Below are 288,358 nucleotides of genomic sequence, written 5' to 3' on the forward strand. Positions count from 1 at the left end.
GTGGTCCTCTCTTCCTTGGAGGTGGTGGAGGTGGTGGGGAAGCACCAGCTGAAGCTACTAAAGAAGCCATTGCTCAGTGATCACAAAGGGTCTTTCTCTCACAATGATGAAAGTCAGAGTGAGGAAAGAAGGAGGGATTTTCATCATTTGGGAAAAACAAGAGTTCTCAACCAATCAAAAGTGTTCATTTTAGATTATATGACCTAGTCTTACATCATTAGGAAACCAAAAGTGAAATGAACCAATGAAAAGTGTTATTACCAAGTCACATGACTTGCTGTGTTTACGTTAAGCGCTTTGCAGGGCCTCCCGGTTTGCTTCCAGAAACCTGCGCTTTGGCACTCGCTTCGCGTACCAGTTCGCTAACGTAGCACGTCATATGACGTATCACGCGACAACGTGGAACGTCATGCGGACGGGAGGCGTCACGATGTTGTTTTCTAACGCGGCACTTGCGGTAAAGAAACGTTTACCGGCTCGCGGTCTATTTCGCGGCATCAAGGTCAGCTAACGGGAAGCTTCCCGATTCGCGAAGCGGGAACGAAGAAAAAAAAATATTTAAAAAAAAAATTATTCATAAACATATAAAATATATTTTTGGATTTAAAGAAGAATACATTTTACAGCTACAGATATTAGCTGTTAAAAAACCAATGAAATTCACAGAAAAAACCATAGGTTATAGACCATATATAGTTAGGAATTAGCATTTACAAAACCTTGAAAATTCACTGAAAAAACCATAGGTTATAGACCATATATAGTTAGGAATTAGCATTTAGAAAACCTTATTTTACTCACACAAAACCATTGAAATTCCATATATAGTTAGTTGCACTAACTATATATCGCGCACCCGCAATCCACTGCTGATGATGTCACATATTACATCATTCATGACATGGTCAGTGACATCACTGATGACATCACTGATGACATCTCAAATGACATCACTGATGACAACATCCAGTGACTGTATGTTTCTGTAAAGTTAAAATATGTCTTAGATATTGAAGAATGAGTGGATGTATAAGTGTCTGGATGAAGGATTTAGTAGGTGCGTGACTGACTGTATGAGTGAGTGATTAAATGTGTCTCACTGAATGCATGGGTTAGTGACTAAACTGTCTTAATTTGTGCATCATTATGTCTGTTGTGATGTAAACTGCTGCATGTGTTGATCATTAGCTATACGAGAGGCTATATGTGTTATTAATTGGTTGCCCAAGTATTTCTATGGGAGATTGAGTTTGTGTGGGGGTGGCTGGGAGGTGTGTGACTCTGTGCATAGATGTGTGAGCAGTTGATTCACTAGGTGTATGAGTTCAAGAGTGCATGTGGAAAAAGCTACATGGGCGGTTGACTGTGTGCATGAGTGTATTGATGAGTGAATGGATATCTCAATGCTACATGTCATAGTAAGTACATATGTAAAACACAGTACATGTGAGAGTTGGCATATATAAATAACTGTGCATGAGAGCCACTGAATGTGTGAGTGGCTGTATGGATCATTGTGAACTTGTATCAGGGATTGTATAAGAGAGTAAATATGTGTTAGTATATGTTTGAATAAGTAAGGTGTGTATAACTGTATAGTTGAGGAAATGGAGGTGAGATTGTTTCTTTGCATGACTGACTAGGTGTGTGAGTAACTCCATGGATGAGTGACAGTGTGTGAGTGTCTGTATACACTGAGTGTATCTAAGGTTATATTAGAGTCTGAAGAGGTTTATTGTATTAGCACAAGAATGATGTCAAATGAGATGTCATCAGTGATGTCATCAGTGATGTCATTTGAGATGTCATCAGTGATGTCATCAGTGATGTCACTGACCATGTCATGAATGATGTAATATGTGACATCATCAGCAGTGGATTGCGGGTGCGCGATATATAGTTAGTGCAACTAACTATATATGGAATTTCAATGGTTTTGTGTGAGTAAAATAAGGTTTTCTAAATGCTAATTCCTAACTATATATGGTCTATAACCTATGGTTTTTTCAGTGAATATCATTTATACTTGCTTCTTTTTGCCTATATATCTTGCTTTCCATTGGCTAGCCTGAAACTGATCCGTGAATCAATGCAGATCTTCATTTCCAGTGCTACCCAAATTAATTGACGTCACAATAACTGAAAAATCCAATATTTTCTTTGGTTCTATTTTAATCTATAATGATTTAGTTTGCCAAGCAGGGCACACCAACATTTTTCAGCTTTTGGTACATAAACAATAAATACAATTTTGAAAATTAACTACTTTTTTTCTGCTTTCAACCATCAGTTATTTATGGTGTTCATTTCGCAGATAAAAATGTGACACGGAACGAGCAATTACTAGCTTTACATGCATCGTTTCAACGCCAGTATAGCAAAAAATAGCAAATAATGATTTTCTTATGCTAAATATAGAACCGTGGCATGTTTGATGTGTTGGAATGCGACCTCACTCTCCTTAAAGAATACATTCCGTCGCTTATTACTGCATTTCTTTGAAAGGGGTTATTTAAGAAAAAAAGACGAATATCAACTAACAGCAATCGGTCGAATTCCATATTTTCGGACGAAATTCAAGAAAGGACGCAAGTGTGTCAAAATCGGAATTAATGCTGAACCCGATGGTTGCGACAACTCCCTGAGGATTCCGAGCTGTGCCAAACGGTGCAATTTGAGGGAATATAGGGAGTGGATTCATGTAATTACCTATACCTGTTAAAATAATCAGTGGTATGTCAAAAGCGTATGTCAATCATTTCGTAGTGTTTGCAGACTGGCACATCTTTCCAGGTTTTCACTTTCATGGAAATTAAGCTGGTTAAAATAAATCGGAGGGTGACACTGATTTATCAAATTATTTTCCCATCATTCATGTGGAAGGGCTTGGAGATAATTCTACAAATCACTCTTAACTGACACCTTAGAAAAGCTAGTATAGGGCGAATATTTGATTTTCTGGTTCTCATTGTGGGTGGAATTGTATAAGATCTTTTGCCTGGCTGTAGTTCGTTTTTGGCAAATTAAGGTGTAATGGTATTAGGAAGGTGGTACTCAAGCTCGTTAGTGCACTTGCCTATGCCTCTAGTAGTTGTGGCCTGCATATATTTGTATTCTTTACAGCTCTCCTACGTCAACAACATGTTAGACCAGCAAAAGCTAAAATAGCCTACCAGACCGACCCACTGACAAAACTTTGAGCCTGATTTATTTAGATCTTGACGGGACTACCATTGTCATTCTGCAGAGGAGTATCCAAGTACTCCGTCAAGCCAACGGGATCCCACCCGCCCTGTTTAGATGTTTGCAGGCTGAATCTCCGTCCACGTCGACAGAGTGTTTACCGTCCGTAAACAGCTCACTGCTGCCGACTCGGTGGACTCCTCTGCTGGTGAATAGTACCCCGTTGCCGACAGAGGGGCGGGGTTGCGCAGAGCGTATTTAGATTTCACTGGTGTGCTGACAGTGTTCTAGTGGCAGTTTGTTGACAGAATGAATCTGTCACAGGATGCGGCCAACATTGGACTATTCCTGTGACTGTAGGATGGATGCTAGCATCACACACCTGGGTCTGTAATATAGAAGTGCCCCAGGGGCGCAATAGGCGTCTGCGCCTGCCTGGAGCACCCCTGGGGCATTTAGATATAATAGAAGGGGCCGCACATTCTTGTGGATCCCCTTCTGTAATACTAAAAGTGCTGGCGCACATACAGCGCTTCCTCAAGAGGGTGCTCCATCATTTGCGAGGCCCCATGCAAATGAGGGAATCCCTTTGCATCTGCACCTGCGCCTTATTACAGATGCGAGGAGCAGAGGGAAAGAATCGGGTAGCGTCCTGAGCGTGCACCACCTAAAGGTGGCACACAGTTAGTGGGTCCCCTGATGGCAACCGTCTGGAGTGAGGAAATGGGGTCCATTGGACCCACCAGACACTCTCTTGCAGGTGGGTATGTTACTCACTGCACCCGCCTGCAAGGTAATCTCTAATACCCTTCAAAGTGCAGGTGGGTGCCCAGCCGCGGTCCGTGCAGGTAACAGCGGTGGAGCCGCATGGGGGGATTCCGATGGACGATGACGAGGGGAAATTAATTATTTATTTAATTTCCCTTCTGCATCATCCCTTGAAACCCCCCCCCACCTGGCCCCACAGTCCCAACGCCCTACCGCTGTTACCCGCAAGGACCACGGGTGCCGCCTGCACTGTGAAAACATGGAGAGACTTCAAAGAAGCTGCTCTGTTTTTCACATGAATGTGCTGCCCCCAGAGGAGCACGAGTTCGCGGCTGCCCTGAGAGTAGCGTAATCACCCTAATATGGCACATTTTCCTTTATTGCGCCAGGCACACCTTTTAAAAGGTGCACCTGGAACAATCAAGGAAAATGCACCACTTGTGTAATATGGCCCCTGGTGTTATTTGGCTAATTGTTTCCACCTGCATATCACATTATAGAGCACACTCCATTTCAGACCATGATCCTTAGCCTTTGCCACTGCATCACAACATTTAGAAGCTGAACTTTTGTCAGTTAAATCAAGGGTCTTGTTTTGTTTTCTCTGTTTCTTCTCCCTTTTTCCTTTCATTTATTTTCTTGTGTGTTAAATATTTTATTTCAAATCTTTTCAGTTAGATAATGGCAGGGAATACGAATCCCTGTTTTACAGAGGGAGTATTTGTCAGTAATGGTGGATGGAATTATTAGAGTAGGGCCACAATTGTTTGGAGCCCAAGTGCAAAATACAAGCATAGAGTACATTTCTTGGCCTCCAGGTGTTACGTGGAGGCCCAGAGGCCTGGTGGTGGTTGTCTCAGATCCCCTCTTACAACTTTATCCCTGGGAAGAGAAGGTCTTATAGCTCCCACATCCTGAAGGCTTGACGAGAATTCCTGGTGGAGAGGAGACTGTTGAATGGGTCACTAAACCTAAATGTCCTTATTTCTTTTCATGTTGCTGTTGCTAATGTGGTTTGCACCATTTGCACTGGAGGCCTCCTACGTAAGACTGCTGTGGTTTCTTTTTGTCTATCAATCAGTGGGTTTGACGAGCGGAGATTCTCCTGTCTTTTGGTACGATCTGGGACTTATGCTGTTGCTGTCTGCTACATTCATGAATGGCTTGATTCTCTGTTGTGCTCCTTTGGGCATGGGCTTGTGCTGGGTCTGGTTTGCTGTTTGAAATATCTGCATTCTTCTAGGAAAACCGCACTATTAAGCTCTTGGTTATGCTACTGTCGAGACGGGCGTGGACGGGGTCCTCGGACCTGATGTCCCCCACGGTCTTTGAGGGGTCGCTTTGACCCCGTAATCAATCAATCAATCAATCATGCCATTTGTATAGCGCACTACTCACCCGGGAGGGTCTCAAGGCGCTTGGGGGGAGGGGTATGCTACTGCTCGAACAGCCAGGTCTTGAGTTGATTCCTGAAGGCGAGATGGTCCTGGGTAGAGGGCTGATGAGCCCGTTTGAGTGTTCTCTTTGTTTTTTTCTTGTTTTTCAGGGGAGTTCTGGGTGGGTATGGGGGGGTTGTGGTGGCTGCTTTTTTACTAAGGCTCTTATGAGATTTGCAAAGAGGGGGGTTGCTCATGATAGTAAGCTCTGGTTTTGTGCGGTGGTGGGGGGAGGGAAGGGGGCACATTGGGCTATCTTGGGATGGAGGTTTGGTGTAGTCCCTGAGGTGTGACATGATGCCGATCGTCATTGGCACCTGGAATGTTAAGGGTCTCAACTCCCCACAGAAGCGCCACAAAGTGTGGAAATACATTATAGACCACCACCTTGACATTGTGGTCCTCCAAGAGATGCACCTGGCTAGAGCCAAAGACTTGCGCCTCAGACACAAGCACTTTCCACTAATTTACAGGTCTTTGGTCCTTACGAAACACAGAGGGGTAGCCCTCTTGTTCCGCGCTTCCACGCAATTTCACCCTTTAGGGGTTCAGAGTGACAGGGATGGGCGTTGGATTATGATCAAGGGTCTTTTAAAAGGGAACATTTGTACTTTTGCGGCGTTATATGCCCCAAACACTGGGCAAGCGACTTTCCTACATTCATTCCTGGGGAAAATAACCGACTTTGCAGAAGGGCCACTGATCCTTATGGGCAATTTTAATGTAATTTGACACAAGGACCTGGACGGTACACATACGCAGGGATCGTCTATGGGCTCCTTCTCCGGGGAGGTACAACAACGTTTACAAGACTTAGGCCTCCTAGACTCATGGCGTGTGCTCCACCCTCAGTCACGTGATTACACGTTTTACTCACATGTCCATCGTACATACTCTCGATTAGACTACATCTTCTTCAGCCAATCTTTACGGGGTACCTTACAAGATGCTAACATTTTTCCGCTCTCAGTATCCGATCATAGTTTATACACTGTTTGTCTTAACTGGTCTGGAAATGCCTCAACCACTCCCAGATGGTACTTTCCACCATTGCTCATTCGTGACAAAAAATCATGCACCAAACTACGAACCAACATCATTGAAGTTTTTTAAAGCTAACAATCCCGAAGATACCTCAGACTTCACCACCTGGGATACACTGAAAGCTATCATTCGGGGGAGTGTATTGCCCTTAACACTGCATTAAATAGGCAGCGCGCACACGAGAGAGAAGTGTTGGAGTCCGAGCTGACTACGCTTGAACTTCAACATAAAGCCAACCCCACCAGGCAAACGTTACACAACCTCACGGCCCTCAGGGGTAGACTCCGGGCCATCTACAACAACAGGGTAGAATTTACACTTCTTAAACTGCGACACTTATCCTACACCCAATAAAATTTGTAAACATCTTGCCAGACAATTAAAGGATAAACGGGAGAGAGAGTACATAGGAGGGATTCTAGGCCCCACGGGAGAAGTTACACATAAGGACGAAGAGAAAGCTGCACTGTTCGGGTCCTTTTATGAGGACCTCTACACCGGGGACTCTTTAGATATGGAGACACAGCAGACATACCTTCAGTCATTACCTCTGCCCCAGGAGTCTGCAGCCTGGAATGACCTACTCTCCGTGCCTATCACTTTAGAAGATGTCACCTGGGCCATCAAAAGCTTAAAACCTCACAAAGCCCCTGGGCCAGATGGCTACACGGCTCTTTTTTACAAGACTTTTGCCCCTGATCTTTCCCCCCTATCTTGTGCGTCTTTTTAATAGAATGGCGGAGGAAGGAGCTACCTCCGGCACTATGTCCGAGGCAGTGATCTCCGTTATCCCCAAGCCCTGGACGGATCCCCCATGCTGCGCCTCCTACAGGCCAATAGCACGACTGAATCTTGATGCCAAGCTATACTCTTCCATCATCGCCAAACGCCTAAACGACCTCATGCCCGCCCTCATTCACCCAGATCAATCGGGGTTTATCAAAGGACGTCAAACTCATGATAAAACCCGTAGGATCATACACTTCATAGAGAAAGCTAATAGACGCCAAATCCCTGCGGTCTTAGTAGGCTTAGACGCCGAGAAAGCCTTTGATTGGGGGGACTGGGCTTTTCTATTCAGCACGCTCTCAGCATTTGGCTTTTTGTCCAGATTTATCAACATGGTAAGGACTAACTATCGTCTTCCTAGATCCAGAGTGGTGGTTAATGGGATACAATCACCTACCTTTCTACACTCAAGAGGCACAAGGTAGGGTTGTCCCCTCTCTCCTTTACTGTTTGCGCTCAGCATTGAACCCTTAGCCTTAGCGGTCTGTAACAACCCAGATATTCAGGGCATCCCGTTTACAGGTGAATCCCACAAAATATTCCTATTTGCAGACGATGTTCTCCTGTCCCTGTCCGAACCTGAGACGTCCTTTCTGAGTCTACAATCGGAACTCGAACGCTTCGAATTAGTGTCAGGTTTCAAAATCAACCTAGGCAAATCGTACATACTTAATCTCACCCTCTCACCTAAGGAGGCTCTTAGGCTTCAGTCCCTCACCCCGCTCTCATGGGCTGCCTCCTCCATCCAATACCTGGGGGTTCAACTTACATCGAGACCTGAGGGATTATACTCTGCCAACTTTCTGCCCATTCTCACGCGCATTCAGGCTGCACTTACGAAATGGAAGCCGCTCTTCCTATCATGGTTAGGGCGCATATATGCAGTAAAGATGACACTCTTGCCCAACTTCTCTACTTATTAAAAGCTTTACCTATTGAACTGGAGCGTGATTTCTTTCTGAAGGTGAAGGCCATGATATTACGCTTTATCTGGCAGGGTGGACGAGCTCGCTTCTCTTACTCTCTGCTGCGCCACTCTCGCGCTGATGAAGGAGTTGGCCTTCCAGACACCCTCTTATATTATAAAGCGGCACCACTGAGGGTCCTAGTTGAATTGTCCCGGCAGGAATCCAAGAAACACTGGCTCCATATGGACCGCAGCGTGACGGGAAGAACCATTTGGGATTTGGTATGGCGGCCTCGTAGGGATGGACCCCAGAACACATATATTAGTACCCCCACACGCGCTACTCTTAAAGTATGGGACTCTGTTTCGGGCGACGATAGGTGGCCTTCATTCCCATCCCCGTTTAATCCAATCCACTTTACTCCAGCTTTCCCACCTGCTCAGCACGAGGGACCGATTGATGCCTGAAGAAAGGGAGGCTGCCTAGCGTTAACGCATCTGTTCCACAATTATGACCCCCTTACCTTCGATCACTGCAAAGGGATTTTGAATTAGAGGACACAGAAAGGTACCATTACACCCAATTGATGCACTGGGCCCTTGCCCCTCCGATACGAGAGGCTGCCACCCGACCTCTAACACAATTTGAGGCCTTTCTCACCAAGACTGCCACCATGAAAGGGGTGATATAATTCATGTATAGCTTTCTACTCAAAACAGTGCATTCCCCACGCCCCAAATACATGTCCATGTGGGAAGACTTAATACACCGTCCTATTTCTGAGGAGGAATGGACGCATCTCTGGTCCGATATTGCACACTTTAATCATTCTTAAGAACTCAGGGAAGCTCACATGAAGACCATGATGGACTGGTATTTACATCCTTCCAAACTCCACCAGATCTTTCCCACCTCCTCGGAGAGGTGCTGGAGAGGATGCGGGCTTCTGCGGGACTTCCAACATATCTGGTGGGATTGCCCGACTATCCACCCTTTCTGGGAGGAAATTCTGGCACATATAAAAGACATGTTAGGATATCCCATTCCCACTACCATGGCAGATGTTCTTTTGGGGCTTCGCGACCCATCCGTCGAACACCAGACAAGGGCTGACAAAATGATTATGTGGCTCTGCGTCGGAGCAGCTAAGGTCACCTTGGCGGCCGCATGGAAAAGAAGGGAGGCTCCAGCTATCTCCCTCTGGCACTCCCGCCTCTGGAGACTGCATAGCCTAGAGCGTATGGCTGACATTTTTAGAGATGATTATAAAAATTTAGAATTTAAATGGGGCCCCCTAGTTGCCTTTCTCTCTCGGGGCCTCCAGTCTTCAGTATGCCCCTCCACCATCAAATCCCTTCATCTTTTCCAATTTTGAACTCAATTCCAGGTTGACTGACCTGTTGTTGATATATCTATTGCCGCCACCACGGGTAGGGTAGGGGGGTTGTCGGGAGGGGGGTGTTCCTTTATTCCAAGTCCAATGTTGGGATAAGTTTGTCTACGACTTTTGTCTAGTTCTCACACAGCACTTCCGTGGCGCAATTTGGAGAAAATATTGTAACAGAAGGGTGCTACGATTTCTTTGGACTGCCTCTGTGCTTCGTATAGTTGCATGATCCTTGTTTTCTCCAGGACATTTAGAAGCTGAATCTACCACTAGGCTTACTTATTGTGGAGAGGAGCTAGTCTACGTTGTTCAATGCACTATGTACGATGTTTTCCTTCTGCTGAGGCATTTTGATCTCCTGCGTGGGATTAAGTGATGATTCAATTTTGCTTGTGATCTGTGATAAAATACAATACACATATTTTTGACAAAAAAGTAGTATTTTTTGTAAAATGTACTCTGAAATATTTATATTATGACTAATGCTATACATCATTCTAGGTTGTGTAACAGTCAGCATTTTAGCATGCTAGGAAATGGAATGGTTGAGTTCACATTTCTCCTTTCTACTGTGTTGTTTGGAATGTTTAGTATATTTAATGTATACTTTCTAATAAAAATGTTTTGTCATTTCAGAACATCTTTTTACCTGTTTTTCTGATTTAATTCTGTGTGTCATTGAAACTGTCTATGTCATCAATCATAATAACTCTGAAAAGTATGATAATTATTTTAAATATCTTTTTTCTTTTAGCTTACTACTTTTTTTAAGTTCAAACACATTTGATGGATAATCCAGAGACCTAATCATGTATTATTTCATTCATGATAGGTCCAACACTGAGAGTACATGCCTCAGAGTAGACCTCCACCACATACCAGGAAGAAGCCTTCAGGGAGACTCCTCTCCTGCAAGGCTGGATGATGAGGAGCTGGCTGGCCCCTCTGGACAGGTCCAGTGAGTCTCACTCAGCTCACATCTATACGTTCCATCCCAGCTATACCACATCTCAGGCCATAGATACCTTCACTTCCGATGTCCAAAGCAACATCACCCAATCTTGTCCCCCCCCCCCAGTCCCGGCTGCTGGTCACCCAACACCACCACCTCGAGTTCAGCCAGGAACTGGTGGGATGAGGAATTTATTAAATGCAAAACTAACAAAGTCAAACACTGGTGTGGTATTACTTATCTCAATTGCTTTATGTTTTTCCTTCCATCATACATTTCTAAATGTAAACAAAAAAATTGTGTTCATTCATAAATTATTTCCATGTAGGTAATATTCCTCACCTCTGTCAGAGAAAATAATAGAAACTACAAACAACAACTAGTATGTTATGAAAATGTGATAGATTGTTTTTGTCATAGTTTGACAAAATCAGTACAACACAAGCATTACCCAAATACTCAGTGTCATTTTTACATTTACAGTTCCAGACCTTGCCACCAAGAAATGACAGGATTTAATAAAAGAAATCAGATTCAATAGGAAAACAATGATTGATTAATGGCATTAGCTGGAGCCAGATATTTTGGCCCACAATAGGAATCCACCTCAATGACACCAATACTCAGAATCATGTCATTACTGCATTTTGAGTCCACAAGATCACTCCTATACACTGTTGCAATGTCTGGTGCAATGTCACAACCAACTTTCAGCAGCATGCAACAAGATTTACTTCCTACAATGATGAGACAAATAAACAGCTTCATAAGCTTAGCACAAAAATAGGTTATTACCAATGTAAAGGGAGATTAGTATGCTTTAGCTTGACTTCTACATGTGGTTAGAGCAATGTAGCAGCACATTTTGCCTTGGTGGGAACATTCAACAGACAGCAAGTCTAATTCAGTTTTCAAAACTTCCATTCAATTAGTGTGCACGTTGTCTTTCTGCAAGATATGTACACCAAATGTCTGTGTGTCTTTCATGGGATCAAGCCATGTTCCCTGTGTCCTTCTCAACAGCAGCATATTTTTTAGCACCTCACAAGTTTGAACTGTCTGAATGAAGAAACCTAAAACAGGAAAAAAACAATACAACTTTAAATTACACTACAACATAGACACATTATTAATGAACTATTTTGAGAACAAATTTTCTAAGACAATCAAAGATAAAGAATGTAAATGTACACATGGTGCAGCAATTAACACAACCTCCTATTTCTCTATGAGAGCTTGTGCTCTGGGCGGAATACATAAAGAAATGGGAGTTTGCGACCATGTGCGGTCACATTGTAATTTGGTGGTCAGAAGCGCCGACCTACGGACTGTCGGTTTCAACACCGAAACAGTGTTGGCCGGGCACAAGTCCACTCGAAATCGTAAGAAGGACCGTTATATCTTATTTACAACTGTATATATATATATATATATATATATATATATATATATATATATATATATATATATATATAAGTTTTTACAAACCAAATGAAAATTATGTTTGCTATGTGTATATCATACAGATCACTCAGCCTATTTCAGATGTCTCCCACCAGTGGCAACCAGTAGTTCCCAGACCCTCAGAGTAGCTCACAGCCTTCAGTTCCTTTTCAAATGAGCACAAGGTCACACTTTTATTTCTAAGCAAAGGAAAGGCTCTGTTCATGTGACATCATGTGCATCATGCTGCCAATAGCAGGGCCTGACAATGAGTAGTATTCAGTCAGATTTGTGGGCCAAGCTGGGACCGAGTCACAGAGGTGAACACCTGAAGCACTGTGCTATTGGACTTTAAGTAAAAATTCCTTGTTGCCTCTAAATTGGAGTTGTGAACAAAATTATACTTCTGAATGCATTTAAATGACAGAAAAATGAAATGAAGATGTATTTGTTACACAAACAGTTCAAATTTCACAGGCTCTCCGTCACCCATTTGAATATATCCCCTTCATACGCACACATGTTCACACGTCACGAAAGAGCGAACCCTCACTGAAACACAATGCAGCCCTTTCATAGTGCTCTTAGTCATGGTATTTAGTTCAAACCATAGTATTTGGCACTGTAGACATTAAGCTTCAAGTCAATGTAGTGGCTGTGGGGTGTCTGGATCAAATGTGCAAGTTGTTTAGCCTTCAATATCATACTAAAATAGCATGTGATGGTCATTTGTATTCATCATGTCATGATAATGGACACTTTCCCCAACAAATAGATGTTTGATATTATTTTTTGAAGTGTTACTACAGGTGTGTTCATTTCATCTTGATTACTTATAAGAATAAGCACATGTGCCTTACACCTTGAAAAAGAATGTGACTATTGAATTTGGATACAACACAGGACTTGCACTAGACAAGGAGAAATGTTACATGTGTTAAAGTTTATTCAAGAAAGTTTTCTTAACTCGTATCCCAAGTGAAGGAGCCTTTGCAACTTCAATGGGCTGCAAATCTAAGAGGAATATCTATGTTGGTCATGTACACATCTGGATCAATTTGACCTTACTGATGATGGATAGAGAGGGAGAAAGTGAGAGACAGAGGGTAGGCAAATGCTTCTTTACGTAATATAGGGCTTGCATATAGTTCACATTTAAACCAAAACTTAGGATCATCAATTTTATTTTTAAATGAAAGAGAGAATACCGTGAATAGTACAAGGATTCGTTAGAGAATGGTATGAATCTATATTTTTGTGTATTATTAAAAAATGAGCAAATGCAGTTTCACAATAATTCCAAATTTAGAGACTGGTTTAATGTGATTTCTTTTGAAACAAATATTCTATGATGTGTATAAGTGTGATTTGTAATAAATATGAATTAGGACTCATTTCTGTGCAAAACGCCATTTTGACTAAGATAGAAGTAATCACTGTCACTCACTGTGTGTTCCCCTCCTACAGCCATCCGATCTCCACAAGTGACAGAGCACACAGCCAAGATGTAGTGTATTAGGATATTTCCACAGTTGTTCTGGTTCTATTCATGATGAACTTTCTCTAACTCGGATGTAACTTTCAAAATGTTGTCCAATGCCTTCCATTTCTCCACTAAGACCTATTTCTTCATAATGTCGCTCTGTAAAATGTATGCTGTTCTGTTAGAACATCCCTGGATAATAGTAGAAAAGAGGGTGTAAAATAATTATTCATATAGTGGATTAGTATGTAGGTGTTAAGGTAAAGTGACGTTTATTTTTCTTGTTCTTTGATTTACTGAAGAAATTATACATTCACTCACATCATGATGATTTTGCAGAAATTCCTAAATTCTATGCAAGAATTGTGAAAAACACCCTCTATTTTAGGGGTGAGCCAGGAGGATTTTCCTCTTAACTAGGGATACTGTCTGAATTTTTTTGTGATTTTGCTGTCCATTGAGACTTAGAGTATTTTTGGATTTTTACATACTCTATGATTATGCATTGAAGAGTCTTTATAGCATTCAATTTGTTTGGCTTCATCTTGAATTTTATGATAAAACTGTCTAACTTTTCATTGATCTAGAACTTTTGGTGTCATGGGAGGTGCTTCAGTGCTGAGACACATTGCTTCATGAAATTGACATTTACCACTGTCTCTCTCAAGTAAATTGTGGAAAATCAGATTGAGGTAAATGTTGAGATATCTCAAGTTTGGTGTACCCTTTTCACCCTCAGGTTTCTTCTAGTGGTTACAAATACATATTAAAAAGTGGAGGAGAATGGGAATAGGCAACCCTGTTTAGTACCACTATATATACTTGAAAAGAAACCAAGAGGTCTCCATTAACTGTGTTTGCTTAACTGATATTGCTGCACTCCATCATATGTATCACCCAGATCACAAAGCATTCCTGAAAGCTTTTCGCCCACAAACCACTCTACAAAAATTCAGGACACATGGTCAACCAACCATTTTGACATTATCTGCATCTATAGAAAAAGGGATACCACAAGTGTCATCCATAATGATGACATGAATAGACATAATAGTCAAGTCAGATAGGTATTCATCAGACATAAGCACCCCACTTGGCTCAACTGAGTAAACTCTGGCCTATCAATTAAAAAAACCATATAGACTATGATCTTATAAAACAACGTCGGGTCTGAATTGAGCAGAGATATCAGCCATCACACACCCTTATGTTCTTTACATTGTTTAAGATTAAGTATATACCCCTCTCTCTCCAGTAGCCTAGCAACTAAGAACCACTGGCACACACACACAAATACAAATATACATATTCACTAAAATAAATAAAGGTTAAATTGACATTTATAAACTACACAAACACTGAATTTAACAAGTTATATTGTACTGACGTAACTATAACTTACACCCCTGCCATGCACAGTAATGTCATTAATTATCTCATAGAACATTCCATGTGTGATGTAATATGTGAAGTCATAACCAGTGCATGGCGAGTGTGCAAGTTATAGTTACTTCTGTAATCTATAACTAGTGAAGGTCAGTGATGTTTTGAGTTTAAAATATTACATATTATCTGACATTTTCACCTAACTATAATGTCACTTTAATCTTGGTTTTTAGTGAATTTCAGTGATTTTATTTAATGTAAAATAAGAAATCAATGTAACTATAAAGTTAAATTAATCTTTGATTTTTTTCTGTGAATTTCTTGTGACTTTTTTTTAACATGAAGTACGATTTTATTCCCTTACATAAATATGCTAACCCCCACCACACACAGCCTTCGCCCATGCATGGCAGGTGGCTGGCCGCAGGGCCTGGCATGCTGCCAGGTTTGTGACAACACCCACAGGCAGCCACCACAACCACAGGCACACAACCTCTCACTGATTCCTACAAAACATTAGTATTTTTTACGTGCCCCTCATCCACAAGGGTGATGGGGTCAAGGTTTCCTACCGAATTTAGGGGCCGATTAGGATTGCGGTTTTTACGCATCCTCCGGGCCGGCGGAAGTGTCCGCCGGCCCGGAGGATGTGGAAAAACCGCTGCAGCGCCTTCAAAGACCCCCCGCCAGATTAGGATGGCTGGGGGGTCAGGAAGACCGTCCGCTGCTTTTCCGCCGCGGTCACCTTCCGACCACGGCAGAAAAGCTCTAACATGTCTGGCGGTGTCTATCAGACACCGCCAGGCATATTAGGATGTCTACATGTTTATGCCTTTCCACGGCGGCATTTCCGCCGTGGAAAGGCATACAGACTTTTGTTTGGGGGCCCGTTGCGGGCCCCCAGGGTTGAAGTGGGAGTGGTGGTTGCACATGGGGGGTACCTATGGTACCCCCCTGCATTTGCATGCACGAAGTGGCATGCACCGTGCGTGCCTGCCGCTTTGTGCATACAAATGTGAAGCATGCATATTTAACCTTGCGGCGGGTGCTGCTTCAAGCAGCACCCGCCGCAATGTTAAATATTGAGGATGTGACCGCCAGGGTGGCGATCACATCCTAATTGCACTGGAGGGAACGCCGCAGCCCCTGCGGACGTTCCCTCCACCTCCGGGGTCGCGGACGGACGCAGGTCTGTCCGCGATCCTAATCGGCCCCTTAGTGTGATTCTGTCCAGCTATTTTTGCCATCATATTTTCCATATTTTTTGCATTGGGAAAAGAACGTTTGGGAACTCCCCTACCATCAGTGATGTTACTGACCATGTCATGAATGATGTAATATGTGATATCATCAGCAGTGCAATGCGGGGGCGCGAGTTATAGTTAGCTCAACTAACTATAACGGGTGAATTTTCCTGATTTTGAACAAGTGAAATGTCCAACTCACTATAACGACCCAGAAACATATTTGTTTTTCAGTGAATTTCTATGGTTGTTTAAATGTTAATTTCAAACTATAACGTCCCTGAAACCTATGTTTTTTTCTGTGAATTTTAAATGTTTTTTAAATGATAATTTCTAACTATAAAGTCCCCGAAACCTATAGTTTTTTCAGTGAATTTCATAGGTTTTTAAATGATCATTTCTAACCATAACGTCCCTGATACTCATGGTTTTTTCAATGAATTTTTAAGGTTTTTTAAATGATAATTTCTAACTATGCCTACAGAGGTAGGACATGTGAAGAAAGAGGGACAAAGAGAAATGGAGAAAGAGGTAACAGAGGTCCAGAAAGACAAAGGAAAGTGCAGAAAGAAGTAAGAGATGTTGAGAAAGAATGCGCTGAAGGATTGCCGCATCACTGTAGCTGCCAAGAAGGAGGGGACTCCAACCCCCAGAGACACCTGTGTCAGGAGGCGCTCTCCAGCCTCGTCACTCCTGCTGCGCCAGAGGTCCCTAAAACCAGCACAGGACCCCGCAGCGCGGGACGCGCTGAAGGATTGCCGCATCACTGTAGCTGCCAAGAAGAAGGGGACTCCAACCCCCAGGGACACCCGCTCCAGGAGATGCTCTTCCACTGCGTAACTCCCACTGCGCCGGAAGACCCTAAAACCAGGACAGGGCCCCTGCAGTGTGGGACGCGCTGAAGGATTGCTGAGTCACTGTAGCTGCCAAGAAGGAGGGGACCCAAACCCCCAGATACACCCTCGCCAGGAGGCGCTCTCCTGCTGCGTCATTACCGCTGCGCCGGAAGTCCCTAAAACCAGCACAGGGCCCCCGCAGCACTGGACGCACTTAAGGATTGCAACATCACCGTAGCTGCCAAGAAAGAGGGGACTCCAACCCCAGAGACACCCGCGCCAGGAGGCGCTCTCCCGCTGCCTCACTCCCGCTGCGCCGGAAGTCTCTAAAACCAGCACAGGGCCCCCGCAGCGCAGGGCGCATGTGCGCGTGCCCGGGCAAAGCCTGGGCCAAGGGCAGGCCCATCTGCACCCGTCAGCGACTGACAGAGGCTGGGCTGGGCAACCCCTCTGACGTGTGGAAGCCAGCATGGGTAAGCGCAAATTAACTTGCTCAAATGACTTGCCATAGACTAAAGCTAAAATCCCCAGCAACAGTGCATCTATAATTTCTTATTTGACCAGCGCTGTTGAGGCAATCACTACGGAGATCCACAATGTAGAAGCCCAGTTGGGGATGGCTGATGTGAATTTGGTTGTTAATATTCCCCCATTGGTAGCTCCTTGCACGTCAGGAATCGACTTTGTCACGGATATCTTAGCGGGGGCCCAAGATTTTATTCAAGGGAAAGAAACTATGCCGCACTCAAGCCAGGAATCTTCCTTGGGAATTGCTAACAACAAGCCCGCGATTCCTCCAATGGAACTTTTTTTAGCAAAAAAGAAAGAAAGGAGCTAAGGGAGGAGTCAACAAAAAGGTGTTTGCCCCCCAGGTGTTGCCTGGTAGTCACTTAAATGTTAAAGAAAGGCAACCCTATCATTCTGGAGCTATATTAACGGATATTTCTATGGATATTATTCTGACCCATATTGACACTTTATTTGAGACATTGAGACTGGAACTAATAAATCGTGTGAAATATGGGGTGGATGGAATTATGAAGACATTGTTATATCTTGAGAACAAATGGGGGGGGCGGCCCGTCTGAACACCATTCCGAAAGAGAATGATAAGGGTGGAAATGGATGGTGCGAATCATCCTGTAGGGATAGTAATATAAATACGAGTAGGGGGATTGTGCTAGTACTTCTGGTTTTGGCCCCCGGAAACCTATTGAGCTCCCCCAGGAAATTAGAGGAGATTCCAATCAGTTGCTCCATACAGAAACTCATAGGAGAGCCGATACTAAATAGATGGTTAACTTGCCCAAGCTGAGTAGCTTGATGATCCATGTAAGGCTCCATCTGCCCCCGGAAGCTACACCATTAGCTGCAGTTCTTACTGGGGTACCCCACCTTAAGGTAAATACCAGGGAAACTACAGAAGATTTAATATGCAAAGTTAAATTTGGGTGGTCTAGACGCTCAGAGGGAGGTTCAGAGGCATCACTCCATATCATAATGGCCAGACGCGTTGATTGGGTTGGCCACTGTCCTAAAAATATTGAGGGAGATTGTGTTGTGGTCAATTTTGACAGAAAGGATGTAGCAGGTTGGCTCTTCGGGGAAATAAAGTCACTGAACACTTGTCTAGCCTTAAAACCTACTTAGATGGTTATAAGTAGAATCAAACTACACCTTATTCGGTTGTCATTTTAGGGGATTTTAATATACATTTATGTTATAAGAGCTGTTGTGTTTCTGATAGTTTAGGGTGAAGGTGAATTTCTGGAGCAAACCATAGCATATATGGGTCTTTCATATCCAACTAATCTATGTGATATGGACGTTATTCCATCCTTTAAAGGAAGGGGAAACCATACGACCATTGACTATATTTTTATAAATACTGCCCTTGAACTATATGTTAAAGACTATACTGCTATGTGGCCACAATTTTGTGACCACAATCCCATACATTTGATATGGGGGCGATATTGGCCTTAATTCGTAAGTCAACAAATTGGGCGCCCACAGCAGTAATTAGGAACACAGATCAGGGCCATAGAAATGCTGTATGGTCATCCCGGAAGATTTCTGTAATGATTTAGTCATCAAATTAGGGCCAGAAATGGAGCCATGTTGCGACAGTGGGGCTAGAGAAAGTGGGATTTTAACTGCCTATGGTAACATTTGCATGCAGGTAGCAAAAGACCTTTCGTATACCCGTAAGGAATACCCAAATAGAGGAGAGAGGTGGTTTGACCTTAGGTGTTCAGTGGCGAATCAAAAATTAATGGCTGCTTTAAAAAACAGACCTCAAGATAAGAGTCTGATAGCTGCCTGCAGGAAAGATTATAAGTTGACAATAAATACCCGTAAGTAGGATATTAAAAATGATGCTTTTAATTAATTAATGTCAACTGATGTGATAAAGAACAGCACTAAGTTCTGGAATGTTGTAAACAGACCATTCTTCTCCGATAATAAGGGTAGTTTACTGGAATGTAATATCCTGAAGAGGATTGGTTCAATCATTTTAAGGTCATATATGGGGACCAGGGTGATATTGAACCTAGGAGTCCCACCTATGTGGGCAAGAAATATTCCTTAACGTTTACAGATAAGGAAATAGCGGTGTCCATAGCCCAAATGTCAAGAAATAAAGCCCCCGGCCCCTACGGGGTTCCTGCCGACCTTTATATAACCAATATACTCCTCTGGTCTAAATTGCTAGCCAATGTTTTCAATAATGCCTGTGAAGTTGGTTTACCACAATCCTGGTCACAATCAGTAATAATACCATCTTTAAAAAGGGGAACAGAAGTGACTTGCGTTGCTATAGGCCAGTTTCTTTGATAGACTCAGCAGTGAAGGTTTTAGGCAGAGTGGTTTTGTTCAAACTCACAGAGTGGCTGAATGACGCTAACATCCTCTCAAATCTACAATATGGATTTAGGAAAGGGAGAGGTACTACGGACCAGTGCCTAAATTTGCTTCTATTATCTGGGAAATACACAATTGCGAAGAAGGGCTCACTCCATTTGGCATTTATGGGCCTTATGTCGGCTTTCGACCTTGTTCATAGATCCAAGTTATCGTATCTGCTACTGAAGTTAGGATTGGATGAAAATATTGTAAACTTTTTGGCGGATCTGCATCAAGATCTTAGAGCCACAGTGAGATTTGACCAAAAAGACAACCTAAAACACAGCATCCGTATTATTAAAAGAGTGAGACAGGGTTGCATTTTAGCCCCGCTTTTATTCAACCTATATATTATTAATCTTGAATCAGTTTTATCGGGTGCTAGTTTGGACATTCACCGTATAGGAGAGCGATCAATTCCGGCTCTCATATACGAGGATGATGCTGCCTTATTAGGCCGAATGGCAAACGGCCTACAGCATCTTTTAACAACCTTTGCCACTTTTATGAAGTCTTTAGACTTAGATGTTAATTTCTCTAAATCCCACATTATGATTATGGGGGTAAAGCCTAAGAAATGTAAGATCCATTACTGTGAAGGGAAAGAACTAACACGGGTGGCGTCGTTTTTATATTTAGGAGTGTTATTTGATGAAAAGGGCACATGGACACCACAAATGAAAGCCAAAAGAAACGTAATGGCCAGATCAACCATTGCAGTCCTAGATTTTGCCCGCAGATTGGGATCAAAGCCTATACATGCTATGTTAAACATCTACAGCGCTAAATGCCTTGCTAAAGCTAGCTATGGTTCTGATCTCTGGGATACAGAGATGCTGGTGATGTCCAAATAGTGGAAAATACATTCCTAAGAAATTTGCTATCCGTACCGCCATCAACATCTACTTATATCATACACCAAGAAATGTGTATAGGTTTTATATCAGACATCATAGGAATGCCTCCTTTACTTAAAAGGATAGGTATTTGGACAAACCCGGAGATTGAGATGAACCGCAAAATTATTCGCGATTGTTTAACTCTTGATTTAGGTAGCAGTATCCTGTGGTTAAAATTATGTAAAAAGGATCGCATCTTATTTGGGGAGACCTGAGCTATTAAGCTTCCTGGAGCAACTCCTAAAGGCGGAAATGCTCTGGGTTAAAAGCTTGTACATGCATTTATCGGATCACTGACATGATATCGAGGGGCATAATATGGACTATCAAAAATATCGGCGAAAAAATATCGACAGACAGAATATCGACTTTGTATCTACAAACAGGTAAGTACAAAAATATCGAGTAAAAAATATCGTTTACAAAAATATAGTTTATAAAAATATCGACGTATTAAAAACAATGTTAAATTTAATTAATATTAAAAATGAATTACTAAAATATACTTAAAAATACTTAAATTACCTTATAATAATTAAATATTTAATGAAAGTTATAAAAAAAAATTTACAATCATATTTTTAAAACATATATATATATATAGTAACATAATATAATTAAATAATATCCAATATTATTACCGTAGGATAGCGGAAGTGTAAAAATTACTATTCCTACTCCAGAGAGTGCAACAGTAGGGAAAGCATTGGATAGCGTAGGGATAAAAATTACTATTCCCACTCCAGTGGGTGCAACAGTAGGGAAAGCGTTGGATAGCGTAGGGGTAAAAATTACTATTCCCACTCCAAAGAGTGCAACAGTAGGGAAAGCGTTGGATAGCGTAGAGGTAAAAATTACTATTCCCACTTCAGTGGGTGCAACAGTAGGGAAAGCGTTGGATAGCGTAGGGGTAAAAATTACTATTCCCACTCCAGAGAGTGCAACAGTAGGGGAAGCATTGGATAGCTTAGGGGTAAAAATTACTATTCCCACTCCAGTGAGTGCAACAGTAGAGAAAGCGTTGGATAGCGTAGGGGTAAAAATTACTATTCCAACTCCAAAGAGTGCAACAGTAGGGAAAGCGTTGGATAGCGTAGGGGTAAAAATTACTATTCCCACTCCAAAGAGTGCAACAGTAGGGAAAGCGTTGGATAGCGTAGGGGTAAAAATTACTATTCCCACTCCAGTGGGTACAACAGTAGGGAAAGCGTTGGATAGCGTAGGGGTAACAATTACTATTCCCACTCCAAAGAGTGCAACAGTAGGGAAAGCGTTGGATAGCGTAGGGGTAAAAATTACTATTCCCACTCCAAAGAGTGCAACAGTAGGGAAAGCGTTGAATAGCGTAGGGGTTAAAATTACTATTCCCACTCCAGTGAGTGCAACAGTAGTGAAAGCATTGGATAGCGTAGGGGTAAAAATTACTATTCCCACTTCAGTGGGTGCAACAGTAGGGAAAGCGTTGGACAGCGTAGGGGTAAAAATTACTATTCCACTCCAGTGAGTGCAACAGTAGGGAAAGCGTTGGATAGCATAGGGGTAATAATTACTATTCCCACTCCAGTGGGTGCAACAGTAGGGAAAGCGTTGGATAGCGTAGGGGTAAAAATTAATATTCCCACTCCAAAGAGTGCTACAGTAGGGAAAGTGTTGGATAGCGTAGAGGTAAAAATTACTATTCCCACTCCAGTGGGTGCAACAGTAGGGTAAGCGTTGAATAGCGTAGGGGTAAAAATTACTATTCCCACTCCAGAGAGTGCAACAGTAGGGAAAGTAAATACTTCTTATATTATTTAAAAACAGTATAAATTAATATCTATAAAAAATGTATTAAAAGTAATTACCAATGTAATATAATATAATAATTAATCAATTAAAATGACAAATTACAATTAATTTTTACTATTAGTTACCTATTCAAATTAATTACAAATTAACAATTATTTAATTAACAATTGAAAATTAATTAACAATTAATTCAAATTAAAAACATTTAAATAAATTGAATTATTTAATTAATTATGAATTAATTACTTCCCACCCTATTCCCCTATAAACTCACAACCCGCTACAGAAAATAAATTAGTAAAATTAACATAATTAGCAATTAATCAATTAAAATAAATTAATTGGCAATTCAAATGTAATTAATTACCCATAAAAAATTAATTAACAATTAATTCTAAAAAATACCAATAAATATTTTTACATATTTAATTAATTATAAATAAATTACTTCCCACCCAATTCCCCTATAAACCATCAACCTGTTACAGAAAATAAATGAGTAAAATTAACATAATTAGCAATTAATTAATTAATTAAAATTAATTGCCAATTAAAATTTGATTAATTACCAAATATAAATTAATTAACAATTAATTAAAAATGAATACCAATATATAAATTTACATATTTAATTAATTATAATTCAATTACTTCCCACCCTATTCCCCTATAAACCCACAACCAGCTACAGAATTAAATTACGCAAAAATTTAAAAAACAAAATTCATTAACTAAAATGAATTATAACATAAATACACACTTTTCACACATATAATAACATAACAAACACTATAAAAAATTCGATATTATTAAAAATTCGATAATTTTAATAACCTATATTGTATACTTCGATATTTTAACTTTCTATATTTTTAACATTCGATATTACATTACTTACCTTCAAAACGATATTTTTGATGTCTATATTCTGTCCATTCGATATTTTGTCCAGCCTATATTTTGTACTCGATATTATGTCCATTCGATATTTTGTAGTCGATATTATGTCTGTTTACCGCAGTTATCACAAATCGATAGAGAGTCTAGGGAATTAAGGAAACCCTTTGTGCGGGCACACCAGTTGTTATGCACATCACAAACGATTGAGCCATATTTAACTATAGTAACAAATCAGCATCATCGTTTTATTCCGGTGTGATTCAGATTGAATCAATTACATTTGCTCCTTGCTGAACCAATGGGATGGAAAAAGCTGGAGGATTTGAATGTATGTACTTTGGATAATTTTTCCACACAGGACTCAATGCACTTTGTATTATTTAATGACCATTTTTTGCACATCCGAAATTGGTTCATATGATATTATCCATTTTAAAAGGCAAAGGTTTTACCCAGGCTAGACCGGCTTTTATATATTTACAAATGTTGAACAACATTTGGGAAATTTTTAATATAGCTAGCTTTTTAACTAAAGCTGTCAGATTGAGGAGAAAATGAAGAATTGTTAATAATGAGCATTCCTTTTAGAAATCTCCTGAATTTTTTTGTGTGTATTGATGAATTAGATCTTGCCATTCGTATTCTGTGATGAACGTGATTTTGTAATATTTTTGAATTTTTTTTAACTGTGTTTTCTTTAGTATGCTTTTATGGTTTTAATTAACTGAATAACGTGAATTTGAATGACTGACTGAGAAAGAACCAACAGAGGTTCAAGAGGGGTGCAGAAAAAGGTAGGGGGTGCACAGAGGCAAGAGTGTTACAGAAAGAGGAAAGGGGGTGCAACAAAAAGGAAGAGAAGTTCAGAAATAGGCAAGAGAAAAGCTGAAAGAAGCAACAGAGGTGTAGAAAGAAGCAAGAAAAGTAAAGAAAGAAGCAGGTGATGTGCAGAAAGAAGCAAGAGCAGTTCAGAACGAACCAACAGAAGTGCGTAAAAAGAGGCAAGAGGGGTACAGAAAGTGGTGCAAGAGGTGCACAAAGATGAAAGAGAGGTACACAAAGAGGCAGTAAGGGTACAACAAGAAGGAAGAGAAGTGTAGAAAGAGGCAAGACACTTGCTGAAAGAAGCAACAGAGGTTTAGAAAGAAGCAAGTGAAGTGCAGAAAGAGGCAAGAGATCTGCAGGAAAAAAGCAATAGAGGTGCTGAAAGAGGCAAGTGAGGTGCATACAGAAGCAAGAGAAGTGCAGAAAGAACTAACAGAGGCACAGAAAGAGGCAAAAAGAGTGCAGAAAGACTGAAGAGGTATACGGAAAAAGGCAAGAGAGATACAGAAAGAGGGAAGAAGAGTGAAGAAAGAGGCAAGAGGGGTACAGAAAGAAGCAAATGAGGTACAGAAAGAGGCAACAGATATGCAGAAAGAGGGAAGAAAACAGCAGAACGTAGAAGAGATTTGCAGAAAGATGCAAGGGAAGTGCAGAAAAAGAAAGAAATGTGCAGAAAGAAGCAACAAAAATGCAGAAAGAGGTAAGAGAGGCGTAGAAGGAAGCAGGAGTGGCATGCACAACATTAGTTCAAATTTAACACCCACATTTAGCAATAAGTAACAGGTGACTGTTCTAGGTTTGCAAAGAGTCTTCCACCACTCTGCAACACTTGTCGTTGCATTTTTGGTAACGTTTAAGCCATTTGAGCTAGAAACAAGGCTTTTTTTGTTCAAATCTGCAGATTAAGCAGCAGATGATGAATTATGTGGCTAATGCGGAAAATGTATAATTGTGCAAAGTTGGTGCAGTCAAACAGTCGCATAATTCCAGTGGACAGCTCATACCTCTGACTAGGTCCAGAAGTGCTCCTCACTGATTCCTTCTTTTTTTGTCTCATTGAGTTCATAGTTTAGCTTCTATGGAAACGAGGAATACTAAACCTGAGGTTACCACTCCATAACACAGACTACCGTACCACACAATTACTCTCCATAACGCATAATCCCACTCTACATAATTCCTGTAAAATAAATACCACATACTTTCTATCCACATAATTTCACTGCACAACTTACCACAACATGCCACTACACACAACGTACACCCACTCCCCCAAGAAACATGATTAAAAAAGTTTTACATATACATTGCCAATAGCTCTAACTCTCACAAATGCAAAACCAATTACATTGCAAACACTTGTTTACCTACTAGTCACATTTGCAGAGTGGTGGAGAAAGGATGCTGGCCCTCCGACCAGCACTCAGGAATTCCGCTGCGTAGAACTTACAGGAGGTACCAGGAGGGCTTCTTGGCCCCCAAAATCCCTCAGTAGTAAATTAGACTTCATCCTCATCCTGTACACTGCCAGGAGGTGTATTTTCAGAGTGGTGGAGAAAGAGGGACATGGCCTCTGAATAAGTCTTAGCAATACCACTGTGTGGGACTTACTGGAGGTAACAAGAGGGGTAGTTGGCCCCCAAGGACATCCTTAGGGGCCAACTACTCCTCCTATTACCTTACGTAAGTCCCACACATGAGGATTGCTAAATTGTCATAGCAGGCCACGCCCCCTTCCCTTCCCCCACCACTCACAAAATGCACTTGCTGGCGCGCTCTTGGATGGGGATTAAAGTCCCCTTCGCTGATGGGGGTTCTTAGGGGACAACTAGCCAACCTCATACCTCCAGTATGTCCCAGATAGTGGGATTGCTGAAAGCTGGACACAGGCCACGCCCCCTTCCTCCACAACTCTGCAAACACCCCTCCTGGCACGTTCCAAGTTGGGAGATTAAGTCCCCTTGAATATTGAGGGTCCCTGGGGGACAACTAGTCCACCAGGTACCTCCAGTAAGTCCCACACAGCTGGATTGCTGAGTGTTCCGAGGATACGCCCCCTTTTTACACCACTCTACAAACACACCTCCTGGCACACTGCTTTTTGGGGGATGATGTCCAGTTTAGTCCAGAGGTCTTCAGGTCACAAGAGGACTTCATCGCCCCACCAGCAGTGCTCTTAGAGGTGCATTTGCAGAGTGGTGTAAAAAGGGGAGTGGCCTCGGATCACCTCTCAGCAATTTTACCCCGGGGATCCCATCCCCCGGGGCATGCCAATAAATACATTTTTTAATTTTTTTAATGGAGGGGGCAGTGTGGCCCCCTTCCTGAGGCATTTTTCTGCCCTGGGGCACCCATCCCCCGGGCAGATAAATGCCCTTTTGTTAATTTATTTATTTTTTATTCCAGAGGGGGACTGCGTGGCCCCTCTCTCCTGGGCCAGTTCTGGTCCCGGGGATCCCATCCCCTGGGGCATGCCCAATTCTTTTTTTTTTTTAAGGGAGGGGGGCCCAGTGGCCTCCCTCCCAGGCCATTTTTGGCCTGGGGACCTCATCCCCTGGGGTATGGCCTCTTGTTGGGGACCGTGGGGGGAGCCTCAATGCCTCCGTGGTCCCAGCTGGCTACCCACCTCCTGTGGGAGTCAGAATTTCTTTTGCACAAGGGGAGCTGCTAACATGCAGCTCCCCTTGTGCAAAAGCAATCCTGTTTTGGTTTTTAGAAGCGAGAGCAAACAGCAATGGCCCAGGGATGGGCACCCAGGACATTGCAGGAGCTGGCCCTGGGAATGGTGGTCCCCAGGGCCATCAAGGGCTCCATGAGGGGGGCCGTGCTGCACTCCCCTCCCAGCCTTTCTAAAGCTCCGGGGAGGTAGTGGTCCCAGGGTTCTGCGGGTCCGTAACAGACCCCCTATGTAAATAATTAGTCCCCCAGGGAGGTGGTGGTCTCCGAGGCAATGTGGGGATGCTCAAGCCCCCCACACTTTAATTGTGACTAAAGCCCTGGGGAGGTGGTGGTCCAGGGGGCTGCAGGTAACTGCATAGCCCCAGACATTTAAATCAAGTATCCCTGGGGAGGTGGTGGTCCCCAGGGCTTGGAGGGGCCCTTGAAGTCCTCAAATAATTAAATGCCCCAAGGAGGTGGTGGTCCCTGAGGCTTGGAGGGGCCCATGAGGCACCCCCCACATTATTAGAAATGCCCTGGGGATGTGGCGGTCCCTGGGGCAGCATGGGGGGCAGGAACCCCGTATGCATTTTTCTATGAAAAAGCCCCAGGGAGGTGGTTGTCCCTGGGACCGCGGGGGAGGGGGGTTACGTTCCCCCTGTATATGATAAACAAAGGCCTGGGGAGGCGGTGGTCCCTGGGGCTGTAGGGGCCCCCACTGGCCCCAACACCATAATTAACAATTGCCCCTGGGACCTGACCCACCCAGGGGCTTAAAATGAACGAATCGCGGGAGACTGCGATTTGTTTTTTTAAATAATTTCAGCCGGATTTGGGCACCCAGTGCAAATTCGGCTGAAATGTAAATTTTTATATGGCCTTGGGGGTCCTTGTGGGACCCCCTGAGCAGGTCTATGCTGTCAGGGTGTTTCTACCCTGCCTCCTTTTCTTGTTTTTCACCTTTATTTTACTGTATTCTTGTGACTCAGTCACAAGGTGGCTGCCAATCAGAGGGAAGTTCGTGCTCAGGAGGAGTCGCAACTCCTCATCGGTGCTCAGATATCGATATTTTAGTTTTTATAAATTTCTCAGGAACTACTGAACGGATTTACACCATTTGAAAAAAAAAGATTGCTTTCTGGACTAAGACCTACCAAATTTGGTGTAATTCCGTTTAGCAGTTCGGGCTGTAGCCTGTTAACAATTTTTTCCTATGGAAATTAACATGGGGAAAACGTGTTTCTGGACCCATCTTTTTTCTCGGCCCTCGCTTGACGATTCACCCCAAAACTTTCAAAACAGGAGATGACCGGAGCACCCCATTAGTTTTGAAATTTTTCGTGAAGTTTCCTCAAACAGCAGCAAAGATATTGGCAAATCAAAAAAACGCTTTTCCTATGGAAACTAGGTCCTATCTATAACTAACAACTGGCGACCTCCAGTAGGTAATATATATATACATATATATATATATATATATATAAATATGGCCCTGGGGACCGCCACCCCCCAGGGCCGGCTCCTGCATTGTCCCAGGGTGCCCACATCTGGGACATTGCCGCTTGCTATGACAGGGCGTTAGCGCGGCTCCCACCCTGCCATAGCAAACACTGCTTTGCTTCATTAAAGCAAGAGCAGGAAAACCTGCTCTCGCTTCAATGAAGCAAAGCAGATTGCTTTTGAGCAAGGGAGCTGCTGACATGCAAAAGCAATGCCGGCTCCAGCAAAAGGGGGGAGCCGGCGGCACTGTGGGGGCATTGGGGCTCCCCCCATGGTCCCCAACGAGAGGCCATGCCCCGGGAATGGGGTCCCCGGGGAACAAATGGCCCAGGAGGGGAGCTACTCAGCCCTCCTCCCTTAAAAAATAAAAATACATAAAATAATTCAGCATAATTCAGCATGCCTTGGGGCAAAAGAATTGGGCCTGTCCTGGCGGGTTGGGGTCCCCGGGGCGAATATAAATTAATGGGAGTGGACAGTTTATTTTTTTCACAACGTTTGAAATGGCGACTCTACCGCGGTGCTCAGCGCGGCCTCCTAGTGTGAACGCGATGGGTGCGCGGCTCTTAGCACAGTCCCCTAATGTGAACACAATGGGTGCGCGGCTCTCAGCGTGGCCCCTAGTGTGAACGCGATGGGTGCGCGGCTCTCAGTGCGGCCCCCTCTTGTGAATGCGATGGGTGCGCGGTTTCTTAAGTCGCGATGGGTGCACAACTTAAAGCAAAAAGAATTTAATTTTTTTTTTCCTAAATCTTGGTTATATGTTGGGTTATTGGGTGGCTTTAAAAAAAGACCCTATTTTGATTGGGAGATTGTTGTAGCTACATGGAAGTGCGGATGCAGAGCTTCAGGTTGTTGAGAAACACTCTGTTGCCTTGATCAGTGAAGTGTACTCCATCACTTCTGTAGATGCCATCCATATTGAACCATAGATTGTTATTTTAGATGGAGCCCATCCTATGGTCTTTTTCTAGCTTTCTCAATCTGTAGACAGAATTGATTGGACCACTTCCATTTCTGTCATTGGCATATGTTAGAGTATACAAAGACAGTTTGGGGGAAAAGAAACATCAATTTTGCAAGGGTGTCCTTCATTAGCATTTCCAGACCTACCCCAATCAATGTGCCTAGGTCATTGCCCCCACAGTGCACAATCATGAGGTCAGGGGGTTGGAGATGCAAAAAGATTTTAATCAAAGGCATCAATTGGTGCCACTTTAATCCTCTCTGTCCAATCCATTTACTGTGTACATTTTGCAAAGCTAGGTCTTTCTTGAACTGATCACTCCTGCGCTAGCGCACTGGGTGGCAACACCGTTTTTTGTATTGCTGCAAGTGTCTTTTAAAGTACGTTCTGGTGATTTTAAAATATCTTGTTGTTGCTAAAATCTAATTGTGCGCCGACTCCCCGGTCCACGCAGCGATTTAGGCTGTTTGTTGTGGAGGGAGAACAGAGCGCTCATACTTCCTGGTGGGGCCAATACTCTGCGGCCATCTTATGAGGTTGACGCTCCAGTCTTCCTCAAGCCCAATCTATATTAAACTCCTGTTCTGCCGCGCAGTGGCACGTGCAGCGGGAGCGCCGTAGACGCGCCGAAGAGGGGCCTAAGGGAAGCCAGTCTGCGCCAGTCCGCGTCCAGACGTGCCCAGATCCCTGTCCCAGCTCGGCACTATGGTAGGGGATCGCCTTATATACAGCGCCTCTTCCCTGCACGCACTAAGACCCACTGCCAACCCTCTTTGTTTACATTCGGTCCTCCCTATAAAATCGAAGGCCCGTTGTAAAACATGTAACTGGGAGTTGTCCACCCCGAGTACAGGGAAACACCCCCCTATGTACAATTGGAGGATGTTCCTTCTTAATTGTCGGTCGCTGCCTAAACATTGTACTGAACTGGCCATGCTGATAGAGGAGCTCAACCCTGACGTCCTCTTTTTAACAGAGACGTGGCTCCAGTTGGAAACTGATCCTGCAACAGTATGGGCCACCCCCCAGGGCTACACTCTAAAGCGACTGGATCGCAAGTCAGGCAGAGGCGGAGGGCTGGCCATCATCCACAGAGACAATTATAGATGTCGTGTCACTCCCTCCACCACGCCAGTCTGCGAGAGCCTACACTTCACTCTCGAATTCACCCCCACCACCACCTTTTCACGCATTCTAGTCTACCGACCGCCTGGTTCCCTTAGCGACTTCGTCACAAATATGACGGATGTTGCTGCCAACCTAGTGCTCACCTCGGCAAATCTCACCTTGTTGGGCGACCTGAATTTGCATCTGGACGATCCGCTTGATTCAGCAGCCAACAGTCTTCGACTGAATCTCCAAGCCATTGATCTGCTCCAGAAAGGCTTCCACTCGACGCATACTAAGGGGCATCTCCAAGATCACATCTTCAGTAATTTGGACAGCTTAAGGGTCGAGTTACCTATACCACTGCCTTGGACCGACCACTACTTAATACCCTTTATATGGTCCACAAGTACCCTCCCCATTCCACAAAACAATAACAGACACTGGGGGAGAAAATGGGTCTCGCTTCCCTTTTCCAAGTGGAAATCGGCTCTTACCGAACATTTACCTCTGAAGGTGACAAACCCCAGCACAGCCACCGCCAATTGTAACAATTGGATTCTTAATACCCTTGACCAAGTTCTCCCGAAGGAATCCTTGCATTCAATAAAAAGATCTAAAGTAGCCCCCTGGTACTCCCCTGCCCTGAGAACTATGAAACAATCCTGCCGTAAATTAGAGAGAGCTTGGAGACAAGAATACTCGCAATCCAAGAAAGCAGAGTATAGAGCTGCAATCAAGTTATATAAAAATGAACTGAAATCCGCACAAGCCCAATTCTACGATTCTAAAATCAACCTAGCTGCAAATTCCCCCAAAGACATTTTTAAAATTGCCAAGTCACTAATCTCTCCCCCCCCCTGGGCGTCCGTCTTTGGCCGGTGCGCAAGCCCGATGTAACAATCTAGCCACCTTCTTCTCTCAGAAGATTCAGGCCATTTACTCCTCCTTTGCTACTGGAAGAAATGACCTGGAGACTACCGTCGTCACTAATTCTGACCCTCCAGCTCCCTGCTCACTTGAGGAGTTTCCTCTCTTAGACTCCATCTCATTAGATAGAATGATCCCCAAAGTCACCCCGGGGTCTCCTAATGACCCAGCACCCCCGCAGACCCTCACCAAGGTCATTGATGCCATTCGCCCTATCATCTTAGATGTCCTTAATTCCTCCATCACCTCCAGCTCTGTCCCAGTCCCGTGGAAATGTGCGATGGTTAAGGCCCTTTTGAAAAAGCCTACCTTAGATCAGAACAACTTGGCCAACTTTCGCCCAATCTCCTTACTCCCCTGGATGAGCAAGCTGCTTGAGAGGCACATTAATAACATCTTAGTAGATTACTTAGAATCTAACAATCTGCTATGTGCCTCTCAGACGGGATTCCGCCCTCAACACGGAACCAAAACTGCTTTACTTGCAGTAACAGAAGAAACAAGATCTGTGCTGGACCGGGGAGGGAAAGCAGCCATCATACTATTAGACCTCAGCGCTGCGTTCGACACGGTTAACCATGCCACACTATTACATCGCCTAAAGGGCATGGGCGTGTCGGGCGCGGCCCTGGAATGGCTGACTTCCTTCCTGGACGAGCGTTTCTTCCAGGTGTTCGAGGGTGAGGCAGTCTCCTCCAAGCAACCACTAAGCTGTGGGGTTCCCCAGGGCTCTGCCCTAAGCCCCACACTTTTTAATGTCTACATGAGACCTCTAGCAGGGATAGTCCATCCCTTCGGTGTGCGTATTGTCACCTACGCGGACGACACCCAACTTGTGGTCTCTTTGGACCACACTGAGGGGTCGTCCAACACCCTGGCCCCCTGTCTAGAGGCTGTAGCCAAGTGGATGCATTCTTCTTGTCTCAGACTCAATGGGGAGAATACAGAGATTATGCTGCTGGGCAACCTCGCACCGACCACTCTGGCTTCCATCTGGCCCACTTGTGTTGGCTCTCCTCCTCCCCCTAAACCTCAGATTAAGAGTCTTGGAGTCTGACTTGATAAAGCATTAGACTTCTCTGTTCAGGCCACCAGAACGGCATCAACTTGTGTCGGGCTAATGAGAATGCTCCGGAAGGTGCTCCCTTTGATTCCATTCCAGGCGAGGAGAATCATGGTTCAGGCCTTGATACTCTCCCGGCTGGACTATGGAAATGCTTTATATCTAGGAGCCCCGGCGGCAGTGACCAATAGACTCCAAGTCACTCAAAACTGCGCTGCCCGATTACTATTTAATATTCCTCGTTGGCATTCACACAAAAAGGCCCTAAAAGAACTACACTGGCTCCCAGTGGCTGCCAGAGTACACTTTAAGGCCATGTGTATTGTGCATAAATCCTTTCATCGAACGGGTCCTGCCATCCTGCTCCCCCTGGTTGTACCCTATACTCCTTCCAGAACCCTTCGTTCCAGTGCACTACATCTAGCCACCACAACCAAAATCAATAAAGCCCGTTGGGGCGGCCGTTCATTCTCGCACATCGCGGCGAGAATGTGGATTTCTCTCCCGCTGAATCTCAGAGAGAATAACAACCGGATGGCATTCAGGAAAGCTCTGAAAACACACCTGTTTGCAAAAGTGTGTTAACCCACCCTGGTCCTCGCCACAGTAATCAGTTAAAGCGCTGCGAGGCCTCCGGGTAGTTACGCGCTATATAAATATTATTTTTCATTTCATTTAATTTCATTTGTCAATACCTCTGTGTTTAGCATACCTTTTGCACCAGAAAACATAGCTGTGCCCACAATCCACACTGTAAGCATCTTGAAGGGATGTCTGGAAGTAATGAAAAAATATCTGTAGCTGAGGTTGTCAGTTGGTAGAATGAGGAGTATGTAAAATGGTGGACAAGATGCAATTTTTTTAAAAAATTAGACAATTGATTAGCTGTTGAAGAACATTCAATATTAAAAAATAGGGTGCATTTTTCCTTTTTTAAAGCATTTTTCTTATTGGTTAGCAAAAAATGTTTGAAAGGTACAATAGAAAGGATAGGATCATATTTTGCTAAGTCAACCACACATGCTATTTGTATTTGCAACATTATGTGGTGACCTTGAAAATATGGTGAACTTGTGACCTGTGAGTTCAGTTGAATGTTCCATGAACTGTTATTGTGGAAACTGGCATGAAGCAGAATGGGGGAAGGGTTAAAACTTAACTGTGTTTTTAAAATGTGAAATTGTAATTTATATATAAGTAATATTTTTTTAATGATTTTTTCTAAGTTAGTACTATCTTTAGAAGTGGTGTTTAATTAAACATAGTGTTGAATTTATTTGTTATATCTTTTTTAACTCCTGTATGAAATTCACAATTCCATCGCGGTGGTGCATGATGGGGTCGCGACTTCTAAAAAATGTAGAAACTGTTTGGGCACCTTTAAAAGTCAGTTGTTAAGGATTATTATGTGTAACCAATAGAAATATGATTTACAATTTGAAAAAATCTGGGAAGAAATGTGATTTGTTAGTTATGTGTATTTGTGTGGAAAAAGAGAGGGAACTTTTGCCATTACTGGTTTTATCTTGCTGAGTCTCGTGGATTATATTGATTGTGTGTAAAAGAAAATTCTGTCAGAGTTTGTCGGATTTTAAATTCAACACATTTATTTGCAAAGTGAGTTATGCATTTGTGAGGTTTATTTTTACATTTTAACATTATTCAAAAACTGTATTGTTTGAAATATATTATTAAATGTAGACGTGTATTTTGTAGTTTGTTTCATTATACATAAATGTTGTTTAAAAAAGACTGAACAGTAATATGTGTATTTTCTAAGATGATTAGTGATGTTCATATAGGATGTTATTAATTAGGCTTGTTTTTTAAGTCTGTACAAAGGTATAGTTGAATGATGCCGCATAATTTTAGATCGTTGGTTGAAGACGCAGCTCAAATGTGTAGTTTGAAAGATGTTCATATAAGGTGTAATTAATTCGGCTTCTTTTTTTGTTGTCTCTACAAAGGTCATCCAGCCTTAATTTGTTCTTTAGAAACCAAAGAAATTCCTAAAGAGTACCAGGATTTGTCTTCGGTATTTGACAAAAGAGAAGCAGAAAACTTCCACCGCATCGCCCTTACGATTGTAAAATTGAGATCAAACCAGGAGCAGTGTTACCATGTAGCCGAATTTATGCCCTGACGGAAACTGAAAACAAATATCTCAAAACCTATTTGAAAACACACTTAGCAAATGGATTCATACGTCCCTCAAAGTCTCCAGTCTCGTCGCCTTAATTTTTCATTCCAAAAAAGGATGGTGAGTTAAGGACGTGCATCGATTATAGAGCCCTAAATCAAGTCACAGTTAAGAACCAATACCCACTTCCGTTGATTTCAGTGCTCCTGGACCAAGTGAAGAATGCGAAAGTGTACACCAAGTTAGATTTGCGTGGGGCGTATCATTTGATCCGAGTAGCCCCAGGAGATGAATGGAAAACCGCCTTCCGGACCCGTTATGGATTGTATGAGTATCAAGTGATGCCATACGGCTTATGCAATGCTCCTGCAGCGTTCCAACATTTTGTGAACGATATCCTCAGCGAGTTTCTTGATCGAATTGCTGTAGTTTACATAGATGATATTCTAATCTTCTCTGACAGCGTGAAGGAGCATGTATCTCATTTAAATCCATCCTTGCGAGGTTGCTTGAGAATCATCTTTATGTGAAACTGGAAAAGTGTGCTTTTCATGTAGAAAAGGTGGAATTCCTTGGATTCGTGTTGTCTCCAGAAGGAGTATGCATGGACACTTCAAAAGTCAAGGCGATGCAAGATTGGCCGTCTCCAAAGAGCATCAAAGAAGTCCAGAGCTTTATTGGATTTTCAAACTTTTACAGAAGATTCATCTCAGACTTTTCTCATAAAGTCCCATCACACGATTGTTAAGAAAAGGAGTCAAATTTATTTGACACAAAGAGGCAGAGAAAGCCTTCCAATTCCTGAAGAAGTCTTTTACTCAGGCGCCCATTTTATTACATCCCTGAACCGAAGGACCATTTTTTGTAGAAGCAGATGCCTCTAATGTTGCCATAGCAGGAATTTTGTCTCAACGACATAAAGATACTGGCCAACTTCATCCTGTGGCATATTACTCACGGAAATTAACTCCTCCTGAATGTAATTACTCAATCTCAGATAAAGAGTTGCTGGCTGTGAAGAGTGCTTTTCTAGAGTGGAGGCATTATTTGCTCAGAGCTTTACACAAGGTCACAGTTTACACAGACCATCGCAATCTTCAATTTCTAAAATCAGCAAGGACTTTGACGGCTAGGCAACTTCGTTGGTCGTTGTTTTTTGCTGACTACAATTTTGTTATCACCTTTCGACCAGGCACGAGTAATGTTAATGCTGATGCTCTTTCCAGAATTGATTCCAGTCAGTCGTAAGTAGATCAAAAGGAACAGACCATACTTCCAGAAGAAAAAATCATCTCAATCAAGAACACTACAGAATTGTCCGCAGGCATCCGAAAGGTCATGTCCCATGAAGAAATGCATCGTTGGGTATGAGAACAATCTGGGAGATAGATCAGGAATGGTCTGCCCTATCAAAAGAATGGTTTATATCTTCCAACAAAAGAGCTTCAAGAAAAGGCCTTACAGTATTGTCCTGATGATTTGCTCGCTGGTCACAAAGGAGTGCAAAAAACTACAGAATTAGTGGGGTTGGAGGGTATTGGGACTAGGTGTCTGTTCCTGGGAAGGTCGCTTCCAGAACCTGCCAAAGATGCAGCACAACTGTGCAGTTTGGAAGATGTTAATCTAAGGTGTTATTAATTAGGTTTCTTTTTTCTAGTTTGTATTTTTAGATAGAATGGTGAAGGTGCATCACAAAAGTGTGCTTTCTAGGATGGTCTCATATGGTATTATTAATTTGGTGTCTTTTATCTAGTCTGGAATAAGGTATACTTAAATGATGCCACATAATTTTAGAGAAAAAGATGAAGATGCAGCATAAAATAGTGGTTTAAACATTGGAGAAATAAGGTGCTGTTAATTAGGTTTCTTTTTTGTAGTTTGAACAAACGTATAGTTGAATGATGCCACATATTTGTAGATACAAAGGTGAAGATGTAGAATAAAAGTGTAGTTTTAAGAATGCTTATAAAAGGTGTTATTAATGTGCCTTTTTTAAGTCTGTTGAAAGGTAAAGTTTAATGATGTCGCATATTTGTTGATAGAATGGTGAAGATGTAGCTCAAAAGTAAACCATCATATATGACCCTTGCAGGCATGTTGCACGTATCTACTTAAATAGATACTACTTAATGACTCATCTATCTCTTCAGATTGTATTTATACAGTTATATGTATGCTTAGTGAACTATTGAGAGGCTGCCTGACCGATTGCAGGAGTGCAAAGGTAGTGACTCTGGGTGATTTTAAAACTACATGAGTAATGATTAACTGATTCCATATTCTCCAATCACCCAGTTAGTATCCAAGCACTCATGAAATCACTCTGCCACTACTTAAGCACTTATGTAATTACCCAGGCACTACCTATGCACTCTACCAATCACCTAAGCACTACCCATGTACTCATGCAATAACCCAAGCATTACCCATGCAGTGATGCAATCACACATGCAGTACTCATGCAATTCTCCAATCAACCAGTTAATAACGAATCACTCATGAAATCCCTCCGCAACTATACAAGGAGTTATGAAATCACCCAGGCACAGGCCATGCATTCTCCCAATCACCCAAGCACTACCTTTGCAGTCATAAAATCACCCATGCCCTTCTGTTGCATTTGTCTATTTACCTAGAAAGTACTCAATGACTCATTTATCCCTTCAGGGGCTATTTATATACTTAACCATGCAGTCAATGTGCATGTATGCACTCAGGGAATTAGCTAGCCACTTTATATCTTGCCTGCAAAAATCCAGTGACTACCCTTGCTCTCAATCACTACCTATTGAGTTTTGGACTCACTCAGGCGGATGTAGTACACGTCTCAGTTTCTAGGTTTTCCTATATTTCAGACATTTTTGGGGGCACTTATAGTTGAGTCATGTAATAGTGTGCAACTTTATATTTGGCCAGGCCCAACTGTTATGCACTTATAACACCACCCAAGTACTCGCCATGCAGACTTACAATGATGAAGGCACAATATATGCAATGCTCTAATCACTCAGCCATTGCTCTTGCACAGATGAAATCATTTAGGCACTATGTATGCACTTATGCAATCACTAAGGTATAACTCATGCAATTATGTAATCACCCATGTATTGCTGTTACACTCCTTCAATCACGGTGGCAGTATCTTTGTACTCTTGAAATTACTGAGACAGTAGTTATGCTGTTATGAAATCATCCTGTCATTACTTTTGGAGTCTTTTAGTTAGTCAGGCTCTACCTCAGTAGTCCTGCAATTATCCAAGAAGTACCCATGCACTTACAAAATCTCCCAGTCACTTGCTATGTAGTCATTTAAATTCCCAGACATTACCCCTGCAGTTATGCAATCGGCTACGCGTTACCCATGTACTCCTTTAATCCCATTTCTCTTTCAATCACATATGCACTTTTTTGACTTATGGAATCAGTCAATCATTACTCATGTAGTTTTAAAAACACCCAGTTACTACCTTTGCACTCCTGTAATCGGTGAGGCACCATTTTAATAGTTCACTTAGCATCTAGGTGGTACTCATGAACTTATAAAATCATCCACTCACTTGCTATGTACTTCAGTAATCCTCCAGAAATTAGCCTTGCAAGAATGTCATTAGCTAGGGTCTAGTAATTTATTTTCCCCACAGTCATGTAATCATGTAGGCTGTACTTATGCAGTCATGTAATAACCTACACACCAGTGTTGCAGTCATAGAATTACCCATGCCCTTCTTTGGCATTCGTCTATTTACCTAGGCAGTACTCAATGACTCATTGATCCCTTCAGGTGCTATTTATACACTTAAGCATGCAGTGAATGTGTATGTATGCACTCAGGCAATTAGCTAGTCACTATCTATATTCTCCTATAAAAATCCATTGACTACCCTTGCTCTCATACAATCACCCAGAGTTTTGGAATCACTGACACAGATGTAGTACATGTCTCAGTTTCTAGGTTTTCCTATATTTCAGAAATATTGAATATATATTTATTTTCGATATCATGATGATTTGGGAAGATAGACACATATGTATGTATGCTTTTTTAACAATATGGGGACACTTATAGTTGAGTCATGTAATAGTGGGCAACTTTATATTTGGCCAGGCCCAACTGTCATAAACTTATAACAACACCCAAGTGCTCGCCATCCACTCTTACAATGATGAAGGCACAACATATGCACTGGTCTAATCACTCAGCCATTGCTCTTGCACAGATGCAATCAATTAGGCGTTATCTGTGCACTTATGCAATCACTAAGTTATAACGCGTGCAGTTATATATTCACCCAGGCACTACTGTTGCACTCCTTCAATCACGGAGGTACTATCTTTCTGCTCTTGTAATCACTCAGACAGTAGTTATGCTGTTATGAAATTATCCTGTCACTACATTTGGAGTCTATTAGTTAGTCAGACTCTACCACAATAATGCTGCAATTATCCAAGAAGTACCCATACACTTACAAAATCTCCCAGTCACTTGCTATGTAGTCATGTAAATCCCCAGACATTATCCTTTGTAGGTTTTAAATAGAAGGTGTTTCTTTAGTAATAGATTAGTATTTTTCGATATAATTATTTTAATTATAATAAATTCATTTTAAATATTCTTTTTTTCAGATATTCTTCATTAATATTAAGAAAGACTAACCATGACAAAAAAAACGGAAAAGAGAAAAAAAGGAAAGAAACAATCCTATTTAAAGAAAAGACAACAACAGGAATTAGATGAAGTACAACATGTGGGGAAAAAAGAAATAGTCTTGTGGTAAGACAACAAAATAATTTTTTTAAAGACTTTCAAGGACAAGAAAGGGTTTTGACAAGAAAGAATACCTTTAGAACAAAGAAGAATGAAATGAAAAAAGGACAAATTAATGGCAAATCATGTTCTGATAAAACAAACTATGCTAAAAGAAGGATGAATCAATTTTATGATATAAGGAAACGTATGTATAAAAGTAGAGTACTACAAAATTTATTGAAAATGGCAAGAAATATAAAAGGAGATCTGCATTTTATAAAAAGAAAAAACGTATTGAAACTATAGTCAAAAGGCATTTAGAAATAAAAAGAAAATTGTTTTTTTAGTTTTAAACAGAATGCGAACATTAGATAAACCAATACATTCTATGAAGGACAAAAATAAAAAGAAGAGACTAATTAACCAAACTAACTTTTGTAAAAATTGCTGGGGTGAATGGAAGCACACTTCAAGTACAGAGCCTTTTTTTAATGAAGAGAGCTATTTTCAAAATAATACATTAGTTCACGCAATGGTCGTGCTTATGAAGTGAAGAAAGGTTGTGTAATTGAAAAAAAGAATCGATGGTTGCTAGAAATGTAGAAGAAGTAATTGTTTAAGTTCTAGGGAGATGTTCTAAAGCCCCATTGTATACTTGGGTTTGTAGTAGTATTTGTAGTATACGACAGAGTCTATTGATATTTTACAAAATTTCTTACGGGCGTATAGTAAAAAAAGTATTAAACAAAAGATTAAGATGTTGCAAGAACTAGATCCTTGTAAAGTAAGAAAAAATACAGGTTTGCAAAGTCAATCTCTGGCTTGTCTTTCCTGAAAAGTGTGTAAAAGTGTATTTCATCATTTGAGAATGTTGGCAGTTCATCACTCAGCAATGCGGAAGTTAGTAAGAAGATTGTACTATGTAAAAAGTCCTGCAATAATTTTTAGTGACTTAAACACTGCTCTTGTGCATGGGTAAGTATCAGATGTAAAAAAAACATTGTGATGATATAGAGTTTAGTTTCTTTGGTCCTGAACAGGAGTGTACAGAAAGTAAAAGTTTGATAAATGTTGGTGTTGAAGAAGAGGTGGTGTAGTGTAGTTCCTATATTCCCAATAGGCTCTGCGCATTCGAATAATATATCCTATAGATGTGACGTAGGACTTAGGTCGACTAGGTCTCTATTAAATATATTAAACTTAATTGTGAGTGCCAGCTAGCTCAGAGGTTACTAGAAACTTTCTCGAGTTCACAAGAAGGGATTCGTTTCTGACAACCGCATAAACATGACAACTTTGTTTCCCCAAGATAAAACTAATCTTCAGAGTCGTGGAAACAATAGATAGATATTTTACTCAGTCATTCGTGAATGCTTCGCTTCACCAGAGGTGCAGAGAAATAGAGAGACGGGCGTTTTCAATAAAAGTATTTATTGAACAGTCTTCTTTCTCATGCAGAAGAAATGAACTGCTACAATCGCAATACTGGTTGTAAAGTATAATGCATACAGTAAGAAGAGTATTATAAAATAATACTGTAAAAGCATTGCATGGTTCCTAGACCATAGAGAAATACATAAATAAATAAATAAAGACTAGAAGTACTTAACTGGTGCTTCTAAAATACGCCTACCCCGATGTACCTAACCTAAGTCTAGTACGAGGGAAGAAGTAAGTGTGGTGTAGCATAAGTTTTGTATTCTTTTTGCCAAGAATCTAGCAAAAATTTCTCGTAGGGTCTAATGAGCTCCGTACCTTGGTTTAGAATGAAGGAGGTCAGTTTCAGGACTCGATTTCCCAACAACCCACAATGGTAGCTTGGAAACGCTGGAGCTGGATTTCTCGACAAGAGAAAAGACCGTGTCTCTCTCAGTGCGTTTCCTGGAGAGTCGGCTTCCTTCGGCACTTGCTGTAGTGAGGTGCGTCAGGCAAGTAGATAGTCAAACTGCTCCAAACCACTGTATGTTTGCTTAGGCAAGTGTGGGCATATTTATACCTGGAAGGTGCCGAGTTTGACGTACAGGTGAACTTAATAACATTTGTGTGTGTATGGTAAATCCCAGGTGAACTTTATGTACTCTTTACCCAACCTTTTATACAGGCCTGCTGGTATGTGTCTTAAGCAATACTGAAACCGGAAAATCGTCACTGGTATCGTGATCCTGCCATGTATTATGCATTCAACGACTAGTGTCTCAAAAACGGTTAATGGTAATATCTTCAAATGCTCAGTACCGGAATAGTCTGCTCCCCTCTGTGCCATAGAGATTTGTTTATCTGTAAGGTTAAATCCAGTAAACAATGACGTGATGTTGATTAGACACCAAGGCACATAGCCTGAATGAAGGTTTTGTAACGTCCAGCCTAGCAGCATTATAGAACGCAATCAAGACTGTCCATGTAGTAACATGAGCAAGTCGTGTTCCATTATGTTTATAGCAGAGGATACAATGCTGTCCAAGGAATAAATTCTGGATGACAGAGTTGTTAACCCATTGTCAACTACAGAGAGAGCTTTCTCTAAATTAATACGATCAATTTCTCGTATTCGTTCTGGAGTTTACATTTGCGTGACTTTCCATGCTTCATTATAGGCAGCGTAAATACCGGCGTATATGAAACGTTTATGACGTTGTTTGCGAGGTCCTAGTAAGACTTCTCTCAAATCAATGCAATCTTTAAGTAAAGTTAAATGTTGTTTTATATCTGGGAGTGCGGATTTTTACAGCCACTCAAGGCACAGTTTTCCTACAATGTAAGTTGTTATTATCCCTGGATGTTGTCTCTGGATATATCTTGGATCTGTCCTGGTTACTGTAAACCCTTGTGTCTTGTTCAGGAATCTATCTTGACAGTTATTGTTGTCTGTGGGCCATATTAACCATTTTTTCCAATCAGGATTAGTTCTGTTTTGTTGTAAAATATAATTTACGTCTATTTCCTCATCTGTAGTTCTATTACTATAAGGTGTGGGCTTAGGTATGGACGGTTTGTTTATGTCTTTTATCTTAGCCAGGTCAATACAAGATGGCTGTTGAACAGTTTCATTTAAAAACAGAATTTGTTCTGGGATGATACAGGCTCTAAATAAGGCTTCTAAACCCTGCACCTGCCAGTCTTTTGTGCCCCAGACAGTTTTTGTCTCAATGTTGTCTTTCCAAAAGTCAAAACCTAGGGGCCGACTATGATCGCGGTTTTCCCGCATCCTCCGGGCCGGCGGAAGTCACCGCCGGGCCGGAGGATGCAGGAAAACCGCTGCGGAGCCTCCAAAGACCCACCACCAAATTATGATGGCTGGTGGGTCTTGAATTCCGTCCATAGCTTTTCTGCCGCGGTCGCATTCCGACCGCGGCGGAAAAGCACTAACATGGCTGGCGGTGTCTATCAGACACTGCCAGCCATATTAGGATGGAGGGAATCACATGCTTTTCCATGGCAGCTTTTCCGCCGTGGAAAAGCGTACGGACATTCACTTCGGGGGCCCGTTGCGGGCCCCTTGGGTGAAGGGGAGGTGGGGGTGCACATGCCCCTGCCTTTGCGTGCACGAAGCGGCAGGCACCGCGCGGTGCCTGCCGCTTTGTGCATGCAAATGCACTGATTTTATTTTTTACATTGCGGCCGCAATGTAAAAAATACAGGATGTGACCGCCAGGGTGGCGGTCACATCCTAATTGCCATGGAGGGACCGCCGCTGCCCATGCGGACGGTCCCTCCTACTCAGGGTCCGCCATCATAATAGGGCCCTAATGTGGACAATTGAGCATAAAAGGCCGCAGAATAAATTTGCTTAATATTGGTCAACATACTTTTCATTCCTGTCTTATTAACATTTTTAAAGTAGAATGTTTCTGGATTTGTGACATTAAAAACTGAGAAGTATGGACATTTTTTATAAAATGTTTTTATAGCTACCCTTTGGTGGCATTGGACAGTGTTCCCATTGATTATAATTTAAAACATTTCTAGGGTTTGCAGATTTATGCAAATAATGGTGACCAAAATTGTTAAAACAATACATTTGTTCATAATCTGATGAACCTTCTAAGCCTTCATGTTTTGCAAACTTTGCTGACATTTCTAAGTCTGCCATCATGTTATTAACAGTCTCAAAGTCCCAATCATCAGAAAATGTACTGGGTGAAACAAAATCACTCAAGGAAACCTTAAATTGGTGTGGAATCTTCAGCAGCTCAACAGGACCATAAATGTCATAATCAGTTCTATCCCATGCTAAACCACCAGGTCGAGGAACAGCTGTGATGTTCACTGATGACAGGTCTCTTTGTTCACGATGAGATGATTTGTGTGGCTTCAGGAGCAAGTTGATGTTCTTACTTGTTGTGTCCATATTACATATTTTCCATCTATCAGCTTTCCCAAACCTAAAACAAGAATGAGCCATAGTAGGAGAAAAAGTACACCTAACCCAATCCAAAATTCAACCCATGGTGAAACCAGATATGTATATGCAAGCTGGTGAAAAAGTTCTGTTACTAGTTCCTTGAAAGTTTTATTTGCTTGCGTTGTTTTGGGCTCTCTGGGATCTTCAGAAAACTTATCAAAATTGATGAAATAGCCAGAGGCAGTTCTGTCAATTGTTGGTATCGCAACCGGATTATTTGAAATCGCTGGAGCTGCTTGTTCTCTTGACATATTAGTATAGTCAGATGCTACATCATTGTAGATGGGAGTTTCTTGACAAACTGTTATTCGGGTTTCAAGAGGCACAAGTTCCATGGCTTTGTTGCATAGTCCTTCTTTTTTTACTGCCGATTCTTCAAAGGTGATGAGTCTTCCAGTTTGAAACTCTTGGATAGTAGCAAGTTTTGATCGTCTGCTACATCTTTGGAATCTACTGGGCCTACTACTTATTATCGGCCACATGGTATGGTTTTACCAGGTCAATTGATACGGACCGGTTCTCCTTTCTTCCAGCAAGGGGCGGCAGTAACACTGTTTTTTGATCCGTGGCCTGCTAGTACAGGTACTGGTTTTCTGTAAGAAGGCCCAAATTCCTTCTTATTGGCTATTTTCTCTCTGACCAGATCCCCAATCTTTGGAATCCAGAAAGGTCTTGCTGGGACAGGTGGTTTCTCTTCAGTGGTCGTTGGCTTCTGTATGGTGTTACTTAGAATTCTTCTTGTTTCATTTAAGTCCTGCAAAACAGCCAAATGGTCTTTGATATCAAAGGGTTTTTGCTCCATCACTGAAGTATGACGATCGAGGTCTTCGACCATCATTCTAGTACCAAAAAGGATTTCATATGGAGTGATTCCACCCAGAGAATTCCTTGGCAGGTTATTAAGAATACGTTGGACACTTATTAGATGTTTGACCCACCCATCACCCGAGCATAATACCCTAGCTGTTGTAGATTGCTTTATGTCACGTTTTTTTCTTTCCACAACCGCATTTCCCTCAGGAAGGAATGGACTAGAGTACCGCAATGCAACGCCCAAGCTGGCCATGGCCTCCTTGTAAGCTCGAGAGCTAAACGCAGGATCCTGGTCAGAATGTAGCGTGCGGATTGCGTATGTACCAATAAAGACTTGCAAATCTTTTATAACAGTTCGAGCGTCAGCCGAGCGATGAGGCAACATCCAAATGAATCTTGTCCTAATAGTTATGGGACCGCTTTTGTCCATTGGGACGTCTGAGCGTGGATAGTCTATTGCTATCTAACAATGGTGTCTGTACCTGGCTGGCTACACTGTAGTCAGGATTCTGGCGGCTGTGATCTCTGTAACAGACATCGCAATTAATTCTGAATTCGTAAATGTGGGCATTCATCCCTGGCCACCAGTACATCTCTTTTAACTCTAGTAGAGATTTTGAGATCCCTTGATGTATCAGACCTTCTCCCATATGTGCTTCTTGAATCAAAGCACCTCTCTGATTCCTGTTTGGAATTACCCTATCCCCCACTCCAGGGATTCGAGCAAAGGGAACGGAGTTGGCATTTATTATGTATAGATATTCGAGTGGATAGTTTAGAGGTAATGCTGCACCGCAGCCTTTGCTTGTGGCATCGACAGCTAGCATTGGTTCACCGTCTATCTATTCTACGGAAGCCGTTTGCACAGCTGCCTTCGCGGCTTCATCAGCCAATGAATTCCCTGCAAAGTGAACGCCATCACGCTGATGACTCAGTGTATGGATCACGTGAGTCTTTTGTAGTTCTTTCTGTAACAGAACTACTTGTTCCCAAAGCAACTTATGCTTGACTGTGCCACCTTTTGCATCTTTGAAACCGTTTTGAACCCAGTTCTGAAAGTATTCATCGTAAGATTGAACGCAGTAATACGAATCGCACAAAATGAGTGTGGGGAATTTGCGATCGGTATTGTCAAGCGCCATCTTGAAAGCCTGTAGTTCAGCTCGCTGAGCTGTACAGTCTATGAGAGATTGAGTTTTTGTGACCATAGGTCTGCATTTACCATCGCGCCAGCAACCTTTAACACTCGCACACGCAGCACTATAAGCTTGTTTACCCCCAATTGTGGGCTGTGCTATCCGTCTGTTTAAATTATACATCCGTAATGTTCTAGAGGCAGAATCTCAGTGGGCAGATGACATTCTTGTTTGTATTGTAGAAATTCTTGAGTTTTCAAGTAGGGGTCAAAAACGTATTCAACGACTGTTGCAGCAAGAGAATTAACGCATTGTATCCATCTTTTGCATTCGGAATGCTCACTTTTGTCACTGCCTCTAAGGAAGGTACAGGAGTAACGGCCTTTATGCGGTTTACCTGTGAGAGGGTTCTCTCTTTTGCTACTGCAGTTTGAACCGCTGTCAGAATTTTTTCTGCTGAAGTGAATTTCATTTCAGCTTGTGTGTACAAGTGTGATCCGTAAGCTATTGGTACCTTTTCACCTTCATTAAAGGGTAGGTATGTGAATCCGCATCGCCCTGAGATGCTTCGGATTACAAGGTTGCGTTTGTTTACGCGTGTCTGTAAATGGGTTGTTGCTAATATGTCTGTTTGCACTGAACACAAAATTTCTGTGTGTTTTTGAGTTCAATTAGTAGGTTTGAAATCAGGTTTGATTAATTCGTAGAGAGGTTTAACCCTTTCTGCGTAGTTCAGAATGTAGGTTCTTCCAAAATTCAGGAATCCTAGAACTGACTGTAAGTTTTTCAGCGATTTTGGAGGTTGGAGTAGCGCACATTTCTCTAGAAAGTTTGGTGCCAGGCTTTTGCCTTCACTTGAAAGTTTGTATCCTAAGAATAGGACGTTGAGGTGGGCAATTCTTGATTGCTTAAAATTGAATTCGTACCCTTCAGAGGCGAAGCCAAGTATTATGGTGTTTACCCTGTTCAAGTGCCTGTCCAAATCATCGTCTGTAAGATAGATGTCATCGACATAAGATAATGCCTCATCATCGTGCGTTTGTAGTAACTCTGTTACTCTGGCAGAAAATAACCCTGGACTATTCTTGAATCCCTGGGGGAGATGACAGAAAATATGTTGTATCCCCATAATTTAGAAAGCGATCAAGTACCAGCTTTCAGGTGCGATATTTTGACAGAAGAAACCGTCTGAAATATCTAATGTAGTTTTATATTTTTTGTGCACGATATTGTTCATCAGTGCTGCACTATGTGCATTCTGTACTGCAAAGGTTTTGCAACAAGAATTTAAATGTCTGTAGTCCAAAACTAGACGATATGTATTGTCTGGTTTGGAGACAGGAAACAAAGGATTGTTCATGGACGAGGTGCATGTTTCAATCACCCCCTGGTACTCAAGTTGATCTAAGATCTCCCTGACCTGTTTCTTAGCTCCTTGCTTAACTGGATACTGCCGCTGAGCAGTAGGTTGATTTTTTAACTGGATCTTATGGTAAGGAGAGTCCTCATCCCATCCCACATGATATTTATATAATGCCGGAGCCTTGGCTACAGCCCATTTTCTGGCATAGCTGTATTTTTTATGAATACGAATATGATTTGAGAAGGCTGGCATAATGATCTCTTCGCCATGTGGGCACTCCCTGAAAAATTCAGGTGGCCAGTCTTTTTCATCCAGAAGGGTGTCATAACCCTTAGATAGTTTTTCCCAAAAGATTGCTTTTATTTTTCTAGTTATGTCCCCTCTATTCGGAGTGTTACTTCATATAACTTATGGGGTACACTAACCCTGGTATCAGCAGTTTCAACCTGAATGTATTCATTCAGGTCCACTGTCTCCAGATGATTCTTCAGGATCTTGCGAGCTATGGTAACTTCTGCTGCGCTGTCCAGCATTGTCTGGGCCCACTCCCCGTTCTTGAGTTGTGTCCTCAAGATTCTCGGCATGTCTGATTTTAAGACTTGCTACCTTCTTTTTGGTGAATTGAGTTTTCTTATTTTTTGTTGATCGTTTCTGGACTTCACGCGTTCTTCCTTGTGTTCTGATCGTCCTCTTCTTTCGGATTTCTGCGAGGAAGTCTGAAAGGTATGAGAGGAACGTGTATCAGTATCTTGATATCTATCAGGTTTTCTCAAACTATCCCTGTTTCTGAGGTTATACCTCTTTTCAGAGGGCTCCGTTTGAGGAGACCTACCTCTGGATTGAGAACGCTTCTCCTTAGGAAGTGTCTGTCTAGTATTTTCCCATTTCTTTTTAGGAGTAATGAGAGTGTTTTTAATAAACACTTTTTCAGTATTTTCTGTTAGTTCTGGTTTTACTGGTTTCCCACCCAAACTATCTCTACCTAGTTCTTCATAGGATTTTTCGAATATTCTGGCCAGTTCATATGGTTATTCAGATACATTAAGTTGTTTTAGTTTTTGGCGGATTGCCACCGATGCTGCTTCACCTTTAATATTAGCTAATATTATAGTTGAAACATGTTTGAAATCCTTCAGTAACTTCATACCGAGATTTAAAGCAGGCTCTGCTCCGTATTCATTTTGAATCTGTTTCAGGACATCTGGCATCACCGCCATAGACGGTACACTATGAGTTTTTGTGTAGATTGCAGCAAAGACTGTACCCCAAGTGTCACAGTCTTCCTGGTGTGGTGCGATCCCCATTGGTAAACAGATTGTTAGAATCCTGTGTTTCTCATGAGGTGTAATATCGGGAAATACTGCCTCTATCTGAGTAATTTTTTGAGCTAACCAGAATGGAATGTGTTCCTTTTTTGTGGGTAATTTACCAATGACTGATTGTATAGTCTGTGGTGAAATTTTATTAGTGTTCCCTTGATGAAGGGTTTGCTGTGGAATTCTTATAGCAGGTTGGACTGTTAGAGTCCGCATGACATATTGTACCAATTGTCTATGTATTGTTATTAATTGTTTTAGCTGAGCTAATAGTTCAACATCTGTCATTCTTTCAATGTCAGGATGTGGTGTATAGCTGGGTAGTACCGGCCATGTTGCTCCTGGTCTACCCAGTGGACCGAGCCTGGTAATGTGATTTTGATGTTGTAGGGCGCCTTTAAACCAGAGCTGATGCTCTTGGTAAGTTAGTGGAATTTCAATGTTCTCGAAAGGAACGTATTCCTCTGGATGTTCCTCTATCTTATAGAAGTGGAACACATGTGTTGTTGGATTTGCTTGTGGAAAGATAATCCATGAATAGAATACCTCTGTCTGACGATATTCATGTGCCTCTATGACAAATATAACCCTACCACCTCTCGTTGATAGGCCATTTTCTATGATCTTTATAGCGTTGGTTTTCCTTACATTTTCTGGGATGATTATAGCATCCGCATCATTTTGTTGGAAATCTGTAATGTCTAACCCCGGGCGGGTTGTACATGCTGCAGTTCCACTGGCCCCGGGATTATCATTGTCGGCCATTTTGTTGAAAGTTTTGCAGAGCAAGTTCAAGGAGACAAAGATAAGGTGCACAGTATTTTTGGAACACTGTATCCTTCGACGTTGAACAAAACCAAAAACTAATACATAGGATTTTTCGTCCTACTCAGTTATAGCGGATATTTTATCCTTTAACCCACTCCAGACGTCTATTGGAGTATTTTACGGGAAAAAGAGGTCTCTGTGAAAAGCACAACTGAGTTACTCTAGTATCTAGCATTAAATTAGTGCCTTATCAAACTTTGGGCGCCATGTAGTGTAGTTCCTATATTCCCAATAGGCTCTGCGCATTGGAATAAGATATCCTATAGATATGACCTAGGAGTTAGGTCAATTAGTCTCTATCGAATATATTAAACTTAATTGTGAGTGCCAGCTAGCTCAGAGGTCACTAGAAACTTTCTCGAGTTCACAAGAAGGGATTAGTTTCTGACATCCGTATAACATTACAAATTTGTTTCACCAAGATAAAACTGATCTTCAGAGTCGAGGAAACAATAGATAGATAATTTACTCAGTCATTCGTGCATGCTTCATTTCACCAGAGGTGCAGAGAAATAGAGAGACAGGCGTTTTCAATAAAAGTATTTATTGAACAGTCTTCTTTCTCATGCAGAAGAAATGAATTGCTACACTCGCAATACTGGTTATAAAGTATAATGCTTACAGTAAGAAGAGTATTATAAAATAATACTGTAAACGCATTAAATGGTTCATAGACCATAGAGAAATACATACATAAATAAATAAATAAAGACTAAAAGTACTCAACTGGTGCTCCTAAAATATGCCTACCCCGATGTACCTAACCTAAGTCTAGTACGAGGGAAGAAGTAAGTGTGATGTAGCATAAGTTTAGTATTCTTTTTGCCAAGAATCTAGCCAAGATTTCTCTTAGGGTCTAATCAGCTCCGTACCTTGGTTTAGAATGAAGGAGGTCAGTCTCAGGTCTCGATTTCTCAACAACCCGGAAGGGTAGCTTGGAAACACTGGAGCTGGATTTCTCGGCAAGAGAAAAGACAGCGTCTCTCTCAGTGCGTCTGCTGGAGGGTCGGCTTCCTTCGGGCACTTGCTGTAGCGAGGTGCGTCGGGCAAGTAGATTGTCGCACTGCTCCAAACCACCGTGTGTTTGCTTAGGTAAGTGTGGGCAAAGTTATACCTTGAAGGTACCGAGTTTCACGTAAAGGTGGACATAATAACGTCAGCAAAGAGTCTCAGTTCTTTGAAAACTCCATGAGTTCTTGGACAAATCAATATTCCACCAAGGGGAAGTCCCTAACTGCTGAAGCAGAGTTTTCCAAGAAATCGTTGTGGATTTTCGGAACTAGTGGAAGTAGCCATGCCGTATTTGGACTGCATGAGCTATGTCTAAATATGGTTATTATTTCTATGCCTATATAAGAACATGGGGATTTATACCTATATAAGGACATGAATCGGGAAAATTACACTGGGGTCCTACAATGCTATACAACAGTGGAAGATAGTAGTACTGAGAAGTTTGAAGAAGAAATCACGAAGCTTAACGTAATTTGTAGTGAAAAAACAAACTATGGGCCCTATTAGGATGGCGGACGGACCGTCCGCATGGGCAGCGGTGGTCCCTCCATGACAATTAGGATGTGACTGCCACCCTGGCGGTCACATCCCCTACATTTAACATTGCGGCGGATGCTGCTTCAAGCAGCACCTGCCGCAAGGTTAAAAAGTGCATGTTGACCTTTGCATGCACGAAGCGGCAGGCACCGCGTGGTGCCTGCCGCTTCGTGCACGCAAAGGCAGGGGGGTACCATAGGTACCCCCCATGTGCAACCCCCATCCCCCCTTCACCCCTGGGGGCCCGCAACGGGCCCCCAAAGAATAGACCGTATGCCTTTCCACGGCGGAAATGCCGCCGTGGAATGCCATAGAACCGCAGCCATCCTAATATGCCTGGCGGTGTCTGATAGACACCGCCAGCCATGTTAGAGCTTTTCCGCCGCGGTCGGAAGGCGATAGCGGCGGAAAAGCTGCGGATGGAAAAAATATCCCCCCGCCATCCTAATCTGACGGGGGTATTTCTTCAGTCCGCAGCGGTGAATCCGCATCCTCCGGCCCGGCGGTGGCTTCCGCCGGCCCGGAGGATGCGGATTATCCGCAATCATAATCGGCCCCTATGTTTGTATTTGTTGTTGAGGTACTTAGTATAGAAATCAAACTAGGAATGTTGATCTGTATTTAAAAAGTGAAAGAGAGAAACAATGATAAGTGGAAGGAATTTGAAGCTTATTTGTTACTGGAAGATTGTTTTGAGTTGGGTAGTGATCAACGTATTTGTATATATAATAAGATAGAGTTGGTAGGTATTCCTCCAGAACTGGTAGATTTAAATACGTATGAGTCCATTCTGATTCAATCTGTGCTCCCGTTTCGGGCTATTGTTCGTATGGAGCCTAAAACAGGTAAGTTGCCTCCCACAGATTTACAAAGAGGATTAAAAGGAAGGGTTGTGTATTTACCTTTAGATTTAAAGAAAAATATTAAAACTATTGGTGTAGAGAAAGAGGACACTGAACCTGTAGTTATTCTAGTTAATGGTGTTCCTACAAAGAGTCGGCAAATATGGCATGAATTAGTAGATGTTAGCAAAGTGCAAAAGACTACATTACATCTGACAAAAAACAATGTTTATTACAAAAATTTGTATGTGGAAGAAGAAGAAATAGTTTTAGGAGATGATAGGGAAATTTCAAGTGGCCAGATTGAAAAAGTGAACATCTCCAAAAGTGAAGAAATGTGTAAACATTATAGTGTACATCCTTTACATTCAATGGAATTGATTGGAAATACTGTTGAATTATACCAAATGAAGAAAGCAAAGGGAACTCCCATGAGTTTTTGGGAAAGTAGTTTGGAAGCTTGTTGTTTTCCACAGCTCTTCCCCACTGGAAAAGGTGGACGATATGACGAACGACCAGTACATATTCCAGCGTCACAATAACGTACAACAAGATTGTACTCAGAAGATCCAAGATTTTGACAATGTATTCCATATATATTTCATCTTTCATTTGAAAGTGAATTGTGTAGACTTTCATATACAGTGAACCACATATTAAAAACAGGAGGTCATCTTCAACATGTTTCTGCAAAGGAATTCATGGACAAAGAACAACAGAGAGACAATCGTTTAGAATCTCAATTGATTAATTTGATAGCATGTCAGCATGGTACTAATGAGTATTGGTATCGTTGTCATGGAGAACTTAAATGTATGTTAAGGAACTTAGGAACCACTACATGGTTTGTTACGCTAAGCTGTGCTGAATACGCATGGGACAATTTACTTGAATTTCTTTGAGAAGTAAATTCAAATATTAAAAACATTCAATTCAAGACAGCTGGAGAACTGTGTTCTTGGATCCTGTAAATGTGTGCAGATATTTTAATCATAGGTTTCAAGCTATGATGTCTTTTATCTGCAATAAAAACAACCCACCTCTTGGAGAAGTTATTGATTTCTTTTGGAGAAAGGAGTACCAAGCTGGAGGAGCTCCTCATATACATATGCTTTTATGGATCAAGGATGCTCCCAAATTTGGAACTGATTCTGATGAGACTGTTTTATCTTTCATTGAAGACTATGTTACATGTGGTATTCCAAAAACAGGAGAAGAAAATACCTTAAGACAACATGTTTTACGGTTTCAAACTCATCGATGTGGCAGATACTGTTGACGGAAATACAAGTCAAAAGAAAAGTTTTCTACAAAATGTTGTTTTGGATTTCCATGTCCAGTAATTTCTAAAGGAAGAGTCAACAGTTTCAAATCAGCAGTGAGGCATACGTTAACTCGAAAATCTCAGAAAAATACTTACAATTTAAAAAGAAATGAACATTCAAAGTAAATTAATGATTACAATCCAGTGAATTTGTCGATATAGAATGCAAATATGAATCTCCAGTATGTTGCAGATAACTCCATTGCTGTTTCTCATTATGTTACGTTATACATAACAAAATCTGAAAAGACAGAGTTGAAAGAAATGTGGGAAGAATTTTCACAAGAGAAGACTCTAAGTAACAAATTGTACAGCTTTAGTTTGAAGAAGCTGTCCCATAGAGAGATTGAATTCTACGAATGTTCGGATCGGTTGACCTCTGCAAGTTTATATTCAAAGTCAAGAGGAATCATTTGGGTTAGTCTAGGTCTTGCTGCAGAATGAAATTGAGTATTGAAATCTGTACAAGAAATTGAATATTTAACAATAAATGAACAAGAGAGCACAGATATTGTTAAAACAAACATGTTGGATATGTACTATCCTTAACGAAGTCCCTATCTTGAAAACATATGTCTCTATGAAGTACTGCAATATTACAGCTTTAAGATAAATATTACAGAGAACATAAATGAAGAAAAATATGAAGATATTGGCTGTGATGGATGTTTGGTAAAACATACCAAAGGAAATCTCATTAATCACAGGAAATTCAGTTGCAAAACACCAGATAAAAGGGAATTTTACTATTCAGCACTTGTGCTACTGTTCAAGCCTTGGCATGCTGAAATGGAATTACTTGGAGAATTTCAGTGCTATCAAGATTCTTTTAATGCATGTAAAGATAGCATTGAATGCACAGTGTTTCTAAATTATCTACAAATGTTGAATGAAGAAAGTGAACAAGAAGCTACTATTGCAGCTGAGATTGCTAGAAACCGTTCTCAAGACAGTCAAAGTTCTGCTCCACTGAGTCAAGATCCACTAGGAGAACCAATTCTTGAAAATTAACCAGCAATAGCTATTTAAAAAAAATATATATGTTATTGGTTATCAAACAAAAGCATTGAAACGCACACAGAATATAGAGGCCAGTAAAGGCCCTTGAGTCATAACAATCATCATTTCCAGTTAAAGGCAAAATACATATTCACAAATGTGAAGATTATAAAATAGCCCCCAAAAGAAGTGCTCTGTGATAAAAGCAGATAACTGAAGGAGCAACATTGCAGCAATAAGCAATAAGACCTAGGCAGCAGATGAACTATATCAGAATCACCAATCTAAAAGACAACCTAAACCCCCACCCTTCTAACCCTCCCCCATCTCGGCATTTTTTCCCAGAGAAATTATTGTAACAGCATCAGAATTGGGCACGATAATTTCACAAAACAGATCTTAGTGAATAAACTGCGCTGGTAATAGATATAATTAACTGTATGCACGACGCACTCAACTAGGTGTAAAAGCTACATAGCATTACACATCAAGGCGTTCCAGTCGGGGAACTTGACTCAACGGTCACATCTAATAACCCCTCTGGGGCTTTCAGTAACAGCCCCAGCGCCTCCCAAAACCTTGCAGCCTCTAAAGCTTTGTCGCTGTTCGCTGTATGAGTCAACTGCAATCTAATTGTGTCCTCACATTCTGCCTATCTAAGGAGGTCAACCCTCCATCTCTGAACACTGGGGCCCGTCTGGACTTCCAATGCGCTGTAATGTTTTTTTTGGCCAGAAGAAGACCCAAGTTCAAGAATTTGCTAGTCATCTTGGTCTTGGACTTGTGAGGGATTCAATGGAGCAAGCAGGGGCCCGTAGCAGGTTCTAATGTCCTTTCAGTAATATTACACAATAGGGAGACCACCTCCTCACAATACGTCCCCAGTTGGGGGCAGTCCCACAGTATATGGCGGAAATCTGCACCCTCCGTGTTGCAGCGCAGACAGCGCACCGTATCCATATCAAAATACGCATGAATTTTTGCCGGGGTGAGGCACGCCCTGTGCAGTATAAAAAAGTTCACCAGCTGGCAACGGGCAATTCTAGTACTTTTCCACTCCCTTTCCACCAGTTCAGCCCACACCTTCTCTGGTATCTCTTTACCTAAGTCCTCCTCCCATTTCTGCTGCAGCTACCTCATCGGAGTCAGCGCCTCGCGCGTCATACACCTATACAAGCAAGTATTTGCCTTAAAGGTCCCTGCCGCCATTACAACGTGCTAACATGCCATAGAAGTCTGCGGTTCGGACAACCCTTCCCTGCAGCGCTTTTAGAAGGCCGAGATCAGGGCCAAATGAAGCAGTAAATCCCCACGGGGAAGGTCATACCTGTCCTGCAGTGCGGTAAAAGGGGGGAGGGTGTTATCCTCATACAGATCCCCTAACATGTGGAGTCCCTTCTCTCCCCATCCAACCAACCAACCAACCCAGACCAGTCGGCACCATGCGGGGGTACCTCACACATTTATAAAGGGATCTCCCGGGCATAAGGACGTCTATTCCGCGTTCTCCGCTGACTCCTATTCCAGCAAAGCTGAAAAGTCCTGAGCTCATCAGTGAGCGCCTGAAGCCGCAATGGCTGCTGTAAGACAATACGGGACAGCACCTGACTTGACACCCGCCCTCCGTCCCGCTCAGCTGGCTCACAAAACCCCAGCACCACTGCTTGTTTAAGCCACTGCAATTGGGCTGACAGATAGTAAGTCTCAAAATCAGGGTCCAGTCCTCCATCGGCTTTCGGCCTCATTAGCATTTTCAGTGCCACCCGCCGCCTGCCAGTCACCCAAAGATAACTAGTAATCAGTGATTGTAGTTGGTTAAAAATTGACGCGGAATCCAGACTGGCAGAGTTCGAAAATAATACAATAACCGAGGGAGAGCCACCATTTTAAGGAGGGCCACTCGGCCCGCCACCGATAGAGGCAGTAGTTTACAACAAAGGGGTGACCCGGTGTCCCTCAGAACCTGGGTATTTAATAGTTAAACAAAAAATTGGTTCTGTTGGGTAAGACAGAATATTTGAACGTTGCTCATAGATGCAAATTAAAACAAATCAGCTCTCTGATACAAGGACTTGTGTTTAGTGAGAAATCAATGCTCAAACACCGAAAAACAAAGTCATACGGTCAAAGTATTGTATTATACATATTAATACAGGGTTGCTTCTATACAAATCCGAATTACTTCATTCATGGATTGATTTTGAGTACATGGTAAGACCGTCATACAAGTGTTCAAATTTGTGACTTTTTTTGTGAAGAAGTGCTCAGTGAACGTGATAGTATATACAGTGTGGGGAAATAAATCTATACAGATGTATATACAGGTACAGTTCAAGTTTGGCCAGAAGATGGTTTGATCTCAACCAGGGATTCCTATGTTTTCTGTGGGGATCCTGGTGATTCTGAACCTATGGGTGCGTCGCCGTTTCGACCCTGGTGCGCCCCTGTGGGTGGTCACGGCGGGTCTTTCTCAAGACAAGAAGGGAAGGACGGTTTCAAGATCAAAGCAGGGGTTCCTCAGATTGATCTTATATGGCTCAATGGCCCGTCGCATCTATAGTTTTAGCCGAGCGGTAGGAGGTTCTGACTCTCTCTCAGCGGCTGTGTCAGAGTGCAGCCGATAGAGGCAGGGTCTCCCAGAAATCCAAGCTGCCCCAGAGGCTACAAATATCTCTACCCACATTACCCTCCAGCAAATCACCCGGTTTATGATAAATGTGGGTCCCAAGATACAGCAAACATCTATGTTCCCATTTGCACTCCACCAGTGTGCAGCTGGCCCCCATCCATTGGGGCAGTCGGGAACAGACAGGACATTGCCCAATTCACCTTGAGACCCGAAACTGTTTAAAGATCCCGGAGCAAACCCTTCGCTCTATCAAGGGCATCAGTTGTGTTTGCCAGAAATATGAGACGGTTGTCAGCATGAAGCACAATGTATTGAATTGAATTGGTTTTGTACGAGAGAAATGTCCAACTAACTATAACGTCCCTGAAATCTTTGTTTTTTTCAGTGAATTTCGAAGGTTTTTTAAAAGCTAATTTCTAACTATAACATGCCCGAAACCTATGTTTTTTTCAGTGGATTTCAAAGGTTTTTTAAATACTAATTTCGAATTATAATGTTCATTAAACCTATGTTTTTTTTAGTAATTTTGAATATTTTTGGTGATATTTTGCAACTTTAAAATCCTAAAACTTGTTTTTGTAATGTTTTGTTTGTTATTAAAACAAGATAATGTCTTCTGTTTTCTTAAATATTAATATATATAGATATATTTTTTTGTTGAGAAAAAAGTGTAGTTGCGCACCCGTCGTGTACCTATCTCGGTGGGTGTGCGGATTCAAAATGCCATATGTAAATGTAAATGTAGTTGAGCTTATATAGCGCACAGCTACCCGCAGTGGGTTTCCCGGCGCTTGCTTAGGGAACCCTTCCTGGTATTCCCCTGTGAGATAGCAGGGTATCCACAAGGTGAAAGTCAGGCATCCCGCCGCGAGGGGCCGTTGTGGAGATTAAGCAAGCTATTGCCCAGAGTCGCACAGTGTGAACCCGTGAGTCGAGGAGGCACCGGGGCGAGAATTATTGAGTCCGTGGAATTTTTAGCCCAAGACCCGCCGAGGCGGGGAATTGAACCCTGGTCCAGGACTGATCTCAGCTTCCGGGTCTGCTGCCTCTAACCCCTGAGCCACACTTCTCCATGGTGAAGGATGCGCGTTTCAGCAGACCCACTCCACTTACGCTTACATGGATGGAACTACAACGCTACATGTCCCAGGTCTTCCCTGTAGTGATCTGCTGATCCCAGGTCTAGCTGTCAGCATGCCAAAGCCACTCCCTCACAGCTGGTTTACACCCACACCACACCCATGCAGCACAGGCGCCACAGGACATGTGACCCTGCCAATAGAAAGGGCCGGACGCACGTGCTCGACGCCATTTCCACTCTCTATCTGGGTGTATCCCTGAGGTTATTATGTTGGTGGCTGCCGAGGCACTTTGGCCGACACGGGCCTCCCGCAACGTGGCGATGACTTGAGCTGCACTGAGTTAGTGCCACCAGAGCGGGTGTGCAGCCTGCGATGATACGTAGGCCTCGATACACCATCCTGGCAATCAAGACCCGATTTGAATTGTGAGCTCAGCTGGACCACGCGTACGCCAAAAGCAGCTGGCTTTACAGACATGACTCCTCGGCGTGGTACAGCAGGATGCACTGGGGGCCTGTGCCGCGGAATCCAGCGACAGCTGAGGAGGAGGCATGGTGGGCCTTCTTGGAGACACGTCAGTGGCGGCAGATGAGCCTTGAGGTCTGGGTGCGCAGGGTTAGGCAGGCATCGCTAAGCAGCAGACTGGTCTGGGGACCAGGGCTGGGATGCTTGCGAAAGATGTAGGAATCATGCACACTGTCTGAGAAGTTTGCGATGACATTAGTGTACAGGCCCCGGTAGCCCAGTTTTGCCTGCACATTGTTAGAATGCGTGTGATTTTCTTGCGGTGATTGTGTGCAGTGTCGGCAGGGGGCACAAGTAGTACATGTGTACGGTCAATTTCCCCCAACACGTGCAGGAAGCCTGCTATGGCGTGGTTCCCTTGCTTAGTCTTCAGCTGTTCCTGCGCAGTGTGGGTGAAGTGAACATGAAGGTTTATCAAGCTGAAACTAACCGTGATGCTCACAGGTATGATAAATCCTGCATAATGAGACCATAACAGACGTTTGTGTGGTTGTAACGTTACTTTTCTTTCCTACGAAGATTACGACCACACAAACTTCTGCTACAGTCATTTTGTGCAGGATTGATCATACCTGTAAGCATTCCGGTTTGTTCAAGTGCAATACATGGTACCATGTTACGTTTGTGACCATACTAACGCTTGACCATTGCCTTCAATTATCCAACAGGTTTCTGAAGACGGAGTTTTGGGATTTCCAGGATGATCTACAGTTATTTTGATTCACAAGTTGATGTTCCCCGTTGGGAATGTCACTCGTTGTTTGAGGTTTTTGTGTTGTTAATTTATGTTTTTCTAATGAAGAAATATTTTTCCACTACTGTTGACTACTAGACTTCATGACCTGGCGCACCCCCATTTCAGTGACTACAATCTTGTATCTGGAGCACAGAGGCATCAAGCAACGGCTGGGGTTGGGGTTGCTTGTGCAGGAATACTACGAATTGGGAAGAGCGGGTACAGGGGCCCTACATTGCTTTTGTGTACATGCATCCAAGACGTGTGAGGAAGTTTAATAGGGCTGGCTGTGAGACTCCTCCGACTCTCGCAGGTAGTTGGAAGGTACCAAAGGCCAACAGGTGCAACACAGCCACCAGCTTATCGCAGTTATCGGCACTTTAGCGCAGCAAAAGTGGCAAAAGAATTATCGTCCCATTCGGCCCATTCTCAACCTGGTGCAAACTGGCAATATCACTGTTCCGCAAAAAACATTGCCACAGATGAGAGCGACAACTAACAATAATGATATGCAGAGTAGGTGTTCCCGTGCCAAAAAAACACAAAAACACAAAAACACAACTTCCCGATATTTTCAACTCTGCAGTGTGATCCAAAAACAGGTGATAAGCCACGTTAGCAGTAAGAATTTAACATCTGCCTTTTACTGGTGTAAAGCAGCACGACTACGTACAGTATGAAAGGGAGCACAGCCTACAGCCACATCTGAAGAGAAGACCAACACATGTCATAGAGCTACTGATCATGCAGCTTCCACACGTAAGAAGGCCACAACACGCACCGTCACCACCTCCATGACCTCCCCACCGGACCAACCCCCCTACTACCACTGAGGCAGTGCAGGACAGGACAGTGGACATTCCCAAAACGGCATGGCCCCTCAGCCACACAATAGCTGAATGTTGGGAGAGGTGGGAACCAAGTTGAGAGAGGTGGAAACCAAGTATGTGTGAACGAGGCAAGTCACCCATCAATAACAATGCACACAATGCCAAGTGTAGCGGTGATGTGCTAGACAGACCTCACTATGCAGAGCACAGACCTCTCCATGTGTACATATACTGCTGGTGCTTGTAGTGTTGTGGACAGTGGACACAAACATGTTACCTCGGGCAGTGGGAAAGATCTCGGTCATGTAGCTGCATCGCCCCCCCTGTAAGCGGAAGCGAAATGGGCTGGTCCAAAGTACGCCACTCCAGCGTAGGAGTGTGAATAAATAGGCCAGGCCTCTGGGCATGGTTCACTTCTGGAAAGGCCAATGTGCCTGCCAGAGCGTCGGCCCTCACCCTGACACGAGGCCGCCGCCGCGACTGCCGACCTCCTCGACACAGGCTCCCTACAAACCCAGTGGCACAGCACCACAGAGTTATGTCTGTACAGACTACTGCCTTCGATGTATACAGCGGACAGCAGGGCTCACAATTCAGATCGAGCTGTAATTGCAGATGACGCAGTCCAGTAGGCAACAGACATTGGTCCCAGTTTGGCCCGCCCGCACCACGCATCATCGCTGGCTGCGCACATGCTGAATGCTTCTAATGCCATCACAAGTCACCGCCTTGTTGCCTTATTGAGGCAGAATTCATTAGGCAAAAGACATTGCTCCCAGTGCGGCCCGCCCAAACCATTTATCATCGCTGGATGCGCACACAGTGAGCGCCACTGTTGCCACTAACTCAGTGCATCACAAATCAACACCACGTGGTTGTGGGCCCTTGCTGACCACTGCCTCCGACCTACACTGGGGTCAGCAGGTCTCACACATATCCAATCCAATCCTGTCCTGCAAAGACATGCATCATCGCTGGCTGCGCACACACTGAGCTCTTCAGGTGCCACTAACTCTGTGCATCACAACTCATGAACACTTTATGATTGACTTTCGTGCTGTAGACACCGGACGCAACAATGGCACCTCAGGCAGCAGACATATCCCAAAGGGACATTAACAATTTCATCACATCAACACGCTCATCTCTGGTGCCCCAACCTCAGTGCACCACAAGTCATGGACCCATTATGATACAATCTTTTGTGTGTGATTTAAGATCTGGTGCCCCTACCTTAGTGCACCATAAGTCATGGACCCTTTATGACTAAATCTCTGTGTGTGATCTGATGATCACTGTTGCAGTTGTTGCAAGCACCAACCATTCCCTGAGGGCTGGCTTACACTCACCCCACATGCATCCAGTACAGACGTCACTGGACATGTGTCCCTGGTAATAAAAAGGGGCCGAGCACACATACCCGTAGCCTGTTCCACTATCTATCTAACTGTGTCTGAGTGTTCATTATGTAGACATGATGGCCCTGGGCCCTACCACATTACATTGTTCTGTTGACTGCGCACGCAACCATGTTACCTCTGACAGTGGGGAAGACCTCGGTTATGTAACTTTGTCTGGGCCATTCTATGAGTACATGGGTTAAGACTGGATGATTAGAGTACTGTAAGGATAGTGTATGGTGAATTTATAAGTGCTTGGGGATTGGCGGAGTGATTGGATAAGTACATATGTTGGCGGAGCCTATCTCCCGATAAACCAGTGGCAACCCCGGTGGATTGTCAGGATTGCTAACCAAGCCTCGGAGAGCCGACGCTATGCATGGAGCGTGAGTAGGCACTGCGCCGGTTCTTGAGGCACCCGCCTTCTTTGCTATGGGATTCCCACGGCCTTTCGCTCTAGTACCCTGGGTTCTCACCCACTAAAATCTGGGCCACTGGCTAGTGGGAATACCCCACCGATGCCTGGAAAACTGAGTCCAGGAGCTTGGAATTCTTATTGTGGATTCTGCATTCTCTTTCAGTCGATACCCTCCCAGGTCGTTGATCTCTGGATCAAGGAATTCCCTAAAGCGAGCTGCTGGGTCCGTGGAGCAGCGGTAATAAAAGGCCCAGAATCCTGTATGCAAAATACTCCCAGTCCCACAGCTGGATCATTGACATACGGCGGATAGAATCTACGGAATTCTGTCTGCGTAAGCGGAGTGGGTAGAGCCAGCGTACGCCAGTCAGAGGTGTAACTGGAGCCACATTTTGGGGAGGCTGATAAAAAATTTGGGGGGAAGGCAAATTCTTCTAGTCATAGGCAGAGTGGAGATGTAGGGGCTCTAAGAAGGGGTGAAAACACAACAAAGCCTCATTTACAGGTAAACGGTCTTTTAAAGACCTGTGAAGTACTCGGTTGCCGCGCTGAGAGCCGCACACCCAGTGCGTTCACACTAGGGGGCCGCGCTGAGAGCCACGCACCCAGCGCATTCACACTAAGGGGTCGCGCTGAGAGCCGCTCACCCAGCGCGTACCCAATAGGTGGCTGTGCTGAGCGCCGCGTTAGGATCGCCACTCCAAACTTTTCTAAAAAAAAAAACGGTCCACTACCATTCATTTGTATTTGCACCGAGGACCCCATGCCCAATTCTTGAATGTTTTTGTTAATCATTAGGAAGGAGAGTCGCATGGTCCCCCTTCCCTTGTCCACTTCTGGCCTGGAGACCCCATTCCCCAGGGCCTGGCCTCTTCGTTGGGCCGTGGGGGGAGCCCCAATACCCCTATGGTCCCGCCGGCTCCGTGCCTCTTGCGGGAACCGGCATTGCTTTTGGGCAAGGGGAGCTGCTAACATGCAACTCCCCTTGCCCAAAAGCAATCCTACTTTGCTTCATTGAAGCAAGAGCAGGTTTTCCTGCTCTCGCTTCAATGAAGAAAAGCAGGGTTTGCTATGACAGGGCAGGAGTCATGCGCCTGCCATGCCAAAGCAAACAGGAATGTCCTGGGGTGAGTACCCCGGGACATTGCATGAGCCGGCCCTGGGGGGGGTGGCGTTCCCCAGGGCCCTCAAGGGCTCCAGAGGGGGCTGTATGTCCCCCCTCCCTCTATTTTCAAAGCCCCAGGGAGGTGGTGGTCCCCGTGGTTCGGGGGACCTGCAAGGCCCCCTGCATATTTAATTAAAGCCCCGGGGGTGGCAGTCCCCGGGGCTTAGGAGGGCCTCAGAGGCCCCCCACTAATTACAAAACAAGCCCCAAGTAGGTGGCAGTCCCCAGGGCTGCAGGGGCCCGCAGGTCCCCACAATATAATTATATTTGCCAAATTTGGTGAACTTTCGTTCAGCAGTTCGGGCTGTAGCCTGTAATAACATTTCCAATGGAAATTAACAGGAAGAAAACACTTTTTGGGACCTGGATAGACTTTTTTGTGGGGAATTTGCGAAGATTCGTCAAACAACACCAAAGTTATTAGCAAATTAAAAAACGCTTTTCCTATGGAAACTAGGTTTTAACTATAACTAACTACTGGTGACCGCCAGTAGGTAATATATATTCATCTCTATGCCTGCTCACACAGTTTGGAACAGACTCCAGCATGCTCGGGATTGCTTGTTTGAATTTTTATTTCAGCCACATACTGTCAGGTAACGCATTTCGACCGCACAAGCGGTCTTTCTCAAACCTGAAGTTCCCGCCATTTTTTGCCTTTTTTTATGCTTGTGCAAATCTTAAAGTGACAGTGCAATATTAGCAATAAAGTTTGTAAATGAACAAATAAAGTGACATATGAAAACATAGTTTCCACACCCAATGACCAATATGTTGTGCAAATGAGCGTTCCAAATACCACATTAAAATTTCAAAATATGCAGCACTCTCAAAACCTCTATACATTATAAAACAATATAAATGTATTAAAAGGCATTTGACATGCATTCAGCTTCCAGGCAAGTGCCCAATTAATGCCTTGTTTGTATTGCCAACCTATAATCCCAGGTCAACTTAACACTCATCAAAAATGCTTTGTGCAATGTCACTCAATTAATAAAGCGACTTGTGCCTTGCGCAAATATCGCATTGTTATTTTAGATTTCAAAATGATACAAAATTACCTCAGTTGAAAGATTGTATGCAGCTGAATAGAAAAAGGAGCAATATTCTCAGTTTTCCACAATGATTCACTGTATCATCTCTGCTTATCATAAATATATATATGTATATATATTTAGGTCCGATATATATATACATATATATATATCTGTATATATATATATATATATATATATATATATATATTCACTGAAAAAACCATAGGTTTCACACCAGTTATAGTTAGGTGGAAATTTTACTTGCATAAAACCATTGAAATTCCCACGTTATAGTTAGTTGGACTCACTATAACTTGCGCGTGCAATGCACTGCTGATGACGTCACATATTACATCACTCATGACATGGTCAGTGACATTACTCATGACATCACTGATGACATCTCAAATGACATCACGGATGACAACATCCTTGTGACAAAGTGGCAGACCTCCTATCAGCATGAAATAACCTTTGACACACACATTCAAAAATAGAAACTAACATTTTCTTAAAAAAGGAGAAACCAATACCAATTACAACAACTTATTAGGTAATTCCAACATCTACATACACATCCACTCCTTCACCAACAGTTCTATATAGTCACTCATGCATGTACTTACTCATCATATGTACTCATACACCTATACATCCTGTTACACACTAATACTCATCCATATAGTTACTCACACACAAATTCACACATGCAAATAAACTATCAAAAAAACATTTACTTGATTATACTGCTATATACACACCACTACACATACTTCTACAGAAACTGAAACATATTTACTCTCTTAAACAATCAATTATAAAAACACATACTCACTAACCCACCCATACACACAATCATCCACCCATACAGTCTTGCACACATGCTGTCTTCAAAATACATACAAATAGTGAGTCACTCATTCATGCATCTGTGCTCTAAGTAATATCCCCCCCGAACCATACAGACAATGATACTGATACTCAAAAAAAACCAACTAATAACCCATATACACACTCATGTAGCTACTCACCAACCCATGCAGCCACTTAAACACAAAGTGAGACACAGATACAGATATTTAAATATTTAAACATTACTCGCTAATATATGTATTCACTAAGATACATTTAATAAGTCAGTTAACCAATCAATTTTACACAAAAAAAATCCATTTAGACATTTATTTACCCATTTATCCTTCCATCAACCTTTAGATATACATATATAAAAAATATTTATTTTTCAGAAAGATACACATTCACTGGATGATGTCATCAGTGATGTCATTTGAGATGTCATCAGTGATGTCATGAGTGATGTCACTGACCATGTCATGAGTGATGTAATATGTGACGTCATCAGCAGTGCATTGCACGCGCAAGTTATAGTGAGTCCAACTAACTATAACGTGGGAATTTCAATGGATTTATGCGAGTAAAATTTCCACCTAACTATAACTGGTGTGAAACCTATGGTTTTTTCAGTGAATTTAATAGGTTTTTTAAATGCTAATTCCTAACTATAACTGGTGTGAAACCTATGGTTTTTTTTGTGAATATATATATATATAAGTTTAAATAGCAGGTCCTGCACCTCCAACTTGTGGCGAACAAAGGACCAACGAATCCCAAAGTAAGGCAGACAGATTTTATTTCACCAAATTTCGAAGCAGCAGCAGACTGACGCATTTCGGGCGGATGCCCTTGCTCACATATATATATATATAAAATTTCTATGGCAAAATGAACCCCCTCATTTTGTTCCTTTGCAAATTAAATGTTTTAAGTGTTAACACTTTATTCCAATCAAGATGACTTCAGGTGTGCCATACTTTTGTCATAAGTATGACTGTTAGCACTCTAGTTGTTCTTTAGAACACTCTGGGACATTCTGTCATTGGGCTATAGTTGGGCTACATCTGGCTGATATTTGGGCTACATTTGTTTTCTTTTGTCTCTGGTGGCCATCTTTGGGCTACATTGGGCTACATTGGGCTACATTGGGCTACATTTGGGCTCTAACATATATATATAGCCCAATGTAGCCCAATATATATTTTTTTCAAAGTTAATTTTCGTAAAAACCACTGTAGCATATATCTTGAGACATAGCAAAGGCACATCAGGGTACCAGTCCCTACAATTTTGTCAAGTTTGGTGGAAATCCATTCAGCCGTTCGGGCTAAAAGTGAGTCCAACCGCCCTATGGAAATTAACATGGGGAAAACACGTTTTGGGACCCCCCTTTTATCTCGGCCCCCGCTTGACGGATCCCCCGAAACTTTCAGGGAAGGAGCGGAGCACAGCGAGGCAAAGTTAAGGAAAATTACAGGCAGATCCCTCATTCGGCGCCAAAGTTATTCCCAATAGAATGTTGCGGATTTCCTATGGAAAACGATCCTAACTATAACTACCTACTGGCGACCGCCAGTAGGTAATATATATATATATATATATATATATATATATATATATGCCAGCTCCAATTCTTCAAGAAATCCCATCCGGGTTAGAAGAAAACAGCACTCGCGGGGTTTGTATTTCAGCATCAGTTTATTACGCCAAGAACAAACGCGTTTCGGGATGAGATCCCTTCGTCAGTGTTATCATTGTTTATTTCGCGCTGCACCATTTTTAAACATGCATTAAGGGTCATTACCATCAAAGTAGGACTCCAAGACAAGCTCATTTTGGGCGCCATCTTGGAGTGTGTTTTGGTGAACCTTCTCTATATGATTTATTGTCATACTTTGACATTAGCTGACTGATCCTGCCGTGTATCGACATGAAAGTAACAGCAGGGATACACCCTGCTATTACCATCTTAGCCCCCAGTAACCTCTGTCTTAATACATCAATCCAAACAGGCGATATGGTACAACCTTAAACCAACGCAAGCGTTGCTTATTGGTCGTCCTTCATCTTGCCGTGTATCGGCATGGGCGGCCTTAAATATGGCCGCAAGAAAGTCATAATCATAGGCAATGTACAGACAAACGGTACAAGCGGGCTTTTTACATTCTAATGATCCAGCATGTGAACATTTCAAATATCATTTCAATCATTCTTCCTATATGTATCCTAATGAACCTGATTTACCATATAGATCATACACATACAAACAAATTCAGTGTTTCTTAAATAATGATTCTCGATACATTACAGTTAGCCCAAATGAGAGGAAGAGGCCGCCAAACCAGACGCGGTGGTTGGAAAGGGAAGAGGTCGCGGACAAGTGAATACGACTCCAAGAATAACAAGGAGCCAAAGAAGAGGGAGATGGTAGCTTCATCGGACCATCTCACCATAGTGAACCTATCCCAGAAAACTTTGACATCTGAAGAAGAATCCGTTCTCAAGTTGGGTTTGACGTTCTGTCCTAACAATAACATGGAATACACCCAAACCAGGATTGATCTTTTTAAGCTGATAAGGAAGATCAAATTGCATAAATTCTTTAAAGTGAAACCGACTGCTAAAGAAGTCAAACATCTAAGAACTACTAAAAAAGACACCGACCTCCTCATCGTGAATGATTTGACTGCGTGTGTGTTGTTACAGAATCTTAGATCGGAAGGTCACTCAGAGACAAGCAATACGACAAACACTTTGACACAGAGACTGGCACACATAGATATTGACCAGGATTCGCCCAGCAGTGGGTTGAAATTAGTGTCCAAATTCGTTCCTCAAACTGCAACAGATACCGTCGATACATTCTCAGATGCGGTAATTAGAGATTTGATGGTCATGAGAACGAAACAGAATTTCCAGAAGACATTCCATACCATCTCAAAAGAACAATGTCTGGCCATCAAAAGACTATCGGAGGACGATTCTATTGTTTTTAAACCCTCTGACAAAGGAGGAAATATCGTAATCATGTCGAGGGAACAATATGTGACCGAAGCCATGCGGCAATTGAAAGACATCACATGCTATGCCACAATTACTAAAAGAGACTACCTTGAGAGCATCAATCTGCTGTACGACTTATTAAAGAAATGGCACGATAAGCAGATGATTGATTTGGAGGAGTATTTATTTCTAAAAACTGTCAACCCGGTACTGCCCTCATTTTACCACCTACCGAAAGTACATAAAACATTACCAATCCCCCTGGGAGACCAAACATTTCCTCTATAGGGGGTTTAACTGAAAACCTCTCAAAATTTCTGGATCATTATTTGTTTGATTTCGTACTTTCTCTGAAATCCTACATCAGGGATACCACTGATTTTATCGAAAAAGTGGAGAATTTAGACTGGCAATCCACCTATGTTTTTGTGACTCTAGACATAACCAGTCTTTACACATGCATTGAGCATGAACGAGGTCTACTCGCTGTGGAGTACTTTTTGAACAAAAGACAACTAAAATATGCCATGCACAATAAGATGTTACTTGAACTTATTGATTTTTGCCTGCACCATAATATATTTCTTTTTCAGGAAGATTTATATAGACAACTGTCGGGTACGGCGATGGGCTCCTGCTTCGCCCCCAGCTACGCAAATTTATTCGTGGGCTGGTGGGAGGAGCAGGTAGCCTGGGCCGCTGAGAACGCCATTTGGAACAACAAAGTGGTTAAATGGTGCAGATATATCGACGACCTGTTCCTAATATGGGATGGGCCTGTGGCAGAGGCCAAAGAGTACATCTCTATGCTTAACAACAACGATTGCAATCTAAGGTTTACAGGGGAAGTGAGCGAAGAAAGGGTCAATTACTTAGACCTACAAGTGGGTGTGAGAGAAGGGAAGATTAGCACCCAATTATATCGCAAACCAACGGCAGGTAACAGTGTGTTACACGCCTCTAGCAGTCATCCCCGGAGACTTATAAATAGCATCCCCTATGGGGAACTCCTTAGACTTAAGCGTAATTGTACCACAGACATAGACTTTGAAAAGGCAGCCAGAGAAAGTATGGACAGATTCTCAAACAGAGGATACAAACAGAATCTGTTACAAAATGCCCTGAGTAGAGTGAGAAAACTTCCCCGAAGTTCTCTCTTCGTGAAAAAGAAAAAGATGAGTCCCATCATTGATGGCAAATTTCGTATGATCACACCTTATTCAGCCAATTCCTTCAAGTTACGATCAATATTGACTAAACACTGGCACATCTTAAAAACTGACCAAATTATTGGCCCAGATGTACCAGCCGCTCCACTGATAACTTGTAAGAAAGCAAGATCTTTACGAGATTATGTGGTTCAGAGTCACTTGAAACCGGTGGAGAAAAAGAAGGGTACATTAAAGGAGGCAAAGGGTTTCTTCCCTTGCGGGAAGTGCAAAGCCTGTGTAGCCAGCAAGAGAACTCTTTCATATGATGTAAAAGGCTGCAAAGGGGGCAGGAAGATAGGCAAATTCATGTCATGCCACACAGATCATGCAGTCTATTGCCTTATGTGCCCTTGCCAACTACGATATGTTGGCAGCACCATCAATTCAGTAAAATTGAGGGTGCTGGAGCACATGCAAGCAATAGCCAACAGGGATTTTGCTTACCCGGTAGCCCGGCATTTTGCCATCAAACATAACAGTAACAGGGACCTTTTAAGATTTTTCTGTTTGGACTGTGTCCCAGACAGCCCACGGGGTGGCAATAGGTTACAGGCACTCAGAAGATTGGAGTCGCGTTACATAATTGACTTAGAGACTAAGGCACCGGGGGGCCTCAACATTGGGGAAGAACTGTCCTCTCATTTGGGCTAACTGTAATGTATCGAGAATCATTATTTAAGAAACACTGAATTTGTTTGTATGTGTATGATCTATATGGTAAATCAGGTTCATTAGGAAACATATAGGAAGAATGATTGAAATGATATTTGAAATGTTCACATGCTGGATCATTAGAATGTAAAAAGCCTGCTTGTACCGTTTGTCTGTACATCGCCTATGATTATGACTTTCTTGCGGCCATATTTAAGGCCGCCCATGCCGATACACGGCAAGATGAAGGACGACCAATAAGCAACGCTTGCGTTGGTTTAAGGTTGTACCATATCGCCTGTTTGGATTGATGTATTAAGACAGAGGTTACTGGGGGCTAAGATGGTAATAGCAGGGTGTATCCCTGCTGTTACTTTCATGCCGATACACGGCAGGATCAGTCAGCTAATGTCAAAGTATGACAATAAATCATATAGAGAAGGTTCACCAAAACACACTCCAAGATGGCGCCCAAAATGAGCTTGTCTTGGAGTCCTACTTTGATGGTAATGACCCTTAATGCATGTTTAAAAATGGTGCAGCGCGAAATAAACAATGATAACACTGACGAAGGGATCTCACCCGAAACGCATTTGTTCTTGGCGTAATAAACTGATGCTGAAACACAAACCCCGCGAGTGCTGTTTTCTTCTAACCCGGATGGGATTTCTTGAAGAATTGGAGCTGGCATATTTTCCGCGGGACAGCACCCGCTATTTGAGTGACTCGTGGTAACGGTGTTTGGAGGTACCATATATATATATATATATATATATATATATATATATATATATATACATATATACATATATATATATATATATATATATATATATATATATATATATATATATATATATATATATATATATATATATATATATATATTCACTGAAAAAACCATAGGTTATAGACCATATATAGTTAGGAATTAGCATTTACAAAACCTTGAAAATTCACTGAAAAAACCATAGGTTATAGACCATATATAGTTAGGAATTAGCATTTAAAAAACCTTATTTTACTCACACAAAACCATTGAAATTCCATATATAGTTAGTTGTACTAACTATATATCGCGCACCCGCAATCCACTGCTGATGGTGTCACATATTACATCATTCATGACATGGTCAGTGACATCACTGATGACATCACTGATGACATCTCAAATGACATCACTGATGACATCACTGATGACATCTCAAATGACATCACTGATGACATCACTGATGACTACATCCAGTGACTGTATAATTCTGTAAAGTTAAAATATGTCTTACATATTGAAGAATGAGTGGATGTATAAGTGTCTTGATGAAGGATTTAGTAGGGGCATGACTGACTGTATGAGTGACTGATTAAATGTGTCTCACTGAGTGCATGGGTTAGTGACTAAACTGTCTTAATTTGTGCATCATTATGTCTGTTGTTCTGTAAACTGCTGCATGTGTTGATCAGTAGCTATATGATTAACTGTATGGGTTATTGATTGGTTGCCCAAGCATTTGTATGGGAGACTGAGTGTGTGTGTGGGTGGCTGGGAGGTGTATGACTCTCTGCATAGATGTGTGAGCAGTTGATTGACTAGATGTATGGGTTCAAAAGTGCATGTGGAAACAGCTGTATGGGCAGTTGACTGTGTGCATGAGTGTATTGGTGAGTGAATGGATATCTCAGTGCTACATGTTAAAGTAAGTACATACGTAAAATACAGTACATGTGAGAGTTGACATATATAAATAACTGTGCATAAGAGCCAGTGAATGTGTGAGTGGCTGTATGGATCATTGTGAACTTGTATCCAGGATTGTATAAGTGAGTAAATATGTTTTAGTATATGTTTGAATAAGTAAGGTGTGTATAACTGTATAGTTGAGGAAATGGAGGTGTGATTGATTCTTTGCATGACTGACTAAGTGTCTGAGTAACTCCATGGATGAGTGACAGTCTATGAGTGTCTGTTTACACTGAGTGTATCTAAGGTTATATTAGAGTCTGAAGAGGTTCATCGTATTATCACATGAATGATGTCATCAGTGATGTGATCAGTAATGTCAAATGAGATGTCATCAGTGATGTTATCAGTGATGTCATTTGAGATGTCATCAGTGATGTCATCAGTGATGTCATTTGAGATGTCATCAGTGATGTCATCAGTGATGTCACTGACCATGTCATGAATGATGTAATATGTGACATCATCAGCAGTGGATTGCGGGTGCGCGATATATAGTTAGTACAACTAACTATATATGGAATTTCAATGGTTTTGTGTGAGTAAAATAAGGTTTTTTAAATGCTAATTCCTAACTATATATGGTCTATAACCTATGGTTTTTTCAGTGAATTTTCAAGGTTTTGTAAATGCTAATTCCTAACTATATATGGTCTATAACCTATGGTTTTTTCAGTGAATTTCATTGGTTTTTTAAAAGCCAATATCTGTAGCTGTAAAATGTATTCTTCTTTAAATCCAAAAATATATTTTATATGTTTATTAATAATTTTTTTTTAATACTTTTTTTTTGTTCGCTCCCGGTTCGCGAACCGGGAAGCTTCCCGTTAGCTCATCTTGATGCCGCGACCCAGTCCGCGAACCGGTAAACGTTCCGTTAGCGCAACTGCCGCGTTAGAAATCAACATCGTGACGCGTCGCTGAAGCGCGACCTATCACGTTGTCGCGCAATGCGTCTTATGACGCGCCGCGTTAGCGCACCCGGAAGTGCTCCGGTACGTGAACTGAGACGCGAAGCGCAGCTCCCCGGAAGCGATCTGCGGCGCGTCGCGAAAGCGCGACGTATCGCGTTGCCGCGTAATGCGTCTTATGACGCGCCGCGTTAGCGCACCCGGAAGCGCTCCGGAGCGCGAACCGAGGCGCGAAGCGCAGCGACCCGGAAGCGATCCGGGACGCGTTCCGCAGCGCGTAACTTAAGCGTAAAAGGTCATGTGACTTGTTAATAAAACTTTTCATTGGTTCATTTCACTTTTGGTTTCATAATGATGTAAGGCTAGGTCAGGTGACCTAAAAATAACACTTTTCATTGGTTTAGAACTATTGTTTTTCCCAAATGATGAAAACCCCTCCTTCTTTCCTCACTCTGACTTTCATCTTTGTGAGAGGAAGACCTTTTTGGATAGTTGAGCAATGGCTTCATTAGTTGCTTCAGCTGGTGCACCCCCACCACCACCTCCACCTCCTCATGGGAAGAGAGGACCACCTCCCCAGTTCATCAGCAACACAGAGGAGGAAGAGGATGAACTAGAGGAAGAGGAGACAGAAGGACCACAGTTCTTACAAGAGGTGCCCCGGGTTTCCCATCGGAAAGCCAGTTTCATTTGGCAGTTTTTTAAAATCCCTCGAGGGCAGAAGAAAGTAAATGCTAGGTATGTCACCTGCCTCATTTGTAAAGACCGATTATCTAGAGGCACTGACAAAAAGTATAGCTATGGAAACTATACAATGCATCGTCACATGACCAGGTGGCATCCATTGAACTACAGCCAGGCGGAGATACGTGACATGCAAGATAACCCAACAACAACTCCTGTGGCCAGGTCAACATCACTGATATCGTTGACAGGAGCAGAGGCACGGGAAACCATGCCAAACATACAGGAGAACTTTGCTCATATGAAATTTACTTGTATGTATTGCGGTGCATTGCTGTCATGTGGTAACATGAGCATTACGTTAATCAACTTAGCTTATGTAAATCACAATTGCCCTAACCGCCCCAGACAGTAATTTTTTTTTTGCTCCTGTTGAGCCCTTTTCAATGCCTGTTTTTTGTTGTTTCCCCTCCATCAAAAACAAAAAAAAACATAAAACTGTTCAAAAAATACAAAAAAAACAAAAAATGTTCAAAAAATAAAAAAAATATATAAAACAACAAAAACATTAAAAAAAAGTTCTTTTCAGAACTACCTCCCCTTTCAAAAAAAAATTGCTAGAATGTTTAGCACTCTGGCAAGCTCTATTTCTTTTAGTTCGCTTCCCCGTTCGTTTCCCGGTTCGCAAACCGGGAGCGAACCAAAAAAAAAAAAAAAAAAAAAAAAGAAGAGTAAGTATAAGGGAAGTAAACAGAGAGTAATGTTAAAAGAAAGACAGCTATAGGGAGTAAACCAGAGATACTGTTTAATAGATCTATTTACCAAAGAAAAGATGGAAGAGGGTATAATTGTGAAAAACAAAATAGATAAGGAAGTGAAAGAAAAAAAAGAGAGTAGAACAATAACAAAGAAGAGTTTCTTGGAGAATGTAAGTGAATGTTCAAAATCAGATTAAAACATGTGGAATAACAGAGAGAAAAAACAGAAAACAGAAAAGAAAAAATAACAGAAAAAGATTAATTGAAACAGCAAAGAAATGTAAATAACATAGAGCCATATCATCAACATAGGCAATAAAAGTTTTGCAGCTTTTATCGGCAGAAATGTGTTGCTAAAGCCGCTTTTGCGGCGGAAAACTGCCGCTAAAACCACTTTTGCAACAGTTTTCTGCCAATAAAAACAGCAATAATTTTATTGGCTGTGTTCATAATATGCCCCTTAGTGTGCTTCAACTACACAGAAGAAGCATAATGAACAAGTAGTGAAAGAGTGATCAGTCAAAGACACTAAGAGTAATAGAGACGGAGTGAGTGAACAAGAGTGAGGAACTATGAGAAGAGAGGGACTGAGAAAAGGAGTGGAAGGAGTAGAGTAAGTAGGTAATAGAGAAAAGAATGAGGGAAGTAGCAAAGGCAGGAAACTGAGGGTTAAAGAAATGAATCTGTCAAACTACTAGTAGGTGAATCTGATAGAAATGTAACAAAAAGAGTACAAAACATTTACCTTATAATTGTCGTTAACTTACTCACTTTTTGTTTTTATACTTTCAATCTGTGAAAGAGATAACAAACATTTGAAAAATATTAAAACATGTATTTAAAAATTTTAGAAAAGACAAGGGAAAAGATTGAAGGAGAAACAGTTTTTCAACAACTTTGACACTTACAGAAGCTTCTGCTTCTCCAGGCCCCCTACACAGTCCTAAAGATATACATTTTAAACTAACAGTATCTTGATGCAGATGAAGTGAGGCCTATCTTGGAACATGGTGCATCTTTTGCACTGCTGTTGTCTCACAAAAGTGACGCAATGGCAGCGCAAAAGAGGTGCACAATCATCATAAAACTGTTCCTAACATTTTAAATGATTGTTTCAGGATGGCAATAAGGTGTGTCCTATCCAGACGTTTGTTTGAGGTGAGGCCTACTCAGGGTTCCAAATGAAATTTCGAGTTGTTGAAGAGAACAGAGGAGATAATACATGTGAAGGCCTACCAATGAAGTAAGTCATGTCCACTTCACTCTTGAACAAAGGCCAGACCTCTTCTGTGTCCGTGGACAGACCTAAACTTCATCTGCACAATGTCATTCGTAAACTTAGGAAACACAGGTGATGTAATTGAAAAATGTGGAGTTTCTTTTCCTCATTTCACAATCACATCACCTGTGTTGCCTTTGGTTAGGTATCTCATAGTGCAGATGGAGTCTAGCATATCAAAGAGTACATAGAAGTTGAGCAGTATATACAACAATTTTGACATTTACAGAAGACTTAGCTTCTTATCTTGTTGGAGATTAAATGAGGCCTGTCTTGCAACATGGTGCATCTTTTGCATCACTGCTGCATCGGTTTCATGTGGCACGGGTTTTTTACAGCATGACACATCTGCCTAGATGCATCAATTTGTAATTTTGTCGCCTCATAGCAAATCTTTTGCACCGCCGCTGCATCACAAAAGTGACGCACAGTGGCGCAAAAGAGGCATACACCTATCATAAATCTGTCCCTAACATTTGAAATGATTGATTCAGGATGACGATAAGGTGTGGCCTCTCCAGAGGTTTGTTTAAGGTGAGGCCTACTCAGGATTGCATATCAAATGTATGCTTGTTGAAGAATACAGAGGAGATAATACATGTGAAGGCCTACCAATGAAGTAAGTCATGTCCACTTCACTCTTGAACAAAGGCCAGACCTCTTCTGTGTCCGTGGACAGACCTAAAATTCATCTGCACAATGTCATTCGTAAACTTAGGAAACACAGGTGATGTAATTGAAAAATGTGGAGTTTCTTTTCCTCATTTCACAATCACATCACCTGTGTTGCCTAGGCTTAGGTATCTCATAGTGCAGATGTAGTGCAGCATATTAAACAGTACCCAGAAGTGCAGCACTGCATGCAACAACTTTGACACTTACAAAAGCTTCAGCTTCTGCATGCCCCCTACACAGTGCTAATTATATACATTTTAAACTGATGGTATCTTGCTGGAGATGAACTGAAACCTATCTTGCAACATGGTGCATCTTTTACACAAAAGTGACCCACAATGGAGCAAAAGAGGCGCACGGCCACCATAAATCTGACCCTAACATTTTAAATGATTGTTTCAAGATGCCAATAAGGTGTAACCTATCCACAGATTTGTTTCAGGTAAGTCCTACTCAGGGTTGCAGATGGAATTTAGGTTTGTTGAAGAATACAGAGGAGATAATACATGTGGAGGCCTACCAACGAAATGAGTCATGTCCACTGCACTCTTGAACAAATGTCAGACCTCCTCTGTCTCCAGGAACAGGCCTAAACCTCATCTACACAATGTGATGTGTAATGTTAGGAAACACAGGTAATATAATTGAAAAACGTGCAATTTTTTTTGCTCATTCCACAATCATATCACCTGTGTTTCCTTTGCTTAGGTATCTCATTGTGGAAATGTAGTCTATCATATGAAAGACTACGTAGAATATGAGCACTGTATGCAACAACTTTGACACTTACAGAAGCCTCTCCTTCTCCATGCCTCCTACACAGTTCTAAATGTACATCATAAATGCAAACAGTACAGAATTAATTATACATGTTAAATGGTTTATTTTTGCTGTTCTCAGAATGTATCAAATTTCACTAAAAACAGTGACTTGAAGGTATTCATCATATAACAGCGGGGAAAAAAAAACACAATCAAAATGATTGTGTTTAAAAAACCCATACAACATAACAAATCAGAATTCCGAACTCCTTAAAGTTAACTTACTTTCCATGACGTCGAAGGATGTCCTATGAACAGCTTACACTCTGTTGTGCTGTTATTACTTTCAGACCGCCACTTTCTGAAAGAAAACCTCCATCGTTTTGAAAAACATGTTACATACAATAAATGACTTCTTGCTCTCTACCACACGTTTCCACAAGGCCAAATCATGTCAGAGCCATTTATAACTCTTAGAATTCTTGTAAGCCAATCCCGTCATGTTGTATTTCCGCAACTTTCACAATTAAAATGTTGAAGATCATTTTCACAATCCTGGACTAGTAAGATCTTCCCCTTCTTGCTCAGTCATGTTCTACATTTCCTATGACACTGATACTGCTTACTATGAAGCAGACTTACACTATCTCTATGACTACTACAATTATTTAATTCTCTACATCACTTTTAATCACAAAGCAATATAAAACAGTAGACAGCATTGCAGACTTACATTCCCTCTACTCCATGTTTTGATTGGCTGCTTCAATTTGCTTATAAAAAGAAACAGTTTTTCTGAATTCATTCAAAGAGCAATTATTTCTCCATGACGTCCAGTGTTATGGTAAGAAGTTATGTCTCTGTACTACACTTATCCTCAAGGCCAAATCGTGTAGGAGCCATTAGAACTTCTTGAAATTCCTCAGAGCACATCCCGAGATTCTTTCCCTAAAATTTTGGTTTTAAAAACACCAGGTAAGAGTTTTTAAGGTCATACGGCAATTTTTTTTCGAAAATTAAAACAGAATCATTGCAGAATGACCAGCCATTTCTAGACTTTAAATAAGCTGTGTAATGTCCTGATGTTATTGAAGGACCGTCATGATATATAATTGCTGCAGTTACAAAAGTCCTTCCTGATATTGACAACTGTGAAGCCACAAAATTTTTAATTAAAGTTGTCAATTTTGTTCCATCAGGCCTACATCGTTGGAACATTAAAATAACATACTGGCCATATGTTCGTATAAATAATGTGGACATCATTTCAGGTTTACATTGGCTACACTCCATGTTGTGATCAGCTGCTTTTACTAGTTTATTAAAAGAGACTGATTTACTGTCTGGCAAAGTTAAATATATAAATCTTTCTGAGTCTACACTAGTAGTACTTGATACCCTACAGTTCTCGCAGTCATGCTGCCATTGATAAGAAAGCCCAAACAGGTGATCTACATCTACACCTTCAGCATGCAATACATCAAGCATATACATTAAAAACTCCTGACAATCTTGCTGAATATTTTGAGAGAATTGTGTTTGGCCTGAACATCTGTCTAACAGATTTCGAATTTCAGACACACTTTCTATTTTTGTTCTATCAGTGCTACATTTCTCTAACACAGAATTTAACAAACTGCAAAATCTTTGATCAGAATTGACCACAATCTCTTCTTTTACATTTTCTAGAGAAAACAAAACATTAACCACTACATTAGCATAGCAGTTGACACCAGAACTGTTTTCAAATTGAAAACCAACAACATCTTCAACAGAATCCTTTTTGTTTCTGCTTATAATTTCAGGTTCATCGACTTTTCGTCTTTTTGCTACAACCTCCCCAGTATTGGTCACATTTCTTCGTTTCCGGCCTACCACACGTTTCTCAAACAAAGGATATTGAGGCAAATGTGGCGCATACTCTCTTCTTAACCTATTGTATTCCTTAACACAATCTAGATCCGCACAAATGTTTGTGACATCACACTCAATCAAGTACAATCCCGATAAAGTTCTAACTCATGACAATGCCACATGTGCCATACCCTCCTTGAACACAGAACTGCCAATATTCACCAATGCACTGTCTACACTTAAACCTTGCGATTTATGGATTGTCACCGCATATGCCAAGCAAACAGGAAACTGCTTACGGCGAACATATAAGTCTTTTACAAGCAAAAATCTAGCAGAACAACGACCAATTAGCTGTACTTCCTCAATGCCATCAAATTTAATTTTTAAAAATTCAATTCCATCTCTATTTCTGTATTTTACAAAATCAACAACATTACCCATTGATCCATTTACCAGACCTCTTTCAACATGTAAATTCCTTCTTAAAATTATACGGCAGTTCAAGCACACATTCAGAGTCTTTTCAAAACCTGCAGTTTTAGATATAGTCTTCTCTAATGAATCCAATTTTGTTTTCAAAATTCTCAGACAAAATAATTGTTGATCCCATATGCTCTACTCTGTCAATAGCTTCCAGTTTCACAATCTCTTGCTTTTCTAAATGCAACATTTTGTTGTTGAATTTAGCACATTCTGCAAGAGTTGGCATCAAACATATTCCAGATTTCTTCTCAGTAATTTTCTGAAAAATATTCTCAGGCACAACATCTTGTTCTGGATATAAATTTGACAGTAATCGTGCATGTAAAGCTTCTTTCCCATGCTCGGTCACTTTTCCAATTCTAACATCTTGTAGAATAGTCTTGTAAACTTCATCCTTCGCCTGACGCATATTTTCATGCAGTTCAGCATAATTGAAGTTTAACCATATATTGACGTTGCCAATGCTCTCTAGGCACTTCCTGGTATCTTCATGCGTGAGCATTTTGAACACAGGTTGCCCTTTCACAGGTGTCAGCTGCAGAAGATCTCCGAAAACAATGATGTGTTTGCCACCAAATAACACATCATACTCTGTTTTGAGAACTTCTTGCATTCTCAAATGCACAAAGGCAAGCATGACATTGGAAACCATGCTTACTTCGTCAATGATAAGAAGTTTCATTTTCCTCAAGATTCTTGAAACTTCACAACAAGCATCTCCAGATAGCTTGTGATATTGTAATTTGTTGTCATGCTCCACTGGCAGCATCAGTAAACGATGTAAAGTAATCCCTTTAATGTTATGTGCTGCCAGTCCAGTTGGAGCGGTGACAACACAAGACAGCGATGACTCTGTCCTTTCCTGCAAATAACATGAAATTGCTTTAATAAGGAAACTTTTTCCAGTTCCCGCTTCTCCACTCACGTACAGTCGGACAGGCTTCAACGACGTACATGAGCACTCTTTCTTGTCATGACTTAATCCATGATCAATTTGCATGGTAACTTCGTCATATATTTTCCTCTGCTCAACGTTGAGTTGTCTTTCCAACTCTTCTAAGTTAACCGCATCCTCCTGAGCATGTGCCATGGCTCTTTCCACTTCATTCATAGCAGTGGCAGCTTCATTTTCGATAACAGGTCCTCCTAGTGGATCCTGACTCAATGAACCAGAACTCTGACTGTCCTGAGAACTGTCTCTGGCAATCTCGGCTGCAATCGTTGCTTCCTGCTCAATTTCCGCATTCAACATTTCTACATATTTGGGAAAAGCAGGACATTCTATGGTCTCCTTGGCAGCATTGAAAGAGTCTTCGTAACAGAGGAAATCTCCAAGCAGTTCCTCTTCTGCACGCCAAGGCTTGAAAAGTTGCAAAAGTGCTAAATAGAAAAACTCCTTTTTTTCAGGAGATTCGCCACTCAATTTTCGATGGTTTACCAAGTGGCATTTTCTTTGCTTGACCAGACATCCCTCACTTCCTATTACAGCATACACTCCTTTCTCAGTATCTTCTTTGATGTTCCTCTTGAATATGTAATTTTGAAGAACCTCATACAGACAAACATTCTCGAGGTGACTGCTTCGATTTGGATAATATGTATCCAACATGTTGGTCTTCAAAATGTCGGTACTGTTTGGCTCCTTTTCCGCCAAATACTCAATTTCCCGCACAGGTTTCAGAACTCGATTACGCGTTGCAGCAAGACCAAGACTCGCCCAAACGATACTCCTGGACTTGGCATAGAGACTTGCTGAAGACAACCGGTCAGAACATTCGTAAGCTCCGATTTCTCGATGCGACAACATCTTCAGACTGAAACTGTACAACTTCTTACTGAGGCTCTTTTCATGGGAAATGTCCTCCCACATATCCTTCAATTCTGTCTTCTCTTTTTTGGTGATGTAAGATGTCACATACCGAGCCACAGCCATACAGTTATCAGCCACAAACTGTATATCCATGTTAGCATTCCACATGGACAAAATCACCGGGTTGTAGTCGTTGATGTACTTGGACTCTTCGTTCCTCTTCAAATTGTATGTGTTTTTAGGTGATTTCTTCATCACATTATGTCGCAGCGAAGACATCAAACTGTTTACTCTTCCTTTAGAAATCACCGGTCGTGGAAAGCCGAAACGACATTTGGTGTAGAACTTGTCCTTGTTTCGGAATTTACGACTACAGTACTTTCCACATCGATGGCTTTGGAAACGTAGAACTTTTTCTCTTAGGCTTTTCTTCTCCTTTGCGTTTGGAACAGCACACTTAGAATACTGTTGTATGAAACTCATCACTGAGTCTTCTGGATCCGTTCCAAATTTAGGTGCATCCTTGATCCACAGCAGCATATGTATATGAGGAGCACCTCTTGCTTGGTACTCCTTTCTCCAGAAGAAATCCAACACCTCTCCAAGAGGTGGATTCTTCTTATTCATGATGAAAGACATCATAGCTTCAAATCTATGATTGAAGTACCGGCATACATTGACTGGATCCAAAGAGCACAGTTCTCCGGGTGTCTTGAATTCGATGTTTTCGATGTTTCCATTTGCCTCTCGTAGAAATTCAAGTAAGTCTTCCCAGCCATACTCGGCACAGCTCAGAGTGAGGAACCATGTGGGAGTTCCTAAGTTCCTCAGCATACATTTTAAATCACTATGACGACGGTACCAGTACTCATTAGTACCACGCTGACACGCCATGAGATTAATCAGGTGAGAATCCAAAATACTGTCTTGGACATTGACTTTATCCATAAAGTCACTTGCCGAGATGTTTTGCATGTGTATACCACTTTTCAAGATGTGGTTCACTGCATATGACAGTCCAGACAGATCGCTTTCAAACAGGAGATGAAACAAATAGGGAATGCATTGTCGAAACCTAGCATCTCCTGCATACAATCGCAAAGTCCGGTATTCAGAAGCAGGAATTTGATGAGGTCACTCATCATATCTTCCTCCCTGACCTGTTGAAAAAAGCTGTGGGAAACACCGAGCTTCCAAACTTTACTCCCAAACACTAATGGGACTCCCTTTGGCTTGTTTCATTTGAAACAACTCAATAGCATTCCCCATGACTTCCTTGGAATGCAAAGGATGAACACTATAATGTTCATATATTTCTTCACTAGTACAGGGTTCTACTTTCTCAATTTGACCAGCACACAAATCGCTATCCTCTTCCTCACTTACTTCCTCTTCTGCAACATATACATTCTTATAGTATTTATTATTTTTTTTCAAATACAATGTTGCCTTTTTAACTTTCCTAACATCCACTAAATCTTGCCATATTTTCTTATTCTTTGTCGGAACCCCATTAACTAAGATAACCAGAGGTTCCTCTTCCACTTTTTCTACTCCAATTGTGTTAATGTTTTTCTTCAAATCTAGAGGCAAATAAACAACTCTTCCCTTTAATCCTCTCTGTAAATCTGATGGAGGCAATTTCCCTGTCTTTGGCTCCATTCTTACAATAGCCTGAAAGGGATGGATACTTTGAATCAAAATAGATTCATAAGTATTTAAATCCTTCAATTCAGAAGGAATCTCAACCAATTCCAGATTATTATGAACTGCTCTAGCAGGCATCTGGTTTTGATTTAATTTGTTACAACAATAAGTACACACACGTTGATCCAATCCCAAATCAAAACAATTTTCTACCATCAAGTATGTTGTGAAATCCTTCCATTCACTATTATTTTCCCTTTCACTTTTTGCATATAAATCCACTAACTTAGTCTGATTCTTATAATAAGTGCGTCGACAACACACACAAGTGAAATTTGGCCTCTCACTTGATTTCACCTCAAACGTCGCAATTTCCCTCTGGAAATTATCTGTACTGGAAACCTGTACACTATCTTCCACATTACCCGCTTCTTCTTGGTCAATTTCAACATTCTCCTCTTTACTTCCAAAGTAACAAAACTCCATTTCTTCACACATATTCTTCACATCTATTTCAGAACCATGCAAAAGAGCAGCGCATAATTGTTTAAGCATAACTGCTGGACTCTTAGCATAATACAACATCCTAACTAATTTCCTCACTTTATTATGATGCACTGCTAGCATCCTGAAATGATGAAAAACACTCTGGCATACTCTCCTGGAAAGACAAGCCAGTGAATGACCATGCAAACCTGTCACTTCTCTCACTCTGCAAGGATCTAATTCTTGCAACAACTTCATTTTCTGCTTCAAACTTTTCTTATTAAATGACCGTACAAAATCACAAAGCAAATTGATGGAATCCTGTCGCACACTGCAAATACTACTACACTTCCAGGTGTACACAGGATTCTTAGGACGTCTTCCTAAAACCTCATTACCTAACACCTCTTCTATCTCTGCTGTCACAAGTTTTTCTTTTTCAACTGGACAACCATCTTTCACTTCATAAGCTCGACCACTGGTGTCAACTGCATGCACCAAATCATTATCCTGGAAATAACTCTCCTCATTAAAAAATGCCTCACAGCTTGAACTATGCATCCATTCTCCAGAAAAAACTTCACAAAAATTACTACGATTAACTATTCTCTTCCATCTACTTTTTCTTTTGAAATCATAAATTGCCTTGTTTAGCTTCCTAATTCTATTGATTATCAAAATAAATAACTTACGTTTAATTTCAAATGCCTGATCAATAACTTTCTCAACTATTTTTTTTCTCTTATAAAAAACCACTTTCTGTTGACCTTTCTTAATATTTTTTAACAAATTGCCAATTATCCTGTTGCGGAACATTCGTTTACGAATGTCCCTAAACTGTTGTTTCCTTCTACTATCATGCACAGAGTTATCTGTTGCTCTAGCAGTAACATTTTTCATTGGCCTTTCCTTTCCGTTTGAATTGCTTCTCTTTTTCTGGACTGAGACATTTTCTGTAGTAATATTTTTTTTACTACAGATATTTCTTATGAATGTTTTTGTACTCTTACCCGGTGCTTTCTTGGTGACTTGACAAATCTTTTTGTTAGAGGACTGCTGCTTTTTTTCATTGACCTGCTGTCTTTGACGTTTTGCAGCCTTTCTCAGTCTTTCTTTGGTTGGCATGCTGAAATCTTGAAATGATCTGCAGTTGAATCTGTGGTAAAATATAATAAAAAATGTTATTAACCACTATTACCCAACAGTAAATCAATAACAGTAATCAAAAACTTAAAACACTACTTGACATTTTTACATAGAAGATTTTTTAGTGCTTGGCAAATTTAGAATACAGAAATAGCAGAAAAGAAATGGAATTTATATTCATTTTACCTGTGCTGTTTTATGTGTGAATCTGATCTAATTTTATGAGCATATTTTAATATTTTATAGAAGAGACTACACATAACCTGTTTTTGAAGGTGTCTTTATTTTTAAATTAAACGGTTTACATTTTTACTTTTTATTTATTATGAATTTTTTAAATAAATGTTTATAGTTCCATAGGCTCAAGCACGTCAGCTTCCCATCCTATGTCATACAATTCTGACAAATCTGCATCCTCATCACGTTCTTCTTCATCCTCAGGATTTAAATCATCCAAGGGATCAACATCCACTGATGTTTCAATTATGAGTTCAATGATGAGGTCGAAATCAACTGATTGCTGATTGTCGCTCATGTTGATGTTGTCTTTATCTTTAAAGAAAGATAACAACAATGAGATGTTGCAGAGTAAGAGACAAATCTCAGAGATTATAATAGTAAAATTGTTTAACAAGGGTAACATTTTGCAGCTATTATTTAGCCATGTCCAGCGATGCTGAGGAGGTGAAGCCTATGTCCAATTTATCAGTGAACAGGACTCATCTCTTCTTATACTTGGATAAGCCTCACCGACTCTGTGTCCCCTGCACATACTTAAATATAAAGGGGCAGATTTATGTTAACTGGCACATCCCCAGGGATGCACCAGTTAACGTGCACCGCTGCTCTGCCACCCATGGTGTGCCGCATTTACAATCAGATAGGACAAAGCTGCGTCAAAACCCTGCACCTGCTTGAAGCAGGCATAGGTCTTGACGCAGCATTGTGGAGATAGGGCACCCCTGAGCCTTGCTGGAGCTGCATCGCACTTGCGATACAACCCCAGCAATGCGCCACCTTTACGGCACAGATGCGTCACGCATCTGTGCCGTTTTTGCCCCATGGTGCGCCGCATTGTAAATGCAGCACACCATGGGTGGCGGAACAGCGGCGCAGGATGACTGGCACATCCCTGGTGATGGGCCAGTCATCATAAATCTATCCCTAAGCTTCTTATCTTGTTAGAGATGAACCGCCATATGTATCATCAAACTATTTTGCATTTCCTAAATAGCGAATTTTAAGGAATAAATAGCGATTCTTTACCATTCCTAATTTGCGATGAGCAAATTGCTAATTGCAAATTACCCATTCATTTCCATGGGCCAGGAGGCCCATAGGAATGAAGGTGCAATTTGCGATTAGCAATTAGCTCATCGCAAATTAGGAATTTTTCCAAGGGTGCAGGGGTGTCTCAAGAACACCCTGCTGCACCCCTGAAAAAGAAATTTGGGGGCATATGGCGCATATACATGCCCTAAGGGCATGTATGGGCGTCATATGGCACCTTTTGTTTTTTGGAAAAAAAGCTTTTTGAAAAGAATTTGCAAATTACCACCAACTAGAAGTTGGTGGTAATTTGCAAATCCTTAATGGCATTTTTTGCATATTTTTTGTTTGATAAATTGCATTTAAGGAATCGCAAAATTTGCAAATCCTTAAGTGCAATCGCAAAATAAGGAATAGCAAATTTTGCTATTCCTTATTTTGCATCAAACTTGTTTGATACATACCATTTGTCTAATTAGCATTCGCGAAGGCCGAAATTCGCAGAATTTCGGCCTTTGCGAATGCTAATTAGCTTGATACATATGGCCCCAAGTGAGGCCTGTCTTGCAACATGGTGCATCTTTTGCATCACTGCTGCATCGGTTTCATGTGGCACGGTTTTTTACAGCATGACACATCTGCCTAAATGCATCAATTTGTAATTTTGTCGCCTCATAGCAAATCTTTTGCACCGCCGCTGCATCACAAAAGTGACGCACAGTGGCGCAAAAGAGGCATACACCTATCATAAATCTGTCCCTAGCATTTTAAATGATTAATTCAGGATGACGATAAGGTGTGGCCTATCCAGAGGTTTGTTTAAGGTGAGGCCTACTCAGGATTGCAGATCAAAGTTAGGCTTGATGAAGAATACAGAGGAGATAATACATGTAAAGGCCTACCAATGAAGTAAGTGATGTCCACTTCATTGCGCCAGTCATCATAAATCTATCCCTAAGCTTCTTATCTTGTTAGAGATGAACCGCCATATGTATCATCAAACTATTTTCCATTTCCTAAATAGCGAATTTTAAGGAATAAATAGCGATTCTTTACCATTCCTAATTTGCGATGAGCAAATTGCTAATTGCAAATTACCCATTCATTTCCATGGGCCAGGAGGCCCATTTGAATGAAGGTGCAATTTGCGATTAGCAATTAGCTCATCGCAAATTAGGAATTTTTCCAAGGGTGCAGGGGTGTCTCAAGAACACCCTGCTGCACCCCTGAAAAAGAAATTTGGGGGCATATGGCGCACATAAATTTTAAAAACATTCCTTTACCTCAAAAACGATTTTCAAGTCATAATTTGAAAACACTGCCCACGGGGAAATGACTTAAAATGTCCTTAAGACACATGAAAGTGTTTTTTTAAAGCCTTTGCAACTTTTTTGGGTCACTTTTAACATGGCTATGTAACTCAGACAGTCAAAATCTAAATTTACCATGCACAGGTGGGAGCATATTTACAAGGAATTTGCTCCACGGGGAAAGGTCTTTTAATTTAATATGAGAAAAATAACATCAGAGACACTGAAATGCCTTATAAAGAAGCATACACCATTATGTCCTTGTCATAAATTTTAAAACCATTCCTTTTCTCCAAAAAAGATTTTCAAGTCATAATTTGAAAACACTCCACATGGGGAAATGACTTAAAATGTCCTTAAGACACATGAAAGCGTTTTTTGATTGCCTTTGCAGCATGTTTGGGTCACTTTTAACATGGCTATGTAACGCAAACATTCAAAATCTAAATTTGCCATGCACAGGTGGGAGCATATTTACAAGCAATTTGCTCCACAGGGAAAGGTCTTACATTAAAATGGGGAAAATAACATCAGAGACACTCAATTGCCTTATAAAGAAGCATACACCATTATGTCCTTGTCATAAATTTTAAAACCATTCCTTTTCCTCAAAAACGATTTTCAAGTCATAAATTGAAAACACTCCACAGCTCCTATGCACAAAAAAACCCTGTCAGTACTAATACTTCACATTTTCTCCAATTACAATTTCTCAAAGAAACAAAATCTATTTGTAAAACACTTGAGACAAAGCAACATTTGAAAAACACAACTTTCTTCATAATTTTCTCCTTAAAGCACACTATTCTCTATCTAAATTAAAGAAATCTTTTCTCACTTTAGCAAATACTTTATGAGTTTCAAAACAGTCTCAGAAACACACCAATTTGTCTTCAGCAGAGCAAAAGGTATGCACTCCAGAGTCTGCAGCTATCAAAAGCACAGAAATGCTGTAATTCTTCACACATGTCTCTCATGTCACCCAATCAAAACTCTTCCCTCACTTTTTTCAAATCAAAACCCTTCCCCCCTCTGCCCTCTCTGCCTTTTTTGCATACCAACCACCTCTTGGAAGACCTCTGGTGTTTGCAAGTTCACACAACAATGTTTCAATTGAACTCTGAACTCTCAGTGCACCTGCATATCCAGTGCATTCTTTCATTTAATGATTTTTTCTTGACCACTCAAAATACATCTTTCAAAGAACTTATCCATGCACCCTAACTTTCTGTTTTCAGCAATCAAAATCCACCAATCACTGTTACTGCTTCATTAACACAGAAACTCCACAGTTTTTTTCATTTTAAACTCTTATTTTTTCAAGTGCCATTTCATTGCCACACTTCATCTGACTGCAGCAGAACCTCCTCTCACCATGTTTTCTGTCTGGATTGTTGGACATAGTTACATCTATTGGGCTCAGAGGTATGCTGAGAACAGAAATTTACCTAACCTCAATTTACAAGATGTGGAAATTAAGTGGTTTGGCCACAGAGGATTAAAATGTCACCAATTGATACCATTGGTGAAAACCTTTATGCATTTGCCAAAACCTGACCTGTTAATTGTGCATTGTGGAGGTAATGATTTGGGCACTTTGACTGGGGTAGGTCTGGAAATGCTTTTAAAGGACACCTTTGAGCAATTGATGGCACTTTTTCCGCAAACTGCCTTGGTATATTCAAATATATGCCAAAGACAGAAATGGAGGTGGTCAAACCAATTTTGTCCACAAATTGAGAAGTCGAGGAAGCATGTAAACAAATCTGTTTCAGCTTACATGAGAGACCATGGAATGGGCTCCATGTACAACAATAACTTGCGTTACTACATGCAAGATATATACAGAGGAGATGGAGTTCACTTCTCAGATGAGGGCAACAGAGTTTTCATTCTGAATTTAAGACTGTGCATTGGTACCTACTTATAAGTACCTAAATGTACCATAAACCCAAAAGCTCTTCTCAGAGCTACCCTACATCTGATCACTCACAATTATTATTTTTCTCTAACTTTTTTCACTAATTTTCAACAAAGTACGCTCCCCGGGGCGCTACCCGGTACGCGAACCGGAAGCTAACCTCGCGAAATGTTTTAAAAAAATTTTTTTTTCGCACATATAAGCCTCCTCAGCCACCCTCAGAAAACCTAGGGGGTCAAGATAAGTCTACCGTGCCCCCTGCTACCCATTCTGAACATTATTTGCCCTCCATCTTGTATCTTAAGTCGACCGAAACACAAAATGGTGGACTCCCGTAACGCTTCAGGTTCGCGTACCGGGGCGCTCGCCAGTTCGCGTACCGGGGCGCTCCCCGGGAAGCGCAACATCAAAAAAGGTGGGAAAGTAATTTACAGAAAAACGACTGGAGACACTCTCACCAAATATAGATTAGCTCATACTACATACCAATCCCTATCATTTTCACAAATTTGATTGAAATTCCATTTAGCCATTTAGCCTGTAGACCTCTCTAAATACCGTGAGGTAAATTACTTCTCAAAACACATCTGAAGTGTTGGAATTGACAACCAATGAAAATGTTACTTTCATTTTCTACTTTTATTACCTGACATTTGATTGGTTATATACCTGAATATATATAAAGGAAGAGAAGGAAACACAGCCATTTTGACTACTACTTCCTAGTGTACATTTCAATTGGATTTTCACTAATCACTTCAACTTCTTTGTAAAGGTAAGTTGTTATTTTTAAAACTGAAGTATATTGTGCACCAAAAGTTAATATGGTAAACTTTTTCTGATAGTTATATACTATCCCTCTGTAGTAGTTATAGATTTAGATAGACTTTTCTGTTATAGTTATGGATGGAGTTAAGTTTCTCTTGTATAATTATGTTAAATCACATATACTTTTTTATATTCCTACTTCCACTCTGATACTATACACTGCCCAAAGATAAATTCACTGATAAAAACTGCCTATCTAAAATTAATCCCAACACTGCCCTATCTCTACTAATATATATTTTTTTTATCCAAATTTCAGGCAACATGGAAGGCGAACAGAAAGTTTCATTTCAAATTGTCCTGCAAGAGAGCAGCCAAAAATTAATTGATCCAAATTATATAGAATTTATGGATGAAACTTGGGACCAAGAACTACTGCAATGTGTGCAAGCAGTAGATAACCTCCTTCAAAATGAGGACATTTTACACCCTCAGAGATTACAAACTATGTTCAATGAAAATGACGACATTTCAGACAGTGAAATGTTAGAAATTTTATTAAATTTTGAAACACAATCACAATAATAAATAATTGCTTAAAAAATAAAGAAATTAAAAAATAATCAACAAAACCAACAATCAATTAACATACAGTATTTGAAAAGTCTATCATTCTTTTTTCCTTATAGTACGCTCCCCAGAACGCTTCCCGGTTCGCGAACCGGGCGCTCCCCACGCAAAAAAAATAATTTATTTTTTATTTTTTTTGCCCTGCGGGGCCCTTTTAAAGCCTCCACATCAAACCTAGGGGGTCAGGGAGGATCTACTATGCCCCCTTATGGTCATTTCCCCCTTTGTTTTGGCCTCCTCTTGTCTCTTGATCCTACCGAGAGACAAGATGGCGGCCGCTCCGGACTGTTTAGAATGTTGACAGACACCGGAGAGCCAATCAGCTTCGCTTCGCGAAGTTCCGTTACGCGTAAAGTACGCGAACCGGAGCGCTGCCCAGAGCGCGCTTACAGATATATATCTTTTTTTGAACGTTAATTTCTCAAAATCCACTGGAGCACATATATTGAGACCTAGCAAAGGCACATCGGGCTAACAGTCCCTACAATTTTGCCAAGTTTCGTGCAAATCCATTCAGCCGTTCGGGCTAAAAGTGAGGCCAACCGCCCTATGGAAATTAACATTGGAAAAACACGTTTTAGGACCCCCCTTTTTTCTCGGCCCCCCCTTGACAAACCCCCCCCCAATTTTCAGGGGCTGCTCAGAAACAAAATGTTCCATTTTCCTGAAAATTTCAGCCAATTCCGTCCACAAACGCCAAAGTTATTAGACATAGAATTTTCAAAAATCCCATAGGGAAAAAATCCTAACTATATATACCTACTGGCGACCGCCAGTAGGTAATATATATATATATATATATATAGATAGATATATAGATAGATAGATAGATAGATAGATAGATAGATAGATAGATAGATAGATAGATAGATAGATAGATAGATAGATAGATAGATAGATAGATAGATAGATAGATAGATAGATAGATAGATAGATAGATAGATAGATGGATAGATAGATAGATTCTCTGAAAAAAACAAAGGTCACAGGGATGGTATAGTTAGGCTGAAATTTCACTTGTACAAAACCATTGAAATTCAGCAAATTCAACTATAACTTACGCCCCAACAATGCACTGCTTTCTGATTTTCACTCCCTTTCTGCTCCCTTTTTGGAGTTAGTTTAAGTCAGGCCAGGATAACTCCCCAGTATGAACTATTTCTGGGTCCTGACACCTTGGATCAGCAGAGGGCGCGTCCTGCATTGTGGTTGCCTAAGCTCGAGTCGTGCACATAGAGGATGAAATGTGTAGAAATACTGCATCTTTTATAAATCACAAGGCAAACTATGGGCACTCAAATCAAGGGGTGTACTGTTTGAATATTGTAAAAGGGCTTTATGTCCATGGCTGGGAAGATGAGCCTCTAATGGAAACAGTATAATATAATGATGACAGGCAATTTCTACAAGAGGGTGGTTTCAGTCCATTTCTAAAAGTCATCAGCCACCACTAGAAGACTTTGATCCGTACACTGACTGGAATTGTGGTTGTTTGAAAAAAGAAATTGGAGTTTTACTTCACCCTTGAGCAATAAATACCACTGACTCACTTGCCATACGAGGGCTTTCAATTACTACAAAGACATCTATCAAAATTGAACAGTGAATGGTACAGGAGAGGAGTGCATGGGGTTTGAAGAAAATTGTATTTCAAGTTATATAGCAAAGGCATTGTCAAGTGGAGAATCTGTTTCACACAGAATATGTTGTCATAGCAGTAGCTTCTCATTTTAAAACGTAGTGACATGATTATGTTTGAAAACTTCCTAAGAAATAACATCATAGTATTGTTCTGCAAATCAATGCCTTTGAGAATACAATGTCAAGTGAAAAGCTCTAACAGCATCTGAAAAGGGCTCAACAGAATATCACTGAATGCAAACACCAAAGATAGGTCAGTTATCATAGTCCACTTCTTTGTCCCAACTTACTTCGTGGAAGGGCCGTCTCTACCGGTTGCTTATAGCATAACACGTCCTCCATATGTTAGTCCACAATGTGGAATGCTAAGAATATAAAGAAGAAAGCCTGCTCTATCATTCTAGCGTAACTGGAAATTATGCCTGGAGTGTACCGGTGCTAAATAGGTACTAAGACAAGAGGAATTACCTCGAATAAGGCGCAAGCTCACTCGAATCAGATGCCTAGGACAGGGTGCTGGTGGTTCTATGTCACATGGTGGCATGATGATGTCATCTCACAGGGATGTTGGGAACTGTAGCCTGCCCTAGCGGCATCAAGATGCAAAGTTGAATCGATGAGTACTGAATATTAAAGGAATGCTAAGATATCTCATCACAGTGAGGAAAACCTACTGGAAAGCTACCTAAAAGCAGGCAGGGTGATGTGCAATAAATACAGATGACACTTTAAAGGGACAAATGAAGCTATGCACCACTACCAAACCATCAACCACATTCAAACTCAAATGCGTTACCAGCCTTTCATAACATAACATATGTAGGAGAGTAGGATCTGCTTCTTATGGTTACCCCCCCTTTTTGCTGATGTATCACTGTTTTCGACTTAGACTGACTGGGATCCTACTTTCTCCTCCAAATTGATTGCATGTACTTTAGTTACACTCCAGATTGGATACTGGGGTACACTTATCAGTCCCTAGTATATGATAAACCATGTACCCAGGGCAAAGGTACCCCAGAGGCCTCCCAGGGGCTGCAGCATGTATTATGCCACCCCTGAGAGACCATTCAAAATGGTACCCCAGGTCTGCAACTGCAGCCTGTGTAAGGTGGTGCATGCACCCTTTACTTAGATATAGGTTACCTATATCTATTCTAAATCACTGCACATATAAACCTATCAGTCACCGCTATGGCAGGCCTTATCAATCCTGAACACAGGGTGCTTGTTTTTATGTGAGAGGGTGCCCCTGCATGAGCAGAGCCTCTCTGCAGCCTTCGGAACCTATTTACCAGGGTTGTCTGTGATGCAGCCAACCATATATTTAAGTGCATGCCAACCATATATTTAAGTGCATTATAACCTTATAAATTATATAACTTTAAAAATGGCTGCTTAGACACATGTCGTGTTTGGTATCAAATACCTTGGAATCACACCTCCCCGCCAGTAACGGGGAGGGGAGGTATAATTCCACCCTTCTAGAGAGACTTATGTAAAACACTGGCACACCCGGTACCAGCTTTCTCGACCTGGGCATCACAAAATTGATGCTTCCAGCCACAGACACGAGTCTGCCCCCCTGCTGCTGAGCCAAGCTAGAGCAGAGGAAGGCCTGACAATATGATTCCTGTCACAGGGAGGTGTGACCACCTCCCAGAGAGGCTTTAGTGTATTGGGGCTGGGTAGGTGCTCTCTGAGAGTGCCAGAAAGTCTGCACTGGGGGCACATGTGGTGTCCCTGAGCATAGGCCAGCTCAAACCAGTTGCAGGAGCCATTTTCTCCTGCTCTGGCGTGAAACTGGACAAAGACATGGGTGTAGCCACCCCTCTGTCCTGATCCTCCCATAGGTGGGTCCTCAGAGTTTGTCCAACCCCTTCCTTGGGTATAAAGTAGGAACCCCAACTACAGGACTTTAGATTTTACCTGGACTAAACTCTGCATGCAGAAACCATATACTTTGATGGTCTACACTTCGCTGACCAACAGAAGAATCTCCCTTGGAGTAATGGAGTTACTCCCCTGCAGCAGCAGGCACCTTAACACATCTGACCGGTTTGCATCTCCCAAGCTCCTGAGGACTCCGAAGAGTTCTGCAACACAGGAGGTGGGTTCCCGAGCATCCCTGAGGTCAATCTGATGTCTCAGGAATTCTGAGACCAGTACCCCTCGTGAGTGCTGTGCAACCCGAACCCCTGTGCACTGTGTACTTTTGCAGCAGCATATGCTATTTGGCGATCCCGGAGGCTGTGCTTTAGGCTACCGGAAGTCCTGACCCTGAGCAGTATTTCCACTGCAGATTTCCAGATTACACTCCACAGGTGTTCAGAGGGGCTGGTATTTCATGATTCAGCTCGAGGTCCCTTCGCGATCCCTGTTCCATTGGCCTGGGGGTCCCTGTGAAGGTAACATTGCTTTCCCATGGGCTTCCCTGGTTGCTCCAGATGTGCCCTGACTCTCCATGGCTTGGAGAATCCCCAGGATCTTACTGGTCCTCACCGTAACTTGTTTCCTCTGCCCGCGTGGGTTGCTGTTGCCCAGGGTTCTTGGTGTTCAATCCGGACACTGACCCCCAGCACTCAACATCGTTCATGGGACAGCTCAACTCCAGACTTTGGTCATCGTCAAGTTCTACTGGTCCCCGTGGCGGCAGAGTCAAGCATCCTTTCTTCTCACCTGAAGCACCCAACATCGGTGGGCATTCGTCTACCGAGCCTCTGGTCACCCTGAAGTGACCCAGACTCTGTCCCTTCTGCTTTCAGGTTCTTCTCACCTTGGTTCCAGGCTCGGATTCCACCGAACACTTTTCTTCTTCCCGGCAGCAGCACTTCTTAGCATCACACCATTGAAAACAACGTGGGTTTCCGACATCACTTGACCCCTATGCACCCCGCTCCTCTGGGATTGGTAACACGGGTACCTCGGTACTCACGAAGGTGCTGGCCTTAGAACCTTCTATGTTACAAAGGGTTTGCTTGAAGTCCTCTTCGAAGTGTCCTTAAACTGTAATTTTCTAACCGCGACTTTCCCATAGAGTAGTATGATGTTCACTTCTGTGTGTCTCACAGTGACACAGGGACCCGTCCTCCGTGGGGTCCCTGTGTCACTCCTTTAGGTGGTTCCTTGGGGTCCCAGCAATTCTACGTGCTCTAGGCACTGTGGCTAGTGAAGTTGTTGTAGTTATACCATTTTTCTTGTATATGGTTCGGTCTCCCCCTGGAGCCCGCTGTGTATTGTGCTATTTACTGTTGTTCTATTGATTCAGTATTGTGTGCCTTGTGCTCTAATCTCATAAAGAGGTTGGTAGAGAGTGTTTAGTAATAAATAAATATATTTTATATAACACTGATGTGGTTCTCCTTTCATTTGGTCATTCAGGAGGTTCAGATCTGGTTAAACAAGCTGCTTTACATTCCTTCGAGACTTAGCCTGAAGGCTGCTCTCCATAGCTACCACTAGGATAGCTTTCTATAAAGGTTGTCCTTTACCTAATCATCAATAAGGGTTGTTTGGACTGGTACAAGGTGCCCACTTTATTTAGTGGACAGCATACACCAGGCCAACTTCTCACAACGTGCATTTAAGAGTGCACAATTTTGCCCACAATGGGGCCACTGTCCCTTACAGCTTCGCCCCTTAGTGAGAGCCAGCATTGCCCCTGCATACAGTGATCTGCTAAATATTCAGCTCCCTGTATGTGGGGGAATATCTTTCATCTCTATCCCTGTCCGCTTGATAGTGGTCAGGGAAACAGATGAAAACTTTCCTCCGAGCTTTTCCTGCTCCCGCCCATTGGGAGTGGAGTTACTGTTTACTCTCACTTAGCTCCCGCCAACCAAAAGCAAACTGCTATCTCCTGAGGTTAGGCACCTCAGGAAATAGTAGGAGCCAGTCCTGGGGACTGATGGTCCCCAAGGCATCCTTTGTCCCCAGGGCCGAATATGGCCCAGGAGGGTGGCCACGCTGCCCCCTCTCCCTTCCAATTGTTTCATGGCCCCAGGGTGGTGGGGGTCCCCGGGGCCCTAGACAAGAATGGAGGGGGTGCACACGCCCTGCAATATTTTTAATTAAGCCCCGGGGAGATGGCGGTCTCTGGGGCTCTTAGGAGCGGAGCTGTGTGGCCCCATTCCAAATAAAACTTGCCCTGGGAAGGTGGTGATCCCCAGAGTTCAAACTGGACTTGGGGAGAGGGACTGCACGTGACCCCCTCCCCATTATTTATATTTAAATATGCCCCAGGGAGATGGCCCACCCAGAGGCTGAATTTTAAAGAAGTGCAGGAGACAGCACTTCTTTTTTTTGTGCAAATATATGGATCTCTGCGATGTTGCTGTATTTTCCTTTTATTTCATTAATATTTGCCCTCGCGGGGTCCCTGGGGGATCCCAACTTCAGGGCTAGGGTGTCAGGGTATTCTGCAGGCCCCCTTTTCTTCATTTAAATTTTTTTGTTTGGGACGTGCCTGAGGCAGGGTCCCAAAATGACTGCCAACACTTCCTACTTGAAGTGTTGACAGCCCAAGATTGGCAAGAATTGGGAGGGCCCGCATCCCTAGATACTACTGAACAGTTTACACCAAATAACAAAAAGCACACTTTCTGGCCTAAAACCTACATTTCTGCCAAATTTGGTGTACTTCCATCCAGCGGATCAGGCTGTAGTCATGTCTAAAATCTCCATGGGAATTAACATGGGGAATGCACTTTTGTTGCCCACCCCTATTTCTCGGCTCACACTTGATGGATCACCCCCAAAACGTTCCATTCACAAATATAAACAGTACGGTACTTTTTTGAAAATTTCGCGAAGATTCGAAATCGGCATGCCAGACCTAGGGTTGGGGTCCCCAGGCCCAAAATCAAGCTGGGAGGAGGGGCATGTGGCCCCCCTACCCTTTACTTTAAAAAAACAGCCCTGGGGGATGGGATTCCCAAGCCCTATGGCCCATCCCCCCTGTGAACGGCTGATGGCCGCTCATGGCATGGGGTTGGCTGTATGGGGGGTGCTGGGTGCTCGCTGTAGGGCCTGACCAGCCGTGTGCAGCAGGAGCTTGTATTTGCATATGGTAATAAAAAAAAATTACATTTTAAAAAACCCTTGAAATTCACTGAACAAAACAAAGGTTAAAGTAAGGTTATAGTTAGGTGAATTTGTCAGTGTCAATATTAACATTCCGACTTCAGAAAAACAGAAATTCACTAGTGGTAGTTAGCAATGCTAACTATAACTTGTGCCCCCGCCATGCATTGCTTATGACCTCACATATGGCATCACCAAATTTTCCAAATGTGTGATTTTCTTCAGAAAGGCACAAATATCCTTTGCAAATGATGGTAAACACACTACAAAAGGATGCAGATAATGGTCAATGTATTTAGAGCTGTTCTCCAAAAGCCTCCCAACGAAGATGAAATAGGACCAATAAGTAAAAAATAAAATATTGGTAATGAAGGATGGTCCTGTCTTAAAAAATTGTATTCCTCTGTATCCAAAATACCTCAATCTCTCCATGTAATCAATAGATCAATGTATTGCCTCTTTGGCTGTGGTCATTTTAATCATTTCATCACATGTTGTATCATTTAGTTGTCACCATGCTTAATTTACATGTTTTTCTTAACTTATTACCACAACATTTCCTTTTTTGTCAGAGGACTTTCATTTGGATTCTTTATTCGATGATTAATAATCACCATAAAAGTACAAACATTCTATATACATTGAGTTCATTTCTTTTAAAAAAGACAAACCATCAAATTAACATGTAACCTGATGTAAGTACAACGACAAAGTCCCAGTGAAATAAAAAAAACATTATGATCCATTAAAAACAATCACAGAGTTCACACAGTTCTCACAATTCCCCCGCCCCTCTAGTTGCTCTTAGTCGAACAGCTACTTTAATAAAATTGATGATACAGCACAATGTAAGGGGGTCCGACGCCTGCTGTAAAAAAAATCAAAGCCTCTTTAGCACATTTTATATTTGATTTTTTCAAAATGGCTACCAAGAATCTACGCCTGGGTTCAGAATAAAATGAACATATCAATACAAAATGAAGGGAATCCTGCGGAGACCTATTGTCGCAGCCGCAGGTTCCCTTCTGCTCAATTGTAGGTGAATACCCTAATGGTGATCCCAATAAATATGGTAAAAAATTGAGCCTAAAACGGGTCATTAAAAACCTTTCCTGTGCATTGTGTAGCAAATATAGGTAAGGTTCCATTCCTTCAGTGGTCTTTACAAGGTTATATGTGCACACCGTGATTTTAGCCCTTTCTTGTTCTATTCTCTGTGCGGCTTTGTGTGCAAAAAACGCTTTTTTGACAATAGTCTTATGGTGGGGGATGATCGCTGTCGGATCGATAAAGAGATTCCCTAGGCCCAGAGTTACCAGTACTGATTTTACATAGCTGAGCCACGGGATTCGCAACCATTTTTCTCTGGCCAAGCAGTCCTTCAATATATCCCTGCTTAGGCTCGCCTCTGGGTTTAACCAAATTTTAAGCCAGGCTAAAATTGGTCTAACCTTTATCGAATCTTCAAGGTAGGGGATCCCTAACTCCCTGTGTGCTATTGCGGCTGATAAACTGTCTGGGGCTTTCAGGACGGATCGTAGATGTTTATTCTCCTCCCGCTGGAGTTGGCAAGTGTTTGCAAAACCCCACACTTCTGCCCCATAGGTTACTTTAGAGCAACATATTGAGTTATATAGGATCGTCACCTGTTCGGGGCAGCACCTCCCCAGCCTTTGGCCATAACCAGCTATTGCCCCATTGGCAGCATTCATTTTACGGCAACGATCCTCTATCAAGGCGTTAAATTTTAATAACCCATCAAACAGTAAGCCTAGATATGAGAATGACTTAACCTTCTCTATCTTATGACTCCCTATTGTAAAGGTACATTTGTTGGAGGGGTTTTTACCAGCAGATAAAACATAAGATTTGCCCAAGTTAACAGAAAGGTCCAATGAGCCCATAAAAGAAACAAAACCATCAATTAAAATCTGTAAACTCTTTGGTGTGCGCCCGAGGAGGACCGCGTAATCTGCATAAAGTAACACAGGAACATGACGCGACCCTACTCGTGGACAGTCAGATCCCAGCTGTAAGAGGTGCTGTTCAAAATCATTAATATAAAGCGAGAATAAGAAAGGCGCCAGGATGCAGCATTGACGGACCCCACTTTTACATGAGAAGGATTCAGTGCATCCACCCTCAATGTTATATCTGACTTGCGCTGAGGTGTTACTATGCAATTCCCTTAATATGTTGATGAGGCCAACCTCTATCCCCATACTGGTCATCATATTCCAGAGCTTACCTCTGTTAACATGGTCAAAGGCAGCTGGCAGATCCATGAACCCCATATAAAGGGATTCATCACTGGCCATAGTGTATTTGGGTGCTATCATGTAAAGGTTCAAGCATTGGTCGCTCGTAGAACGACCCATCCTAAAACCATACTGTGCGTCAGAGATGATATTATTAGCTTCTGTCCACTCAGACAACCGGTTTAATATCCCCCTTCCCAGGATTTTGGCGGATACATCAATCAGGGAGATGGGGCGATAGCATTGCGGTTCGTCCCTATTACCCTTTTTAAAAATAGGGACGATGGTGGCAATAGACCAGAAGGGCGGTAGGCCACAGCGGATTGCAGTGTTAATAACTCTCGTCATTATAGGGGCCCATAATTCCACTGAACTAAGGAACAAATCAGGCGGATTCCGTCCGGGCCTGGTGCTTTATTTTTGGATAGCCCCTCGATCCCGACCTTGATTTCCTTTAGGGAAAAAACTACGAGCTGACCTTGGACTATATTCCCTTTTTCATACTGTGTGTCTGTTTCGTGATTATATAGACCCCTATAGTGACTAATCCACATGTCAGGCATGATGTTTGTTCCTAATTTAGGGGCCATGTCATCCTGGAATGTGGGTCTATTAATTATTTTCCAAAATTCAGTCATGTCCCTCTTTTTCCCCGCTTCTCTAAGGTCCGCCCAACCTTCTGCTTGTAATGCCTTTTTCCTCCTGCTCAACTCACTTTTGTATTTTTTCCTGCAGGACGCAACCCGAGTAACGTCCCTAGGCTTTACTTTAATACTGTCTTTGAGCTCCCTCAGGGTTTTAGAACAGTCTCGGTCGAACCATCGCGGCTGGCTACCAGTCTCTTTTGGCGGGGCGCTAGTCTTTAACATCCCGTCTACCAAATGCGCAATGTGTTCAAATGCTATGAGTAGCTGCCTCCCTTCGATTGTCTCATCTAAACACGCCTCAATGGGTTTTTTCCCCTTCTCCATAAGTGATTCGTAAAACCTTTCCCCGTCGATCTTAGACCACCTTAGGCGTCTGCCCTGGTCAGTAACCCTCTGGGATACCGCTACAAGCTTTTCCCGAGTTGGGGCAAGGTGATGTATTATGTCTAGCACCAAAGGATTATGATCGCTAAACGGGTTCCATTCTATGCCAACCCTAGAAATTCTGTTTATAAAAGCCCTTGAGGCGATGATGTAGTCAATATACGATGAGCATCCTCTACCCTTGAAGGTAGGCGGCACAGTCTCTTCCTTTGACATATGCACCATATCCAGGGTGTGGACCAGATCCTCGTTCAATAAAAATTGTGTTAAGGCGTCGCCTTCTGCACTGTGCTCAAAGTGGGCTCCGTTGTCCTCTGGGCATCGCGACCATGTCGCATCTATTGGGAGAAGGGCTGGGCAGAGGTGACAATTAAAATCCCCCACAATTAGTCTATTTAGAACATGAGTTTTGGCTTTGTAGGTGAGACTTGGCACAGTCTGTGCTCCAGTTCCCGTATCAGTACATTACATCCCCCGCCTGCCACGTTATTGTACACGTTTAATATTGTCAAATTAAGTCCTTTACCCTTGAGTCGCACCTCTTGGATATCGTGAGAATTACAATTTGTGGTTGACCATGTGCCAGGGAGATTCAAGTCCACATATACTGATAGCCCGCCCATAGCCCTGCCTGATCTAGATTTCCTTGCTGGAACAGCGAAGCATTTATACCCTTGTAAATGTAATAAGTGGTTATCAACTGCCCAGGTTTCCTGTAAGCAAATTATGGGGAATTCGTATATATACTGACGCCATTCTTTGTTATTAATTTTGGCGGCCAAACCAGCGATGTTCCAAGACACAATTCTAATTGCCTCATTAGCCACCTTCCCACTTGTGTCTCCCCTGCCTGGAACTTGTACATAATCTGGTTGCCCCTTGTCTATGGTCACACAAACAGGCACAGAATTTTGGGGACAAGTATGCTTTTGGGGGGAGCATACACGTTACAAGTTGTAGTTGGCTTAACAGTTATACTGGGGCCCTTTTCAGTGAAATCATTGTCTGCTATATCTCCTAAACAGAGTCAATCAACACCCTTCATACCCACTAATGCTGCAAACTGATTAAAAGTAGGCCAGTGGTAATCACCTTGATGGTGCGGAGAAGGTCTAAGATAGTCATCCTGCCTCTGGGTGGGAAGTCCAAAGCCAAGATTCCGGGGGCAAAATGAGGGGGTTACATGATTGTTCTGCTGATGGTGAAAGATGGAACTAAAATAACCATCCTGCCTCTGATTAGAATTGCCAAAACCCATATTCTGGGGGCAGAGTGAGGGGGTTACATGGTTGTTCTGCTGATAACCCAAAGGCCTGAAGTTGGGTATCGGGGCGACTATTGCTCTTGGGTAAAAGTAAGTTAAATCACGTATGGTGACAGCGTTACCTGCATTTTGTGGGAACCCATTTACAATGTACCTAACAACCCTATCATCTTGGAAATTTATGATGACAATGTCACCCGATAAATCCTTAGTTCTTTTCCCCAACCAGGCTAGACGTCTAACATTAAGTATTGTCCCATTTATTTGCGGTGGAAGTGGGCAATTCTGCCTCAGCCAGTGTATAATTTTATTTTTTAGCCCACGTTGATCTTCTCCATTCCATCCACTAGTGCTGGCACCCCGGTCAGGACTGCAACATATGGCGCCGCTTCCGGGGGCAGCTCAACTCTAAGCTTCTTAACTGGGGATGTCTTTACGGGTTTTTCTTGATCAATGGGTTTGGGGGCATTTCTGGCAGGATGTGTTAGCAGGCCATTTCCTATTTTATCTGAGATTGCTCCTTCCTGTATCTTCTTGGCGTTATTTTTACCATTTGTTGCTGCAGTGTTAATGGGTAAGATTTTGCGGGGTTTTGGTTTAGGCAAGGTCGTGGTTATTGTACCATTCTGAACAATGGTATTTGAGGGTGGTGCGGGGGGATGATGCTCTAAATCAGGTTTGGAAAGATCTTTAATTGCCACTTTAATTTCCCCTAGCTCCCTTTCTAGCTTCTCAATTTGGCTGGTTAATCCCTTCAATCTCTCAACTAATGGCAGCGTGACCGATTTTAATAATTGCTCTATACCGCCCAATAGATGTGTGCTAGATGGGTCATTTAACGGGGTGGGTATTGCATTGACCATTAGGATTGGTGTGAGTGCATTGGGGGAAGGTTTGTCAGAGGACCCCCCATTTTTACCACTAGCCTTGTTTTTATATAGAGAATCCCCCCTCTTTTTCCTTCTTTTGGGTGGTGGACCTTGGGCTCTGTGAATTTTTGGTGCTCCCTTTACTGTGTTACGTGAGTCCACTCACGTTGGCAAAGTGTCGTGCAGGGCTTCTGCATCTGAAATCAAACTACAGTTCAAAGATGAATCATTTATAATCAAGTCATTGACTATACCTAGTGGGGGAGTATTTTGCAAGAGTAGTGGTATACTGATATTTAGGGATGCCTCACTATCCCCAATTACAGGGGAAATACTATGGATTGGGGAAATCGTTAGCTTTGGGGAACCTATGGATGATCTCTTGTTTTTAAAACATTCGATGGAACGGCGTCTCTCCGCCCGTCGCTCAGACAGAGCGAGTTCCCTGTCAGTTCCAGTGTTAACCCTAAACAAGAAATCATCCAATGTACGCTGATTAACTCCTCCTCCTCCTATTGGCAGGTACCTGTCTTTTATGGGAGACGACGTCATAGTTTGCTAGTAAAACCAATTCTAAACAAACACAAACAACTAAAATAATTAAGACACTGTGATCCAACTACTGCATGAGCTGCAACTTAATTAACAATGTAACTGAATAATTATTGATTCCGCAGCTTGCTACATGTAAGGACAAATCTACTTTACCACAGGTCAATCAATGAAAGGGAGGGGGCCCAGCCCAGTCTCTTACCGTCTCTGAGGGCCTCACAGGGCCCGCCCTTTGCCCGGGCTTAGCCCGACGCGTCCCGCGCGATCCCGCGACGCGGGGGAAGGCGTTGTAATTTATGCGCTGGTTGGCGCGCTGGAAGCATGTGCGACTACGGACCGCAAAGGACGCCGGGAAATGTAGTCCTCCCTCCTCCGCTCGGCGGCCTCACAAAGCTGTCCTGGGTGCGAGGCGGCGGGAGTCGGGAGGATGCCTGGGTCAACAATTTCAATCAGGTATGGTCAACTTCCCCACAAGCAGGCGGGTAACCCAGTCTCTGCTACAAACAATGCCGTGTTGCAAAAGATCCCCACTCCGCCGGGGAAGGCGTTGTAATTTATGCGCCGGTTGGCGCGCTGGAAGCAGGTGCGACTACGGACCGCAAAGGACGCCGGGAAATGTAGTCCTCCCTCCTCCGCTCGGCGGCCTCACAAGCTGTCCTGAGTGCGAGACGGCGGGAGTCGGGAGGATGCCTGGGTCAACAATTTCAATCAGGTATGGTCAACTTCCCCACAAGCAGGCGGGTAACCCAGTCTCTGCTACAAACAATGCCGTGTTGCAAAAGATCAGAGGACTTAATAATAATTATTTCATCCCTCAACAATTTTTTTCAATGGGTTTTACTAAGACCAAGGCATTTTATAATCTTTAAATTTGGGTTTATGACTTTGGCCCTGATTTAGAGTTTTGTGGGAAGCCCAACGTCCATCAGGACTTCACTACCTTGCCACCCTAGCAAACTATCATTCATTGTATTTAGAGATCTCTGCCAGTATCCATCACCACTGCAGCTCCTTTGAAAGCGGCAAAGGTTTGCTGAACAAGCAGAATGTGTTATGTGGCTCCTCTTTAAACGTTTACACTTTTCGAAAACAAATTCCTAAATCAGTAGTTTGTTTTTGAAAAACAAAATACTAATGACCCTGACATCGTGGGATTTTCTCCAAGGGTGTGAGGGTATTTTTTTTTATCAGTTCTTAACCATCAGGATTTCCCTAGTGGTCTAGAAAAAAAAAAAAAATTATCAGACGTAGAGTAGACGATCTGTAGTTACCCTAACAACCCGAAACCATCAGGCTGATGACGCAGGGTTTTCCGCCGGTGGAGCCAGAAACATGACAGTTAGCCCAACTCAAATTTCATGGGTAGACCAGTAGTTTGGAAGACAGGCCACATTTATGGTAGAGTACTCTGTCTGCCATACTCTAAACCAGGCCCTTAAGTTTTTCAAAGTCCTGTATCACGAGTTCTTAGACTACATCAATGACCTCCAGAGTCATTGTTGGTATCTATAGTGATTTTGGTTTCATGACACTTCCCCCACATTTTTCCTGTGTTCACCAAATCATTTATGTAGAATTAAATATCCAATACTCTATTTTCATCCAGTTCCTATAGAGTCTCCAATGTCTCAACATAATTAATTTTGGATTCTCTTTATTCATCAACTATTGCTTCCTTTAAATGCCTATACGAATTTTAAGAGTGCTATTCTTGTTTCTACAAAGTCTAGATTTTTGTCTGAACAAGTGAATAGACACAATTGCAAAATGTCAGTCTCTGTATCATTTAACTAGCAGCCCGTCCCGACGTTGTTCGGGTATGAATTGCTGCCGGCCAGTAGTATATTGTTTTGTAGGATTTCGTTTTGATAGCATTTCTTATCTGTGACAGGCTTGTGAAACGCTCCGATTCACAGTGCACTGCTGATTCACTTAAGAGTGCACGTTCAGTAGTGTGTGAACTCGAGTTTCCCTACTTTATTTTTCCTTGCAATATTATATAGCGCAATCTCGACAACATGGCATGAGCACAATTTACATTACAGAAGAACACATTCATTTGTGGTAGGCACGGGGAGACAAAGTAATTTGTCTGGAATCACAGGATGTTGAGCTGATGCCGAGATTCCAACGTAGCTCCCCAGCTCTAAAGTTCGCAATTCTAGAACTTGTGGCGGGAGGTGTGTATAAAAGTGTATGTCGGTGCTGGCCATCAATGAGAAAGACCTGTGCATTTTTCAAATCGGTGGTGAAAAAATATGAGTATGTTGCTGGAGATGTGGGCAGCCTTGCCACCAGTGTGCTTACCGGGGAGGGTAAACACCCATTATTCCGCAACTTTCTTTCCGCATACCATCACTCCGCATACTTTCATTACGAAAGTACCATGACTCGGCAATGCCATTATAACGCATGGCATTACATTTTATATGCTTTTACCACGCATACATTTACAACGAAATTCGTTGTAAATGCATGAATGGTAAAAGCATGTTTTTTTAAATGTTTGGATAAGGTAAGTATGGGTATAGGGGTATATGTTTTGAGGTACTGAGGTATATGTTTTGGAGTGTTTGGGTATTTTAAGGGTTCAGATATAGTTTTGGGTTATGGGGTACAGGAGTAGTTTTAGGGTTTAGGGATAGGTATGGGTTTTAGGGTACAGGGGTATTTTAAGGGTTCAAGGCTAGGTTTGGGGTAACAGGGGTATTTTAAGGGTTCAGGGCTAGGTTTGTGTTTTGGGGTACAGGGGTATTTTTAGGGTTCAGGGCTAGGTTTGGGTTTTGGGGTACAGGGGTATTTTAGGGTTCAGGGGTAGGTTTGGGTTTTAGGGTACAGAGTTATTTTTATGGTTCAGGGCTAGGTTTGAGTTTTGGGGTTCAGGGCTAGGTTTGGATTTTGGGGTACTGTGGTATTTTAGGGTTCAGGGGTAGGTTTGGGTTTTGGGGTACAGGGGTATTTTTAGGGTTCAGGGCTAGGTTTGGGTTTAGGGGTACAGGGGTATTTTTAGGGTTCCGGGGTAGGTTTGGGTTTTGAGGTACAGGGGTATTTATAGGGTTCAGGGCTAGGTTTGGGTTTTGGGGTAAAGGGGTATTTTTAGGGTTTAGGGATAGGTTTGGGTTTTAGGGTACAGGGTATATTTATAGGGTTAAGATGGGTTAGTGTTTAAGGGTGTTGGGGTATTTTAAGGAGTAAGGGTGGGTTATGATTATGGGGTGCAGGGGTATTTAAAGGGAGCAGGGTGGACACCCGGAGCTGGAATGTACAGAACCTGGGAAGAAAAAACAATGAAATATTGGGCACATCGCTCGCTTTTTTTCCGTAATCCCGCGCCCCGCACACGCCCACGCCCCCAGCACACGCCCACAGCACACGATATGAGACATGGCATGAAGGGCGGAACGCACCACACGCCCCAGCGTTTGTCACCCCCACAGCACACGCCCACAGCACAACGCAGACACGCCCACATGGGACTACTTTGCTGGCACGGTTCTTTTACCTTTTAAATGTATATGGTGGGCGTCTGCATAGCCTATGTCCTTCTGTTGCAACTGCCCTTTCCAATGCTGTATTGGGTGTTGTGATTGGTGCTGTGGTTCCTGAGATTACCCGCCTCAAAGGTTTGGGCTCTCTCTTTATTATATTAGTATAGATAGTATTGAGGATAAATTGACCACAGAATTTGTGCTTGTAGGTTTCACTTCCTTGTGGCTCTTGATTGTCTTGGTTGTGTTCCTCTAGTTTCCTTGGGTTCACCTTTTTCTGCATGGCTTTTCTTTGTTGTTTCATTTTTTTTCCTTTTTCTGGTTACTGATGTTTCCTGTCTTCTTTCAGAAGGTGGAATTTGTCCATAAAAAGTTGTTTTTGTTAGGCAGGTTGTTGCGCCTACATCTTTTTCAATTATGAGCCACCCGTGTCTGCGCCAAAATACACACTTGATTCTTGTACAATAATGACTGTATCTGTAAATTCTAATTTCTGAATGATCCCTGTCATAACAATTTTATAGGCAAATGTCAATACTCTTCCTGTTTCATAATCTTTGTTATACCTCAGAAATGTGTTTAAATTCCATGTTGTGATTTCCTCCTCCAATTTATCCATTGTTTTTTTCAATTCCTGGTCAAGTACTTCTGTCAGTTCTTTCTCAATGGGCTAAATCTCTTTCGATAGGTGATTCTTATAAATTCATGTCAGAATATCTAATTAGTATCTCTGTCATTCCTTTGCTTGATTGGGCATAGTGGGTAGTCCATTCTTCCACCATGTGAGGATTTGGGTTTTCATAAGTGGACACTGTTACGGTTCTCCGACCTTATTGTACTCTCCCTTCATTCACATATTCCTGTAGGGACCTTGCCCCTCACTGCTTGTTTAATTTCTTTTGAAATAATTTCTCAAGTTTTAATAACTTTTCTTTTATTATTTAGTGGGATTGATCACTTGTTGTCCCCTCAGCATGTGTCTCTTGTATACATGTTACATTCCCTTTGAAGAAATTGTAACCACACTATTCTGTTTGTGTTTCTGTTTCCATCGACATGTATGCTGACTGGATTAGACATTTAAGGCTTGCAACCAAACTGGGAGTTTAACTCAGACACCGATGAATCTAATAGGGTGAAGGGGTCGTGTGACCTGTTTTGACTTTGTCATACCCTAGACTTGACTCCACAATCAATGTGATGCAGGCAGCAACTCCTTCCTTGACACATCTTCATATACTCTTTTCTACGTGCAAATGTGGGAGGGAAGCCTTCTGAGCAACCAGCTCACCACTTCTTGTCCTCAGCTAAGCTCTAATTTGCTTTTAGCAGCACAGGTAGTGCCACAGCTTTCCTTTTGACTTTGTATAAGACAACTCAGTCCTGCTCTGCAGCTATTTCAGTGTGCGTGTGTGGGGGGGGGGGGGAGGGGAGAATGCATCAGTTGCACCCCAACTTCACAAATGAAGCTTAAACGTTTGCCAGCCCAGAAAGGTGAGGCGATAAATCTTGTCAGACTATGGATAGCTATATATACTAATGTGATTAACTACACCAAAGGTTGGACTATTGAATGCTCATTTCTCCTGAAAGAAACTGTGACTATGAGGGCCTGCTGAATAAACTTCCTGGGGTAGCATGCCTTAGGAGCCCACTTTAAGCATTAATGGAAAGCTCAGACACACTTTATGAAATGGCCCAATAAAACCTTCATACCTCATGCTTGTCCAGAGACTGCAACATTAAGACACAAATCTTCCTCGCCTCAAAGAATTTCAAAATACAGAGAACACAGAATTAAAACCCTGGCCCATTTGGCCCAATAACCCTCCCAACCTGACTGGCATGCCTAGCAGCACACACTTGACTCCAAACACACTGGCAATACAGCCTGACAACTCTCTGAATCCAGACCCTGCTTCCAGACCTCCAAGGCACACTAGCAACTCAGTTGCCACCTCTGTGCTAGCCTCACCTCAATTGTGACAGCTTCTGGAGCTATGATGCATCATCATAGGTTCCCATGCACACCACCACCTTTCACAAGCTTGTCCTTGGCAGTGGCACCTGTAGTAGGCAGTGGACAAAAAAGCATACCTAGTGACAAAGTAGGTGGGAACCATGCACCTGGACGTCATCCCTCATTCAGATGAAAGAAAGACTCTTAGCTCTTGTCCAGCATCTGCCTCAACTAACCATCTCTCTTCTGGGGTACAAGCTTTATTGTTAATCTCTGAAACACATCTCAATAGCTGTGGCCTCAGGGTATAGCGGTGTTAAGTGAAAATTAAGAGGTGGGTATACAGGGTGTGGGTACCTTCTAATATAAACAGCAGGAATGAGAATTAAATATTGAGAATTGATAAAACCACTCAAAAGTCTGGTAAATATTCTATTTGACAATATATATACATGTTTCACCACCTTCATATGTAAGATTTGTGATTATATCTGTTTTGCCATCTTCCTGCCTATTGTGTTTCTTACTTGCTGGAAGTGGCTGACAGTAAGTAAGTAAGTAAAAAAGGTATTGTTTTTGATTAATTAAAACCATTACAAAAGGTGCACTCTGATGAACAGTTTTTGATTAGTTAAACATTTTCAAAAAGCACTCTGGTAGAACTCTAGTGTGTTAAAAAATACAAATAAGTTTCTTAAAAATCTGAACAGTTTACATCATACTCTAGGGAGCATGTTACAATTATATAGGATAGGAATGCAGTCTTTTGTTTTTTTACGCTTCCTCAAGGTGCCACTGGCCCTTGCTTAGTTGCTACTTATAACAGAAATTTACCTAGCTTTTCGTTTAGTTGTGGTTCCTTAGGATTGAAGCAGGCAAGTACTGCCTGTCTCCGTGTTCGTATACCTCGTTCATTAAAGTGGTTTTTTAAGATGCCTGCCCTTTCCTCGTTTAGACTGATGCAGGTACAAATTAGATGTCATATGTCCTGATTTCCGACCACACATAGCCTGCAAGATTTCCCGCAATTCTCTCTCAGCCAAGGTGGAAGATCCGGTATAGCTGGGAGGAGTCCTAATCTGTATTTTAAAAAAGATTCTTTTGACTTCCTTGAACACCCCAAGCTAAAATATGCCTGTGGCCCAAATGAGTTGTAGCTGCTTAGAGTCAACCAGGCATAGCTCCTACATGCAAAGTTTGCTTTGTCTTCTGCAAGGGAAAGTGTCTTAAAGAACTTATTCATGATGTCCTTAAAGTGCGAATGCGTTGTTGGAATTTCCCATTGGTCGACTAATCTGGTGATAGCTAGTGATTCCGACAGGGAAGCTTGGCCGGCCAGGTAGACGTACTGCACAATTCTTGTCAGAGCTGGTGGTTCAGTGTGTTCCTGGAGTAATTTTTGATTTTGTGCCAACACTTGATGTAAGAGCCTCGCCTTGCAAGGAGTTGTTTCGTTAAGCCAAACTCGAGTTGAATCTGCGCTGGCGAGGTGTAGGGCAGGAGATTTAGCATGACTCTGTATGTTTTTGCCAGGGTGGTATCCAGCAGTGTAGCGTCCCTGCCCCTTAATGCTTTGCTGCAGTAAGTAATTGAAGGTGGAATTTTCGCTTGCACAACACAAAGCAATGGGGAGAATATTGGTCCAGTCAATTTTGTTTTAAGTTGCCTTAATGTTGATGCTATCGCCATCTCTCTCCTCTTGATGGCCTCAAGCTGGTTTGTGAATGAACCACCCTTATCGATTATTACACCTAAGTATTTGTATTCAGAAGAATTTACAATTGGAGTTTTCCTCTGACACCAGGAATGAGACAGTTTTTTACCTTTGATTGTCAGGGTTTTGATTTTGTTAATCTTGATTTCTAGGCAATTTTCGACTGCCTATACGTGCAATTTGTTAAGCAGCCGTTGTAGCCCAACTTGAGTGTGGCTTGCTAAAACAACATCTTCCGCATAAGACATACTGGAAATGGCTAATCAAGGGGTGTGGGCATTGCAGGCACTAAGGGCTGATGTCGTATCTGCTGTGTAAAGGTTAAAAAGAGTTGGTGCAAGCACACATCCCTGTTTGAGGCCTTTAGTTTTTGGTATGCGCCTCGAAAGATGGGAGCCGTTGCCTAGCTTTACCTGAATCCACGTGTTGGAGTATAGCTGTATCGGAAGATTCAAAAGGGTTGGAGGGATCCCCCAGAGAGCCAATTTCCTCCATAGTTTAGCTTATGAAAGATTATATTTTTGGATCTCTTGCATGATTAAAAAAATCAAAAAACAATCATGCATGAACTCCTGATTCTGCAAAGATAACTCACTATGTGGAAATCCCTACAAATCCGAAAAGTTGTGTCCTATTTCAATTGGCCTATGTTTCTGACATATAAATATTAAAGTGTTCATTATTAAAGCATGGTACTGAAACTGACTGAGTAAGGGACTTCATCCATGTACTGAGCGAAGAAGACGTGACCCACATGTGTTTCCCGGCCACCATCCAGTTCCTGCTTATGATTCTTATCTTTGACTTACAAGAGCCACAGACAGACAGAGAATGGGAATGACCATGTGCCTAGGTGAGGAAGGTGTCCAGTAATGCCTGGTTTAAACTGGCACATTTCCAGGTCCTTCATCGCACATACTTTACGCCCACAAGGTTACATCGCATAGGTTCCCAGCGATACCACAGGTGCCCCAGATGCAAAACAGATCATGCTGACCACATGCATTTCAAGCTGGTGCCATTTTGGGCCTAAGATTTAATTAAACTGCAGGCTGTGACAGGGATACTACTTGAACCCTCTATTAAGATATGCTTTTTGGAGCTAATTCCCTCTCCCAAGGATGGTCGCATGCAGACGGTTTGCACACTTGGGGCTTCTACTGGCAAACAGTGAGTTGCTATTCATTGAATGGAAAATATGGGGCCCATGGTGACTGAGCGACTAAGAGACATAGAGAAATGGGTGGTGACTGAAGAGCACAGAATGAAAGAGGTGAAAACCGATGAGCAGGCAGATGAGCAGGCAGATGAGGATTGTATGATCTGGGCCGATCTACTGAGCAGTCTGGTGGACACCAGGGAATGAAGCTTGTCCCAGGGGGGAAGCATGGAGGACAGGAGCTCTGGGTTGTACCCCCCTACAGATGAACAGTCAGAGCTGGTACAGAGAGCTGCCACGGTGGTCCCCTCATCGGTGGGGGGTGGATAGGGAGCGGGGTGGCCTACTGGATGCCCCCACCAGAACAATGATAGGTTAAGCTGGCGGCAGAGTGGAGGGCTCCATGGACTAAAGGAAGAAAGAGGACACTGCTGCGTGATATCCCACATGTACATGATTTTAATTTGAACAAGACTGTACTTACAACAATGGACAGTATTCTGGTACTGTTAACTGGTTGAAGGAATCGAGGTTTGTCTCTGTATGTTGTATGTGTGGCTAAATCTTATGAGCAATAAAGATGTTAAAAATGATTCTTGTCTTGCCATGGCAGCTACTCTTGCCATCAGCAACAAAGCAAGATGGCACTGCCGATGGGCAGATCTGCCACTCAATAGCCTTGCTAAACTCCAATGGTAAAATATATTTTAAAATCCAGGCTCCACCTAATGGATTAACTTTGCATATTGAATCATTCTGTCAGCCCACACGAGCTTTAGGAAGGAAAGGGGAACATGGCACAACATTTGAAGGGTAATAAATGTGTTAGACATGGCAATCAGGATGAAGATCCCTTTACTTCTGCATTTCCTAGACACAGATTGGTACATATCTGCTTGGCTTTACATAACTTTAGTTTAGCTCTAAGTTAATTAGGCTGAAAATAATTCTCTAATTATCAAATATCCTTGTTGCACCTCTTGTCGAAAGATAGGGGAAGCTCAAAATCTGATAACCTGTTTAGTCTAATAAAACTTAATTTCATCCTAAGATCTATTTCTGTCTCAATGACTCCTAATACCTCATTATTAACAGTATAACTTCCTCTTAAAGTATCAGTCTTAGACCGTCAAATTGTTCACACGTTGACAGATTATCTGCTTGGTGACCTGGCAACTCCTGACCTTTATAGATATTCTTTAACTGCACTACTGAGGGCTCTTCTGGAGTGTTACAACATTAAATTGGAAAAACAATGGCTCAACATGGAAGAGTCTGGATGGCTGAAACATTTTGGACTCCATATATGGCTGCCAAAGAGATAGAGGTTTCAGACCTCATTCCAATCCATAAACCTATCTCTGATATGCTTTTATTTGGCTACTAGGACCACCAAGGTTCAGACATTCCCTCCTCACTGCTTTACACCATTTATATATAACCCTAAATTCTCCCTAATGTAATATAAGCCAGACTTAAGCACCTTTGAAGTGGGAGATCTAGAAAAACGTGTTCCAAATGTACAAAGCAGACATCTTGGGCAAGTATTATAGATAAAAAGTTTAGTTCCATTACACTCAGCTGTGTGACAGAGTCTTCGACACCACAGTAAGGTTGCATGGTTTTAGATTCTTCACCGGATTTTCAGAAAATATTCAATTAGCAATCAAAGCTGAAAGCGGGGTTTAGAATGTAAAGGTAATTGAATGTGGCAGAAAGGACTCCTTTCTGTAGCACATGGGTACATGAAAGCCTGTCAGAAGAAGGGCCTTAAACAGTAAGGCATGGCCATAGAACTGCATTAGAGCTACTGGTTCCCCACTTGTACATATTATAAAGAAAATGCATCTAAGCTATTGTACAAATGGTATATGACCCCATTGAGACCTCACAAGAGTAATCCTGATCTTAGAATGTACTGGTGAGGATGTGATGCTAGCCCAAAAATGTTGGCAAAAGTCATCTTGTCCTTGATAAAGGATATCACATCATTACAAATTCCCACTGACCCACTTTTGGTCCTGCTAGAAACTCCATTTGTATTTAATGAATATATAATATTTACTTTCCACGTAGTAAATGAATTACTTTCTGGGAAGGAGATGTGGCCTAGTGAGTAGAGCTGCTGATCTTGGAACCTGGTGACCCTGGTTTGAATCCCAGCCTCAACGCTTGACTCAACCTTGTGTGAATCTGGGCAAATAATTTCATGCCTGTGCCTAAAAAAATGGAATTTAAAGTCTGAAATATATTTCTGCAATTCTCCACTTGATGTACTTAGCCTTCTAGATTGTATTTCAATCCTCCACATATCGTACAATGCTCTGTCGCTTACATACATACTGCATTCTTTCTGTTCTTTCATGACTTGCATTTCACTGGGCCAAAGATGTAAGTCCTTTGACACACCCTCTCTAGACTTACGATGGGAAAAAATTTGGATCAACCGTGTAGGAGAGTAGGATCTGCTTCTTATGGTCACCCCCACTTTTTGACGGTGTTTCACAGTTTTTTTACTTTAGTCTGGCTGGGGTCCTGCTATCCATGCCCCCAGCCTAGCTGCTTCCTCTCTAAAATGATTCCATGTACTTTAGGTACACTCCTGGGGTACCCTAATGAGTCCCCAGTATATGGTACCTTAGGTACCAAGGGCATAGGTACCCCAGAGGCCTACCAGGGGCTGAAGCATGTATTATGCCACCCCTGGGAAGCCTTCCAAAATAACACCACAGGTCTGCTACTGCAAGCTGTGTAAGGTGGTGTATGCAGCCCTTACTCAGACATAGGTTCCCTATATCTACCTAATATCACTACACATATAAACCTATCAGTCACCCATATGGCAGGCCTTATCAATCCTAAAGGCAGGCTGCTTGGCTTTGTGTGAGAGGGTGCCCATGCATGAGCAGGGCCCCTCTGCAGCCTTCGGAATCTGTTCTCCGGGGTTCTGTGATGCAGCCAGACCATATACTCTTAAGTGCATTATAACCTTGCGGTAAATGCTAACTTTGGAATGGCTGCAAGGAAAAATGTTGTGTTTGGTGTCAAACACTTTGGAATCATCCCACCCACCAGTCCTGGAGGCGGGGTATGATTCCACCCTTCTAGAGGGAGAGACATGTACACACCGGTACACACGGTACCAGTATAAAAGAACCCTGGCATCACAAAATGGATGCCACAGACACGAGTGCTGGATAAAACTCTGTCAAGGGAGGCCTGGACAATGGGTTGTTTCCTGTCACAGGGAGGTGTCACCACCTTCCAGACAGGCTTTAGTGTATTGGGGCTGGGCGGGTGCACTCCAAGAGTGCTTTGAGTCAGCAGTGGGGGCACATTTGGTGTCCCTGTGCATAGCCCAGTTCAAACTAGTTGCAGGGGCTACCAGCCCCTACTCTGGTGTGAAACTGGACAAAGGAAATGGGTGTAATCACCCCTCTTTCCAAACCCTCCTATATGTGGGTCCCCAGAGTATGTCCAACTCCTTCCTTGGGTATATGATAGGAACCCCTGGCAACAGGACTTTAGATTACATCTGGATGAAACTCTGATACTGAATCCTGGAACTTCGATGACGTGCACGACGCTGGATGACTGAAGAATCTCCCTTGGAGTAAAGAAGTTACTCCCCTGCATGGCAGGCTCCAAAGAAGCATCGGACCGGTTTGTATCTCCGAAGCTCCTGCCAGACTCCGAAGTATTTGCAACACATGAGGTGGATTTCCAGACTTTCCCGAGGCTGACCTGAGTCTCCAGCAAAGCTAAGACCTGCAGCCCTTGTGGGTACCACGGAACCGAAACCCCTGGACACCGTGCACATTCGACTGACTGAAGTATTTGTTAAGCGCACGTATGCCGTGGCGTCTTGGCGCTGCAAGAGGATAAGGCTGCTGCTGGATGACTAGGGTGTAGTACACAGCCAGGTCTTCAATGCCTTTCTGAAACTGCTCTTATTAGATTGTAACGAAAGAACAATCAGGGTTTGGCTAGAGCGCAGCAAGGCCACGCCGAACGTAATACAAACAAAACAAAATGCCAGTACTGCTCAAGACTTTCACGAATATCAGTGAACAATGAATCAAACAATTGTATCACTCAAGATCTCCAATTTTGTCTGTATAAATCTTTTTATTGAATTGTATTTTTAGAAAAAAACATTTTTAAGACATTCTTATTTAACAGTGGAGCAAAATAGGGTGTCCAATTTATTTTACAACCTAACCTATATATTTTCAAGGGAGAAGAAGGGAAAACCCAAAATGTTTGGAAGAAATGAAAACCAGCAGACTTCTTATTCCGAACATACAATAACCTTTCCGCATTCGTTCTGTGATACTTTCATACCCATACGTAATTCATTCACTCGGATACCTTTCATACAAAAAAAAGGGGGGAAGTGGAACAGATGGGTGGGATAAAAGATGTACCTCACCTAGACTTAATAAAAATCTGTGTTTATTTGAACGGTGGGGTACTATTTTAAATGATTATTTTACATGAGACTGCATTTATCATCAACAAACGGCCATCTAACAAAATTGTAAATATTTTGATTTCAGAAAAAACAAAACAATACAGATTGGCTAAAGCAAAACAGGGTTGACGCGTTTCGAAACCCCTGACTTGTGGGGGTTCCCCTCAGGACCGTAGGGACCAAATCCTGTAAGAGATGAAACAGCTGTTCTTATTTGAGCAACCTTCAACTATTGTGCGGGAATCGCACTCAAAAAATGTTACCTCGTTTCCTTAAAGAAATGGAAGGTTCCTTCCTTTTGGTGCAAAAAAACAGTGTGTTTTTTCTTTTTTCTTGCGGAATGTCACCGTTCGGTTTCTGTTGAAATTATGAGACACCATGTCAATTCTTATTCTAAATCCAACTTTGTCGTCATGGCATATAAATCGGTGGTACAAAAGATTACCTTGTATGTCTAGGGATGCCGATCAATACAATTCAATAAAAATATTTCTACAGACAAAATTGGAGATCTTGAGTGATACAATTGTTTGATTAATTGTTCACTGATATTCGTGAAAGTCTTGCGCAGTCCTGGCATTTTGTTTTGTTTGTAATACTTATTAGATTGTAGGCGGAGCTTAGTGGGTAAGGTGTTCCATAGCTTAGCTGCCTTATGGGAGAAAGACTTGCCTCCCCAGTGCGCTCTCCTTATTCTCGCGATGGTAATTAGGCCCAAGCCAGCAGATCTTATAGTTCGGCTAGGAATGTAGCGCGGAAAGAGAGCTTTCAGGTCCTTGGCTCCTCCTCCAACTACTGTTTTGTGAACTAGGTAGAGGGCTTTGAACTGTACTCTCTGTCGGACTGGAAGCCAATGGAGTGGGCGTATGGCTTTAGAAGTTGGATGGTGCTTAGGGAGGTCCAGCAGTACTCTTGACGCAGCATTTTGCAATGACTGTAATTTAGTACGTTGCCTCTCACCCATTCCCAAGTATAAAGTGTTGCAGTAGTCGATGCAGGAGAGAACTAGAGCACCGACCACTGTTTTCCCAAGTGTGGGAGGGATCAGGGGCAATATTTATATGAGGGTTTTGATGGTGAAGAAGCATGCAGATGTCACTTGATTCACTTGTGCGGTGAGAGTGAGGTCTTTATCTATCCAGAAACCTACGTTTCTGACTTTTTGTGCAGGCACAGGACAAGTACCTGCCTCTGGAGGCCACCAAAGTTGGCTCCAGATGGAGGTATTGTGTCCGAACTCAATCACCTCCATTTTGTTGGTGTTTAGTTTTAGGAAGTTCTTATTCATCCAACTCTTTATGCTTAAGAGGCAGTTTCTAAACTGTTCCGCAGTGACTTCTACTGTTTGTGTAAGTGACACCATCAATTGTATGTCGTCAGCATGCGACACTAAATTCAGGCCATGTGCTTTTATTAGTGAGGCTAGCGGGGTCACATAAAGATTAAAAAGGGTGGGGGAGAGTGCCGAGCCCTGTGGGACCCCACAAGGAAGGGAGAATTCTTCCGACTTCAGGCCTTCCCAATAGATTTGTTGAATTCTATTTTCAAGAAAAGACTTTAGTTGTGTCAGGGCAGTGTCTCTAACTCTAACTGATTCTAGCCTATTGATCAGGACCCCGTGGTTAACAGTATCGAATGCTGCTGTTAAATCCAGCAGTATCAGCACTGCTCTTTCTTCCTTGTCCATGGTTCTACGTGCTTCCTCTGTGGCAATTATTAGGGCTGTCTCAGTAGAGTGACAGGACCTAAAACCATGTTGGGTATTGTCAAGGATATTGTTGAGGTTAACAAACTCCATTAGTTCCTGGTTTAAGGCTTTTTCTAGTATTTTAGTTGGTAGAGGGAGACAAGATATAGGACGATAATTTTTTGTCTCCCCTGGATCTAAGGAATCCTTTTTCAGGATAGGTCTGATGCTGGCCTTTTTCCAATGTTGTGGAAAGACACCGGATTTATTTGTTACGTTAAGTAGCGGGGTTAAGGTTTTACTAATTATTTCTAGGGCCAGCTGAAATATGTAGGGGGGCAGGGGTCTATAGGTGATCCCGACTTGGCTTGTGCAATCATCTTAGAGATCTGATCTTCCTCAAAGTGTGGAAATTGGGATAGGCAGTTTTGGGGGACTTCTGATTGTTCCCTAATGACGTTACTACCTGAGGCGGATATCTCATTAAGCTCATTATAAACATCATGGACCTTTCGTTGGAAGAACAAGGCCATCTTATCTACAATGTGTTGGTCTGGGACAAATACTGTGTCCATCGGACATTTGAGTAAGCTTGACACAGTTTTGAATAGCTCCTTGGAGGAGTTTTCGGCCTTGTAAATTTTAAGTGTGAAGTAGGTCGATTTGGCTTGTATTATCATTAATTTGTACTCATTTAGGGCTTTCGTATACTCCTTTCTATGGGATGAGCTATAATCAGATCTCCAGATCCGTTCTCTATGCCTGCAATTAATTTTCAATTGCTTAACTTCCGGTGTGTACCAAGGTGAGGTAGCTGATTGTCTCCTAGGTTTCTTTCTCTCTTCAGGGGCTAGTTCTCTTACTGCCTCCTGTATCCTGTGGTTGAGTTTATTTGCCCCGTCATTGCTGTCGCTAAATGAGGGGGGATTGTTTGACAGGATTTTGGCTAGACCTTCCTGAATGCATTTCCATGGCCTAGTAACGGCAAGTATGGGGCGAATCCTGCGACTGCAGGATTGTGGTGTATGTTTTATTTTAAAGTGGATAGCCGTATGATGTGACCATGGAACTGGTAAGACCGATGTCACTCTTATGCTATCATTTTTTGTAAAAATGCCGTCCAGAGTGTGGCCGGCTTGGTGGGTGGGTTTGGCGATTAACTGTTTTAGCCCAAAACTGTGGACGTTGTCAGCCAGAGCCACAGTGTCAGAGTCCGTATTATCTTCCAAATGGAAGTTAAAATCACCTAGGACTGTGTAGGTGGGAGTGTCTAGGCACGATTCCAGAAAGGTTTGGATTGCTTTGATAAAAGGACTTTTCATTCCTGGTGGCCTGTATATTAATTGGCCTGTAATAAGAGCTTGGTTATTGCTTTTAATGTTAAAGGACATTGCCTCTGTCAAGCGTACCTCCACTAGGTTCCAGTTGTTTCCGTCTTGAAGATGCTTGCTCCCAAAACCTTCAAGAACTAACCAGCGTGACAAGGATGAGACTTTAGTCACTACTTGTTAGTCCCTAAAGGGAAGGGGAAGTGGAGAGAGAAACAAACAAATAAACACAGGATCTCTTCTTGAGATGTCTGTTGTTGTTTCTCTTTGAAGTATTCTGGGCTGCTTGTAGTTTGTTGCGACACTCTGATAGCTTTTCTATAAAATCATAACAGAATTGTCACTGAAACAGATCTACCATCAATGTTTCTTCACAGCAATATTATACATTCATATTAATACATACCAGAGAGAGGATAGCCCAGTCCTATACTTCTTTAGTGCAAGGATACGACACAACTTGAAACAATAGTAATTGCACCTTCAAATGCAAATGTAAAATTGGTAAATGATTGGTTCAAAAGATAACATCAGATTCAAACCGGTTATTATGTTAGTAAAACTTGGTTAACCAACATCACTCAATTTTACCTTGCTTAATAATTTCTAAGCAGTGACTTGGGGATCTGTAAAACAACTGAAGACAAGAAAAAACAAGGCAGCACACTACGCCTATAATTTCTTATACATGAAGGATCTTAGCAATTGTCACATTAAATCGGAACTTGACAGTGCAGTTACAATTCACTGTAGATTACTACAAAAAACATCTTTTTAGATAAATTCTGGTGCTTAAATCTTTCAATAATACTCCCAAGTCTTGAATAATGACTATATCTAAGTATTGTTCAAAACGCTGTCTTTTTAAAGTCTTTCAAAAGGTTTTTAGATGCAATTATGTTCTTTGCCTTCAAAATTGAATTTGCCATGGTTTGTTAGATTAGCTCAGTCATTAACTGTTCTTACTTTCTTTCCAGGTCGCCGGAAGAGGAACTACTCCGAAGCCAGGATCTCCGTGGGACAAGGTCCGGTCTCTAAATCATTCGGTCAAGAAACAGGAAGTTCGCGCGATGCTGGACGCCGAGGCCTCGGGACTCAGACATGCCGATGGAAGCCTTTCAGCAATGCCGGTGAAAGCCTCTCTGCAACTCCGCGAAGATGAGGGGTCAGGAGCCGGGTCAGGTAAGCGGGAGAGGAGAAGGGGCGAAGGGCAAGGACTCCGTAGGCTGGAACGCTCGTGGAAGACGCAGCAATTACAAAGCGAAGCGTCTTCTGCGAGTTATGCAGGGATTTATATAGTGTTTGGAAATGCGTGTAAAAACGTGCATTTAAATATTCACGTGTTGTGAAAGTTCGGTTTGAGCAAGGCTTCCACGTGAAATTATCATGAATATTCATAAGTGCTTCAGATACCTTGAAGCAGTTTACAATTTAAACAACAAGCAGTGCTAAATGCAAAAGTAAATATTTACTGAATACAATGTTCTGTAATAATCAAATTATAAGCAAATTACATGTACTGTTTCTGATCCTAATCCCTGATCCTAATCCCTAAGTATTCCTAACAGCTTCTGCCTCCAGTGTAGCTTCTGATGAGGATTTAACTTTATAGTGTGAGCGGTATATTAGTGCAATGCCCCCACCCACTGCTCCCGTCCTATCTACTTGTGCCACTGAATATCCTGTGGGAATTGCCGTGTTTCAATCAGGCCCCGAAGTGGTGGGTGTCCAGGTTTCAGTGAGGAATACTAGGTCTAAATTATTATCCGATATCAGGGATTCTAGTTTATGTTTATGTTTGGGCATAGATCTAGTGTTTAGCAGAAAACATTTTAGTGAGTTCCCTCTATCGTGCTTGGGCGTATCTGTTTGTACTCCCCTGCCTGGATGATTCCCATGCTCAGGATAGGTAGTAGTTCTCAGGCTGTTGGGATGGGGGTCGTTTTGGTGGCAATTGGCCAAATGAAGTGGTAGAAAGGAAATACTCAGACCACAAGATGTACAAGCTTTAGGGTTGGTGGTGTTGTAATCCAGAAGTGTGGTAAGGGTAAGGCATTTCCGCATATTAAGGGCCAAGAGCTCATCCCGGGTTAACCTAATTCTGTGGAAATGGGCAGGGGTTCTGGCGCTAGGCGCGTTGTGGGCACGGACGGGCGCAGACGGGCTTGCCTTTGGCGCGCCTTCGGCGCACCGGCGGCGCATCCGCTGCGCATTCGGTAGAGCATTGCAACTTGTAGGCTCTCCCCGGAAGTGTGAACAGCTAGAGCGCGTTCCCCACCACTCCCAAGATGGCGACTTGCTCTTTCGAGCCTAGTGTCTCCCTGCACTCCCTCTGCACAAACGGGACTTCCCGCGGTAAACCGAGGAGTCGGGCTAGGTAAGTGAAGTTGTGCAAGTTTTAAAAACAGTAATTAGGTTTAAATGTTAAAATCAATTTTGCTCGCGTTCGATCAGCACAGAATAACAGGATAGCAGTATAAGTGCTGGCAGCAGTTTTCTCAGGCACAATTTAGCATCTTAATCATGCTGTGAGCTATAGTCTTGATGCTAGCAGTAAGCGCGTTACCTCTCGCTGCGAGTCCGGCCGAGCACTACCACTTGTAGGCTCTTCCCGGAAGTGTCAACAGCTAGAGCGCGTCCCCCACCACTCCCAAGATGGCGACTTGCTCTTTCGAGCCTGGTGTCTCCCTGCACTCCCTCTTCACAAACGGGACTTCCCGCGGCAGACCGAGGAGTCGGGCTAGGTAAGTGAAGTTGTGCAAGTTTTAAAAACAGTAATTAGGTTTCAATTTTAAAAACAATTTTGCTCGCGTTCAATCAGCGCAGAATAACAGGATAGCAGTATAAGTGCTGGCAGCAGTTTTCTCAGGCACAATTTAGCATCTTAATCATGCTGTGAGCTGTAGTCTTGACGCTAGCAGTGAGCGCGTTACCTCTCGCTGCGAGTCCGGCCGAGCACTACCACTTGTAGGCTCTTCCCGGAAGTGTCAACAGCTAGAGCGCGTCCCCCACCACTCCCAAGTTAGCGACTTGCTTTTTCGAGCCTGGTGTCTCCCTGCACGCCCTCTGCAAAAACGGGACTTCCCGCGGCAGACAGAGGAGTCGGGCTAGGTAAGTGAAGTTGTGCACGTTTTAAAAACAGTAAATAGGTTTCAATTTTAAAAACAATTTTGCTCGCGTTCGATCAGCGCAGAATAACAGGATAGCAGTATAAGTGCTGGCAGCAGTTTTCTCAGGCACAATTTAGCATCTTAATCATGCTGTGAGCTATAGTCTTGATGCTAGCAGTGAGCGCGTTACCTCTCGCTGCGAGTCCGGCCGAGCACTACCACTTGTAGGCTCTTCCCGGAAGTGTCAACAGCTAGAGCGCGTCCCCCACCACTCCCAAGATGGCGACTTGCTCTTTCGAGCCTGGTGTCTCCCTGCACTCCCTCTTCACAAACGGGACTTCCCGCGGCAGACCGAGGAGTCGGGCTAGGTAAGTGAAGTTGTGCAAGTTTTAAAAACAGTAATTAGGTTTCAATTTTAAAAACAATTTTGCTCGCGTTCAATCAGCGCAGAATAACAGGATAGCAGTATAAGTGCTGGCAGCAGTTTTCTCAGGCACAATTTAGCATCTTAATCATGCTGTGAGCTGTAGTCTTGACGCTAGCAGTGAGCGCGTTACCTCTCGCTGCGAGTCCGGCCGAGCACTACCACTTGTAGGCTCTTCCCGGAAGTGTCAACAGCTAGAGCGCGTCCCCCACCACTCCCAAGTTGGCGACTTGCTTTTTCGAGCCTGGTGTCTCCCTGCACGCCCTCTGCAAAAACGGGACTTCCCGCGGCAGACAGAGGAGTCGGGCTAGGTAAGTGAAGTTGTGCACGTTTTAAAAACAGTAAATAGGTTTCAATTTTAAAAACAATTTTGCTCGCGTTCGATCAGCGCAGAATAACAGGATAGCAGTATAAGTGCTGGCAGCAGTTTTCTCAGGCACAATTTAGCATCTTAATCATGCTGTGAGCTATAGTCTTGATGCTAGCAGTGAGCGCGTTACCTCTCGCTGCGAGTCCGGCCAAGCACTACCACTTGTAGGCTCTTCCCGGAAGTGTCAACAGCTAGAGCGCATCCCCCACCACTCCCAAGAAGGCGACTTGCTCTTTCGAGCCTGGTGTCTCCCTGCACTCCCTCTTCACAAACGGGACTTCCCGCGGCAGACCGAGGAGTCGGGCTAGGTAAGTGAAGTTGTGCACGTTTTAAAAACAGTAAATAGGTTTCAATTTTAAAAACAATTTTGCTTGCGTTCGTTCAGCGCAGAATAAAAGGATAGCAGTATAAGTGCTGGTAGCAGTTTTCTCAGGCACAATTTAGCATCTTAATCATGCTGTGAGCTATAGTCTTGATGCTAGCAGTGAGCGCGTTACCTCTCGCTGCGAGTCCGGCCGAGCACTACCACTTGTAGGCTCTTCCCGGAAGTGTCAACAGCTAGAGCGCGTCCCCCACCACTCCCAAGATGGCGACTTGCTCTTTCGAGCCTGGTGTCTCCCTGCACTCCCTCTTCACAAACGGGACTTCCAGCGGCAGACCGAGGAGTCGGACTAGGTAAGTGAAGTTGTGCAAGTTTTAAAATTTTTAATTAAGTTTCAATTTTAAAAACAATTTTGCTCACGTTCGATCAGCGCAGAATAACAGGATAGCAGTATAAGTGCTGGCATCAGTTTTCTCAGGCACAATTTAGCATCTTAATCATGCTGTGAGCTATAGTCTTGATGCTAGCAGTGAGCGCGTTACCTCTCGCTGCGAGTCCGGCCGAGCACTACCACTTGTAGGCTCTTCCGGGAAGTGTCAACAGCTAGAGCGCGTCCCCCACCACTCCCAAGATGGCGACTTGCTCTTTCGAGCCTGGTGTCTCCCTGCACTCCCTCTGCACAAACTGGACTTCCCACGGCAGACAGAGGAGTCGGGCTAGGTAAGTGAAGTTGTGCAAGTTTTAAAAACAGTAATTAGGTTTCAATTTTAAAAACAATTTTGCTCGCGTTCGATCAACGCAGAATAACAGGATAGCGGTATAAGTGCTGGCAGCAGTTTTCTCAGGCACAATTTAGCATCTTAATCATGCTGTGAGCTATAGTCTTGATGCTAGCAGTGAGCGTGTTACCTCTCGCTGCGAGTCCGGCCGAGCACTACCACTTGTAGGCTCTTCCCGGAAGTGTCAACAGCTAGAGCGCGTCCCCCACCACTCCCAAGATGGCGACTTGCTCTTTCAAGCCTGGTGTCTCCCTGCACTCCCTCTGCACAAACGGGACTTCCCGCGGCAGACCGAGGAGTCGGGCTAGGTAAGTGAAGTTGTGCAAGTTTTAAAAACAGTAATTAGGTTTCAATTTTAAAAACAATTTTGCTTGCGTTCGATCAGTGCAGAATAACATGATAGCAGTATAGGAGCTGGCAGCAGTTTTCTCAGGCACAATTTAGCATCCTAATCATGCTGTGAGCTATAGTCTTGATGCTAGCAGTGAGCGCGTTACCTCTCGCTGCGAGTCCGGCCGAGCACTACCACTTTTAGGCTCTTCCCAGAAGTGTCAACAGCTAGAGCGCGTCCCCCACCACTCCCAAGACACCTATGCATCCGGCTTCCCTGGGTGAGGTAACTCGAGTACTACAGTGCTCCCATGGGTGTTGGCCCTAGAACCCCTTAAGTCTAAAGGGATTTGCTGAAAGTTCTCTCCCAAGTGTACCTAATCATTAAATATCCAATCTCGACTTTCCCTATAGAAGTTAACGGTGATTCGGGGATGTGTTCTCACACTGCACGCATCCCCCGTGGTCCCCTGTTTCACTACTTTGGGTGGTTACTTGTGGCCCCAGTGATTCTACAGGTTCTAGGCCTTGTGTGTAGTCAAGTTGTGGTTCTTATACCACTTTCTTAATATATGGTTTGGTCCGCCCCAGAGGCCCAGTGTATATTGTGCTATTTACTGAAGTTCTATTGCATTTAAAGTGTGTACTTTGCTCTGTAATCTCATAAAGAGATTACTAGAGAGTGTTTAGAAATAAATACATATATTTTATATATATAACTTGTGTGGAACTCTTTTCATTTAGACATTCAAGAGGTTATAATCTGGTAAACCAAGCTGCTTTACACTCCTTCAAGACTTAGCCTGAAGGCTGCTCGCCATAGCTACCACTAGGATAGCTTTCAATAAAGGTTGTCTTAAACCTATCATCAATAAGGGTTGTTTGGACTGGTGCAAGGTGCCCACTAGAATAGTGGACAGCATATGCCAGGCCAACTTCTCACATTGATGTGCAGCGGTGGAATTCAAGCGTGCTATTGCTTTACCAGATAATCTCTTTGAGTGACTAACTGAAAACAACTATAGGTACATAGGTACATATAAATCAAGATAGAATAAAGTAGGTCTACTGAACTTAGAGTTGTGTGCCAAGGGTCTAGCATGCCCTTTCTACAACTAAAGAGATAGTTTAGTAGTCCCACTATAGTAGGTAGGTGCAGACACCACACCACACTAGTACGTCTTCAAGGGCTGAAGCCAGTGGCTCCAGATTAACTAAGTATGACCATGTCTCCTTTCTAGAAATAAGGGCAATTTGTACAGCTAGGAAATTGAAGACAGGGAGACACCCAGATACCCAATGCCTCATAGAGGTATTGCTTTTTGATGATCTTAGAAAGACCCCTAGGTCTGATGAGACAGGCAGGCTGAGTGGGGCAGCAGAAGAGGAAAGGCCAGGAGCTGAAAACTTCCAGGAGCTGGACTCTGAAGCTGACATGGGGATCAGGATGATTCTAACCTGGATAACCAAGTTCTTCCTGTGTATGACGAAGGGATCCCTGGGGGTCTCTTATTCCCCCTTCCAGGTGGAACTAACAGTGTACCTAGAAGGTCTAGAACTCCTTCAGTGGAATCTATCCATTGTGGTTCATCTGTAGGGACCTCTGTCTCTCACAGGACCTCAGTCTCCTACAGGAGAGAGTCCTCCACTGAGAGAAATAGCAGACTGCTTGCATTTGAGAATGAACAACTCAAAATCAGAAGAGCACAGTTGACTTTAGACAGGGAAGCCCTGGAGCTCCAGAGAGTTTCTAAAAAGATGGGACTAGAGTCCCATGATGGCAGCATCAGTGTCCCTAGAGTTAGAGAACATACTCATGACCATAGGATCCTGAACAAGGTTGTCCCTCCGTACCAGAATGGGGATGACATCCACAAATGGATAACTGCACGTGAGAGGGCCTGTAAAGTACAGAGGGTCCCTCAGGAGCAGTGTGCAGCAATCTTGTGGCTTTCTTTTGCAGACAAATGTAGAGACAAGTGCCTCACCGTATGAGAAGAGGATGCTGATAATTACCAAGTCCTGAAGAGTGCTCTGATTGAAGGGTTTGGCCTAACCACTGAACAATACAGGATAAAGTTCAGAGATACCCAAAAGGCACAGACTCAGGACTGGGTTGACTTTGCTGTTTGTGCTACTAAGGCTCTGGAGGGCTGGTTACTTGGCAGTAAGGTGTGGGATTTTAAATGATTGTACAGCTTAATTATGAGGGAGCAGATCCTTCATAATTGTCAAAATCAGCTGTGGCACCAGTACCCAGTGGTCTCTGATCTGACTTCCCCCCAAGAATTGGGTCAGAAGGTAGATAAGTGGGTCATAACCAGGGTGAGGCAGAAGGTTCAGAACCAAGGTGACCATTTGAAGCAAGATTCTAAGAACTCTGACAAGGGTGGGGAAAAGGGGAAAGACCAGAAATCTTCTCAAGGTCTCCAAAAATCTGCATCTGGTGTGGAGTCCGAATCTAACAAAGGAAAAGGCCAAAAGAAACCATGGTGTAAAATCTGTAAACAGAAAACCCATTGGATTAGTGATTGTAATAAGCCCAAAGACTCAACTCCAGCCACCATTGCCCCTAAGGCAACTGTTCTTCCTAATTCAGCTCCAACTGGTGGTACTCAGAATAAGGGTGTGGTAGGGTTAACCCTGGGTTCTGAGATGGACTCTGGCCTAGGCAGAGTTCCAGCTCAGGCTGTACTGATCTGTGATGGAGGCATGGATATGTCCTCCTTTGTGAGTCCCAGTAATCTGGGCAAATACAGACAGCAGCCTTTGATCAATGTAAAGGAGCCTTTGGCATTCAGGGACACAGGGGCACGTGTCACAATGGTAACACAAGACCCTGTGGCTCCTGAGCAGATCATACTTTTTGAAATGTACCAAGTGACCAATGCTTGCAATTTCAGGACTGACCATGCCCTGACAGTTGTTAATTTCTCCTGGGGAGGGGTAACTGACCTTCAGAAGGTTGTGGTAAGTGCAGACCTCCCTGTTGAATTCTTGCTTGGCAATAATTTAGAGACTTCAGCTTGGGATGAAGTAGAGCTCAGGACCCATGCAGAAATGTTTGGAATCCCTGTGTTTGCTGTGACCAGGTCACAGGCCAAAATGTCTAAAACTGAACAGGCCCTGGATTCTGAAAGAATGGACCAGCTGCCTTCCAAGAAGAGGAGCAGTAGGGTTAAGGCTGTGCCTTCCTCCCTGACTCAGAATACAGATCAGTCTCCTGAGGGAGATCATCTTAGTCCCGAAGAAGGAACTGTCCCAATGAGCTTGAACCTGATCTGTTTGAGTTCATGGGGACACAGGGCCCTTCCAGGGCAGATCTGAGCCAAGAGCAGCTGAGCTGCCCCTCTCTTGAACCCCTCTGTCAGCAAGCTGCTGCTGAGGCTGCTGGCTGGGAATGCTAGTTATACCCAAAGGATCTATTGGGATGATTGACTCATATACCCAGAGGGTAGAGACCCCAAGCGTGGTGCAGTCAGGAGGTTGGTTATACCCCTGAAGTTTAGGGGCTTCCATTAACACTAGCCCAAGCAGGTCACCTGGGCGAAAACAAGACTTGGGACAGGCTTGTCTCTCACTTTCATTGCCCCCATATGTCTGAAGACACCAAGGAGTTTTGTTGCTCATGTGTCACCTGTCAAGCCAGTGATAAGGCAGGTGGTACAACAAAGGCCCCCGCCATGTTAACAGACTGAAACCATATGTTGACAGGGCATACATGGGCTTGCTCATAGATACTGATGAGGAACAAGCGGAAGAGAGTGATCCACTTCCTGACCTGCTCTCACAGAACCCTAATGATGGGCCAGTGAATGGTGTAGCCTTGGCAGGCAGCCTCACTGCCCAGCAGCAAGCTGATTGCAGATAGGTGCTCAATCAGTATAGACATATGCCCTCTCTGACTCCAAGTCAGACTACCTGGTGCACTCATGAAGTGGACACTGGGGACAGTCTTCCTGTTAAAAATACGAGTTACAGGCAACTTGACCATGTCAGGGACTGTATCAGGACTGAAGTCCAGAAGATATTGGATTTGGGAGTTATTGACCCCTCAGATAGCCCTTGGGCTAGTCCAGTAGTCTTAGGGGCCCATTATGATGTCGGGCGGATTGCCCCCGCCAGGCTGGTGGTAGCCACCGCCAGCCTGGCGGGGGCAATCCGCCCGACATCCACACTCATTTCCCCCCCGCCATATTAGTATGGCGAGGGGGACCTCGGCGGACGGAAAGACCGTCCGCCGCTTTTCCGCCCCGGTCGCCTGGCGGCCGGGGCGGAAAAGGAATAATATGGTGGCGGTGTCTATCATACATCGCCAGCCATATTATGATGGCTGTGTTTAGGTACCTGTGGTACCCGCCCTTCATTTGCATTAACAAAGCGGCAGGCACCGTACGGTGCCTGCCGCTTTGTTAATGCAAATGCTGAAATGCATTTTTAGCATTGTGGCGGGCGGTGCAGATAGCACCGCCCGCCACAATGCTAAAAATGCAGGATGTGCCCGCCACTGTGGCGGGCACATCCTAATACCCCCCACGGGACCTCCACCCTTATGGCGGGCGGTCCCGAATTCAGACAGGATGGCGGGCGGACAAAGTCCGCCCGTCATCCTAATGACCCCCTTGGTGTCCAAACCTTACACCCAGGGTGGAAAGAAAGAGATGAGGTTTTGTGTAAACTACAGGGGTCTTAATGCAGTCACTAGGACTTACGCCCATCCAATACCCAGAGCAGATGAGCTTATAGACACTTTGGCCTCAGCCAAGTTTCTGAGCAAATTTGATCTGACAGCTGACTACTGGTAGATCAGACTAACTGATGATGCAAAGCCCAAGACAACATTTTCTACCGCTATGGGCACTACCAATTTGTGGTGATGCCCATTGGTTTGAAGAATGCACCTGCCACTTTTCCAAGATTGGTGAATAAAATCCTAACAGGCCTGGAAGACTACACTGCAGCATATCTAGATAATATTTCTGAATCACTGACAAACTATCGACGTCAAAAATATCGGAGCCGAAATGTCAAGATCAAGAATATCAAAGTCCTATCTACATTATGGTAAGTACAAAAATATCGGGAAAAAAATATTGTCAAAAATAAGGTTGTTAAAAATATAGTTTTTTTTAAAATGTTTCAAAATAATGTAAAATAAAATAAATAATACATATATTTAAAATAAACAGTTAAAAATGTGTTTAAAATTATAAGTAATACATATAATGTCAAAAAATTTAACATATACATATAAAATATAATATATATACTTAACAATATTTACAATTAATTATCATAATAACTTATAAATTGTTAACAAATATTTTCTTAAATATAAATACATACAACAATAATATAAATAAAAATATAAAACATATATAACAAATAAAAAAGTAAAAAAAAAAAAATTATACACTACATTAACTAAAACAGTAAATATTGGATAGATTAGGGGTAAAACTTCATCTTCCCACTCCAGAGAGTGCATAAGTAGGGAAAGTGTTGGATAACGTAGGGGTAAAAATTACTAGTCCAACTCCAGAGAATGCAACAGTAGGGAAAGTGTTGGATATCGTAGGGGTAAAAATTACTATTCCAACTCCAGAGAGTGCAACAGCAGGGAAAGTGTTGGATAGCGTAGGGATTAAATCACTATTCCAACTCCAGAGAATGCAACAGTAGGGAAAGTGTTGGATACCGTAGGGGTAAAAATTACTATTCCAACTCCAGAGAGTGCAACAGTAGGGAAAGTGTTGAATAGCGTAGGAGTTAAAATTACTATTCCAACACCAGAGAGTGCAACAGCAGGGAAAGTGTTGGATACCGTAGGGGTAAAAAGTACTATTCCAACTCCAGAGAGTGAAACAGCAGGGAAAGTGTTGGATAGCATAGGGGTAAAAATTACTATTCCAACTCCAGAGAGTGCAACAGCAGGGAAAGTGTTGGATACCGTAGGCGTTAAAATTACTATTCCAACTCCAGAGTGTGCAACAGCAGAAAAGTGTTGGATTGCGTTGGGGTTTAAATCACTATTCCAACTCCAGAGAGTGCAACAGTAGAGAAAGTGTTGGATAGCGTAGGGGTTAAAATTACTATTCCAACTCCAGAGAGTGTAACAGTAGGGAAAGTGTTGGATAGCATGGAGGTTAAAAGTACTATTCCAACTCCAGAGAGTGAAACAGTAGGAAAGTGTTGGATAGCACAGAGGTTAAAATTTCTATTCCCACTCCAAAGAGTGTAACAGTAGGAAAAGTGTTGGATAGCGTAGGAGTAAAAATTACTATTCTCACTCCCGAGAGTGCAAGAGCAGGGAAAGTGTTGGATAGTGTAGGGGTGAAAATAACTTACTAATAATTACAATTGATTTTTTTCAATAAATAATAATTTAATCATTAAATACCGATACATTAATTACCAATATCAATAAATATGTACCTAAAAATAATTACCAATTAATAATTAACAATTAAATTGATGATAAATACTTTTAAATAAAAAATAATTGCCAAATAATAATTACATAAAATAATAATACATTTTCTATACCAAAAACACAATAACTAGTAAAAAACGATTTAGAAATTAATAAATAATTAACAATAAAATACTGATAAATACAAATAAATAATAATTATTCAAATGTAATAAAAAATTATTAATTAATGAACAATGAATGAATTTCCCAAACAAAAACATATTAATTATTAAAAAGTTATTACTAATGAATATTTAATTAACAATAAATGTATTATTAATACTCAACAATAAAATAAATTACTTAATTACAATTAATTTACTTCACACCCTATTGCCCTATGAACTCACAACACACTTCAATTAATACACTTAATATAATTACCAATGAATCAATTAATAAAAAATAATTACCAATAAATAATTATTCAATATAGTTAATTATCAATACCAATAAATAAGAAGAAAAAATTACTAAATTACAATTAAATTACTTCCCACCCTATTCCCCTATAAACCCACAACCCACTACGGTACTAAAATGCATAATTTACTTAAAAAAAAAAAAAATGACTAACTTCTAAAAATGTTATACATATATTCTACAATTAGTACAATAATAAAAAATATATAAAAACAAACATATAAAATACATAATAAAATACCAACTCTTATATAAATAGCAATATTAGTAACGTCTATATTTTTGCTAGCCATATTACTAACTTCGATAATAAATATAGTGAGAGGCAGAGTCCGTGGTATCTGAGTTAAAATGGGCTTTATTCCAATAACTCGAGTGAAAGGGAGAATATGTTCCATCACCTCTGAGGTTCAGGAAGAGTCTTCTAACATTTAATAACAAAACATCATATATATACTTTTTACTCCTTGTACATAGGGAGCTCGAGGCAGAGCAAGACAGAAAATGAGATAAGAACATGTGGGTGTACACTTGATGAGTCATAGGTGTGTGATAGGTAGGTGTCATAGGTGGGTGGGTACTTAGAGGAGGAGTTTGCATGACCAGCTGGAACTCTGCCCTACTTGTGTGCAACTTGGACATGACGTGCAATTGACGTGTAACTGGGAGGAGGCTGACTTTCAACCTAGTAGAGGAATCTCAATTATGTTAGGGCGACCAGCACGTCTAGTACAACTGATATCTAGAGTCAAGGGATGTATTATCTGAAGCAAAGGTTGTTCGTCACTAAAAGACAGAGAGGGCATATTTATTCGTTGCATGAGCTTTCTATGGGTGCAAGCACTGTGATTTACTTAAATGGAGACAGGATGGCTAGGCCTATCTCCCTCGGACGGGTTCTGTGTACTTTTCCTCTGATAACTGTTATTCATAATACTGTCTTGGCCTCTTGCTGGGCTTCTCTCGGCTGAGCTAGATGTATGCGAGGTCAGAGGGACGTAACTGCAGCTTCAGTGTGTCAGGAGTCATGAAACACCCTTATTTCAGAAAAGTGGCTCGGGCTGCGCCACAAAATGGGTTCATTAGAATATGTATTTAACAGTGCACAATGCAATGCAAATACATGGGCCTTATGCTAACTTAATGTTTGGGAGACTTTGATGACTGGCATTTCTAATGCAGGACATGATTGCAGAGGCCTAGTGATTCAGGCCACTACGGGAAATATGCATGGGTGACATTCACATGACATGTAACATAGGGTATATGTAGAGGACATATTTGGTCAGGCAAAATATCATTTTCCTCAGTCTTACGATATTTCCAACTCAATAGTCTTGTAGGTCGAAATTAAAAACTCGATATTTATACTGTTTACCAATATTGCTGTCTTTAGCGCCACCTGGGAGGATCACCTGGTCCGTCTGAGAAATGTTTTGGAGGCCCTGCAGAAAGTAGGCCTAACTATCAAGGCTACTAAGTGCCAGATATGGCAGAGTAAGGTTGTGTACCTGGGCCACCTTGTGGGTGGGGGCCAGGTTCAACCATTGCAGAGCAAAATCCAGACCATCATGGAACGGTGTCGCTCCAAACAACCACACACAGGTCAGAGCTTTCTTGGAGCTGACTGGGTCTTACAGAAGATTTGTCAAGGGGTATGGATCCATTGTGACCCTCCTGAATGACTTAACTTCCAAGAGAATGCCAAAGAAAGTTCAGTGGACAGTTAGCTGTCAGAAGGCATTTGAAGACCTGAAAGGGCCATGTGCACTGCTCCCATTCTGCAAAGAATTCATTGTCCAAACAGATGCATTTGATTTGGGGGGAAGGGTTGTGTCATTACAAATTGAATGATGAAGGTCAGGACCAGCCAGTAGCTTTTATAAGCAGAACGCTGACTTCCAGAGAGAAACGTTGGTCAGCTATTGAGAGAGAGGCCTTTGCTGTGGTTTGGGCTCTGAAGAAGCTGAGGCCATACGTGTTGTGCACTCACTTCACTGTTCAGACAGACCATAAGCCCCTCTTATGGCAAAAACAGATGATGGGTGAAAACCCCAAACTTTTGAAGTGGTCCATTTCCCTACAGGGGATGGACTATACAGTGGAATATAGACCTGGGAGTAACCATGCCAATGCAGAAGGACTCCCCAGATATTTCCACTTAGCATATGAAGACTCAACTGGCTATGAGGGGGGGGGGGGGTTGTGTAGGAGAGTAGGATCTGCTTCTAATGGTTACCCCCACTTTTTACTGGTGTTTCACTGTTTTTCGACTTTAGTCTGGCTGGGGCCCTGCTATCCAACCTAGCTGCTTCCTCTCTAATATGATTCCATGTACTTTAGGTATACTCCAGTTTGGTTACTGGGATACCCTTATGAGTCCCTAGTATATGGTACCTTAGGTACCAAGGGCGTAGGTACCCCAGAGGCCTACCAGGGGCTGAAGCATGGATTATGCCACCCCTGGGAAGCCTTCCAAAATAACACCACAGGTCTGCTACTGCAGCCTGTGTAAGGTGGTGTCTGCACCCCTTACTCAGATATAGGTTCCCTATATCTACCTTATATCACTACGCATATAAACCTATCAGTCACCCCTATGACAGGCCTTATCAATCCTGAAGGCAGGGTGCTGGGTTTTGTGTGAGAGGGTGCCCATGCATGAGCAGGGCCCCTCTGCAGCCTTCGTAATCTTTTTTCCAGGGTTGTTCTGTGATGCAGCCGGACCATATACTCTTAAGTGCATTATAATCTCGCGGTAAATGCTAACTTTGGAATGGCTGCAAGGAAACATGTTGTGTTTGGTGTCAAACACTTTGGAATCATACCCCGCCAGCAGTCCTGGCGACGGGGATATGATTCCACCCTTCTAGAGGGAGAGACATGTACACACCGGTGCACCCGGTACCAGGTTAAAAGGACCCTGGCATCTCAAAATGGATGCCACACACACAAGTCTGGCCACCTGCTGCTGGACGAATCTCCAGCAGAGGAGGCCTGGACAATAGGTTTCCTGTCATGTGGAGGTGTCACCACCTCCTAGACAGGCTTTAGTGTATTGGGGATGGGTGGGTGCACTCCAAGAGTGCTTTGAAGTCAGCACTGGGGGCACATTTGGTGTCCTTGTGCATAGCCCAGTTCAAACCAGTTGCATGGGCTACCAGCCCCTGCTCTGGCACGAAACTGGACAAAGGAAATGGGTGTAGCCACCCCTCTTTCGAAACCCTCTCATAAAATGGGTCCCCAGAGTTTGTCCCACCCCTTCCTTGAGCATAAGATAGGAACCCCTGGCAACAGGACTTTGGATTACACCTGGACGAAACTCTGATACTGGACGACTGAAGAATCTCCCTTGGAGTAAAGGAGTTACTCCCCTGCGTGGCAGGCACCAAAGATGCATCTGATCGGTTTGCATCTCCAAAGCTCCCACCAGACTCTGAAGTATTTGCAAAACAGGAGGTGGATTTCAAGACTTCTCTAAGGCTCACCTAAGTCCCCGGCAAAGCTGAGACCTGCAGCTCTTGTGGGTACGGTGGAACCCGAACTCCTGGACACCGTGCACATTTGCAAGTGCATCAGCCTCTCGACGTTCCTTGAGGCTGTGCATTGGGTTACTTGTAGCCCAGACCCCGAGCACCTTTTCCACTGAAGATTGCTGGCCTACACTTCACGAGTTTTCCGTGAGCCGGCCCTTTGTGTTTTTGCTGAGGGTACCTTCGCGATCCCTTGTCCTTCAAATGGTGGGTCCCTGAAAAGGCCACTTTGACTTTCCTTGGGATTCACTGGTTGTTCCAGATGTGCCCTGAATCTCATCCATTTGGTGAGTCCCCTGGACCTTGCTGGTCCGCTTTAAAGCATCTTTTCTCTTCCTGCGTGGGTTGCTGTTGCCAAGCCTTGTTGGGTCCAATCCGGGCACCGACACTGCAGCACTCGACATCCTTCGTGGGACAGCTCGAATCCAACTCCTGTTCATCGACGCCTCTGGGTTCTCCTGGCTGCAGAGTCAAACTTTATGTCTTCGCATCTGAATCACCCGACATCGGTGGGCATACGTCTATCATGCCCCTGGTCACTGGCAAGTGACCCAGACTCAGTCCCCTCTACTTTCAGGTTCCTCACATCTTTGATCCAGGCTTGGCTCACACCGGACACTTTTCTTCTCCACGGCAGCAGCACTTTGCAGCAGATCGTCATTCAAATCAACAATGATTACCGACACCAAAAGACACCCATGCACCTGGCTTAACTGGGTGACGTAACTAGAGTACTACGGAGCTCCCATGGGTGTTGGGCCTAGAACCCCTCAAGTCTAAAGGGGCTTGTTGAAAGTCCTCTCCTAAGTTTTCTTAAACTTTAAATTTCCAACCGCGACTTTCCACATAGAAGTTAGCGGCAATTTGCGGCTGTGTTCTCACACTGCACGCGTCCCTCGTCCCCTGTGTCACTACCTTGGGTAGTTTCTTGAGGCCCCAGTGATTCTACAGGCTCTAGGCCTTGTATTTAGTCAAGTCGTGGTTCTTATACCACTTTCTTAATATATAGTTTGGTCCCCTCCTGGGGCCCAGTGTATGTTGTGTTATTTACTGAAGTTCTATTGCATTTAAAGTGTGTACTTTGCTCTGTAATCTTTTAAAGAGATTACTAGAGAGTGTTTAGAAAGAAATACATATATTTGATATATATACCTTGTGTGATCTCTTTTCATTTAGACATTCAAGAGGTTATAATCTGGTAAACCAAGCTGCTTTACACTTTTTCAAGACTTAGCCCGAAGGCTGCTCTCCATAGCTACCACTAGGATGGCTTTCAAAAAAGGTTGTCTTAAACCTATCCTCAATAAGGGTTGTTTGGGCTGGTGCAAGTTGCCCACTAGAATAGTGGACAGCGTATGCCAGGCCAACGTCTCACAAACCGTACCATGGAAAATATTAACTCCATCATCAATGGCTCATTTATTAAACATGTGGCTGTCTGGTTATCATCTGTAAAATGCATTAACACAAACCTGTTCATAAATCCAATCGAAGAACCATGTGATGCTTCTGATTATTATAACCCGTCTTTCCCTTTAACCCACTTGTATGCCAGAAGGAAAGTGTAATATAGTTGACAAGACTGAAAACAGAATAAGATGAGGAATCCTGATATAATACTTACCAGCCTTTTCACTGTGTAGTTGAATGCATTTATTCAAATATTTAACACATTGCAAAAATGCAAATTTCTATTATCTTCACTCCAAGAACTGGAGAATGGTATTACAATTGCAATTCAAACTGTCAATTTCATTTTAAAAAGCACAAAAAGGGGTGTAATACTGAATATGACACCAACAATATTGTGGTTCAAGAATGGTGAGAACTGAATATCGAGGGACAAAATATCAAAAGGTAAGTGCAAGTAGGGAAGTATAGATGTACTATTCCTAACACATCTATGTAACTTGAAGATATATATACCACATAGGTACATATATGTGGAGTTAGGTATTGAAAAATAGGGAATACTTATCTGATGAAATTTAGTTTTGATATTGTGTACCATGGATTTTGTGGTTTCGATATTCAGATGGCACATTTGCAGAAAGGTCTATCAATCAAAGCCAAAATGCCTTTGAACATTGAGATTGTTATACGAAGGTCTTTAAGCATTACAAATTAGTAATGCTCACCAACCATGCAACACACCTTCAAAATAAATTATATCATAGTGTTCAAAAATGATTCTTAAACTGTACTTGAAAAAACTGCCTTTTTCATAAAATATGGTGGCATTTATAATTGATATAGTTGTTGGTTTCACTGGGATACTACCAGGGCATGAGTCGGGGGTACAAGGCGTCCACCCACTATTTTCACAGGGTGGACGCTGCCAACACTGCTAAGAAGATGGGCCCCATAGAAATATGTTGAACTTGTCCCAGTGTAATTGTGAGACACCAGGACATGTTTAGCAGCTCCTGCACGTTGTCTGCTTTCCTTTTCCAGCAGCAACGTGCAGGCAGCGACGTTTTTTTTTCACCTCCAGCTGGGAACAGATAAAGACGGAAGTTAAGGGGCCATCAGGACTCCTTTTGATCAAGTATGGGGCTGGAGGCGTCCAGGCACCTCACAAATGCAAATGCACCAACATGGAAACAAAAGCACACAGCTTGTTATCTTTTCACAAGTACTTAAGAGATGCATGCTTTTTACTTTATTGTATATAAGTGCATGAGCTCTATGAATGTCAGATGGGTTGGTCTGTTCCAGTATTTAGACAAATAACAATTTAAATAGCACTATTTTATTTCTTTCGTAGCTCTACTCATCCCAATGCAGAGTGTTAGAGTGCTTTACATAACATACACATTATCCATTCCAAATAAATCATGTAACTGTGTAAATCAATGTACAAGATGTGTTACATGAGACAGTCAGGGTTGCAAGGTGTAGTAGTCAAATACCCTTCATAGCTCACTGTGGTCTACTAGAAGGATTGCAATTTCTTAACTGCAACTAACTAAAGCATCTCTGTGTTCAAAGCAGTAATAAAGTTATCTATCTACATAAATACAAATCTATGATCTCCATGTTACATGATATGCTTTGCAGGAGACAACTTAAATAAAAAATCATATTTTATTGCATTTTCAGTTGCCACATGTTATAACATACACATATCAGAGCACTACTGCATAATTGAGTGGTACATGTATGGTCACACCATTGTAAAAGATGCACACCATGTGTGCACACAGAGGGGTCGATTCCGATTCGGGAAAAAAACCGCCCGTACGATTTGTATCCGGAGCCCTCTCCGTACGAATCGTACCTGTCCACCCGAGTCGCGAAGTACGATCCGTATTCCGTGAATCCGTCTGAATCGTCGCGATCCGTACGTATTGCAAGGCTGAAACCGTGAACGTACGACTCGTACACATACCGTACGACTCGTACACATGCCGTATGACCCGACGAGTACGATCCGGACCGGGGTATGAGGACGCGATTCGTACGGTCCACGTCAGGTAAGGGTGAGTCGTACGGAAAAGCACACAAACACATACACACCATACGGTCCGTACCCCCCATAATCACAGGGGTACGCACCGTACCCCTGTGATCATGGGGTGTACGAGCTGTACCCCCATTGTACGATGGGTGTACGAGCCGTACCCCCATTGTACTATCGGTGTACGAGCCGTACCCCCATTGTATGATGGGTGTACGAGCCGTACCCCCATTGTACGATCAGTGTATGAGCCATACCCCATGTACGATGGGTGTACGAGCCGTACCCCCATCGTACAATGGGGGTATGGCTCGTACACCGTCGTACAATGGGGGTACAGCTCGTACACCCATCATACATGGGGTACGGCTCATACACCCATCGTACAATGGGGGTACGGCTCGTACACCGATCGTACAATGGGGGTACGGCTTGTACACCCCATGATCGCAGGGGTACGGTGCGTACCCCTGCGATCATGGGGGGTTGCACCGTACCAGGGGGGGGTTGTTCCGTACCTGTTTCTTCGCGAACTCTGCTTTTACGGCTGTTTTCAGCTCCCATAGAAAAAGGGTCGTACGGTGCGTACCCGACACGTATCGTACTTGCTGGGTCGTAAAAACCAGCCGCGAACCGTACAGATGTCGCGTACAGCGGGTTCCGAGGGAGAATCGTACGGAGATTAGAGTCGTACATTGTCTTGTATGACTCGTACGGAGTAAGGCTCCTGGTACGAATCGTACTTGGTCGTACGTACGGGGGACGTTGCAGGGTACGATTCGTACGGGAAAAACGCTCTGAACGGCTATTCGGAGCGTTTTTTCCTGAATCGGAATCGACCCCCATGTGTGTTGCGAAATCATGAATAACAAACCTGAAGAAGGTAGAAACAAAATAGAGGCTCAACAATCCACAAACTCCCTCCCCTCTCAACAGTGGGTAATTATGTTTTGCATGAGACAACTAAATCTTCTATACTTCTTTGATTCAAATTTGGCACTACACAAAACACAGATCTCTCCAAATAATGTGTTAGGCTCCAAAGTTATCTCATCATTATTATTATTCCTTGAGATTTACTCAGCACCTCTGCAGCAGTAGCCTTAACCCCATTAAATATTTTAAAATTCAGACTTTGCAGCCAATTAGGCAGAACTTCTACTACCATGTTTTTCCTTGTTGCCAATTTCTTTGTGGCACGGTTTTAAAAAAAATTATTTATTGAGGACCAGATTTTGCGTCAGGATTGCACCACTTTTTTTGGGACAATCTCAACTCCATATCTCAAGTGTTACGTATCTGTAGTCATGATTCACCTGTTAAACATATAGGTGAGATCTTAGTATCTGATGTCACTTATTGTGATGTCACTTCCAGTGCAGTCACTTCCTGCGATGTCACATGGAATGTCACACGTCGTGGCGTAATTTGCTTTGATGGCACGCATCATGATGTCACTTGTATGCTGCCTAACATGGTCAGTCCCCCCCACTTCATTTTTTAGGACTCGTGCCCTGGATACTACTTTGTTCTTATCAACATCTTTTATATAACAATAAAAGGAATTTCAACACAAAAATCCTTCCAGAAGACATGGAGTGTGCTGTGAAAATGAACTCCTACAAAGTAAGAAACAGAAGCCATTAAAACAAGCACATTTAGCTATAATACACACAATTTACATTTTAAGAATCATTTGTTTCCAGAAACCCAAAACGTATCTCTAATCATCACACAATATTCATAAAAGAAATTCAAATTGTTATACCTTCAAGACAGATAATTTTAAGTCAATAATTTAGCACTCAACACAATGTCATTGTTTTAGCAATATAGAATATAAATCCTGCCTGTGGAAGAGTAATTATATGTGGAGCAAATCTTCATTTCCATTTCGTGATGAGCAAAGTCAACTGCTAACACATACTTAACTGTTCAATTTATATAGTAAAATGCATAAAGTTAGACTCTTATTAGAAAATGCATGCTTGTATCTATGTGTTTTTTTTCAACATTTTTATTGAAGATATTCAGTAAACCATTATACAAAAAAATAACAGTCATTATAGTCATATCAGTTCCTTATAGATTACGTAACAATCCTCATTGTAACTTATCACAAAGTGGCACTCTACAGTTTCAATCATATAACACTCTATTTATAGCACAATTTGGTATCCACAGCTGCACATGCCTAATAGCAATCTGTTTGTTTTGATCTCTACATAGTCAGTACTGAAATGATAAAGCCTGGTCGATTTGCCAGTTTTCAGCAATTTTAATTCCTCAATTTGCATGCTGTAATTTAGAAAAAAACAAATAATACCCCCTTACGAACCCCACCCAAGTCCCATACCCATAAACAAAAATCCCACCAGTCTGTCAATCCGGCCCAATAGTACAAAATACTTTATACAATATACAATACATATCTAAACAACACCCTTCATTGTAGTATATTAATGTAGAGTAGCTCTATTCATCTACATCTAGTGCCTAAAGAACGCACAAAAGGGGGAGATGGGGGGCGGGGGGAGGGAGAAGAAATGCACAATGATGCATCAATACATATGTATGTCTATAGCAATAAACTCATCAATAGCACGTTCCATTCCATAGAAATGGGCTTTTTGCGTAATCCCCACTGCTCCTCCCTTTTGAGCGCTGCACTCTCTGCCCTTTCCCATCTCACCACCTCATTGTACCAATCTTGCAATAGTGGCGGTCTAGCAGCTTTCCATTTCATAGTAATAGTACGTTTTGCTAATATAGGAGCAAGATTATTACATTTTGTAACTGGGTTACCTTTCTTCCCTTTCGGGCATATCCCCAACAAGCAGTACTCCATCTGGTCATTGTTTTTAACCGGGGCTATATCTTTGAGTATGCCACAAACTGTTGCCCAATAATGCTGTAGTAGTGGGCATCTCCACACCATATATAGAATGCCCGATTCCGAGGACTGACAACGGGGCTAAAACCCGACGTGTCCGGGAACATAGCATTCAGCTTACGAGGGATCTGGTCGGCTGTGTGCAGTAGCATTAACTGTATGAACTTAAACTTAGGGTTTCTCGATACCTTCCTAGGATACTCCACTACTGTGTCCCACTCCCTGTCAGATCTCTCGGTCCATATCTATATCCCACTTATCACGGAGAAATTGTAGTGGTATTACTGCTACCTTGCGGATTCCTTTGCATAACCATTTCATTAAATGTTGCCCATTTCCCATCAAATGTTGCATAGTAATTAGTGTGTGCATCACCAGTTCTGTCCCCCCCAGAGCCCAAGTAGTACGTATGTAGTTTGCAATACTAGCCTGTAGAAGAAACAGCATGTGTGGCACACCGTGTTCTCAAGCAAATGCATTGTACGGCATTAAGGTGCCATCTTTGAAGAAGGCTCCCATCATTCCTATTCGTAACAATTCCTATCTATGTGGGGAGCCCCAGTAAAGGTATGGTAGGGGCATATGGGGTTATTATTTTGGTATACCTCATAGCATTTCTCCAGTACAACAACGCAACTCTCAGCAAATGGGTCGCAGTTGGTGGAATCCTGCTGTTGGGTAAAAGGAGTGTATGTATAGCCCCCTTCTTCCAAGCTAGTGAGTCACACCTATCTCTTGCAAGTTCCGCCCTGCCAACCAATACGCCATACTTTGTAGCTGACTCGCGTAGCAGTATGCCTTCAGGTCTGGGATCCCCAACCCACCCGCTTAGTGTCTAATTGTAATTTCGCTAATCCTATTTGTCTCCGACCTCTACCTCATATTAATTCAATCAGTAAGGAGGACAATAATCTAAATATCTATGCTGGGATCAAAACGGGTAAATTAGAGAAATAATATAACAATCTAGGGAGCATCACCATTTTGGCTATAGTCACCTTACCGGCCACTGGTATAGGCAAAGAGGTCCAGAACTTTATTTGGGACCTGAGAGTAGCTATTGCACGATGTAAATTGCCATCAATCAGATGTGATGTATCCCTATATATATTAATACCTAAATATTGTAAAGTAGTAGGTGCAATATGGAATGACCAGTTCCCTAAAGTCAGAATCCCAGTATGTGATGCGTCTGTAAAAAAGTAAGCTTAGGACCTATTCTCGTTAATCGAGAGCCCAGATAGTTTCTGGAATTGAGCAAACGTGGTAGGTATGGGTTCATAGTCCTTATCTAGGTTTTTGAAATAAAATGTTAAATCGTCAGCATATGCAGAAACAGTATGTATCGTGGGCCCCATTGCAATTCCCTTATGGCACGACACAGAGCGTAGTTTGTGCAAGAGAAGTTCCAGAGCCAAGATGAACAACAATTTATGTTTGATGCTGAACATCTGTAATACCCAATGTATTCCACCATTTCTGAACAGTATGCGAAAAATAAGAGCCAATTACAAGTATTTGATCGTCACTCAAGGGACCTTTTTATATATAAAATACTGATAATTAAAGATTACTAATAATGTATGTATTTCTTTTTTTGCAGATTTTTTATAGCGCACACTCAACACTCGACATCAGCACCAATTACCTTACACAAGACAACATTATTTTTTTAGGCAAGGGGAGATTAATTGACTTGCCCGAAATGACAGGCTGTTGAGTGAAGCCAAGACTTGGACCTGATTCCACAGGTCTAAAGTTGGCCGCTCTGACCATAACGCCTTAACCTCTCCCCATATATTTACATTTAATTAATTAAGTTATGTATTAATTCATTGGACTAGTGACTATTACTTTGCAGCCACTTAATAACCCTAAGGAGTTCTCTGGGGTGGGATGCTTTTCAGTTTTTACTTGATGGAGGAAGATAAAGCTTGTGCCGACCTTCAGGCATCGCTGTTGTGGCATCCAACAGTTACCTACACATGAAATTAGAGGCATAAAAAATGTAAAGTCAAATATGTACGGAGATTCAAAAGTGGCGGTGCGAATGCAACCTTTTTTTTCTGTTTAAGAAATTTTTTATTAGGATTTTACAAATACAATACATAAGCCATAGAGTAGTAAGTGGGTAACAAAATCAAAGAAAACATGTGGCATATGATAGATATACAATATAGACTAAAAAGGGAAAGAGGATAAGAATAGGAAAATAGGGAAGAAGAGAAGAAAAGAGAAAAGGAAAGAGAAAAAGAGAAAGAAGGAAAAGGGAGAGAAAGAGAGGTCTAATTCATGAAGAAAGGGGAATATTTGCAAGAATGAAAAAAGACCAGGTGGTTATCTGGGAGATTTGGAGGAAAGATAAGTAGTAAAGGGGAGCCAAAGAAGATCAGATTTAATTTTTAGGGAAACAGAAGAAGAGGAGGCGACAGAAATCCTATGTTCATCACAAATGAAAATCCACCAGGTAAGTACAGAGAGTTTGGAGTTATCTTTCCAACACAATAAAATCACTTTAAAAGCAAGGGCAATAAAAAGATCAAGTAGTCTAGCATTAGAGGATACAATATCTATATCAGTTGATAAAGAACCTAAAAAAACATTCAATAGTGATAAAGGGGAAGAACATTGAAACATTGGCAAGCTAATATTCCAAACAGAATTCCAAAAAGTTAAAACAGAGGGACAATCATATAATTGATGCTTAAGTGTGCCTGTTTCTTTTGAACATGACCAACATAGTGGGGAAGAAAGTGGCGAAAACGTATAAATACTAACAGGTGTAATAACAGCTCTATGGTAGATAAAAAACAAAGATTGAGTGATACGTGCAGCAGTAGAAGCTTTAAACAATTTGGACCATAATCGATCCCATGTTACAACAGATAGAGAAACAGACAAATCAGTTTCCCAGGCAATCTCAACAGCTGATTTAGAACGATCAGGAACAGTGGATAACAATATTTTATAAACAAGGGCAGCTTTAGGTTGATGCAACGAAAATAAAGGATATAGAGAAGTAGATGGAGTGAAAGAAGGTAAAGTAGCCGTTGCTGAAAGAATAGACATGTGAGATTGTATGGCATTGATGATAATGGTATATTCAGTAAGGCAAGATGTAGACAATTGATATATGTTTTGCAACTCAGGAAAAGGAATAATAGAATCATTGGAGAAAAATTGATGGACAAACAAGATATCCTTTTCTTTCCAGTATTTGTAATAGAAAGATTTGCCCTTGTATTTAAGGAATTTATTATACCACACAATGGATGATAAAAAACGTTGAAGAGGAGAAAGGTCTGTAAAAAATGTATTGTGAAGTAGTGTTTGGGAGTATTTTAGAACAGGGTGTTTGGCTAAAAAAGAGAAATTTGACATAAAAACAGTGTGCTGAAATGAAAAATCCTTTAAAAGTGAGCGTTCAAAAACAACCCAACTGGGTATTGGAGTGGTCATAAAATCATAAGCTAAGGAAAAGGATTGTTTAATCAAGAAAGCAGAGTGATAAGTCTTAAAGTTAGGAAAGCGAACACCACCTTCGTTCTTAGGTCGAATGAGTTTGTTTAAGGCAATGCGAGGTGCTTATCGTTCCACAAGAATTTAGTACAGATAGAATTTATGCGGGAAAAATATGAATTAGGAATTTTTATAGGAAGCATAGAGACAGTATAAAGTACATGAGAAGTAATCATCATTTTGATAGTATCAAGTCTACCCCACCAGGACAGGTATAAAAGAGACCAAGTGTGGAGAAGGGATTGAACTTTCTTTATAAGGGCTTCAAAGGTGAATTTAAGTGTGTCAACTAGGGATGAAGAAAACCAAATGCCAAGGTATTTAATTTTGGAAGGGCACCACGCAAAATCAGTAGAATTAAACATGTATTGATGACAGATAGAATTCAGAGGTAAGACTTCTGTTTTAGATAGGTTAAGTTTATAACCCGAAACACATGAGTATAATCGGACTTCGTCCAAAAAAGGCGGGAGAGACGAAATAGGTTCGGCCATATAAACCAATATGTCGTCAGCATATGCAAATAGTTTTATTTCAATAGAGGCATGTTTGAAGCCAGCAATCTTAGGGTTAGTTCGAATTCGTTCCAAAAAAGGTTCAAGGCAGAGAATAAACAATAAAGGGGAAAGAGGGCAGTTTGTCTTGTACCTCTAGATAGGGGAAAAAATCTAGAGATTTGATTGTTAACAAAAATACTGGCTCGGGGGAAGAGTAAAGGAGTTTAACCAAGGAAATAAAAGAGGGACCAAAACCAAACCAATGTAGGGTACTAAACATAAATTGCTGATTGATGCCGTCAAAGGCTTTCTCAGCGTCTAAAGACAAAGCTGCTAGAGGGGTTTTAAAATTCTTGCTATGCGAGATAATATTAGAAAACATACGAGCATTATCAGCAGCAAGTCTGACCTTCACAAAACCAACTTGGTCCGTTTTAATTAGAAGTGGGATAATAGATTCAAGACAGGAGGCAAGGATTTTAGCTAAAATTTTACAATCATAGTTAATTAATGATATAGGGCCCGATGTAGGTAATTTCATTTTACCACTTCTTAAATACCGAATCATACCGAATCGGTATTTAAGAAGTGGTAAATATGAAGGGGGGAGATGTAGGTATTTCCAGATGTGGAAATACCGAATCGTTAAGATTCGGTATTTACCGAATCTGGAAATACCGAATCGGTATTTCCTATTGATTCCTATGGGCTGTGAAGCCCATAGGAATCAATGGGCAATACCGATTCTGTAATTACAGAATCGGTAAATACCGATTTTAGCAAGGGTGCAGGGGGTGTCACTTTGACACCCTCTAGCACCCCAAAAATAGGCATGTGCGCCATGTGGCACACAGACAAGCCCTAAGGGCATGTCTGTCTGTCACATGGTTAGGTGTGCATGCACACATGTGCATGCACACCTGAATTCGGTATTTTAACACCCAATTGGATTGGGTGTTAAAATACCGAATTTGTAGGGCCTTTGGGACTCTGAAGAGTCCCAACTACATATGGATTTACAGAATCGGTATATTTACCGATTCGGTAAAATACCGAAGTGGTAAATTTACCGAATCGGTAAATATACCGATTCTGTAAATTCAGAACCACCTACATCTCAAAAGCCAAATACCGGTCGGTAACGGCCGAATTCGGCCGTTACCGACTGGCATTTGGCTACCTACATCTGGCCCATAGTACGGACGTTTTTACAATGTGAGTGATCTTTTTCGGGTTTGGGAATTATAATAATTAGTGCATCCATGAAAGACCCAGAGGCCTTAGTGTCAGCAATGAAGGAGTTAAAAAGTTGTAATAAATTTAGTGCAAAAATTTGGTGAAAGGTAGAGTAGAACTCAACAGGCAATCCGTCAGGGCCCGGTGCTTTTGATTTTTTCAGGGAATTAATGGCCCGAAGAACTTCCTGAAGAGAAATATCCTTCTCTAAATGGTGAAATTCATCAGGGAGCGGCGGTGGTGAGGGGAGACCATCAAAGAAAGACGCTAAATTCTGAGCGGAGGGGTGTGTGTCATCAGTATAAAGAGTTTGATAATAATTATGGAATACTTCTGCAATGTCTTCATTAGACGTGACAAGTTTATTAATGGTGTCATTAAGAATAGGGCCTACCGTTTTACGTTCAGATTTAATTTTTTAGATAATTTGCCAACATTTTACCAGCCTTGTTTTGACCCCCATGGAATTTGGATTTAACTTTAAGCAAAGTATTACGTGCTTCAATAGTAGAGATTTTATTAAGCTCCGTTTTCGCTAGTATTAGGTCGCGGAGAGCAGCAGAAGACTTAGAGGAGAAATAAGAGTGCTCAAGCCGTTTAATTTTCTGGAGTTGATCTTCATATTTAGTTCTATTAAGTTTCTTTTTTTTTTGAGACATAAGATATAGCGAAGGCCCCGTAGAGCAGCCTTTAAAGCATCCCAAGTATTAGGGATAGAGGTGTCCGACGGGTTATTAAAGGTAAAAAACTCGTTAATAAACAAAGTAAGTTCTTTTACAAAAACAGTATCAGACAGGAGGAATGTATTGAGTTTCCAGTGACTAAATTTAGAAGAGGTAAGGGAACGGTCAAGGGTAGCAGAGACAGGTGCATGGTCAGAAATGAAAATGGAACCAATTTCAGATTTTAGAATTGAGGGGAGTAAAGATTTACTGACCAAAATGTAATCAATCCTTGAGCGGGTATGGTGAACATTTGAGAAAAATGTATATTCAAAGGAGTCAGGATTACATGTTTTCCACACATCATAAAATGGACGAGAGGCAATGGCAGATTGGAAACATTTATGGAATTTGTGAGGTTGGAATTTACTTAAGGAAAGTCTATCGGAAAAAGGGTCAAGCCATTGGTTAAAATCACCTGCAATTACAATGTTTGGATAATCAATTGAGGAGATAAGAATTTTAATATCGGTCCAAAATTTGGGGTCAGGTCTAACAGGACCGTAGATGTTCAATAAGACCAATGTTTTATTCTGAATCACAACCTTAGCCATTGCCCAACGGCCTTCATCATCATTTTGAGAAGAGAGAATTTGAACGGACAACGCTTTATGAAACAAAATATCAACACCCCCTTTTTTGTTAATAGCGGGAGAGAAAACAACCTGACCCACCCATTGTCTTTTTAGTTTAATCGATTGGACATCCGTACAGTGGGTCTCTTGGAGAAAAACAACCTGTGAATTAAGCTTGGATAAATGAGACAATACCTTTTGACGCTTGACAGGATGCCCAAGACCTCGAACGTTCCACAAAACAAAATTACACATGATGGAAGGTAAGGATGATGGGAGACATTTGGAGGAGACACACTTCAAAACGACAACTACAAAAAAGGACACAACAAACAAAAGCATTACATATGAATAAGAGAAAACGCACGGTAGGGAGAGAAGAAAGGAGAAATAGATAAAGAGGAAAAAATAAGTAGACAGATCAAGGCAAAGGAGCCAGGTCTGAGAAGAAAAGAGAAACCAAGACAGCAGGAGCGAAGAGACGCCATAGAGGACACGGATTCCAACGAGCATCAGAAGAGCAGAGAAAAGGGAAGAAAGAAAAATGGATGAAAAAAACAGAACCTCAAGAAAGGAGTCAAGTAATGGGAGAATCAAAAAGGAGCGTGCGAATGCAACCTTAACCCACTTTCAATCAGATATAAGAGCAAAAAGTCCCTTAAAGATAAATGCATGGCATCACAACAGACTAATATAATCCACACACACCAGATCATAAATTAAAACAGACATACCCAAGGAGTATCTATGACACAACCACAGAGCAATGATAAGAATCAATCATAGATAATGGATAACTATATCAAAATCCACCCCTTCAGAATACAGGAAATAATACAAGACTTAAAACAGGACATTTCATGAAGTACATTTGCAGAAGTACACAAAACACAAGCAACATGTAAAGAAAGCACTTAAAATAAACACATAATTACATACACTGGTTGTGAACAACGGAACAACACACTACAAAAGAGGAATTTAAAATTACTAAATACATAATGACACGCAGTATACTAACATCATGTAACATAATATTGTAAAGTGTATCTACTCTCAAGTGATGTCAAATCATCTTTATTCGGTTTTAACAAATAAAACCATAAAAGGCATCAAAGGTAAAACAACCAATATGTCAGTCGCATTGGAAACATTTTCTCAGCCTGATCTCCCGAGATAAAAAAAACCAAGCTAGATTAAAACAAGTATGTGCCACAGAAAATAAATGTGAATACAACAGAGTGGAAAACACTTGTTTAAAATGTTTGCTAACCTACAAAGGAAAAATAAAAGATTTATGTAACCGTTTATATAAAGAATAAATCATAACAACGTGCAATGTGTTCTGAATCGAAATACAGTCACAACTGCATGTTACAGAGTTAGAATCAAGAGCTCTACCTTTTGGAATAGCTAACTGAAAATAGATTATACTTAATCTAAAATGTGTCAATATAAAGTGGTGGTGATTAGTCATATTATTCAACAAATAAGGCTCTATAGACGGATAAGATTGTAACAAGACATAGGCCCTTATTACGAGTTTCGGTCCTGGAGCGGGCGGCATGCCATTGCTCTGCTCCAGGACCGACGAAACTCAACGCTGCCCGCCCACCAGATTACAAGTAATTGTGTTGGCTGGTAGGGGGGCGGGTGGTGTGATGGCCCCACAGCTGTGCTGTTTAAAGGTTCCTTGTGGGCCTTAAACAGCAACTCCATGGGACCACCGGTGCAAGTTCCTGCACAGGATCTAATGCACCATGTTGTGCATTCCTTCCTGTGCAGGAAATGGGGGTGTGACTACAGGGGGGCACAACAGGTGCACCTCTGCATGCACCTCCATGCACAGAGGCACAAGTGGACCCTGTACGGCCCCCTTTGTTGCCTCACTACCGCCCTTTTCATGGCAGTGCGACTGCCATGAAAAGGGTGAGGGTGAGGGAACTCAAAATATGCCCGGCAGTGCTGCTGCGGCACTGCCGGCATATTTTGTCCTCAAACCACTGCCAGACCACCGCAGAATCCTTGATACGCAGTGGTAGCAGCGGTTCAGTAGCGGTCCGACCGTGACTATTCTAATACAGCCGGTGGTACCCCCACCTCGACTACGTAAGTCCCATGCACTTCCATAGTCTTAATAAGGCTAATAATCTCTTACTGATGGCTTGGAAATTTGCACAAATATCTCTTTGGAATTCCAGATCATAAATGCCTTTTTAGTCCAGGCAGCATTGCCTTTAACAATGGCCCCTAGATGGCCAAAAAGCTCAGGCCTCCCAACTTGTCAAAACACATTTTGACATAGTTTAGCCAGGAAATTCCTTGTGAATAATAATTAAAAGGGAACTTTGAGGAAGACATAAAAGTCTCTTTAGGAACTGGTTTTAGATAATAGATAACAGAAAAGTTGGTATAGTCCCATATTTCACTGCCGTAAGCAGCAATGTGAACACATTTGGCTTTGTAGATGCTCAACATTGCCTTGATAGGTTTGCGGCCCAGCTGTTCAGAGAAATAAAAAACAGAGACAATGTTCCTGGCAAAGGCTGTTTTTCACTTCTCACAAATATCTTTCCATTAAAGAAAAAAGACCACTCCAACAGAGTATTCCATTCCTTGTACCTACCACACTCTATACGGAATCTAGGATTAACCTATAAACCCATATGATAATGAGGGCACAAATCCATTGAACAGGTGAACATTCTCCTTAGAAAGGTGTTTCGTCATGAAGTGACCAAAGGGGACCACGCCAAAGCAGAATCAAACAGCACTCCTAGGTATTGAAATATAGCTAATGCTATTGCCTTTGACACAAAAGGATCTCTTTTAGTAAACCCGGGACTAAATCACCAAACAAAAGAATTTAATAAACAAGGTAGTCTCAACTCTGCCTGGAAATAAAGACAGAGTCATCAGCGTAAGGAAGGGCTAGTATAAGTCACAAACCCATCCGGGGCCTATACCCGCCTCCTTCAACAAGGGCCTTTTTCAAATGATTAATGTATAGGGTAAACAGAAAAGGCGCCAAAATGCAGCCTTGTCGCACAACCCCAATTTAGAATAAGGTGCTCAGTGCATTTCCCGTTTCCCCAAACATGACTGAAGCTGACAGAGTAAGGTGCAAACTGTGCAATGAAATAACTATATTGACCTTAACACCTATATGTGACAATATACCCCATAGTTAGTCCCTGTTCGCCCTATCAAACGATGAACTTAGGTCCATAAATGCCATGTTATGGCTCTTTTAAAGAAATGTTATATTGCTTGCCGCCAAAAATCTTGGGATGTCGACCCCAATCTTTCCTAGATAAAGTTCTTTCCCAGGCCCTGCAACCCGGTCCAGATTTAGGAGAGCCAAAGTTGTACTCTGTACCTTGATCACTGTAAACTTGGGCTGTAAACTTAAGGAGATATATTCTAGAACATTAAGGGGCAGATTTACAAGCCCCTTGTGACATCTTTTCGACACCGTGGCGTCACTTCTGTGACGCAGCGGCATTATAAACAATGCGCCACTATGGAACAGATTTACAACGTGAAGCATCTAGTGAGATGTGTCAAGTTGTAAAGCCTTGCGCTACATTATACCTGCGTCAGGTATAATGTATGCAGGGTGGGCGTTTCGTCTCAAGAAAGCCCCGTAAAAGTGATGCAATGAAATCTGCAAGATTTCACTGAGTCACTTTTACATCCCAGCTGCATCAAAACCTTACGCCTGCTTGTAGCAGGCGTAAGGAGTGACGCAGCACAATAGGTATAGGCCACCCCTGAGCATTGCTGGAGTTGCGCCGCTCTTGCGCCATGACTCCAACAATGCACTGCCCTTACGACATAAGACATGACATGCATCTGACTATCCTTGCGCCACGGTGCGTCACATTGTAAATGCCACACATCCGTGGTGGCGCAAGGGTATTCCTACGTGTCGCATCTTTACTGGCATATATCTGCTAATATGCAGGGATGCACTAGTCCTTGTAATCTGCCCCACAATCTTGTTGCACAGTTTTGCTACCATTCCCTAAATCTCCCTGCTTGCTTATTTCTAACTTCTGTAATCCTCTTTGCCAGCCACGACTCTCTGATTATGTGTTTTCACTTAGAGATCTTTTAGATAGATAGTTTGTCAACTCGTAATAATAGTCATATTTTTGTTGTCTTAGCAATTGATTTTAACCTCCATCTCTGTCCTCGGAGCTATTCTTCATTACACAGCACTGTTGTTTCTGCCTTGTCTGATGCACAGCACTTTCTCAATACACCTCAGGGACAATGAATGAATCCTATTTTTGGTGATTTTAACCTGATTTTTCAGTGGTTTTGCCCGCTCCACACGTTCCAACTTTTGTGGGCAGAGTTTGTTCCACGGTGTTAGATGACCTTTTCACCTCACGCTCATTCTTGCACTTACTTAAAAATGTTAATGCACTGTGAGACCCCCTGAGCGATCACAAACCCCTAACAGTAGGCCATTTGCATGGGAACATAAAAGTATTCCCGTTTGTCTCACTGGGGATTACGTGAGAATTTACACTCAGGGGAGTTGTTTAAGATGGAGTATGGTTCACTCTGAAGTATTTTATCTTGAACTTTTCAAAAGTTGTCACTCCAGGTTCAAAGTTTGCCTAAATGCTACTTCCTGTGATATTTCTATTGTTAGCCCTTTTACACTTATTTGTGATCAATTTTCTGCTGCCCAGCACGAACAGGGCGGGGCCGTGAGGAACCCCAGCCGTCATCAGCACACGAGCACCGTGGAGCGTGACGGCTGGGGTTCGTCACCAGCATGGAAGGGGTTAAAATCCTCCAAGTGATTTGACAATTTGTGCTCTATGGCTCATCGTGAATGAATTGAAGCTGTTAAAAAGATACAGAGAGACCATTAACACGTTGCAAATGGAACCAACCTCTGAGTGCTAGCAGGTCCAGGGATAGGTCCAGGTTTTAGGATATTATTAACACCCTCTATTTAAGCAGGCGGCAGAACCTGATTTATCTTCCAACATCCTGCCAGAGCTGTAAGTTAGTCATTACAATGACATTTAGGATGCACCTAACCCTGATTCTGAGCCCTGTGATCTCTCTTCGTACTCAAATGCAATATTTATCAATTTCCTCAGGGAAGTGGTAAGAGATTCTATCCAAGAACTAAGTGCCTGGTCTTGACAGGGTGCTCTTGCATTTATTTAAATATAATATTCTCCCCCGATCCACTGACTCCCTTGATTACCATGTATATGGTCGCCTCTGTTAGGCAGCCTTTACCTAAGGATTGGTCTACATCAATGATAGTGGCAGTATTTAAGAAGGGAAGGAGAGCTGATCCTGGATGTTACAGCCCCAGGTCTTTGATATGCTCTGTGGTGAAGATCATAGGGCGGTTGGTCCTAAAACGGCCCCAACAGCGCTGGGATGCCTGGCTTCACCTTGGGGGTGCCCAGGAGTGGACATTTAATAATAATAATAATAATAATAATATAGCATTTTGTAAAGCGCGAACAGCTACCTCACTAGGAGGTGTCCCGGCGCTAAAAGAACACATTGACCTAGAGAATGGAAGTGAGAGAGTTAGCGAGGTTGGGTGAAGAGCCAAGTCTTTAGCAGCTTCTTGAAGCAAGGTTCGGAGGGGGCTTGTTGGATTGCTGGTGGTAGTGCGTTCCATAGTGAGGTAACATTTGCCGAAAAAGTTCGACCTCCTAGTCGAGCCCTTCTAGTTCGTGGAACAGCCAGTTGAACACGGCAATTGGAGCGCAACGCGCGGGCTTGGGAGTATCTTGGGAGCCGGCTTTTCAAGTACTCTGGGCAAAAAAAGCCCACAGGGAAAAGCCAGGAAGGGTTCCACAGCGGTATGTGTTACAGCGCCAGGACACCCATGGGTATTAGTGCGCTTTACAAGTACAAATTACATTTAAAAGGCTTATGACATTGGCCAATGAATGCAGGATTTTATCCAACTTTCAGTACGGTTTTCGGCCTGGCCTAGGGACGGTTAACCTTTGCCTCAATATTTATTTTATCATTACAGTAGCTTTTCTCTTACATGGTCAATTTACCTTAGACCGCATCACAATACCCCCAGAAGAAAAGCATAAACAACTCAAGCTAATTTAGGATGGGTATCTTAGACAGCGTGAGAACACCACCAAAGAAAAATCATAACCAAACATAAGCTCATTTAGGACTAGTAAACGTTGAACTACCACCTAAACCTGTAACTTTCCCCACATTGTAATTAATGTTGTGTGTAATAAGTAGTCTTAAATCTATATGTATATATATCATCTCTGGTAGTGAATTATGCATAGAGCGTGGTGTAAGACATAATAGGTCAGAGCCCATTTGCACTGTGTTTAGGCTGAGTCCATAAACGTGTGTCAGCCACAGGATGGTTCTGAAATATAAAGATTGAGTCTATGTGACTGATGTACACTGGAGGTGGCTCTGTATTGAGAAGGTTAACATGTGTAACTTGTGTAGTGTGAGGGATAGCTCGCAGACCTGCATCTAAAGCCTGTAAGTCAATGTAACCTTATGGATGTATCTGCAATATGCTTTAAGTGTACTATGTACAGCCTCAGGCATGCTTTATGGGGCATTATCCTCTAAAAGCAAAGTGATCCAAAAGTTAGTTCTGTTGTCTTAGGTCTGCACTTGTAAAATCTGTTTGACTTGTGGTATAGCTCCCCTTTCATCGGACTGCATCTTCCAAGAAGTGAAGACAGCAATATAGATTTTGGAAAACATGGTTTAAATTGCATGATCAGGTTTTTTTAAACTGTATGTAAAAGGAACTTGTGATTAAAGAAAAATGCATCGTTTGACTGCAATTCATTATATAAGTCTCTTCAACACTAACAAATTTACTCTTGTTACATGACATGCTGCAAATATTTCAGGACCATAAAAAGATGCATAGAGGCAGATGATTGATGCCAGTGCCAGGCACTCACAGAACACATAAAAGAAGAAGCAGGGCAGAAGCTACAAAAGCATACTTCCACAATACCATTACCTGATAGAAGAAACAATGTAGAGTTAAATATTTCAAATGTGCCTTAGATCATGTGGCCTGCTATGTCACCTACACCAAGGCCAATCACAAAATTATGAGGCGTAAGGAAACAGGTGCAGCACCTCAGTGGACATAACAGAGGAAGGCAAGAGGTCCAACACCTTGGGAAGGATATGGGAGAAATGGCTAGAACCTCTGGGAAGACAACTGGAAGAAGTGGCTCTCCAGCTCTAAAAGTGATGTAGCTAAGAATCGAGAAAGGCTTGAGGGAGGCGGCGCAATGGAGGAAGAGTAGATGTGTAGGACCAGTAGGAGGGGCTTGGAGGAGGGAAAGAGAGAGGCGCTTTTCCTGAATAACAAGAGTGAGGAGCAGTGGCGGCTCCTCCTCTAAGGTGGAAGAGCGTCGCCCCACTGCTCTTTGAGCAGTGCAAAAAATAAAAATAAAATGATGATAACAAGACTTTATCATCATTTTATTTTTCTGAGCAGGACTCAGAGCCGGGGCAAGTCAGGGTATGGCTGGGCTCGCCAGAGCAGAGTGAGGACTGGTTTGCTTCCCTAAGCGCACATGATGGTTTGGCCGGCCCTCTTTGGCCATCCCAACTGTCATGTGCACTTAGCATGTTCTCAACTGGGCTGTGTTCTACAGCCCGGTGGAAAACATGTCCAGGCTCACAGGGGCTGTCTGAGTGGTCAAACAGGCCGCTCAGACCAATCACAACGCTGCTGATGCAGTGTCAAGATTGGCTGGGAGAGTCCAGGATCCTGGGTACTTCCAGTGCTGCCAGTGCGAGTGAGGACGGAGGAGAGGCAGCAGCGGCGAAGGTACATTTTTAAATGTATTTTTCTTCTCACTGCAAGCCACTACTAGTGAATAGAAGCTCCTATGGAAGGGGAGCAAGGTAGAGCTAATTTGGAAGAAATTAAGTGCCACAAACGTATGAATAAGGAGTAAAAGAAACACAATACACTGGGAAGATGTTGAGAAGAAAGGATAGAGGTTCTGTAACCCAGAAGGGGTAGAATGAAAGGAATCAGCTCTCTTGAGAGGAAGATGAATAAGAGGGGAAAGAGAAGAGGTGTAGTAAAACTAAGGGCCTGATTACGATGTTGGTCCGAAAGCTTTCTGACCACTCCTGGTCGGAAAAAGTTCCGACCAACCGATTATGATCCCTCCGAACACTGTTTGTAAAGTCTCCCATTGACTTCAATGGAGCCTGAGCTCCAACCGACAACACAGGCTCTCATTGAAAAAGGGGTGGTTTAAGAAAACCTTGCAACCACAGCCTCCAACTGGAGATCTCTGGATTAAGGGGGGCCTGCGTTTACGATAGCCTTTTCATGTTGGACAGACCGAGTTGAAAAAGCTCTCAGAATCCAACATTGTAATTGGTCAGTCGAAAACTCTGTCCATTGAGCTGTACGAATTGGCTCCGACCGACTTGGAGTTTCCGAATGCCCATCGGAACAAAGTCGGAATGACCGAATGGTTACCTTTCCATCATAATCGGTCAGTCGAAAATGTTTCCAACTAGGGAGCCGATTCTGATGCGGTTTGGAAGGCCTCTTAATGGCATTTCCTCTGTCTGAATCAGATCAGGAACATGTCTTTCCCACTAAGGGTCCGATTCTGATGGGTACCCCCAAGGACCCGATAAGCAAAAATCATTTTAGACTTTAGAATGCATTATCGTGTTTTAGTATTAAATCTGTTTTATTAGGTATACTCAAAAACAGCAGACATAGACAAATAGGCGCCTACAACCCAACGGGCCGGCTCAGTAATACGATTTGTGCAATCAGATCAATGAATCACGGTGGGTCCCGGACAGTTTAACACAGCAAGCCGCCTACAACCCAATCGGGCCGGCCGCGTCATAAAACAGAGGGATGAGGGAAGCGGGGAAGGGGAAAGTGTGTGCTCCGGACGCTGTGCCTCCGTCGCAGTGAGCGCTTGTAGGTAAATGGGCATCAACCACTCTGCGACCCCTCAACGACCACCGCTCCCACTCTCCATGCCCTGAGCTGTGTGTCAAGGAACGGGACAGGCTCAGGGCCGCTATACCCAACGTCCCAAGACCGCTCTGCATGCCCCACAAAGGGCCCCTGAAACGTGAGTCGCCCAGGTGACCCTCTAGTGTAGATTGACAGAAGAAACAGTGCAACCATATAGGCCTCGTTGTTGGACAAGTAGAACGCCAAAAAGTATAAAGAAGAAGAAAACACCCCACCCTCTCTCAAACCCCCCCACCTAACCTAACACCCCCCCGGATCCACCGCCCCCCAGTTTGAGGTCCGATCCCCCCCAGCAGAGGGTAGTTTCCCTCCCAACTTATCAGTCATTAGTCTGGGACAAACGCAGTAGCCGCAAGTACTTAGGGCACGTGACTTCTCTATATTCCGTGGCTAATAGGGAAAGGAATGGCTGCCACAGGTCCGCATATTTGGCTCCCTCTCCCGCTTTGATCAATGACAATTTTTCCATGCCAAGGACCGCCCACAGGCGATAAAGGCAACCCTGGAACGAAGGAGTATGTGTGGTGCGCCATAGCGACATAATGTTCTGTAATGCGGATCCAATAGCGATGGTGATCAGTCTGCCCCTGCGTGACCGTAACGGGTACGTTATGGGATTCGGCAGGCCCAACAGGACGTAAGAAGGGAATCGTGGGATTTCAGTATCAAAATGGGAATCGACTTCATCCAGGACTGACTTCCAATAACCCTGGAGGTGGACACAGTCCCAGAGGAGATGGACCAAGGACCCCCTTTCCCCACAGCCCCGCCAGCATGATGCCTCTCGATTGCGGTCCATTTCGTGTAGTCTTTCTGGGGTATAATACCAGTAGGATACAATTTTAGTGAGAGTGTCAGTCAAATCCATGTGATAGGCGGAGTGGCGTGCACGATAATAGATACCGTCCCAGTCTTTAGAACTGAGCGTGCGGCCCAGTTCCCGCTCCCAATGGGCCCTATCTGAATTGTACACGTGGGAGTATCGGTCTAGTAGCATGCGGTAAAGGTCAGAGATGAGGTGCTTATCCGCAGTCCTTGTGATCAGCCAATATTCAAAGGGTCGCAGTCGCTTATCAGCCTCGGCTCGCACCTGACTATTGAGCGCCCAATGCCGAGCCTGCAGGTACCGGAGGCGTTCCGTTTCCGGCAGGCCATAATCTTGCTTAAAGGTTTCGAAGGGGATGATCCCATCCCCGTTGTACATATGGAACAAAACTCTACATCCCGCTGGTAGCCACTTCCCGTAGGCCGCGACATCCTGTCCAGGAGTGAAATCAGGGAGTATCGGTCTAGTAGCATGCGGTAAAGGTCAGAGATGAGGTGCTTATCCGCAGTCCTTGTGATCAGCCAATATTCAAAGGGTCGCAGTCGCCTATCAGCCTCGGCTCGCACCTGACTATTGAGCGCCCAATGCCGAGCCTGCAGGTACCGGAGGCGTTCCGTTTCCGGCAGGCCATAATCTTGCTTAAAGGTTTCGAAGGGGATGATCCCATCCCCGTTGTACATATGGAACAAAACTCTACATCCCGCTGGTCGCCACTTCCCGTAGGCCGTGACATCCTGTCCAGGATTGAAATCAGGGTTCTCTAGTAAGGGAGTAAGCGCGGATGGGAAGGTGGTCAGATCATGCTTCAGATTGTGCTATCCCACACCTCCAGCGGTACCCTCGTAATATAAGACGCGTAAAGGTTGGAAGGTCTATGCTGCCTGCGGAGAAAGGGAATCTCCTGCAGCGGACGACCTGCTATGGCTTGGTCTTGGAAAAGCCAATGCTTCTCCGGCTCCCATCTGCTCCACTCCACAAGCGTTCGTAGTTGGGTTGCCTGGTAGTACAACAGGAGATCCGGTAGCCCTAAGCCTCCTTTTTCAGGGGGCAGCGTAGCTAACCTGAGTTTCATCCTGGGCTTCCTTCCATTCCATATAAATTGTGCCAATTCTGCTTGTGTCTGGCGAAGCCAGCCGTCTGGGGGACGTAAGGGGATGGCCCTGAATAGATAAAGAATCTGTGGCAAAACCGTCATTTTTACAGCCGCCACTTTACCCAACCACGACAACAGTAGATGTTTCCACCGACTCAGTTCTTTGCGGATAAGGAGGCGCAGGCGCGTATAATTGACCCGGACCGTATCATGCAACGTCGGTGCTAGATGGATGCCTAGATAAGGGACAGTCGTCTGGGACCAACGGAATGAAAAGCACTGTTGTAGGTGGGACCGGGTGTGCGGGTCCAAAGAGAGATCTAAAGCCTCCGATTTGGCCATGTTAACCTTAAACCCCGACACCCTAGCGAAGGCATCAAGGCTTTCCACACAGGCAGGCAAAGATATATTCGGGGAGGGTAGAGACAAAAGGACGTTGTCCGCATAAAGGCTGATAGTATGTGTGTACGCCCCGAATTTAATACCGTGCACCTCCGGATTGAGCCTCATCAGTTGAGCCAACGGCTCCATATACAGGGCAAAGAGCAGGGGCGACAGCGGGCACCCCTGTCTCGTGCCGCGCTCTATGGGGAATCGGAGGGACATGCACCCATTGACTCTGACCGTTGCCGTGGGATAAGAATAGCAGGTAAGGACCCACGAGCGAAATTTGGGGCCTAGACCCGCCTTTACCAACACCTGCTCCAGATAGGGCCAGTGGACCCGGTCAAACGCCTTCTCGGCGTCTATTGCGAGAAACATGTACTCGCCCATTGTCCTTGTGGCTTTTTCAATGAGGTGTAGCGCTCTCTTTGTGTTATCCACCGTCTGGCGCTCAGGGATGAATCCCGCTTGCTCCGGGTCGATCAGTCCCGGCATCAGGGGCGCGAGCCGCGTCGCCAGAATGCTAGTGTGGAGCTTGAGGTCCACATTGAGTAGGGAGATAGGCCGGTAGGCCTCGCAGCGGGAGCGGTCCTTCCCCGGTTTGGGGATGACCGAGATGGTGGCCTCCAGGAGGTCCACCGGGATTGCGCCTTGGTCTACAAAGGAGTTAAAGAGGGCGGTCAGTAGTGGGGCCACCTGCGTGCAGAACGTGTTATAGAAGATAGCAGAAAAGCCATCCGGACCCGGAGCCTTGGCCAATTTGAGACGTGAGATGGCTGCAATCACCTCTTCAGGCCGAATAGGTCGGTCCAATGATTCCGCCTGCTCTAAGGTCAGGGACCGAAGGGGAATGGACGTCAAGAATCTCTCTCCCTCCGTAGGGTCCAGCGACACCCCTGTGTATGTTATGTTAATATGTTATGTTAATAACTTTTATTCGGCGCACAGCTGCCCCAGCGAAGGGGCGTCCTGGCGCCAGATCAGATACCACAACATAACAGGTCAAAGCTGAAAAGGGGAGGAATCAATTCACAGAAGCGAACAGGTGAGTTTTAATGGCGCGTCTGAAAAGGGTTAGGCTATTAAGGGCACGAATGTGTACAGGGAGGGAATTCCATAGATCAACCGCCAGAATGCGAAAAGAGCGTCCTCCCATCCTGCTCAGTCTGAACCCAGGCTTAATCGCCAGATGGTGAGATTCAGACCTGAGGGACCGCGTGGGGACATACGAAGAAATAAGGCCCGCGAGGGCAGGAGGGGAGGAAAGCTTCAGAATCTTAAATGTCAGACAGAGAGCCTTAAATTTGATTCTCTGTCTGACCGGAAGCCAATGAAGGGAGGTCAGGACAGTGGAGACTGAACATCGTCTCGGAAGGCCCACAATGGCCCGTGCAGCAGCATTCTGCACCATCTGAAGCCTAGTGGCCTCAGCCTGATTCACTCCAAGCAGCAGAGCACTCCCGTAGTCCAGCCGAGAAAGGATAGAGGCCTGAACCACCAGTTGCCGCGTGGGAGGGTCGAATAATTTAAGGACAGGTATAGGGAGGTGTAATAGGCGCTGAAGGCCACCGCGATGTCAGCGTCCTCAGTGACCATTAACCCTTCCCGTGTCGTGATTCCCTGAACCGTTTGTCGTTGCTGCACTTCCCGGAGCGCACGTCCCAGCAATCTGCCACAGCGGTCCCCCCCTGTGTAATACAAATGTCGCACCCGTAGCGCCGCATATTCCGCCCGGTCCTGGTCGAGCGCCGCCAGTTGTTGCCTAACCTGTCGCAGCTGCCTCCATATTCTTGGTGCTCCTGTGCGTTGGTGCATATGTTCGAGTTCTCGGGTCCTGCGCGACAGTTCCTCTCGCTTGCGCGCGCGTTCCACGTTCACAGCCACCGAGACCGCTATCTGCTCGCCGCGGAGAACTGCTTTAAGCGCCGCCCAGCACATGGCCAACGAGGTGTCCTCAGTGTTGTTGTGTGTTAGATAGTCTTTGATAACCCCCTTCAGTTTTTCCACAACCTCCGTGTGATGCAGTAGCGTGACGCGCAGTTTCCAGTGCAGCACTAAAGAGGCCCCGGACCTGCAACCAACCCCCCCCATAACCCCCCAACAGAACCCCCAAAATGAAAGACATACGAAAGCCAACAAACCAGAGCATACTTATTGTCGATCCAACGCAGCACCCAAAGCGGTTCAGGCCCCACCCCCCAAGCCCTCCCCCCACCCCCACATAGCCCCAACAAAGAAGAAGAAGAAAAACATAAGTACTCCAGCAGTTCGAAACATACTTATTGTCCATCATCCGAAGGTGATTGGTGAAGAAAAAAGGAAGACGCTCACAGGTGGTAGAGGCGATCTTCATCCGGATTCCTCCGGTGTCCAGCAGGATCCTCATCTGGAACCCGCGAGTGGGCCCCTCCGGCACCAGCCAGTAGCCCGCAGGATGCACGCAGAAGATAGTGTCCTTAAGCGTCCTTTGGGGCCTCCGTCACCCGGGTCACAGACGCCACAGCTGCTCCCCTTTCACGTAGGGTGACTGAAAGCTCTGGCCTCGTCGTTGCCACCGGCTTCCCGACCTTCTGCCATTCTTGGGAAAGGCGCCGCTGCAGGGAAGGGAATTCATCGCTGCTGGTCGGGTTGGTAGACTGATCCAAACCCAAGAGCTCACAGGCCGCTTCTAGCGACCGAATCTGGATAAGTTTGGACTTCCATTTAAAAATAAGTCTGAACGGGTGCCCCCATGAGAAGGGAACCCCTTGCTCCCGTAGAAATTAGTTACTGGCCGGAAGTCTCTATGCTTAGCCAGGGTGGAGGCCGCAAGATATTGATACAGCACAGGCCGATGGTCACGAAATTTGAGGGGAGAGTGCTCACGTGCCATCCTCAAAATCCTTTCTTTGAGCTGAAAATCATGAACACATACCAAAATGTCTGAGGGGGGCCTTGGGACCCCTTGGTAGGCCAACTCGATGTACTCTGTCAATCTTGACCTCTTGTATGCCCTCATCGTTCAGGACGTGCCAGAAGAGTGCCTCTACGTATTCTCGGAGGTCTGGCCCCTCGTCCTTCCATGGCACTGCCCGTATCCGTGTATTATTTTGCTGGGACCTGTTCTCCAAGTCCTCCGTGTGTGCTTGTAGATCCAGGTTTTGCTCCGTGAGACGTAAGACATCTTGCTGTAGCCGGTGCACATCCTCCGCGGTGCTCAGGTCATGCTCCTCTAGCGTCGCGAATCCGTTCGCCCACTGCGTCTACATCTCGTCGCACCTCCCTCAGGTCCGACGCAAGCTGGGTGCGCAGCTCCATAATGTCCTCCTTAATTGCTGTGAACAGTTTCATCATAAAGGCCTTGGTGGCTGGGGCCTCAGGGTCGTCGCGGCGCGGGGATTTATCACTGACCGGCGAGGCCGACTTATGTGTGCTTTTCTGGACGCCTTCCTTCGGTAGCTTGTCCTTCTTGGGCCTGTTCACCACCATGTTGTTGCCCCTCTTCAGCAGCTAATGCAGTATGTCCCCTGGTCCGACCTCGTAGCCTCGTAATCTGCCGCGCCACCTCACAGTGGGTGCCAGTAATGGTCAGCGCGGGACCCACGCAGTGGTTGGGAGCCACAAACCAATGCCACAGTTCGTCACAGACCGTCGCAGCTCTCCGCTGGGTCGTCGGAGCAGCCTGGGCCCACACCACTCGGTTCTTCCAAAGGCTGAGGGGGCAGGAGAAAGCGGCCCCGGGAAGTAGGCCGCCAAGCCACCGGTGTAGGAACAAGCCACCACACTAGGCCCTGCACGCTCAGTTCCGGCCCCAGTACTCACCACGCTCCGTCTGCCTCCAAGCCCAGACATTGTCCAGCCGCCAAAGCCCCTGTAGGCCTCACCTCACATGTGCGCCGTCCGATGTCGCTCCACAGCGGATCCTGCACGGGCCCCGAGGCCTTATGTGAGCTCCCGGTTTGTCCCGGGCTCCTCTGGCGCCCCTGTCTGAAGCGCCCCAAGCCCGGGCCCCGCAGGTCCCCAGCGCTGTCCGGCGAGGCGCGGGCCGAGAAAAGACCGCCCGCCGTTCGCCCCTCGCTCCACGGAGCAGGGTCCTCACCGCTGCAGGGTCGCGGGTCAAGAACTGCAGATCGCCTCCGGGCGCCCCGTCGTTCGTCCGCGACACCGGACTGCCTTCGCAGCCGCACTCAATCGCCTGTGGGGGCCAGAGGCGCCAAGTCCGGTCTCCCAATCTCTGGGATACCGATGCCCCGCCGGGAGCGCAACAGGCTCCGATCAGCAATCACGTGACCCCCGGTGGCACACGGGTCACGCAGGCCGCACCTCCGCTCGGTTCCGATACCGCACTCTGCTCCGGGAAAGAAGCACCGCCCGGACCTCTGGGGTGCTCTGGGCCCCCGGACACCCCTTCTGGACCGCCCTGCGGGTGATATTCAAAGCTGTGCTGGAAACGGCGCCGGAGGGACCGAGAAGCCGTCCTACTCCGCCGCCATCTTGGCCACGCCCATTATCGTGTTTTAAACAGGTATTCTATTCATCTATCACTCTCCACCTCTTCTTTGTAAACACTCATGATTAATCTGACTATTCCTGTTCTACTGTACTGTTGTATAATTTTTTATTGTAATGAAAGTACCATGAACATTCTGGTGGTGGAGCTCTCCATAATATATCACAAAGAAGGGTGAACCTGGAGCGCTTGTAGGTCTAGCAAATGTGTTCCTATGAAGTCTATCAACAAGGGTATGCAGTTCCTTCAGGGAAAGGACAGGAGAATATGCGGCTGATCAATATCTAAGGAAGTGGACTGGAGGGCCCATACCCTTAGGAACAGGAGCCCTCACACATCCAGATGGGTGTCATGCATCATCCCAGGTCGTGCTCCTCATCGGGCTGGTGCTGCAATTCCCAATGGGCACCCACGAAGGAGCTCTTTATAGGAGAACTTTTGTTCCAAAGCTGTATGTTAAGTGTGGGTGTAGGGCTGTTAGTGTAGATTGGTGTACTGAAATGTGTGTACATATAAAAAGGTGTGTTAAAATAGACTAAGTTGTAATTAGTGAGTCTACTTGTCTAATTAAAAACATGGTGGCTTACAGTGAAAACAATGATCTGTGGTAGCTCAAAAGGTCAAAGGGTCAACATGTTTCTTGCCGTAGGTTAGGTCAATAATGATCTGGTGGCAATTCGTCCGGACCAATTATTTCTAATCTACACAGTGGCTGGAATCTAGGTTCATATCAAGGATTATCCAACACAAAATAACCTAAATGTGGTGTTCCTTTTTACAGTGTTTCATAAACATGAAAAGCAGACCCAAATAGGGTAGAACTTTTGCCTCCTCATGTAGGAGCAGAGTAGAGCTAATTTTAGCATGAGTATCATAGTGAAGGTTGCACAGGACAACCTACTCAATCTCTGCTGCCTCTGAGCTCTACATAAGCCTTCAAAATAAATACATTTGATCAATGACACAATATCGATGCACACAATATCGATTCAAATAAATACCAGAAAATATATAGCATTCACAAAAATGTTGACTTCCTATACGTAAGTAAGAACATTTAAAATATCAACAATAAAACTATTGTTACTATAAATATAGGTTTTTACTAATATCGAAAATAAAAATATTGTAACCATTAAATAAACATACAAGTTCCCTAAAAATTGGCACCTCACACAATATCAACTACGTTAATATCGGCAAAATAATAAAAGTATATTTGCTAAACACAAAAATAGCTTTTAACAGTAAAAAGTGTGAAAATAAACATTAAACAACATATAAACCTATTTTATCAACATAATAAATCTATAACCTTAGAAAAAGGTAATATTAAATGGTTTTCTAATAACTACAAACCTATATATTTTCACATATATATATATTCACTTAAAAAACATAGGTCTCAGGTCATATATAGTTAGGTATTAGCATTTAAAAAACCTTTGAAATTGCACCCATATAGTTAGTTGGACTAACTATATTTTGCGCACCCGCAATCCATTGCTGATGATGTCACATATTACATCATTCATGACATGGTCAGTGACATCACTGATGACATCACTGATGACATCTCAAATGACATCACTGATGACATCACTGATGACATCATCCAGTGACTGTGTGTTTCTGTAAAGTTTAAATTGTTTTACATATTGAAGAATGAGTAGATGTATAAGTGTCTGGATGAAGGATTTAGTAGGCGTGTGACTGACTGTATGAGTGAGTGATTAAATGTGTCTTACTGAATGCATAGGTTAGTGACTAAACTGTCTGAATGTGGGCATCAGTATGTCTGTTGATGTGTAAGATGCTGTATGTGTTGATCGGTATCTATATGAGTGGCTATATGGGTCATTGATTGGTTGCCCAAGTATTTGTATGTGAGACTGAGTGTGTGTGGGTGACTGGGAGGTGTGTGACTCTGTGGATAGATGTGTGAGCAGTTGATTCACTAGGTGTATGAGTTCAAGAGTGCATATGGAAACAGCAGTATGGGCGGTTTCCTGTGTGCATTGATGTGTTGGTGAGTGAATGTATATCTCAGTGCTACATGTCCAAGTAAGTACATATGTAAAACAGTGCATGTGAGAGTTGGTATATGTAAATGACTATACATGAGAGCCAGTGATTATGCAAGTGGCTGTATGGATCAATGTGTACTTGTATCAGTGATTGTTTAAGAGAGTAAGTATGTGTTAGTATATGTTTGAATAAGTAAGGTGTTGTGTGTATAACTGTATAGATGAGGAAATGGGAGTGTGATTCATTCTTTGCATGACTGACTAGGTGTGTGAGAAACTCAATGGATGAGTGAAAGTGTGTGAGTGTCTCTATAGGTGTATAAGTGCATATGATAGTATTGTATGTATGAGTGATTGTATGGGTGAATGAGTGGATGTGTGTGTAGACCTAGGAATCAGTGAGTGCGTATGTAGTAACTGGTATTGGTGTGTCAATGGTTTCAAGAATGGTAGTTTGTATTTAAGACTGGGTGTATCAAAGGTTAGATTAGAGTGTGAGGAGGTGCATCGTATTATCACATGAATGATATTGTCAGTGATGTGATCAGTGATTTCAATTGTGATGTCATCAGTGATGTCATTTGAGATGTCATCAGTGATGTCATCAGTGATGTCACTGACCATGTCATGAATGATGTAATATGTGACATCATCAGCAGTGGATTGCGGGTGCGCAAAATATAGTTAGTCCAACTAACTATATAGGTGCAATTTCAAAGGTTTTTAAAATGCTAATACCTAACTATATATGACCTGAAACCTATGGTTTTTTAAGTGAATTTGCAAGGTTTTTTAAATGCTAATTCCTAACTATATATGACCTGAAACCTATGGTTTTTTCAGTGAATTTGCAAAGTTTTTTAAATGCTAATTCCTAACTATGTAAGGCTTGAAACCTATGGTTTTTTCAGTGAATATATATATTTAATATAATATACATATAATTTTTATTTACAATTTTTTTTTTATATATGATTACAGGGTCCGCGCACCGTGAACCCTCCGTAAGCACACCGTAAACGCTCTGTGCTCTTACCCCAACAAATTTTTTTAAATTTCGAAAACATAATATCTACGTTTTTAACGTAGATTTTAAAGGTAGACAATATCTGCTTTAATGTACAATTTTTTTTTTTTAACTTTTAACAACAGTATATTACTTTTTGAAGTAGTAACAAATCTCGCGAGGGTACATCGCACGTGCACGCAACGTGAGAGCTCCGTCCGCGCTCCGTAAAAGCTTCGAGCTCTTACCCCCGAAAGTTTTATAAACTTTAAATCGTTATATCTACGTATTCATTGTACAATGTAAAGGTACACATTATCTGTGATAATAAAGAACATTTTTATTTTAAACTTTTAAAGACCATATATAACTTTATTCTAGCAAATATAAATCTCGCGATGGTGCATACCACGTAAGCGCATCGTAAGATGACGTAAGCGCTCCGTAAATAGATCGTAAACTCACCGTAAGCTTACGTAAGCGCTCCGTAAACGCTCCGTAAACGCTCCGTAAGCTTACGTCTAAACATGTGACCTCAAAACAAAAGATTTTATTGGTTTATAATACTTCCTACTCCAATTCTTGAAAGACCCCTCCCATCTTCATCATTCTTCTTTGGCTTTCGAGGAAGAAACACCTTTTTTCATCAGCACTTTGCTCCTGAAAAATCTATTGAAATGGCTGAACAGCAGGAACCTGAGCATTTTGAAGATCAGGAACCAGAGCATTCTTAACACCAGGAACATGAGTATTCTTCTACTTCATCTTCAGAAGAAATTGTTCCTGAAACCCCTAGATCACAAAAAGAGTCCATAGTTTGGAAATTTTTTAAATTCCCAGAAGGACTGAAAAAGGTCAATGCGCCTTTAGTCATATGCATAATCTGTGACACGGTACTTTCCAGAGGGGATGCACAGAAGAAGTACAGCTTTGGAACTTTTAGCATGGAAAGCCATGTCCGGAATTTACACCCAAACAATTGGAGTAAAGCTGTAATGAAAAGATCATCAGAGGAGCAGGGCTCTGCTCCCAGCACTTCTTCTCAATCAACAGCACCACCAATGCAAGCATCAACGATTGCAATTATCCAACCAGAACTTAAGAATTGATGATGCAATGCATTCGTTGCCAGAAACTAATAGCCTTTGGACAAGAGTCCATTCAAGTTATCCTACAAAAAAACAGGAAGCACAGATGCACCCCATAATTTTTGTTCTTTATTTTTCATAGTTTGTTCCGGTTGAACAATTATCTGCCTTAAAAAGTTTATTTTTTTACATCGTTTTTCCAGCAAAACAAAATAAAAAAAAAAAAACAGTTCTTTTTAGAACTACCTCTACTGGTTAAAGAAAGAACTAAATTTCTATGTTTGTATGTAAAAGTTTGTCATACTGAATGTCAAAGTGCAAAACTATAAGGATGTGGTACAGCATAAACCTATAAGGTGTTTACTTATAGTATACTGTACTACTTCCAAAGCACTGAAACGTTACATATGTATATAAATATGTTTCAATATTTAAGAGTAGGTAAATGGGATGTAGGTAATTTCTCTTTTGAAATTACCGAATCTGTATAATTCAGTCAATTTACCGAATTGGGCCCTCATTTATGAAAAGTGACGCATCGCTGGAGTGTGTCACAAAAGTGACACAACTCCAGCAATGCTTCCTTTCACATAGGGCAAGCCCCATGTGAAAGGCCCTACGTCAGTCTTACGCCTGCTGTGAGGCAGGCGCAAGATTTTGACGCATTTGCGTCCTAGAAGTGATGCAGTGAAATCTCATAGATTTCACTGCATCATTTCTACGAGGCTTACCTGCGTCAAAACGCACACCCTGAATACATTATACCTGGCGCAGGAATAATATGGCGCAGGGGTTTACAAAGTGACGCATCTACCTAGATGCGTCACTTTGTAAATATGACGCACCATGCACATTTTTTTACCCTGCTGGTGCGTCACAAAAAGTGACGCACCAGCAGGGCAAAAGTGAGGCAAAGGCTCATAAATAAGCCCCTTGGTATTTACCGATTCGGTAATTGCCATTGATTCCTATGGGTCTAGAGGCCAATAGGAATCAATGACAATTACCGAATCAGTAAATACCAAATCGGTAAAATTACCGAATTGTCAAGGGGGACAGGTTGTCACTTTGACACCCTGTTGTACCCCTGATACTGACTTGTGTGCCATGTCACACACATACATGGTCTTAGGGCATGTATGTGTGCCACATGGCACAAATGTACATGCACAAATGTGCATGTACACAGGAATTCATTATTTACCACCGAATGGTATTCGGTAGTAACTAACAAATATTTAAAGGCCTGTGGCACTGTTTTCAAAACAAAGAAGTGTAAACAAAAGTGAACACAAAAGGGAAGAGAGAAGGAAGAGCACTGGAGGAAATGGAGTGCCAATAAATGAAGGTTTACTAACAGGTAAGAAATGGATAACAAAGTGAAGAAAGGAGAATAAGATCAAACCTAAAAAAATAAAGAAGGAGGGAAACTGACTGAGGTAAAGAGGAGGAGTGGTAGAAACAGAGAGCAAAGAAGATTAACTGTAAGGATGTGGTACAGCATAAACCTATAAGGTGTTTACTTATAGTATACTGTACTAATTCCAAAGCACTGAAATGTAACATATGTATATAAATATGTTACAAATCAATGGGCCAGATGTACATAATCTCAATTTACCTACTCAAAATATACCGAGGGCCCGATGTAGGTAATCCCAAATTACCACTTCTTAATTACCAAATCATACCGATTTGGTATTTTAGAAGTGGCAATGAGGATGTAGGTATTTTTACCGAATTAATTACCAATTTGGTAAAATTCGGTAATTACCGATTCAGTAATTACCGAATCTATATTTGCCATTGATTCCTATGGGCCTTCAAGCCCATAGGAATCAATGGCAAATACCAATTCGGTAATTACTGAATCAGTAAATACCAAATCCTGCCAGGGGGAACAGGGTGTTACTTTGACACCCTGTAGCACCCCTGTTTTTGGCTTGTGCCCTTAGGGCATGTATGTGTGCCACATGGCACAGCTGAACAAGCACAGATGTGCATATACACAGGAATTCCTTATTTACAACCCAATTGTATTGAGTGGAAAATAACAAATTTTTACAGGCCTCTAGCACTGTCAACAGTGCTACCTACATTACAATTTACAGATTTGGTATTTTAACCGAGTCTGTATTTACATGGTTTTAGGGCATGTATATGTGCCACATACCACACATTTTTAAAGAAATATGTAACCCTCAAAAGTTGTCCATCATTATATACATGTATCCATATATAATATAAAAGTACACATTATTTTGGATAATAATGAACATGTTTATTTTAAACTTTTAAATAACATATGTAACTTTATTTAAACAACTTTCAAACAACATATATAACTTACAACATATATAACTTTAATAAAACACTTTGCTCTTGAAACCCATAGAACCCATAAAACTGACATACCCATAGAACACAGAAAGAATCCATAGAACATGTACCACTCACTATTTACTTAAAACTTTTAAACATTATATATAACTTTAAATAAGCAACTTTAAAACAACATTTTTAACTTTATTAAAACAAGTATAAAACAACACATATAACTTTACCCAGAAAGAGAAAAATACCCAGAGAGAGAGAAATACCCAGAGAGAGAAATGCCCAGAGAAAGAGAAATACCCAGAGAGAGAGTAAGAAAATGTGCTCTGCTCCCAGCACTTCTTTTAAATCAACAGCAAAACAAAGACAAAAAAACCTGTTCTTTTTAGAACTACCTCTACTAGCTAAAAAATAACTAATTTTCTATGTTTGTATAGAAACCTATGTTTTTTTAAAACCCAGAGAGAGAGAACCTGAGAAACCCATAGAAAACAGAGAGAATCCATAGAACATCATTTTTTTAAATACCCAGAGAGAGAGAACCTGAGAAACACATAGAAGAAAGAGAGAATCCATAGAACAGAATTTTTTTAAATACCCAGAGAGAGAGAAAAAGAGAAATGTGCTCTGCTCCCAGCAACTCATACCATAGGATTACGTCAAACAATGTGACCTCATAACAAAACATTTTATTGGTTTATAATACTTCCTACTCCAATTATTGAAAGACCCCTCCCATCTTCTTCATCATTCTTCTTTGGCTTTCAAGGAAGCAACACCTTTTTTCATTTGCACTTTGCTCTTGGAAAATCTTTTGAAATGTCTCAACAGCAAGAACCTGAACATTCAGAACATGAAGAAGCTGAGCATTCTCAAGATGAAGATTCTTTGCATAGATTCTTTTCATTGTTTGTACAGCAGGAACCTGAAGATTATTCTAGTTCATCATCAGATGGGTTTTGTTGAAGAAACCCCTAGATCAACAAAAGAATCCATAGATTGGTAGTTTTTTGAATTCCCAGAAGGACATAAAAAGTTCAATGCGCCTTTTGTAACATGCAAAATCTGTGGCACAGTACTTTCCAGAGGGAATGCAAAGAAAAAATACAGCTTTGGATCTTTTAGCATGGAACGCCATGTCCGAAATTTACATCCCAACAACTGGAATAAAACTGCAATAAAAAGAGCATCAGAGGATCAGGGCTCTGCTCCCAGCACTTCCTCTAAAACAACAGCACCACTAATATAAGCATCAATGGTTAGAGGAACCTGACCATTCAAAACAGAGAGAGTCCAGAGAGAGTCCATAGTTGTCTTTTCTTTATATCCTCTAATTGAGGCTACCTTTTTTTGAAATAATTTTGCCAGTTCTTGGTATCCATAATCTAGTATGACTCTGTAGATATTTACAATCTGTTGAAAAGAGAAATATGACATATTATAGACCACTACTAACATAGCACATAGCAATCATATTATGCATGCAGACTAGGTGATACAAACGTGCTGCAAGGGGCTTCAATGTTAAATACTAATGCTGGTATAGAGATCATGTAATGGTTTAATTAGCATATTTACAAGCCCTGCCTGGACTAGGCCTGGAATTGTTCCACACCCACATAGTACTCCCCAATTCCACACCAAAAACCTGGACCCTGGGCCTTCTCCCCCAGCAACATGGCCAGGCCCTGCCTGGACCAGACCTCAAAATGGCCTCCACCTACATTGCCAGGCTCCAACAACACCCCCAAAAATACTGTAAAAGTTTAATTCATGTCTTGTAAATATGCCAATGAAACAATTACACAATCTCTATACCAGCATTAATGTTAAACATTAAAGCCCCTTGCATCTCCTTTAACAAGAATTGGAGCATATTTACAAACCCTGGTCTGGCCATGTTGCTGGGGGTCAAGGATCCATTTTGAATCCAGGCAATGTGCTCAGGCTTGCATCCAGTTTGCCTTGCTTGCACCCATTATGCCCAGGGGTAGTGAGTGGTACAGAAGAGGCTTGTAAATATACCCCTTTTTTCTATATTCTATCTCAATTGATACCAAGGGGCTTGTAAATATGCTCCTCTTTAATATGCACCACTCACTACCCCTGGGCATAATATATCTAATGAAACCATTACACAATCTCTATACCAGCATTAATGTTAAACATTAAAGCCCCTTGCATCACCTTTAACAAAAATTGGAGCATATTTACAAACCCTTTCTGTCACATTTAATAAAAAGACGATATACCAACATTTGAGCAAAGCATTAAAAACAATCTAGAAAAAAAGATATATATATCAGAAAAAAGAGGGGCATATTTACAAGCCCATGTTAAACATTGCGCAAAATGTGACCCTTTTAAAAAATATTATAACCACATATTTCTCCAAAAATCATACAGCATGGTAAATCAGTTTTTCAAACAGAACACAGCCCATTTCAATATGCACTACATTACTGGGTGCAGGCCTGAGCACACTGCCTGGATTCAAAATATACACTTAACCCCCAGCAACATGGCCAGGCCCCAACACCACACCAAAAATTCAGAAAACACACAAAAATCAGCACAATCCATTGACATCCCTGCCCTCAATAATGTTGTAATTCAAGATTTTGAGGCCTGGTCCAGGCAGGGACAAAAAATTGGAGCATATTTACAATCCCTTCTGTCACATTTAATAAAAACACGATATACCAACATTTGAGCAAAGCACAAGAAACAATCTAGAAAAAGAGAGATATATTTCAGAAAAAAGAGGGGCATATTTACAAACCCATGTTAAACATTGCGCAAAATGTGACCCTTTTCAAAAATATTATAACCACACATTTCTCCAAAAATCATTAAACATGGTAAATCATTTTTCAAACAGAACGCAGCCCATTTCAATATGCACTACATTACTGGGTGCAGGCCTGAGCACACTGCCTGGATTCAAAATGTAACCTTGACCCCCAGCAACATGGCCAGGCCCCAACACCACACCAAAAATTCAAAAAACACACAAACATAATACAATGCAGAAACCTCACTTATTTTTTAAAACCAACACTAATGAAGCCCAATATGTTTCTTATGCTTCCCAATACTGCTACCAGTACTCACCTTGAAAATCGCTTTTGAAAAAAAGAGAACAGTGTCAAAAAACACAGCAGCTTTTCTTAAAGAGAATCCCTGATCTGCACCTCAGAGACTGGAAGCAGAAATGGCAGTTTCCCACTGTTCTTCACAGATATATCTGCTCTTAACCAATCAACTTACTTCATACACTTTTTCAAATCTAAACTAACATTCCAATTGGTTCTACACTCCCACACTTTCAAACTCACATAAAAGTCACCCATCCCCCTACTGCTCACTGAACCTGTTACCATGGAAACTCCCACCTAAGAACAGAGTTAAAAAGTTCATCAAACTAAGTTGCAAATAAATCCAGGAAGCTTGTTAGAGCTTTCAATATAACAGCTATTCATGTAAAATGTTCCTTTCAATGATCTTTTCTGAACCATTAGAATTGCATCATTTAAAAAAAATATATATGCACCCTAATTTACTGTTTTAATCACGGGGTGCTCGCACAGTGGGCGCACGGTGTGCGTACCACCGCGATTTTTCGAAAAGTGGGGCCTGTGGGGTCCTTGTGGGACCCCCTGAGCAGGCCTAGGGGGTCAGGGTGCTTCTACCCTGCCCCCTTTGTGAGTTCTACATGTTTGTTTTTCTGCTTTCCTGTGCCTCAGTCTACCGAGGCACAAGATGGCTGCCAACAATTTCTGTTTTGGAATGTTGACAGACGTCCAACAGCCAATCAGAATTCCGCGCGCGAACGCTAAGGTCCGCGCACGTGCAAGGACGGTGCAAGGACGGTGCGCGCACGGGGGTGCACCGTGTCCCACCTATAGATATATAATTTGAAAAAAGTCGATTTTCTCAATAATTACTGGAGGGATTTTTACCAAATATACAAAATTAATTATTGCATATCAGTCTTTACAATTTTACCAAGTTTGCAGTAATTCCATTCAGCCGTTCGGGCTGTAGCTGTGTCTAAAGGTCCAATGCAATATTGCATAGGACTCAATTTCACATTCAATTTTCTCAAAAACTACTGAACGAATTTACACCAAACATACAAAAGGCACTGCTCCATACCAGGCTCTACCATTTTGCCAAGTTGTGTGTAATTCCGTTCAGCCGTTCGACCTGTAGCCTTGTCAGAATGTCCCTATGGAAATTAACATGGGGAAAACACGTTTTGGGACCCCCCTTTTATCTCGGCCCCCACTTGACGAATCCCCCCGAAACTTTCAGGGCAGGAGCGGAGCGCAGCGAGGCAGGTTTGAGGAAAATTACAGGCAGATCCCTCAATCGGCGCCAAAGTTATTCCCAATAGAATGTTCGAACTAGGTCCTAACTATATATATATACCTACTGGCGACCGCCAGTAGGTAATACATATATATATATATATATCACAGCTCCAAAAATCCCGAAAATACCCAGCCGGGTCACAGGAATAATAAGCACTCTCGAGCACGGCAGTATTCTTTAGCAGGGCAGTTTATTTAACAAACAGACGCGTTTCGGGAGAGCCCTCCCTTTCTCAATGTTTACATCATATATATATATATAATTATCTATTTTTTTTTCAATGAAAAATAATAGGTTTCAGGGACATTATAGCTAGAAATTAGCATTAGCATTAGCATTTAAAAAACCTTAGAAAACCACAAGTTTCAGGGATGTTATAGTTAGTTGTGTGGTGTATTTACTATGGGTACTGTATCGATCCCCCTATTTCTGACCCTTGTCTGGTTAATAATTAACTAGCAGCCATTCAACTGCACAGAAATCCGTTATCTGATTAGCCACACAACGGCACAGAAGCCCGTTATCTGATTAGGTCATAGCGCATGCCATCTCATTAGGCAAGCACTATTTCTCCAGCCCCCTAATAGGCATACGGTGTTCTCAAAACAAATCAAACCTACCACGACCTGGGAAATCCCCACAGCCATTGTTTTGATTTAGCCGAGAACTTCAGTAAAGAATGTGCGAACGACCAGTTCGTATGACATCCTTATTGACGTACTTATGTCCATCCTTACGTCAATCCCGGCACCTTTCAGGTATAAATAATACCGACATTGCCTTAAGCAAACACACGAGGTGGTGACAAGATTGGAGCAGCGAGACTTGCCGAGGAGCCCAGCTGACAGCGAAGCCCACAGACGCTGCCCCTCCTTTCTGACGCGCTGAGAGAGAGAGACGCTGCCTTTTCTCCTGCCGAGAAATCCAGCTCCGGCGCTTCCAAGCAGCCCCCGCAGGCAGCTGGAATATCAAGACCTGAGATAGAGATACCAGCCCTCCAGCCTTCTAAATCCCAGGTACTGAACTGAATAACCCTTTGTAGAGAATTCTTGCAGCAGACCCTTGGCAAAGCAAACTTAACTTAAACTGCTACTTATCTACTCCCGCCACGTATTAGGCTTAGGTCAGGTACATTGGGGTAGGCGTAGTTAGAAGCACCAGTTGAGTACGATTAGTCAATGTATATATGTATGTATCTATTTTATCCATTTTAAGTATCATATGGCTAAGAAACCATATCAATGCTTTACAGTATTATTTTATAATTCTGTTATTACTGTATGCACTTTACTTAACAATAAGTATTGCAATAATAGCGATTCATTTCTCTTGTATGAGAAAAGAGACTGATCAATAAATAACATCTTTTTATTGAACACGCCCGTCTCTTCCTTTTCTCTACAATCTGGTGAAACTAAGAATGCACTGAACTGACTGAGTAAAATAAGTTGTCTTTTGTTTTCACACGACTCTAGAGATACACTCTTGATTAGGGGAGAGCAAAGTTGTCATGTTCTATGGTTGTCAGAAACTAAATCCCTTCTTGTCTATCCAGGGAGGTTAAACTCCTCCTTGTCTATTCGAGAACGTTTCTAGTGAACTCTGAGCTAGCTGGCACACACATAACTTTAAGTCTAATATCGACAGTAGAAGACCTAGTTAACCTCTGTCCTACGTCTATACAATTGAAAATATTATTCCAATGCGCAGAGCCTATTGGGATGATAGGAACTACACTACAGTTGAACATTTCTGTCATACAAAACCAGAGAAAACCAGAGAAATTCTGCCATTATAGTTAGTTCAGGTAACTATAACTTGCACCCCCGCAATGCACTGCTGATGACGTCACATATTACATCACTCATGACATGGTCAGTGACATCACTGATGACATCACAAATGACATCACTGATGACATCATCTAGTGGCGGAGTGCTTCTAAAAAGTTTAAATATGTTTTATATATATATATATATATATATATATATTCACTGAAAAAACCATAGGTTATAGACCATATATAGTTAGGAATTAGCATTTACAAAACCTTGAAAATTCACTGAAAAAACCATAGGTTATAGACCATATATAGTTAGGAATTAGCATTTAAAAAACCTTATTTTACTCACACAAAACCATTGAAATTCCATATATAGTTAGTTGCACTAACTATATATCGCGCACCCGCAATCCACTGCTGATGATGTCACATATTACATCATTCATGACATGGTCAGTGACATCACTGATGACATCACTGATGACATCTCAAATGACATCACTGATGACATCACTGATGACATCTCATTTGACATCAATGACCACATCACTGATGATATCATTCATGTGACAATACAATGCATCTCCTCACATTTTAATATAACCTCTGTTTCACCCAGTGTTAAATACAGAGTATAATTTTTGAAACCATTGACACACCAATACTAGTTACTACATACGCACTCACTGATTCCTACGTCTACACACACATTCACTCATTCACCCATACAATCATTCATACATACAATCACTCATCTTTACAACACTATCATATGCACTCATACACCTATACAGACACTCACACTCTGCCACTCATCCATGGAGTTACTCACACACCTAGTCAGTCCTGTAAAGAATCAATCACACTTCCATTTTCTTGTCTATACAGTTAAACATAGAGCACCTTACATTTTCAAACATATACTAACACATACTTACTTTCTTATACAATCATTGATACAAGTACACATTGATCTGCAGAGAGTCACACGCCTCCCAGCCAGCCACACACACACTCAGTCTCCCATACAAATACTTGGACAATCAATCAATAACCCATATAGTTAATCATATAGCTACTGATCAACACATGCAGCAGTTTACAGAACAACAGACATAATGATGCACAAATTAAGACAATTTAGTCACTAACCCATGCACTCAGTGAGACACATTTAATCACTCACTCATACATTCAGTCATGCACCTACTAAATCCTTCGTCCAGACACTTATACATCTACTCATTCTTCAATATGTAAAACATATTTAAACTTTACAGAAACACACAGTCACTGGATGATGTCATCAGTGATGTCATCAGTGATGTCATTTGAGATGTCATCAGTGATGTCATCAGTGATGTCACTGACCATGTCATGAATTATGTAATATGTGACATCATCAGCAGTGGATTGCGGGTGCGCGATATATAGTTAGTGCAACTAACTATATATGGAATTTCAATGGTTTTGTGTGAGTAAAATAAGGTTTTTTAAATGCTAATTCCTAACTATATATGGTCTATAACCTATGGTTTTTTCAGTGAATTTTCAAGGTTTTGTAAATGCTAATTCCTAACTATATATGGTCTATAACCTATGGTTTTTTCAGTGAATTTCAATGGTTTTTTAATAGCAAATATCATAAGCTGTCGAATGTCAAGTACGTGGTAAGTGAAAACATTTTCGTGTTTATGCACACTGATCTGCTTTGAATGGTGCCCCCCCCCTCATTTCTATTAGGAGTACTCTCTCTTTGCAGATAGTGAAAGGTAGTTAACGCAGGCCTTTGCCCCCGTTGTAATACGTCGTGCCTGCTTCTCTCTCCATTTGATTGATTGTTATCCAAGCATTTACTGTTTTAGAATTGGTTCTCTTTGGTTCATTCTCTATTTACAAACAGACACAGAGTCGCAATACTCTGTTTAGTCTTTGCAGATAACGAAAAATCGTGTAAAAAAAAAGAAAAGGAATCGAGCAAAATCAGTAGGCCACTAATGGGATCTCTTTTTGACCTCGCTAAAATAGAAACATTTCATGACAAATACAAAACTAGTGAGATGAACTGAATTCCACACAATGATGGCTGCAAAACAGCTCGGCTCCGCCACCCACCCCGCCCAAAATAACGATAAAGAGCGGCTGCCATGATTGGTTGCGGAATGGCCACGACGGAGCTACGAAATGGTGGTGCTCTCATGCTAACCCCAGCTTCAGTCTGAAACATCCAGAAACACTGTAGACTACCAATTCGATCAGTTCCGGTAGCGCCCCAATGTAACCCGGTAGAGAAGAACTAGCCCTCCCCTCTTTGACTGATGGTTCTTGTTGCCTGTCCCTTCTGTTGTCATTTAACAGAACTATTTAGCCTGCTGAAAGGGGTTGTGTTCCGACCGCTGGTTGGTGGAGACATTTTGACTATATTCTGGACCTGCGTTGTCGCGTAATGCGTCATATGACGCGCCGCGTTAGCGCATCCGGAAGTCATCCGGGGCGCGACGCGCAGCGCGTAACGTAAGCATAACAAGTCATGTGACTTGTTAATAAAACTTTTCATTGGTTCATTTTACTTTTCTTATTCTAATGATGAAAGGCTTGGTCATATGACCTAAAAATTACGCTTTTTATTACTTCCGAACATTATTTTTTCTTAAATATATGTTATAATGTTCCAGGCTAATGTACTTTCCCGGAAAATTTACAACTGTCCTGCAAGTAAAATATATTCTTTTTTCGAGAAAAAGAGCGTTTCTTCGTCCCATGACGGAGCCGTTGAGCAAAAGAGGGTCGACCTGCTGTCTTAGTCGCCGATACGCCTGAATATGAGATTCTTATCGATCACTTTATGTTGCAGGAGTAGAAAACACAACAGCCCTTGACCATTTATCTTTACTGCGTTCCTGCGTATTATACCTTTTACCCTTCATGTAATTGGTCTGCTTTATTTCACTTGCCTTTTAATGATTCTAAAACAGTGACTATTATTAAAAACTTTACCAATGTATATACTACTACCATGTTTTCTTTTAAAAACCTTTATTGTGAAAATTTCATTATACAAATACGAGCCTATAACCACGTGGGCCGGCCACGGAGCAAACTGTAATCGTATATGATGAGTAGACATTTACACTGTAGAGGAACGTAACGGGCGGGCCATTAGGTTGCAAGAACTAAGGTGTCTAACAGTTGCGGAATCGGTGGACGTACATTTTATAATTAAAATACGACAGGGCCAGTTACAATAAAATTATCTAGATATACATTTGCGGGCAAGTACCATGGGTGACGTTAATTCGAACTTTCAATAGTACAGTAATCAATAACACATCAGAACTTAATATCAATAGGGATGTCGAAATATTCAATCAATTCTCGTCCCCGCCCACCATATGCTTCAAAACTGCATACGTATCTCGTGATTTCAAGGTTCTGCAACCAGTACACAACAAGGAGTTACGAGTCCCATTTATTCCGGCGCCATTTTGGGCGAGGACGGGCAGGTCCAGGATATAGTCAAAATGCCTCTACCAACCATCGACTATGATGATGTTCATATGCTGTATTTATTAGAGTAACACTCATCTGTCCACATGAAATTAATTTGCCACAATCTAAACATGTCATTTTAATCTTTCCAAAGTTCTAAATATTTGGGACCATTTCCCTTGCCTCTGATGCTGTCAGTGCCACTTCTTTGATGAATGTACTGGCAGGTCGGGGGTTCTCCTCCAAATCTCTCTTTTATGCAGCACTATAATTAATTGGTGCCACCTCTCCATATGACGATGCATGGTATAGTTACCATAACTATATTTTTTTTCGGTTCCTCTGGAGAGTACATCGTGGCAGATGAAGCGTGTAACGTACCGGGCATTTACCTTTTTTTGCATGTACAGGAAAGGAAAAAAAAAAAAACGAGCGTCCGAGTTCTAAAGTGTCCCAGGGCCATTTTAGTAGACCAGGCCCAAATCCAAAGAACAAGCCGCCATTTTGAGAGTCCTGTTGCAGCTGCCTGTCGCTGTAGCATCAAGAGCAGCCGAAACTCAGCTGAATGGCAACTGAAACGGTAAAGGGGCGCCCCACTACAGCAGACGAGCCTCCACCTGGGAAGGCCCGTTCACGCCGCCTCCCCCCCCCCTTCGGGCACCCCACGCCGTTATTCGGAGCAGTATTGTAGGATGGCCACACCAGTGCAGCAATTTGCTAGACACCACCTCGGTGGTAACCGAATCTCAGCGCCTTGTGGTGTCTCCTATTCAGAAAACATTGTTGTGCTGCCTTCGACCTATTCGCCGCAAGTGCGCACGCAACTCAGCTGCATAGCTTGCTAGACACCACCTCGGTGCTAACCGAATCTCAGCGCCTTGTGGTGTCTTCTATTCAGAAAATATTGTTGCGCTGCCTTTGGCCCCATTCGCACATCGGTCCGCTACTGACGCCACCTCACAGGCCAACGGGGCGCCCCACGCCGACTTTCAGCATTGTAGGATGGCCACACCAGTGCGGCAACTTGCTAGACACCACCTCGGTGCCATCCGGATCTTGGCATCTCAGCGCCTTGTGGTGTCTTCTATTCAGAAAATATTGTTGCGCTGCCTTTGGCCCCATTCGCACATCGGTCCGCTACTGACGCCATCTCACAGGCCAACGGGGCGCCCCACGCCGACTTTCAGCATTGTAGGATGGCCACACCAGTGCGGCAACTTACTAGACACCACCTCGGTGCCATCCGGATCTTGGCATCTCAGCGCCTAGTGGTGTCTTCTATTCGGAAAATATTGTTGCGCTGCCTTTGGCCCCATTCGCACATCGGTCCGCTACTGACACCATCTCACAGGCCAACGGGGCGCCCCACGCCGACTTTCAGCATTGTAGGATGGCCACACCAGTGCGGCAACCTAGACACTAACTCGGTGCCATCCGGATCTTGGCATCTCAGCGCCTAGTGGTGTCTTCTATTCGGAAAATATTGTTGCGCTGCCTTTGGCCCCATTCGCACATCGGTCCGCTACTGACGCCATCTCACAGGCCAACGGGGCGCCCCACGCCGACTTTTACCATTGTAGGATGGCCACACCAGTGCGGCAACTTACTAGACACCACCTCGGTGCCATCCGGATCTTGGCGCGTTGTGCTGCCTTCGGCCTATTCGCACATCGGTCCGCTACTGACGCGAACTCACAGGCCAACAGGGCGCCCCACGCCGACTTTCAGCATTGTAGGATGGCCACACCAGTGCTGCAACTTGCTGGACACCACCTCGGTGCCATCCGGATCTTGGCGCGTTGTGTTGCCTTCGGCCTATTCGCACATCGGTCCGCTACTGACGCCGCCTCACGTGCCAACGTATTTTCTCCGCATTTTATACCCTATGCCGCATAACAGGTCATGTGACTTGTTTATAAAACTTTTCAATGGTTCATTTTACTTTTGGTTTCCTAATGATGGAAGGCTTGATCATATGACCTAAAAACAACACTTTTCATTGGATGAAAACTTTTTTTTTTCCCCAAACGATGAAAGCCCCACCTTGTTTCTGGATGTTTCAGACTGAAGCTGGCGTCACCATGAAAGCACCACCATCTCGTGGCTCCGTCGTGGTCATTCCGCGAGCAATCATGGCAGCCGCTCCCCACCAGAAGCCTGCAGGAGTCGGGGGCCCCCAAAACTTTTGATGAATCCTCAAGGCGGAGGGGACGCTTTCGAGAATGGGGTCCAAGACCTAGCAGACAAGCGTCCGATTTCCAAGGTGTCCCAGGGCCATTTCAGTGGACCAGGCCCAAAAAGGAAACAGCCTGCCGCCATTTTGAGAGTCCTGTGACAGCCGCCTATCGCTGCACCGCAAGAGTGGGCGCAACTCAGCTGAATTGCGGCTTTTGACACAGTGGACCAAAAGCGGACGGAATGGCAACTGAAACGGTAAAGGGGCGCCCCACTACAACAGACGAGACTCCACCTGGAGAGGCCCGTTCACGCCGCCTCCCCCGGGGCGCCCCACGCCGTTATTCGGAGCAGCATTGTAGGATACCAAAACCAGTGCGGCAACTTACTGGACATCACCTTGGTGCCATCGTTCTGCTGCCTTGGAACTATTCGCACAACAGTTTGCTACTGATGACCCACCCCCCGCGACGCCCCATGCCGGATTCCGAAATCAGTGAAATCTGGACGCTGTGCTGCGTTGGGACTATTCGCACAGCCGACCGCTACTTCGTTGTTTTTCCCTAAAAATGTTTATATGTTATTACTGTTTTTGTTTTCTTGTATATATTTATAAGTTATTAAAGTTTTATAATCTTACTACTTTGTTGGAGTGCTATATATTTTTAATGTGACACATAATTGTAAAAACTTTGATGTACAAAGAGTCATCCCTGGAATCTTCCGCTTCAGGCTCGGTCCCCTCCCCAATCACAATACAGGATGGTTTTCAGATAATAGGAACGCGTCTGCTGTGACGGATCTCATCGAGTGTGGGCCTTGATCTACTATAACTCCTTTGAAGAGGGGTGATTCTTTACAGCTGGGGCCATAAACTACATCTGCAGGGCTAGCTGATACCCTAGGACCGGCCTGGACAATCGGACACAGACGAAAAGGAGTGTCAGAGGGTGCGGTAGTGAATAGGGCGAAAGGGAGGTGTCGGGCGGGCACAGGGTGTGATTCTCAGGGAAGAGCAGCGCAGATGGGGGGTGGTTTATTACCCATGCATAAGACAGAGAGCGGGGGTGACCACTGCCTGGGGGAGATGCTTGCGAGGGTGGGGAGCCATGCTAAGGATCGACAGCGTGCAGAGAGTGGGTCTGGTCAAGGCATCTAAAATGACTGCCGTGCACGACAAAAGTGTGGCATTTGAAAAAAGGCAAGATGGCGCAGACAATGTTTTTCAACACTTCCTGATTTCCTTCGAATCGAACGTTAACAGACGTTGGGGCATATTACCAAAGTTAAGCGATATTTATCCCTAACGATGCTTAGCAACGAATTTTTTACCGCTAAGCATCTTCAGAAATTATCGCAGATAAACCTTGCTATTATCAAGGTTTATCGCAAATACGATAAAAAACGACCGCAATGCATTAATATCGCTGAAAACTCAGCGATATTCATGCATTACCGAGCTAATGCTCTTAGCCATGTTATCCACCTCCCATTGGATAACATGGCTAAGAACTGCTCAGGGCAGGTGGTAGCTTTTGGAGATATTCGCGCTTATCGCGAATATTTCCAAAAGTTGGTAATAGGAGATAGCGATGTTAGCGACTGTTTCCAGTCGCTAACATCTTGGCATGCCCACTTTGCATGTCATTAGTGATAAATATCACTCACATGCAAAGTGGGGCCCAAGATGGTCGCTATCTCCTACTAGCCGTCGCTAACTGGTGTTAGCAACAGCTAGGTAATACAGAGATAATTTTATCTCCGCGAAGCGGAGAGCTGTTACAGATATATATCTTGTTTTTGAACGTTAATTTCTCAAAATCCACTGAAGCACATATATTGAGACCTAGCAAAGGCACATCGAGCTACCAGTCCCTACAATTTTGCCAAGTTTCGTGCAAATCCATTCAGCCGTTCGATTATTATTATTATTTTTTTTTTTGCCCCGCGGGGCCCTTTTAAAACCTCCACATCAAACCTAAGAGGTCAAGGAGGATCTACTATGCCCCCTTATGGTCATTTGCCCCTTCGCTTTGGCCTCCTCTTGTCTCTCGATCCTACCGAGAGACAAGATGGCGGCCGCTACGGACTGTTTGCAATGTTTACAGACGCCGGAGAACCAATCAGCTTCGCAAACCTCCGTTACGCGAAGCGGAGCGCTGTTACAGATATATATCTTTTTTTGAACGTTAATTTCTCAAAATCCACTGGAGCACATATATTGAGACCTAGCAAAGGCACATCGGGCTACCAGTCCCTAATATTTTACCAAGTTTCGTGCAAATCCATTCAGCCGTTCGATTATTATTATTATTTTTTTTTTTTGCCCCGCGGGGCCCTTTTAAAACCTCCACATCAAACCTAGGGGGTCAGCGAGGATCTACTATGCCCCCTTATGGTCATTTGCCCCTTCGCTTTGGCCTCCTCTTGTCTCTCGATCCTACCGAGAGACAAGATGGCGGCCGCTACGGACTGTTTGGAATGTTCACAGACGCCGGAGAACCAATCAGCTTCGCTTCACAAATACGTTACAGATATATATCTTTTTTTGAACGTTAATTTCTCAAAATCCACTGAAGCACATATATTGAGACCTAGCAAAGGCACATCGGGCTACCAGTCCCTACAATTTTGCCAAGTTTCGTGCAAATCCATTCAGCCGTTCGGGCTAAAAGTGAGGCCAACCGCCCTATGGAAAACTCAATGTTAAAAACACGTTTTGGGACCCCCCTTTTTTCTCGGCCCCCCTTGACGAACCCCCCCCCCAAATTTTCAAGGGCTGCTCAGAAACAAAATGTGCCATTTTCCTGAAAATTTCAGCCAATTCCGTCCACAAACGCCAAAGTTATTAGACATAGAATTTTCAAAAATCCCATAGAGAAAAAATCCTAACTATATATACCTACTGGCGACCGCCAGTAGGTAATATTATATATATATATATATGCCAAGGTGTATTGGAGAATGAGCGGGTGTATGAGTGTCTGTATGGATGATTTAGTAGGTGTGCGTGACTGACTGTATAAGTGAGTTATTGAACGTGTCTTACTGAATACATGGGTTAGTGACTAAACTGTGTGAATGTCTGTATCAGTCTGTCAGTTGGTGTGTAAGCGGCTGCATGGGTTGGTGAGTAGCTACATGAGTGTCTACATGAGTTATTGATTGATTGTCTGAGTATCTGTATGGGTACCTAAGTGCCTGTGGTGTGACTTTGTGCATAGATGTGTGAGTGGGTGATTCACTGGATGTATGGGTTCAAGAGTGCAACTGTGAAGGGCTGTATGGGTGGGTGAGTGTGTGTGTATGGGTGTGTTGGTGAGTGTTTAGATGTCTCATTGGTACATATGTGAGTAACTACCTATGTAAAATGCAGTATATGTAAGTTATGGACTATATAAATGACTATATGTAAGAGTGAGTGAGTGATTGTGAGAGTGGCTGTATGTATGAGTGTGTTCTAGTGTCAGTGATTGTGTAAGAGAGTAAGTTTGTGTTAGTATATGTATGAGTAAGTGAGGTGGTGTGTGAATAATTGTGTATGTGAGTAAATGGGATTTTGATTGATTCTTTGCATGACTGACTATGGGGCCTATTAGGATTGCGGTTTTTCCGCATTCTCCGGGCCGGCGGAAGCCACCACCGGCCCAGAGGATGCGGGAAAAACCGCAGCGGACCCACCAGAGACCCACCGTCACATTAGGATGGCTGGTGGGTCCTGTTTTCTGTCTGCAGCTATTCCGCCACGGTTGGCTTACAACCGCGGCGGAAAAGCTCTAATATGGTGGAGGTGTCTCTCAGACACCGTCCACCATATTAGGAAATGTTTGAAAAGATGCTTTTCCGCGGCGGATTTTCCGCCGTGGAAAAGCATGTGGAACTTCACTGCGGGGGCCCGTTGCGGGCCCCCTAGGTGAAGGGGGGGGGTGCACATGGGGGGTACCTATGGTACCCCCCTGTATTTGTATGCAGAGATCGGCAGGCACCGCGCGGTGCCTGCCGCTTTCTGCATACAAAAGCAAAGTATGCATTTTTTACATTACGGCGGGTGCAGCTTGAAGCTGCACCCGCTGCAATGTTAAGGATAGAGGATGTGACCGCCACCCTGGCGGTCACATCCTAATCTTCACGGGGGGAACGCCGCTGCCCATGCGGACGTTCCCCCCTACTCTATGGTGGCGGACGGACTCAGGTCCGTCCGCCATCATAATCGGCCCCTATGTGTGTTAGTAACTCTATGGGTGAGTGGCAGTGTGTGACTGTCTGAACAGGTGTGTGAGTGTATATGATAATGCTGTATTGATAAATGACTGCATGTATAAGTGACTATGGGTGAATGAGTAGATGTGTCTGTGTAGACCTAGGAATCAGTGAATGGGTATGTAGTAACTGGTATTGGTTTGTCTTTGGTTTCGAAAATGGTAATCTGTATTTTAGAGTGGGTGTATCAAAGTTTATATTAGGGTTACCAATTGGATTATGCCATCAGTGATGTCATCAGTGATGTCATTTGAGATGCCATTTGAGATGCCATCAGTGATGTCACTGACCTTGTTGTGAGTGATGTAATATATGATGTCATCAGCAGTGCATTGCAGGGGGCGAGTTATAGTTACCTCAACTAACTATAACAGCTGAATTTCTCTGGTTTTGCATGACTGAAATGTCCAACTAACTATAACGTCCCTGACACCTGTGGTTTTTTGGTGAATTTCAAAGGTTTTTTAAATGCTAATTTCTAACTATTCCTACATAAGTAGGACATATGCAGGAAGAGGAAGAAAGGCAAAGAAAGAAGCAGGAGAAATGCAGAAAGAGGTAACAGAAGTCCAGAAAGACGAAGAAAGGTGCAGAAAGAAGCGAGAGATATGCAGAAATAACCAACAGAGGTGCACAGAGAGACTTTGTTGCAAAGTCATCCTGTGCCCCCAACTTTTTGCTGACTAGTACTGATGGTAACTGACTCTGACTAACCAGACCTGGAGCCATTGCTATGCTAAAAGACACTTAGAATAGAGTGAAAACACCTACATATACTAGGATACACTATGGGTAGCCCACTGATTGCCATGACCTCCCCTGTAAGGCCCTAGTACATAATAGGGCAGGGGGATTAAAACAACCTCTAAGTCGGGGTGCAGAAAGCAGCAAGAGCAGTGCAGAAAGAAACAATAGAGGTGCAGCAAGAGGCAAGAGGGGTACAGACAGAGGCAAGAAAAGTGCAGAAAGAAGCAAAAGAGGTGCAGAAAGAGGCAACAGAACTGCAGAACATTGTAGGAGAAGTGCAGGAAGAGGCAGAAGAGGTGCACAAAGAGGGAAAAGGGATATAGAAAGAGGCAAGAGGGTACAAAAAGAAGCAAGAGAAGTACAGAAAGAAGCAACAGAGGTGCTTAAAGAGGCAAAAGGGGTACAGAAAGAGGCAACAGAAGTATAGAAAGAAGCAACAGAGGTGCCAAAAGAGGCAAGAGAGGTACAGAAACAGGCAAGAAAGGTACAGAAAGAGGGAACAAGGGTGCGGAAAGAGGTAAGAGGGATATAGAAATTTGCAAAAGAGGTACAAAAAGAAACAAAGAACTCACAGATGTGTAAAAAGAGGCAAGAGGGGTGCAGGAAGAGGTAGGGGAGCTGCACAAATTCACAACAGAGGTACAGGAAGGGCTGTAGAAAGAAGGAAGAGAAGTGCAGAAAGAAGCAACAGAGGTGCTGAAAGAGGCACGAATGATGCTGAAAGAGGCGAGAGAAGTGCAGAAAGAAGCAACGTAGGTACCGAAAAAAGCAATAGAGGTGTAGAAACAGGTAGGAAAGGTGCAGAAAGAGGGAACAAGGGAGCAAAAAGATGCAAGAGAGGTACAAAAAGAGGGAAGAGGGGTGCAGAAAGAAGCAGGAGGGATACAGAAAGATGCAAGTGAGGTGCAAAAAGAGGCAGCTGAGGTGCAGAAAGACGCAAGAGAAGTGCAGAAAGAACAAGAGAAGTAGAGAAAGAGGCAAGAAAATTGCTGAAAGAAGCTACAGAGGTATAGAAAGAAACAGAAGAAGTGCAGAAAGTGGGAAGTGGGGTGCCGAAAGAAGCAAGAGCAGTGAAGAAAGAACCAAAATAGGGGCAAAAAGAGGGAAGAGGGGTGCAGAAAGAGGTTGGAAAGGTACACAAAGAGGCAAGAAGGATCAAAAAGAGGCAGGAGGGATACAGAAAGAGAGAAGTACAGAAAGAGGCAGGAAAATTACTGAAAGAAGCAACAGGGGTGTGGAAAGAAGCAAGAGAAGTGCAGAAAGAGGCAAGAGAACAGCATAAAGAGGCAAGAGGGATGCAAAAAAGAGAAGAAGGGGGCCAAAAGAAGCAAGAGAGGTGTAGTCAGAATAACTTTATTCGGCTTACTCAAAAGCCATACAAAGCAAAGAGGGTAAAATACATTTCTTATAAAATTATCCTAGTTACATAAAAACATTACATGAATAACAATTTTACATACAGTTAAGATATATCGTTTTACACATAAGTATAAAAAAGGTAAAAAGCAATTTTCTGTAAAACTAATCATGACAGGCAGCTTTCACCCTTGATGCGGCTACCAGAAAACTAGCGATGCAAAAAGTAACATGGGGGTCGGGTAATAGTTGTAGATAAAGCAAAGCCGGTCTTACTTGGGTAAAGCCGGCCTTTTTAAGTATGGGCAACAAATATTTTTTTCGTGGTTCTGAAAACAACCCGCAAAACATAACAAAATGCATCGTGTCCTGCACTGAGAACTGGTCACAGCTACAGGGGAGAGCTAATTCTGGTTTCTGCCAATTTTTAAAAGAACCTAAATAGAAATGTAGCAAATTAAATCTGAATTTGGTTAAAAGATACCTATGAAAAGGGTTTGTTACAAAACCAAGGTAGGGAGCAAGTGATAATGAGTTGACCAATAGACAGTGGTCCCTCACTGCCGGTTTTACCAGTTCACATTCTTCACGGCGTGCTTCCTTCCTTTCCAAAAATGACTTTTTAACAAATTCAATATCTTGGAACTTAATATTCTCGGGGGAGGAAAAAAGATCTGGACGGCCAAGATCCAAAAATGCCCTGCTCAAATAAGCCACCCAAGGGATCTTTTTGGATCTGTCCAAGGACAGCACATCAGACATGATCTTATGGTTCAGTGGGAGATCTTCATTCATCCACATTTTCAGCCAAAGAATCAGGGGGGCCATGCTCAGCTTGTCAGAAAGAAACTGTAGGCCCACTTCTTTATGGATCGAATACGTTGGGGTCGACTGGGGAACAGAAAGTAGGGTTCTGATGAATCTATTTTCCGCTTTTTGAATAGGTTCCACATTTACATAGCCCCACAATGCGGATCCATATAAGGCAATGGCTACGGGTTTACTGTTATAGATTTTTAATATAGCTTCCATGGGCCTAGCCCCTAGCCTACCGGCGAAGCCCAAGAGCGCAGAAGATGATCTAATAACAGCCAACCTCTTAGCTCTTACCTGCGGACCCCAGGACCCTTTCTGGTCAAACAGTACGCCTAGATAGGGGAATGTAGATACCCTAGAAACTATGTCCCCCCTGCATGTGAATGTTTTGTTCCTCCTCTTGCGACACTCTCGACCCACCACCATTGTGTGTGACTTGGTTACGTTTATTTTAAGATCCAGTTTCTCCATAAACGAACCAAATGCATTCAAAAGGCACTGGAGGCCAACACCCGTGCGGGCAATCAGCACGGCGTCATCCGAGTATAGGAGCGCCGGGATCTTAAATGCTCCCACACGCGGGACGTCGGCTTCCTGCCCACACAGGTGTGCACCCAGGCCGTTAATATAGATGGTGAAGAGCAAGGGGGCTAGGATGCAGCCCTGCCGCACCCCCCTTAATGACCTAAAGGGAGTGGTGCACCTGCCCTCATTTGTCACGCGTACACTAGAAGAGAGTTCTTGATGCAGGGAAGCTATAAAAGAGACCAAGGCCTCATCAATACCCATCTCCAGCAAGATGGCCCACAGCTTCGACCTATTGACTAGGTCAAAAGCCGAGGAGAGGTCCATAAATGCAAGATATACGGACCCCTCCTTGGCCACAGTGTATTTGGAGATGAGCAGATGTAAGTTGACACACTGTTCAATGGTGCCCTTTCTTTCCCTAAAACCATATTGGATTTCAGCCAACCCACCACAGTACTCTACATTCTCCCTCAACCTGGTTAGAAGAACTCTACCTAGAATTTTCACTGACGAGTCCAGGAGGGATATGGGCCTATAGCAGGCTGGATCATCCCGCAAGCCCTTTTTAAAAATTGGAACAATAGTAGAGGTGTCCCAAGAGGCAGGTGCAGAACTACCATTAACGGCATTAAACACGTTTGCCAGAACTTCAGCCCACAGTTTTGGTGAGTACAAGAAAAAGTCAGCAGGCACACCGTCAGGGCCCGGTGCCTTGTGCTTTTTAGTGGCCAGAATAGCTTTTTCCACCTCATTTCGGTTAAAAAGGATAGGACGGATGACTGAGATTTTCAGCGGGACATCATTTGTCGCGTCGACAGTGTCCCCATAGACATTTTTGAAATGCGACAGCCATTTATCCTCGGAGACAACACAGTCCATAGATTCATTGCTGTCATCCGAGAAAAAGGGCTGTTTAATGGTCTCCCAGAATTTTTTACTATCTTTCAGGACTGCCACCGAGATGAGACTGTCCCAGGCTTCTTGCTTAATAGTGTCTTTTCGTTTTTTGACAGCTAACTTATAGATCTTCCTAAGTCTGGTAATCTCGCTTTTTACCCTTGGGGTGTTTTTAAGGGCTACCAGCAGTGATCTATGTGCTTTGGAGCAAGCTGAATCAAACCAACGCTTAATTCCTGGGGTTCCTTTTTTTGTCTTTGCTATAAGATCCTGTGATACCTGCCCACATATTCCTTCAAATGCAACAACAATTTCCTGGCCCTGGGCACATGGATTTTTACAGATCTCCACCTTATCCTTAATTTTAGCATAGTTTTCAACATAAAATTTCTCCGGTACCACCTTGGCCCATTTCAGGCGTCTACCTTGATCAGAAGTCTTCAGGTGGTGGCCAGGACTTATTACCAACGGGGGTGGACCCATATAACCTCCCCACGCTACTTCTAATTCAACCGGGTTATGGTCGCTAAAGTGTGATTGAACTGTGCGATAAGACATTGCCCGGTTTAAGATTCCCAAGGATATGAATATGTAGTCTATGGTAGTGCCTTGGGAGATGCCAGTAAAGGTTGGCAATCTAGTACCCCCATCTGGTTCGTGAAGATCAAAATTAGCAAGAAAATCTTCCAATTCCTCTCCCTCCACTGTATGTTCAAAGTGGGGTCCCTCTAAACCATCATCCCTTTCCATACTATTTTTCGTGCAAATCAGGTTACATGGATGAATATTAAAATCACCTAATAAAATGTATTCGGTATCAAACTTAGTATTCTGACTGGCCAAATTTAAAATGTTGTCTAAATCAGTGATATTTTGACCTCTGTGGTCGCAATTCGCTGAGTTATAAAAATTTACAAAAATGGTCCTGCTAGTGTTATTAGACACTCTTTCGACCATCAAAATGTTTGGGGAGTTGGTGCAAATCTCCCTACAGCTACCCTTTAAAACTAATGAGAACAAGATCAGCAGGCCTCCCTTTGCCCTCCCCGTACGACTGGGGACAGCTGGTTTAGTAAAACTTATAAACCCATCCCACCAAAGGTTGGCAGAGGTATCCCAGGTTTCCTGGAGCGCAATAATATGGTAACCTAAAACAAAGTTTAACCATAACTTGTCCTGTCGCTTACCGTTTAACCCTGCTATATTCCAACTTATCAACTTGCACGGGTCACTGGATGACGTAGGTTCAGAATGCCCCACCAATGCCCCTACACTGTTAAGCGTTGGTTGGGTTAGATCATTTGAACCTGCTTTTGGTAGGCTCTGTGGCTTGTCTCCTGCAATGCACTGAATCGCGCAGTGCTCAGGCAAATGTGACATAGGAGGGTGATCGTGTCTAGGTATAATTTGTTCTCCCTGCCCTATCTGGGGGATGGACTCATCAGGATATAATCCATTAATGTGTGGGCTATTCCTTTCTAATTGCTGATTAAAATCATTATTTCCCAGGATCGTACCCTCTATCTGTCAGTCGCAGTCATTTAAGTTGGACAAGACTCCATACCTGTTCCCTGTTCCAACCCCCCAATCAAAAGGGGTGGCCGCCTGACCCCAGCCATTCACTACTGTATTCCACACAGGCTGTGGAGTATTGGGGCGCATCAAAAGCTGTTCGTTACCCGTCCTGGCCATAAAGCCGTATCCATATCCTCCATTTTCAAATCCCGGGGTACTTACTCCCCACCTATTTGTGTTGGGCCAATTTGGACCCGGGGTTCTGGCCATTTGCCCAATCGGGAAATTGTATTGCCCTGTCCCATGGCTAGTCATCAAATGTGGACGATCGTTGTTGAATCTGAATCTATTTTCCCCACCCCAATAAGTGGCTCTTGCATGTCTTCTAGGCCTGGGAATATTAGGGGAAGTCACATTATGATTTTTATTATAAAAGAATTTCAGGGTGAGCGGGATTATAGCACCGCTTCTACGTTGAGGTGGGAAGATATTAGTAAGAATATTTGGGAGTACCTCTGCGCTGACAAAATTTAAAACTACGCAGTCCCCTTTAAATTTCTTTTGATTATTCCCAATCCAAGGTACCCTCCTTGTCGTGACGATTTCCCCTGCTAGCTGGTCAACTCCCTGGGATGCCATGTACATATTATTGGAGAGCCAATGTAGAGCTTTATCTTTTAGACCTTGAGAAGTTTCTTTTTGCTCAGGGAGTAGGACAGGAACATTCGCTAATACTAGGACTAGAGGTGAGGCTGCCATGATGAAATGTGTTGAATCCTCCCCTGAATTCAGTGGTGCTGAGACAGCAGGAGCTAAAGTTAGCGGCTCTCTTATAACAACCTGGCTTGTGTCAGATGATGATAACTGCCCTACCAAAGTGGGCTGTACTTGGCCTTCCATGAGGCATGTATCACAGCCCGTACCCACCTCAGCTGTGACTACTGGTTTAATAACATGGGAGGCTAGATTTTCCAGATCGTTAACCACCTTAGTTTGCGACCCACCCATCTTTTTTACTTCTGCTGTTAATTTGTCTATTTTCCCAATGAGTGGCTTAATGATGGTCCTAATTTTAATGTCTATCATTTCCGAGATCCTATTAAATAGGTCGTCGTCAATGATTTGCCTAAACTCTTCTGGGTCTTCATGCTCCACATTTTTCACTTTATGTCTAGGTGGCGGGATAGCCTTTTTCTTTCCTGTCTGCTTGGCCCCACGTTTAGCTTGGGACTTTCTACAGTTTCTCACTGGTCGGGCAACAGGCAATGGGAGTGGCAGAGCTTCCGCTGTGGTATTGTGCTGTTGCTCAGAGTCAGACCCTGCGTGTAGTGAGAGATCAATTAATAAATCAGAATTTTCTATCACGTTGCTAATAGCTTGGGAATTTATATCGGGGATCAGGATTATGGGATCAGGAGACCGAGTCCCAGACAATTGTGCATCAGGGGCAGGACTCAGTGGACGCAAGATTGGGGATTGACTCAGGCCTAGGGATTCCCTTCTCTCGTTATTTTTTTTCTTCACCAGTTGAACTAGGAAGGAATCTAAAGTATTAAGTGGTTCTGACGTCACAGCGGCCGATTTTCTAGGCATGTTTATAAAGCTCAAAAATACTAGCAAGGGTCAGATATAGCACTCAATAGTCTAATAGATATGGTCAAGCTAGGACACGGACAATAACAGAGCTATTATGTAATATAAATCATTACAAAACTATACAACATAAAACAATTTCAGTTGGTCAACAAGAGCCTGCATTAAATGCAGTAGGCAAGTTCTAACCCTTTTCCTGAACAATCGGTAACAGTCAGTGTCAATAAAGAAGGGATTTTCCCCGTTCAACACAATACCGTGGCTTACTCCAGATGGACTGTAAGAGGGGTGGCCCGACCCGGCCTCCTTCGGCCCCGGACGGCCTCAGACGGCCCGCCCTTTGCCCGGGCTTAGCCCCGGGCTGAGACCCGCGCGCGTCCCGCGTCGCGTGATTAGGAGCGAGATTATATCGCTACGGGCGGTGGGCGGGAACACCGAGGGAAGAGGCAGCAGCTGGGTGTCAGAGAGCCTGCTGGACCTCGCAGTCCCTCGGTGTTAAAAGTACTTAAATAGCTCTCCCCCTTTCAAAATGCACACAGGCAGCAAACGTCAGCAGTTTGTAGAGAATCCCACGTCGTCCTCTATACTCGAACAGCAGGAATTGGAATCTGGAAATCCCACACGCACTGAGCGGCTCCCGCGGAGCGGGGGCCGCGAAAGGTATTTCAAGAGTCCGGGCGGGGGGCGGGAACACCGAGGGAAGAGGCAGCAGCTGGGTGTCAGAGAGCCTGCTGGACCTCGCAGTCCCTCGGTGTTAAAAGTACTTAAATAGCTCTCCCCCTTTCAAAATGCACACAGGCAGCAAACGGCAGCAGTTTGTAGAGAATCCCACGTCGTCCTCTATACTCGAACAGCAGGAATTGGAATCTGGACATCCCACACGCACTGAGCGGCACCCGCGGAGCGGGGGCCGCGAAAGGTATTTCAAGAGTCCGGGCGGGGGGCGGGAACACCGAGGGAAGAGGCAGCAGCTGGGTGTCAGAGAGCCTGCTGGACCTCGCAGTCCCTCGGTGTTAAAAGTACTTAAATAGCTCTCCCCCTTTCAAAATGCACACAGGCAGCAAACGTCAGCAGTTTGTAGAGAATCCCACGTCGTCCTCTATACTCGAACAGCAGGAATTGGAATCTGGAAATCCCACACGCACTGAGCGGCTCCCGCGGAGCGGGGGCCGCGAAAGGTATTTCAAGAGTCCGGGCGGGGGGCGGGAACACCGAGGGAAGAGGCAGCAGCTGGGTGTCAGAGAGCCTGCTGGACCTCGCAGTCCCTCGGTGTTAAAAGTACTTAAATAGCTCTCCCCCTTTCAAAATGCACACAGGCAGCAAACGTCAGCAGTTTGTAGAGAATCCCACGTCGTCCTCTATACTCGAACAGCAGGAATTGGAATCTGGAAATCCCACACGCACTGAGCGGCACCCGCGGAGCGGGGGCCGCGAAAGGTATTTCAAGAGTCCGGGCGGGGGGCGGGAACACCGAGGGAATAGGCAGCAGCTGGGTGTCAGAGAGCCTGCTGGACCTCGCAGTCCCTCGGTGTTAAAAGTACTTAAATAGCTCTCCCCCTTTCAATATGCACACAGGCAGCAAACGTCAGCAGTTTGTAGAGAATCCCACGTCGTCCTCTATACTCAAACAGCAGGAGTTGGAATCTGGAAATGCCACACGCACTGAGCGGCACCCCAAGAGAGGTGTAGAAAGAAGCAAGAGATGTATGGAAACACACAACAGGGGTAAAGAAAGAGGCAAGAGACGTGCAAAAAGAGAAAAAAAGGGTGCAAAATGACACAAGAAGCAAGTGAGGTGCAGAAAGAGCCAACAAAGGTACAGAAAGACGCAAGTGAGGTGCAGAAACAAGCAAGCGAAGTGCAGAAAGAGGTAAGTGAGGTGCAGGAAGAGGCAAGAGTGGAATAGCAAAGGGCAAGAGAACAGCAGCAAGACGCAAGAGGGGTGCAGAAAGAAGCAGATAAGGTGCAGAAAGAGGCAAGAGAATTACTGAAAGAAGCTACAGAGGTGTAGAAAGAAGCAGGAGAAGTGCAGAAAGAGGGAAGTGAGGTGTTGAAAGAAGCAAGAGCAGTGAAGAAAGAACCAAGAGGGGTGCAGAAAGCAGTAGAAGAGGTACACAAAGAGGCAAGAAAGGTACAAGAAAGAGGTGCAGAAAGAGGCAAGAGGGATGCAAAAAAAGGGAAGAAGGGTGCCAAAAGAAGCACGAGAGGTGCAGAGAGTAGCAAGAGACGTACAGAAAGAAGCAACAGAGGTACAGAAAGAGGCAAGAGAGGTGTAGAAACAGGTAGGAAAGCTGCAGAAAGAGGGAACATGGGTGCAGAAATATGCAAGAGAGGTGCAGAACGAAAAAAAGGGGTATAGTGCAAAGAGGCAAGAGGGATGCAAAAAGGTAAGAAGGGTACGGAAAGAAGCAATAGAGGTGCAGAAAGAAGCATGAAAAGTACAGAAAGAGGCAAGAGAATTGCTGAAAGAAGCTACAGAGTTGTAGACAGAAGCAGGAGAAGTACAGAAAGAGGGAAGTCAGGTGTGGAAAGAAGCAAGAGAAGTCAAGAAAGAGGCAAGTGAGGTGCAGAAAATGACAAGAGAACAGGAGAAAGAAGCAAGAGGGATGCAAAAAAGGAAGAAGAGTGCAGAAAGAAGCAAGAGAGGTGTAGAAAAAAGCAAGAGAAATGCACAAAGAGGCAAGAGAATTGCTGAAAGAAGCTACAGAGGTGTAGAAAGAAACAGGAGCAGTGCAGAAAGAGGGAAGCGAGGTGCAGAAAGAAGCAAGAGCAGTGAAGAAAGAACCAACAGAGGTGCAGAAAGAGGCAAGAGGGGTATAGAAAGCAGTAGGAGAGGTACACAAAGAGGCAAGAAAAATATAAGAAAGAGGTGCAGAAAAAGGCCAGAGGGATGCAAAAATGGGAAGAAGGGTGCCAAAAGAAACAAGAGAGGTGCAGGGAGAAGCAAGAGAAGTACAGAAAGAAACAACAGAGGTACAGAAAGAGGCAAGTGAGGTACAGAAACAGGTAGGAAAGGTGCAGAAAGAGGGAACATCGGTGCAGAAAGATGCAAGAGAGGTGCAGAACAAGACAAAAGGGGTACAGTGGAAAGAGGCAAGAGGGATGCAAAAAAGGGAGGAGGGTACAGAAAGAAGCAATAGAGGTGCAGAAAGAAGCAAGAAAAGTACAAAAAGAGGCAAGAGAATTGGTGAAAGAAGCTACAGAGTTGTAAACAGAAGAAGGAGAAGTACAGAAAGAGGGAAGTCAGGGGTGGGAAGAAGCAAGAGAAGTATAGAAAGAAGCAAGTGAGGTGCAGAAAGAGACAAGTGAGGTGCAGAAAATGGCGAGAACAGCAGAAAGAGGCAAGAGGGATGCAGAAAAGGGAAGAAGGGAGCAGAAAAGCAAGAGAGGTACAGAATGAAGCAAGAGAAGTGCTGAAAGAAGCAAGAGAGGTGCAGAAAGAGAGAAGATAAGTGCAGAAAGAGACAACCGGGATGCAGATAGAGACAACAGGGGTGCAGAAAGAAGCAATAGAGGTGCAGAAAAAGGCAATAAAAGTGCAGAAAGAGGCAATTGAGGTGCAGAAGAAGACAAGAGAACTACAGAAAGAGGCAAGAGAGTTGCAGAAACAGGAAAAAGGGGTGCAGAAAGAGGGAACAGGTGTGCAGACAGAGGCAAGATTTTTTGCACAAAGAGGGAAGAGGGGTATATAAAGAGGCAAGAGGGATGCAGAAATTTGCAGAAGTGGTGCAGAAGAAGCAAGAGAAGTACAGAAATAATAAACAGAGGTACACAAAGAGGTAAGAGGGGTTCAGAAAAAAATAGGAGAGGTACACAAAGAGGCACGACAAGTTCAGAAAGAGGTTGGGGGTTTAGAAAAAAGAGATAAGTGCAGATAGAAGCTAAAGAGGTGCTGAAAGAGGCAGTAGTGGTTGAGAAACACGCAGGAAATGTGCAGAAAGAAGGTACAGGGGTGCAGAAAGAGCCAAGAGAGGTGCAGAAAGCAAAAAAGGGATGCAAAAATAGGCAAGAGGGGTGCAGAAAGAAGCAAGTGAGGTGCAGAAAGAGGCAACAGAGGAGCAGAAAGACGCTAGAGAGGTACAGAAACAAGCAAGAGAAGTGCAGAAAGAAGCAAGAGAATTGCTGAAAGAAGCAAAAGAGGTGTGGAAAGAAGCAAGAGAAGTGCAGAAAGAGGCAAGTGAGGCGCAGGAAGAGGCAAGAGAGGTACAGAAAATGACAAGAGAACAGCAGAAAGAGGCAAGAGGGATGCAACAAAGGAGAAAAGGGTGCAGAAAGAAGCAAGAGAGGTACAACAAGAATCAAGAGATGTGCAGAAACAGGCAAAAGGGGTGCAGAAAGAGGGAGCAGGTGTGCAGACAGAGGTAAGAGAGGTGCACAAAGAGGGAAGAGGGGTACTTAAAGAGGCAAGAGGGATGCATACATTTGCAAAAGTGGTGGAGAAAGAAGCAAGAGAAGTACAGAAAGAAACAACAGAGGTACAGAAAGAGGCAACGAGGTACAGAAACAGGTAGGAAAGGTGCAGAAAGAGGGAACATCGGTGCAGAAAGATGCAAGAGAGGTGCAGAACAAGACAATAGGGGTACAGTGGAAAGAGGCAAGAGGGATGCAAAAAAGGGAAGAAGGGTACAGAAAGAAGCAATAGAGGTGCAGAAAGAAGCAAGAAAAGGACAAAAAGAGGCAAGAGAATTGATGAAAGAAGCTACAGAGTTGTAGACAGAAGCAGGAGAAGTACAGAAAGAGGGAAGTCAGGGGTGGGAAGAAGCAAGAGAAGTATAGAAAGAGGCAAGTGAGGTGCAGAAAGAGGCAAGTGAGGTGCAGAAAATGGCGAGAACAGCAGAAAGAGGCAAGAGGGATGCAGAAAAGGGAAGAAGGGAGCAGAAAAGCAAGATTGGTACAGAATGAAGCAAGAGAAGTGCTGAAAGAAGCAAGAGAGGTGCAGAAAGAAAGAAGATAAGTGCAGAAAGAGACAACCGGGGTGCAGATAGAGACAACAGGGGTACAGAAAGAAGCAATAGAGGTGCAGAAAAAGGCAATAAAAGTGCAGAAAGAGGCAATTGAGGTGCAGAAGAAGACAAGAGAACTACAGAAAGAGGCAAGAGAGTTGCAGAAACAGGCAAAAGGGGTGCAGAAAGAGGGAACAGGTGTGTAGACAGAGGCAAGATTTTTTGCACAAAGAGGCAAGAGGGTATATAAAGAGGCAAGAGGGATGCAGAAATTTGCAGAAGTGGTGCAGAAAGAAGCAAGAGAAGTACAGAAATAATCAACAGAGGTACACAAAGAGGTAAGAGGGGTGCAAAAAAAATAGGAGAGGTACACAAAGAGGCACGACAAGTTCAGAAAGAGGTTGGGGGTTTAGAAAAAAGAGATAAGTACAGAAAGAAGCTAAAGAGGTGCTGAAAGAGGCAGTAGTGGTTGAGAAACAGGCAGGAAAGGTGCAGAAAGAAGGTACAGGGGTGCAGAAAGAGCCAAGAGAGGTGCAGAAAGCAAAAAAGGGATGCAAAAATAGGCAAGAGGGGTGCAGAAAGAAGCAAGTGAGGGGCAGAAAGAGGCAACAGAGGAGCAGAAAGGCGCTAGAGAGGTACAGAAACAAGCAAGAGAAGTGCAGAAAGAAGCAAGAGAATTGCTGAAAGAAGCAAAAGAGGTGTGGAAAGAAGCAAGAGAAGTGCAGAAAGAGGCAAGTGAGGTGCAGGAAGAGGCAAGAGAGGTACAGAAAATGATAAGAGAACAGCAGCAAGAGGCAAGAGGGATGCAACAAAGGAGAAAAGGGTGCAGAAAGAAGCAAGAGAGGTGCAAAAAGAATCAAGAGATGTGCAGAAACAGGCAAAAGGGGTGCAGAAAGAGGGAGCAGGTGTGCAGACAGAGGTAAGAGAGGTGCACAAAGAGGGAAGAGGGGTGCTTAAAGAGGCAAGAGGGATGCAGACATTTGCAAAAGTGGTGCAGAAAGAAGCAAGAGAAGTGCAGAAATAATCAACAGAGGTGCACAAAGAGGTAAGAGGGGTGCAGAAAAAAGTAGGAGAGGTGCACAAATAGGCACGACAAGTACAGAAAGAGGCTGGGGATGCAGAAAAAAGGAAGATTAGTACAGAAAGAAGCAAAAGAGGTACTGAAAGAGGCAGGAGAGGTGCAGAAACAGGCAGGAAAGGTGCAGAAAGATGGAACGGGGCTGCAGAAAGCAAAAAAAGGATGCAAAAAGAGGCAAGAGGGGTGCAGAAAGAAGCAAGTGAGGTGCAGAAAGAGGCTAGAGAGGTACTGAAAGAAGCAAGTGAGGTGCAGAAAGAGGCAAGATAGGTGCAGAAAGAAGAGAGTGGCGTTCATAAAGACACCAGATAAGAGCAAAAAGTGGCAAGTGAGGTGCAGAAAGAGGCAAGAGAGGTATAGAAAGAGGCAGGATAAGTGAAGACAGAGGCAAGAGAAGTGCAGAAAGGGGCACTTGAAGTGCATCAAGAGGCAAGAGAGGTACAGAAAGATGCAAGAGAGGTGCAGAAAGAAGAGAGTGAAGTGCAGAAAGAGGCAAGTGAGGTGCAGAAAGAGGCAAGAGAGGTACAGAAAGAGGCAAGGGAACTGCAGAAACAGGCTAGAGAAATGCACAGAGGCAAGAGCGGAGCCGAAAGAGGCAAGAGAGGTATAGAGAGAAGCAAGAGTAGTGCAGAAAAAGCAATAGAGGTGCTGAAAGAGGCAAGTTAAGTGCAGAAAGGGGCAAGAGAAGTGCAAAACGAGACAAGTGAAGTGCAGAAAGAAGACAGTGAGATGCAGAAAGAGGAAGAAAGGTACAGAAAGAGGTAAGAGGGGTGCAGAAAAAAGTAGGAGAGGTGCACAAATAGGCACGACAAGTACAGAAAGAGGCTGGGGATGCAGAAAAAAGGAAGATTAGTACAGAAAGAAGCAAAAGAGGTACTGAAAGAGGCAGGAGAGGTGCAGAAACAGGCAAGAAAGGTGCAGAAAGATGGAACGGGGCTGCAGAAAGCAAAAAAGGGATGCAAAAAGAGGCAAGAGGGGTGCAGAAAGAAGACAGTGAGATGCAGAAAGAGGAAGAAAGGTACTGAAAGAAGCAAGAGAAATGCAGAAAGAGGCAAGAGAGGCACAGAAATACGAGAGGTTTGTGCACCATTAGTACCAGTTTAACACCCACATTTTTAAATAATTACCCCGTGACCATTCTCAATTTTTGAAAGGGCCTTCTACCACGCTGGAACGCGTTACGCTGCCTTTTTGGCACCATTTGAGCTGTTTGAGCTAAAAACAAGGCTTTTTTTGTTCAAATCTGAAGATTAGGCAGCAGATGATGGAATATTTGACAAATGCGAAAAATGTTTAATTATGTGAAAATTGATGCCGCTGAACAGTCACATAATTCCAGTGGCCCTGCTCATACCTCTGAATAGGTCCAGAAGTGCTCCTCAGTGGTTCCTTCTTTTTTTGTGTCTCATTGAGTTTATAGTTTAACTTCTATGGAAATGAGGAAGACTAAACCTGAGGTTACCACTCCACAACACAAACCGCAATGCCACATAATTACTCTCCAAAACACATAATCCCACTCCACATAATTCTTTTACACTAAATACCACATACTTTCTATTCACATAATTTCACTGTACAACATACCACATAATTCCACTACACACAACGTACATTCACTCTACACCAAAAAACATTAGTAAAAAACTTTTACATTTACAACGCCAATAGCTCTAACTCTCGCAAATGCAAAACCTATTGCTTCTTTAACTAGTAGAGCATTTGCAGAGTGGTGGAGAAAGGGTGCTGGGCTTCTGACCAGCACTCAGGAATTCTGCTGCACAGGACATACAGGAGGTACCAGGAGGGCTTCTTGGCCCCCAAAGTCCCTCAGGAGTAAAGAGTACTTCATCCCTATCCCGTAGTCTGCCAGGAGGTGCGTTTGCAGAGTGGTGGAAAAAGGGGCGTGGCCTCCAAAAACATCTTAGCAATCCCACTTTGTGGGTCTTACTGGAAGTAACAAGAAGGGTGGTTGCCCCCAAGGACATCCATGGGGGCCAACTACCCCTCCTATTACCTCCAGTAAGTCCCACATAGCAGGATTGCTAAGTTCTCATAGCAGGCCACACCTCCTTTGCCCACCACTCTGCAAAATTTCTCCTCGGTGCGTTCTTGAATGGAGATTGAAGTCACCTTCGCTGCTGGAGGTCCTTTGAGGTCAATTAGCCTACCTCTTACCTCCATTAAGCCCCACACAGTGGGATTGCTGAGAGGGGGACACAGGCCACGGCCCCTTTCTCCACCACTCTATAAACATGCCTCCCGGTGCATTCTTGGTTGGGGGGGCAAAGGCCCCTTGCCTCCTGAGGCTCCCCAGGGGCCATCTAGCCCACCAGGTATCTCCAGTAAGCTCCACACAGCTGGATTGCTGAGAGTGATCTGAGGCCACGCCCCCTTTTTATACCACTCTGCAAACGCTCCTCCTGGCGCACTGCTGCTCGGGAGATGAAGTTCACTTGTGTCCTGACGTCCTCAGGACAAAAGAGGACCTCATCGTCCCACCAGTAGTGCGCAAAGAGGCGGGTGTGCAGAGTGGTGTAAAAAGGGGTGTGGCCTCGGACCACCTCACAGCAATCCCACTCTGTGGGGCTTACTGGAGGTACCTGGTGGGCTAGTTGACCCCCAGGGATCCTCAGGAATAAAGGGGACTTAATCCCCAATTTAGAATACGCCAGAGGGGCGTTTGCAGAGTGGTGCAGGGATGGGGTGGGGCCTCCGGCGATATAACAGATTTTTCTAAATTTGGTTTTGGGAAGGGGGCTGTGTGGCCCCTCTTCCCTTTATTATTTTGGGCCCAGGGTATCCCATCCCCCAGGGCCTGAGCATTTTTTATTATAAAAAAAATGGTAGAGGGGCCACGTGGCCCGCCTCCCATGGACGATTTTGGCCCCAGAGGCCCCAGGGGCCCCAGGGACCCCATCCCCCGGGGCATGGCCACATATTTAATATTTATTTATTTATTATTTTTAAGGAGGGGGGCTGCACGACCTCCCTGCTGCAGCTAATATTGGCCCCAGGGACCCCATCCCCCGGCGCTGTGCCTCGATATATATATTTTTTTTATGAGGGGGGCATATAGCCCCCCTTCCCTTGGCCACTTCTGGCCCGAGGACCCCATCAACTGGGGCCTGGCCTCATGTTGAGGACCATGGAGGGAGCCCGAATGCCCCCATGGTCCCTGCCGTCTCTCCACCTGCTGGAGCCAGCATCGCTTTTGGGCAAGTGAAACTGCTGACAGGCAGCTCCTCTCCCCCAAAAGCAATTCTGCCATAGCAAACAGCAATGTCCCATGGGTAGGCACCTCAGGACATTGCAGGAGCTGGCCCTGGGTGTGGCGGTCCCCAGGGTCATCGAGGGCTCCAGGAGGGTGGCCCCCCTCCCAATTCTTTAAAGCCCGAGGGAGGTGGTGGTCCCTGGGGGTCCGCATTATAAAGTGTGATGGTCCCTGGGGCAGTGTGGGAGGGGCATGAGCCCCCCACATTCCTTAAGTATATTTTAGAACCGGGGAGGTAGCAGTCCCTGGGGCGTGGCGGGGCTGCATGCTCTGCACATAATGATGAATGCCCCAGGGAGGTGGTGGTCTGGGGGCTGCGCGGGCACCCTCGGACCCCCAATATTTTATTACGCATTGACCCCAGGACCTGGCCCACCCGGGGGCTTATAGAAAAGGAAGCGTGGAAGTCCATGCTTTATTTTTCTTTTTTTTTCTCTGCTGGATTCGCACATCCAGTGCAAATTCGGCCAAATTCTTTTTCTTAAATGCTTTTTTTGGCCCTGGGGGCCCTTATGGGACCCCCTGAGCAGGCCTAGGGGGTCAGGGTGTTTCTACCCTGTCCCTTTTTTCTTGGTTTTTATCATTTCTTTAAACTGTTTTGCTTTGACCCGGTTACAGAGTCACAGAGTCACAAGATGGCTGCCAACACTTTCTGTTTTAGAGTGTTGACAGCCAATCAAAATGAAGCTTGTGCTCGGGAGGATTCGCGAATCCTCCACAGTGCTCAGATATCAATATTTTTATTTTTTTAATTTCTCAGGAACTACTGAACGGATTTACACCATTTAAAACAACCATTTGCAATGCAATCAGTCTCACTTTTGGGACCTTATATGTATTTAGCTATGCAGCACCTTAGCCTGGGTGTTGAAACATCTCCTGTTCAACATGGAGGGAAAGTAAGCACCAAACTGCGTGACACGCCAGGTATGGGAACACATGGAGAGAAAATTGCCGTCAGCGGGAAATGGTATAGTCCAAAGCTCTGTTTTTAATATAAAAGCAGGCCCTTCAGTGGTCATATCACTGAAAATACAAGATTTGAAAAAAATATTATTATTTAAGGGTGCTTTTGGAAGGCAATTTCTATGGACTGGAATCTAGAGAATGCTAAAAGTGAAACTGGTATTTTACTGACCTCTGTTTGTTTTCTATCAAGAAAGTTAAATAGAGGCAGTTGCCAGAAAAATTTAAAAAAGAATGTCCCTCAGCAGAAAGCAATTCTGCTATTTTACTTACCTCTGCTGGGCGTTTTATATCAAGACTAAGCATGGGCGTAAAATCCGCTTCGATCGCGGATTTTTCGGATTTTCGGCAAATTCGCAATCCGCGAACTCTCGCGAATTTGTCGAAAATCCGTGAATCCGCTCGCGGCGGATTTTTTGCTTGGTTGCTGCGCGCGGCGTGGTGCACGGCGTTCACTTTCCGTCATTTAGCGTTTGCCGAGTTGTTTTTCTTTGCGAGTGCCGCTCCATTTTGGATCTTGCTGCGTGATCCCGCGGGAGTTTGGCGCCCGCGAATACGTAATCGCGGCTTGCCACCTTTCACAGCACACCTCGCGAGAGTGCGCAATTGCGAAGACGTAGTTGCGGCGGAAAGGAACATTCTCGCACTCGCGAAATAGAGATTTTGCAATTCTGCACAAGAAAATCACCAGCAAACAGGATAAACCGTCAGAAAATTATGATTTTTATCAGAATCACTGCTCAGGTTGACATTTGCATGGCCTTTTTTTTTGCAAGGAGTCCATTTTTGGGGGGGGGGGAGGAAGGAAGTGCCCCACAGTCTCCAACTTCCTGTTCCTGTCCAGCAGGCTCCTCCCAGTGCTTTGTCCATCTCCTGGTCACTTTCATTTGGATCTGGAGCTGGAAGGATTTCTTTTTGTGGGTGCTGCTGGATATTTGGATTTGAGGCCTTTTTGACTGTCTTTGGATCACTTTTGGATTAGAAATCAACTTTCACAAGTAAGTTTGTTTGGGGCATTACAGTTGCTGCAAGTACAATTTTGGAACTTTTTCAGAACATTAAATAAATTATATTGTGGGTGGCCACAGTATCCAGTAGGACCAGGGTTGGTTAGGGGTGCATGATACAACTGTTTTGTTGAATTTAAACACCATTGAGGCCATGGATGGGCTGGGATTGTGCTGATTTTATTGTTTTTTGTCGTTTTTTGGGGGCTGCTGGTGTGGCCTTTTGCCCAGGGGTGGTGGTGCATGGACTGAGTGTGCCTGTGGTGTGGTCTCACTCTCTTTAATGTAAACATCCTGGATGGCATTGGATTGTGGTGATTTTTGGCTGTTTTTCTGTGTTTTTTGGGGTGTACTGTTGATGTGGACTGGCCATGTGGGTGGTGGTGGTGGCCATCTTGAGTGCTGGCTGGTACAGGCAACATGTGCTTGGGGTGTAAGGGGCCATTTTGAGGAGAGGCAGTGTCTGAGGCCTGCACTTATTTTGCCTACTTTTCATCCATTATGCCCAGGGGTAGTGAGTGTTGCATGGGCCTAGTGTTTCTGAGGGGTGTCTTCTTGAATTTAAACACCATTGAGGCCATGGATGGGCTGGGATTGTGCTGATTTTATTGTTTTTTGTCGTTTTTTTGGGGCTGCTGGTGGGGCCCTTTGCCCAGGGGTAGTGGTGCATGGACTGAGTGTGCCTGTAGTGTGGTCTCACTCTCTTTAATGTAAACATCCTGGATGGCATTGGATTGTGGTGATTTTTGGCTGTTTTTCTGTGTTTTTTGGGGTGTACTGTTGATGTGGACTGGCCATGTGGGTGGTGGTGGTGGCCATCTTGAGTGCTGGCTGGTACAGGCAACATGTGCTTGGGGTGTAAGGGGCCATTTTGAGGAGAGGCAGTGTCTGAGGCCTGCACTTATTTTGCCTACTTTCCATCCATTATGCCCAGGGGTAGTGAGTGTTGCATGGGCCTAGTGTTTCTGAGGGGTGTCTTCTTGAATTTAAACACCATTGAGGCCATGGATGGGCTGGGATTGTGCTGATTTTATTGTTTTTTGTCGTTTTTTTGGGGCTGCTGGTGGGGCCCTTTGCCCAGGGGTAGTGGTGCATGGACTGAGTGTGCCTGTAGTGTGGTCTCACTCTCTTTAATGTAAACATCCTGGATGGCATTGGATTGTGGTGATTTTCGGCTGTTTTTCTGTGTTTTTTGGGGTGTACTGTTGATGTGGACTGGCCATGTGGGTGGTGGTGGTGGCCATCTTGAGTGCTGCTGGCTGGTACAGGCAACATGTGCTTGGGGTGTAAGGGGCCATTTTGAGGAGAGGCAGTGTCTGAGGCCTGCACTTATTTTGCCTACTTTTCATCCATTATGCCCAGGGGTAGTGAGTGTTGCATGGGCCTAGTGTTTCTGAGGGGTGTCTTCTTGAATTTAAACACCATTGAGGCCATGGATGGGCTGGGATTGTGCTGATTTTATTGTTTTTTTGTCGTTTTTTTGGGGCTGCTGGTGGGGCCTTTTGCCAAGGGGTAGTAGTGGTGCATGGACTGAGTGTGCCTGTAGTGTGGTCTCACTCTCTTTAATGTAAACATCATGGATGGCATTGGATTGTGGTGATTTCTGGCTGTTTTTCTATGTTTTTTGGGGTGTACTGTTGATGTGGACTGGCCATGTGGGTGGTGGTGGTGGCCATCTTGAGTGCTGCTGGCTGGTACAGGCAACATGTGCTTGGGGTGTAAGGGGCCATTTTGAGGAGAGGCAGTGTCTGAGGCCTGCACTTATTTTGCCTACTTTTCATCCATTATGCCCAGGGGTAGTGAGTGTTGCATTGGCCTAGTGTTTCTGAGGGGTGTCTTCTTGAATTTAAACACCATTGAGGCCATGGATGGGCTGGGATTGTGCTGATTTTATTGTTTTTTGTCGTTTTTTTGGGGCTGCTGGTGGGGCCCTTTGCCCAGGGGTAGTGGTGCATGGACTGAGTGTGCCTGTAGTGTGGTCTCACTCTCTTTAATGTAAACATCCTGGATGGCATTGGATTGTGGTGAGTTTTGGCTGTTTTTCTGTGTTTTTTGGGGTGTACTTTTGATGTGGACTGGCCATGTGGGTGGTGGTGGTGGTGGCCATCTTGAGTGCTGCTGGCTGGTACAGGCAACATGTGCTTGGGGTGTAAGGGGCCATTTTGAGGAGAGGCAGTGTCTGAGGCCTGCACTTATTTTGCCTACTTTTCATCCATTATGCCCAGGGGTAGTTAGTGTTGCATTGGCCTAGTGTTTCTGAGGGGTGTCTTCTTGAATTTAAACACCATTGAGGCCATGGATGGGCTGGGATTGTGCTGATTTTATTGTTTTTTGTCGTTTTTTTGGGGCTGCTGGTGGGGCCCTTTGCCCAGGGGTAGTGGTGCATGGACTGAGTGTGCCTGTAGTGTGGTCTCACTCTCTTTAATGTAAACATCATGGATGGCATTGGATTGTGGTGATTTCTGGCTGTTTTTCTGTGTTTTTTGGGGTGTACTTTTGATGTGGACTGGCCATGTTGGTGGTGGTGGTGGTGGCCATCTTGAGTGCTGCTGGCTGGTACAGGCAACATGTGCTTGGGGTGTAAGGGGCCATTTTGAGGAGAGGCAGTGTCTGAGGCCTGCACTTATTTTGCCTACTTTTCATCCATTATGCCCAGGGGTAGTGAGTGTTGCATACTTGCATGTCCCTAGTCTTTCTGTGGGGTGTCTTCAATGTAAACATCATGGATGGCATGGGATTGTGCTCATTTTTCTGTGTTTTGTCGATTTTTTGGGGTGTATAACTGAACTGATGTTCCTCTGTCTTCCATTGCTTTTAGGTGCACAAGACTCAAGAGAACCACCAGTGCCAGGAAGAAGTCCTGCAGCGGTGTGTGTGTGCAGCATAACGTCATGCGACGTCACGTCTGGACACAGACAACTCTGCAACTCGTGCAACTGCTGCCTGCTGTTCTGACCTGCTCTGAAGAAGATGGCCCCAAAAAAAGTAACCCGTAGCTCCTCTAGCAAGAAAGGTGCCAGTAAGGAGCAGAAGAAGCAAGTTACCAAGGAGACTGGTGTGCCGCCCGCCCCTTTTTTTGGTGGTAAAAAAAAAAGTATGCCTGCAGCAGCAGCGGGATCTGCTGGGGACCAAGCTGGCAGCAGCACCCCCGCTCCATTGGGCTCAGTGCCACCACCACCACCACGCCAACTTAAGTCCAAGCCCTTGAGTGCTGCAGAGGCAGCCAGTATAGTTGTTCAATCACCATCGACCAGTGATGTTGGCTCATCGCAAGAAAGCAGCAGCAATGTCCCTCAATCAACACAGGTTGTTGTAGCTCATCTGACGAGTGTTGAACAACCACAGCCGCAACAACAATCACATGTGCAAGTACAAGCCCAAGTACATGTGGAAGGAGAGGCAGCGCAAGGAGATGCGCAAGCAGAGGTGCATGGAGGGTCACAAGTGCCCACAATAGTTGTCCCTCCCGAAGTAGGGGCACATCAGGAAATCGACAATCAAGGCGAGGTATCATTTGAGGAAGCCACTCCTCCTGATGATCCTTCATTGTCTTCCACACCCCTAGCAAGGAAGAGATCAAGGGTGGTATCTACATCTTCTTCAAGCACACCTCCTTCTGATGATACGGATCAAACTTGGGAACCAGCACCACCGCCGTCTGAGAGTGAGGCACACCATGATCCGACAAAGGTAGTTAAGCGTAAAAGGAAGCTCGTCCAAAGTCTCAGAGTTATGGAGTGTGATGAGGCTCAACAAGAAGTGGCGGATACTGCTGCTGATGAAGACTCTGCCAACGACGACCCAGTCATCATAAAGGTCACTGCAGCCCCAGCGGGCATGCAGCAAACAGACATTTTGACCCTAGCCCGAAGAGCTGCTGAGCGTGATGATGATGATGTTGTAGATGAGGAGGCAGTGGAAACACCACAATCATTGGAGTTAAGTAGTACACCAACTCGTCCCGCTTCCATATTTCTTTCTGGCAAGAAGAGACCTCCATCCACCTCGACCTTAATTAGTGGCGGTGAAAGTGCACAACGTACAAAAGTTGGGCAATCCAGATCCTCCACTTCATCTGGCATTAGCTTCATGACCACCACCACCAGTATCGCCGCCTCCTCCAGGTCCCACAGACACTTCAAGTCCCCAGTTTGGGACTTCTTTACTGTTTGTCAAAAAAATCCAAAGTTTGCCATTTGTACCCTTTGTAAGCTTGCAGTTAGTCGTGGTAAGCCAGGTACCAACTATGGTACCGGAGGCCAGAGAGGTCATCTTAGGAGACAGCACACTGTCCAATGGTTTGCGCACCTAGATGCGATCAAGAAAGGCCGAATTCAAGGAAACGTTGATGTTGCATCTGATGATGACGAGGAGGAAGAAGACGTGTCAAACACTTCCCTTACACCCAGTACCCCTGTCAGCAGCACACCCAATGTGAGGCACACTAAGAGTGTTGGAGCGAGTGAGACACCAACGCACAAAAGTTCACCAGCGAGCAAAATTGGGTCAACGAAGTCATTATCAGCCCATAAATGCTAGGTCCAGGGCAACATTAGAACAATGCTTACTTCAGACGTGCCATATGAACGCAACCACCCACTGACGCGTCTGTATAACACTAAGCTGGCTAAAATGCTAGCTGTGGACCTTCTCCCTTTTTCTTTTGTAGAAGCGGTAGGTTTTCTAGAATTAGTGGCAACGCTCTGCCCTAAATGGAAGGTTCCTAGCCGGTTCTATTTTGCCAGAGTTGCGGTCCCAGCACTACATGAAGATGTGCTGGAGGCGATTGGGGCAGCTTTGCAGAAGAGTGCTGTTCACACAATACATCTGACAACAGACATGTGGACCAGTGGCGCAGGCGCTGATTACATGTGCATCACTGCACACTGGGTCTCTTTTTCAGGTGTTAAAGCAAAGCTAAACGCAGGTGTTGACCCGGACAAATTTTTCAAAGCTGCTCGGAAACATGCAACACTAGCCATGTTTGGCTTGGAGAAAAGTCACACATCCCAAAACATTTTGGACGAGTTTGACAAAAAGGTCTTGAAAATGCTATCTCCAATAAAACGCAAGATTGGTTATGTTTTCACGGATAATGGCGCCAATATAGTTAAGGCCATGTCGCTGGGTGACTATGTTAGAGTGCCGTGTTTGGCGCACTGTATCAACCTGGTAGTTCAAAAATTCTTGAGTGATAGAGACAGTGCAGCGTTCGCGGTAATGGCCACCTGCCGCAAAATGTGCAACCATTTCAGCCATTCTTTTAAGGCCCGGAAGCATCTGAGGAGGCTGCTACTTGAACGTCGAATGCCAGTGAAAGCACTCATCCAGGAGGTGGCAACACGTTGGAACTCAACCTTCTACATGCTTGAGCGTCTGTATGAGCAGTATACGGTACTCGATCACTATTTCTTAACAGAGGGTACAGCTCAGATGGACCTGCGGATGGGTGCGGCGCAATGGGACATAGTTAAAAGCCTGACAGACATGCTTCGTCCTTTTGAGTTCTTCACGCGTGCAGTCAGCCAGGAGGACTGTAATTTGGGAAAAGCTATCCCATTGTTGTGCATGCTGGAGCACCAACTGATGGCGGTGTCTTCTGAGTTTCAAAAAGATGTACAAAAAAAAGACCATTTTATTTTGTCTGAGAAATTATTAGAGCGCCTACGTGGTGATGAACGTCTTGAAAAGATCAAGTCAGATCAGCATTACATTTGTGCTACTATTCTGGATCCACGCTACAAAAAGGCGCTGGCAGGCGAAGCATTCTTTCCTTTTGCTGATGCAGATGTTCAAAAGTACAAACATTGGTTAGCCTGGTCAGCCAAGAGGTTTGAAAAAGAACGGCAGGTTATTGAAGGAGAAGACAGTACATCAGCATCAGCAGGCCATCCCCAGTCACAAGAATCCACTTCTGCACCTGTGGCTGGGGCACAAGTGACCTCTCAGCCGTTAAAGACACCGGCAACTGGATCATCTGCACCACACACAACACTAACAGTGGCTGCTGAGGAGGATTGGCTAAGTTTGCTTGGGTATGGTTCTCGAAAAAATGTCAAAGGCACAGCAAAAAGTAAGCAAAGTGGAGGAACCGTTGATGACCTTGAGTCGATGGTGCAGGACTATATGAATGACTCAACAGAGGTCTTTCTTAATGATGAGCCATTGCAGTATTGGCATGGCAAAAAACAATTGTGGCCACAGCTCTCCAACCTGGCTATAAACTATTTGTCTTGCCCACTCGCAAGTGTGTCTTCTGAACGTGTTTTCAGTGCTGCTGGTGGCATTGTAACTCCCAAACGGAGCCGCCTCTCGCCCAAAAATGTGGAGCGGCTGACAATGATCAAGATGAATCAGCACCTCATACCACCAGATTACAAAGTACGAGAAAGCACGCCGCATGAAGACGAGGAGGACGGCAACGTAGATGAGGGGATTTGTTCTCTGTTCGGTGGCACTGACCTCATCCTGCCTGAATTCGCAGAGTATGATGACGAAATCTTCTTCTTATTCCCTGACACCGAGCCCTGAAAATGAGACAATGAATAAAGAACTTTCTTTTTCGTCCTTATTCACTTTTATTCCTGTGTGTCTCTCTTTCTTTGTTTTGCACAGTTAATTTAATTCAAACTTTAATCACCTAATCCCAAAAACAAGACCATCAGCAGAACTGTCTTCACTTGTTTGCTTATTGATTTGAAGGTGCCGCAGTCTACATTCCTCAGGTTCACAAGTTCTGAAGAACATGCTCCTCTATCCTCCTCCTCCAGACTGCGATTTCCCTCAAAGCAGAGTGCTGGATTACGCCCAATGAAGAAAGACTCAGCACTTGTGGGGGTGTTGTACTTCTTTGCGGGTGAGTTGACGGATTTGGGCCCATTGCTGTGAAGCTCTAATAATGGACAAAAGTGTTTTGGACCATAATATGAGGTGGAAATTTCTTGCCGTTTTTGCTGACTTGCTTGCCTTTGAGGTGCTCTTTGGCGGGGTTCCGGGTGCTTGTGGGTGATTTTTGGTGTCTGGGAGCACTGCTGCGACAGTCTAATCTTGATTGCATTTTCTTTTCAGGAAATCCGTGGTGGAAAACAGGAGTTATGATGATTGATGATGATGACCTAGCTGCACAGCGCCGCGTTTGGACCGAACTAGGCCGAGAGATATTGTAAGTATGAGATTTAGCTTTTTCGCTGTTTGGGGGTGTTGTCGGGTGGTTTTTTGCAGGTGGGTTGGCGGGTCTTGCCTGGGGCATTCCTGGGAAGGCCTAATACCGGATAGAAGTGTTTTGGACAAAATCCTTAAGGAACAGCCTTTTTTTTGCTATTTCTTCTGACATCTTGCTCAATGTAGCGTTTTGGGGGGCTTCCTGCTTTTCGTGGGTGGGTTGCGGCCGGGGTCTCTGTCGAAGCACTGCTGCGACAGTCTAATCTTGCTTGCATTTGCTTTTCAGGAAATCCGTGGTGGAAAACAGGAGTTATGATGATTGATGATGACCTAGCTGCACAGCGCCGCGTTTGGACCGAAGGCCGAGAGATATTGTAAGTATGAGATTTAGCTTTTTCGCTGTTTGGGGGTGTTGTCGGGTGGTTTTTTGCAGGTGGGTTGGCGGGTCTTGCCTGGGGCATTCCTGGGAAGGCCTAATACCGGATAGAAGTGTTTTGGACAAAATCCTTAAGGAACAGCCTTTTTTTTGCTATTTCTTCTGACATCTTGCTCAATTTAGCGTTTTGGGGGGCTTCCTGCTGTTCGTGGGTGGGTTGCGGCCGGGGTCTCTGTCGAAGCACTGCTGCGACAGTCTAATCTTGCTTGCATTTGCTTTTCAGGAAATCCGTGGTGGAAAACAGGAGTTATGAATCGATGATTGATGATGACCTAGCTGCACAGCGCCGCGTTTGGACCGAAGGCCGAGAGATATTGTAAGTATGAGATTTAGCTTTTTCGCTGTTTGGGGGTGTTGTCGGGTGGTTTTTTGCAGGTGGGTTGGCGGGTCTTGCCTGGGGCATTCCTGGGAAGGCCTAATACCGGATAGAAGTGTTTTGGACAAAATCCTTAAGGAACAGCCTTTTTTTTGCTATTTCTTCTGACATCTTGCTCAATGTAGCGTTTTGGGGGGCTTCCTGCTGTTCGTGGGTGGGTTGCGGCCGGGGTCTCTGTCGAAGCACTGCTGCGACAGTCTAATCTTGCTTGCATTTGCTTTTCAGGAAATCCGTGGTGGAAAACAGGAGTTATGATGATTGATGATGACCTAGCTGCACAGCGCCGCGTTTGGACCGAAGGCCGAGAGATATTGTAAGTATGAGATTTAGCTTTTTCGCTGTTTGGGGGTGTTGTCGGGTGGTTTTTTGCAGGTGGGTTGGCGGGGTCTTGCCTGGGGCATTCCTGGGAAGGCCTAATACCGGATAGAAGTGTTTTGGACAAAATCCATAAGGAAACACCAGATTTGGCACTTTTTGTAAGTTAGGGTTCGTTAGGGTTCACCCTAGCAGCAGGATTGCATGTGTTTCGGGGGGTTCTATTGCAACGCAGTTCTGGGGTTTTAGAGCACTGTTGGAGCGATGCTGGGTATGGATACTTTTGCTTGCTTGCAAGTGGTTTGAATACAATCCACGGTCTGTATTTGGGCCTACTGTTACTTTCAAAGTACGTTTTGTCACCATTTTTCTGCTAGGCATCGTTTTTGGAGATCTGATTGGGGGTCTTTTACATTTTTGCGACTGGCTTTAGTAAGGGTCTTGGTGGGAGCATTGCTGGGAAGGTCAAATTTTGTTCTAAAACACAGTTTACAGTACACCTACCTTGAGGGGAAAGATCCGCTATAATATTTTGGCCATACTTATTTATCCTTAAAAAGGTGACTCAGACAGAGCACGCAATTTCAAAAATATTGTACTGTCTATTAGGGAAATCAAAGTGTCACTTTTTGCACCACACAGCGTACATACCTTTCATTTATTTATCAGTGGTATTGTAATAGCACTTCCTGTTTTCCGTTCAATAATTACAGGCCGGGTTTCAGTCAACATCCGCCAGGCAGGCAGTGGACAGGGTGTCTTCTCTCAGTGGTCACCAACATTGATGGACGAAGCGTCAGCTGGAATGGAGGAGTGCCGCCAATAAGAGGAATTGTTAGCTGCATGCAACTTACTTACCAAATTCAACAGGACAACTCCAACAACATACGCAATACAGATACAGTATCCATTGTTTTATTCTATGAGTGTGACTGCATGTGCTTAGCTTTAGTTTGTACCCAAAGATTCTCTTTATCTTCAATTATTGTTTGTCCATGCTGTGCTTTTTTTTCCTTCTCTCCACAAAACCTACCCAAAAAGAAACCCCCATTCCCATCCATTTTCCAAACCCTAACCCTCTTCCCCCGGGCTGTGTTGTTTTGCTTGATGTCTGACTAAAATGACATCAATAATTCCACACAGTTGCTGGGGAGGATAAGGTCATAGCAACAGGCTGGTGAAGGAGTACGAGGATATCTTCTAGACTTACTCAGCTTCAGTACTATATCTTCTGGTAGTAGGAGCCAATGTCAAATAAATTCAACGCAAGTACTAGTTATACTTGCAAGCAAATACTTTACCATTTGTTAGGCTACATTATGGCACTGTTCTAGTGTACTGTCACCTGCTATATTCTCGATGGTACCGTAACCGTTGTAATGCTACAGTAAGGACAAACCAGGTTTCGTTTTCTTTTTTTCCATAGGCATGCAACTGCCACTGTGTCACACCACTAGTACCACCGCAATGAGGAAATTTCAGCCGCCCAGGATTGCCAACGTTAATCCCCATTTCACGTGGAGCCAGCCCTGGGCCTAGCCCTAATTTCTAACACAAATTACAGGTAAGATAAGCGTTTGGTGGGAGGTAGTATAATGGAGTATTATTTAGGACTAGACGAGAGATTGACGGTAGTACTACTAAAGTCCTACGACTGTTCAGGAAAACAAACTTACTGTTACACCCCCGTCCCCCACCCACCAGACTGAAAAGCAGTAAAAAACAGGTATGGTCAGATAAAGTTTAAAAATGTATATTTATGTAGCCCTAACAAAATAATCTCCCTCAAGACCCTCCCTAACCCCAACGATTGTCTTTGAAAAGTCCCAAAACGATCCCAACTCCCAAATCCCACCCCCCAAAAGTCTATAAAAAAAGGGCAAGGGACACTCCACTACTGGAGGGTGCTGGACCTGGTGCATTTTGCGGCATGGGCATCATACTCCTTGCGGAGGGTGGCAAGCTCGAAGCGGAGGCCCTCTACCAAGTTCTTATAGTTCTGGACCTCCTGCTCCAGGTAGGACATTCGGACTCCTAGGCGGCGTTGGCGTGCCTTGCAGCTCCTGTGGGGGGCAGCTGGTCTTTCTGTTGCTTGGCGGTGGCGGTTGTCTTTGTTAGCCCGGCTCGGTCCCGCTGGAGCACTGCACATGCTGGCGTCCCGTGGGGTCACGGAGGAGGATGCAGCGGTCCCAGTCGAGGATGTTGTTGTTGCACCGGTCGACTGCGTGTCCTCCTCCTCCTCCAGGACCACCAGCCGCCGATATTCGGCGACAGTGGCATCCAGCCTCCGTTGCCGGGCCATTTGCGCCTGCTCCCTCCGTGCTGTTGATTTGGAAGGAGCAACTATATGAAGAAAGAAAGACATAGTCTGTAACCAATGCTCCTTAGCATTAATAACACAAAGTGATTGAGCCGAAAGTTGGGTCACAGTACAAGTAGCAAATTGAAAGCACAGTACATAACTATTGAGGACAGTATCTATGTAACCTCCCACTTCTGCATCCTTGCTCTAACATTAGTGGTAGTTTAATGAACAAATTCTACGACCACTATGGACTTCCATTACAGTCGACTATGACAGTACACCAGTCTTATTCTTCTTCTTCTCTCTTGTTTAGGAAAATTGGTACGTTATCTTATGCAAGCCGGCAGAATGGCAGCACAGTGAACTTGCACCCGAGAAAAACAGTTGCACACCATGATGAGTGAGACAGACTTGCGTTACTGTACCCGTCCAGTACATGCGGGTGGTGAAGCTATTACTTTTCTATTATGGGTGGCACTGAGAATACTCTGTTACAAGGGCTACTGCTTAATTAATTTACCTTTCACCCTACAGTGCAAATGAGTACTAGAAAAGGAAAATGAAGAAGCTAAATAATTTGATTATCTATCACTTCACATGGGACGTATTTGATGACATATGGGATGAGTTTAGGTGCTTTGCTTAATATTGAGTGAACAGTGATACACCCACACATGAATGACGCACTACAACTAAACTAAAGTTATTAAGAGAGGTACGGAGTGTCCACCATAATAACCAGATATATGCTGTGCTTGCAGTTGCAATACAAAGTACTGCTACTATTCATGGTAGTATTGGACACATTTACAATTTCTTTTTCCTTGCCTTCCCTACACTGGAACGGACGTGCGGGTGCGGTGGTACATGCTCTTCAAGGTAACACTTAGTTCATCCAGCGACCATCTACTCTCTATAGATACACATGTGCTATCTAAGAGTCAGAGAATACCATGCTCCAGGCATCCATTCATTCAAAGTATACGCACACATACAGTTTCTGTTTCACCCACCCAGGCTGATGTCCTTCCACCCATCCTTGCTTCATCATTGACCCAGCCATGCACCATACCATATTCTTTCCTTCCCAGCCACCTCGGGGGCCAAGCAAACACATATCGTTCTTCTTTGCCAGCCATCATACAATTTCGCGTCCCACTTACTTACACCCTTCTTTCGCTTTTCGTTCATCCCATCCATCACGTTCGTCTAAGAACTTATTGGGATTCTTCTCACCAAAAACTTCACAGCTAAGTCGAAGTACATTTCGAGGAGGCTACTACCTGGTTGATTGGTAATACACCCGTGCAGAAAGCACACTATGCAGTCTTCAATCTCAATAAGTAAGGAATATATAGCTTACCTGTTCCCGACACCACCGTGCGAACCCCCACAGGACCTTCCGCCGGCTCTTGCACCGCCTCCTCCCCAGAGTCCTCCGAGTCCTCGCCCAACACCGCCACCTCCGCGCTGGCCCCGTCACCAGATGTTACACCTACAAAGTACATTTAAGAATGTTAGAATACACCACTCACTACTATATAATATTTGGTCTAGGAGAAATGTTAAAAAAACAGAATACAATGTAATAATTTGTGACTGTCTACTCTAAAGTAAAAATGTGCCTTTTTCCAGGGAAGGCTGTTGTCTTGCTGCACTTTTATGCACAACTGATGAATGCTTGCTTTTTATTTTTAACACGCACCACTTTTTCTCCTAACAGACAGAAGCTTGACTCCTAAGAACACGACCAGGATCAAGTTCAAACCAGGTGAGAGCTCGGCTCGACCACAAGAAATGTGTCCAATTAATCGTCAGCACTAAGCACTTTTCCGTTTTCAGTTAAATAGTTTTATGACAAAGTAGATTTTAATAAATGTGTTTACTTTTAATAAAGCTTTTAAACTTAAATAGACTCTGTGGTTTTTGGTCCTCCAGACTAGAGTGGATGAGCTAAAGGTTTTGGAATTTTTGCAAGCATGAGTGCCTCTGACACTTCTTGACTGTGCTGTGACTCCGTACTCTCTTGTCCTGCGTACGATAATCTAGAGATCATTGGGGATCAATCATCGGTGACTTCGGGAGGTGAATGACTCTGCCACACTATCTAGTCAGTAAGGAGACAGTGCATAGAGCTATTGCTGAATAGAATGGGAGTCCAATGGAATTGCCAAATGTCCAATCTTAGTTAGCTACACAGACAGACTAATAAGAATAATCTAGTAATACCACAGGGAGTCATATTCGAGCCAGGATAAGAATTTATATCCAGTCTACAAGAAGATCAAAGACGATTTAGAAAAAATCGAATGAGGAACGCTAGGAAAAAATAGGTATTCTTTATTACAATTAAAACTTACTGGGGCCAGCAAAGGAGCCCTCGCCTGCCCGATCCTGGCCTGCATCCTGAACAGCACCCTCCTCCTCCTGTGTCCTCCTCTTGCCCTTGGGGGGAGCTGATGTACAACATGAAAGAAAGAAAGACCAGAAAACATGGATGAGATTTGTCAACCAAATCAACCATTTCAAAAGAACAATAACAACATTTTTTGGAGAAATAGCAAATAGATAGACAACTATTCCACGGGATCTATCTCATGTGGTATACTACGTTATTCGTATTGCCTGATTTGCGGACTGTTGACTTAGAAAGTTCCTATGTAACTCAATAAACAGACTACTAAAGAGGTTTGCCTAGGCCTGGCATTGCAGGCAGCAGTCCGCAGCACGCGAAGTGACAGACAAAGTCCATCCTGCTTGCAGATCAGTGAATACTCAAACTATCAATCCACCCACCACCACCACTATTTCTTCTTATAGCCATGTGTCTAAAGGAAGGACTGGACTTCAGTCTGTTGGGGCTGATTTAGAAGTCCCTTGCGGCTCATTTTCCTCCATTGTTGCGTGACTTTTGTGACGCAGCGGCAGAACAAAAGACTCGCCATGGTGTTGGTGCGGCGTATATATTAAAAAAAACAATTATGGGCGATGCATCACGTTGTAAAGCCCTGCGCCATCAGGGGGCGTTCCGGCGCAAGGGAGGGCGTACCTGCGCAGGGACGAATCCTAAAAGTGGCTGAGGGAAATCTACAACATGTCAATCAGTCACTTTTAAGACAATGATGCATGAGTCAAACCCTGCGCGCTTGAAGCCGACGTACGGCTTGATGCAGCATTGGGGAGATAGGGTACCCCAGAGCATTGCTGGAGCTGCGCCATCGTTTGCACGCAACTCCAGCAATGCGCCGCCTTTACGGCACAGATGCGTAAGGCTTCTGTGACGTTTTGGGCCAATGGGTGGTGGTGGCATGGCACACAATTACTGCCGCATCCCTGCTACTTTGCAGGGATGCGCCGGTAATTGAAAATATGACCCTTAGTGTCTAGCATTACGCAGTTCTTATCTTTACACTACACTCATACATAATTTCTCAGGCCAATGAAATGAACACAATTTACAAAACAAATAAGCATAGTAGCAAGCAAGGCTACTGAGAAGGAGAGCAGTACACCTGAAATGCATAGAAGATTTTGAAATATAATTTACCTACAATGTAATCGGCAGCATTATTGCTCTTGGTAAAGAAGAAAGATTTGCAAATAACAGAGCCGGATAAAACAGAGTAGTGATGAATAGCTACTACTACTCACCAAGCCCGGGGACCTCTACGCCGAGCGCGTCCAGCAAGTCCTGTTCCCGGTCCATGACATCGGTCCAGCGGTGGGTGGCATGGTTATATGTGCGCCGGACCCCAGAGAGCTTATACATGGCCCGGCACACCTTCTCCCACCGCTTCCGGCGCTCCCGGATGCCATAGCCAGTTGCGATCTTGCCGCCTCCCAGGATCGTCTTGGGGAGGCGGCGCTGGACGTGGAAGATGAGCGCGGCCACCTCCTCCGCGCTGAAGATCTCCCGTGGCACCACTTGCTCCCCCCTCAAACGCCCGCACGGGAGCCGGGCACGGGGTGCGGGACCCTTCCCCTTCTCAGGGTGCTTCCCGGCTCCCTTTACCATGGTCTGGGCAGAAATAAACTTAAATGATAAAGAAGAAATAGAATAGTGAAGAAGAAAAGAAAAGAGTTTAAAAAAGTAGTTTAAAAGTAACTAAAAGTAGCAGAAAACACAAAAATATACAGCTAGAAAAATAGAGGGATAGATAATAAGTAAAATAGATTAAATAAACTTCAAACAAGCAAAGGATGGCAGAGATTCAGAGAGGATACAGAAAGCATGCCCAGAACCATAGCAATGAATGAGAAACAAGATGGCCGCGCCCGTTCATGACCGCGTGGGTAAGTTCGCGCGAGATTTTCCTCGCGAGCACGCGCGAAATTGTACTAGCGAGCAGCACAGTTTGCGAGATTACACATAGCGGCCGGAAACGGAATTACGTCACGCAAACAAGATGGCCGCGCCCGTGTACGACCGCTACGGTAACTTGGCAAACGTATAGCTACAAGCGCCTCGCGAACACGCACAAAAGCACGCGAACATACACGTCGCAAAAAAAAATTCGTGTATTCGCACGCATTCGCGGCTTCCGAAATCGATCTCGCACGGATTCGCGCCCCAAAAAACGCGCGAAATTGCAGAAAAAACGATTTTTGCTAAACTGAAAGCAATGAGCAGGTGCAAAAGTTCAAACTTAACATTTGTAACATTCACTGTAGTGCTTTCTGAGGGGCCCCTCCAGAGTTTGCAACTATTCTATGACCCTGCTATGACCCAAACAGCAGGCTCATAGAATAGCTACAAGCAGACCATAAAGGTCCTGTGAAAAAAAAATCACTGCAACAGAAAGCAATTTACAGATAAGGAAGGAAGCAGGTGCCAGCCAGACTGGAACTTTCTAAATAACTGACACATTAATCAACCCCAAATTAATTCATGGCAGTTGAAGATGGGGAGGTGTGCTTGCTTTTTTCACCCCCCATAAACTACAGTGATAAACAAACCTAATGGGTGGCAGTGAGGATGTACCAGAGGGTGGCATGGGTGTCCCAGAGGGTGGCAGTGGTGAAACAGAGGGTGCTGTGAACCTGTGAGATAAACCAGACGTAGAAACAACATAGTCGCGGCCGTTGCGTGCCGAAAAGTAAGTTCGCAATTGCGAAATTGTCCCAAAATCGGCGCGAACGCTCGCCAACACAAAAAACGGGAAAATCCGCAAATCCGCTAGAGTTCGCGTATCTTCGCGGATTGCGAATCCGTAAATCCGCAATTTCGCGTACGCGAGATCCACTAGATCCGCCCATGCTTAATCAAGACAGTTAAATAGAGGCAGTTGAACAGAAACAAAAGTCCCTAAGCGGAAGCAGACAAGTCCTAGGGATGATCTTCAGAGCCCACAAAGTACATACACATATAAGTATATACTAAAGTATATACAAGAGGTCTCGAATGCCCAACCTAAAAAAGGGCACTTTCTGAACCAAGAGCTACCTTTTTGCCAAATGTGGTGTAATTCCGTTCAGCAGTTCGGGCTGTAGCCTGTTCCAAAATTCCGATGGAAATTAACATGGGGAAAACACGTCTTGGGACCCCCTTTTTTCTTGGCCCCCGCTTGACGAATCACCCCTAGGCAGGAGCTGACCGGAGTGCCCCATTAGTTTAGAAAAATTCATGAAGATTTGTCAAACGATGCCAAAGATATTGGCAAAAGAAAAAACGCTTTTTGAATAGAAACAAAGTCCTAACTATAGCTGCCCACTGGTGACCGCCAGTAGGTATTATATATACATATATAGGACATATATATCTTATTATTTATATAAATACATTAAAGACAGGCAAAATAGATACATATTAAACATTACAAAACAGACATTAATTAGCGTTCACCATAAAAGGACATAACTAAAAAAAGAAATTCAAACCTAAATGATTCTAAACAATAAAAATTAACCATAAACAAATTTCACCAATAAAATAATACAAACAATGAAAGCAACAATATAAATGGCGCACACATTTTATCCACTTGAAAAAGCAGAGGATAGCACTGTTCTTGCCCTATGCTTTAAAACTTTGCATTTGAGGTGAGCAGATTCAGAATGTTGCTGGTGCTCTATACAAGAGCTGTTCTCCACCTATATATATATTCACTGAAAAAACCATAGGTTATAGACCATATATAGTTAGGAATTAGCATTTACAAAACCTTGAAAATTCACTGAAAAACCATAGGTTATACACCATATATAGTTAGGAATTAGCATTTAAAAAACCTTATTTTACTCACACAAAACCATTGAAATTCCATATATAGTTAGTTGCACTAACTATATATCGCGCACCCGCAATCCACTGCTGATCATGTCACATATTACATCATTCATGACATGGTCAGTGACATCACTGATGACATCACTGATGACATCTCAAATGACATCACTGATGAGATCACTGATGACATCTCATTTGACATCAATGACCACATCACTGATGATATCATTCATGTGACAATACAATGCATCTCCTCACGTTTTAATATAACCTCTGTTTCACCCAGTGTTAAATACAGAGTATAATTTTTGAAACCATTGACACACCAATACTAGTTACTACATACGTACTCACTGATTCCTACGTCTACACACACATTCACTCATTCACCCATACAATCATTCATACATACAATCACTCATCTTTACAACACTATCATATGCACTCATACACCTATACAGACACTTACACTCTGCCACTCATCCATGGAGTTACTCACACACCTAGTCAGTCCTGTAAAGAATCAATCACACTTCCATTTTCTTGTCTATACAGTTAAACATAGAGCACCTTACATTTTCAAACATATACTAACACATACTTACTTTCTTATACAATCATTGATACAAGTACACATTGATCTGCACAGAGTCACACACCTCCCAGCCAGCCACACACACACTCAGTCTCCTATACAAATACTTGGACAATCAATCAATAACCCATATAGTTAATCATATAGCTACTGATCAACACATGCAGCAGTTTACAGAACAACAGACATAATGATGCACAAATTAAGACAGTTTAGTCACTAACCCATGCACTCAGTGAGACACATTTAATCACTCACTCATAAATTCAGTCATACACCTACTAAATCCTTCGTCCAGACACTTATACATCTACTCATTCTTCAATATGTAAAACATATTTAAACTTTACAGAAACACACAGTCACTGGATGATGTCATCAGTGATCTCATCAGTGATGTCATTTGAGATGTCATCAGTGATGTCATCAGTGATGTCACTGACCATGTCATGAATTATGTAATATGTGACATGATCAGCAGTGGATTGCGGGTGCGCGATATATAGTTAGTGCAACTAACTATATATGGAATTTCAATGGTTTTGTGTGAGTAAAATAAGGTTTTTTAAATGCTAATTCCTAACTATATATGGTGTATAACCTATGGTTTTTTCAGTGAATTTTCAAGGTTTTGTAAATGCTAATTCCTAACTATATATGGTCTATAACCTATGGTTTTTTCAGTGAATTTCAATGGTTTTTTAATAGCAAATATCATAAGCTGTCGAATGTCAAGTACGTGGTAAGTAAAAACATTTTCGTGTTTATGCACACTGATCTGCTTTGAATGCTGCCCCCCACCCCTCATTTCTATTAGGAGTACTCTCTCTTTGCAGATAGTGAAGGGTAGTTAACGCAGCCCTTTGCCCCCTTTGTAATCCGTCGTGCCTGCTTCTCTCTCCATTTGATTGATTGTTCTCTTTGGTTCATTCTCTATTTACAAACAAGCACAGAGTCGCAATACTCTGTTTAGTCTTTGCAGATAGCGAAAAATCGTGTAAAAAAACAAAAGGAATCGAGCAAAATCAGTAGGCCACTAATGGGATCTCTTTTTGACCTCGCTAAAATAGAAACATTAGGAACAATCTGTTGAAAATAGCAATGCGTATGTACATAAGCGGCGTTCATTTGTGTTCACAGTACCCCTTGTTGATTGTTTCAATCGAGCATTGAATTGTTCGAAGTTAATTCTCTTAAGGATCTTCTCTACCTGCAAACGAGGAAGAATAGGAATATTCTCTCTCCCTTTGCAGATAGTGAAGGGTAGGTAACGCAAGCCTTTAACACGTCGCACCTATTTCATTCCTCATTGATTGATTGATTGTCCGAACATTGACTGTTTGGGAATTAGTTCTTTTTGGAGGTATTCCCTGTTTGCAAATAAACGTAGGAAAATCTTTGCAAGTAGTGAAAGGGTACGTAATGCGGACCTTTCTCCCCCGTTGTAATCTGTCATGCCTATCTACTCCCCACTGATTGATGCACCTTTTTCACCCGGACCATTTACTAGAGATACGTCATCTGGCCCGACCAGAGAGCACCCCTAGTGAAAAGGACATATGCAATAATAACGAAGTGATCACTGTATCCTGTTAACAGAAACTTTACCATGAAACAACCTGGAAAGAAAAAAATAGGAAAACGAAAATCAGTAGGCCACTGATGAACATGAACTTTTATTAAACAACGAACAAAGAAACGATAACATAACGTAATGATAAAACCTATTAATGTCCTAGAAACAAGAAAACGTTAAAATATGCCAGTGGTGAGAGACCAGAAAAACAGTAAGAGAAACCAAATCACCCCTCGCTGTCCCACCGCCTGCCACGCCAAAAAAATCGAGAGACTAGGGAAAATGCAAGTCAGTAGAACATCCGCCCCCACTCTGGAAACTTCCAAGGTGGGGCAGGGTTCCGGCTACGCCCAGCCGGGAGCAGCCCATATAAGGCAGGTCCTGCTGCCACGCCTCGGCCAGGAGATCCTAACGTAGGGTGTAGCCGGAGGAGAGGCCGAGGCCAGCGGGACCCGGCCAGGGGATTGCCTTTACAACGCTGAACAGTTGCAGGGGGGGGGAATGTCTCCTCGACCCTCCCCTCTCTCTCCCAGTCCGGCCGCGGTGGCCCTTGAGAGTTGCAGGTAGTCCCGCCACATGCTCTTCCGGTCCGGCCACCAACGGTCGGGGGGCCGAGGCCGACGGGATCCGGCTGCAGCCGATAAACCAAGAAACCCGTTCATGGGGCCAGAGCCAGGGGCGTCCGGCCGACATCCACCGGAAGCCCGGCCCGAAGACGGACGGGACACTTCTTTCTTTTATAATGGCTGCGACAACACTGGGGGGGGATGTCTTGCACATGCCTCCGACCCCCCCCCCCCTCGTCCTCATCGCCTGGTCCGGCCATAACAAATCTCAAGCGAGACGCCGTGGGGTGCACTGGGAGGGAGAGACGGTGCGAACAGGCCTCTCCCGCCTCCCCAGGTGGAGGCTTCCCAGCTGCACCCTCAGCGCTCCAGGCGCCCGGAAAAGGGTTCTTCCACTGTGGCCATGCTGCAACGTCTCGCCCGGCAGGGTGGAGCCCGTCCGCTCATGTGACCCCGCGATCGCCGGTAGCTGCCGAACTCTCAAAATGGCGGTCGACCTGGCAAGAGCGGGCCCAGCATAAAGAAATGGCCCGGTCACTGGTTGACTCCACCACCGTAGTCCTCCACGACCTTGAAGATTCTAGAGGAGCCGCGGGAGTCTCCGACCCCCGATGGGGAATGACTGCCATGATCGCCCGTGGAGTGACGAAACTGTATCCGCGGGACGTCGGCGCTCCCATGCTGGCGCCAGCCTCACTTTGAATTACTAGAATCCTGCAGACCTCACTTCCGGTGAAAGCACAGTGTGACCCGGTAGGAAAAATTATTGCACCCCCTCCCCTTTTTGACTGATAGTTCAAACCACCGATCCTTTCCTTTGCCCTTTTAACGGAACTTTGGACTGCCTCCCCCTCTTTTACATTTTCTAGAGAAAACAAAACATTAACCACTACATTAGCATAGCAGTTGACACCAGACTGTTTTCAAATTGAAAACCAACAACATCTTCAACAGAATCCTTTTTGTTTCTGCTGTGACCCTGCTACAGCACAGGCATTGTCCCCAGCAGTAATTCTGCAATGCCGGTAAGAATAGCTGTGGTGCCTACTGGACTCACTCACCCCCGCGGCGCCCCACGCCGTTTTTTGCTGGGCGGCAACTTACTAGACATCACTTTCGTGCCATCTAGATTTCAGCGCGTTCTGCTGCCTTGGAACTATTCGCACAACAGACCGCTACTGACAAGAATATTTCATTATTGGTGCTGTCAATTTCAATAAATCTATTGGATAATTCAAAAGAAAATGCCACGGTCTCTTCGTTGTTTAAATGTTTTTACTGTTTTTGTTTTCTTGTATATATTTATATGTTATTAAAGTTTTATATTCCTACTACTTTGTTGGAGTGCTATATATTTTTAATGTGACACATAATTGTAAAAACTTTGATGTACAAAGAGTCATTCCTGGAATCTTCCGCTTCAGGCTCGGTCCCCTCCCCAATCACAATACAGGATGGTTTTCAGATAGTAGGAACACGTGTGGTGTGACGGATCTCATCGGGTGTGGGCCTTGATCTACTATAACTCCTTTGAAGAGGGGTGATTCTTTACAGCTGGGGCCATAAACTACATCTGCAGGGCTAGCTGATAGCCTGGACAATCGGACACAGAGAAAGAGGAGTGTCAGAGGGTGCGGTAGTGAATAGGGCGAAAGGGAGGTGTCGGGCGGGCACAGAGTGTGATTCTCAGGGAAGAGCAGCGCAGATGGGGGGAGGTTTATTGCCCATGCATAAGACAGAGAGCGGTGGTGACCAGTGCCTAGGGAAGATGCTTGCGTGGGTGAGGAGCCATGCTACGAATCGACAGCGTGCAGAGAGTGGGTCTGGTCAAGACATCTAAAATGGCTGCCGTGCACGACAAAAGTGTGGCAATTCAAAAAAGGCAAGATGGCGCAGACAATGTTTTTCAACACTTCCTCATTTCCTTCGAATCGAACGTTAACAGACGTTGGGGCATATTACCAAAGTTAAGCGATATTTATCGCTAACGATGCTTACCAACCAATTTTTTACCACTAAGCATCGTCAGAAATTATCGAAGATAAACCTTGCTATTATCAAGGTTTATCGCAAATGCGATAATAAACGGCCGCAATGCATGAATATCGCTAAAAACTCAGCGATATTCATGCATTACCGAGCTAATGCTCTTAGCCATGTTATCCACCTCCCATTGGATAACATGGCTAAGAACTGCTCAGGGCAGGTGTTACTTTTTGGAGATATTCGCGCTTAGCGCGAATATCTCCAAAAGTTGGTAATAGGAGATAGATATCTTGCATGTTGTAATGCAAGTTATTGTGGTATATGGAACTCATACCATAATCTCTCAGGAAAGCAGAAACTGATCCTTTTGGGACCGCCTAAAAAGGCCTAGGGGGTGAGGAGTACTCTACTTTGCCCCCTTTTCACGTTCCGAACTATTTTATTTTACTCTCTTCTGTAATTACACAAAATAGCAGCGATAAGATGCATCGGAGACACACAGTGAGAGAAAGGAGGCCGGAGATGAAGAAGAGATGTCAAATACACATTGGAGATAATATAGTGGCAGAAGGGAAGTAAATATGAGTAAACTTACCATGTAACATAAAAATGTTGCACTCTATACTATAAGTCTCATTTTATACTACAATCACTTCGCTACAACCTCATAAATTAAAAATAAAAATGAATAATGTCTCAAACAATTTTTGATTTCTAAATATAAATTTATTCTTCAGAATTTTCTAAATTTGAAAGAACTAGTAACATGTCCTCATCAGCAATGTCCTCATTAAAAGTCTCCAATGATGATTCTTGTAACTCTATGGTCTCCAAACACTCGATAAATTCGCCATCAAGAGATTGATCAAAAAAATCATTCAAGTCATCTCCTCCTTGTGACAATATTTCATTATTGGTGCTGTCAATTTCAATCAATGTAGTGGAATCATTCAAGTCATCTCCTCGTGACAATATTTCATTATTGGTGCTCTCAATTTCAATCAATGTAGTGGAATCATTCAAGTCATCTCCTCCTTGTGACAATATTTCATTATTGGTGCTGTCCATTTCAATCAATCTAATGGAATCATACAAGTCATCTCCTCCTTGTGACAATATTTCATTATTGGTGCTCTCAATTTCAATCAATGTAGTGGAATCATTCAAGTCATCTCCTTGTGACAATATTTCATTCTTGGTGCTGTCCATTTCAATCAATCTAATGGAATCATACAAGTCATGTCCTCCTTGTGACAATATTTCATTATTGGTGCTCTCAATTTCAATCAATGTAGTGGACAATTCAAAAGAAATTGCCACGGTCTCTTCATTGTGAGCCATTTTATTTTGAAATTGCTTGCTGTAAATTGCAGAAAAAAATAATCACTTTCATTTATCGTTTTTAGTAATACATAATATAAAACTAACTTTATCAAGTATTTAGTATAACAGAAGGACTGCAAATAAATAACAGAAAACATTTTTCAAATTATCTTCAAGTGTACAACATAGTTCCCCTTACAAATTAACAACTCACCTTTTTAAAAGTAGCAGAAGTGTTAGTACTGTGTAAATCAAACACCAGAAATTCACCACCAAAAATTCCTCACAAATGTACCTCAGACAGTAGTATCACAAAATGGCTGTGGTTTCCTCTCATTTGACATATATACATAACCAATTAACTTTCATCACACACAAATACAAAACCAAAGTAACATTTTAATTGGTTCTAAATTTCAACACTTTCAAATGTGTTTTCCCCATGCAATTTTCCATAGGACATTTACATACGTCTACAGCCTGAATGGCTGAACGGAATTACACCAAACTTGACAAAATGGTACATCAAACCTAAGAGGTCAGGAAGGATCTACTATGCCCCCTTATGGTCATTTCCCCCTTCGCTTTGGCCTCCTCTTGTCTCTCAATCCTACCGAGAGACAAGATGGCGGCCGCTACGGACTGTTTGGAATGTTGACAGACGCCGGAGAACCAATCAGCTTCGCAAAGCTCCGTAACGCGAAAAGTACGCGAAGCGGAGCGCTGTTACAGATATATATCTTTTTTTGAACGTTAATTTCTCAAAATCCACTGGAGCACATATATTGAGACCTAGCAAAGGCACATCGGGCTACCAGTCCCTAATATTTTGCCAAGTTTCGTGCAAATCCATTCAGCCATTCGATTATTATTATTTTGTTTTTTTTTTGCCCCGCGGAGCCCTTTTAAAACCTCCACATCAAACGTAGGGGGTCAGCGAGGATCTACTATTCCCCCTTATGGTCATTTGCCCCTTCGCTTTGGCCTCCTCTTGTCTCTCGATCCTACCGAGAGACAAGATGGCGGCCGCTACGGACTGTTTGGAATGTTGACAGACGCCGGAGAACCAATCAGCTTCGCTTCACAAAGCTCCGTTGCGCGAAAAGTACGCGTCCTGGAGCGCTGCCCGGTCCGCTGTTACAGATATATATCTTTTTTTAAACGTTAATTTCTCAAAATCCACTGGAGCACATATATTGAGACCTACAAAAGGCACATCGGGCTACCAGTCCCTACAATTTTGCCAAGTTTCGTGCAAATCCATTCAGCCGTTCGGGCTAAAAGTGAGGCCAACCGCCCTATGGAAAACTCAATGTTAAAAACATGTTTTGGGACCCCCCTTTTTTCTCGGCCCCCCCTTGACGAACCCCCCCCAAATTTTCAGGGGCTGCTCAGAAACAAAATGTTCCATTTTCCTGAAAATTTCAGCCAATTCCGTCCACAAACGCCAAAGTTATTAGACATAGAATTTTCAAAAATCCCATAGAGAAAAAATCCTAACTATATATACCTACTGGCGACCGCCAGTAGGTAATATATATATATATATATATATATATATATATATATATATATATATATATATATATATATTCCGAAAATCCAATTCAACGCCAGTTAGGACACCAAAGATCAACAGGACACGGACCAAATTAGGTGCATTTCTTTTATTTATCGCAGAGTATGCCGCATGATGTTTCGGGTCCTTGGAGCCTTGCTCACATGATAACGTCCCACATACATTTGCTCATTTTTAAAGTGCCAGTGATTGCTTTTGGTTAACACCACGTGATTTGTAGTTCAATGGACATAAAAGAAATACACACAGTTAAAAACATGTCGATGGTAATGCATACTGATATAGTATATAGCAATTTGTCCTAACGTGATAAAATATTGGTAAAATACCGCCTATAAATATATCACAATGGGTAGATAAACATAAACATCTGATAGACCATCCCAGAAATAAATGGCCCATGTTCTCGCTTTGAAACAATATCAGTGCAAATCAACACAATAAGTGCAAAATATGCATTGTAAACATTATGTATCACATTTAGCCCATCAATATACATTACCTACAAGTGGTCGCCAGTAGGTAGTTAAAGTTAGGACTATGGGGCCGATTAGGATTGCGGTGAATCCGCATCCTCCGGGCCGGCGGAAGCCACCGCCGGCCCGGAGGATGCGGATTCACCCCTGCGGTGCCTTCAAAGACCCCCCGCAAGATTAGGATGGCTGGGGGGTCATCGGCAGACAGGAAGACCGTCCGCCGCTTTTCTGCCGCGGTCGCCTTCCGACCGTGGCTGAAAAGCTCTAATATGGTGGTGGTGTCTATCAGACACCGCCAGCCATATTAGGATGCGTGTTCAGGCATGCTTTTCCGCTGCGGTTTTTCCGCCATGGAAAAGCATGTGGTCCTTTGCATCTGGTAAAGGGGGGGTGGGGGTGCACATGGGGGGTACCTATGGTACCCCCCTGCAGTTGCATGCACAAAGCGGCAGGCACCACACGGTGCGTGCCGCTTTGTGCATATAACTGCTAAACATGCATTTTTAACCTTGCAGCGGGTGCTGCTTCAAGCAGCACCCGCCGCAAGGTAAAAGATACGGGATGTGACCGCCAGGGTGGCGGTCACATCCTAATTGCACCGGAGGGACCGCCGCTGCCCCTGCGGACGGTCCGCCATCCTAATAGGCCCCTATGTTTCCATAGGAAAAATGTTTTTGGCTTGCCTATATCTTTGGGGCTGTTTGACAAAATCTTCACAAAGTTTTCCGAAAAAATGTGTCTTAGTGACTCTTATTGTGAATGGAAAGTTTCGAGGTGGTCTGTCAAGCGGTGGACAAGAAAAAGGAGAAAGTTCAAAAAAAGTACAATTACCATGTTAATTCCCATAGACTCTTTAGAAACGGCTTCAGCCCGAACCACTAAACGGAATTACACCAAATTTGGCAAAAAGCTAGCTTTTGCTCTGCAGATTGTTCTTTTTATTTGATGTTATTCCATTCAGTAGTTGTTCAGAAATTTAAGGAAATCCAAATTTGTATATCGCAGCTAATTATAACGAGCTCAAGGAGAGACTGCAGAGCTCTAATTGGCTACCAACACTTCAACCAGGAAGTGTTGGAAGCCATCTTGGAACTTGGCTTCAGCCAAGTTTTAAAAAAAACAGGAAAAAAGGGGGAAGGTAGGAATACCCTGCCCCCCCCCCCAGCCTTGGTCTTGGGGCCCCAGAGGGACTTCGGTTGGGAAAAAAAGCATTAAAAAAAATAAATTGTAGGGAATTCACAGCAACACATAAAAGCAAGTGCAGGCTCCCATGCTTTTTTTTCTAAAGGGCCCCCAGGTGGGCTAGATCTCAGGGCTTTATTGTGAAAAAGGAGGGCTGCTCAAAAGGCCCCTCTCCTGTGATATGGTCATATAAATACATTACATACAGGCAAAATAGATACGCATTAATAAAACTAACCAATACAAATTTACCATAAACAAACAACCAAAAAAATCACACAAACAAGTAACCCACAAAATGTAAAAGGCACACACATTATATCAACTTACTACTTGAAAAACTTGAAAAGATGCAAAAAGAGGAGACTCCTTTTAAAAAACGAAACTGAAAACAGAAGGGTATATATATATATATATATATATATATATTACCTACTGGCGATAGCCAGTAGGTATATATAGTTAGGATTTTTTCTCTATGGGATTTCTGAAAATTCTATGTCTAATATCTTTGGCGTTTGTGGACGGAATTGGCTGAAATTTTCAGGAAAATGGCACATTTTGTTTCTGAGCAGCCCCTGAAAATTTGGGGGGGTTTCGTCAAGGGGGGGCCGAGAAAAAAGGGGGGTCCCAAAACGCGTTTTTCCCATTCATTTTTCCGTAGGGGGATTTGACTCACTTTTAGCTCGAACGGCTGAATGGATTTACATGAAACGTGGCAAAATTGTAGATATTGTTTGCCCGACGTGCCTTTGCTATGTCTCAATATATGTGCTCCAGTGGATTTTGAGAAATTAACGTTTAAAAAAAAATATATATCTGTGACAGCGCTCCAGTTAGCGCCCCGGTTCGCGTACCGGACGCGTCACGGAACTTCGCGAAGCGAAGCTGATTGGCTCTCCGGTGTCTGTCAACATTCTAAACAGTCCGGAGCGGCCGCCATCTTGTCTCTCGGTAGGATCGAGAGACAAGATGTGGTGAAAAACGAAGGGGGAAATGAAGGAAAGGGGGCAAGGTAGACCCCTCCTGACCCCCTAGGATTGATGAGGGGGATATTAAAGTGCCCCGCAGGGCAAAAAAAAATAAAAAAAATTGCGTTTTTTCGCCGTAGAGGCGCTTCCCGGTACGCGAACCGGGCAGCTAACCGGCAGCGTAACGGGAGTCCACCATCTTGTGTTTTTGGAGTGTCCGGTTCGCGTACCGGGTAGCGTCCCGGTAAGCGTAACAAGGGGAAACCAGGAGAAACAGTAAAAAAAAAATTAAGGGAATAGATTTCCAGCAAACTTGGCAAAATTGTAGAGACTGTTTGTTTGATGAGCCTTTGCAAGGCCTCAAGATATGTGCACGTGTGGATTTTGTCTAATTAAGGTTAAAAAAAAAATATATATCTGTAAGCGTGCTCCGGCGCGCTTACGTTATGGGTTTTGTATGCGCTGCAGAGCCGATACGTCACGGTTATGCGACGCGTCATGAGGCGTCTCACGTGGCTACGTGATACATCACGTAATAAAGAATATATTTTACAGCTATAGATATTAGCTTTTAAAAAACCAATGAAATTCACTGAAAAAACCATAGGTTATAGACCATATATAGGGGCTCATTAGGATGGTGGACGGAGGAGCTACCGCGGCCCTGGAGTATGCGGAAAATGCCTTTTCCGTGTCCACCTGCCGCGGACACTCCGTCCGCCATATCAGGATAGGAAACAGTGTCAAATTTCCGTCCGCGACGGAAAAGCACGCACCGCCGCTCAACTACACCCGACCACGCGGCGGACGGAACACATCCTGAGACTTCGAGGTACGTACTGACGTCGAAGACCGTCCCCCAAATCAAGATGGCGGAAATTACACATAAAACCGCAGCGGAAAAACAACCTGTCTGAACACGGCGGATTCCCCACAGCGAAGATAAGATACATAGCAGAGATACCCACCACAAGCTGTTCGCCACCATGGACCCATCGCTACACGCTTTCCCGATGCTCTTCGCGATCCACCACATCCTAGTCTTGGCCCACCATGGACGCCGCCGCAGGTAAGGCACAAACCATTGGCTGCATGGAGGGGAATACCTGCAAGGGTCGTGACGTAGGGAGGGGGAGTGTCATGTTACCGAAACCACTGATGAGAAGCAAATAGAAATACACATTTGTAGTACGCAAGCATGAATGACAACGACAAACCACGAGACTTGATAGACTACCTTTATTGCACATAATAGGGGTATAATCACAGTGTATGTGTGAGCATGGGCAAAGTGGGCACCAGAGCATGAACATCAGAGGCAGCACGTGAGAGGTCAGAATGCAGTATCAGAACAGCTACAGGGCATTGTGGACAACAGAGCAGGTACATCATTGGCAGCACGTGAGAGGGCAGAATGCAGTATCAGAACAGCAACAGGGCATTGTGCCCAACAGAGCAGGTACATCAGAGACAGCACGTGAGAGGGCAGAATGCAGTATCAGAACAGCAACAGGGCATTGTGCCCAACAGAGCAGGTACATCAGAGGCAGCACATCAGAAGGCCAGAAATAGCTATCACTCGGCTTGTATGAAAGCCAAGGCAAGCTATGTGACCACTACTATAAACACAGCTGTAAACAAAGTCCAAACGCTTTTCAATACAGTGAAGGAATTGGCTGGAGAAAATTGTAGAGCAGAGGCGGCTCCACTTAACACCCAGCAATGTCAGGATTTGGCGGCCTTTTTCACTGGAAAAATTGAGAAGATCGTCTCCAATATAAACATAAACAGCTCTAACGCCCATAACCAAAATGACACTCCCTTAACCCCTAAAGGTAATTGCCATCTTGATGCCTGGCCTCCCATTACACCAGATCAACTGAGGAAACTTCTAAAATCCATCAAATCAGGTTCCCCTCGCGACCCTATTCCCATCAGCATTATGAGCCAATTGGAGGATTCTACCCTGATGCCCATCACAGACACACTTAATGCCTCCATGGAATACGCCTCAGTTCCCGCTCTATGGAAACATGCCATAGTCAGCCCTTTGTTAAAAAAGCCGACTGCCGATCCTACGATACTGGCCAATTATCGGCCAATATCGTTACTCCCTGCTTTTTCCAAAATGTTGGAAAGGCATATCCATGAGGCACTTTCCTCATATGTGGAGAAAAATGATTTACTTCACCCTTCCCAGTCTGGTTTTAGGAGTGGATACTCCACCGAGACAGCCCTGCTTGGGACCACGGAAAAGATCAGAGAACTCAGAAATGATAGACAAACGGTGGCACTGGTCCTGTTAGATCTCAGTGCGGCCTTCGACACCATCTCTCATTCCAGACTGCTTGTCAGGCTGGAGGAGTGTGGTCTCGAGGGCAGGGCGTTAGAATGGATTAAATCATACTTATCCCTACGCACTGTCCAGATCACCTCTGCTGAGGCCTGCTCAGATGTCTTCCACTCTCCCCACGGTGTGCCACAGGGATCTATCCTGAGCCCCCTGTTGTTTAACTTGTATCTTCGTCCCCTAGCTAATCTTGCTGAGAACCTGGGTCTTATTTTAATGACATATGCCGACGATTCTCAGATTTTGTTCTCTCTTACTAAATCTGATACGTCTGCTCCTTCCTTACTCAAAATAGGCCTCCATGAGATATTCCACTGGATGTCGGCCAATCAACTTAAATTGAATGGGGACAAAACAGAGGTCCTCCTTTTAGGGAATGATAAGGACCTTTGGAGTGATCCCCACTGGCCGACAGCACTTGGCAAGCTACCGCCTCCTGCCACCCAAGTTAGAAATCTCGGGGTCATCATTGATGACAATCTTTCCATGTCACAGCAAGCCAACAAAGTAGCGGGCATATGTTTTACTATTCTCAGATGGCTCCGTAAAATTGTTTGGATGTTGCCACTTACCACCCAGAAGACCATAGTCAATGCCTTAGTAACCTCTCGGCTTGACTACGGTAACATCTTGTACCTGGGGGCAAACAAAGCAATAGTAAGACGCTTACAACTGGTACAAAACGCCGCGGCCAGACTGCTTTGTAGAATACCCAGACACGCCAGGATCACAAAACATCTTAGGGACCTACACTGGCTCAGGGTCGAAAACAGGATTCGTTTCAAAAACCTGAGTTATATGTTTAAAGTTAAAGCTGGGACCGCCCCCAAGTATCTCCAAGATCTTGCCAAACTCCACTGTCCCACTCGCAATCTTCGCTCAGCTACATCAGCGAAGTTTGCGGTTCCCAGGTACAAACGGGCCAGAATGGGCGGGAGATCGTTTTCATATCTGGGTCCAACCCTGTGGAATACATTGCCCATTCAAATTCGCAAAGAGGAAAACTACAGGAACTTTAGAAAAAATGTAAAGACCTGGTTGTTTGACATATAAGTACCCTCGGACCTTCTCTCTATTTAGCTGAGCTCGTGATTCGCTTTCTTTTCGGCGCCGGGAAACCCTTTGTGGGTAGCTGTGCGCCTTACAAATGTTATAAAATAAAATAAATAAAATAAAAAATAGCACTGAACATGTCCATCAGAGGCAGCACGTGAGAGGGGCTAAGTGCATCAACAGTCCATAGCACTGAACATGTCCATCAGAGGCAGCACGTGAGAGGGGCTAAGTGCATCAACAGTCCATAGCACTGAACATGTCCATCAGAGGCAGCACGTGAGAGGGCAGAATGCAGTATCAGAACAGCAACAGGGCATTGTGCCCAACAGAGCAGGTACATCAGAGGCAGCACATCAGAGGGCAGAATGCAGTATCAGAACAGCAACAGGGCATTGTGCCCAACAGAGCAGGTACATCATTGGCAGCACGTGAGAGGGCAGAATGCAGTATCAGAACTGCAACAGGGCATTGTGCCCAACAGAGCAGGTACATCAGAGGCAGCACATCAGAGGGCAGAATGCAGTATCGGAACAGCAACAGGGCATTGTGCCCAACAGAGCAGGTACATCAGAGGCAGCACAAGTACGTGTCCCAACCAACCCGTCCCAGGGACCACAACAGTGCAAGGCTGTTCTCAATGGACAATGAACACACCATGTGAAATAACATGTGAGTGAAGTGATCAGCACCTCACATCACAGAATCAGGTGGACTGCGTGAACTACCTGCCTCGGACACACTGCCAGCACCAGAAACAGGAGTGTGAGACACAGCCACAGCCCGAGTGACACACACATGGGCCACAGACCCAGACACACTGCCAGCACCAGAAACAGGAGTGTGAGACACAGCCACAGCCCGAGTGACAGACACATGGGCCACAGACCCAGACACACTGCCAGCACCAGAAACAGGAGTGTGAGACACAGCCACAGCCCGAGTGACAGACACATGGGCCACAGACCCAGACACACTGCCAGCAACAGCAACAGGAATGTGAGACACAGCCACAGATGTAGTGACTGACACGTGAGCCACTGACCCAGACAGACTGCCAGCACCAGAAACAGGAGTGTGCGACACAGCCACAGATCTACTCACTGACACATGAGCCATAGACCCAGATACACTGCCAGGACCTGCAACAGGAGAGGGCACAACTGAGACTGTGCTACTACATGATGCATGACCGCAAACAACAGACCCAGTGGCCCTATCTGATACATGAGAGTCAACTGCACCTGCGGCACTGGGACCACTGAAATGATGAGCCACAGGGCTGTATGGGCCAGGAGGCAGGGTGGCCCTGGGAGCTGGGGATAGCTGACCTTGAGCTACATCGGGGTGGGCATGTGTCAATGGTGTGTGTCTGCGTTTCTTAGGGATATGTGAGTGCACCCTGGACAGGACAGGACTGGCAAGTGGTGGGGACTCTAAACAAATATCACCCACCATAGGTGGAGCATCTGCAGCCGGGGATCGGGTGTCTGGGGACGTGCTGGAGCATGCTTGTCGTTTGCTGTGTGCCTGCCGCCTGGACTCAGATTCATGTGTAATGGGGGATGCAACAACAGGGGACTCCCTCCTCTGCTTCTGACTGGCCTGGATGGGATTGGAGGTATGGGGGGACTCCGCCGCGGAGACATCTGTTTGGCATTCATTCGAAAACATCAGCCGCAGTGCAGCCAGGGGTGATGTATGCCTGTCCTTGACTGCGCCATCGTCCATGGTAGGAGCCTTGTCCGTAGGAAGTGCCTTATCCGTAGGTGGAGTGTTGTCTCTGGATTTTGCCTGTGCCTTGGTCGGTGCCCTGTTCCTGCCAGCAGACTTGTCGTCTGTGGTGTACCTGTCTCCAGTAGACACCTGCTCTCTGTGTGTGTCCCTGCCCTTGGGAGATGGACCATGCTCTGTTGTGTGTCTGTCCTTGGAACTCTCCCTGCTCTGAGGTGGTGCCTTTGTCTTTTGACTGTCCCTGTCCCTGTCCTTGGGAGTGGCCCTTTCCTCTGTTGTGGGCCTGCCCTTGGGACTCTCCCTCCTCATAGGAGGTGTCTTTTGACTGTCCGTGTCCTTGGGAGTGGCCCTTTCCTCTGTTGTGGGCCTGCCCTTGGGACTCTCCCTGCTCTTAGGAGGTGCCTATGTCTTTTGACTGTCCATGTCCTTGGGAGTGGCCCTTTCCTCTGTTGTGGGCCTGCCCATGGGACTCTCCCTCCTCATAGGAGGTGCCTTTGTCTTTTGACTGTCCATGTCCTTGGGAGTGGCCCTTTCCTCTGTTGTGGGCCTGCCCTTGGGACTCTCCCTGCTCTTAGGAGATGCCTTTTTCTTTTGACTGTCCATGTCCTTGGGAGTGGCCCTTTCCTCTGTTGTGGGCCTGCCCTTGGGACTCTCCCTGCTCTTAGGAGGTGCCTTTGTCTTTTGACCGTCCTTGTCCCTGTCCTTGGGAGTGGCCCTTTCCTCTGTTGTGGGCCTGCCCTTGGGACTTTCCCTGCTCTTTAGAGGTGCCTTTGTCTTTTGAGTGGCCTTGTCCAAGGGACTGTCCATGGACTTGTGAGTATCCCTTGCCTTGGGAGTACCTTTTGTGTTGAATGCCTGTGTAGCATGTGAAGGCATGTCCCCCAACAACACTTGTGGATCCTGTGTGTGCACTCCAGTGTATCTGACGTTGTCTTCGTGAACAGATTTTGCTGACCTAGGGGATGGTGTCTGTGGCCTCCGTGCCCTGACGTGCTGTCTGACGCAGCTTCTAGTGCAATAACCTGTATTAGAGTCCTGGTCAGAATATTCACTACCCCCTGAGACATCCAGTGGTGTAGATAGGGAAACAGAAGTAGCACCCTGTCCATGCGACTGTACTATTGCAGACGACACACTGCTTGCCAGTGACTGCACTGTCCTGTGTAGACCAGCAAGATCGCCATGCATCCCTTCCATGAATGCCACCACCTGCCCCAACTTCCTATCATGGTCTTGAAAAGCATTTGTCATATTGGTCTGCCCCACACACAGCTGTCGCAGCAGATCAACGGCCTCAGCACACAGTGCATTTTGGCTCACCGTGGCAGGGGCAGCGGTGCCTGCACCGAACGCCACTCTGCTCCCCCTACTCCTGCGTGCACGAACAGTACATGGTGCAGTTGGCGGAAGTGTGGGCCCTGTGTGCTGTGTTCCGACAGAAGGTGTTGATTGCCCACTCCCAGTCTGTGACAACAGTGCTGGCTCACCAAGATTTTCCGAAGATGAGGACGATGGTGTCTCCACATGCGAGTCCTCAGGGACGGTCCTGTCCCCCTCTCCGGCGCTGCCCTCCTCTGTCCTCCTCTGTGTCAGTCTGCGTGTGTGCGAAGTCTGACCCGGACTCATTGCCTCGACTAATTTCCTCCGTCTGTGGCTGAGTGTCCTCTGTCATAGCTGAAATGCACATAAAAGAGGTGTAAGTCATGGGCACACTCACGTACAGAAGGACAAGGATTCCCTAATTCCATAGCTCACAAAGTTCTTGTAGCCCCCATCCTGCACACGGCCCACCTCTACCAGTCATCCTCACATTACATAAGCGTTGGTGGCCGTGACACATGTACAGCATGTGGACAGGGCAGGAGCACGTACATCTGCACACATGTCTTGCCATGGGGCCACGGACCACTACGGCATGTGCTTCAACACTCAACTACTAAGCAAGTGGCGTGTCAACATGCCGGACCTGGATGTCAAATTACACCCACCCAATGGGACCAACATGGCATCGCATTGATACATACGCACCACGGAACTCCATACTGTGTCTGTGCACCAATACCTGCATTGCACTCACAAGATTCCTACACAGACAGTATGCTCACCGCTAGTTTGCTGTTGATCGACACTCAGCCGTTCGGACAGGTCAGGATGCGTCACAGCAATGATACAGTGCATGAGAGGGGTCATGGAGCGTCGGGCCAGACGTGGCGTCCTTGGAATCATCCCCAGTGTCACTTCCGCTACATTCTTGCTCAGCCTGGAAATGTCGTCCCAGCATTTGTGGCAGTGTGTATGTCATCTGTTGCACACCCCCAATGCCCGTACTTCACGTGCAATGCTCCTCCACACGTCCTTGCGAAGGTGCAGATTGACCTACCATGATGGAAGACAAAAGGGTGTAAGTCAGTGGACAGTCGGCCTGTCACACAGATAGGGGCAACACGTATCTGTCATCCGCCATGCACAATCCTGAAAATATGTGGAGCCCACACTACAGAGCTAAGATTGCAGTAGCCAGGAGTCATTGGCCCCCTCATGCACACCAACATGTCCCACACTGCACTTACCACCTGTCCGGGTGCGCCGTAGAGCCGTCCATAGTTGCGGAGCACACCGTCCACGAGGACATCAAGCTCCGCAGCGATGAAGGGACGAGACCGGATCTCTTTGCCTCTCGACATGGCAAGATCACGGAGTATGGCACTAGAGCAGCAGTCGGTGGTCACCTCAGCAGCAGGTTGAGGTGATGGTCACAGGCAGCAGTCAGTGGTCACCTCAGCAGCAGGTCGAGGTGATGGTCACAGGCAGCAGTCGGTGGTCAGCTCAGCAGCAGGTCGAGGTGATGGTCACAGGCAGCAGTCGGTGGTCAGCTCAGCAGCAGGTCGAGGTGATGGTCACAGGCAGCAGTCGGTGGTCAGCTCAGCAGAAGGTCGAGGTGAACAGGCAGCACTGGTTCCCAGGGTAGGATGTGTGCTTTTGGACAACACACATATATAGGGCCCTCAGCACGTGTCAGTGGCATACGTCGCCAGCAATTGGTCAGCCCTGGATGCGTGTTCGTAAAAGGGCCAATGACTGGCCCTGGTGTTGCGGTGCACTGCTTCCGCTACTTTCGATTGGGCATACGCGGCCAGCGGCCCTCTTCCCATTGGCTGCATGTGCACGGACCGTCACGGGCACACATCGGCAACCGCACGTGCAAGCTTCAGGCACGGATGCTTCAGTTGCAACAATGTTCTATCACTGGCGCCACCATGGCGGTGCACGTACTCAGCGGGGGAGGTGCAGGCCTATACACCCTTTAGATGTACTCAATGGACATGGCAGTTCATGTCCCCTCTTACAGTCACATTGCATCATCCACCGTACAGCGGCCGGACCGGCCGGGCCTAGGACGGCCGTGCCGGCCATGTCCACAACCGCCGTGCCAGGCCGGGCCTAGGACGGCCGTGCCGGCCATGTCCACAACCGCCGTGCCAGGCCAGGCCTAGGACGGCGGTTGTGGACATTGCTGGCACGGCGGTTGTGGACATGGCTGGCACGGCGGTTGTGGACATGGCCGGCACGGCCGTCCTAGGCCCGGCCGGTCCGGCTGCTGTACGGTGGATGATGCAATGTGACTGTAAGAGGGGACATGAACTGCCATGTCCATTGAGTACATCTAAAGGGTGTATAGGCCTGCACCTCCCCCGCTGAGTACGTGCACCGCCATGGTGGCGCCAGTGATAGAACATTGTTGCAACTGAAGCATCCGTGCCTGAAGCTTGCACGTGCGGTTGCCGATGTGTGCCCGTGACAGTCGTGCACATGCAGCCAATGGGAAGAGGGACGCTGGCCGCGTATGGCCATTGGAAAGTAGCGGAAGCTGTGCACCGCCATGGCGGCGCCAATGATTTTAGATTGTCAGACGCTGCACCGTGATGTGTTGTCTGCAGTTGCGTCATGAGGGTTGTGAGCGTGATAGGGAAACCTCATATGTCATTCACTATTCCATGTGTGTCCATACTATGCCCGTCGGTGGGCACACAATGTGCAACAGATGTGCATTTTGACGTGTTGACGTCGGGTGTGACCCTACAGACGTTATTACATCTTCACAACTACACAGTACATCACGGCTGTATGGCCACATTATGAATCTGTTGTCAGTGTGTGGTTCTGGCGAGGTGACTACAATGGTGGTGGTACACATGCATTCAGTGTATGTGTCTTGGATGTTGTGTCACCATGCATGTAATTACCGTATGCTCAACATTATTGGTGTTGGCATTGGTGCATGATGACATGGTGTGTGTGTATCATTATCGTTAGTGTGCATGCACTTGCATGTGTGTCTGTGATGTGGCTTCTAAACATTAGGGTCAAGACACACGTATTGTCAGTAATGTTCACATCTTACTAAGTTGCGTTGTACGTGTTGACACACTTCCTGTTGCAAGTGGCTGCACATTGTTAAAGGGCCACTCCGTAATGTATTAACTATCAGAGATGTCACACATATGACCATTCTCCTAAACATTTTTGTTCTTGCTAATGTTGGCTTACATGTGATGGAGTTGCACACGTATGCGTCGTTTGTAAGTTGACTCAAGTTGCATCTCTCTCCCACACAGGAGGGCTCCAAATGAGCATCGGCCATACACTGTGCTGGAGGACATGGTTGACGAGGAGGTGATTAGGAAATTCCGGCTGGATCGACGTCGGTTGATGGAGCTTGTTGCCCAATTGTCTCCTCATCTGCAGCCACGAAGGACGTATCCTGGTTCTATTACACCCACAGCAAAGGTTATGGCGGCACTACATTTCTTTGCTACTGGCACCTTTCAGTACACAGTTGGATATGCCGGGGGGATGTCACAGTCCATGTTCAGCACGGTACTTCGGGATGTTTTAAGAGCTATGATGCTGTACAAGAATGACTACATCCATTTCCCACGGCCGGAAGAGTTGCCAGCAGTCAAAGCAGACTTCTATGCACTGGGCCAGATACCACACGTAGTGGGTTCAATTGATGGCACACATATCGCTATCATTCCACCACGGGCACGTGAGCAGGTTTTTAGGAATCGCAAGCACTTCCATTCGCTGAACGTGCAGGTGGTGTGCCTGGCAAACAACATCATCTCCCATGTGTGTGCAAGATTTCCAGGCTCCGCACATGACGCCCACATCATGCGGAGCAGCATTGTCCCCCAACTGATGGCAAATCTGCGACCCGGTCAAGCGTGGCTTGTTGGTGAGTGTGCAGTGGGGACTTTTGTGATCTCTGTGTGGCATGGGGTACCCACCATATCTTGTTGTGATATTTGTGTCTGTCATCCCCCTACATAGGCGACTCGGCGTACCCAAACCGGCCCTGGCTCCTGAGTCCCCTACGTAATCCTACAACAGCGGGTGAAATGCGCTACAATGATGCACATGGAAGGACACGGAGAGTGATTGAACGTACCTTCGGACTGCTAAAGTCTAGGTTTCGGTGCCTGGATAAGACCGGAGGGGCCCTGCCTTACTCACCAGGCAAAGTATGCAGGATCGTGATTGCCTGCTGCATGCTCCACAACCTGGCCGTGCGCAATGACATTGAACTGCTCTTGGACCCTGAAGACGAAGAAGTTCCTCGGCCTCCCATCCCACCCATGTCGACTGATGAGGATAGTGGTGAGGAGGAAGGTGTGGACCAGAGGCGCCAGCTCATTGATCGCTACTTCCCTTGAATGTGAGTAACTACCTCTTGTGCCGGTTGACAATGCCTTATGTATGTTTGCTGGTGTTGTGTGGATGTGGGGTGCATCAGCTGTGTCTTCTGGTTTGTGATGGTTGCATATGTGTGTCTTCATTTCTTTGGACATACATGTCTCCATGATGTGTGTCCTCTCATCCCATGCTTTTTTGATGAGTGTAGTTTGTGGAATGTTGCTGTGCAGTGTGTTGTGATGTGTGAGAATCTGTTTCATGACGTGTGTTTGCTGTCTCTGTTTTCCCTAGGTCACTCCCGCAGCGCCATGATTATGTACGACTAGGATCCCTGCACCTGTTTACGTCTGTTTCTGAAGGCAATCATGTGATTAAACATGGAGGCTAAACATCATTGAGTGTGTAAGTGACATTTATTTACAGGTTGTGCATTTGTGCAGGTGATTATTTACAAGTAAGTGGGGGGGGAGGGAGTTGGAGTTGAAGGTAATGGCAGATGAAATGTCCGTGCTGACACCACATTGGGGGGTGTCAGGCGAGTCCAGCAGACCAGTGGCAATGATTGTCTATGTGGGACAGGATACTTTGCAGGGTGAATGTCTGGCACAGGCAGTGACAAAGTCATTGGCGGCCCCTCTTGGAGCGTGTGGATGGCGCTCCAACACTGCTCTCACCCACTTCCAGCCTCGGCCGGCCCCTCCGTCTTTGAGGTAGAACTGAGTCAGCTGGGGGTGCAGGTTGTTCATGGGCCACATCCGTCGCCAGGGGCACAGGTGGTGGTGGCGGTGGCGGTGGAGGTGGAGGTGGAGGTGGAGGTGACGCTGGCGTTGGAGGTGGAGGTGACGGTGGCGGTGGCGCAACGACAATTGCTGGAGGGGGGGTGGGGTTGTTCCGGCCAATCCATTCCCTCCACATTGTTGTCTGCTGGCCCATGATGTGCACTATCTGGCCAAGGTACCCCGAAATTTCGCGCAACATGTTCGTGTTGTCCACCGAGTCCTGGTGTGCACGATCTGCATGTTCCTGGGAACGGTCGTATGACGCCTGGCACCTGGCTAGGGCTTGAAGGGACTCTGCCACAGGATGGGGTAGCTGTCTTTCCTCTGTACGGCGGAGTGTGGGTCGCCTGATTGCCTGATGTGCCGTCGCCTCTCTCCTTTGTGGCCCACTCACCCTGCTTGGGTGTGAGGCCGATGGACCTGCGTCGTGCGCTCGGTTAGCAAGGGTGGCACAGGCAGGAGTGGTGGTACTGGTGGTACTGGTGGTACTGGTGGTGGTGGTGGTGGTGGTGGTGGTGGGGATTCTGCAGATCACTGAGGCAGGTGTCGCTGGAGTCACACATGCGACGGTTGTTGGGCCCGGGAGTCCCTGTGAGCCAGATGGCCCTGGCTGTCTGCTTGGCCCCGCACCATCCTCCGCACCGGAGCTGCCTGTGTCATCGTCCCCAGAGAGTCCGGTATGTGTGGGAGGCAAATCTTGCGGCCGGGTGCTGGTTTCCCCAGTCAGTTCACGATCACCTGAGGGACAAGATTGAACTGGTCAGTGATGTGGACATTACATGTTCATATCGATTTGTAAACATTTCTGTGTCCTGTCGCACACACCCCACACACCCTACCCTCCACCACCCACCGCCGCCCTCCCTGTGAACATGGGGGCCTGTTGGGAGTTGTAGTTGTGAGCTCTCACACACCCCACCCACCACCACCACCGCCATCCCCGTGAACATGGGGGCATGTTGTGAGTTGTAGTTGTGAGCTCTCACACACCCCACCCACCACCACCACCGCCCTCCCTGTGAACATGGGGGCCTGTTGGGAGTTGTAGTTGTGAGCTCTCACACACCCCACCCACCACCACCACCGCCCTCCCTGTGTACATGGGGGCCTGTTGGGAGTTGTAGTTGTGAGCTCTCACACACCCCACCCACCACCACCACCGCCATCCCTGTGAACATGGGGGCCTGTTGGGAGTTGTAGTTGTGAGCTCTCACACACCCCACCCACCACCACCACCGCCCTCCCTGTGAACATGGGGGCCTGTTGGGAGTTGTAGTTGTGAGCTCTCACACACCCCACCCACCACCACCACCGCCATCCCCGTGAACATGGGGGCCTGTTGGGAGTTGTAGTTGTGAGCTCTCACACACCCCACCCACCACCACCACCGCCCTCCCTGTGAACATGGGGGCATGTTGGTAGCCATGTACATATTGGTGAGTATGTGTCCGACGTGCATGGTTTGGGGCGTAGGAGATGTGTCTTCTCAGTTTTGTGAGCCTGACCATGTTGTACTGATCGTGGTGCTTGGTTTGTACTTACCAGCCTCTTCTCCTTCATCAAGTCCGTCTAGGCTCTCTGGGTGAAGTATCACCAGCACCTTCTCCTCCCAATCGGTGTAGGGTATGGGCTCCGGGGGTGTTCCACCGCCAGTATGATTGGCTCTTGCATAGTTTTTGGCGCGGATGCCTTTGACCCTGGTCTTCAGGTCATGCCACCGCCTCTGAATTTCGTGCTTCGTCCTTGGCACGGTCCCTGACGCATTCACCCGACTGACGATTCTGTCCCACATGTGATTCTTTTGCGCCACGGAAGTCTGCTGGACTTGGGCCCCGAAGATGTGGGGCTCAACACGGATGATTTCATCTACCATTACCTTCAACTCCGTCTCCGTGAACTTAGGGTTTTTTTTTGGTGCCATGGTGTGTGGTGCTCAGTGTGTGTGTTGAGTGAGTTGGGGGGTGCAGGTGTGTGGTGTGTGATGTGTAGGAATGGTGTGGTGGGTGTTTGTGTGGTGGGTGTGGTAGGGTGGTGGTTGTTTTTTCTTCTATTTGAGTGAGCTGTATATCGATTAGGGCCTCTTGCTAGCAGCAATGCTGTGATGCAAAGGATTGTGGTAGTGGGTGGGGGTCATTTTATAGTCGTGTCTCAATGGTTGATTGGCAGTCAGGTGGTAGGTGGGCGTGTTGACTGGTGTGCATTATTGGGTACTTGGGGGGTGTCATGGTGGCTTGTGGTTGGTGTTGGTGTATCAGGTGGGGGGGTTGTCAATTTTCGTGTGTTTGCTACTTACTTGCGGTACACTTTCTGACATTTGTTTGATGTTAGGGATGTTGTGCGTATTGCCCTTCCGCAGTGATGCACTGTTTATCGTTACATTCTTTCCGCCGCGGACGTGGATGGCTGTGCGTACCGTGGTACAGGCGGATTTATCCTAATTGCGGACACGGAGTTTTCACAGGTATGGCGGTAGATGTGTATTTTTCCGCGGTCATTGCCGTCCGCGGCCGTGGCTGTTCATTAGGCTCCGTCTGCCGCGGACGGAGTTAGATGTGTTCCGTCCACCGCGGACGGTGTTTGTTATGATCCGTCCGCCGCGGTCGGAGTTTCGTGACATGAATATCCTAATCGCAACCGCGGATTCTCCGCAGCGCGGCCGGGAGTAAAAATTCCCCGACCATGGCGGACAGTACCCGTTTCCGTCCGCCATCCTAATCGACCCCATAGTTAGGAATTTGCATTTACAAAACCTTGAAAATTCACTGAAAAAACCATAGGTTAGAGACCATATATAGTTAGCTGGACATTTTATTGACATAAAACCAATGAAATTCCATATATAGTTAGTTGCACTAACTATATATCGCGCACCCGCAATCCACTGCTGATGATGTCACATATTACATCATTCATGACATGGTCAGTGACATCACTGATGACATCACTGATGACATCACTGATGATATCTCAAATGACATCACTGATGACATCATGACAAACCAATACCAGTTACTACATACGTACTCACTGATTCCTACGTCTACACACACTTTCACTCATTCACCCATACAATCACTCATACATACAGTCACTCATTATTACAACACTATCATATGCACTCATACACCTATGCAGACACTCACACACTGCCACTCATCCATGGAGTTACTCACACACCTAGTCAGTCCTGTAAAGAATCAATCACACTTCGATTTCCTCATCTATACAGTTAAACACAGAACACCATACTTTTTCACACATATACTAACACAGCGTAAGCACCCGCGTAAGTGCCCCGGAGTGCGTAGCGTAAGCGTCCGTCAAGCCATGTGACCTTAAAACAACACTTTTCATTGGTTAATAACAGTTTTTTTTCACAAGTGGTGAAACACCCCACCCATTTCCATCACAACCTCATTGCTTTTGCAGAGACAACACCTCTTGTCTTTGTTATGGGGAGCAGAGCATTCAACTAATTGCTAGAAAAAAGGAAGAACACCGCTGCGCCCCTCGGCCCTAAATTCTCCCGTTTTTATTGCTCCTGTTGAGCAGTTTTGCATTCCCTAGTTTTGTTTTTGTTCTGAAAAAAATACCCCAAAAAATTCAAAACGTTCGGAAAAAGTAAAAAAAAAATTAAAAACTAAAAAAGAAGAAAAAAAACAGTTTTTTAGAACTACCTCCAATTCACCAAAAAGAGCTATATTCCTTACAATTTCTCAAGGAGTGAGTGAAGTGGAGTACAGTGATAGAGGAAAGGAAAATGAGTGAGGGAGCGAAGGAAGGGAAAAGAGGGTAAGGGAAGCAGGGGGACTAAAAGAAGGTGAGTGTGGGAAGTGAGTGAGGGGAAGGAGAGTGAACATGGGGAATGAGGATAAGTGAGGAAAGCGGAGTAAAGGAACGGGGATGAGGAAGGGTAAGAGAAGAGCAGTGAGATTGAGGAAAGAGTGGTGATAAAGGGTGGATAAAGGCAAGTGAGCGTGAGACAAGGGGAATGAGGTAGTGAGGAGACAGAGGGAGTGAGAGAAGGAGTGAGTGAAGTAGAATAAGGTGAGTGAGGGAAGGGGAATGAGTGAGTGAGCGAAGGAAGGGAATAGAGGGGAAGAGGACTGAAGCATAGGTACTGAGAGAAGGTGAGTGGGGGATGAAAGTAAAGGGAAGGAGAGAGAAGGATGGGGAATGAGGGATAGTGAGGGAACCGGAGTAAGGGAACGGGGGTGAAGGAGGGTGAGAGAACGGCAGAGAGCGTGAGTAAAGAGGGGTAAAAGAGGGTGGATAAAAGTGAGTGAGGGTAAGAGTGACAGAAAGGGACTGAGGGAGGGAGCAAAGAAAGGTAAGTGAGGGAGTGTGGGTGAGGTATAGGGAGTGAGTGTGATGGAAGAGGAGTGAGAGAGTAAGAGGACAGAGAGAGTGAAGCTAACAGAGAGAGAGTGAGAGAAGGGAAGTGGGGATGTGAGAGGACAGTGGCAGTGAGAGAAGGAGTGAGTGAAGTGGAGTAAGGTGAGTGAGGGAAGGGGAATGAGTGAGGGAGCAAAGGAAGGGAAGAGAGGGGAAGGGAAGTGAAGCAGGGGGACTGAAAGAAGGTGAGTGTGGGAGGTGAGTGAGGGGAAGGGGAGTGAACATGGGGAATGAAGATAAGTGAGGAAAGCGGAGTAAAGAAACGGGGGTGAGGAAGGGTAAGAGAAGAGCAGTGAGGTTGAGGAAAGAGGGGTGATAGAGGGTGGATAAAGGCAAGTGAGCATGAGGCCAGGGGAGTGAGGGAATGAGGAGACAGAGGGGCTGAAGGAAAGAGTGAGAGATGGGGACTGAGTGAGGGAGCATAGAAAGGTAAGTGAGGGAATGTAGGTGAGTTATAGGGAGTGAGCGTGACGGAAGAGGAGTGAGAGAGTGAGGGGACGGAAGTAGTGAAGCTAAGAGAGAGGGAGTGAGGGAAGGAGAATGAGGATGTGACAGGACAGAGGGAGTGAGAGAAAGTGTGAGTGAAGTGGAGTAAGGTGAATGAGGAAAGGGAAATGAGTGAGTGAGCGAAGGAAAGGAATAGAGGGCAGAGGACTAAAGCATGGGTACTGAGAGAAGGTGAGTGGGGGATGAAAGTAAAGGGAAGGGGAGAGAAAAGATGGGGAATGAGGGGTAGTGAGGGAACCGGAATAAGGGAACGGGGGTGAAGGAGGGTGAGAGAACGTGGCAGTGAGAGAAGGAGTGAGTGAAGTGGAGTAAGGTAAGTGAGGGAAGGGGAATGAGTGAGGGAGCGAAGGAAGGGAAGAGAGGGGAAGAGAAGTGAAGCAGGGGGACTGAAAGAAGGTGAATGTGGGAGGGGAGTGAGGGAAAGGTGAGTAAACATGGGGAATGTGAATAAATGAGGGAAGCGGAGTAAGGGAACAGGGGTGCGGGGGGGAGAGAGAAAAGTAGTGAGGTTAAGGAAAAGAGTGATGAGAAAGTAAATTTTGTTTGTCAAGCTTAATATCTGTGAAAGAGCAAAAAAAAAATACTTATAATTTGTATAATATATATTTCAAAATACAAGAGATAAGGCAGGAGGTTAAAAGTCATAAAAGGGTACTAAGAGATAAAGTAGTAGTGAAGGACACAGAAAGGGAAACAAAGGAATGGTGAAGGACAGAGAGAGGAAAAAAGAAATAGAAGGAGATTACTAAGAAGAAAATGAGGCGAATAGATTCAGTGACACAGAGAAACAAAGGGAGAGAGAAATGAACTGAAGGTGAGTAAGATACTAAAGGAATGTGAGTTATCAAAACTAAAGGAGGAAAGGGGAGTAAGGAAAGGGGAGTGAGTGACAGGAAAGGGGGAGTGAGTGAGGGTGCATTCACGACAATGAGGGATGGAAGGTGAGTGTAGGGGCGTAAGAGAGGAAGGGGACAATGGTAGTGAGGGTAACAGAGAGGGAGTGAGGGAAGAGGAGTGAGGAAGTGAGAGAACAGAGGGAGTGAAAGAAGGAGTGAGTAAAGTGGAGCAAGGTGAGTGAGTGAAGGGGAATGACTGAGGGAGCAAAGGAAGGAAATAAGGGGAAGGGGAGTGAAGCAGAGGGACTGGGAAAAGGTGACTGTGAGAGAAGAGTGAAGGTAAGGGGAGTTAAGGATGGGGAATGAGGATAAGTAAGGGAAGTAGAGTAAGGGAACGGGGTGAGGGAGGGTGAGAGAAGGGCAGTGAGGTTGAGGAAAGAAGAGTGATAGAGGGTGGATAAAGGCGAGTGAGCATGAGACAAGGGGAGTGAGGGAGTGAGGCCATAGAGGTAGTGAAGGAAGGAGTGAGAGAAGGAGACTAAGTGAGGGAGCATAGAAAGGTAAATGAGGGAGCTTTGGTGAGTTAAAGGGAGTGAGTGTGAGGGAAGGGGGAGTAACAAAGTGAGAGGATGGAGGGAGTGAGGGTAAGAGTGAGAGAGTGAGGGAAGGGGACTGAGGATGTCAGAGGACAGAGGGAGGGAGAGAAGGAGTGAGTGTAGTGGAGTAAGGTGAGTGAGGGAAGGGGAATTATTGAGGGAGCAAAGGAAGGAAAGAAGGGGAAGGGGAGTGAAGTAGAGTGCCTGAGAGCTGGAAAGTGGTGGAGGGGAGAGAAGGAAAGGGGAGTAAAGGAATGGGGAATGAGGGGTAGTAAGAGAAGTGGAGTAAGGGAACGGTGGTGAAGGAGACTGAGAGAAGGGCAGTGAGGGTGAGTAAAGAGGGGTGATAGAGGGTGGAAAAAGGTGAGTGAGCGTAAGATAAGGGGAGTATAATATATATTTCACAATACAAAATACAAAATAACTTGTACAACATGTTATATGGTTTATTTTTGCTGTTCTCAGAATATATTGAATTTCACTTTAAACAGTGAGTTTAATAATACTCATCATATGACAGCGGGCAAAAAAAAACACAATCAAAAAGATTGTGTTTAAAAAACCCATAAAACGTTTCAATAAATAATGTAAAACTTAGAAAAACATATCTTAACTCATTTGTGATCCACTTACTTTTCCACGAGGCCAAATAGTATATGGAAAGTCCTTTTCTTTGGATATTACTCAATAGTAAACTTAAACTTCCATTTACCCGACTTTCTGAAAGAAAAGCTCAAACATCTTTTACATCATGTAACAATACTTATATTTTCACCTCTGGCTCACTCATTATCAACATTTCCTATAATACTGATATCACTCACTATGTGATACACTTACACTACCTCTATGACAACTACAAGTTTTTTATTATCTTGATCACTCTCACTCACAAAGTAATTTTGAACAGCAGTCTAAGTTTTATTAACAGCTCCAATCTTCATAGGCCAATTACCTTTCCTAAAATTTTGGTTGTAAGAACACTAGGTAAGAATTTGGTAAGTCAAAAAGCAAACGTTGTTTGAAAGTCAATTGAGTATCATTACAATTAGTCCAGCCTGTTTCACATTTTAAATAAGCTGTGTAATGTCCTGATGTTGTCGAAGGACCATCATGGAAAATAATTGCTGCAGTTGCAAAGGTTCTTCCTGAAATTGATAATTGAGAAGCCACGACATTTTTAATTAAAGTTGTCAATTTAGTTCCATCAGGTCTACATCGTTGGAACATTAAAATTACATACTGTCCATATCTTTGTATAAATAATGTTGATAGCATTGCAGATTTACATTGAGTACAGACCATGTTTTGATTTGCTTCTCTAACTAGATTATTAAAAGACACTCATTTGCAGTCTGGTAAAGTTAAATATATAAATCTTTCAGTGTCTATTGTAGTAGTACTTGAAAAGGAACAATTGTCGCAGTTATGCTGCTATTTATAAGAAAGGCCAAAAAGATTTTCTACATCTATACCTTCATCTTGCAATACAACAAGCATATACATTAGAAATTCCTGACAATCTTGCTGAATATTCTGTGCAAATTGATTTAGACCAGAACATATGTCTAAAACATTTCGAATTTCAGAAACACTTTGTATTTTTGTTCTATCACTGCTACATTTCTGAAACACAGAATTCAACAAACAACAAACTCTTTGATCACGATTTTCAACAATCTGTTCTTGTACAGTTTGGAGAAAAAAAACATTAACCACTACATTAGCATAGCAGTTGACACCAGAACTGTTTTCAAACTGAAATCCAACAACATCTTTAACTGAATCCTTTTCCTTTCTGCTTACAATTACTGGTTCATCTACTTTTTTTCTTTGTGCTACAACTTCACTACAATTTTTCTCATTTCTTCTTTTTCGGCCTACAACACGCTTTTCAAATAGAGGATATTGAGGTAAATTTGGAGCATACTCTCTTCTTAACCTATTATATTCTTTTACACAATTTAGATCCTCACTAATCTTTGTCTCATCAAAATCAATCAAGTACAATCCAGATAAAGTTCTGACTCGAGATAAAGCAACATATGCCATACCCTCCTTGAACACAGAACTTCCAATATTCACCAAAGCACTATCTACACTTAAACCTTGAGATTTATGAATAGTCACCGCATATTCCAAAGAAACAGGAAACTGTTTTCGGCGCACATATAAATCTTTCACAAGCAAAAATCGAGCAGAACAACGACTGATTTGTTGTACTTTTTCAATTCCATCAAATGTAATTTTTTAAAATTAAATTCCATCTCTATTTCAGTAATTCACAAAATCAACAACATGACCCATTGCTCCATTTACTAAACCTCTTTCCACATGTAAATTCCGTCGTAAAATGATACGACAATTTAAACATGCATACAGAGTCTTTTCCAAACCAGCAGTTTTAGATATTGTCTTCTCTAAAGAATCCAATTTTGATTTAAACTTTTCTGACAAAATAATAGTTGCTCCTTCGTGCTCTATTTTATCAATAGCTTCCAGTTTCACAATCTCTTGATTTTCTAACTTTAACATTTTGTAGTTGAAGATTGAACATTCTTGCAGAGTTGGCATCAAGCATATCACAGATTTGTTTTCAGGAATTTTCTTAAAAATATTTTCTGGGAGAATATTTTCATTTGGAAACAAATTTGAAATTAATCGTGCATGTAAAGCTTCTTGGCCATGCTCACTTACTTTTCCAATTCTTACATCTTGTAGAATATTTTTATAATCTTCATCCTTTGACTGTCGCATATTTTGAAGCAGTTCTGCATATTTGAAATATAACCATATATTAACATGCTTCCTAGGCACTTCCTGGTATCTTCATGTGAAAGCATTTAAACACTGGTTGTCCTTTCACTGGAGTTAGCTACAGTAGATCTCCAAAAACAATGATGTGTTTGCCTCCAAATAGCACATCATACTCTGTTTTAAGAATTTCTTGCATTCTTAAATGCACAAAGCAAGCATTACATTTGATACCATGCTTACCTCATCAATGATAAGAAGTTTCATTTTCTTCTGGACTCGGGAAACTTCACAACAAGCTTCTCCAGATAGCTTGTGGTATTGTAATTTATTATCATACTCTACTGGCAGCATCAATAAACGATGTAAAGTAATCCCTTTAATGTTATGTGCTGCCAACCCATTCGGAGCGGTAAGAACACAAGACAGCGATGACTCCGTTCTTTTCTGCAGATAAGTTGCAATTGCTTTAATCAGAAAACTTTTTCCAGTTCCTTCTTCTCCACTCACATACAGTCGGACAGGCATAAATGATGTACATGAGCACTCTTTTTTCTCATGATATAAACCATGCTCAATCTGTTCTGAGACTTCATCATATATTTGTTTCTGCTCAACGTTTAGTTCTTTTTCCAAATCTTCTAAGTTAACTACATCCTCCTGAGCTTGTTCCATGGCTCTTTCCACTTCATCCATGGCAGTGGCAGCTTCATTTTGGATCATTGGTCCTCCTGGTGGAACCTGACTCAATGAAGCAGAACTCTGACTGTCTTGAGAACTGTCTCTAGCAATCTCTGCTGCAATTGTAGCTTCTTGCTGTATTTTCTCGTTCAACATTTGCAGATAATTTGAAAAAACAGGACATTCTATGGTATCCTTGGTTCCATTGAAGGAATCTTCATAACTGAGAAAATCTCCAAGTAGTTCCTCTTCTGTACGCCAAGGCTTAAAGAGTTGCAAAATAGCTAAATAGTAAAATTCCCTTTTGTCAGGAGATTGGCAACTCAATTTTCGATGATTAATCAAATGGCCTTTTCTTTGTTTCACCAGACATCCTTCACATCCAATTACAGCATATACTCCTTTATTGATATCTTCTGTGATGTTCCTCTTAAAAGTATAGCTTTGCAGAACTTCATAGAGACAAACGTTCTCAAGATGACTACTTCTATTTGGATAGTATGTATCCAACATGTTTGTCTTCAAAATATCTGTACTATTTGGTACTTTCTCCGCCAAATACTCAATTTCTTGTACAGATTTCAAAACTCGGTTTCGTGTTGCAGTAAGACCTAGACTCACCCAAATGATTGTTCTAGATTTGGCATATAGACTTGCTGATGATAACCGATCAGAACATTCATATGCTCCAATTTCTCGATGCAACAACATCTTCAGACTGTGACTGTGCAACTTCTTACTTAGACTCTTTTCATGTCAAATTTCCTCCCACATTTCCTTCAGTTCCGTCTTTTCTGATTTTGTGATGTAAGACGTCACATATCGAGCCACAGCAATTGAGTTGTCAGCAACATATTGAATATCCATGTTAGCATTCCACATGGACAAAATGACTGGGTTGTAGTCATTTATATATTTGGACTCTTCATTTCTTCTTAAGTTGTATGTATTTTTCGGTGATTTTCTTGTCACAGTATGTCGCAGAGAAGACATAAAATTGTTCACTCTTCCTTTCGATGTTACTGGACGTGGAAATGCAAAACGACATTTTGTGTAGAACTTGTGCTTGGATTTGTATTTTCGACGACAGTATTTTCCACAACAATGGGTTTGAAAGCGTCAAACTTGATGTCTTAAATTGTTTTCTTCTGTACTTTTCGGAACAGCACATGTAGAATACTGTTCAATGAAACTCATCACTGTCTCATCAGAATCTGTTCCGAATTTGGGTGCATCTTTGATCCATAGCAGCATATGTATGTGAGGAGCACCTCTTGCTTGATACTCCTTTCTCCAAAAGAAATCCAAAACCTCTCCAAGCGGAGGATTTTTTTTGTTTGTGATAAAAGACATCATAGCTTCAAACCTATGATTGAAATACCTGCATACATTAACTGGATCCAAAGAGCACAGTTCTCCAGGTGTCTTGTATTCAATATTTTCAATGTTTGCATTTGCCTCTCGTAGAAATTGAAGTAAGTCTTCCCAAGCATACTCAGCACAGCTAAGAGTGAGGAACCATGTAGGAGTTCCTAAGTTTCTTAGCATACATTTCAATTCCCCATGACGACGGTACCAATACTCGTTAGTACCACGCTGACATGCCATGAGATTAATTAGGTGACATTCCAAAATACTGTCTTGCAGTTTGACTTTATCCATAAAGTCCCTTGCCGAAACATTTTGCAGATATACTCCACTTTTCAGTATATGGTTCACTGCATAAGAAAGTCCAGACAAGTCACTCTCAAACAGTGGATGAAACTAATATGGAATGCATTGACGAAACCTTGGATCTTCTGCATATAATCTTAAAGTCCGGTATTCAGATGCAGGAATTTGAACAGGTTGGTCGTCATATCGTCCACTTTGACCTGTTGGAAATAACTGAGGAAAACAACGAGCTTCCAAACTTTCTTCCCATACACTAATGGGACTTCCGTTTGCTTCTTTCATTTGAAACAAGTCAATAGCATTCCCCATTACTTCTTTGGAATGCAAAGGATGAACACTATTATGTTCATAAATGTCTTCACTTCTAGAGACATCAACTTTTTCAATTTGCCCAGCTGAGAAATCACTTTCCTCTTCTACAGTTGTTTCCTCTTCTCCAACATATACATTTTTGTAGTAGTGATTGTTTTTTACCAAATACAACGTTGCCTTTTTTACTTTCCTAACATCCACTAATTCTTGCCAGATTTTCTTACTCTTTGTCGGAACACCATTAACTAGAATAACCAGAGGTTCCTCTTCTACTTTTTCTACACCACTTGTATCAATATTTTTCTTAAAATCTAGAGGCAAATAAACAACTCTTCCCTTTAATCCTCTCTGTAAATCTGAAGGAGGCAATTTCCCTGTCTTAGGCTCCATGCGAACAATAGCCTGAAAAGGATGCACACATTGAATCAGAATAGACTCATAGGTATTTAAATCCATCACTTCAGAAGGAATGTCTACCAACTCCAGATTATTATGAACAGCTCTAGCAGGCATTCTGTTTTCATTTAATTTATTATAACAATATTTACAAATACGTTGATCAGACCCCAAATCAAAACAATTTTCTACCAACAAATAAGTTGCAAAATCCTTCCACTCATTATTATTTTCCATTTCACTTTTTACGTATAAATCAACTAACCTAGTCTGATTCTTATGATGAGTTCTTCAACAACACACACAAGAAAAATTAGGCCTTTCACTTGAATTGACCTTAAACTTTGTAATTTCATGGTCAAATTTTTCTGTACTTGAAATCTGTACATTCCCTTCCACATTACCTTCTATTACTGTATCAGTTTCTGCACTGTCCTCTTTTTCACCAAAATAACAAAACTCTATTTCTTCACAAATGTTCTTCACATCTAATTTAGATCCATTCTCTCACTCTGCAAGGATCTAACTCTTGCAACATTTTCATCTTTTGTTTTAGACTTTTCTTAGTATATGTCCGTAAGAAATTGAGAAACACATCAATTGAATCCTGTTGCACACTACAAACACTACTACAATTCCAAGTATACACTGGAGCCTTAGGATATCTCCCTAAAACTTCATAAGCTAACACCTCTTCTGCATTTCTAGGCACAATTTTTTCTTTTTCAACCGGACAACCGTCCTTCACCTCATATGCTCGACCACTGGTGTCAACTGCATGCACCAAATCATTATCCTGAAAGTAACTCTCTTCATTAAAAAACGGCTCACAACTTGAACTATGCTTCCATTCTCCAGAAAAAAACATTACAAAAATTAGTTCAATTAATTACTCTTTTCCACTTACATTTTGATTTCAAAACATTGATTACCTTATCTAGAGTACGAATTCTATTGATTACTAAACTGAATATTTTTTTTTCACTTCAAAAGCATGATCCACAATCTTCACTATACTTTGCTTTTTCTTGTAAAAATCAGTCTTCTTTTTATAAATCTTAAATTTTTTAAATAAATTTAAAACAATACTGTTATAAAACATTCGTCTACGAATGTCAATAAATTGATTTCTCCTTCTATTACTATAGACAATATCATCTCCTTCTACAGGTCTAACATATTTTGGGGCGCTCTGCTTTTTCTTTGTATTTACAGATGATTTTTTTTCTTTGAAAGAATATCCAGATGTTTTTTACATTGCATTAATTTCCGAAAAAATTCCTTTGTTTGCTTACCAGGAGCATTCTTTTTTTTCACTGAAGATTGTGTTTTGTATGAACCTTCTAATTGTGATTTCTTGGCCAATAAACCATGTTTGTAACTTTTTATTTTTATTTCCTTCGTCGGCATATTCTTTTATCTTTCTATAGATGATTACAATCTGTGGTAAAGAAAAAATAACATATTATAGACCACTACTAACATACTACATAGCAATTACAATAAGTGAACCATATAAACACTAGTTTACAACATAAGTAAGATGATAGCACAGCAACTGTGTCACAGCAACAGTGCAGTACAGTTTCATTATTAATCTCATTCTCTGCCTGCACCATCTCACTCTTTGCGTGTCTCATCTCACTCTGTGCCTGTGTCTCATATCACTCTGTACCTGTGTCTCATCTCACTCTGTGCCTGTGTCTCATCTCACTCTGTGCCTGCCCCATCTCTCTCTTTTTGTGTGTCATTTTTCTCTTTGCGTGTCTCATCTCACTCTGTGCCTGTGTCTCATCTCACTCAGTGCCTGTGTCTCATCTCACTCTGTGCCTGTGTCTCATCTCACTCTGTGCCTGTGTCTCATCTCACTCTGTACCTGCCCCATCTCTCTCTTTGTGTGTGTCATTTCTCTCTTTCCGTGTGTCTCATGTCACTCTGGTAAAAGTTTTATGGTAAAATGTATGGCTTTAACATTTTTGACAAGGAATTATATTTTCACATTTTTCAATAATGTCACCTGTGTCTGCTCACAGTTTGCATCTCTTAGCTTAAAGGGTACTGTTTCTTTTTGCATTGTATCTCATGTTTCTATGTAATGCTGGCAAAAAATGAATGATGCATATTGCAAATTAACTAAGAGGCCTAACAGACATGCTGCCTAAGATTCTCTACTAGTACATATCCTATAGCCTAACTGACTTCAAGAATACATGTATTCCCATATTTTTAAACACATCAACTAAGCAAATTATTCACCCAGATTCATTTAAAATCAAGCTTGACTCACATTGTGATCTTAGACACATGACCAGGATGTTGCATGTAATCTACCATGTCTGTCTCTGCATGCAATATGTGTGTCTCTGCTCATACTATCTCACTGTCTCTACTGCCAAAAAACAGACCACATATATATAAGCAAGTCATAACATTCCTTATTCATTTCAACAGCATACCCTGGATCTTTATTACACAGCTTAGAGCCTATTTGGTAACTAAGAGGCCTTACAGACATGCTGCCTAAGATTCTCTACTAGTACATATCCTAAGCCTAACTGACTTCAATAATACATGTATTCCCATATTTTTTAACACATCAACTAAGCAAATTATTCACCCAGATTCATTTAAAATCAAGCTTGACTCACAGTGTGATCTTAGGCACATCACCAGGCTGTTACATGTAATCTACCATGTCTGTCTCTGCCTCCACTATGTGTGTTTGTGCTCCTACTATCTCACTGTCTGTACTGGCAAAAACAGACCATATATATATAAGCAATACATAACATTCCTCATTCATTTCAACAGCACACCCTGGATCTTTATTGCACAGCTTAGAGTCTATTTGTGAACTAAGAGGCCTAACAGACATGCTGCCTAAGATTTTCTACTAGTACATATCCTAAAGCCTAACTGACTTCAAGAATACATGTATTCCCATATTTTTAAACACATCAACTGAGCAAATTATTCACCCGGATTCATTTAATATCAAGCTTGACTCACAGTGTGATCTTAGGCACATGACCAGGATGTTACATGTAATCTACCATGTCTGTCTCTGCATTCAATATGTGTGTTTGTGCTCATACTATCTCACTGTCTCTACTGGCAAAAAACAGACCATATATATATAAGCAAGACATAACATTCCTTATTCATTTCAACAGCACACATTGGATCTTTATTCACAGCTTAGAGCCTATTTGTGAACTAAGAGGCCAGACAGACATGCTGCCTAAGATTCTCTACTAGTACATATTCTAAAGCCTAACTGACTTCAAGAATACATGTATTCCCATATTTATAAACACATCAACTAAGCAAATTATTCACCCAGATTCATTTAAAATCAAGCTTGACTCACAGTGTGATCTTAGACACATGACCAGGATGTTACATGTAATCTACCATGTCTGTCTCTGCATGCAATATGTGTGTCTCTGCTCATACTATCTCACTGTCTCTACTGGCAAAAACAGACCATATATATATACAAGCAAGACATAACATTCCTTTTTCATTTCAACAGCACACCCTGGATCTTTATTGCACAGCTTAGAGCCTATTTGTGAACTAAGAGGCCAGACAGACATGCTGCCTAAGATTCTCTACTAGTACATATTCTAAAGCCTAACTGACTTCAAGAATACATGTATTCCCATATTTATAAACACATCAACTAAGCAAATGATTCACCCAGATTCATTTAAAATCAAGCTTGACTCACAGTGTGATCTTAGGCACATGACCAGGATGTTACATGTAATCTACCATGTCTTTCTCTGCCTCCACTATGTTTGTTTGTGCTCATACTATCTCACTGTCTCTACTGGCAAAAAACAGACCATATATATATATATACAAGCAAGACATAACATTCCCTTTTCATTTCAACAGCACACCTTGGATCTTTATTGCACAGCTTAGAGCCCATTTGGGAACTAAGAGGCCAGACAGACATGCTGCCTAAGATTCTCTACTAGTACATATCCTAAAGCCTAACTGACTTCAAGAATACATGTATTCCCATATTTTTAAACACATCAACTGAGAAAATTATTCACCCGGATTCATTTAATATCAAGCTTGACTCACAGTGTGATCTTAGGTACATGACCAGGATGTTACATGTAATATACCATGTCTGTCTCTGTATGCAATATGCGTGTCTCTGCTCATACTATCTCACTGTCTCTACTGGCAAAAAACAGACCATATATATAAGGAAGTCATAACATTCCTTATTCATTTCATCAGCACACCCTGGATCTTTATTGCACAGCTTACAGCCTATTTGTGAACTAAGAGGCCTAACAGACATGCTGCCTAAGATTATCTACTAGTACATATCCTAAAGCCTAACTGACTTCAAGAATACATGTATTCCCATATTTTTGAACACATCAACTAAGCAAATTATTCACCCAGATTCATTTAAAATCAAGCTTGACTCACAGTGTGATCTTAGGCACATGACCAGGATGTTACATGTAATCTACCATGTCTGTCTCTGCCTCCACTATGTGTGTTTGTGCTCATACTATCTCACTGTCTCTACTGGCAAAAAACAGACCATATATATATATATAAGCAAGACATAACATTCCTTTTTCACTTCAACAGCACACCCTGGATCTTTATTGCACAGCTTAGAGACTATTTGTGAACTAAGAGGCTTAACAGACATGCTGCCTAAGATTCTCTACTAGTACATATCCTAAAGCCTAAATGACTTCAAGAATACATGTATTCCCATATTTTTAAACACATCAACTAAGCAAATTATTCACCAGGATTCATTTAAAATCAAGCTTGACTCACAGTGTGATCTTAGGCACATGACCAGGATGTTACATGTAATCTACCATGTCTGCCTCTGCCTCCACTATGTGTGTCTGTGCTCATACCATCTCACCATCTCTCACCATCTTACATTTTACCAAAAAACATGTAGCATAGTAAATCGTTTTAAACACCGAGCACATCCCATTTAAATGATCACAACATTACAAGAAAGAAACCTGACTCATTTTCAAAATACAATTCCAATATGCACCATTCATGTTTTTTGCCAGCATTACATAGAAACATGAGACACAATGCAAGAATAAACAAGCCCAATATGCATCTTAATCTTCCCCATAGTGCATACAGCACTCTATCTATATTAAATGAATCATTACTCACCTTTAAAAATGCTTTTGAAGATTTAGAACAGTGTCAGTCACACACACCAGATTTTCTTAAGCAGAATCTCTGAAATGCACCTCAAACACTGCAACCACAAATGGCCCTGATTCCCAATAATGTTTCACACATATCCCTGGACTTAACCAATCAAAATTCTTCCCACACTATTTCAAAACCAAACTGACATTTTAATTGGTTCTACATTTCAACACTTTCAAACTCACATAATATTCACCCATCCCCCCAGTGCTCAATCAGCCTGTTACCATGGTAACTCCCACCTAACTCAGCACACAGTTTAAAAGTTCATCATACTATATTGCAAATGAATCCAGCAAGGGTGTTTGAGCTCTCAAAATACTAGCTAATCATGTGCAATGTTTCTTTCAATGACTTTTTCTCAACCATTAAAATTACTTCTTTCAAAAAACAAAAGCATGCACCCTAATTTTCAGTGGAGAATTTTAAAAAACCACCAATCATTTCTTCTTTTTCAAGTGCACTGAATCTCAACCACATTTTTCCATAACTCCTACTTTCAAACTGCCATTTCATTTCCACAACTCATCTGAATACAACCACATCTACCTTCAAGATGCCTAAAGTCTGGATTGTGGGTCATAGTTTTGTTCACTTGAGTGAAACGTATGCAGCAAACAGAGGTATTTACAACCTTGATTTACCAAATGTGGATATTATGTGGTTTGGCCAGAGAGGATTGAGATGTCACCAATTGATACCATTGGTAAAATCCTTTATGCATCTACCACACCCTGACCTCATAATTGTGCACTGTGGTGGAAATGACCTGGGCACTTTGACTGGGGTAGGTCTGAAAATGCTTTTAAAGGACATCTTTGGGCAATTGATGTCACTTTTTCCAAAATCTGCCTTGGTATATTCTAATATATGCCAAAGGCAAAAATGCAACTGGTCCAACCAATTTTGTCCACAGATTGAGAAAGAAAGGAAACATGTGAATAAATCTGTTTCTGCTTTCCTCAGAGACTATGGTATGGGTTCCATATACCACAACAACTTGCGTTACAACATGCAAGACATCTATAGGAGAGATTGTGTACATTTTACAGATGAGGGGAATATAGTCTTCCTCTTGAATTTTAGACTCTGCATCGGTACCTACTTGTAGGTACAAAAAACACCCACATAACACAACGGTACACCACCGCACCTCACCAGTGTAATACGGATACGTGCCGCACCTACGTCATTGACCTCGGGGTACGGTACGCCACCGCACATCAATAGTGTAATACGGAGACGTGCCGCACCTACGTCATCGACCTCGGGGTACGGTACGTCACCGCAAATCAACAGTGTAATACGGAGACATGCCGCACCTACGTCATCAACCTCGGGGTACGGTACATCACCGCACATCAACAGTGTAATACGGAGACGTGCCGCACCTACGTCATCGACCTCAGGGTACGGTACGTCACCGCACATCACCAGTGTAATACGGAGACGTGCCGCACCTACGTCATCGACCTCGGGGTACGGTACGCCACCGCACATCACCAGTGTAATACGGAGACGTGCCGCACCTACGTCATCGACCTCGGGGTACGGTACGCCACCGCACATCAACAGTGTAATACGGAGACATGTGGGACATACGTCTGCTATGTCAGTGTAAGTGTAAGAGGTGTGTAGAAAACACACCCAGCAGTGCCCAGCATTAGAGTGTGTGTGTGGCTAAGACCCCCACCAGTGCCCACCAGTACCCAGCATTAGAGTGTGTGTGTGGCTAAGACCCCCACCAGTGCCCAGCATTAGAGTGTGTGTGTGGCTAAGACCCCCACCAGTGCCCAGCATTAGAGTGTGTGTGTGGCTAAGACCCCCACCAGTGCCCACCAGTGCCCAGCATCAGAGTGTGTGTGTGGCTAAGACCCCCACCAGTGCCCAGCATCAGAGTGTGTGTGTGGCTAAGACCCCCACCAGTGCCCAGCATTAGAGTGTGTGTGTGGCTAAGACCCCCACCAGTGCCCACCAGTGCCCAGCATTAGAGTGTGTGTGTGGCTAAGACCCCCACCAGTGCCCACCAGTGCCCAGCATTAGAGTGTGTGTGTGGCTAAGACCCCCACCAGTGCCCAGCATTAGAGTGTTGTGTGGCTAAGACCCCCACCAGTGCCCACCAGTGCCCAGCATCAGAGTGTGTGTGTGGCTAAGACTCCCACCAGTGCCCAGCATCAGAGTGTGTGTGTGGCTAAGACCCCCACCAGTGCCCAGCATTAGAGTGTGTGTGTGGCTAAGACCCCCACCAGTGCCCAGCATTAGAGTGTGTGTGTGGCTAAGACCCCCACCAGTGCCCACCAGTGCCCAGCATTAGAGTGTGTGTGTGGCTAAGACCCCCACCAGTGCCCAGCATTAGAGTGTGTGTGTGGCTAAGACCCCCACCAGTGCCCAGCAGTGCCCAGCCATTAAATCAAAAACATACCATTGTTAACCTCATTACCATCAGGAGATAAACACATGTTAACATACCCAAATTTGAACATCACACCAGCTCCCAGGCACACAGCAGTCACAGACATTATCAGACAAACTAAAGTTCAGAAACTGAAATAAATAGCTTTATTCAGCTGGTTCAAAATTGAAAACGCAAATAAGAATCCTTGCTCATAAAAGGCCAATGGCCAGTCCAAACAAGTCAGAATAACAGTTTGTGCCTTCATGGATGTGCTCACACCCAAACTTGCCTGCACATGGAGTTCAATTCGCTGTGGTAACTTTGGGGACATCATCTGTGGAATCCTCCGGCACAGCATGGACAGGAGAGGGAAGGACAGGTGGAGTGGGTGCAGGTGTTGTGGATTCATCCACACTGACCGGTGCATCGCTGAAAATAGCAAGATAAACTTGGCTGCACACTTCAGCCAGTTCGGAAAAACTACCACCTGAACCCGGGGACACATTGGGGGTGGAGGTAGAGGGCTGTGAGTCTGTTCTCCTGGGTCTGTGGATGCGTGTGTGAGGTGTGTCCCCTCTCCCTGTGGGTGTGCCTACATCCCCTTGAGATTGTGTGCGTAAAGATTTGAGCTTCTTCTGCCGTGTGAGTGTGCTGGGTGTGTCTGGTGTTGTGTCTGACCTGTGGCGTCTGCGTGTATGTTGGGTAGGTATGGGAGAGGCAGAGGTGGATGGGTCTGAAGGATGGGGGGGACAGATGCTGCTGGGTGTACAGAGCTGCCGTCAGTGTTGACTCTATGGCAGCCACACTCCGACGTAGATCAGACATGGCAGATGACATGCCCTCCATGAACGACACCAACTGTGTAATGAGTCGTGTATGTCCATGGAGGACAGTCAACATGGATGTCTGACCTACTACAATCTGCCGGAGTAGGTCCACAGACTCAGCACTGAGGGCAGCAGGGGACACAGGGGCAGGGGCTGCGGTGCCAGGAACAAAGGAGACACAGGGGCTAGCACGGACCCTAGGGACACTTATAACTGGGAGGGTGGAGATGGTACTGGAGGAGGGGAGGCCAGCCAAAGATGAAGAAGTGACCATTGCTGCATATTCCCCCTCCTCCTGAGAGTCGGATTCGGAGCCGTCCACATGGTAGGATGTGTCAGTCACATGTGGTCCGGCCTGCAGACTCTCCTCACCCTCCGTGCCACTGCCTCCCTCTGACTCCTCAAAGCAGGTGGCACTATCGCTGGGTCCCTCTGCCTGGTCCGCGCCTGTGTCTCCTCCAGATTCTGATGATGATGCTGTTGGCAAGGAGAATAAGAAAAACATATCAGTCACCTGTACACATCAGACATACCAGCTACAAATCATTTGGGCACATTTATAAACATGGCATGCATCATGAGTCACATGCCACTGAACTCTGCACAATGCTAAGTCTAGTTTTGGGCAATTGTAAGAGAGACAACATTCAATGTATAGTAGGATACAAGCAACAGGCAAGGCAAAAACTTATATGAGAGACACAATGATGAGCCACTGCCTGACAACAGGATAGCTGATGATGCATCACAGTTCATTTGCCCACCCTGCCACCCAAATCCAGACCTGGTCGTGTTTGATTTGCTTTGACCTTGTGCCACATGGGAAAAGTCTTGCCTGAACTGCCATGTGATGCCATCCTGGGACCTGAACCAAGTGTCCCATCACCTCACACTGGCATCACAGCTGTCTACACCCAAAGCCACATTGTGTGGCTGACCATCAATATTATTTACAAACAACATGCAACATATTTAGAGAATATGCACACACTGCCCAGTGTGAGTATGCACAAGCCAAAATTAGTGCACATGTACAGTGTGCACCTGTAGCTAACACATGACAATTAGAAAGTGTACCATGGAGAAAGGCCACTGAGGCTGACTCGTGCAGAAAACACATGTTGAGACTCAAGATCAGTGCCAAAATATGAAGAAGGGCAGACACAGTGCACATGTGGTGCTACATGTAAGGTACCAACAGGTATCACAGACCCCCCTCCAACATGATGATGTGCAAAGGAAGATGCATACTAAGACATTGCTCCATAGGAGTACATGTGAAAAACAATCATTAGCCAAAGCGCTGGTCAAATGTGGAGTAGGGCAAGGCATGTAAAGAAGCAGCTGCTGAAACTGGGATATTCTTATGCCAATGCATTAAGTGCCTGTCTGACCACACAACTCCAACTATGGGAGTGTTACCATGCCTCGGAGCACTGCAGGTAGCATGTGACACACATGACAACAAACAGACATGTACCTACCCCCTTCTTGCTGCTGTCCCTGCTGCAACTGCCTATGGAGGTCTGGGAACACCACTTCCAGGACCCGGAGCATGTGGGGGCTGAGGTAGCAGTTGCCGCCATGCCGGCGTGGAGCTTCCAGCTTCAGCTGTACTCTGGCGATGCGGCGGGTCCAGCACCGGATGTCCTGCCACCTCTTCTTGATGTTTCTGAGCCTCCTGCGAGGCCCCCCCTCACTCCTGACAGCCCTGGGATGTCCAACCAGATTTCACCCTTCTCATAGGCAGATACCTGTCATGAATGTAAAATAAAAGAACATCAGTACACCTGGTCCATGGTATCCTTGGTTCCATTGAAGGAATCTTCATAACTGAGAAAATCTCCAAGTAGTTCCTCTTCTGTACGCCAAGGCTTAAAGAGTTGCAAAATAGCTAAATAGTAAAATTCCCTTTTGTCAGGAGATTGGCAACTCAATTTTTGATGATTAATCAAATGGCCTTTTCTTTGTTTCACCAGACATCCTTCACATCCAATTACAGCATATACTCCTTTATTGATATCTTCTGTGATGTTCCTCTTAAAAGTATAGCTTTGCAGAACTTCATAGAGACAAACGTTCTCAAGATGACTACTTCTATTTGGATAGTATGTATCCAACATGTTTGTCTTCAAAATATCTGTACTGTTTGGTACTTTCTCCGCCAAATACTCAATTTCTTGTACAGATTTCAAAACTCGGTTTCGTGTTGCAGTAAGACCTAGACTCACCCAAATGATTGTTCTAGATTTGGCATATAGACTTGCTGATGATAACCGATCAGAACATTCATATGCTCCAATTTCTCGATGCAACAACATCTTCAGACTGTAACTGTGCAACTTCTTACTTAGACTCTTTTCATGTCAAATTTCCTCCCACATTTCCTTCAGTTCCGTCTTTTCTGATTTTGTGATGTAAGACGTCACATATCGAGCCACAGCAATTGAGTTGTCAGCAACATATTGAATATCCATGTTAGCATTCCACATGGACAAAATGACTGGGTTGTAGTCATTTATAAATTTGGACTCTTCATTTCTTCTTAAGTTGTATGTATTTTTCGGTGATTTTCTTGTCACAGTATGTCGCAGAGAAGACATAAAATTGTTCACTCTTCCTTTCGATGTTACTGGACGTGGAAATGCAAAACGACATTTTGTGTAGAACTTGTGCTTGGATTTGTATTTTCGACGACAGTATTTTCCACAACAATGGGTTTGAAAGCGTCAAACTTGATGTCTTAAATTGTTTTCTTCTGTACTTTTCGGAACAGCACATGTAGAATACTGTTCAATGAAACTCATCACTGTCTCATCAGAATCTGTTCCGAATTTGGGTGCATCTTTGATCCATAGCAGCATATGTATGTGAGGAGCACCTCTTGCTTGATACTCCTTTCTCCAAAAGAAATCCAAAACCTCTCCAAGCGGAGGATTTTTTTTGTTTGTGATAAAAGACATCATAGCTTCAAACCTATGATTGAAATACCTGCATACATTAACTGGATCCAAAGAGCACAGTTCTCCAGGTGTCTTGTATTCAATATTTTCAATGTTTGCATTTGCCTCTCGTAGAAATTGAAGTAAGTCTTCCCAAGCATACTCAGCACAGCTAAGAGTGAGGAACCATGTAGGAGTTCCTAAGTTTCTTAGCATACATTTCAATTCCCCATGACGACGGTACCAATACTCGTTAGTACCACGCTGACATGCCATGAGATTAATTAGGTGACATTCCAAAATACTGTCTTGCAGTTTGACTTTATCCATAAAGTCCCTTGCCGAAACATTTTGCAGATATACTCCACTTTTCAGTATATGGTTCACTGCATAAGAAAGTCCAGACAAGTCACTCTCAAACAGTGGATGAAACTAATATGGAATGCATTGACGAAACCTTGGATCTTCTGCATATAATCTTAAAGTCTGGTATTCAGATGCAGGAATTTGAACAGGTTGGTCGTCATATCGTCCACTTTGACCTGTTGGAAATAACTGAGGAAAACAACGAGCTTCCAAACTTTCTTCCCATACACTAATGGGACTTCCGTTTGCTTCTTTCATTTGAAACAAGTCAATAGCATTCCCCATTACTTCTTTGGAATGCAAAGGATGAACACTATTATGTTCATAAATGTCTTCACTTCTAGAGACATCAACTTTTTCAATTTGCCCAGCTGAGAAATCACTTTCCTCTTCTACAGTTGTTTCCTCTTCTCCAACATATACATTTTTGTAGTAGTGATTGTTTTTTACCAAATACAACGTTGCCTTTTTTACTTTCCTAACATCCACTAATTCTTGCCAGATTTTCTTACTCTTTGTCGGAACACCATTAACTAGAATAACCAGAGGTTCCTCTTCTACTTTTTCTACACCACTTGTATCAATATTTTTCTTAAAATCTAGAGCCAAATAAACAACTCTTCCCTTTAATCCTCTCTGTAAATCTGAAGGAGGCAATTTCCCTGTCTTAGGCTCCATGCGAACAATAGCCTGAAAAGGATGCACACATTGAATCAGAATAGACTCATAGGTATTTAAATCCATCACTTCAGAAGGAATGTCTACCAACTCCAGATTATTATGAACAGCTCTAGCAGGCATTCTGTTTTCATTTAATTTATTATAACAATATTTACAAATACGTTGATCAGACCCCAAATCAAAACAATTTTCTACCAACAAATAAGTTGCAAAATCCTTCCACTCATTATTATTTTCCATTTCACTTTTTACGTATAAATCAACTAACCTAGTCTGATTCTTATGATGAGTTCTTCAACAACACACACAAGAAAAATTAGGCCTTTCACTTGAATTGACCTTAAACTTTGTAATTTCATGGTCAAATTTTTCTGTACTTGAAATCTGTACATTCCCTTCCACATTACCTTCTATTACTGTATCAGTTTCTGCACTGTCCTCTTTTTCACCAAAATAACAAAACTCTATTTCTTCACAAATGTTCTTCACATCTAATTTAGATCCATTCTCTCACTCTGCAAGGATCTAACTCTTGCAACATTTTCATCTTTTGTTTTAGACTTTTCTTAGTATATGTCCGTAAGAAATTGAGAAACACATCAATTGAATCCTGTCGCACACTACAAACACTACTACAATTCCAAGTATACACTGGAGCCTTAGGATATCTCCCTAAAACTTCATAAGCTAACACCTCTTCTGCATTTCTAGGCACAATTTTTTCTTTTTCAACCGGACAACCGTCCTTCACCTCATATGCTCGACCACTGGTGTCAACTGCATGCACCAAATCATTATCCTGAAAGTAACTCTCTTCATTAAAAAACGGCTCACAACTTGAACTATGCTTCCATTCTCCAGAAAAAAACATTACAAAAATTAGTTCACTTAATTACTCTTTTCCACTTACATTTTGATTTCAAAACATTGATTACCTTATCTAGAGTACGAATTCTATTGATTACTAAACTGAATATTTTTTTTTCACTTCAAAAGCATGATCCACAATCTTCACTATACTTTGCTTTTTCTTGTAAAAATCAGTCTTCTTTTTATAAATCTTAAATTTTTTAAATAAATTTAAAACAATACTGTTATAAAACATTCGTCTACGAATGTCAATAAATTGATTTCTCCTTCTATTACTATAGACAATATCATCTCCTTCTACAGGTCTAACATATTTTGGGGCGCTCTGCTTTTTCTTTGTATTTACAGATGATTTTTTTTCTTTGAAAGAATATCCAGATGTTTTTTACATTGCATTAATTTCCGAAAAAATTCCTTTGTTTGCTTACCAGGAGCATTCTTTTTTTTCACTGAAGATTGTGTTTTGTATGAACCTTCTAATTGTGATTTCTTGGCCAATAAACCATGTTTGTAACTTTTTATTTTTCTTTCCTTCGTCGGCATATTCTTTTATCTTTCTATAGATGATTACAATCTGTGGTAAAGAAAAAATAACATATTATAGACCACTACTAACATACTACATAGCAATTACAATAAGTGAACCATATAAACACTAGTTTACAACATAAGTAAGATGATAGCACAGCAACTGTGTCACAGCAACAGTGCAGTACAGTTTCATTATTAATCTCATTCTCTGCCTGCACCATCTCACTCTTTGCGTGTCTCATCTCACTCTGTGCCTGTGTCTCATATCACTCTGTACCTGTGTCTCATCTCACTCTGTGCCTGTGTCTCATCTCACTCTGTGCCTGCCCCATCTCTCTCTTTTTGTGTGTCATTTTTCTCTTTGCGTGTCTCATCTCACTCTGTGCCTGTGTCTCATCTCACTCAGTGCCTGTGTCTCATCTCACTCTGTGCCTGTGTCTCATCTCACTCTGTGCCTGTGTCTCATCTCACTCTGTACCTGCCCCATCTCTCTCTTTGTGTGTGTCATTTCTCTCTTTCCGTGTGTCTCATGTCACTCTGGTAAAAGTTTTATGGTAAAATGTATGGCTTTAACATTTTTGACAAGGAATTATATTTTCACATTTTTCAATAATGTCACCTGTGTCTGCTCACAGTTTGCATCTCTTAGCTTAAAGGGTACTGTTTCTTTTTGCATTGTATCTCATGTTTCTATGTAATGCTGGCAAAAAATGAATGATGCATATTGCAAATTAACTAAGAGGCCTAACAGACATGCTGCCTAAGATTCTCTACTAGTACATATCCTATAGCCTAACTGACTTCAAGAATACATGTATTCCCATATTTTTAAACACATCAACTAAGCAAATTATTCACCCAGATTCATTTAAAATCAAGCTTGACTCACATTGTGATCTTAGACACATGACCAGGATGTTGCATGTAATCTACCATGTCTGTCTCTGCATGCAATATGTGTGTCTCTGCTCATACTATCTCACTGTCTCTACTGCCAAAAAACAGACCACATATATATAAGCAAGTCATAACATTCCTTATTCATTTCAACAGCATACCCTGGATCTTTATTACACAGCTTAGAGCCTATTTGGTAACTAAGAGGCCTTACAGACATGCTGCCTAAGATTCTCTACTAGTACATATCCTAAGCCTAACTGACTTCAATAATACATGTATTCCCATATTTTTTAACACATCAACTAAGCAAATTATTCACCCAGATTCATTTAAAATCAATCTTGACTCACAGTGTGATCTTAGGCACATCACCAGGCTGTTACATGTAATCTACCATGTCTGTCTCTGCCTCCACTATGTGTGTTTGTGCTCCTACTATCTCACTGTCTGTACTGGCAAAAACAGACCATATATATATAAGCAATACATAACATTCCTCATTCATTTCAACAGCACACCCTGGATCTTTATTGCACAGCTTAGAGTCTATTTGTGAACTAAGAGGCCTAACAGACATGCTGCCTAAGATTTTCTACTAGTACATATCCTAAAGCCTAACTGACTTCAAGAATACATGTATTCCCATATTTTTAAACACATCAACTGAGCAAATTATTCACCCGGATTCATTTAATATCAAGCTTGACTCACAGTGTGATCTTAGGCACATGACCAGGATGTTACATGTAATCTACCATGTCTGTCTCTGCATTCAATATGTGTGTTTGTGCTCATACTAGCTCACTGTCTCTACTGGCAAAAAACAGACCATATATATATAAGCAAGACATAACATTCCTTATTCATTTCAACAGCACACATTGGATCTTTATTCACAGCTTAGAGCCTATTTGTGAACTAAGAGGCCAGACAGACATGCTGCCTAAGATTCTCTACTAGTACATATTCTAAAGCCTAACTGACTTCAAGAATACATGTATTCCCATATTTATAAACACATCAACTAAGCAAATTATTCACCCAGATTCATTTAAAATCAAGCTTGACTCACAGTGTGATCTTAGACACATGACCAGGATGTTACATGTAATCTACCATGTCTGTCTCTGCATGCAATATGTGTGTCTCTGCTCATACTATCTCACTGTCTCTACTGGCAAAAACAGACCATATATATATACAAGCAAGACATAACATTCCTTTTTCATTTCAACAGCACACCCTGGATCTTTATTGCACAGCTTAGAGCCTATTTGTGAACTAAGAGGCCAGACAGACATGCTGCCTAAGATTCTCTACTAGTACATATTCTAAAGCCTAACTGACTTCAAGAATACATGTATTCCCATATTTATAAACACATCAACTAAGCAAATTATTCACCCAGATTCATTTAAAATCAAGCTTGACTCACAGTGTGATCTTAGGCACATGACCAGGATGTTACATGTAATCTACCATGTCTTTCTCTGCCTCCACTATGTGTGTTTGTGCTCATACTATCTCACTGTCTCTACTGGCAAAAAACAGACCATATATATATATATACAAGCAAGACATAACATTCCCTTTTCATTTCAACAGCACACCTTGGATCTTTATTGCACAGCTTAGAGCCCATTTGGGAACTAAGAGGCCAGACAGACATGCTGCCTAAGATTCTCTACTAGTACATATCCTAAAGCCTAACTGACTTCAAGAATACATGTATTCCCATATTTTTAAACACATCAACTGAGAAAATTATTCACCCGGATTCATTTAATATCAAGCTTGACTCACAGTGTGATCTTAGGTACATGACCAGGATGTTACATGTAATATACCATGTCTGTCTCTGTATGCAATATGCGTGTCTCTGCTCATACTATCTCACTGTCTCTACTGGCAAAAAACAGACCATATATATAAGGAAGTCATAACATTCCTTATTCATTTCATCAGCACACCCTGGATCTTTATTGCACAGCTTAGAGCCTATTTGTGAACTAAGAGGCCTAACAGACATGCTGCCTAAGATTATCTACTAGTACATATCCTAAAGCCTAACTGACTTCAAGAATACATGTATTCCCATATTTTTGAACACATCAACTAAGCAAATTATTCACCCAGATTCATTTAAAATCAAGCTTGACTCACAGTGTGATCTTAGGCACATGACCAGGATGTTACATGTAATCTACCATGTCTGTCTCTGCCTCCACTATGTGTGTTTGTGCTCATACTATCTCACTGTCTCTACTGGCAAAAAACAGACCATATATATATATAAGCAAGACATAACATTCCTTTTTCACTTCAACAGCACACCCTGGATCTTTATTGCACAGCTTAGAGACTATTTGTGAACTAAGAGGCTTAACAGACATGCTGCCTAAGATTCTCTACTAGTACATATCCTAAAGCCTAAATGACTTCAAGAATACATGTATTCCCATATTTTTAAACACATCAACTAAGCAAATTATTCACCAGGATTCATTTAAAATCAAGCTTGACTCACAGTGTGATCTTAGGCACATGACCAGGATGTTACATGTAATCTACCATGTCTGCCTCTGCCTCCACTATGTGTGTCTGTGCTCATACCATCTCACAATCTCTCACCATCTTACATTTTACCAAAAAACATGTAGCATAGTAAATCGTTTTAAACACCGAGCACATCCCATTTAAATGATCACAACATTACAAGAAAGAAACCTGACTCATTTTCAAAATACAATTCCAATATGCACCATTCATGTTTTTTGCCAGCATTACATAGAAACATGAGACACAATGCAAGAATAAACAAGCCCAATATGCATCTTAATCTTCCCCATAGTGCATACAGCACTCTATCTATATTAAATGAATCATTACTCACCTTTAAAAATGCTTTTGAAGATTTAGAACAGTGTCAGTCACACACACCAGATTTTCTTAAGCAGAATCTCTGAAATGCACCTCAAACACTGCAACCACAAATGGCCCTGATTCCCAATAATTTTTCACACATATCCCTGGACTTAACCAATCAAAATTCTTCCCACACTATTTCAAAACCAAACTGACATTTTAATTGGTTCTACATTTCAACACTTTCAAACTCACATAATATTCACCCATCCCCCCAGTGCTCAATCAGCCTGTTACCATGGTAACTCCCACCTAACTCAGCACACAGGTTAAAAGTTCATCATACTATATTGCAAATGAATCCAGCAAGGGTGTTTGAGCTCTCAAAATACTAGCTAATCATGTGCAATGTTTCTTTCAATGACTTTTTCTCAACCATTAAAATTACTTCTTTCAAAAAACAAAAGCATGCACCCTAATTTTCAGTGGAGAATTTTAAAAAACCACCAATCATTTCTTCTTTTTCAAGTGCACTGAATCTCAACCACATTTTTCCATAACTCCTACTTTCAAACTGCCATTTCATTTCCACAACTCATCTGAATACAACCACATCTACCTTCAAGATGCCTAAAGTCTGGATTGTGGGTCATAGTTTTGTTCACTTGAGTGAAACGTATGCAGCAAACAGAGGTATTTACAACCTTGATTTACCAAATGTGGATATTATGTGGTTTGGCCAGAGAGGATTGAGATGTCACCAATTGATACCATTGGTAAAATCCTTTATGCATCTACCACACCCTGACCTCATAATTGTGCACTGTGGTGGAAATGACCTGGGCACTTTGACTGGGGTAGGTCTGAAAATGCTTTTAAAGGACATCTTTGGGCAATTGATGTCACTTTTTCCAAAATCTGCCTTGGTATATTCTAATATATGCCAAAGGCAAAAATGCAACTGGTCCAACCAATTTTGTCCACAGATTGAGAAAGAAAGGAAACATGTGAATAAATCTGTTTCTGCTTTCCTCAGAGACTATGGTATGGGTTCCATATACCACAACAACTTGCGTTACAACATGCAAGACATCTATAGGAGAGATTGTGTACATTTTACAGATGAGGGGAATATAGTCTTCCTCTTGAATTTTAGACTCTGCATCGGTACCTACTTGTAGGTACAAAAAACACCCACATAACACAACGGTACACCACCGCACATCACCAGTGTAATACGGATACGTGCCGCACCTACGTCATTGACCTCGGGGTACGGTACGCCACCGCACATCAATAGTGTAATACGGAGACGTGCCGCACCTACGTCATCGACCTCGGGGTACGGTACGTCACCGCAAATCAACAGTGTAATACGGAGACATGCCGCACCTACGTCATCAACCTCGGGGTACGGTACATCACCGCACATCAACAGTGTAATACGGAGACGTGCCGCACCTACGTCATCGACCTCAGGGTACGGTACGTCACCGCACATCACCAGTGTAATACGGAGACGTGCCGCACCTACGTCATCGACCTCGGGGTACGGTACGCCACCGCACATCACCAGTGTAATACGGAGACGTGCCGCACCTACGTCATCGACCTCGGGGTACGGTACGCCACCGCACATCAACAGTGTAATACGGAGACATGTGGGACATACGTCTGCTATGTCAGTGTAAGTGTAAGAGGTGTGTAGAAAACACACCCAGCAGTGCCCAGCATTAGAGTGTGTGTGTGGCTAAGACCCCCACCAGTGCCCACCAGTACCCAGCATTAGAGTGTGTGTGTGGCTAAGACCCCCACCAGTGCCCAGCATTAGAGTGTGTGTGTGGCTAAGACCCCCACCAGTGCCCAGCATTAGAGTGTGTGTGTGGCTAAGACCCCCACCAGTGCCCACCAGTGCCCAGCATCAGAGTGTGTGTGTGGCTAAGACCCCCACCAGTGCCCAGCATCAGAGTGTGTGTGTGGCTAAGACCCCCACCAGTGCCCAGCATTAGAGTGTGTGTGTGGCTAAGACCCCCACCAGTGCCCACCAGTGCCCAGCATTAGAGTGTGTGTGTGGCTAAGACCCCCACCAGTGCCCACCAGTGCCCAGCATTAGAGTGTGTGTGTGGCTAAGACCCCCACCAGTGCCCAGCATTAGAGTGTTGTGTGGCTAAGACCCCCACCAGTGCCCACCAGTGCCCAGCATCAGAGTGTGTGTGTGGCTAAGACTCCCACCAGTGCCCAGCATCAGAGTGTGTGTGTGGCTAAGACCCCCACCAGTGCCCAGCATTAGAGTGTGTGTGTGGCTAAGACCCCCACCAGTGCCCAGCATTAGAGTGTGTGTGTGGCTAAGACCCCCACCAGTGCCCACCAGTGCCCAGCATTAGAGTGTGTGTGTGGCTAAGACCCCCACCAGTGCCCAGCATTAGAGTGTGTGTGTGGCTAAGACCCCCACCAGTGCCCAGCAGTGCCCAGCCATTAAATCAAAAACATACCATTGTTAACTTCATTACCATCAGGAGATAAACACATGTTAACATACCCAAATTTGAACATCACACCAGCTCCCAGGCACACAGCAGTCACAGACATTATCAGACAAACTAAAGTTCAGAAACTGAAATAAATAGCTTTATTCAGCTGGTTCAAAATTGAAAACGCAAATAAGAATCCTTGCTCATAAAAGGCCAATGGCCAGTCCAAACAAGTCAGAATAACAGTTTGTGCCTTCATGGATGTGCTCACACCCAAACTTGCCTGCACATGGAGTTCAATTCGCTGTGGTAACTTTGGGGACATCATCTGTGGAATCCTCCGGCACAGCATGGACAGGAGAGGGAAGGACAGGTGGAGTGGGTGCAGGTGTTGTGGATTCATCCACACTGACCGGTGCATCGCTGAAAATAGCAAGATAAACTTGGCTGCACACTTCAGCCAGTTCGGAAAAACTACCACCTGAACCCGGGGACACATTGGGGGTGGAGGTAGAGGGCTGTGAGTCTGTTCTCCTGGGTCTGTGGATGCGTGTGTGAGGTGTGTCCCCTCTCCCTGTGGGTGTGCCTACATCCCCTTGAGATTGTGTGCGTAAAGATTTGAGCTTCTTCTGCCGTGTGAGTGTGCTGGGTGTGTCTGGTGTTGTGTCTGACCTGTGGCGTCTGCGTGTATGTTGGGTAGGTATGGGAGAGGCAGAGGTGGATGGGTCTGAAGGATGGGGGGGACAGATGCTGCTGGGTGTACAGAGCTGCCGTCAGTGTTGACTCTATGGCAGCCACACTCCGACGTAGATCAGACATGGCAGATGACATGCCCTCCATGAACGACACCAACTGTGTAATGAGTCGTGTATGTCCATGGAGGACAGTCAACATGGATGTCTGACCTACTACAATCTGCCGGAGTAGGTCCACAGACTCAGCACTGAGGGCAGCAGGGGACACAGGGGCAGGGGCTGCGGTGCCAGGAACAAAGGAGACACAGGGGCTAGCACGGACCCTAGGGACACTTATAACTGGGAGGGTGGAGATGGTACTGGAGGAGGGGAGGCCAGCCAAAGATGAAGAAGTGACCATTGCTGCATATTCCCCCTCCTCCTGAGAGTCGGATTCGGAGCCGTCCACATGGTAGGATGTGTCAGTCACATGTGGTCCGGCCTGCAGACTCTCCTCACCCTCCGTGCCACTGCCTCCCTCTGACTCCTCAAAGCAGGTGGCACTATCGCTGGGTCCCTCTGCCTGGTCCGCGCCTGTGTCTCCTCCAGATTCTGATGATGATGCTGTTGGCAAGGAGAATAAGAAAAACATATCAGTCACCTGTACACATCAGACATACCAGCTACAAATCATTTGGGCACATTTATAAACATGGCATGCATCATGAGTCACATGCCACTGAACTCTGCACAATGCTAAGTCTAGTTTTGGGCAATTGTAAGAGAGACAACATTCAATGTATAGTAGGATACAAGCAACAGGCAAGGCAAAAACTTATATGAGAGACACAATGATGAGCCACTGCCTGACAACAGGATAGCTGATGATGCATCACAGTTCATTTGCCCACCCTGCCACCCAAATCCAGACCTGGTCGTGTTTGATTTGCTTTGACCTTGTGCCACATGGGAAAAGTCTTGCCTGAACTGCCATGTGATGCCATCCTGGGACCTGAACCAAGTGTCCCATCACCTCACACTGGCATCACAGCTGTCTACACCCAAAGCCACATTGTGTGGCTGACCATCAATATTATTTACAAACAACATGCAACATATTTAGAGAATATGCACACACTGCCCAGTGTGAGTATGCACAAGCCAAAATTAGTGCACATGTACAGTGTGCACCTGTAGCTAACACATGACAATTAGAAAGTGTACCATGGAGAAAGGCCACTGAGGCTGACTCGTGCAGAAAACACATGTTGAGACTCAAGATCAGTGCCAAAATATGAAGAAGGGCAGACACAGTGCACATGTGGTGCTACATGTAAGGTACCAACAGGTATCACAGACCCCCCTCCAACATGATGATGTGCAAAGGAAGATGCATACTAAGACATTGCTCCATAGGAGTACATGTGAAAAACAATCATTAGCCAAAGCGCTGGTCAAATGTGGAGTAGGGCAAGGCATGTAAAGAAGCAGCTGCTGAAACTGGGATATTCTTATGCCAATGCATTAAGTGCCTGTCTGACCACACAACTCCAACTATGGGAGTGTTACCATGCCTCGAAGCACTGCAGGTAGCATGTGACACACATGACAACAAACAGACATGTACCTACCCCCTTCTTGCTGCTGTCCCTGCTGCAACTGCCTATGGAGGTCTGGGAACACCACTTCCAGGACCCGGAGCATGTGGGGGCTGAGGTAGCAGTTGCCGCCATGCCGGCGTGGAGCTTCCAGCTTCAGCTGTACTCTGGCGATGCGGCGGGTCCAGCACCGGATGTCCTGCCACCTCTTCTTGATGTTTCTGAGCCTCCTGCGAGGCCCCCCCTCACTCCTGACAGCCCTGGGATGTCCAACCAGATTTCACCCTTCTCATAGGCAGATACCTGTCACGAATGTAAAATAAAAGAACATCAGTACACCTGGTCCATGTTTCAAAGACACACATATGTGCACAAAATACTTGAGGACAACAGGGCATCGGATGCTCCACACATTTGCATCATTGTCCAGGAGTATATGGCCTGTGAGCAAACACAACTGCAGTACATGCCATTTAAAGGCTACAGATGACATGAGGGGTGCAAACCACTCTTTGAGCATGGCACTCACTGAGCAATATAGGCTACATCTGGGTGCAGTGCAGCACGTGACATGCTGTCACACACCCCACTACAACAAAGAACCCTCTTGAAACAACATTATACACCCTGGCACTCACTCCCAACAACATAGCATCTATCCACTATACATACACAGTGGCTATAATGTCACACACACAACAGGTGCACACTCCAAGGTATTGCACACATCACTCACCTGCTCCTCTGGTCTCCCATACAGCTTGCTGTAGTTAGGCAGGAGGGCATCCAGCAGGGCCTTGTTCTCACCATCACTGAATGCAGGTGCCCTCTCCATGCTCAGCTAATCAGGGTCCAGAGGATACAGAGACAGCAGCTGTGTTTACCACTCCAATGTTGTGCAGGCAAGTGCCCTCACACAGCCACATGCAGCCTTATATTTGTACTGCAGAGGGTCTGTGAGTCCAAGGAGTAGTGTGTGATAGGCCACCATAGTTAGCATCCTATGTTTCATCCAATCCCATCACACATAAGGCCATGACACACATATGCATGGTTTGAAAACTGAGCCTGAGCTGAACAACAACTTTTGCAACATTGTATACTTTTGCCCAACTGAATTTTCTAGAACACCTGTAGGAGGCTCAAAACTCTCTGTATCCATGACAACCTGGTTGCATTCTGATCATTCCACTGTTCCCCTAGATGTTCCCTATGTATTTATTTGATTACCCACACAAGTATGGTGCCATTGCCGTTGCAAATGCAACCCATTCAATGGGGAAACGAGGCGTACACACGCACGTACCATTGGGGTACGCTGTGCTCGCGTATGGCTACATTGCAATAGGGAAACGAGGCGTACACACGCACATACCATTGGGGTACGCTGTGCTGGCATGTGGCTAAAATGCAATAGGGAAACGAGGCGTACACACGCACGTACCATTGGGGTACGCTGTGCTCGCGTATGGCTACATTGCAATAGGGAAACGAGGCGTACACACGCACATACCATTGGGGTACGCTGTGCTGGCATATGGCTAAAATGCAATAGGGAAACGAGGCGTACACACACACGTACCATTGGGGTACGCTGTGCTCGCGTATGGCTACATTGCAATAGGGAAACGAGGCGTACACACGCACGTACCATTGGGGTACGCTGTGCTGGGGTATGGCTAAAATGCAATAGGGAAACGAGGCGTACACACGCACGTACCATTGGGGTACGCTGTGCTCGTGTATGGCTACATTGCAATAGGGAAACGAGGCGTACACACGCACGTACCATTGGGGTTCGCTGTGCTCGCGTATGGCTAAAATGCAATAGGGAAATGAGGCGTACACACGCACGTACCATTGGGGTACGCTGTGCTCGCGTATGGCTACATTGCAATAGGGAAACGAGGCCTACACACGCACGTACCATTGGGGTACGCTGTGCTCGTGTATGGCTAAAATGCAATAGGGAAACGAGGCGTACACACGCACGTACCATTGGGGTACGCTATGCTCGTGTATGGCTACATTGCAATAGGGAAACGAGGCCTACACACGCACGTACCATTGGGGCACGCTGTGCTCGCGTATGGCTAAAATGCAATAGGGAAATGAGGCGTACACATGCACGTACCATTGGGGTACAGTGCGTCAGACATGCTCAAATGAACGCTTGTGTAGGCTGCGTTCCTGACCTCCTTCATGTCACCATTGGGAGAGTGACTCCAGGAAATCACATTGCAGGGATGTAGTCTACACTCATGTTGACGATGTGGATGCATACATCAGCATGGCATCCTTACATCAGCATGCCCCAGGTGTGGCAGACATTGAAGAAGCACAGGGACTGTGACCTTGTGGCTCAGTTGATGTGTGAAGAGCTGTTGAGACATGTCATTAATCATTTTGCACATGTGTATCGCATACATTCAACACTTCGCACCTGAGTAACGTCTGCAACATATTGTGATGCACATCAACACTGGAATGGCACACCATTCAGTACAGGGAACTGTCACATGATGACAGCAACATGCCCACTGTCACAGAGGTCGAATTGATGCACAGCATGACCACGTCATGTGTGTGCCATGTGCGACATTGTGCATGCTCTTTGCATATGAAAGAAACAGGTCAGTATTATATTCCTCACCTTAGAATATCCCCAAGTGTCATACTGGATATGGCAATTTCCGCTTAGCAGTACACTTGTGTGTCGGTAGGCATCTCCTGCGGCTCCGCGTGTGTCGTTGGCGTTGTGTGCGCCGTGATGACATTGTCTGAGTAATCATACGTCGCCTGTGCATGCTCACGTCAGGTCCTCTTTTTTGACACCACCAGCGCTGTTCCCGTATAAGTGTAACCTTACTCATTTTTCTTTTTCAAATCATAGTACGATCACTTCTGACCATTTAACTTGGATTGTCCGACTCAGGACGGTGCCAATAGGGATGGCCGTTTCCAGGCCTGTGAGGATTGCGACCGACTCATGCCGGTGACTGACCCTCACCGTCGGTGTCTCCACTGTTTTGACGTCAAGCACGACAACAAGAACTGCTCCGACTGCCGGGACCAGACATATGAAGCTAGGTGTGAGTGGTCCCTCAAGCGGCTCGGACTCCAGCAGTTGGCCCTTCACCGCAATAGCTCATGGTCTGGACCTAGGTCGAGTGCCTGGGCGTGGGTGTTGAGACATCAGAGCCCCGGGATTTGACATCAGTCCTCCAGGGCAAAGTCATCAGGTAACCACAAGAAGTCAAAGAGACGTCATCGCACTTCAAACTCACCACAATGCACGTGCAATGCTGCATGGGATTCGGGTGACACCGCCCACGCGGCTCCGTCAGATTTGCAGCCGTCGTAGCCTGCACCACGACCTCCGGTCCCTGGCCAGCATGCGAGGCAGGAGGAGTAAGTGCGCTTCCTCATGGCCATGATGTCCCTCACTCCACCGACGGGCTACGCCGTGGCTTAGGGCCCAGCGGACCCGTCTGGAGGTACTAGCGGGTCTGGTGCTTTGCCCCCGACGCCGTCACTTGCTTTGGCTCTGACGCTGGTGGCGCCTTTGTCCCGGCCCCGCTGGGACAGACAGGATCCGATTGGTGATCCTGGTCCTCGCTGGTTCACCTCACATCCTCACCGGCAACAGTCCCCCAGGTGTCACCCTTGGCGCCGTCCTCGGGTGGTGCTGTCCCCGATACCACACACTATACGGCTACGGCGTGGGAACTGCGCGGCAGAACACCGCTTTTAATGCTGCATGTGGAGTTAAACTTCAACGAACCGGGCACAGCTTATGACAACCCTGATTATCAGGGAATGGGTGATAAGGAGTATTGGGAGGGTTCTGAAGACCCACTGACACGTTAGTGTCAGTCCCAAGATGACAGGACAGGTGGACTGGGGGATGCGAGTGGTCTGGACACCTTGCCAGACACTGGTAATGTCTCTACTCCAAACGTGTCTTTGGATGAGCGGGCAATGTACAGTGTTGTGTTTACGTGGGCGGCCGAAGCCTTGACCCTTCATCTCCCCATTGCGGCCGTGAGGACCAACCTCCTCACTGAGGTCCTTAAACTGCATTCAAGCTCGGCTGAGCCTCTGCAGCGGTTTCATGAGGCATTGACTGACGCTATATTGGCCACCATGTCCAGGCCCGCTGCAGGTTTGGCTGTAGATAGGCACGTTGCCAGACGCCCACACCCCTCCCCGGATGACCCATGTTTCCTGTCCTCCCACCCCACCCCAGAGAGCATGAGCATCCAGGCCTCCAAATCACAGACCGCATTCCCGTTTGCTCTGCTGGACAGGGTATCCAAGAGGTATGAGCAGTACGGAAAGATGGTATCATCCTCCCTGAGTCTGGGACTGAGGTCTTCCAACATCACATGCCTCTTTGTCCGCTACACACACTCTCTGTGGGACACGGTTGTGGAACTGCTGCCAGAGTGCGTGTTGTAGGTACGGGCAATACTTGGCCAAGCCCTTGTAGCATGCCGATCTGCGACAAGGTATTCGGTCCGGTGTGGGCTGGATAGCACCAACTCACTGGGCAGAGCGATGGCATCCACGGAGGCAATTTGTTGCAAAGCCTGGTATGTATTCCAAGTTAGGAATATGGTACTAACTACTGTTACTTACAGATATTTTGTTACAAAAGATAAGTAACTAGTTCATTCTGTTCAGTATATCTGCTGTAGGAGCATCTATGTTGGGTCCTTGCCGTGAAGACAGGGTTTCAAATGTACGCACACCATGCCACTTGTACAAATGAACCGCTCATATGTGTGATGGCATCACAGACCATTTGTCACAAATCAAACATTTCTGCTGTCTGATGATGTCCATGTAATAGTTTGGGAAATATCACACCGCAATAGGAATATGTCAGATCTGTGCAAATGATGGCACATGTGATGTGGGTGTGTGTATTGCTGTCAGCTGTCTGGATGTGCAGACAACCTCCTAATGCAATTCATGTGACGTGTGTCACTGACGTGATACATTGTCATGCTCACTCAGACCTTCCCATCAGATCATTTGTATGCATGTCATATCCATTCCACAGGCCACAGGTCTTTTACTTTTCACTGAGGAGTGGCTGGCAGCTGGCACATGTTTCCTCAGTGTGTATCCCACGCCACACTCAAAATTGTCTAGATTTGTTGAAGCAGTGTTGCTTTTGCCATGTACATTGTTATTGTCTTAAGTTTAAGTTTAAGTTTAAAATATTTCTAGAGCGCGCGTACACCGAGCGGTTTCATGGCGCTTTTTTAGTACTACAGACCCAAAGAACGAAAAGAACTAGAAGCCTGGAGCGGATTTAAGAGGGAAATGCCTGGGAAAAAAGAAGAGTTTTAAGAGCTTTACGGAAAAGGGAGTACTGGGGACAAGATCTCAAGGAAGGTGGGAGAGAATTCCAAAAAGCGGGAGCCACAGTTGAAAACTTGGATCCTCCCCATTTTTTCCGTTTGAAACGGGGAACGATGAGAAGCTGTTGGGTGGATGAACGCAAATCTCTAGTCGGGGTGTAATCATGGATAGCAGAACTAATAAAGACAGGGGCAGAACCAGACCGGGCATTAAAAATGATGCAGCCCAGCTTGAAAAGGGCACGTTGCTGAACCGGGAGCCAGTGTAAAGATTTGAGAAGGGGCGTGACGTGGTGTGACTTGGGTAGGTTAAACACAAGACGGGCTGCCTGGTTCTGGACCAACTGGAGACGCCGCACGAGGTACGCCGGCATGCCACAATAAAGGGCATTGCCGTAGTCCAGGCGGGACGTCACCATTGCCAGAAGTATGAGTTTGAGGGCGGATGGGGTGAAGAACCGGGAAACTTTGCGTATAGTCCGGAGGGAAAGAAAAGCTGAGGAAACAACCGCACTAACTTGGGAGTGAAGGGAAAGTTGATTGTTAAATTTAAAGCCAAGGGTTTTAACCGAGGAAACAGGAATGGGTGGGGGACCTAAGGAAGGGGGCCAAAAGAGTGAAGACCAAGGACTGGAACAACCACCCGTCAACACCAATTCCGTTTTATCGGGATTGAGTTTCAGGTGGTTGTAATTCATCCAGTCCTGAATGAAGGTCATAACAGAGTGAAAGTTGGATATGGACACAGAAGAAGGAGAAAGTGAGAAGATGAGCTGGAGATCGTCTGCATAATTATAGACAGAGACCTCCAGCTGTTGTAAAGCAAAAATTAAAGGGGCAATGTATAAATTAAATAACAGTGGTGACAGTGAGGAACCTTGGGGGACCCCGCACTGCACTGGCCGGGAGTCAGCTGAGTAATCGCCCAAGCGAACTGCTTGGGTGCGGCCTCTCAGGAAAGAGGACAACCAGACCAGGGCAGACCCCCCGATCCCCGCCGCCTCAACACGTGAAAGTAAGATGGCATGGTCCACCGTGTCGAAAGCAGCAGAGAGATCGAGAAGAACCAAGGCCTGGGGCTGATTAGTATCCATACCCTCTCGGAGATTGTCCAAGACGGATATAGCAACCGATTCTGTTGAGTGCGCAGGGCGGAAACCAGCCTGCCTGGGGGCCAAGACACTGTTCCCTTCCACAAAGGCGCTCAATGTTCTAACTACGTGGCGTTCCAGTACCTTGGCTAGAAAAGGCAGGAGTGAGATAGGGCGGTAGTTGGCTGAAACAGAAGGATCAGCACCAGGTTTTTTTAGAAGAGGTACAATTACCGCCGCTTTGAGAGATGGAGTGACAATACCCTGGGAGAGTGAACTGTTCAGAAACATAAGAGGAGGTGAGGGACAGGAGCAATAAATCTGTTTCAGGATGTAAGTGGGGCAAGGGTCCAACGGGGAACCAGACTTAACCAGAGGGAGAAGGGACAGAAAGGAATCCGCCGTGAAAAGAGGAATGGAATCCAAACGTGCTACAGCCAAGGGAAGAGTAGGATTAGTGAAGGAGCGGGACGGGGGTGAAATGTTTGCTCTGATCGTGCTGATTTTATCAAGGAAAAAAGAATTAAGAGAGTCACAGAGGGATTGGGAAGGAGAGGGTTTGAGTGAAGCCCTGTCAGAGTAGGCTAGCTCTTGAACGATGTAAAGATTTCATTCGATCGGTTCTCAGCGAGCTGGATTTTAGAAGAGAAATAAGCCTTCTTAGTTTCCAGGATAGATTTCTTATAAAGGGCCAAAAGATTGGTGTAATGATTTCTAGAAGTAGGACTATAGTCCCGCCGCCAGAGGCGCTCCGCTTGTCGAAGATTAAGTTTTTGAGTCTTCAACTCCTCTGAAAACCATTGGTTAGCATCTTTAGGGGGCTTAGACGCAATGCGCCTTAGAGGGGCGACTGCATCGCAGCCAGCCCGCAGCCAGCCCTCGATGGATTCCGCTTGTCCAAGAGATGACAGTCCTGAAAGATCCGGGCTAGATGCGGAGAGTATGGTCGACAAAGCGGCCACATCAACTCGATTCCATGATCGTGCCCAGATGTTTTTGGCCGGGGAGGGGGCTTAGGGACTGAACAGAGGGATAAAGAAAAACACATAAGAAAGTGATCAGACCAAGGGCAGGGGGAGATGGAAAGTGAAGTGACCGGGCAGTCTCGATGCCAAATTTGGTCAAGAATGTGACCCAAGTTGTGAGTAGGGGCGTGAACAGCAGAAATTAAATTAAGAGAAAGGAGTGACTCAGAAAACTCCTTGGATGCTGTACATTCCGCAGGGTCGGAGGGCCAAAAATGAAAGTCGCCAAGGACCACAATAGACAAATGGTTGACTGCCAGGGTAGCCACCAGGTCTAAAAAATTAGGAAGAAATAATTGCGGGGAAGATGGGGGTCGATAAATGAGGACACACGTGAGAGGGGGAGTGAGGGAGAGTGAACGTACCACCAGGCAATCAGATGATCCCAGGGGGGAAACAGTTAAAGGTTGAAAAATGATTTCTTTACGGGCAATCAGTGCAACTCCTCCGCCTGGCTTGCCGAGAGAACGGTCGACTCGAAGAGCGTAGTAAGATGGAGGGAGGATTGCCAGTAGGGAAGGGAGGGAGCTGTCAGAGAACCAAGTCTCGGTGAGAAATAAAAGGTCGGGTTTATGTGACTCCAGTAGCGTAAAAAGGTCCAACTGATGCTTGACTGCCGATCTGGTATTAAGATACATCGCGGAGACAGCCGTGAGGGAAGGGCCAATGGGTGGAAAAGTAGTGGGGCACCCGGTCGAAGCCAGAGGTGGGGAATAGGAGTGGGAAAAGGCGTTAGGTTTAAGGAGGCCCAGCCTAGTAATTCGGGCTGATGTAGTGTCCTCAAGAGGCCACAGGCCTTGAAGGTCGATCAATTGTGCAGGTGTATATTGAATTGGAGGGGCAGAGTGACCAGCCCCTAGCCTCGGTCGGCCGCGGACGGGCGCAGACGGGCGCAGACGGGCTTTCCTTTGGCGCGCCTTTGGCGCGCAATCGTCGCGCCCGCTGCGCTCGTCCGCTGCGCTTCCGAGGAAAACACATGATTTGTAGGGGATGAGAACGGTGGGCGTGGCCTCTAAGGGGGCGTGGCCTGCGGGCTGAGCGAGGCGCTGGAAAAGCGTCCCACGCTTGATGACAACAGCGCTAAGTCCGCTGGTCAAGGCGTCGAGTAAAGGGGTAAGTGAATTGATTAAAACACAGGAAACACAAGAAATAATGAGAACAACAATTTTTAAAATAAACTGCCTCCCGGCTTTCCGCCTCAGGAGAGTAGTGCAAACAAATGGCGGCGCTCGTAGTCAGCGTCCCTTTTGAAGTAAAGGGTGGTGGGCGTGGCCTCTAAGGGGGCGTGGCCTGCGGGCTGAGCGAGGCGCTGGGAAAGCGTCCCACGCTTGATGACAACAGCGCTAAGTCCGCTGGTCAAGGCGTCGAGTAAAGGGGTAAGTGAATTGATTAAAACACAGGAAACACAAGAAATAATGAGAACAACAATTTTTAAAATAAACTGCCTCCCGGCTTTCCGCCTCAGGAGAGTAGTGCAAACAAATGGCGGCGCTCGTAGTCAGCGTCCCTTTTGAAGTAAAGGGCGGTGGGCGTGGCCTCTAAGGGGGCGTGGCCTGCGGGCTGAGCGAGGCGCTGGGAAAGCGTCCCACGCTTGATGACAACAGCGCTAAGTCCGCTGGTCAAGGCGTCGAGTAAAGGGGTAAGTGAATTGATTAAAACACAGGAAACACAAGAAATAATGAGAACAACAATTTTTAAAATAAACTGCCTCCCGGCTTTCCGCCTCAGGAGAGTAGTGCAAACAAATGGCGGTGCTCGTAGTCAGCGTCCCTTTTGAAGTAAAGGGCGGTGGGCGTGGCCTCTAAGGGGGCGTGGCCTGCGGGCTGAGCGAGGCGCTGGGAAAGCGTCCCACGCTTGATGACAACAGCGCTAAGTCCGCTGGTCAAGGCGTCGAGTAAAGGGGTAAGTGAATTGATTAAAACACAGGAAACACAAGAAATAATGAGAACAACAATTTTTAAAATAAACTGCCTCCCGGCTTTCCGCCTCAGGAGAGTAGTGCAAACAAATGGCGGCGCTCGTAGTCAGCGTCCCTTTTGAAGTAAAGGGTGGTGGGCGTGGCCTCTAAGGGGGCGTGGCCTGCGGGCTGAGCGAGGCGCTGGGAAAGCGTCCCACGCTTGATGACAACAGCGCTAAGTCCGCTGGTCAAGGCGTCGAGTAAAGGGGTAAGTGAATTGATTAAAACACAGGAAACACAAGAAATAATGAGAACAACAATTTTTAAAATAAACTGCCTCCCGGCTTTCCGCCTCAGGAGAGTAGTGCAAACAAATGGCGGCGCTCGTAGTCAGCGTCCCTTTTGAAGTAAAGGGCGGTGGGCGTGGCCTCTAAGGGGGCGTGGCCTGCGGGCTGAGCGAGGCGCTGGGAAAGCGTCCCACGCTTGATGACAACAGCGCTAAGTCCGCTGGTCAAGGCGTCGAGTAAAGGGTAAGTGAATTGATTAAAACACAGGAAACACAAGAAATATTGAGAACAACAATTTTTAAAATAAACTGGCTCCCGGCTTTCCGCCCCAGGAGAGTAGTGCAAACAAATGGCGGCGCTCGTAGTCAGCGTCCCTTTTGAAGTAAAGGGTGGTGGGCGTGGCCTCTAAGGGGGCGTGGCCTGCAGGCTGAGCGAGGCGCTGGGAAAGCGTCCCACGCTTGATGACAACAGCGCTAAGTCCGCTGGTCAAGGCGTCGAGTAAAGGGGTAAGTGAATTGATTAAAACACAGGAAACACAAGAAATAATGAGAACAACAATTTTTTAAATAAACTGCCTCCCGGCTTTCCGCCTCAGGAGAGTAGTGCAAACAAAATGTCTGACAGTTGTAAACATTTTCTACTAAATATGGTTTGCAGGGCACCCCCTCTGGAAAGGCCGTTGCCAGACTTGGAAGCCATGAGGGAACGTAATTGCATACGGCGATACCGCTTCGGCAGACAGTTGATCAAGGACCTGACGGACAGGCTGGAAGATCACCTGCAACCACGACACAGGTATCCAACTGCGCTGACACCCAAGGTAAAGGTGATGGCAGCCCAACATTTCTTTGCCACAGGTACGTTCCAATTTACCATAGCTGATGTGGGAGGGATGTCTCAGACAATGGTTAGCGGGGTATTGAGTGATGTATTGGCAGCTATGTTGCTGCACATTGTAGAATTCATTACATTCCCTACTCCAGAACAGTTGACACATATCAAGGGGGAATTCTATGCCCTGGGACGCATGCCACATGTAATTGGTGCAATTGATGGTACACATGTTACTCTGGTGCCACCACAGGCTCAGGAGCAAGCGTACCGCAACAGGAAACACTACCACTCGATAAATGCCCTGGTGGTGTGTCTTGCCAACATGCTTATCTCACATGTTTCTGCACGTTTTCCAGGATCGTGCCACGATGCTTTCATCATGAGGCATAGCAGGGTACCACAGATGATGCTGCAGCTACACAACCACCGGGCATGTCTTGTTGGTGGGTAAACTCTGTCAGCTATGTATGTCAGTATGTCAAAACTTCATGGACTGCATCATATTACACACTCATTTCCATAATGTCAATTTGCAGGAGACGCAGGATATCCAAACATGCCGTGGCTAATGACTCCGCTACGCAACCCCAGGACAGCTGCAGACCAGTGGTACAACAATGCTCATGGGAAGACCAGGCGGGTAATCGAGCGAACATTTGGACTCCTGAAGAGCCAGTTCAGGTGCCTGGACAAGACAGGCGGAGCCCTCCAATACACCCCACGCAAGGTGTGTGACATCTTCACCGTGTGCTGCATGCTACACAACATGGCAGTGGAGAAGGCCGTGTCACTCTACCTTGATCCTGATGAGCTGGAACATCCGCCCGTTGAGGAGGAAGGCCTTGCCCAGGATCCCAGTAA

General features: G+C 43.9%; 1 long non-coding RNA gene across 1 annotated transcript; it reads right to left on the reverse strand.

The window, feature by feature from the left end:
- Positions 1 to 10,709: 10,709 nt before the first annotated feature.
- LOC144761527 (uncharacterized) lies at positions 10,710 to 121,431 on the reverse strand. Its single transcript, XR_013595764.1, has 3 exons — positions 119,016 to 121,431; positions 13,358 to 13,585; positions 10,710 to 11,540 (listed from the first exon to the last, which is right to left on the reverse strand). It is a non-coding gene; the product is annotated as an uncharacterized LOC144761527 (long non-coding RNA).
- Positions 121,432 to 288,358: the final 166,927 nt, after the last annotated feature.

Source organism: Lissotriton helveticus, chromosome 6, assembly GCF_964261635.1.
Source record: "Lissotriton helveticus chromosome 6, aLisHel1.1, whole genome shotgun sequence".
Taxonomy (NCBI): domain Eukaryota; kingdom Metazoa; phylum Chordata; class Amphibia; order Caudata; family Salamandridae; genus Lissotriton; species Lissotriton helveticus.